At 40.1% G+C, this 288,358-nt stretch overlaps 10 protein-coding genes and 2 long non-coding RNA genes across 22 annotated transcripts in view; 8 read left to right on the top strand and 4 right to left on the bottom strand.

The window, feature by feature from the left end:
- The window catches only part of LOC131136820 (dynein axonemal heavy chain 11), a 56,551-nt gene extending 6,922 nt beyond the window's left edge, over positions 1-49,629 (top strand). For 2 of the 5 annotated variants that reach the window (XM_058084084.1, XM_058084082.1), the window contains 70 exons: positions 1-90; positions 166-561; positions 708-1,040; positions 1,113-1,367; positions 1,433-1,602; positions 1,671-1,893; positions 1,986-2,102; positions 2,182-2,268; positions 2,333-2,491; positions 2,646-2,729; positions 2,800-2,958; positions 3,068-3,190; positions 3,312-3,434; positions 4,861-5,085; positions 5,156-5,247; positions 5,724-5,850; positions 5,921-6,061; positions 6,607-6,840; positions 8,085-8,216; positions 8,309-8,469; positions 8,534-8,690; positions 8,761-8,906; positions 9,809-9,925; positions 10,004-10,142; positions 10,209-10,301; positions 11,111-11,305; positions 11,387-11,464; positions 12,179-12,311; positions 12,461-12,588; positions 13,875-14,023; positions 15,525-15,675; positions 15,748-15,879; positions 15,975-16,148; positions 16,687-16,891; positions 17,011-17,176; positions 17,243-17,345; positions 18,244-18,483; positions 18,569-18,730; positions 18,808-19,001; positions 19,090-19,252; positions 20,654-20,777; positions 20,904-21,046; positions 22,328-22,489; positions 24,566-24,799; positions 24,947-25,093; positions 25,170-25,283; positions 25,371-25,514; positions 26,683-26,865; positions 26,939-27,040; positions 28,452-28,586; positions 29,410-29,583; positions 29,657-29,892; positions 30,023-30,145; positions 35,562-35,766; positions 35,861-36,025; positions 36,210-36,350; positions 37,239-37,409; positions 38,801-38,923; positions 40,084-40,277; positions 40,357-40,505; positions 41,230-41,357; positions 41,639-41,866; positions 41,938-42,129; positions 43,694-43,822; positions 45,112-45,354; positions 45,424-45,606; positions 45,687-45,802; positions 46,944-47,056; positions 47,138-47,278; positions 47,380-49,629. The exon at positions 1-90 is cut by the window's left edge and continues 12 nt beyond it. In XM_058084084.1, the coding sequence (XP_057940067.1) occupies positions 1-90; positions 166-561; positions 708-1,040; positions 1,113-1,367; positions 1,433-1,602; positions 1,671-1,893; positions 1,986-2,102; positions 2,182-2,268; positions 2,333-2,491; positions 2,646-2,729; positions 2,800-2,958; positions 3,068-3,190; positions 3,312-3,434; positions 4,861-5,085; positions 5,156-5,247; positions 5,724-5,850; positions 5,921-6,061; positions 6,607-6,840; positions 8,085-8,216; positions 8,309-8,469; positions 8,534-8,690; positions 8,761-8,906; positions 9,809-9,925; positions 10,004-10,142; positions 10,209-10,301; positions 11,111-11,305; positions 11,387-11,464; positions 12,179-12,311; positions 12,461-12,588; positions 13,875-14,023; positions 15,525-15,675; positions 15,748-15,879; positions 15,975-16,148; positions 16,687-16,891; positions 17,011-17,176; positions 17,243-17,345; positions 18,244-18,483; positions 18,569-18,730; positions 18,808-19,001; positions 19,090-19,252; positions 20,654-20,777; positions 20,904-21,046; positions 22,328-22,489; positions 24,566-24,799; positions 24,947-25,093; positions 25,170-25,283; positions 25,371-25,514; positions 26,683-26,865; positions 26,939-27,040; positions 28,452-28,586; positions 29,410-29,583; positions 29,657-29,892; positions 30,023-30,145; positions 35,562-35,766; positions 35,861-36,025; positions 36,210-36,350; positions 37,239-37,409; positions 38,801-38,923; positions 40,084-40,277; positions 40,357-40,505; positions 41,230-41,357; positions 41,639-41,866; positions 41,938-42,129; positions 43,694-43,822; positions 45,112-45,354; positions 45,424-45,606; positions 45,687-45,802; positions 46,944-47,056; positions 47,138-47,278; positions 47,380-47,627 (11,346 nt within the window). In that variant the 3' untranslated portion in view covers positions 47,628-49,629. Of the gene's footprint in view, positions 91-165; positions 562-707; positions 1,041-1,112; positions 1,368-1,432; positions 1,603-1,670; positions 1,894-1,985; positions 2,103-2,181; positions 2,269-2,332; positions 2,492-2,645; positions 2,730-2,799; positions 2,959-3,067; positions 3,191-3,311; positions 3,435-4,860; positions 5,086-5,155; positions 5,248-5,723; positions 5,851-5,920; positions 6,062-6,606; positions 6,841-8,084; positions 8,217-8,308; positions 8,470-8,533; positions 8,691-8,760; positions 8,907-9,808; positions 9,926-10,003; positions 10,143-10,208; positions 10,302-11,110; positions 11,306-11,386; positions 11,465-12,178; positions 12,312-12,460; positions 12,589-13,874; positions 14,024-15,524; positions 15,676-15,747; positions 15,880-15,974; positions 16,149-16,686; positions 16,892-17,010; positions 17,177-17,242; positions 17,346-18,243; positions 18,484-18,568; positions 18,731-18,807; positions 19,002-19,089; positions 19,253-20,653; positions 20,778-20,903; positions 21,047-22,327; positions 22,490-24,565; positions 24,800-24,946; positions 25,094-25,169; positions 25,284-25,370; positions 25,515-26,682; positions 26,866-26,938; positions 27,041-28,451; positions 28,587-29,409; positions 29,584-29,656; positions 29,893-30,022; positions 30,146-35,561; positions 35,767-35,860; positions 36,026-36,209; positions 36,351-37,238; positions 37,410-38,800; positions 38,924-40,083; positions 40,278-40,356; positions 40,506-41,229; positions 41,358-41,638; positions 41,867-41,937; positions 42,130-43,516; positions 43,823-45,111; positions 45,355-45,397; positions 45,607-45,686; positions 45,803-46,943; positions 47,057-47,137; positions 47,279-47,379 lie in introns of those variants that run through there. The other 3 variants (XM_058084083.1, XM_058084085.1, XM_058084086.1) reach the window with 3 other exon arrangements.
- Positions 49,630-50,905: 1,276 nt separating this feature from the next.
- On the bottom strand, positions 50,906-76,552 carry LOC131137291 (rap guanine nucleotide exchange factor 5-like). 2 transcript variants are annotated; one of them, XM_058085034.1, is made up of 18 exons: positions 76,232-76,552; positions 68,944-69,077; positions 68,353-68,453; positions 61,659-61,737; positions 61,384-61,528; positions 61,205-61,302; positions 58,709-58,739; positions 58,488-58,566; positions 56,699-56,848; positions 56,267-56,364; positions 55,483-55,605; positions 55,225-55,403; positions 54,914-55,004; positions 52,839-52,889; positions 52,664-52,751; positions 52,511-52,575; positions 52,388-52,442; positions 50,906-52,312 (listed from the first exon to the last, which is right to left on the bottom strand). In XM_058085034.1, exons 1-18 carry the CDS (start codon positions 76,409-76,411, stop codon positions 52,194-52,196), a joined length of 1,866 nt encoding a protein of 621 aa, XP_057941017.1. In that variant the 5' UTR covers positions 76,412-76,552; the 3' UTR covers positions 50,906-52,193. The 2 variants fall into 2 exon arrangements, with proteins under 2 accessions (XP_057941017.1, XP_057941020.1); XM_058085037.1 differs by lacking the exon at positions 68,944-69,077 and having other exon boundaries at positions 76,232-76,373.
- LOC131137293 (uncharacterized) lies at positions 72,545-83,165 on the top strand. The gene is made up of 4 exons (XR_009131879.1): positions 72,545-72,619; positions 76,237-76,464; positions 82,845-82,875; positions 82,945-83,165. It is a non-coding gene; the product is annotated as an uncharacterized LOC131137293 (long non-coding RNA).
- Positions 82,076-90,660, bottom strand: si:ch211-254p10.2 (solute carrier family 40 member 1). Its single transcript, XM_058085038.1, has 9 exons — positions 90,516-90,660; positions 89,962-90,067; positions 89,818-89,885; positions 88,013-88,172; positions 87,595-87,710; positions 87,325-87,451; positions 86,990-87,244; positions 84,409-85,083; positions 82,076-83,200 (listed from the first exon to the last, which is right to left on the bottom strand). The coding sequence occupies exons 2-9, from the start codon at positions 90,062-90,064 to the stop codon at positions 82,941-82,943; spliced, it is 1,764 nt and encodes a 587-aa protein (XP_057941021.1). The 5' UTR covers positions 90,065-90,067; positions 90,516-90,660; the 3' UTR covers positions 82,076-82,940.
- Positions 84,292-90,737, top strand: LOC131137294 (uncharacterized). The gene is made up of 3 exons (XR_009131880.1): positions 84,292-85,009; positions 87,021-87,456; positions 89,952-90,737. It is a non-coding gene; the product is annotated as an uncharacterized LOC131137294 (long non-coding RNA).
- A 3,691-nt stretch (positions 90,738-94,428) lies between these two features.
- LOC131136487 (sodium-dependent neutral amino acid transporter B(0)AT1-like) lies at positions 94,429-103,333 on the bottom strand. Its single transcript, XM_058083361.1, is given in 12 exon segments — positions 94,429-94,602; positions 94,679-94,841; positions 95,916-96,075; positions 96,161-96,365; positions 97,355-97,589; positions 97,591-97,713; positions 97,788-97,900; positions 99,326-99,436; positions 99,510-99,691; positions 99,745-99,882; positions 99,952-100,092; positions 103,135-103,333. Coding segments are annotated over 12 exon segments (1,944 nt in total).
- Positions 103,334-105,245: 1,912 nt separating this feature from the next.
- Positions 105,246-231,042, top strand: fhod3b (formin homology 2 domain containing 3b). Of its 4 annotated transcripts, XM_058083358.1 has the most exons (28): positions 105,384-105,399; positions 105,473-105,568; positions 106,386-106,895; positions 114,653-114,759; positions 122,665-122,729; positions 177,812-177,879; positions 178,881-178,986; positions 198,154-198,248; positions 198,844-198,955; positions 199,601-199,695; positions 199,948-200,091; positions 200,169-200,404; positions 203,152-203,268; positions 204,508-204,615; positions 204,699-204,833; positions 206,338-206,388; positions 206,843-207,012; positions 208,005-208,571; positions 208,644-209,500; positions 210,312-210,470; positions 211,030-211,212; positions 212,446-212,565; positions 213,229-213,390; positions 213,487-213,677; positions 213,747-213,939; positions 227,430-227,616; positions 229,064-229,225; positions 229,303-231,042. In XM_058083358.1, the coding sequence occupies exons 3-28, from the start codon at positions 106,731-106,733 to the stop codon at positions 229,383-229,385; spliced, it is 4,638 nt and encodes a 1,545-aa protein (XP_057939341.1). In that variant the 5' UTR covers positions 105,384-105,399; positions 105,473-105,568; positions 106,386-106,730; the 3' UTR covers positions 229,386-231,042. The 4 variants fall into 4 exon arrangements, with proteins under 4 accessions (XP_057939340.1, XP_057939342.1, XP_057939341.1 ...); XM_058083357.1 differs by having other exon boundaries at positions 105,246-105,568; XM_058083359.1 differs by lacking the exon at positions 203,152-203,268 and having other exon boundaries at positions 105,246-105,568.
- On the bottom strand, positions 230,456-238,458 carry rxrbb (retinoid x receptor, beta b). Of its 2 annotated transcripts, XM_058083362.1 has the most exons (12): positions 238,290-238,458; positions 236,986-237,193; positions 236,657-236,810; positions 236,353-236,532; positions 236,039-236,092; positions 234,116-234,276; positions 233,668-233,797; positions 233,438-233,564; positions 233,303-233,344; positions 232,814-232,905; positions 231,977-232,082; positions 230,456-231,896 (listed from the first exon to the last, which is right to left on the bottom strand). In XM_058083362.1, the coding sequence occupies exons 2-12, from the start codon at positions 237,124-237,126 to the stop codon at positions 231,749-231,751; spliced, it is 1,335 nt and encodes a 444-aa protein (XP_057939345.1). In that variant the 5' UTR covers positions 237,127-237,193; positions 238,290-238,458; the 3' UTR covers positions 230,456-231,748. The 2 variants fall into 2 exon arrangements, with proteins under 2 accessions (XP_057939345.1, XP_057939346.1); XM_058083363.1 differs by lacking the exon at positions 236,039-236,092 and having other exon boundaries at positions 238,290-238,457.
- Positions 238,459-241,488: 3,030 nt separating this feature from the next.
- LOC131137135 (macrophage mannose receptor 1) lies at positions 241,489-247,765 on the top strand. Its single transcript, XM_058084724.1, has 6 exons — positions 241,489-241,616; positions 241,708-242,067; positions 243,375-243,713; positions 244,979-245,113; positions 245,214-245,297; positions 246,702-247,765. Exons 1-6 carry the CDS (start codon positions 241,538-241,540, stop codon positions 247,061-247,063), a joined length of 1,359 nt encoding a protein of 452 aa, XP_057940707.1. The 5' UTR covers positions 241,489-241,537; the 3' UTR covers positions 247,064-247,765.
- A 17,338-nt stretch (positions 247,766-265,103) lies between these two features.
- Positions 265,104-271,063, top strand: tnxba (tenascin XBa). Its single transcript, XM_058084007.1, has 14 exons — positions 265,104-265,224; positions 265,306-265,437; positions 265,517-267,982; positions 268,552-268,674; positions 268,752-268,895; positions 269,012-269,131; positions 269,199-269,354; positions 269,418-269,530; positions 269,614-269,746; positions 269,820-269,971; positions 270,040-270,136; positions 270,344-270,505; positions 270,592-270,755; positions 270,838-271,063. Exons 1-14 carry the CDS (start codon positions 265,104-265,106, stop codon positions 270,934-270,936), a joined length of 4,182 nt encoding a protein of 1,393 aa, XP_057939990.1. The 3' UTR covers positions 270,937-271,063.
- A 325-nt stretch (positions 271,064-271,388) lies between these two features.
- LOC131137134 (steroid 21-hydroxylase) lies at positions 271,389-281,541 on the top strand. Its single transcript, XM_058084723.1, has 12 exons — positions 271,389-271,584; positions 272,930-273,121; positions 273,189-273,278; positions 273,355-273,509; positions 276,612-276,707; positions 276,770-276,880; positions 276,971-277,057; positions 278,789-278,860; positions 278,925-279,038; positions 279,100-279,266; positions 280,729-280,832; positions 280,906-281,541. The coding sequence occupies exons 1-12, from the start codon at positions 271,452-271,454 to the stop codon at positions 281,157-281,159; spliced, it is 1,575 nt and encodes a 524-aa protein (XP_057940706.1). The 5' UTR covers positions 271,389-271,451; the 3' UTR covers positions 281,160-281,541.
- A 331-nt stretch (positions 281,542-281,872) lies between these two features.
- Positions 281,873-287,461, top strand: LOC131137141 (allograft inflammatory factor 1-like). 2 transcript variants are annotated; one of them, XM_058084733.1, is made up of 7 exons: positions 281,873-281,936; positions 284,967-285,043; positions 285,129-285,190; positions 285,276-285,342; positions 285,413-285,454; positions 286,154-286,319; positions 286,408-287,461. In XM_058084733.1, exons 2-7 carry the CDS (start codon positions 285,025-285,027, stop codon positions 286,493-286,495), a joined length of 444 nt encoding a protein of 147 aa, XP_057940716.1. In that variant the 5' UTR covers positions 281,873-281,936; positions 284,967-285,024; the 3' UTR covers positions 286,496-287,461. The 2 variants fall into 2 exon arrangements, with proteins under 2 accessions (XP_057940716.1, XP_057940715.1); XM_058084732.1 differs by lacking the exon at positions 281,873-281,936 and adding an exon at positions 282,042-282,259.
- The last annotated feature ends 897 nt before the right edge of the window (positions 287,462-288,358 follow it).

Here is a 288,358-nt window from a genome sequence, read left to right as displayed (position 1 = left end):
CTAAAAGATGTGAAGTACATCCAAACACTCAACGTTAACGTTCCTGTGGCAGCCATGGCTGTTTTTGAGAAACGTAACCTCTTCACAAAGGTGAGAGGCTCACTTGGACTCTTTGTCAATGTAGTTTACATGGTCGTCATCATTTGTCACGTATATATTTTTCAGTATGTGAGCAGTCTCCAACTTGTAGTACAGTGGTACAATCAACTCAAACAGACTGTTCTGGAAGTGGAACTCCCTCTGATCACAACTGAGCTGACAGCTATAGATCAACAACTGAAAAGAGCAGAAACCGATCTGACATGGCAGGACCAGGACTGCTGGAGTTTCATCGGTACCACCAAAGACCTGGTCCATGACCTCGTGGAGCGAGTTAGTCGCGCAAAGGACAACCGTGACGCCGTACAAACGATGATGAAGAGTTGGAGCAAACAGACGATGTATTGCAGAAAGGACAACAAGAAAAGCTCACCGCTTCAGCTTGAGGACCGGAGAGACCGTCTTAGCAAGATATACAGCTCCATAAAAGACGATGGAGAGTCCATCCACAAGTTGGTGCAGGTATCAGGATTTATTTGCAATATATCGCTTACAGGATATATTTTTAGCTTCTGCACTCCCTGAGGAGTGATGAGGTGCATCTGAGTAGTCATGATTCAGCAAAAAAACAGTTCACGATTTCTTTCCCTCCACTTTGTAACCACCAGGAGAACATGGTGCTGTTCCACGCAGACTCTACTTCAGACGCTTGGCTGTCCTATGTGGAGTACATGGACGAGATGATAGTTGAGGGGCTCTTCAGCTACATCAGCCACTCCCTCCAGTTTTTCATCGACAACATGGAATCGTACGCCAAGCAGGCCCCTCTCTTTGAGCCTCATTTGACACTAACAGACCTGGGCGTAACGTTTATTCCATCACTGGAGAAAGATGCGGGGGATGGCTTTTATGAGCTTCTAGAAGGACTTGTTGGAGATATATTTAAGACATGTGTGAATGTCAACAGGTTGGCTACTCATGTTAGCATGGACAGCTATCAGGTACTCCCTTGAACATACAGTAAAATACAATGCATAGATTGATACAACTGCTGTGTGGTCTGACATTGGCAGGATCTAATGGAAGACATGCTGGATTTGTCGGACCTGCGGAAAGAAGTGATGGAAAGAGCAGAGAATGTCCTCAACAAAGCCATAGCTTACCAGAAACAGTTTGATTCCTACAGCCATCTCTGGCAGGAGGACCGGGCAGAGTTCCTCAGCCAGTTCCTCTTATATGCGCGTGCATTGACGCCTGAAGAGGTGGAGGCTCACAGAGCGGATATCCTGCCAGAGAGCCCTCCTACAGTCGAGGACTTCAAAGATCAGGTTTTTTTTCAGTTGTAAACATCCCATCCCTTTTTCTAAAAATAACCGTGCTCTTAACTTAACAGATTGATTACTATGAGGGCCTGCACGCTGAAATTTGCAAGCTTGAAGACTCGGCTGTGTTTGATGGCTGGTTTCGAGTGGATATCAAGCTTTTCAAAGTCAACCTTCTGAACATCATAAAGAAATGGAGTTGGCTTTTTAAGGAGCACCTTTTGACATACGTCACTAACAGGTCAATATTGCCACCGCTAAAACACTGTCTCTACGTGCCTTTTTCACGTTTCATGTTTTCCATGACAGTCTTGATGAGCTCCAGGAGTTTATCTGTACTACCGCTGAAGGACTAGCTAAGTCTGTTCCTAAAGGAGACCATCATGGTTTGGTGGAAATCATGAGTCACCTGTTGGCCGTAAGAGACAGACAACCTGGCACGGACAAGATGTTTGAGCCTCTCAAGGGCACACTAATTCTTCTGGAACGACATGGAGTGACCATACCGGACAGGGTCTATTTTCAGCTGGAGGTACGGAAAGGAGGAGAGTTGTGTTTGCTTGCAAAGAATTAAATCATTTCAGTATAAAGTCAACTTTTTTTTTATTTATTTTTTATTTTTAGGAACTCCCTGAAAAATGGAGTGGGGCTAAAAAGCTGGCCTTAAAGGTGAGACATGAGGTCTCCCCTATGCAAAATGAAGAGGTGTTGGTTTTACGAAGACGCTGCGTGGAATTTGAGGTGACATGTCATTTTTCTATCCGCATTGTACATCATTGGATGTGATTTATCACCAAACTTCCTGTTTCTTATTATTTAGGTGAAGCAAAGCAAATTCAGAGACACCTTCAAAGCAACTGCACCGTTCAGTTACAAAACGAAACATCCCTACATTAGTCTGGAGAACGTAGGAATTAATAAAATTGCTTTATTTTTTTTTTACTTTGCATAACACTTCTTTATATTTGTAGTCTGAAACGGCAATACAAGACTTGGAGAAGGAGTTGTCCGAGTTACAGCAGTCGACAAACCTCTTTGACGTCACAATCCCCGAATTTAAAGACATCAAGCTCTGCAAACGAGACATTGTTGTTCTCAAAGAACTGTGGGACATCGTCGTATTTGTGCACGTAAGTAGCCTAATTTCAAGACGCCCGCCGCACTTCAAGATCAATAATTTGACCAGGTCTGTCGTCTCAATGGCCATTGATTCTATTGCCGCTAAATGCCCCAATTAAGCACCCTCTGCTCACTGACCCCATGCACATGTCTTTATCTATACAGACCAATGTGGAGAACTGGACAAAGAGCAAATGGAGGCAAATAAACGTGGAGCAGATGGATGCAGAATTGAGGGGGTTTGCTAAGGTTAGATGACCAAGAGTGCCATGCAATCATTGTTTTGATCGCTACAAACGTTCCTACATCCTTTGTCCAGGATCTGCGGAAGCTAGACAAGGAAGCTCGCTTGTGGGATGTATATTGTGGTTTAGACCTTTACGTCAAGAACCTGCTGACCTCACTGCGGGCTGTGAGTCAACTGCAGAACCTCGCAATACGAGAGCGCCACTGGGTACAACTAATAAGGACAACACAGGTGACCGAGAAGAATTGCTCTGCAATAAAGAAAGTAACATTTGACATGACCGTAATTGTTTTTTTTTTTTAATGTATTGTACTGTGTGTGTATATGCTGCATACTGTAGAGGAACTTCACTGTGACTGATGGCACCACCTTGGCAGACCTCTTGGCTCTGCAAATGCATCTTTATGAAGAAGACGTTCGGAGCACCGTGGATAAGGCAGTTAAAGAAATGGCCATTGAGAAGGTTCTGATTCGGTTGTTAGTGAATGATGTCATAATTCCTCATTTAGACCTGATAATTATTATTATCTATAATTTACTGTATACACTGTATAGTAAGGATTGTTGTTGGTTTTTTTTTTTAGGTTGTGACAGAAATAAGTCAAATATGGGCCTCAATGGAGCTTTCATATGAGGATCATTTCCAAACCTCTATACCACTTCTTAAATGCGACGAGCAGCTCATTGAAACGCTTGAAGATCATCAGGTAAGTTGCTGAGAGATTCCGTTGAGGGCGACCTTATCGTCTCAAAAAGTGCAAGTAGCTATAAAGCACAAAGACCAGGTCTCAAGCTGAGTTGTCTGTGAGAAGGACTGGTTGTTAAGTGATGAATGGAGACGAGAATGCAAAAAAAAAAAAAAAAAGGGGGCCGCCCTGTCTGACTGTCTAACAGCACAGCTGAGACTGGAGAGGTCCCTATTGAGTCCTCAGATTTATAGCTTCTATTGGACACGGGGGCATTGTTGCACCCCGGCGGTCTTTGTACATGTACACCAGATGCATTTGGGGGGGTTGTAGCCAGCAATTAGAAGTCTTACTACTTTAGTGTCTCTGTCTTTGTGCAAACAGGCTGTTTCCCTCCCCCACTTTTTTTGTGGCTTTTCATGCTGATGAGGTTGTTTGGAAAGCAAACTCATGCGAGTCATGATATGAGCTTATCGAAATGCGCAGCTTTGGTGGAGATTGGGGGGTTGTTTTTAATGTTTTTGGTTCTATCAAATCTGTGATAACTTCCTGGATGCTACAATTGGTAATGGTAATGGTTTTATTTCATTTGAACATGCATCAGATTACAATTGAATGCATCACATAATCAGTTCACAGTTCCACATGTCCAAAAGGAGTAGAAAGAAGCAAAGCTTATTAAATCCTACCCCTCCATCTAGTACTTTTACAATCAGTAACTGTTACATTTGTTCACTTCCTGCTTTCCATAATACAGTTTAAGTTTTATTTATTTATTATTATTTTTATTTGTATGGTCATATCACCTTGTACTTTGGTAAGAGGTGCATTATTTAAAAAAAAAAAACCCAATCAGTACAATCAGTAACTGTTACATTTGTTCACTTCCTGCTTTCCATAATACAGTTTAAGGTTTTTTTTTAATAATGTACCATGTGATATGACCATACAATGACATTATGTACATTAAGTGTCAGTATAGTGATATGTATAGCACATCATGACTGGTTCAAGACTCTTCATCCTTGTATTTAGCAAACATCAACTGCTTGTATTGTTTCTTGAATTGGCTCATCGTTGTGCATTGTTTGAGTTCCTTACTCAATCCATTCCATAGTTTGATTCCACATACTGAAATGCTATGGCTTTTTAACGTAGTCCTAGCATAGAAGTGTTTCAAATGTAGTTCTTCCCTGAGATCATATTTCTCCTCTCTTGTAGAGAAGTATTGGATGACGTTTTTAGGTAATTGGTTATTTTTTGCCTTGTGCATTATTTTAGCTGTTTGAAGATGAACTATAAGTATAAGTATTTGTGATTTTAGAAATAAGGAGTTCTCTGTAGGCGGCATTATGAATTATCCTTACTGACCTTTTTTTGCAGTACATTTAGCGAGTGAAGATTGCTTTTATAGTTATCGTGTATTTGTCCCCACCCTACCCTCAAGGTTCAGCTCCAGGGCATCTTCCAGAGCAAGCATGTAGATCACTTCCTTCTCCAAGTGGTGGAGCTTCAGAAACAACTCACCGTGGCCGACTCTGTGCTGATGGTGTGGATGGAAGTGCAGAGGACGTGGGCGTACTTGGAAAGCATATTTAAAGGCTGTGATGACATCTGCCAGCAGCTGCCTGCAGATGCGCACAGATTCCGAATGATCGATGTGGAATTTCAGGTTTGGAAATAAAACTCTAAACTAATGTTACTCAAAACGTTAAATGTATGACTGTGTTGTTTTTCTACAGGAATTGATGATGGACACTGCACACACCAAAAATGTCATTGAGGCCACCAATAAAGCCAAGCTATTTGAGAAGTTAGAAGATCTTCAGATGAGGTCATTGTTGATGTTATTTCTAAAGTGGAACCTCTGTTTTCAGCCTTTGTCTCAGACTAAAACCAAAATGTATGAAAGCCGGATAGTATTAATGTAAACCAATTAATCCGTTTCAGACACCCAAAATATTAACATAAGTATACTACAAATCATATACATGTATAGTCATATATACAGTAGTTCTTCATGTAAAGACGTCTAGTTTGTGAAATACATATACATTACAAATGAAATGGATAAATTAACATTTAACATCACTTTTGCCATTACTGTGTGGATGAGGACGAGACAATATTTTCTCTTAAAACGGTATACTTGCTCCCTTGAACTTTATTGAGAACCTCAGTAACAGGTACAATCATCATGACACACAGTGTACAAAAACATGTATTTTTGTCAAACTGTAGCATACTGAAACCACAGTAGCACTGCATTTATGAGTTTTGACATAATTACCTTATCCTCTCTTTGTACAGACTGGCTTTGTGTGAAAAAGCTCTTGCAGAATACCTGGAGACCAAAAGACTTGCATTTCCAAGATTCTACTTTATTTCATCAGCAGACTTGTTGGATATTCTCTCGAAAGGAAGTCGTCCTAAAGATGTACATTTTCTTCTTTCTGTACTATAAAAATGAAAATGTATTGTGTATTAATTCCATGTATTTGTTTTAGGTAACATGCCACCTCTCCAAACTATTTGACAGCATGTCCGATCTGGAATTCTCCGAAAATCATACAAAAATTGCAGTGGGCATGTACAGCAAAGAGAAGGAATACGTGTCATTTCAGAGGGAGTGTTACTGTAATGGAGCGGTAAGTATTTATTATTTATTATTTATTATTTATTATTTATTATTTATTATTTATTATTTATTATTTATTATTTATTATTTATTATTTATTATTTATTATTTATTATTTATTATTTATTATTTATTATTTATTATTTATTTATTATTTATTTAGAAAAAAAGAGTGACATTTCATTGTGGTGATTATAAGTAACAACATAAATTTTTTTTTACTGTAATGGAGCGGTAATAATTTATTTATTATATTAGAACAAAAATTGAGTCACTTTTCATTGTGGTTATTATAAGTAATAACATAAAAAAATTGTTACTGTAATGGAGCGGTAATAATTGTATTATTTATTATTTATTATTTATTATTTATTATTTATTATTTATTATTTATTATTTATTATTTATTATTTATTATTTATTATTTATTATTTATTATTTATTATTTATTATTTATTATTTATTATTTATATTGGAACGAAAATTGAGAATGACATTTCATTGTGGTTATTATAAGTAATAACATAAAAATACGTATTGTGTGTGTGTGTTAAGGTGGAGGCATGGCTGACCTCTCTGGAGGAGTCCATGAGGGAAAGCGTCAGGAGTGGTCTGTCTGACGCTGTGTCTGTGTACGAAGAGAGGCCTCGAGAGCAGTGGATTCTTGACTTTCCGGCTCAAGTCGCTCTGACTGCATCACAGATATGGTGGAGTAATGACGTGGAGCTTGTCTTTAAAAGACTGGAGGAAGGACTTGAGTCGGCACTTAAAGACTACAACAAGAAGCAGGTGCTTTGGTGGGATTGTTTCATACTTGCGTTCCAATGACAGTTATTATGATGTGAGAAGAGGGTGGACATGTATTCCCGTGCCATCATAATCGCATCAGAGTCAACGCCTTGTGCTTGTCAATTTTACCAGCGCTATGTCATGTTAACATGTCCTTGACTGCTGCTTTAATAATCTGTCACGCTTCAGCCGAGGGGACTGCGATGATAAGAGCTGTCATGCAAGACCAGCAATAAAAATGCAGTCATATTTTAGTCCGAAGAGCACAAGATATTTATTTAAGTCACATTTTTGCATTTGTGTTATTATAATTTGTGGCAAATCATTTATAATAATTGGGGAAAAAAGACATTTGGGTGTACCCAGCCATATCAAAATTCAATAATTGTGTTTTTTGATGCACCCCAGTGTACGTGTAAGTAAGTTGTTCTTATCAGACAAAAAAAATTATATAATATTAATTAAGATGTGGCTGCACGGTGGTTGAGTGGTTAGCGCGCAGGCTTCACAGCGAGGAGACCTGAGTTCAATTCCACCCTTTGCATATTCTCCCCGTGCATGCGTGTGTTTTCTCCGGGTACTCCGGTTTCCTCCCACATTCCAAAAACATGCTAGGTTAATTGGCGACTCCAAATTGTCCATAGGTATGAATGTGAGTGTGAATGGTTGTTTGTCTATATGTGCCCTGTGATTGGCTGGCCACCAGTCCAGGGTGTACCACGCCTCTCGGTCCGAAGACAGCTGGGATAGGCTCCAGCACCTCCCGCGACCCTTGTGAGGATAAGCGGTAGAAAATGAATGAATGAATGAAATAATTAAGATGTGGCTGCACGGCGGTTGAGTGGTTAGCACGCAGGCTTCATAGCTAGGAGACCTGAGTTTAATTCCACCCTCGGTCATCTCTGTGTGGCATTTGCATGTTCTCCCTGTGCATGTGTGGGTTTTCTCCGGGTACTCCGTTTTCCTCCCACATTCCAAAAACATGCTAGGTTAATTGGCGACTCCAAATTGTCCATAGGTATGAATGTGAGTGTGAATGGTTGTTTGTCTATATGTGCCCTGTGATTGGCTGGCGACCAGTCCAGGGTGTATCCCGCCTCTCGGCTGAAGACAGCTGGGATAGGCTCCAGCACCCCCGCAACCCCTGTGAGGATAAGCATAGAAAATGAATCAATGAATTAAGATGATTTTTTTCATTTTAAGGTGAGTGTAGTAATTTGTTCTTGAATTTGTTTCTCCTTCAGATTGCACAACTAAACATGTTGATCAACATGTTATTGAATGAACTGAGTCCAGGCAACCGGCAGAAGATTATGACTGTTTGCACTATTGATGTCCATGCAAGAGATGTTGTTGCCAATTTAATTGCTCAAAAGGTAAGAATTCTTATCTTATTGACTGATTTTGACTCCATAATTGCCGTATTTTTTACATGTATAAGTTATATTCCTATTCCTCGTGTCACTAGGTCACCACCTCGCAGGCCTTCCTGTGGCTTTCCCAGCTGCGCCACTGCTGGAATGAGCAGCAGCATCACTGTTTTGTCAACATCTGCGATGCCCGATTCCCTTACCTTTACGAGTATCTTGGAAATACACCACGTCTCGTCATCACGCCCCTCACGGACCGGTAAGACTGACGGCCATCAGCAGTCAGACAACGCATTAAAGCTTTATACCTTCCATCAATTCAGGTGCTACATCACATTGACTCAGTCATTGCACCTGACCATGAGTGGAGCCCCATCAGGCCCTGCCGGAACCGGCAAAACTGAGACCACAAAGGATCTTGGCCGAGCCATGGGTGTCATGGTCTACATATTTAATTGTTCCGAGCAGATGGACTACAAGGTTGGAAATTGGACACCCAAATCAGTCTTCTTATGTTTGTTTTGTCATTAAATGCTTTGTTTATGCTTAGTCGATAGGTAATATCTACAAAGGTCTGTCCCAGACTGGAGCATGGGGCTGCTTTGATGAGTTTAATCGCATCCCAGTTGAGGTGTTGTCTGTTGTTGCTGTGCAAGTGAAAACAATCCAGGATGCAATTCGATCTAAAAAGACAAGGTGAAAAGTTAAAGGTTATTATATACAGTGGTGTGAAAAAGTGCTTGACCCATTTCTTTATTTTTTTTTTGTATGATTGACACACTTAAATGATTCAGATTATCAAATTTAAATACTGGTCAATGACAACACAACAGAGCATAAAATGCAGTTTTTAAATGAAACCTTTTATTATTAAGGGACATAAAAAAATCCCCCAAAAGCATGGCCCTTTGTCCCCCATTAAAACATAACTGAGATTAATTGAGATGTATCAGCCTGGAAAGGGTTATGAAGCTTTGGGACTCCAGCAAACCACAGTGAGAGACATTATCCACAAATGGCAAAAACACAGAACAGTGGTGAACCTTACCAGGAGTGGCCGGCCAACCAAAATGACCCCAGGTCACAAAAGACCCTACAACAACATCCAATAATTGCAGACCTCAGTGTTCATTGCTGAACAAATAGAACATTAATGCTTATCTCAATTTTGCCAAACATCTTAATGATCCCCAAGACCTTTGGGAAGATACTCTGTGGTCTCATGCAACTTTTTTGGAAGGTGTGTGTCCCATTATATCCGGCATAAAAGTAACGGCACATTTCAGAAAAAGATTATCATACCAACAGTAAAATATGGTGGTGGTAGTGTGATGGTGGGGGTAGTTTGCTGCTTTCGAAACCTGGAAAACTTGCTGTGATAAATGGAAGTTGCTGTCTACAAAAGAATCTTGAAGGAGAATGTCATCTGGTGTTGTCATTGACTAATATTTACATTTTTCTTAATAATCTGAAAAATTCAAGTTTAACAAACAAAAAAATAAGATCAGGAAGGGGGAAAACACTTTTTCACACCACTGTTTATGTAGTGCTATTGAATTATTAAAAAAAAAAAAAAACCTCCTCTGATGCATCCTCAGGTTCCTGTTCCTGGATACGGAAATTCTCCTAAAACCCTCTGTGGGGATCTTTATCACCATGAATCCTGGCTATGCAGGAAGAACAGAGCTACCCGAGAACCTCAAGGCGTTGTTCAGGTCGATGTTCTAACATTGTCAATATTATGTCTGTAAGTAACTTGACACTAAGTATGTTCTATCTGCATGCTTATGTAGACCCTGTGCAATGGTGGTACCTGACATTGAACTCATCTGTGAGATCATGTTGGTAGCAGAGGGCTTCTGTGGCGCTAAGCCTCTAGCCAGAAGGTTTACTTCACTTTATTCTCTGTGCAAGGAGCTTCTCTCCAAGCAGGTAAAACAATACTTTTTTTTTTGTACTGATATTTAGTAAGACTCACCTTCACTGTTTGTCTTTTAGGACCACTATGATTGGGGTTTACGTGCTGTCAAGTCTGTGTTGGTTGTGGCCGGTGCTTTGAGAAGAAGGGATAAGACACGACCAGAGGATCAGGTGACCCAGTAGAGCACCGAGTAGAAAAGGATGCATGAATAATTAGAATTATTCGAATTTATGTGTGCAAACAGACACAGTTTTCTTTTTGTAGGTTTTAAAATAATGCATAAGGCTAAAAATAACCAATTAGCTAAAAATGATGTTTGATGTTTGCTAAATACAAGGATGAAGAGTCTTGAACCAGTCATGATGTGCTATACATATCACTATATTGACACTTACTATGGTACCCATTATGTCATTTGGTACGAGGTGCATTATTAAAAAAAACAAAAAAAAAACCCCAAAAACCTTAAACTGTATTATGGAAAGCAGGAAGTGAACAAATGTAACAGTTACTGATTGTAAAAGTACCAGATGGAGGGGTAGGATTTAATAAGCTTTGCTTCTTCCTAGGGCGGTACGCCGGTCTAGTGGTTAGTGCGCAGACCTCACAGCTAGGAGACCAGGGTTCAATTCCACCCTCAGGCATCTCTGTGTGGAGTTTGCATGTTATCCCCCGTGCATGCGTGGGCTCCGGTTTCCTCCCACATTCCAAAAACATGCTAGGTTAATTGACGACTCCAAATTGTCCATAGGTATGAATGTGAGTGTGAATGGTTGTTTGTCTATATGTGCCCCGCCTCTCGCCCGAAGACAGCTGGGATAGGCTCCAGAACCCCCCGCAACCCTTGTGAGGAAAAAGCGGTCTTCCTACTCCTTTTGGACATGTGGAACTGTGAACTGATTACGTGATGCATTCAATTGTCATCTGATGCATGTTCAAATGAAATAATACCATTACCATAAAATGTCTGTCCTTTTAGGTGCTGATGCGTGCTCTGAGGGACTTCAACCTGCCAAAAATTGTAACTGAGGATGTCACCATCTTCCTGGGATTGCTCCAAGATCTTTTTCCTGGCCTTGAAGTAGAAAGAGAAAGAGACTGGGAGTTTGAAAAGACAGTAAGAGACACCGCTGTTGCTCTCTGTTTGCAGCCGGAGGAGACATTCATCCTCAAGGTTTGACATCATAAAGGTCACAGATTAATATGGTTTAAAGAAATAATGATATTCAAGTAAGAAGTCACAATTTTTCTGTAGGTGATGCAATTGGTGGAACTCATGGCCGTGCGTCATTCTATCTTTGTTGTTGGAAATGCGGGAACTGGAAAGAGCTCGGTAAGATACAAAACAAAAAAATACAAATTTTCTTGTTAAGTACAGTAAACCTCGGATATATCGGATTCAATTGTTCCCACTGGTTTTGTCCGATATAAGCGAAATCCGTTATATGCGTATACCGGAAAATGTCCGTTTTACGCATATATCGGATTTATATCCGGTATATGTGTAAATCGGATTTTATCCGTTATAAAAAGGCACTTCCTTGACTATGTTTCCAATGTACCTGGACTGGGCAATGAAAAGAGACGTAAGATAATGAGAATTTAACTTGATTGGACTCTGAGCATAACAAATTGTTAATTAAGCTAGGCCCTGTTACGCCCGTCAGGCCTACGTTATTTCCAATAGTGAGGTTAAGATCTCATTCACTGCTGTGCTAGTATTATTGACGTCACTCACTTTTATATTTGTCCTAAATCTGGAGCCAGGAGAAAGACAATAGCCAGTGACATCAACAAGATTAGCATAACGATGCGGCCATCCGATATATGCGAGGGAAATTTAATGGAAATGCATTGGAACGGGACTGGAGATTTTGTCCGAAATAGGCGAAATCCGTTATAAAAAATCCGATATATGCAATGAATTTTTATTGGAAATGCATTACAGAAAAATCGGTTCTTTTTTATCTGTCCGTTGTGAGCGAATTTCCGATATATCCGAGGTTTACTGTAGTATTTAAACATACTTTTACATACTTTTCACTAGATACTGAGGGTTCTGTATAAAACTTACGTGAACCTGAAAAAGAAGCCTGTCTGGAGTGACCTCAATCCCAAGGCAGTTGACAGAGACGAATTATTCGGCTTCATCCATCCTGCAACCCGAGAGTGGAAAGACGGCAAGCATATATTATTTGGAATCGGAATACATTTTAAAGCCATAACATACACGGCTCTCTATTATTAAGCGTGGCTAAAAACATTCTCAAGTGAACATAAATCTAATACTTTGCCATTTCCCTTTCTTCTCTGCTTTTCTAAATGTAAGGTTTGCTTTCATCGCTGATGCGAGAGCAAGCAAACATGTCCCACGTAGGACCTAAGTGGATTGTGTTGGATGGAGACATTGATCCAATGTGGATTGAATCACTCAACACAGTGATGGATGACAACAAGGTACCTCCCTCCCTGTTCGCTCATACACTTTTTGTACAACACATAGCAACCGAGGTGCTACGGAGAGAATCAAATGTTTCTTCCATCCTCCTTCACCAATCACTTCTGTACTCGGAGGTCTTTACCTAGATTAAGATTTAAGATTCTCTTACTGGTTTTTAAATGTCTTAACAGCCTTGCACCTTCTTATTTATCTGATCTGTTTTTACCATATCAACCCTTTGCGGACCCTGCGGTCCTCCGGCACTGGCCTTTTAACAATACCAAAACCCAGAAGAAAAACCCACGGTGAGGCAGCATTAAGCCACGATGGCCCCCACCTGTGGAACCTCAGGACTGCGGAGACTGTTTATTTTTAAAAGAAGATTAAAGACACACCTTTTTAATCAGACTTTTAACTAATATTTTTAAACTTTTCTTACATTTTTATCTTTTTAGTCCAATTCAATCCACTTTATTTATATAGCACATTTTATAAACAGTTTCCAAAGTGCTGCACAGACTAGTAAAAATAATAATAAGTAATAATCCAAAACTAAAAGATCATTTAAGAAATAAAATAGTAAAATAGATATTAAAATATTAAAAACAAGAAACAAAGCAATAAAAGTATAAAAAAATAAAAACAATTACAATAAAAACGAAGAACTAAAAGACACAGGACCATACGACTCACGACTCATACGACTCAAAGTGGGTTTTAAGACGAGACTTAAAGCTTTTGATGTTGGGGGGCCTTTTTTACTTGGGAGGGGAGAGAGTTCCACAGCCTCGGGCCTGGGGCCTGGGGCCAACCACAGAAAAGGCTCTGTCCCCCCTGTGGGGGTCCTCCACACTGGGGGCTGTGTCGGGTCTGCTTAGGGGGTGCCATCCTTGGGTTCCTTCGACCCGGCCGGCTGGGGGTTCCTCCTTTTGATGTGGAGTTCCGCCCGGGTGCTGGTCCCCCGATGGCACGGCCTGCGGCTCCTCTCAGTGTGGACGGCCCCAAAGGTGGCGTTTCCTTGATCCTCAGTGCCATGCCATGTCTCCCTACTGTGTGTGTGTGTGTGTCTAGTATGGAGGGTGGGAGGGAGGGGCTTTCTTAGTAATTGTTTTTCCTTTTAATTGTGGTAATTGTTTTTAATTCTGTAAAGCACTTTGTGTTGCATGTCTTTGCAGGAAAAGTGCTCTACAAATAAAGTTGATTTGATTAGATTCATTCATTATATCACTGATAGATTGTTCATTTTTAAATATTATACACCGGTTACAACCTAATTCTCATTGTTAATCTTGCTGATTGTCAGGTTCTCACTCTAGCGAGTAATGAGCGTGTGCCACTCACTCCATCCATGAGGCTTGTCTTTGAAATTAGCCACCTGAGAGCAGCCACTCCTGCCACTGTGTCCAGAGCGGGAATCCTCTACATCAACGTGCAGGACCTTGGATGGAACCTGTGAGTCTGTTGTTTTAACTTCAGTGTGTGTACGCGATGTTTCCACACAGGACAGTGAACCATTTGTGGTTGCCGGTCATCGTCAAATTTATATGTGGCCGCAGCGGCCATGACGCATGTGTATGTAATGTTTTTAAAAGGCTAAAGATACAAAGACATCTTTGTGTTAGTAGTCGTCGTGTCTCGCAAGATGAAAACTGAAGATAACTGTCCTGTGGGCAGCGGGCCTCCGACTATAATAACTTAATGATATAATCACACAATAAATGAAAATTATTATGAAAAGGGGGTTCAGTCTGCAGCATGAATGGCATGTGCCTCTTTTGCCAGTCATGCAGTCTCTTTGTCTCGATGGGTGGAGGCGGGGCCGCTAGCATACACACAGTGCAGAAGATGGTAATGGAGTATAAATAAATTAGGATATTGATATAATTTTCGTGGTACTTTTCTAATGTTAAGTAATGTTAAAATCTCTTTTTGTCTAATTCTTGTGTATTGTCTTGAATGCGAAGTAGTATTCATGATTAGTGTAAATACTTCTATTTTTCTCATCACATTATGCTTTTTCATTTTTAGTTAATCCACACATTGTACTCCCCTGCTTTACATATTCCACAGGGAAGTACGTGGCAGTGTTACCAAACAATAGAGAAGTGTCTCCAAGGTCTGTCTTTTTTTTTTTTAGCACTATTGCTAGTTCTGACTCCTGCTAGTCAAAGGCTGGGCTGCACACTTGTGGAGGAGTTCTGCACACGTCTGCACCTCGCTTTTCACAGCGGTTTTAACGCACACGCCCGCTCTTGTGGAGGTACATGTCTGGATCTCCACTCCTGCAGCACATACGTTGCCTACCGAGACCCCATGTATTGGATTACCGAGTCAATGCATGACGCAAACAATGCACAACGATGAGCCAATTCAAGAAACAATACAAGCAGTTGATGTTTGCTAAATACAAGGATGAAGAGTCTTGAACCAGTCATGATGTGCTATACATATCACTATATTGACACTTACTATGGTACACATTATGTCATTGGATGGTCATATCACCTTGTACTTTGGTACGTGACAAAAAAATGAAAAAAAAAACTTAAACTATATTAGGAAAGCAGGAAGTGAACAAATGTAACAGTTACTGATTGTAAAAGTACCAGATGGAGGGGTAGGATTTAATAAGCTTTGCTTCTTCCTACTCCTTTCGGACATGTGGAACTATGAACTGATTATGTGATGCATTCAATTGTAATCTGATGCATGTTCAAATTAAATAAAACCATTACCATTACTAAGAAACACTTCCTGTGGTTTACCGGATTTGGCATAGACAAGTTGTGCCAAAAGCTATAGTCATGATTCAAATTTATTAGAGGCAAGCTAAATTAATGAATGCGTGGGGAAACACTGACAGAATATCCTCTTGTGTGTTTTTTTTACTCAGCAAGTCAACATCCTAATTATGTCAGCGCTACACTCAACTTGTATGTTTACTTTTGCTCAGATATGTTGCCAGTTGGATTGACCAAAGAGAACGGCAAACAGAAAGGGCCCACTTAACCATCCTGTTTGAAAAATACGTCCCACGTTGTCTGGAAAAGATGAGAAACACTTTCAAGACAATCACTCCGATTCCAGACAACTCTCTTGTTCAGGTACGTAACACAAACAAGAAAATCAATTATTTCTATTGTACTTACGTGTGTTTTTTTTGTATTCTCATTTAGACACTCTGCACTTTGCTTGACTGCCTTCTAACGACAGACAACATTCCATCTGACTCTCCACGAGACCTTTATGAAACGTACTTTATCTTTGCCTGCATTTGGACATTTGGTGGGGCCCTGTGTCAAGACCAGGTATTAAGTAGTATAAATAATGTACGTTATTATGCCAGTAATAATATATATGGGTCTGAATAATTACTTGAATTGCATCTTTGTTGATCATCTAGCTTTACGATTACCGTGTAGAGTTCAGTCAGTGGTGGACCAAAGAAATGAAGACCGTTAAGCTGCCAGCACAGGGGACAGTATTTGACTACTACATTGACCCTCAAACCAAGCGATTCCTTCCTTGGAGTGAAATTGTACCTCCTTTTGAAATGGAAATTGATACCCCGTTACAGGTAAGACGCATATCAGATGCTGTCCATGCAGCCTATAAAATCATTTCTTTTTCACAGGTTTGACAGAAGTTGGCAAAGTAAACAAGAATCGGTCATATTAAAAATGTATGCACGCCTCATTGAGCATAATATGGCAGGCTAAAGTCAGGGGTGCTGGAAAGGTTGATAGGCTTGCCACTGTGTCTGATTACCATCTACTTCCCCCCCCTTATATCAGACTGTGCAGACTGTGCCGAGATGAAGGCTCGAGCAACAAGGCTTGAGCTATCACCCACGCTCCTTTTGTCTTTCTTTATACTCTTGTGTACAGCTGTGAATGCTCCAAAAGGCTCTCGCTGAGCCGTAATTAGCGGGGTTTTGTTCTGAGCAAATGATTCTATTATGACAGAATAGTTGCGGCGTACAAGGGGAAATACAAGAAATTATAAATCACATACAATTCACTGAACACATGTCTGTCAATAAATCACTCCAAAGAAAGCCTTAATAACCATGTATGTTTCTGTTTCTTGTCCTCCCGCTGTTTGTATGATTGTAGGCTGTTCTGGTACACACAGCGGAGACCCTGCGTCTTCGCTACTTCGTGGACTTGTTGCTGGAGCGGAGACAGCCACTTATGCTGGTGGGGAACACTGGAGTGGGAAAAACTGCACTTGTCAGGAATAAGTTAGACGCTCTGCCAGAGAGTTACGTGACTACAAAAATACCCTTCAACTACTACATAACTTCCCAAGTGCTGCAGGGTGAGTGGGGTTTATTGATGTAGTATATTGTAGTAAGCTGAAGCGCCATCTGCTGGTGACTGAGGAGACCAAACTCCTCAGATAGCATCACCCATGTCTGCTATTTGTTCTTTGTTTAGAGATCCTAGAATGTCCATTAGAGAAAAGAGCAGGCAGAAGCTTCTCACCTGTTGGCAACAGAAGGCTGGTGTACTTTATCGACGACATGAACATGCCAGCCGTGGACACCTATGGAACAGTGCAGCCTCACACGCTTATAAGACAGCATCTGGATTACGGCCACTGGTATGGAAGACGCGTCACACTTTAATGGTTGTCATTGTTTTCATTCCTTTTCCAACATGACCGCAGGTACGACAGACAGAAGTGGTCTTTAAAAGAAATACACAACACTCAGTATGTTGCCTGCATGAACCCAACAGCAGGAAGCTTCAATATCAACCCAAGACTGCAGGTGTGTTACTTAGTATGTCAAGATAATGGAGAAGTAGCATTATTCATTTTTAGTGAAAATGTCTAATCTTTTTGTTTGCATGCGAAAGCCAAAAACTATGAACTACCTGATTTTTTTTATTTTATGCTGTGCATCGTAAATATATACAGTATGTAATATGCATTTATTATGTAATAATAATCTTATGTGGGCTGCACGGAGGTCGAGTGATTAGCACGCAGGCCACACAGCTAGAAGACCCAAGTTCGATTCCACCCTCGGCCATCTCTGTGTAGAGTTTGCATTTTTTCTCCGGGTACTCCGGTTTCCTCCCACATTCCAAAAACATGCTAGGTTAATTGGCGACTCCAAATTGTCCATATTTATGAATGTGAGTGTGAATGGTTGTTTGCCTATATGTGCCCTGTGATTGGCTGGAAACCAGTCCAGGGTGTACCCTGCCTCTCACCCGAAGGCAGCTGGGATAGGCTCCAGCACCCCCTGCGACCCTCGTGAGTATAAGCAGTAGAAAATGAATCAATGAATAATTTTATGTGGACTGCACAAAGGACAAGTGGTTAGCACGCAGGCCACACAGCAAAGAGACCAAAGTTCGATTCCACCCTTGTCCATCTCTGTGTAGAGTTTGCATTTTTTCTCCGGGTACTCCGGTTTCCTCCCACATTCCAAAAACATGCTAGGTTAATTGGCGACTCCAAATTGTCCATAGGTATGAATGTGAGTGTGAATGGTTGTTTGTCTATATGTGCCCTGTGATTGGCTGGCCACCAGTCCAAGGTGTACCCCGCCTACATTTTACTGTGTAAAATGAACAAATTTAAGATGACTAAATTAAGAGTCCACAAAGGATGATACAAGACCCACAACTAAAATAAGATCCTACGTTTGCTTTCGACAGAGACACTTCTCCGTACTTGCAGTGAACTTTCCATCATCCGAGTGTCTGATGTCCATCTTCGGGCAGATATTGAGCAGCCACCTGACACAGCAGCATTTCACTCTACCTGTTCAGAAGAGCATCGCTGCTGTAGTACAGGCTGCAGTAAAGCTCCATCACAAGATGGAGCTCCACTTTTTGCCAACAGCCATCAAATTTCACTATACATTCAACATGCGAGACATGTCTCACATTTTTCAGGTAAATGCTTCATGATGGTAAGAATGATTCCCCATAAGATCTATTATTTTTTCGAAATGTTAACATAACTGTATGTGTGGTTCAGGGACTGCTCTTTGCTGAGCCTGTGAGTGTAAAAGACATCACCGATCTGGCTCTGCTATGGCTACATGAATCCTGCAGAGTCTACTCCGACAGGCTGGTAGATGCAAACGACCTGCAGCTCTTCCGGAAGCTCCAGATGGAAACTGTGCATGAATGCTTTGAGGTGCAATACAGGAACAGTTTTTGTGTGCCACAACTGACCAGGAGTTGCAAATGAATTGACTTGTTTCTCCTGTCTAGGGAGTTGAAAATGAAAGAGTGACAAAACAGCCCCTCCTCTATTGCCACTTTGCCAAAATGGGTGAGGAATCCTCCTATGCTGCTGTGACAGAGTGGTCTGTGCTCAGGACCACCCTCACTGATGCTTTGGAAAGCTACAACGAGCTCAATGCAGCTATGAATTTGGTGCTGTTTGAGGATGCGATGCAACATGTGTAAGTATAAACATGTGAGTTGTAGCAGTTCTTTTAATAATCATATAAGGAGGCAAACTGAAGAGAAAAATGTCTACGTTGTTACCAGGTGTCGCATCAGTCGTATCCTGGAGTCTCCCTGCAGTCACGGCTTACTGATCGGGGTCGGGGGCAGTGGCAAGCAGAGCCTGACTCGTCTGGCTGCCTACATTTCCTCCGTGGAAGTCTTCCAAATCACTTTACACAAAGGTTATGGTATTCAGGACTTCAAGGTAAACAATGGCGCCGCATAAACATGAGATGCACTATATTATTCATTCATTCATTTTCTACCGCTTATCGCGGCGGGTGCTGGAGCCTATCCCAGCTATCTTAGGGCAAGAGGCGGGGTACACCCTGGACTGGTGGCCAAACAACCATTCACACTCACATTCATACCTATGGACAATTTGGAGTCGCCAATTAACCTAGCATGTTTTTGGAATGTGGGAGGAAACCGGAGTACCCGGAGAAAACCCACGCATGCACGGGGAGAACATGCAAACTCCACACAGAGATGGCAGAGGGTGGAATTGAACCCTGGTCTCCTAGCTGTGAGGTCTTGCGCGCCAACCACTCGACCGTCATTCTTTCATTTTCTACCGCTTATCCTCACGAGGGTCGCAGGGGGTGCTGGAGCCTATCAAAGCTGTCTTCGGGGAAGAGTCGGGGTACACCCTGGACTGGTGGCCAGCCAATCACAGGGCACATATAGACAAACAACCATTCACACTCACATTCATACCTATGGACAATTTGGAGTCGCCAATTAACCTAGCATTAACCTAGCATGGAGGATAAGTGCCATAGAAAATAAATGAGTAAGACTGAAACAGTAATATACTTTCATTCATTCATTTTCTACCGCTTATCCTCACGAGAGCTGCGGGGGTGCTGGAGCCTATCCCAGCTGTCTTTAATAATTAATAAATCATGCTGTTTCTTAGTTGAATGCAGCCTATTGTTAGTAAAACAACATGCATATTGTGCATGGTTTTTGCCTAAATTAAGCGTTCATTCATTTTCTACCGCTTTTCCTCACGAGGGTAGCGGGGGGTGCTGGAACCTATCCCAGCTGTCTTCAGGCAAGAGGCGGGGTACACCCTGGACCGGTCGCCAGCCAATCACAGGGCACATATAGACAAACAACCATTCACACTCACATTCATACCTATGGACAATTTGGAGTCGCTAATTAACCTAGCATGTTTTTGGAATGTGGGAGGAAACCGGAGTACCCGGAAAAACCCACGCATGCACGGGGAAAACATGCAAACTCCACACAGATATGCACTATATTATACATACATAAAACATTCACTTCTGGACTACTGTGGTTTTATCGGAAACATCTGTAGTTAATAAACCAAACATGAAAATCCTTGATCAATATTGCCAGCGGCTGCATGCAAGTTTATTGATGTGATTCTTATTTGTTGAGCTTCTCTCCTGATGCGGCAAATAATTGTCAGATACTATTAAAGACCAGTGGGAAATATTTCAATATGGTATTGATGAAGGTATTTTCCAATGTAGTCATTTACAAACATCTTAAAAGTTTATGGTGTCAGCATTTATTAGTTATTGTATTGATTACCTGAAGATGTTTTCTGTTTGTGGTTTTTGTGGTATAGATGGACCTCGCAGGGTTGTTCCTGAAGGCTGGCGTGAAGAATCAGCGGGTGGCGTTTCTCATGACTGATGCACAAATACCCGATGAGCGCTTTCTGGTCATTGTTAATGACTTTCTGTCATCAGGTCTGATTTACATTTTGAATTGTTTAGTGCCTTTTTTTCAGTATAGATTGACATGAGGGGAATCCTACTAATGTATGGATAAAGAATATTGATCCGGGCAGTGATAATAACTGTGTCTCCTTGCAGGAGAAATTCCCGAGGTCTTCAGCGAGGAGGAAACTGAAGGGATTGTGTCCTCTGTGAAAGCCGAAGTCCGAGCTCTTGGCCTACTTGAGACCAAGGAGAACTGCTGGAGATTCTTTATTGACAGAGTCCGACTTCAAATGACGGTGGAGATTCTCTGAACTAATGAAGCACAAATGTTCATCAGATGTAACAGAGACACAGTTTAGCTTTAAAGGGAGCTTTTGGATTATTTTCCCAATTGTTGACTCTCATGGGCGGCACGGCGGTCGAGTGGTTAGCGCGCAGACCTCACAGCTAGGAGACCAGGGTTCAATTCCACCCTCGGCCATCTCTGTGTGGAGTTTGCATGTTCTCCCCCTTGCATGCGTGGGTTTTCTCCGGTTTCCTCCCACATTCCAAAAACATGCTAGGTTAATTGGCGACTCCAAATTGTCCATAGGTATGAATGTGAGTGTGAATGGTTGTTTGTCTATATGTGCCCTGTGATTGGCTGACGACCAGTCCAGGGTGTACCCCGCCTCTCTCGCCCGAAGACAGCTGGGATAGGCTCCAGCACCCTCGCGACCCTCGTGAGCATAAGCGGTAGCAAATTAATGAATGAATGAATATCTACTATATCAGGTAATATAAGTGTAAAGGTGACTATAGGGGTGCTCTTTCATGTCGAGAGGGCTCTAATAATGTTACAAAACAGGAATTCACTCATCACGGACAGTTCACTAGCATGTTTTATGATCAGTCTGAAACAGTTTGACCCTGGAACTGACTAGAACTCATTCCAAAAACATGCTAGGTTAATTGGCGACTCCAAATTGTCCATAGGTATGAATGTGAGTGTGAATGGTTGTTTGTCTATATGTGCCCTGTGATTGGCTGGCGACCAGTCCAGGGTGTACCCCGCCTCTTTCGCCCGAAGACAGCTGGGATAGGCTCCGGTAGAAAATGAATGAATGAATGTTGGCTCTCATACTTGGAATAAACATGAACAGTAAAGCTAAAAATGGAAATAAAAATACTTGAATATTTTATTTTTGAACGAACTCAAACATGTACCATTACAGTACATCTGAGTTCCATACACATATTTTTGCATGTTAGATCCATTCATTGAATAGCACACCTGCTGTTTAAGGCCATTACGCCTGGCAAGATAAATTAACAGACCCAGTCAAAATGGGAGGTTAAAAGGAAGGAAATTCTTGTCTCGGTCCACACATTTGCAGTCCAGCTAATTGTTGTGCCAGGGTCTCTGGTAGCGTCACCGTCTGCTTCATCCAACTGGTAAAGTGTCTGCCTGAATGTATGCCAAGCTGAGGAAAGTGGGGGGTGGCCATTTTGAGATTGCCAGTATCATTTGCTATTTAGCTATTTCAGTGTTATAAAGTATAAGATTACATGCAAATAATCAATTCTTTTCATTGTAGGTGGTGTTGTGTTTTTCTCCAGTGGGAACCGAGCTCCGACTAAGGGCCTGTCGATTCCCGACGATCATCCAATGCACCACTATCGACTGGTTCCATCCTTGGAGCTCGGAGGCTTTGCAGTCAGTCAGCTACACGTTCATTCATGAGATTGAAGGCATTGAGGTACCAGGATTGCTCTTTTAACCGCCGGTGTTACATTTTCTCCATCCCACAGACATAAGTTAGACTATAATGAACCTGAACCTCCTTTTAATTACCGCAGTGCAGCTGCATTAACATTTTCATAGATCCCTCATCATTAGTTCGATGTTGAGGTTCTGACAAATTGCCGAACACATGCCCGGAGACGCACAGTGAGTGTACGTATTTGATTGTTTTTCATCATCGCGGTGGAGCGATCACAGCCCCGGGATCATTTATGTTAACGAGCGGCAAAGAGTGATTAAGCACATAACGACCTACTAAAGAGGCACAGCTGTCACAACTAGGAAGTGTCCTCACATGTGAGCATGTGCCAGATTGCTGCTTTTTCGCTAATGTTCGACCAACGTGTGGATGTTGATCACGGTCTAAAAATAAAAACAATTGGTAGCGACTAGAGTTTTTATTCTTAGTAATATAGATTTTCAATTTGGTGGCTATACCGAAATCATACTGTTTTTTTTCTTTGTGTGTACAGTAATTCCTCGCCATGTCACGCTTCACTCTATCAATTAATAAATGATGCTGTTTCTTGGTTGAATGCAGCCTATTGTTAGTAAAACAACATGCATATTGTGCATGGTTTTTGCCTAAATTAAGCGTTCATTCATTTTCTACCGCTTTTCCTCACAAGGGTCGCGGGAGTTGCTGGAGTACACCCTAGACTGGTGGCCAGCCAATCACAGGGCACATATAGACAAACAACCATTCACACTCACATTCATACCTATGGACAATTTGGAGTCGCTAATTAACCTAGCATGTTTTTGGAATGTGGGAGGAAACCAGAGTACCCGGAGAAAACTCACGCATGCACGGGGAGAACATGCAAAGCCCACACAGAGATGGCCGAGGATGGAATTGAACCCTTGTCTCCTAGCTGTGGGGTCTGCGCGCTAACCACTCGACCGCCGTGCAGGCCTAATTTAAGCGTTTTCAAACATAAAAATGGCAAATGAACTCAAATATAAGGCATTCAGAAGATGCAATCAAAAATGTTGTGCTGCACTGCAGTATTCTACTCTGATTCTTAACAGTACTAAGTAACAATACTAAGTAATGTTTAGTGACACACACACACTAGATGTGATCGTCAGGTTTTTAATGATCTCCTGAAAACGAGCTACTGTTGCGGCCATCGGCATCAAATATAAAACTTTTTTGATCCTCCGTCGCGTCCTCCTCCCATTTATCTCCTCTTGCAGCAATTTACAGCAACGCACATGTCCTAAATGCCTTATTTTTTAATAACAGGTACTCTATATTGGACAGTACAAGTGTAAATGTGACTATAGGGGTGTTATTTCATGGCTAGAGGGCTCTAATAATGTTGGAAAATGTATTTTGAATGTTGTTTATGCCTTTAAAAACTACAAAATGGTTGGGTCTAGCACCAATTAACCACAATAAATTAGGAATTATTTATGATCGGACAAAAAATACTAAAGATAGTCTGCAGTTTTTTTAAAATTTTGTTTTCAGGTTTTATGGTCATTTATGACCATGCATTTCTAGTTTATTTTAGAAATAAATGATCATCAAGCTTAGCTTACATGTCAAATCAAAACATTACAGAAGTTATTAACTAAATGAATATCGTAGGTTTTATGACTGTTAATAATTATTTTGTGTTTTGGTTTGTTTTTCTTTAATTGACAGTGTGATTAATGGAGACTGAGTGTCATTGCCTATCATGAATACCTTGTCACAGTGTAATGCAGAAGTCATTGTAGATTATGTTTACAATTCTGAATGGCTTTCGACACTGTTAAACAAGCAGCATGGATGTCTCTGAAATTATTTCCAGAGGTTTCAAACCTTAATCATTTCTGCCAGCTACTACCGTCTAAATTTCAGATTGAGTAAGTCAGGGCCAGTCTAGTAAGATGGAAAAACTTGTAGATGAATTCCAAATTTATATATATATATATTATATCTGATAATATTTCAGTGGCCATCAGCTTGCGGATGTTAAACCCCACTCAATCCTCCTCCCCCCGCCCCCACCAACCCGTGCTTGTCTGCTTATTTTTACAGCCTGCTGTCCAGGAATCCATCAGTCTTTTCATGGCCTACGTTCACACCAGTGTCAACCAAGCAAGTGAAAAATACCAACGCGATGAGAAGAGATACAATTACACCACCCCCAAGAGCTTTCTCCAGCAAATCACCCTGTACAGGAACCTTCTGCAAAAGTCCCGAGACCAGCTTCGGCTCAAGATGAACCGCCTTGACAGCGGCCTTCGAAAGCTCCAAAGCACTGCTGCTCAGGTAAAAAGTGTAACCATTTACTGTTCTCTTGCAAGGGGTGACATTAAGGTTTGGAAATTAAGTCTGGCATTAATTTATGATGCAAGCCACCACTAACCTCTGTATGACCCCTCTTTTGAAACATGTGTAATAAACTTCCTGTTTTAGGTAGAGGATCTGAAAGCCAAATTGGCGGAGCAGGAAACCGATCTGACTTTTAAAAATGAAAATATCGAGGCTCTTATCGCAAAGATTGGACTTCAAACTGAGAGAGTTAGCAGCAAGAAAGAGGCTGCAGATGTGGAGGCACAAAAGGTCTTTTATGTCAATTACAATATCGGTACATTATCGCGATATTCTTCATGGAGTCACCAGTATCGTCTTTGTTTAGGTGGCTCTCATCCAAGCAGAAGTGTCAGTCAAACAGAGAGATTGTGAGACAGACCTAGCCAAGGCAGAGCCTTTACTGACAGCCGCCACGGCAGCACTCAACACCCTCAACAAGGTACTTGCCGCCATTAAAAAAGTCACTCAAATCTGGAGTCATTCTTCAAACTGTAAAACATTCATAACTCTTTTTTTTTTTTTTTAGGTAAATCTTACTGAGCTGAAGGCCTTCCCCAACCCTCCCCCGGCAGTCATCAACGTAGCGGCGGCTGTGATGGTTCTGCTGGCTCCCCGCGGTCGGGTTCCAAAGGATCGGAGCTGGAAAGCGGCGCGGGCCTTCATGGGCAAGGTTAAGCTGTCATCGCGTCAGTCACATCTGCCTGATGAATGCCAATCTAATTTTTGAGCCGGCCTTGACCCTGGCCCTGCTCGCTATCTCTTCCATACTTACATTACAGCAGGATGGCTCCATGAATATGCTCACACACTAGGGTAGGAGGCACTCTCCCAACCTCCACCATAGACCGTTTTTTTTTTTTTTTTTTAGATTTTAGAGCTGTTTAAAGAATGCGTAATATTTTCAACCCATGGGTTTGTTTAACATTAAATTAAATTCATTTTTGCATTAAATGTTGACACCGTTCAATTGAAAACACATACAGTTCAAATTGTTTTTTTTTTGCTTAAAAGAAAAAAATGTTTGCATTAATTTGCAGATTTTTTTGTATTTTTTGTTGTTGAAGTTTTTCACGGAAAACACATCTCATTCACCCTCAATCAGTAATCATTCATGACTATGTGCTAATACAGATAAAATATACACTGTTTAAAAAAAAAAAAAATGTTTTTCTTCACTCGTAATGTTTTTTAATCAAGCATTGAGATTTCATACTTTATTTGGTTGTCCTTCAATGCACCATAGTTGCACTGTTGCTGCTCATGTGCTCATCAATCACCTTACATTGTCATTCATTAGCTGTGACATATTTTATAATTTCAAAATGCATTTGTTCCGTAGTGGAATCCAATCTAATAATAACAGCCACTCTTATTGCAAATGTTGATCTGAAGTTCTGAAGGAGGGTTTTGAAGTGGCACTATTTTTTTTATTTACTCATTTTTACTTGCGGATTTTTGCCATAGATGTAACCCTCGTGAAAAACAGGGATTTGCTCTGTTTTCTTTTTGTTGGGACAGGCCAATATTTTGCACTAAAAAATTATGTATTTGTTCAGTTTAAAGTCAAAAGGATATATAACAGCTCCTGATAATTAATAATTTTTTCATTTCCCTTCAATGCGACCTTTTCACGTCCTGGTTGCTGCGGAAGATGCAGGCTGAGCTCTTATAAGCACTTCTGCCTCCTTGTCGCGTTTTTGTCGGCTTAAAATCGCACCAAACATGCTCTCGTATGTAGTGGAGTCGCATCATCACTTCTTTGTGCCTCTTGTGTAAACACATAAAGATACATGAGTGAATGAGTGAATGTATCCATCTTGTTTGTGTTTCTGTACCAGGTGGATGACTTCCTGCAAGCCTTGGTGTCATATGACAAGGAGCACATCCACGAGTCGTGTTTGAATGTGGTGAAACATGAATACCTCAGAAAGCCCGAGTTCCACCCTGATCAAGTTCGGACCAAATCCACCGCTGCAGCAGGACTCTGTGCATGGACAATTAACATTGTTCGATACTACGAGGTTGACACCGAAATTCTTCAAAATGTCATATTATGTTAATAATCATTACTGATATTCTTTACTGATATTCCAGATTTACTGCGAGGTCATTCCAAAGAGACATGCTTTATCACAAGCTAATGCAGAGCTAGAAACAGCAACAGCTAAACTGTTGGCCGTCCAAAAGAAGTTGGTGGTAAGTCGGTAAACATGATTAACCCTTAGATGCACGAGTGACTGGACCCTATACTCTTCCATAAGTGGGTCAAAAATGACCCATACTAAAATCAATGCGTTTTTATGCCAATTTTGCCTTTTTGGTTCGGAATAATCACTGATAAGAATCAAAGGTTCCTATTGGATTCCATAGAAAATGCATGCGGGTCATTTTTGACCCACTTATGGAAGGTTGGGGTAGTAACACAAAAACCAAAATTTCTTAAAATTTCTAAAAGGTAAGTTAAAAATGTGAATGGTATGATAGCAAAAACATGTTTTTTGAGGAATACCTGGAATATGAAATTATGAAAATTTTTCATTATGAAGATATTTCAAGAAAACAACCTGACCGGGTCATTTTTGACCCACTTATGGAAGGTTGGGGTAGTAACACAAAAACTAAAATTTCTTAAAATTTATAAAATGTAAGTTAAAAATGTGAATGGCATGATATTAAAAACATGTTTTTTTTTTAATGGAATACCTGGAATATGAAATGATAAAAAAAAATTCATTACAAAGATATTTCAAGAAAACAACCTGACCGGGTCATTTTTGACCCACTTATGGAAGGTTGGGGTAGTAACACAAAAACTAAAATTTCTTAAAATTTATAAAAGGTAAGTTAAAAATGTGAATGGCATGATATTAAAAAAATGTTTTTTTAGGAATACCTGGAATATGAAATGATGGAAATTTTTCATTACGAAGATATTCCAAGAAAACAACCTGACCGGGTCATTTTTGACCCACTTATGGAAGGTTGGGGTAGTAACACAAAAACTAAAATTTCTTAAAATTTATAAAAGGTAAGTTAAAAATGTGAATGGCATAATATTAAAAACACGTTTTTTTTAGTCATACCTGGAATATGAAATGATGAAAATTTTTCATTATGAAGATATTTCAAGAAAACAACCTGACTGGGTCATTTTTGACCCACTTATGGAAGGTTGGGGTAGTAACACAAAAACTAAAATTTCTTAAAATGTATAAAAGGTAAGTTAAAAATGTGAATGGCATGATATTAAAAACATGTTTTTTTTAATGGAATACCTGGAATATGAAATGATGAAAAATTTTAATTACAAAGATATTTCAAGAAAACCTGACCGGGTCATTTTTGACCCACTTAAGGAAGGTTGGGGTAGTAACACAAAAACTAAAATTTCTTAAAATGTATAAAAGGTAAGTTAAAAATGTGAATGGTATAATAGCAAAAACGTGTTTTTTGAGGAATACCTGGAATATGAAATGCCGAAAATTACGAAGATATTTCAAGAAAACAACATGACCGGGTCATTTTTTGACCCACTTATGCATCTAAGAGTTAATAAAGTCACTTAGTTTGCAGGCAATATTGGTTCTCTTTTCCCTTCACCCTCTAGGAATTGGATGCCAACCTCCGGAACCTCACAGTTCAGTTTGAGAAGGCCACGGGTGAGAAAATCAGTTGTCAGCATGATGTGACCCGCACCAACCAGACCATCGAGCTGGCCAACCGACTTGTCAGAGGCTTAGAGGTAATGGAGGAGATAATCTGGAGGAGTAAGAGGTCCTGAGTGGGGTCACTGCATCTTAAGTGTCGTGAATCACACTTATTTGATTTGCATGGAGAGTAACATCAGCATTGTGGAGTTATGTCTGTTTCTAGTGTTTTTATTCAGCAGTATGGAATATATTATTGCACTTTTTTAAACCTGCATGTGCTTTTTTCCACACTACAGTATATATTACACTTATAAATAAAGCATAACCACTCAAGTGGTCATTTTGCAAGTTCGACTTTCTTATCCAAGAAAATAAATGTATTTTACATGGAACTGCTTGGCTTTTAAGCAGATCAAGATAAATGTTTTGTCTTTATAGCATTGACCTGGAAGCAATAATGTTCGGACTAATAAATCAGGCCGTCTATATTTAATCATTAACTCACCTCAAAGCCTCAACATCTGTTGGAAATTAACAATGTCTCACCACAGACGGAGTAATATTACAGGCAATCCATAATACATTAGAGTAAAATTATAGTGATTTTTAACTGTCCAGGGATTTATTATGTGACATATTCCAGATACATGGCCCCTTGTAAAGAAAATGCCATGCGTGATTTATTGCTTTAGAGCTGTCACAGTCATCGTATTGAATGCTTGGATAAATGCTGGAATGATGCAGATTGAAACCGCGGCTAAACTTTAAGAAAATAACATTTGCATAGTTTTTGTGCTCTGCGGGAAATGAAGTGAATGTTTCTTATGGATGATTTGTTTTATTTTCTTATGTTTGCCTGTATTCTCTTTTCATGTGTTATTATTAAATAACCATGTTGTTGTTTTCCGTTGTCAGTCGGAGAAGGAACGCTGGTCTCAGGCGCTTGTTCAATATGAAAGTCAACAGAAAACACTTTGCGGTGACGTTGCCCTCACCTCGGCATTCGTGTCATACATGGGTTACTTCACCAAGCAGTACCGCGCTGAACTACTCCATGACAAATGGATCTCTTTTCTCAAATGTCAAAAGGTAAAATTTCTTACCTTTTAAGTAAATCTCAAAGTTACATTAAGTGACATCATCATGCGGGCATCTGTTCCAGGTCTCCATACCCCTGACGCACGGCCTGGATCCCATTCTCATGCTAACCGATGATGCCGGCGTAGCCGCTTGGCATAATCAGGGCCTGCCAAACGATAGGATGTCCACAGAGAACGCTGCCATCCTGACCACTAGTGAGCGCTGGCCGCTTATCGTCGACCCACAGGGGCAGGGCGTCAAATGGATACGAAGCCAGCAGGGGTCCAAACTAAGGGTGGTGCAGCTTGGACAGAAAGGGTGAGGCGGTGCTGTGTTGATGCTATATTAATATGTCTCCTGTATCGGACTCTTATTTATGTATAAACATGCACATGTAAGCTGTAATAGGTAATAATTGATTACTTAAATGATGCTATTTATTCCCCAGGTATCTTGATGTAATTGAAGAAGCACTAGTTAGTGGAGAGACAGTCTTGATAGAGAATCTGCCGGAAAAAGTAGACCCGGTCTTGGAGCCTCTCTTGGGCAGGAACACCATCAAAAGGGGAAGGTAAGTTGTATTTTTTTTTTACATTAAACTATTTTTTAAAGTTTATTTTTCATGTGATCACAGACGTCTCGTAATAGTGTATTGGAAGTATGATTTAGTTTAAAGTGCATTTAATTAAATCTAACTAGGAACACACATTAATGTATGTGTCTAGCTGTAATGCTGATAATGAGCTGCGTTTGTCCATGCCTGGCTCTGACAGTGTGAAGCTCCATTCACTTTTTACATAGCACTGTAACTCTGCACTTGTTCAATGTAATAAATGGCATATATCACATGCAATATCTTTACATTACAACACTGGCATAGCAATGTGAGCTATGGTGCTAACAATATTTTAACAGCTACATCATGCTCCGTTTACCTATCGGACAACCAGAACTTCAAACCTTTAGGACCACTTTTATCAAATTTGGAGCAAACAGGTGGGGGGGGGGTTGTGGTTCTTGGTCACAAACAAGCTATAGGGACATACATTATAACTCATTCGCTACCAAAGACGTGTATATATATATATATATATATATATATATGTCTTTTTTTTATAACCCGAACGCCTGATCCATCCATGCATTTTCTATACCGCTTATCCGCACTAGGGTTGCGGGGGTATGCTGGAGTCTATCCCAGCTGTCTTCGGGCCTGAAGTGGTGGCCAGCCAATCACAGGGCACATATAGACAAACAACCATTCACACTCACATTCATACCTATGGACAATTTGGAGCCGCTAATTAACCTAGCATGTTTTTGGAATGTGGGAGGAAACCGGGTCAAACACAGAGATGGCCGAGGGTGGAATTGGACCCTGGTCTCCTAGCTTTTTTTTCTCATAAGAAGCAAAAAGAGGTGATGATGCAAGTGCACAATAGAATAGATCATGTTTAGTGCAGTCTTAAGCTGTAAAAAATGTGCATTTGATACGATCTCGGCGTGCACCATTCCCATGTATTCCACAGGAAGTGGAAAAGCAGGAAGTAGAAAAAAACATACATAAGTCGCACTGGAGTATAAGTCGCATTTTTTGCGGGTAATTTCTTTTACAAACTACTTAACCAAAACAGACATTACATCCTCTTGGAAGGCAAGTTCTAACATTAATAAAAGAATAGAGAACAGGCTGAATAGGTGTAAGATATGCTAACACAATGCTTATTCAGCTACACAAAAAATAAACATGAACAGAAAAGGTGTCCAGTGTTTATGTAACTTATACTCGCTCTGGAGTATAAGTCGCAGGAACAGCCAACCTATGAAAAAAAGGGCGACTTATAGTCCGGAAAATACAGTAGTTTATGTTGTAAAAACAAACATTTTTTGTTTGTTTAAGACTTAATTTAGCATTATAGGGGACCTTTAAACTGCAACATCAACGTCAATCATTGTTAAACCCCAACACATTTTTGAATGATTATTTTCCTATTTACTTAAACACAAATGAATGCATCACAAAAGCCCATGGGAGCAGATTGCCAGGTGTTTGAATCTCACAGAGCACAGGAGCAGCAGCAAGACATGGCTGAACACATTATCATTGCCCGTTCTTCACATTATTAATGAATTGAAAGCACGTGTTCCGAATCCCTGAATGCAACCTATTGATCCGCCCCTCAAAACAGGTGATAGATGTATATTTGTGTGTTCATATTCTATGGGGGGGGATGATTATTGAACAGCTGAGCCTCAGTTTAAAAACAGAATGGGCAGCGTTCATGGTTATGTATAAGGATGTACAAGAGAGGTAGCATGGAGCACTCAATTCAGTGGCCTTCCATCACTATGTCAGCTTCAAAAATGTCATAATTGGTGATTGGCCGGTTGTGAAATATTTCTTAATTTACATCAAGAAATTGCGTAAGTGAACATTTTTTTACTTATTAGAGGTTAGGATTAGTTCTTCATTGTTCTGTTTGTTTTACCACTGAGGTTGTAAACATGATTGGTTCCTCCATGTGTGCTGCTGCTGTTCCGTGTTATCCACCTGTTACTGTATAATTCCGTTACTTACTGGATTATGTGCAAAATCCTTTCCGCCGGGATATTAGTTGAGCAAACAAATGAATATCGAACACAACTGATTCCTCCCAAGTGTATTTATATGGATTTTTTTATATGGACAAGTGGTTAGCGCGCAGACCACACAGCTAGGAGACCAGGGTTCAATTCCACCTTCGACCATCTCTGTTTGGAGTTTGCATGTTCTTTTCTCCGGGTACTCCGGTTTCCTCCCACATTCCAAAAACATGCTAGGTTAATTGGCCACTCCAAATTGTCCATAGGTATGAATGTGAGTGTGAATGGTTGTTTGTCTATATGTGCCCTGTGATTGTGATTGGCTGGCGACCAGTCCAGGGTGTACCCCTTCTCTCGCCCGAAGACAGCTGGGATAGGCTCCAGCACCCCCCGCGACCCTCGTGAGGAAAAGTGATAGAAAATGAATGAATGAATGAATGTTGTCGTTCACATTACCATGCTAGAAAAGCACTCTGCCAAGCATTCTACATGATAATGTAGCATGCTATTATAATGTTAGCATGCTAACACATAGCATGATAGTGCTCGGTGTTTATATAATAGTCTACCTGTGAAAACGGCTAAAAATGCAACTATGCTAATGTTGGCATGCTAGCAATGCTAACGTTAGCTTGCTACCACCTGGCATAATGGTGCTATGGTAAGTGTTTATATAGCTGTCTAGGTATGTAAATGGGTAAACATGTTACTATGCTAATTTTAGCATGCATGCACATAGCATAACCGTGCTGTTAATATGCCTAGTCATGAAAATGGCTAAAAATGCTAACATTGGCACGCTAACACTTACTTTGACAGTAGTAAGTGTTGCATGTGGACAAGTGGTTAGCACGCAGGCCACACAGCTAGGAGACCAGAGTTCAATTCCACCCTCGGTCATCTCTGTGTGGAGTTTGCATGTTCTCCCCGTGCATGCGTGGGTTTTCCACGGGTACTCCGGTTTCCTCCCACATTCCAAATACATGCTAGGTTAATTAGCGACTCCAAATTGTCCATAGGTATGAATGTGAGTGTGAATGGTTGTTTGTCTATATGTGCCCTGTGATTGGCTGGCCACCAGTCCAGGGTGTACCCCGCCTCTCGCCCGAAGACAGCTGGGATAGGCTCCAGCACCCCTTGCAACCCTCATGAGGAAAAGTGGTAGAAAATGAATCTCTTCACATGTTCGTCGCGCTTCCTCTGACGTGTCCCGTCTTTCCTGAGAACACAATTCATCATATTAAATCGGATTATCAGTTTATCCCTTGCAGATGACCCGCACACTTGTTTCTGTCGATGATTAATACAACCAGCCGGCCGGTCATGATGGATCTGGTGGGGCTTCACAGCTGAAGTTCATTAATAATTGGAACGTTGTAGAGTGTGAAGTAATGAATACTAATTATTCCTTTCATGGCTGACGGAAGACTACAAGACAATCCATCAGCAAGGACTTTAATTTGGTGGAGTAATGGTTCTATCAATAGTACATTAATTCTGGCTTGTGAAGCTATAGAGTTGAACCCGATTAGGACGTGAGGAACCTGTGCTGTAGAACCAGGGCCTTTGCCTTCCATCTGAGGGGTAATTAGAGAAAAATGAAAAGTCACTGGGATCATCAAGCCTGCACTAATTTAATTGAAATGCAGGAACAGATAAATATTGGCTGCTGAGGAAACGATCTTTCATATTTATTTGTCTGGAGTATAGATGACTTTTTAACTTGGTGGGAAGTTTGAGCTGAAAAGTCATCAGAGTTGTCCTAAATATATTTATAGTAAGTCTAAATATATCTTTTAACTTAATTATACATCATTTTACAGTAGTTAATGAGGAGTGATCCTACCAAACCCCAACTCATTAGTTCATCATTAGTTCCTCTGTAACTACTCATTAGTTCCTCGGTAACTACTTATTAGTTCATCATAAGTTCTTCGTAACTACTCATTAGTTCATCATTAGTTCCTCGGTAACTACTCATTAGTTCATCATAAGTTCTTCGTAACTACTCATTAGTTCATCATTAGTTCCTCGGTAACTACTCATTAGTTCATTAGTTCCTGAGTAACTACTCATAAGTTCATCATTAGTTCCTCGGTAACTACTCATTAGTTCATTAGTTCTTTGTAACTACTCATTAGTTCATCATTAGTTCCTCGGTAGCTACTCATTAGTTCATCATTAGTTCCTCGGTAACTACTCATTAGTTCATTAGTTCCTGAGTAACTACTCATAAGTTCATCATTAGTTCCTCAGTAACTACTCATTAGTTCATCATTAGTTCCTCAGTAACTACTCATTAGTTCATCATTAGTTCCTCGGTAACTACTCATTAGTTCATCATTAGTTCCTCGGTAACTACTCATTAGTTCCTCATTAGCTCATCGGCAACTACTCATTAGTTCCTCAGTAACTACTCATAGTTCTTCATTAGTTCCTCGGTAACTACTCATTAGTTATTCATTAGTTCTCGGTAACTACTCATTAGTTCCTCAGTAACTACTCATTAGTTATTCATTAGTTCTTGGTAACTACTCATTAGTTCCTCATTAGCTCATCGGCAACTACTCATTAGTTCCTCAGTAACTACTCATAGTTCATCATTAGTTCCTCGGTAACTACTCATTAGTTCTTCATTAGTTCCTCGGTAACTACTCATTAGTTCCTCTGTAACTACTCATTAGTGCCTCTGTAACTACTCATTAGCTAATCATTAGTTCCTCTGTAACTACTCATTAGTTCAGCATTAATTCCTCTGTAACTACTCATTAGTTAATGATTAGTTCCTCTGTAACTACTCATTAGTTCAGCATTAGTTCCTCTGTAACCACTCATTAGTTCAGCATTAGTTCCTCTGTAACCACTCATTAGTTCAGCATTAGTTTCTCGGTAATTACTCATTAGTTCAGCATTAGTGCCTCTGTAACTACTCATTAGCTAATCATTAGTTCCTCTGTAACTACTCATTAGTTCAGCATTAATTCCTCTGTAACTACTCATTAGTTAATCATTAGTTCCTCTGTAACTACTCATTAGTTCAGCATTAGTTCCTCTGTAACCACTCATTAGTTCAGCATTAGTTCCTCTGTAACCACTCATTAGTTCAGCATTAGTTTCTCGGTAATTACTGATTAGTTCAGCATTAGTTCCTCTGTAACTACTCATTAGTTCATTAAGTTTTTAGATATTCACAAAAATCATAGTACTCTGAAATATTGTTCACAAATCTGTCTAAATATGTTATTGAACACATCTTCATGAAGATAATTCATCCAGCTCATGGGTGTGGTATACTGTATCAAGATGCTGAGTAGAAAGCATGGCTGGCAACAATAAAAGGCAGTCAAAATGTGTTGTTGTATTGTTTTTGTTTGCAAAACAAGTATTATTTTGTTTGCATCCAGGTTCATTCGTATTGGTGGCAAGGAGTGTGAATACAACAGTAACTTCCAGCTTATTCTGCACACCAAGCTGGCCAATCCCCATTTCCCTCCCGAACTCCAGGCTCAAACAACTCTTATAAACTTCACGGTGACCCCCGGTGGCTTGGAGGAGCAGCTGCTGGGACAGGTAGTATCCCGGGAAAGGCCTGACCTTGAATCCCAAAAGGTAAACCCACCAAGTAGCGTGTCAGATTTCCTTGGACCACTCCGGTCTAGAGAACATGAATACATATGAATTGTTTTGTACACGCTGTCCCAAGATGGAACTGACCACACAGCAGAACCACTTTAAGATCGAGCTGAAGAGGTTGGAGGATGACCTGCTAGGTCGCCTCTCTGCAGCCTGCGGTAATTTCCTGGGTGATATTTCTCTGGTGGAGCAACTGGAGATCACCAAGACCACAGCTGCCCACATCCAGGATAAAGTAAGACACTCCAGCGTCGCGCTTGTCTTTCATTGTCCGGCCCATTTTTTTTGACACGGCGACCAACGCCTGATGTTTATCGAACTGGCTGTAAATGATATGCAGTTTGCGGTATGTCTAATGAGCAGCTTTTGGAGCATGACTGAGAGCCTCATAGCTCATTCTGTGCATTTGGAACACACAGGTGGTGGAGGCCCGCGAGAATGAGACAAAGATCAACGAGGCTCGGGAAATATACCGCCCTGCTGCTGAGAGAGCATCACTCCTCTTCTTCATCATCAATGACCTCAACAAGATTAACCCCATGTACCAGTTTTCTCTCAAGGTATAGCCTCCACCCCTCGGAGGTCATTTTGTGTAACTCATCTGTCTGATCTTTGTTGTTTCATGCGATTAACCCCATCAGTGAGGATCGCAATGGTAATGGTTTTATTTCATTTGAACATGCATCACATTACAATTGAATGCATCACATAATCAGTTCACAGTTCCACATGTCCAAAAGGAGTAGGAAGAAGCAAAGCTTATTAAATCCTACCCCTCCATCTTGTACTTTTACAATTGGTAACTGTTGCATTTGTTCACTTCCTGCTTTCCTTATATAGTTTAAGTGTTTTTTAATTTATTTTAAATAAAATAAAATAAAAATACTTTTTTTAATAATTTTAATTAAAAAAATATTTTATTAATTTTATTACAAAAATAATTTTAAAAAAATATATTTTTATTTATTTATTTTATTTTATTTTTGTCAATGGGTACCATAGTAAGTGTCAATATAGTGATATGTATAGCACATCATGACTGGTTCAAGACTCTTCATCCTTGTATTTAGCAAACATCAACTGCTTGTATTGTTTCTTGAATTGGCTCATCGTTGTGCATTGTTTGAGGGTCTTACTCAATCCATTCCATAGTTTGATTCCACATACTGAAATGCTATGGCTTTTTAACGTAGTCCTAGCATAGAAGTGTTTCAAATGTAGTTCTTCCCTGAGATCATATTTCTCCTCTCTTGTAGAGAAGTATTGGATGACATTTTTAGCTAATTGGTTATTTTTAGCCTTATGCATTATTTTAGCTGTTTGAAGATGAACTATATCAGCAAGTTGAAGTATTTGTAATTTTAGAAATAAGGAGTTAGTATGTTCTCTGTAGCATACTTAACTTTCAATAAAATGGCCATTCACACTTTGTTTGTGTTATCTTCCAGAGCTTCATCTCAGTGTTTAGCAAAGCAATGGAGGATGCGAGATGTGTGGAGGATGTGAGCAGCAGAGTCGACGCTCTCACAGAGGCCATCAACTATTGTGTATTCCAGTACACCAGCCAGGGCCTGTTTGAGAGAGACAAGTTAACCTTCCTGTCACACACCGCCTTCCAGGTGAGGGACTTTAGGCCGCCTTGGAGGTGGCGCCCCCCCCCCCCCCCCTTTCTGTCATCCCTATCAATCAAAATATATTTCTGCCCTCACATTAACTTCAATTAAAAACAGTCAGGAGGACCATACGCTGCTATTGATTACCTCTCACACCTCGCTCACCAGCTGCTGTTCAGACAGTCGATTCTGACAAGGGGGTTGGTTCTGGTGGAATAATGGAATTATTTGTCGGTGCGGTTCCTTTTTGTTTTTTTTTACCTTCTAGGAAAGTGTGTAACTCTGAAGCCTGTCCTTCACATCACAATTTCACAATGTGAAGTAGAGTCTCTTTGTTAAAGAGTTGTTTAACTTTGAAAAACAATGACAAATGATTGATACTTTGTTTTTATATTCAATATAGTTATCCAAGACTCCATTCACTGTGCAATATCTGATCAAGCAATATTAAGCTCTAAGTGCAGTATTTTTATAATGCCTCATATTTAACCCAATAGCAAGATCTCATAGTGTATGAACTGCTCATATATTTCATATTATCTTGCAAAGTCTATTTGTTTATAACTCTGGGAAAATTCTTAATTTGTTAATACTTGGGCTGTTTATATTGTTTATTTTTTATATTGTGTATTTTGTACTGCCCAGGGTTCAATTCCACGCTCAGCCATCTCTGTGTGGAGTTTGCATATTCTCCCCGTGCATGCGTGGGTTTTCTCCGGGTACTCCGGTTTCCTCCCACGTTCCAAAAACATGCTAGGTTAATTCCAAATTGTCCATATTGGTATGAATGTGAGTGTGAATGGTTGTTTGTCTATATGTGCCCTGTGATTGGCTGGCCACCAGTCCAGAGTGTACCCTGCCTCTCGCCCGAAGACAGCTGGGATAGACTCCAGCACCTTCGCGACCCTCGTGAGGAAAAGTGGTAGCAAATGAATGAATGAATGTCTACTATATTGGGTAATATAAGTGTAAAGGTGACTATAGGGGTGCTATTTCATGTCGAGAGGGCTCTAATAATGTTAAAAAAAAAAACGGAATTCACTCATCACGGACAGTTCACTAGCAGCTAGCTGTGATGAACTGTGCATGTTTTATGATCAGTTTGAAACAGTTTGACCCTGGAACTGACTAGAACTGATTGGCTGGTGACCAGTCCAGGGTGTACCCCGCCTTTCGCCCGAAGACAGCTGGGATAGGCTCCAGCACCCCCTCGACCCTTGTGAGGAAAAGTGGTAGAAAATGAATGAATGAATTTTGTACTGCTTAACTGATTCTGTTCTCTTGCTGCTGTGTAATGCAAATTTCCCCACTGAGGGACGAATAAAGGCATAGCTTATCTTATCTTATCTTATCTTATTAGACAGCAATACATGATTACTAAACATTCTTCCCAACAGATCCAGCTTAAGAAGAACCTGATTGATACACAGGAGTTTGACTTTCTCCTGCGTTTCCCGGTGGAAGCTAGGAAAGTTAGCCCTGTGTCCTTCCTCTCGCCACAAGCTTGGGGAGCCATTAAGGTACTGTAATGTACATCTGGTGTATATACAGTATGTATACTGTATGTATAAGGTCTCAGAAAAGTAAGTTCATGCTCTCATTTCAGTAAACATGTTGTTATATTTTCACAAGGGACTTACTTATGTTTGCCACACACAGTCAGGAGATCTGAAAGATGTGGGTTTGAATCTCAGTGTGGATTTTGCATGTTCTGGTTTCCTCCCACATGCCAAAAACTTGCATGTTAGGTTAATAGGCGACTCTAAGTTGTCCGTAGGTGTGAGTGTGAGTGATTGTTTGTCTATATGTGCCCTGTGATCGACTATACTGGCGACCAGTCCAAAGTGTACTCCGTCTCTTGCCTGAAGTCAGCTGTAATAGGCTCCAGCATATCCCCTGTTACCCTAGTGAGGATAAGCAGCATTGATGGACTTAGTATACACATGAAATATGGATATATTTTAGAGTACTTCACTGATAACGCAACACATAGCCATTATTGTGTAAATAGTACGGTAATTGCGTCTTCCCTGTCGTGGTAACATCATGATCTGGGGCTACCCGAGTACTGCTGGGACTGGGAAGCTGCGGTTCATTGAGGGAAACATGAATTCCATGTGAGCTGCACGGCGGTCGAGTGGTTAGCGCGTAGATCTCACAGCTCGGAGACCAGGGTTCAATTCCACGCTCGGCCATCTTTGTGTTTGACCCCGGTACTCCGGTTTCTTCCCACATTCCAAAAACATGCTAGGTTAATTAGCAACTCCAAATTGTCCATAGGTATGAATGTGAGTGTGAATGGTTGTTTGTCTATATGTGCCCTGTGATTGGCTGGCCACCAGTCCAGCTGTCTCGCTCGAAGACAGCTGGGATAGGCTCCAGCACCCGCCACGACCCTCGTGAGGAAAAGCGGTAGAAAATTAATGAAAGAATTCCATGTGACATTGTAAAGCAGAGCTTAGGAACTGAGTAACAATTCCATGCCCAAGAGGATTAAGGCCATGCTAAATTCATACAACTTTCATTTGTATAGCATTGATGCTTGAGAAGACATGTTTACTGAAATGGGTGTACTCACTTTTGTGAGATACTGTACTTGATTCCGTTCAAGTCATTTGTAGGTCAGATGTTTCAGTGTGTATCCTGTATCAAGAGACATGACAGTGTCTTCTGAATATAGACCATTTCTACAATGGAGGCTTTCAGTGGACTGGACAGAGACATAGAAAGTTCACATAAGCGCTGGAGGAAGATTGTCGAATCCAGTTGTCCTGAGAAGGAAAGACTTCCGCAGGACTGGAAGAATAAAAGCTTCCTGCAGAAGCTTATTATCCTGAGAGCTCTGCGCCCTGATAGGGTGACCTACACATTAAGGTCAACACATGACTAACAAACACATTTCATGTTGTAAGCTCCATGTTGGCATTAACTTTATTTTTTTTTTTCCTGGTAGGAACTTTGTGGAGGACAGCATGGGCGACAAATATGTTGAGGCTTCCAGGCTCGACTTTGACAAGTTATATGAGAGTAGCAGCCCATCGACGCCTGTGTTTTTTATCCTCTCACCAGGCGTTGATCCAATCAAGCATGTAGAAAAACTAGGTATTTTTAATACATACTACAGTAAACCTCGGATATATCGGACTCGGATATATCGGAAATTCGCTCACAACGGACAGATAAAAAAGAACCGATTTTTCTGTAATGCATTTCCAATAAAAATTCATTGCATATATCGGATTTTTTATAACGGATTTCGCCTATTTCGGACAAAATCTCCAGTCCCGTTCCAATGCATTTCCATGAAATTTCCCTCGCATATATCGGATGGCCGCATCGTTATGCTAATCTTGTTGATGTCACTGGCTATTGTCTTTCTCCTGGCTCCAGATTTAGGACAAATATAAAAGTGAGTGACGTCAATAATACTAGCACAGCAGTGAATGAGATCTTAACCTCACTGTTGGAAATAACGTTGGCCTGACGGGCGTAACAGGGCCTAGCTTAATTAACAATTTGTTATTCTCAGAGTCCAATAAAGTTAAATTCTCATTACCTTACGTCTCTTTTCATTGCCCAGTCCAGGTACATTGGAAACATAGTCAAGGAAGTGCCTTTTTATAACGGATAAAATCCGATTTACGCATATACCGGATATAAATCCGATATATGCGTAAAACGGACATTTTCCGGTATACGCATATAACGGATTTCGCTTATATCGGACAAAACCAGTGGGAACAATTGAATCCGATATATCCGAGGTTTACTGTATTTCCCATTTGTGTTACTGTAAATGTTCTAATTATGTTTATTTTCTTTTTAGGATCAACGCTGGGATTTTCAATTGATTTGGGCAATTTTCATAATGTTTCATTGGGACAGGGACAAGAAAATGTTGCTGAACGGGTGCTTAAGAATTCCTCTAAACTTGGACACTGGGTCATTCTGCAGGTAGGAACATGGCCATTGTACCGGCACAAGGCTGTACCTCCAGCCAATGCACCTAATGATATTATTTTCCCCTCACCCGAGTGGGGAATAGGCTCAATTTGGTTCAATAAAAACTATAATTGGCTAGATCAGCCCTGTAAATGCTTTCCTTTGAACGGAGAAGCTAGCAGCCAAGCATGTCCCTGAGGGTTGTCTTCCTAATTAGGAACAAAGGAAGACATTTTTAGAATGTGTTTTCATAATCCTGTTGTAATATTGACTTTATATTTTTTTCATTTTAGAATGTTCACCTAGTAGCGCGATGGCTCCCGAGTTTAGAAGCTCTCCTGGAGACAGTGGCAGTGGACGGTCACCCCAGCTACAGGGTGTTCATCACCGGGGAACCAGCACCGAGCCCAGAGCAGCACGTCATCCCCAGGGGCATCCTCGAGAACGCCATCAAAATCACCAACGAACCCCCCACTGGCATGAACGCCAGTTTGCATGCGGCATTCAACAACTTCAGTCAGGTGCGTTCAACTTTTTCCACAATCAGAAATACCTTGTCTAAACAATAATTGTCATATTTATGTTTTTATAGGACACTCTGGACATGTGCTCACGAGAACAGGAATTCAACTCCATGTTGTTTTCCCTCTGCTTTTTTCACGCATGTGTCACGGAGCGTCGCAAGTTTGGCCCCCAAGGGTGGAACCTTAAGTACCCCTTCAGCACCGGAGACCTCACCATCTCAGCTAATGTTCTGTTCAACTACTTGGAATCCAACACCAAGGTAATATTCTTAATCCTTCATTCAACATTGTTTAATGTAATGGTAATAATGGGAATGGTTTTATTTCATTTGAACATGCATCAGATTACAATTGAATGCATCACATAATCAGTTCACAGTTCCACATGTCCAAAAGGAGTAGGAAGAAGCAAAGCTTATTAAATCCCACCCCTCCATCGGGTACTTTTACAATCAGTAACTGTTACATTTGTTCACTTCCTGCTTTCTGTAATACAGTTTAAGTTTTTATTTTTTAAGGTTTTTTTTCACTTGTGTTGGTAATGGTTTTATTTCATTTGAAAATGTATCAGATTACAATTGAATGCATCACATAATCAGTTCACAGTTCCATATGTCCAAAAGGAAGAAGCAAAGCTTATTAAATCCTACCCCTCCATCTGGTACTTTTACTATAAGTAACTGTTACATTTGTTCACTTCCTGCTTTCCTAATATATATTTTTTTATATTTTAAATTAAAAAATAAAAATAAAAAAATAAATATTTTATTCAATAAAATATTAATAAATATATTTTTTCTAGTTTTTTTATAATTTTTATTTTTATTTTTGTTACCGAAGTAAGAGGTGATATGACCATCCAATGACATAATGTGTACCATAGTAAGTGTCAATATAGTGATATGTATAGCACATCATGACTGGTTCAAGACTCTTCATCCTTGTATTTAGCAAACATCAACTGCTTGTATTGTTTCTTGAATTGGCTCATCGTTGTGCATTGTTTGAGGGTCTTACTCAATCAATCCCATAGTTTGATTCCACATCCTGAAATGCTATGGCTTTTTAATGTAGTCCTAGCATAGAAGTGTTTCAAATCTAGTTCTTCAAATCTAGTTCTTGTACTTGAGTAATAGTAATTCAGACAAATACCAACTTTCTGTTCACTAATTAAAATTAATTTGTGATTTTTTTTAATGGATACTCACATGTATGCTTACCATAAACAGCAAACTATAATTTAGCTTTATTTCAAAATGACAAACAATCCATTCATGGGGATCTGCTCCCCTCACATCTCCTAATGTGTTTCTCTTTGCTCTCCTATTACTCTGGTCAGAACCAATCATGTTTCCAAGGTGTTCTACCCTCCAAAAAAACAAATGAATGTCCTTCATTATGTTAACCAAACAGTAACCCGCATGTGCGTATACAGAGAATTCATTAGGAGAGCAATGAAGCATCGTCCTAAATGTAATTACATGCAGCCAATGTGACAGTTCACAACGCTGCATAAGTGATCACTGCAATTAGAGCTGACGAAGGAAGCAATTTGCAAAACAATACAGGTACAAATGATTGTGAACCTCCAGCTTTTGTAATTTGTTATGAATCGCGGGTTCTCTTTTGCCTCTTTAACCCTCACAGATGATCATCTCCTGCTGAGAAGAAAACTTTGGCGTCACACATCAGATCAGTGTGTTTAAGACACATAATGTCCATACAGTTATTATAAAGAGGCTAATTAGGGGGCCAATGATGATGTTATTGCTTCATGAATCAGATAAGGCTTTTTTTTTGTATATATCAATTATGTGACTAAAGTCCATGCAGGTGCCATGGGAGGATTTGTGCTATCTCTTTGGGGAGATCATGTATGGAGGACACATCACTAATGACTGGGACAGAAGACTGTGTAAGGCCTACCTGCAAGAGTTAATGCATCCTAAAATGGTGAGTCTCTTTTACATCCACTGTATGCAGTCTTTGTACTAGAAATTGACTTGAACTACAACTAGATTTAAGTGATCATCAGAGAAGCTCATGTAGAGGGACCATATTTGGTAATGGTTTTATGGTTTTATTTCATTTGAACATGCATCCGATTACAATTGAATGCATCACATAATCAGTTCACAGTTCCACATGTCCAAAAGGAGTAGGAAGAAGCAAAGCTTATTAAATCCTACCCTTCCATCTGGTGCTTTTACAATCAGTAACTGTTACATTTGTTCACTTCCTGCTTTCATAATATAGTTTTTTTTAATAAAAAAAAATATTTTAATTAAAAAAATAATAATATTTTTATTTAAAATAAAAATTAATTAATTAAATAAATATATATTTTTGTATTTTTATAATTTTTTAATACAGTAAGTTTTTTTATTTAATTTAATTTTTTTAAATTTTTGTCACGTACCGAAGTACAAGTTGATATGACCATACAATGACTTAATGTGTACCATAGTAAGTGTCAATATAGTGATATGTATAGCACATCATGACTGGTTCAAGACTCTTCATCCTTTTATTTTATTTTATTTTATTTTATTTTATTTTATTTTATTTTATTTTATTTTATTTTATTTTATTTTATTTTATTTTATTTTATTTTATTTTATTTTATTTTATTTTATTTTATTTTATTTTATTTTATTTTATTTTATTTTATTTTATTTTATTTTATTTTATTTTATTTTATTTTATTTTATTTTATTTTATTTTATTTTATTTTATTTTATTTTATTTTATTTTATTTTATTTTATTTTATTTTATTTTATTTTATTTTATTTTATTTTATTTTATTTTATTTTATTTTATTTTATTTTATTTTATTTTATTTTATTTTATTTTATTTTATTTTATTTTATTTTATTTTATTTTATTTTATTTTATTTTATTTTATTTTATTTTATTTTATTTTATTTTATTTTATTTTATTTTATTTTATTTTATTTTATTTTAATCACGTACCAAAGTACAAGGTGATATGACCATCCAATGACATAATGGGTACCATAGTAACTGTCAATATAGTGATATGTATAGCACATCATGACTGGTTGAATGTTTGAATTCCTTGTCAAGGGAAAGAGTGCCCTCTTGGGATGTAAAGCTTAACTGCAGTTGTTTGTTTGCAGTGGCCCGAGCTGAAAATATTCCTTGACCAGTATTTGATTGTTTTGTTGTCAGTTTTACCAATGAACTTTCATACTACGTAAAATTTATCTCTCATCCACAGTTTGAAGGAGAGCTTTACCTTTGTCCTGGCTTCCTGTCGCCTCCATTCATGGACCACGGCGGGTATCACACTTATATCGATGAACACCTTCCATCCGAGAGCCCCACCTTGTACGGCCTTCATCCCAATGCTGAGCTGGAGTGCCTCACTCTCACCTCAAATAACCTCCTAAAGACTCTGCTGGACCTGCAGCCTCGGGGCTCCTGCAGGGCGGAGGGGGCAGTCTTAAGCACGGAAGAGAAGGTGTGGACTTTTTATAACTACATAGCTCACTTACATGCATTAGTAAACCCTGTTGATGTTTTTCGTTAGGTCAAGTCCACTATTGAAGATCTTCTCGAGAAACTTCCTGAGCAGTATAACATAGCAGAGATGGCAGTGAAGGCAACAGAGCGAAGCCCGTACATTTCAGTGTGTTTGCAGGAGTGTGAACGCATGAACGTCCTGTTAGCAGAAATGAGAAAATCCCTTAACGAACTGGATCTTGGCCTGAAGGTTTGTTTGCGTTGTGTATTTTTGGTCAGCAATCTTCTCTGTCGCATTATTGGTTAGGATTTTAATGTTGTCGTTCACAGGGAGAACTCACCATGTCTTCCAGTATGGAGACTCTGCAGTTGGCACTGTTTAGTGACTCTGTTCCAGATTTCTGGAGCAGGCTGGCTTACCCCTCTACGAAAACGCTTACACACTGGTAAACACAGTTTACTCCTCCAATGCACCCAGTGTTATGTAACAAAAGTGATTACAGCAACCATTTTTACTAAAGTATACCTTCTCATTCACGCAGTGCTAGATAACAGTGGTCCTCACACTAAATATTCACACGCAAATTTACAGTTTGGACATGTTGACTGTGAGGTGTACTCACTTGTGTTGGTAATGGTTTTATTTCATTTGAACATGCATCAGATTACAATTGAATGCATCACATAATCAGTTCACAGTTCCACATGTCCAAAAGGAGTAGGAAGAAGCAAAGCTTATTAAATCCTACCCCTCCATCTGGTACTTTTACCATCAGTAACTGTTATTTGTTCACTTCCTGCTTTCATAATATTTTTTTTATAAAAAAAACTATTTTTTTCATTAAAAAAATAAATAAATAATACATTATTTTTATGAAAAAAATAAATTAATTAAATAAAAAAATATATTTTTTTATTTTTATAATTTTTTAATATAGTTTAAGTTTTTTTTAATTTTTTTTTTTTTTTTGGCATGTACCGAAGTACAAGGTGATATGACCATCCAATGACATAATGTGTACCATAGTAAGTGTCAATATAGTGATATACTATATAGCACATCATGACTGGTTCAAGACTCTTCATCCTTGTATTTAGCAAACATCAACTGCTTGTATTGTTTCTTGAATTGGCTCATCGTTGTGCATTGTTTGAGGGTCTTACTCAATCCATTCCATAGTTTGATTCCACATACTGAAATGCTATGGCTTTTTAACGTAGTCCTAGCATAGAAGTGTTTCAAATGTAGTTCTTCCCTGAGATCATATTTCTCCTCTCTTGTAGAGAAGTATTGGATGACATTTTTAGCTAATTGGTTATTTTTAGCCTTATGCATTATTTTAGCTGTTTGAAGATAAACTATATCAGCAAGTTGAAGTATTTGTGATTTTAGAAATAAGGATGTGTAGGCGTCATTATTTATTATTCTTACTGAGTGTTGGCAGCTATATAGACAATAATGGCTTTGTTGTGAGTTATTGCTGTACAAGCTACACTGACTACTCTAAGTTATATAGAAGTTTTCAGCATCGGCATCAGTGTTCCTTAAATAATATGCTAAATCTTGTTACATAATGTGTATTTTAGGTTCAATGATATCAAATGTAGCTGCCGTGAGCTGGACAGCTGGATGCAGGACTTTGTTCTACCTGCTGTCGTTTGGCTCTCGGGCCTCTTCAACCCACAGTCTTTCCTCACCGGTGAGGTCTCAAAATCTATGCACGGCCATGCATGTACGGTATGTTTACTGGCATTAACTACACATTCTGATTTTCCGACAGCTATTCTGCAGAGCATTGCTCGTAAAAATCAGTGGCCCCTGGATAAGATGACGCTGACTGCCGATGTGACAAAAAAGACAAAAGATGACTTTGGGCATCCACCACGGGAGGGGGCCTACATCCACGGCCTCTTCATGGAAGGTCAGAATCAATAAAACATCCGAGCTGAATTACAACTCATAGAACTGATCATCTTTCCAGTCAGAGTTCACACACAACTTGTCCCATGTCCACCTGTCCAGGAGCACGTTGGGACGCTCAGTCGGGAGCCATAGCTGAAGCAGTTCTGAGGGATCTAACCCCTCCCATGCCGGTGGTGTATGTCCGAGCGGTGCCAGCAGAGGAGCAGGAGCTCAAAAACACTTATGAGTGTCCCGTGTACCGCACCAAACAACGTGGTTCCACGTATGTTTGGACCTTTTACCTCAGAACCAAACAGCCTCCTGCTAAGTGGATTTTAGCTAGCGTGGCTCTGCTGCTTTCAGCGTGATGCATTATGGGAAGTATTAACGTGGCAAAAGTATTATGCGAGAATTTGTGCAAAACATTTTTTAAGCCAAACACTTTCTTCCAGCAGTATTCAGTTACTATGTATAGTATTTTCTTTAGTATACTATATATACAGTATACTTAAAATATCACATTTGCACTCAATTTGCAACTCAGCGTGTTCGAAAAGGAGTTGGAGGAAGCAGATCTTCATTCATTCATTCATTTTCTACCGCTTATCCTCACGAGGGTCGCTGGTGTGCTGGAGCCTATCCCAGCTGTCTTCGGGCGAGAGGCGGGGTACACCCTGGACTGGTGGCCAGCCAATCACAGGGCACATATAGACAAACAACCATTCACACTCACATTCATACCTATGGACAATTTGGAGTCGCCAATTAACCTAGCATGTTTTTGGAATGTGGGAGGAAACCCACACATGCACAGGGAGAATATGCAAACTCCACACAGAGATGGCCGAGAGTGGAATTGAACCCTGGTCTCCTAGCTGTGAGGTCTGAGTGCTAACCACTCAACCACTGTGCCGCCCGGAAGCAGATTTTATTTAATCCAATTCCTATTACTGCCCATCCATGTTAAAGTGCTTCTAAATAAAGAATGTATATAGAATATATTTCCAATGAAGCATTGTTAGGGAACAAAAATAAGTAAGACCAGACACTGTTGAGCATCTCCCCTGAGATGCTTCCACCCGGCCATGATTTGTTGGGAGCTTATGTCTCCATTTTAGACCATGTAATTCTGGATAGGGAGCATATTTTATTGGAAGGTCAAGATTAAAAAAAAAAAAGCTCGCCGGCTGCCCTCTACTAAGTGAATGATACACAATGCTGTCTGGAGAGTTCCCGGCCTGAATTCCCAGGAGATGATGTGCATGGTTGCTATTGACTTTTAAATGAGGCACATTTGACATTGACCTTTTGTACGGCTTTGGCGGAATACTAACAGACGAGTGTAATTCTTTCGGCCGGGCCTGCTGAAGAAAACCTATTCAAAGCTTTCAGTGAGACAGCAAAACATCTTTTATCTGTTGCGCTCTGTCCTCATGAAGCAAATAACCCTAATTTTAATAAGTAATCATGCACATGCATGGTAATGGCAATGGTTTTATTTCATTTGAACATGCATCAGATTACAATTGAATGCATCCCATAATCAGTTCACAGTTCCACATGTCCAAAAGGAGTAGGAAGAAGCAAAGCTTATTAAATCCTACCCCTCCATCTGGTACTTTTACAATCAGTAACTGTTACATTTGTTCACTTCCTGCTTTCCTAATATAGTTAAAGTTTTTTTAATGAAAAAATCATTTTGTTTTATTATTTTTTAATTATTTTTTAAATAAAATAATAATAAAAAAAAATAATTAACTCCACTACAATAAATAGCTGAGACATATTAGCAATCATTTTCATCCTGTTTTTTTTACCAGAAAAGTGCATTCGAAGCAAGTTGAAAAAAACTGAAAAAAACGACATACTAACCCCCTACGTTTTTTGTCAAAAATTGACGCCCTAAAATTTTGGCATTTTATGCCATTTTTGGTGCTCCTGGGGCCCCTGTTGAGTGTGTGTGAGGTTTCCCCTGTTTTTTTTTTTTACCCAAAAAGTGCATTAGAAGCAAATTGAAAAAAACTGCTTTCCGTAATACAGTTCAAGTTTTTATTTTTTTGTTTTTTATTTTAAATTTTTGACATTTTAAAATTTTTTACATTTTAAATTTTTTTTATTTTAATTTTTTTATTTTTTTTTTATTTTTATTTTTTTACATTTTTTTAATTTCATTTGCATGCACTGCTGAAACATTTTTAAAAAGTAAAACAATGAATACATGCATTTCGATATGTATATTTGCAGCATTGCACATGATTGTAAACGCTTGTATTTTTCCTCCCAACACTAATAACAACTGTGTCTCTGTGCTAATCCCCCTTGTATCCCTTCTAGCTGTACACAGGAGGATAAAGGATTGACTGTGCTTTGTATCGCTCACAGGAAATGAAGAACCACTGTGTCTCTTCATTTGCTCTCTCTTCCTCTCATTAGTGCCCCGCAGCAGCTAGCCAGTCATTTAGTGACAGGGAAATGATAACGTGCCCGGCGTATTTGGGAGGAAATGGCAGGATGCGTTCGGCCCGGCACAGCAGGGACTGGGGGGGTCATGCTGCAGTTAGTCATATTAAAAGGCCAAGAAGGACACCTGGTTACAGTCAGTAAGATGGCTGATTATGGTTGGATGTAACGCTGGACTAGTACAGGGGTTCTCAAATGGAGCTAGTTCAAAGCTTAGTTCATCCATCCATTTTCTACCGCTTATCCTCGAGAGGCGGGGTACACCCTGGACTGGTGGCCAGCCAATCACAGGGCACATATAGACAAACAACCATTCACACTCACATTCATACCTATGGACAATTTGGAGGCGCCAATTAACCTAGCATGGAGGATAAGTGGCATAGAAAATGAATGAATAAGATTGAAACAGTAATATACTCTCATTCATTCATTCATTCATTTTCTACCGCTTATCCTCACAAGGGTCACGCGGGGGTGCTGGAGCCTATCCCAGCTGTCTTCGGGCGAGAGGCGGGGTACACCCTGGACTGGTGGCCAGCCAATCACAGGGCCCAATATAGTACACAGAATATGAGTGAATAAGCCATAAGCACTCCACTCTCTGTGTTCTTTGCTCTTCTTTTCTATCCCCTCCTGCTCCGGGCCGGCTTCTCCAATATAATGCATAATGCAAAGCTGACAAGTAGACTCATTCATTCATGTTTTACCGCTTATCCTCACGAGGGTCACGGGGGTGCTGGAGCCTATCCCAGCTGTCTTCAGACGAGAGGCGGGGTACACCCTGGACTGGTCGTCAGCCAATCACAGGGCACATATAGACAAACAACCATTCACACTCACATTCATACCTATGGACAATTTGGAGTAGCCAATTAACCTAGCATGTTTTTGGAATGTGGGAGGAAACCGGAGTACCCGGAGAAAACCCACGCATGCACGGGGAGAACATGCAAACTCCACACAGAGATGCCCAAGGGTGGAATCGAACGCCGGTCTTCTTGCTGTGTGGCCTTCGCGCAAACCACTCGACCACCAAATTCAAGAAAAAAAAGTTGCCTGTGTTTGCCTCATGGTAAGTCCTTCCCTGTTTTTATACATCACATGACATAATAAGACCACACAATAATAATTCTAGAACACAAAAAAAGTCACATTTGACAGTAAGAAGCTCATTTTGATGCAAAATATTTTATTACGTGGACACTGTGTCAATTCACCGTTTGCCATGTCACTCCGACAGCACTCACAAAAACATGGAGAGAATGAGGATAATGATTCTGAAATTTTATCGAGAATATGCACACATTTTTTTTTTATCAATACAGCATAAATAGAAAGAAAACATTGTTAACACTTTGTTGGCAGAATCATACTCCCATTGTCATGATTAAAACTATACAAATAAATATAATACACATTCTATGACGCTTTTACCTAAAATAATCTAGATTTACGGCAGCAGCAACAACTTGAAGTTTTTCTATTATTTTCTATAATTATCCATACACCATACTAGAATATACCTGTACATCTGCTGATGCTTCTTAATAGGAATGCCATTATGAAACAAAATTAGTAAATAGACTGATATGGTCGAGTGTGTCTTGCTGCTACATTATTTTGATTGTCCGCAGCGTTTATTTAAATGGGAATTGTTGGTTTTTGGTACTAACATACATGACCTTTGACCTGCAACGATTCCTGTCGTTTGTACTTTTTCCCCCTTATGATAATTTCCTGCACTAAATTGTGTTAATCATTTTCTGACAGTGCTTCCTAACCACTGTAGTGCTTCACATCGGTATGAAAGATCACACAATCGGTCCAAAAATGATCATCTTCATTGATTGACGTCGATACGTAAAATACGTGCTTGGGTTTGTACAGTAATTGTTCCACAATATAAACACTATGGATACAGATTATGCTCAATTTAAGATTAAGATTTCTTTACTAAAATACTCTTTGGTTAAATTTGCATTGCCATTCTGCCATCTTAATGAATTCATGTGTCTACAGGGGGGGTCATGTTCCGTTCTGTGCCTGCCGGTGAATGGCGAACATCAGTGATACGCCAAACAAAATGTTTATTTTTGATGTATTTTTTAAATATATATATTAACTTGTAGCTGTCAGTCAAGTGTAGTCTAAACTTCCGCAGAAGAGACTCATTCGAATGTGTGCTAAATGCTGCCACCTGGTGGACGTAAGAGTAACTACCACCAGCAGAGTACACATTGTCAATGAGAAATGCAGCAAAATAATACAAACATGGTGACTCTTTACAAAAATATATGTTGTAAAAAAAAAAAAAAACAATGCTGTCATTTTTTCTCTCTATGTCACTGATAATAATTTCCTGATTGACCAGCAGCTTCCTCTAGTGGTCGTCCAGGTGCAAGACCATGGATTGCTGACACGGCCCTGAGTTGTTGGAAGAGTCAGTAGGCTACAGTAAGATGTCCTTCATCTCAAGGTCGCGGCTCCAGCCTGTGTGACAGTTCAAACAGGGTCTGCTGATTGTCGATGATGTGAAGGTAATCCATATAAGCACGTACATCTGTACCGCTCTTCTGGGTGATGCCGTTACCTGGGAGAACATGGAACAATGAATCACTGTGCAGAAGCTGACTTTATCTTCTAAGGCACAGTATGAATTACTTACCCAAATGATCTTTCTGACAGTGCCTGATGATGCGGACTGTGTCTGCTATCATGTGCTGAAGAACAAAATCATTTCATTTATATTTTATTTTAAACACAGCATATTGACTCTTTGGTAACTTACCAGTTTTTCAAAATTAACCAGATTGTCATGAAAAGTCTTGTTGCCTTCATGAATGAATGTGATATCTGGGGGGAAAAAAGAGATATTTAGGTTGCAGGCATTGTTAGTTTTCTACTTGTGTCTGTAAATATAATAATAAATAGTATACTGTACCTTTAAGTAGCAGAGGAAGAAAGGGGATCTTTGGCGCCTTCATCTTCTTGAAGGTGTCCCTGTAGGCCTTATGGTTTAGCGAGGGATCCTGTGAAAACAGGTTTTGTTTGTTTCTTTCGGCTTTTTTCTATGCAGAAAAAAAATGGTTTAGTCACTGAGAGTAGCTTAAGAGTACCGTGATGGTCTCCAGCTCTGAAAACAGCTTCTTGAATTTTCCAGGAATTTTCTACAGGAACAGGAAATGCGTATATACATGAATGAATACAAATAATATATCAATTATAAGGTAACCCTTTACTATAGGGTACACTCAATTACAGTAGTTAATGAGGAGCCAACCATTCCTCATTAGTTCTTTATTTGTTCCCCAGTAACTACTCTAAATGTATGTGCCTTCAGTGACTGTTCTGTGCCTTAGTTCCTCAGTAACTACTCATTAGTTCCTTATTAGTTTTTTATTAGATCTCCAGTAACTAAATGTATGTGCCTTAGTCATTAGTTCCTCAGTGACTGTTCTGTGCCTTAGTTCCTCAGTAACTACTCACCAGTTCCTTATTAGTTTTTATTAGATCTCCAGTAACTACTCTGAATGTATGTGCCTTTGTCATTAGTTCTTCAGTGATTGTTCTGTGCCTTAGTTCCTCAGTAACTACTCATTAGTTCCTCATTAGTTTTTATTAGATCTCCAGTAACTACTCTAAATGTATGTGCCTTCGTCATTAGTTCCTCAGTGACTGTTCTGTGCCTTAGTTCCTCAGTAACTACTCATTAGTTCCTTATTAGTTTTTATTAGATCTCCAGTAACTACTCTAAATGTATGTGCCTTGGTTATTAGTTCCTCAGTGACTGTTTTGTGCCTTAGTTCCTCAGTAACAACTCATTAGTTCCTTATTAGTTTTTATTAGATCTCCAGTAACTACTCTAAATGTATGTGCCTTGGTCCTCGGTTAGTTCCTCGGTGACTACTCGTTAGTTTCTTGGTAATTACTCATTAGTTCCTTATTAGGTCTTCATTAGATCCCCAGTAACTACTTTAAATGTATGTGCCTTAGTCATTAGTTCTTTGTTAATGCCTCAGTAACTATTCTAACTTTATGTTCCTTAATTCCTCAGTAACTACTCATTAGTTCCTTAATAGTTCTTCATTAGTTCGTCAGTAACTACTCAGTTCATTCTTAGTTCTGCATTAGTTCCCCAGTAACTACTCTAAATTGATGTGCCTTAGTCATTAGATCTTCATTAATGCCTCAGTAACTAGTCTAACGTTGTGCCTTAATTCCTCAGTAACTACTCATTAGTTCCTTATTAGTTCTTCATTAGTTCGGCAGTAACTACTCAGTTCATTATTAGTTCTGCATTACTTCCCCAGTAACCACTCTAAATTGATGTGCCTTAGTCAGTAGTTCTTTATTAATGCCTCTGTAACTATTCTAACTTTGTGCCTTAGTTCCTCAGTAACTACTCTACTCATGAGATCTTCATTAGCTTTCCAGTAACTACTCTAAATTGATGTGCCTTAGTCATTAGTTCATTAATGCCTCAGTAACTATTCAAATGTTATGTGCCTTCGTTCCTCAGTAACTACTCTACTCATTAGTTCCCCAGTAACTACTCTAAATTGATGTGCCTTAGTCATTAATTCTTCATTAATTCCTCAGTAACTAGTCTAACATTATGTGCCTTAGTTCCTCAGTAACTACTCTACTTATTAGTTCTTCATTAGTTCCCCAGTAACTACTCTAAATGGATGTGTCTTAGTCATTAGTTCTTCATTAATGCCTCAGTAACTATTCTAACTTTCTGTCGCTTAGTTCCTAAGTAACTACTCTACTCATTAGTTTATTAGTTCCTCAGTAACTACTCTAAATTGATGTGCTTTGGTCATTAGTTCTTCATTAATGCCTCAGTAACTATTCTAACTTTCTGTCGCTTAGTTCCTCAGTAACTACTCTATTCATTAGTTCCCCAGTAACTACTCTAAATTGATGCGCTTTAGTCATTAGTTCTTCTTCTTTAATGCCTTAGTAACTGCTGTATGATTTTCTGCAGGAACAAATGTATAAATAAATGAATACAAACAATATATAAATTATACAATTACAGTAGTTAATGAGGAACCACTATTCATTAGTTCCTCATTAGTTCCCCAGTAACTGCTGTATTTCTGTGTGTGCCTCACTTTAAAGTGAGGCCTTCCATAAAATATGACTAAATATATTACACAATATTATGATAAGACGTTATAATTACCTCCCATGTCTGACTGAGGCGGCTGACAGCTGCCGTGTTGAGGCCCATTATGATGGCAAAGAAACAGTGGAGGTTCCTCTGTGCTTTGCAGCTGCCGAACGACATGCAGAGTTGTCACTTGTCAGCTCAACAGCATTATACACCGCTGCAGTTCACTGCTACGCCGCTAGAGGGGGGAACATCCCCAATATACTACAGCCAGCGGTAATGTGTTTTGGAATTAATTGGATTCACATGATTTCTCCAAATGAATGACGCTAAACAAGGTTCCATTGTTTTGCTTATACAGATAAATGCTGTAAGCTGCTTACTGGTCCGCTATTTTGATGAACTTCTTGATGAGTTGTACTCTTTGACAGAGCCCTGTGCACAGCAGCACCTCGGTCATCACCCACAGCTGGAGCTCATTGCAGCGCTGCAGCAACCGCTCTAGCGCCGCCGTGTGGCTGCCGCTATTATGACGTCTGAATGTGAAGTAGATGAGCTCTTGCTGCATTAAAAAAAACTCACTGTCATTTAGAAATACAGGCACATTATTGACACAGTAATGGAGGAAATGTGGTACACACCTCATGTATGGAGTCAAAGATGGACCAGTCAATATTGCTGAGAGCCACGGCCACGTCCCAAGTGTTTAAACTAAGCATGCGAGCAGTTCTTTGTTGCAGTTTGGAGTTTTCCGTTAGCGGATTCTGAGGATCAATAGAAAGAAAAAAAATAATGTCTTAATACTTTTTTTTTTTTTCAGTAAAGTGCCTGGAATGTTCAATTCCACCCTCGGCCATCTCTGTGTGGAGTTTGCATATTCTCCCCGTGCATGCGTGGGTTTTTTTCCCCGGGTACTCCGGTTTCCTCCCACATTCCAAAAACATGCTAGGTTAATTGGCGACTTGAACTTTTACTCCATACATTATGCATTATATTGGAGCAGCCGGACCGGAGCAGGAGGGGATAGAAAAGAAGAGCAAAGAACACAAAGAAGGGAGTGCTTATGGCTTATTTACTCATATTCTGTGTACTATATTGGGCGAGGAGACCCGGGTTCAATTCCACCCATCTCTGTGTGTGCTCTCCCTGTGCATGTGTGGGTTTCCTCCGGGTACTCCGGTTTCCTCCCACATTTCAAAAACATGCTAGGTTAATTAGCGACTCCAAATTGTCCATAGGTATGAATGTGAGTGTGAATGGTTTTGTCTATATGTGCCCTGTGATTGGCTGCGTGGCGACCAGTCCAGGGTGTACCCCGCCTCTCGCCCGAAGACAGCTGGGATAGGCTCCAGCACCCACCGCGACCCTCGTGAGGATAAGCGGTAGAAAATGAATGAATGCCTGGAATGCCGGTGGTCTTCCTACCATGACTTCACCAAGATCCTTCCTGCATACATGCAGTCTTCCCACCGGCAGCAGCAAATGAGAGAAAACTCTGTCGTGAGGCTGCAGGAGGAGTCTGCCTGCAGGAGAAGAAAGTCCAGACATCAGGGGAAATCTGTCCAGCAGCATGGACGAGATGGGACTCCACAGGGCACTGTTTTTTTTTTTGGCATTGATGGACTATCAAAGGCTTCTTTTGTCAGGTCATCATGAAAAACACCTATTGGTTAGAATACAAGTACTATATATGTCAGACAGTGTATATACTGCACATTAAGTATTTATTATAGGTTACAGTGGTGTAGTACTGCATTGCCTTATACCGAGAGCTGAGTATTGATCCTTGAGAAGACATAAAATGTTGCCGAGGATGGATTTACACTTGTAAATGTGACCTTATACAGAAGTGTTTACCTCCGGGATAAGTGACAGCAACCAGCACCAGTTCCCCCTGGGAGATGTCCATCCTCTCAGCCACCACCCGCAGCAGCTCCTGAGCCACAACCCCAGGTTGGGCCCTCATGCTTAGGTAAGAGTCCATCGTAATGTAGACATGACACGGTACTACAACAGACACAACAATAGGCACTGTCATTTCCTGTGTATAATCGCCCATTTTTTTTCTTAAGACTTTGAACCCTGTGGCTTATACATCATTACGGCTATTTTATGGCTATGTTCAAATCTCATGAAATCGCCTTTACCTCAGAAATACTACTAATTGTTCAATGGCTGTGCTGTTCGTTAGCGCTTTCTTTAGCAGGAGCCAATCACAAATGAACCCCAGTGGAAATTGCTGGCAGTCATTACTCAATATTACACTCACGATGGCATCTTACAAAGAACGCTAAAGTCATCACACAGTAACTTAACACTCAAAGGGTAACTAAAAAATATACAATTCAAGTACTAATACGAGTTTCTAATAAAAAATGTTAAAATGTTTTGCAGGGGCGGACAAGTGGTTAGCGCTTAGACCTCACAGCTAGGAGACCCGAGTTCAATTCCATCCTCGTCCATCTCTACGTGGAGTTTGCATGTTCTCCCCGTGCATACGTGGGTTTTCTCCGGATACTCCGGTTTCCTCCCACATTCCAAAAACATGAATGTTTTGCGGGGACAAAATGCATGATGGGAAGGTTTTTTTTCACACTTCTAACTAACTTATATGACCCATTCCTTCCTATCCCAAATCCGGAGATTTAATCTAAACTAATATATAGGTCTAATGTCTTGTTCACTCACTTGTGTTGGTTTTCTACTCCTACTTCCTCCCACATCTGCAAAATATGCAGTATAGGTTAAGTGTCAGTCATACGGTCTATTTGTCTTGGTGGGTGGAGGCGGGGCCGGTAGCATATGCACACTGAGCAGTGCAAGGTAACGTAGTATAAATGAAATTACTAGATTGCAATATATTTTCTTTAAAATAATGTTAATGTGGGTGGCACGGCGGGCTAGTGGTTAGCGCGCAGACCTCACAGCTAGGAGAGCCGAGTTCAATTCCATCCTCGGCCATTTCTGTGTGGAGTTTGCATGTTCTCCCTGTGCATGCGTGGGTTTTCTCCGGGTACTCCGGTTTCCTCCCACATTCCAAAAACATGCTAGGTTAATTGGCGACTCCAAATTGTCCATAGGTATGAATGTGAGTGTGAATGGTTGTTTGTCTATATGTGCCCTGTGATTGGCTGGCAAACAGTCCAGTACCTCCAGCACCCCCGCGGCCCTCGTGAGGAAAAGCGGTAGAAAATGAATGAATAATGTTCATGCGTGTCGTGTCTTGTGACACCGCTAATATCAATACAAGGTTAACTTAATAATGCTTTACGGCTGGTGTGTGTTAAAAGCAAAACGATGCGTTTAAGGCACATGTTCCTTGTCACAATTTGTGCACATTTAAGAGCTTTGTCCAAGCAACATCCCAATCGGTTGACATAAAATCTAAAATTGTCCGCTGGATTTCCTCACTTGCTTTCCAGGAACTACATGCGGTGTTGTGTTTTCAACCCAGCACGTCATCAACTAATTTAGCACTTCCCTCAAGAGCCTTCCCAGCATGCCGCTGGTTTTTTTTTTTGTATTGTTTTCCCGAGGCCCTGTCATAACTCAGGAACGTGTATGTTAGATTGCCAGCCGTCTGAAGAATTCCTATTGTGATACTGCAGAGAATACTACTCATGGTGCATGCGTTGTTACTACTCACCTTCCTTTGTTTCTCTTTGTGTGGCCCTGGACAGGAGGCCGTTGTCTTTCAGGCTCAATTGGTGGAAAAGTGCTTTGCTCTGAAGGAAGTGAAAAGGCGTAGATTTGGAAAACAGAACTAGGCAGGAAATGTACAGACATAATCTTCCAACACCCAAAATGGTAAGTACACAGTATTCATATTGGCCTATTTTATTTTAAAAAAAAGAAAAAAATACTCACCTTTCTTTGCGGGGAATATTCCTCCACCGTGCTGTTTGAAAAAAATAAAATAAAATAAATTAACTAATAAAGCACCAACACAGCCGCAAAATGTTATATTATTTAGCCCTTGAAGTGGATCTTGTGATCTTTTTTTGATTTGCATAAATACACATCCCACGCAGTTTATAATCAAAGTAAAGGGTATGTGCTGGCTTTACGTTATTATTTAAACTCAATGTCAAAAAGGTGAGAGTAGATTGCTTTGTAGATTTTTTTTTTTTTTTCCGAGCTGTCAGTGTGATGTGTTTGTTTATTCAGTTTATATTCTCCTGGGTTCAGGCTGACGGACGGCTATGACGGATAGCCCTGTGTCTATTAGGGTGCTTTGCATCACAATGGGTGTGTTGGCACAAAAACTTGAGAGAAAAACCCACCGGCTGGGCAGCAGCAGCCACCCTGGGCTCATAAAAAAAATATTACAGTGTCTTTCAGTTTCTACCAGAGAAGCAATGCAATTCAGTCGCTATAAGCTCTTTGAAACCAACGACAGGCTTTCTTTTTTTGCTTAAAAGCTAGATTGAGTCAGCTTGCACTCCCGCTGTTGCACAAAGCAGCCCAATCTTGTTCTCCCAATGGGCCTCGTTGTAAAAAAAAAAAAAAAAGGCCATAAATAGTGTAGAATGTCACTTAGTAACACCCACACAAAGTGCATGGCTTTATATGAGCGGCTATTGTGGTGTGTCCGCTTCTGGAAGTGAGTGGGAATGAGGCAACCATCAGGTCGGATCATTTGCACTGGTTCCTAATTGGCAGCACGTCAGAGCCTCCCCAGGGGGACCTTGATTGGAGGATGCGGTCCACAGAGAGTGGAAAAGAGGGGGGGGGGGGGGGGGGGGGAGTCACACATGGTGATGTGTCCGGCTCCTGGAGGACCGTAGCTGTTTGTTTGTTAGTGAACCGGATTACTTAAAAATGGCTAATTTACGCTACTACTCTCAGGATTTAGAATGTTTTTCAGCTACACTTTCACAATATGGCCAGAAATATTTCAGTATTGAACAAAGCAAAATTTGTTCTCAATCAGAAATCACTCCACACTCTTTATTGCTCTCTGGTTCTACCATATCTTACTTATTGTGTGGAAATATGGGCTAATAACTATAAAAACAATCTTCACTCGCTAAATGTACTGCAAAAAAGGCCAGTAAGGATAATTCATAATGCCGCCTACGGAGAACATACTAACTCCTTATTTCTAAAATCACAAATACGCAAATATATCACTATATTGACACTTATATGGTACCCATTATGTCATTGGATGGTCATATCACCTCATACTTCGGTACATGACAAAAAAATAATAATAAATACAATTAAATACATTTTTTTAAACTATATTAAAAAATTATCAAAATAATATATATATATATATATATATTTTTATTTTATTTTTGTAAATAAAAATATTTATTTATTTTTTGTTTTTTAATTAAAAAATATTTTTTAATTAAAAAAACTATATTAGGAAAGCAGGAAGTGAACAAATGTAACAGTTACTTCTTCCTACTCCTTTTGGACATGTGGAACTGTGAACTGATTATGTGATGCATTCAATTGTAATCTGATGCATGTTCAAATGAAATAAAACCATTACAATATGTGCATGTGATACTGTACATATTAACAATTAATTCATCTGGAATTTGATATAGCCTGCATTTATAGCGATTTTTACAAGAAAACACCCAGGAAATAGGGACACAATATAACACGCCTGCCTTTGTGAATGTATGTTTCTGCACATGTATTCGCATTAATAGGCTCCTGTTTATTTGTCCAGCAAAGTCAAATACTTTGCATATTTTCATGCAGAAGCATGAGACGACGCAATGAGCCGCGGATTCCACTGAAAATGAGCTTGGTTATTATCTTGCAAGGACAGAATGTGGCTCTAAAAAATTGCAGTCTTGCTTCAGTAACCTGGTTGTGTCGCGCAATCTAATGTGGCGACATCAAAAAGCTTTATCTCCCCAAGAAAAAAAAACGTCTAAAAAATTTGATACTACTATATTTTTACTGCATTTATCGTCTGAGCGCAGGAGTCCATTTCGAAGCTCCGACTAGACTGCAGAGTTCAGCGTGGGTGTTAATTTATGTGCAGCTTCTTCCTTTTTTTTTGTCAAGATACACAAACTCCAGCCAATTCTCTGACGTCCTGTCCTTCCTTTGGAAAGTTTCTGTATTCCCAATAGTTGGAAGATTCAACATAAAAAGCTCCCCGACTTTTAGACTATATTTTTTTTCATCCGTCTCTGAAAGGATGCATTGATGAGACGCTTTAAAAAGCTCCAAGCAGAGAAGAAGCTCTTCCTTTGTGCAATGAAAAGACACTCGACTTCAATCAGATCTGCTGTGGTTCATACTTAGCCAAAAAACTGTGACTCCCGTTTGCAAATAATTCATATATATGTAGTAATTTATCATTTATGACCTTTTTTAATTAATACTTACGTTCTGCGATGCAACTGGTAGAGCTTCTGCAGCTCTCTCACATCACCTTCCAAAGCCGGGTGCTCGTAAAGGTCATCCACCATGTAGCGGTACAAAGTCTGGAAGGAAACGTCTATTTTCATTACGTTACGCCCTGTACGCCCTGTTTTTTTTTTTTTTTTTGTACATTCGTCCTCTACCTTCATGAACAATTTGACATGTTCGTCCTCTCTCAGGAAGTCCCTGCAGAGCAGTATCCACTGCGACACCAGGTGTACTACTTTCTGTTTCCTCTCCAGAGCCTCCATGGCTTGCTCTTTCAGTCTGCATCGTTTGCAGCAATAAGTGGAGATAGGGGTTAAGGCGTCAACACAGCCTGACTTCAAATAGACGGCGTGTAATTCTGACTGTAGGCTTGTTAGCAAGCAAGGATGCTGGTGAGAACGATGAGTTGTTTGTTGTTGCTGAAGGATATTGTCCCAGAAGAGCTTGGCATAAATCGCTGGTTGACATGAACACCGGGTAGGTCAACAGAAAGTCGTCCAGAAGCGCGTCTGTAAACAGAGATACATCATTGCAGTGGAAACGGCGAATTTGAACAACACCAATTCAGAATGGAATCAAACTTTGTTTTATTTTTCCTATAGTGTCTTTGTAATGTCTCCATAAAAGGGTACCAGTGACGGATAGCTTAAAAAGTGTAATGATAACCATAGCTACTCAGTGCAAGATTAGAGGTACCCAAAGTGCAGCCGGGGGCCATTTGCCGCCTGCAGGTCAATTTTACTTGCCTAAACATGGTTGTACAACCTTCTAAAAAAAACTCTTTTTAACACTCTTTAGACACCAAATAACACCCCCTGCACCTTTACACTTGTACATAGTGCCCAATATAGTACACAGAATATGAGTAAATAAGCCATAAGCACTCCCCTTTCTGTGTTCTTTTCTCTTCTTTTCTATCCCCTCCTGCTCCGGTCCGGCTGCTCCAATATAATGCATAATGAATGGAGTAAAAGTTCAAATATTAATACTAATCATGCAAAGCTGACAAGTAGACTCATTCAGTCATGTTTTGCCGCTTATCCTCACAAGGGTCGCGCGGGGCTGCTGGAGCCTATCCCAGCTGTCTTCAAGCGAGAGGCGGGGTACACCCTGGACTGGTGGCCAGCCAATCACAGGGCACATATAGACAAACAACCATTCACACTCACATTCATACCTATGGACAATTTGGAGTCGCCGATTAACCTAGCATGTTTTTGGAATGTGGGAGGAAACCGGAGTACCCGGAGAAAACCCACGCATGCACGGGGAGAACATGCAAACTCCACACAGAGATGGTCGAGGGTGGAATTGAACCCAGGTCTCCTAGCTGTGAGGTCTGCGCGCTAATTATTGTGTTTCTTGTTGACGTACACATTACTATAAATAGAACTAGCAAGACTGCAATTGAACCCGGGTCTCCTAGCCCAATATAGTACACAGAATATGAGTAAATACGCCATAAGCGCACTCCCTTCTCTGTGTTCTTCGCTCTTCTTTTCTATCCCCTCCTGCTCCGGTCTGGCTGCTCCAATATAATGCATAATGCATGGAGTAAAAGTTGAAATATTAATACTAATCATGCAAAGCTGACAAGTAGCATGTTTTTGGAATGTGGGAGGAAACCGGAGTACCCGGAGAAAACCCACGCATGCACGGGGAGAACATGCAAACTCCACACAGAGATGGCCGAGGGTGGAATTGAACCCGGGTCCCCTAGCTGTGAAGTCTGTGCGCTAATTATTGTGTTTCTTGTTGACGTATATACATTACCATAAATTAAGAACTAGCTACCCACATGCATACGGAGTAATAAGTCAGCAGATAAACACTCAACACTGACAGGAAGGGCAACAGCACTTCTGTTCTATTGAAATTTAACCTCCATTATGTCTGCCGAGGCAGTGAGGCGGACTCTTTCGGAGGCAGCGCGTAAAACAAATTGAAAGTGAAAATCAGACATTGTAAGACGCTCAGTGGAGAAATCAACTTTGGCTGTATGCCCAGTCCAAGCTGCTGAAACGTGACGACCATCATTAAGGATAAAGATGGTATCTTTGAAGCTTGCACTGAGCGTGGGGGGGGGGGGGCTTTTAGAATTGCAGCACGTTATTCCTGGAATGAACTTCCAATCGATTTTAAAGAAGTGGTATCACTTGACACCTTTTAACTGAATTTGTTAACTTTAACTTGTTTAAATAAGCTTGTTTTTATTGTTTTTATTGATGAACGACTGACCAATTAATAATGGTATTATGATGGCAACGGGGCGGCACAACGGTCTAGTGGTTAGCGCACAGACCTCACAGCTAGGAGACCAGGGTTCAATTCCACCCTCGGGCATCTCTGTGTGGAGTTTGCATGTTCTCCCCGTGCATGCGTGGGTTTTCTCCGGGTACTCCGGGTTTCCTCCCACATTCCAAAAACATGGTAGGTTCAAATCTCATGAAATCGCCTTTACCTCAGAAATACTACTAATCGTTCAAAAGCCAATCACAAATGAACCCCAGTGGAAATTGCGGGAAGTCATTACTCAATATTACACTCTGACTCACGGTGGCATCTTACAAAGAACGCTAAAGTCATCACACGATAACTTAACACACAAAGGGTAGCTAAGAAATATACAATTCAAGTACTAATACGAGTTTCTAATAAAAAAAATGTTAAAATGTTTTTCAGGGGCTGCATGGCGGACGAGTGGTTAGCGTTTAGTCCTCACAGCTAGGAGACCCGAGTTCAATTCCATCCTCAGCCATTTTTGTGTGGAGTTTGCATGTTCTCCCGCGTGGGTCTGTGGGTATTCTCCAGGTACTCCGGTTTCCTCCCACATTCCAAAAACATGCTAGGTTAATTGGCGACCAGTCCAGGGTGTACCCCGCCTCTCGCCCGAAGACAGCTGGGATAGGCTCAAGCATCCCCACGACCCTCGTGAGGATAAGCGATAGAAAATTAATGAATGAATGAAAACAGTGCTGCACGGTGTTCGAGTGGTTAGCACTCAGGCCACACAGCTCTAAGACCCGAGTTCAATTCCACCCTCGGCCATCTCTGTGTGGAGTTTGCATGTTTTCCCACGTTCCAAAAACATGCTAGGTTAATTAGCGACTCCAAATCGTCCATAGGTATGAATGTGAGTGTGAATGGTTGTTTGTCTATATGTGCCCTGTGATTGGCTGGCGACCAGTCCAGGGTGTACCCCGCCTCTCGCCCGAAGACAGCTGGGATAGGCTCCAGCACCCCCGCGACCCTCGTGAGGTAAAAGGGGTAGAAAATGAATGAATGAATGAATGATGGCAACGGTTTGAGCCTCCACTTTACATTATTTCCGATGGGAAAATGTGAAATTAGACTTGGAATATTGTGGGTTCCACTGTGTAACAGTACTTTCCGATACTGGACCCCTGAAGCAGACTACATGCATTAAGTTGAGACATTTCAAAAAAAAAAAAAAAAGAGCCCCATAAGCGAGAAAAAGTCTTTCATGTCTGTGATGATGACTTCCACTTGGTCCACTGAGGATTCCGTGGTTCTTTTTAGCCCTGCAAGTCCAAACAAGTCTGCACTGGCTTTATCTTCTATGGCACACGTTGGCTATATCTAAGGCTGTAAACGTGTTGATAAGACAATGGTGGTAATGTGTAAGTTGAGTCGTTGTGATGAAGTCATACTGTGATGAAGTCTCTGAACAGCAGAGACAATCTGAGCATGCTCAGCGATCATCCTAATGTGTTTTCTTGTGGGTTTGTTTTGACCCTATGAAGGTTACACATGCTCGAGTGTTCCTGTAAATGGATTATATTAAATATGGTCAAGGAAATTGATAGCAGGCAAAGACTCAAACAGCAAAGTCAGGAGGTTCTGTTATTTCTTCCTGTTTGAATAACAATGCAGTACAATTTCACGCCTCTTGATGAATGAACATATTTCGTGGTGATCTATATCACTATATCTCATAATCATAATAGAGTATTCTACCAAACGCGATGCAATGTAAATCGTAGAATTTCATTAAAACAAAACAAAACTGATTTTAAATGTAATTTGATATATAATGATATATAAAATTTGATATATGGAGTGTGGCGCACCCCAGGTGGTGGTAATTTGGTCCAGCGCACCACTGTGCTCAGCCAATTTGATAGACTGGATTGTGGCGAGAGGGGCGTGCCGGCGCACCAGGGGGGGGTGTCCACATTTTCATTTTGGCGCAGTGACAATTTTATGACAGAACACCTGCCAGCTCCTAACTGGTCTATTCTCGGCGCAGGCGAAGCGCACCCTGTACAGTACATTTTTTTTTATTAATTGTCCCAACACATGTCATGTCAGATCAAAGATGTCACGAATAATGGGAACTCAACCTAACGGCAGCTGAAAGTATGATGCCAACCGGGGACGGCTCTACACCGGGGCGGGGGCAACGCCCCCCTAAATAAATAGCTTGACACATCCACTCATCGCTCATCTCCTTGGCTGTGCTGGATGCTTTTTCATAGCCTAGATCGCCTCTCCTTCATTTCCCCTCAGTAACCATCCAGTGTTAGTATGCAAATGAGCCAACACACAGCGCAGACTTTGTGGAAATAGAAGACAAAAAAAAAGTATCACAGCTTTTGAATCTCTCTAAAATACACAGAGGATTATATGCGCCCTTTCATCAGAATGTATTGAGTAGTACCGTGATAGTACTTTGCCAATGGGTAATCTGCATTTCTATTCTGCTGTCTTACGCACCCAGACATTCAGCACTGGGCCAAATCCTAACAAATGTGGTTGTCCTTTCAGAGGAAATTCATGATGGATTCATTGATCCACTCTGTCAATCCACCATAAAATGAATCAGGCTGACTAATCCTTTTTTTCCATTTCAATAGTCCACATAAAATTGATTATCACAGCCTTCCAAATAAGCATGTTAATGTGTTCCTTATTGGCTGCAAGTCTAAAAATCCATTGAGCTGGAACATCTTTAGACTCTTCAACAGTAGTGCTGTATCACATGCATTACATGCTATAAACTGGATTTAGAGATTATGGGCTGAGTTGGATCTAAAATGTAATTGGGAGTGTCATGTAGTGTTTCACGTAGCTGCTGATCCGGGATTGGCCTTAGAATGACTGGCAATCAGTCCAGCAGGGGGTTGCAGTCTGCATTTTGACCTAAGCCAGTCGGGATAGGCGTCAACAATATAGAAATTGATGGATGGTAATTATAGGTTATCACATGGTTTGTCTGGTATCAGGCCAGGTATCAAGTGTCAGTATCAGCTCATACTGGCTCATACTGGCAGGAACCCAAGACATCTTTCTTGGGTTCCTTCCCAGCATATACAATATATTTAGTATTATGCCGCATGATGTCGAAATACTGATATACGCTAGTACAGGTGGGCAAATGTTTTGACTTGTGGTCCGCATTGTTTTAACAAAATTTATGGGGGGGCCAGACCATAGATATAGACTTCCTTTATTGTCATTGCACAATAATACAGCAGTGAAATTGCCAACAAAATGTCGTTGCTTGGCTCCCGTATAATAATAAATAATAATAATGTGGAGAATAAATAGATAAATAGACATCAAATATGAACAACAATGTACAGCGTATACAGTAAATTATATTATATTATATTATATTATATTATATTATATTATATTATATTATATTATATTATATTATATTATATTATATTATATTATATTATATTATATTATATTATATTATATTATATTATATTATAATATAATAAAATTAATAAAATTGATAAAACAGCAAAAGGTTGGCTCAAGCCATGATGCCAGGTTGTATGTTAAGTAAAAAAAAAAATAGGTATAGGTCCATAGGTATGAATGTGAGTGTGAATGGTTGTTTGTCTATATGTGCCCTGTGATTGGCTGGCCACCAGTCCGGGGTGTATGTGTATAAAAATAAAAATAAAAATAAAAATAAAAATAAAAATAAAAATAAAAATAAAAATAAAAATAAAAATAAAAATAAAAATAAAAATAAAAATAAAAATAAAAATAAAAATTGGATTAGGAAAGCAGGAAGTGAACAAAAGTGACAGTTAGTATGTGATAATAAACATTATCATTATCTGGTATCGTGCCCGTGAAACAACCAATCAGAGAACAGCACACGAGTGCTTAGTGCCTAGTGCTTCTCCAGTCACCAAAAAACCCAAACTTGATTAATGGAACATTGATAAGATAAGACTGTTGATAAAATATTATTGTTGAAATATTTTTGTTATAATTATTGTGTTTACACTGTTTAGATATAATACATGTAATAAACTGAGAATTTTCTGGAAACAAAATGGTCTTTTGATTAAATAGTACGTGATAATAAGCTCATGATTAAATAGTATGTGATAATAAGATCATCACATGGTTTGTCTGGTATCAGGCCAGGTATCATGCATGATACCTGGCATGTATCAGCATGCTGTATCACGAGCACATTGCACAGGACTCAGTGGAGATCAATTTCAGGCTCAGTTCTTCTTCTCTTTCTAGACGTGCGGGCTCTGTGACCTTGGGACCTCACCGCTCCCTGCGGAGACCTTGATTTCACCGCTTGCATCATCAACTCTGAATGATTCCTCCACAATAAAAAACCAGGGAACTTAGAGGTTAGTGATTTTTTCGATGTATACATGTAATGTGCTGCACATGACTCGGGTTGTTGTTGTTGAACGCATCCCCATGAGACAACATTCACATCAATTTCATCCACTTCCTCAACAAAATGAGGAATCAACTGCGATCACGTCGGCTCCCCACTGAAGCACAGTCGAGAAGGACTCACCAGAACTCACCCCCCCTTCTTGTTGTAGTCTCTCCCATCTCCAATCACCATTTCTCATACAAGCTTTAGCAACAGTGTCTCCTCTGCCTTGGCAACAGTGTCGCATAATTAGCGTTATTAGCGTACTTGATGCCAGCCTGGACAGTGTATCTGTTTTCTTTTCAAAGCTACCTTTTTTTGGGGGGGTGGTGGTGATGGCATGGGATCGTAACAGGGCGTCTTTTTGCAACCACGGAGTGATGACATCACAGAAAAACAGCGTGTAAAGTTGCATTGTCGTTATTCCAAGAAATATTAGTATACCACCGACCTGGTTCTTTGCCCTGTGATGCCACCGGGTCCTCATCCAGCGTCAGGTCATTCAGCAGGTGATCCAGGATCTTCTCAGGTGTCCCTGACACCACCGTGTACCTGTCAGACAGCACAGAGTCAGTGGACGAGTCCTCATCCATGGAGGACAGCGAGCGGTTGCTGCTCCACTCCTCCTCGCCCTCCGTGCCCTCGTCGTCTATGTAGCGGAAGTAGGGCACGTCGAACGTGGGCAGAGTCGGCGGCTCCGTCCGCCCGCTGCTGTCACCGCTGCCGGTTCTCTCAGACCCTTCCTCGTCTTCGTCCTCCTCATCCTCTTCCTGCTCCACTAAGGCTGCGTGCAGCAGCAGCCTCTCATCCCGCAGCATCACGCCGGTAACGCTACCGTGGTTACTGTTGCATGCCCTCTTCACCCATACATTCAGAGTCCTGTGCCGCCCCCCCCCACCCACCACCACCACCACCACCCGTCCCTAGTCTACTAAAGCTCCCGAGTGAAGTGATGGAAGCATGTCTGACTGAGAGAATGGTATCGGTGGAGGAGACAGCAATAGTGGAAGCGAGCAAGGCAGGGATTTGTGAGTGGCTTTACCTCCTCTTCCTCGCCTCCTCCTCCTCCGCCTCCCTCCCTCCTCCCCTCGCTGGTGGCTGTGACGACATCCTCTGAAGGACCAACACACAGCGGCCCCACTCCAGCACACGGACCGCCTCGTCACTCTGGACAGGCTGGACAGGAAAGATAGATGGAGGGAGGGAGAGAAGGAGGGATTGTATTATCACCAAGGAGACACCCCCCTCCTTCTATGTTCTCCCACTAACACAAATCACCACTGATTTCCATCACAATACTCCGTCAAAGCCTCCACTGTAAATGAAGTGGAGTTTCCACAGATCATTATTCCTCCTCTTATCAGCAGGAGCCCATTCAGGGATTAACATAAGTAACTCATACATATTTTAATTATTGGTTCCTACGTTGGGTCTATTAAATTATGGCTGGTGCCTTCAGGTTCTCGGGGTGTGGAGTTAACATTCTCTGCTGTCTCCTATAGGACCTTTTACACATGTCATTCTTTATTCATATTCACATTTACTATGCCCGGGTCACACAGTCACTGATCTGAGATTGTCACTAAAAAGACTGGAAAAGGTCACCTCTGTTCCATCTTTAAATCTTCACCAGAGTGACAGCTCCCCTCTTTTTTTTACACACCTATTCACTAAGCAGTGTGGGCGGAAAGCATGCAGCAGTCACTCAAAGCAGTGATGAATATACAGTAGAAAGCAGTTCATCAATGATGCCTCAAAACATAACCGCTAACATATCCAAAAACAGGAGTTTGACTACTTAGAGTTTGTGTTCTTGCCCTCCATTGTCAAACAATCGAGGTTGACTCTGAGTTTGTTTACTTGAATCGAAGTACACATAAAATATACATAGACCAGACTTATGGATAATGCAATAATAATAAATCTTCTTTCTTGGGTTCCTTTCCCAGCATATACAATATATTTAGTATTATGCTGCATGATGTCGAAATACTGATATACGCTAGTACAGGTGGGCAAATGTTTTGACTTGGGGTCCACATTGCTTTAACAAAATTTATGGGGGGGGGGCAGACTATAGATAGATAGATAGATAGACTTCCTTTATTGTCATTGCACAATAACACAGCAGTGAAATTGCCAACAAAATGTTGTTGCCTGGCTCCAGTATAATAGTAAATAATAATAATAATAATGTGGAGAATAAATAGATGACATCAAGTATGAACAACAATGTACAGCGTAAACAGTAAATTGCACATATTATTATATTATATTATATTATATTATATTATATTATATTATATTATATTATATTATATTATATTATATTATATTATATTATATTATATTATATTATATTATATTATAATAAAATTAATAAAATTGATAAAACAGCTACTTAAACCATCAAAAGGTTGGCTCAAGCCATGATGCCAGGTTGTATGTTAAGTTTAAAAAAAAAAAATTAAACTATATTAGGAAAGCAGGAAGTGAACAAATGTAACAGTTACTGATTGTAAAAGTACCAGATGGAGGGGTAGGATTTAATAAGCTTTGCTTCTTCCTACTCCTTTTGGACATGTGGAACTGTGAACTGATTATGTGATGCATTCAATTGGAATCTGATTCATATTCAAATGAAATAAAACCATTACTAAGTTTAAATTAAATACTTTGGAAAGAACGGGTGGGCCGCATTCAAAAACTTGGCGGGCCGGATGTGCCCCCCGGGCCGTAGTTTGCCCACCCCTGCGTTTTGTGCAATTCACCACAGTTTTAAACTGCACAATAATGCTCTTTAAAGACGTTATATTCTCAAACTAATGAATAAACAATCGTTTACCCCAACCGCCACAATGTCCATTCACGAGTGCAGTCGTATGCACAAAAGGTTGCCGTTACTGCTCCTAGAAAGCCTAAAGACTGGTGGTAGCCGCTTTGACAATGCAGTGTTTGGATCACAGATATTGGCCCTAATGAGGACCTGTCAGTACGGTGCACGCATCCTGCATCGCCTCAACCTTTCAAACCTCCTCTCTTGAGCCATCAGTCAGGGCAACACTCATCTTTGTGCATGCAATTAGCTGTGCAGACAGCCTCCAAGTGGTTGTGCGTTTTCTTTCTTTTTTTTTTTTTTTTTTCTTGCCCTAATTGCCTTTTGCACAGAAGCGTTCAAGCGTCCAGGCACATTATCAGCTGTACTGTATAGTATCCAAACAAATATGTAATACTGTGCAAGTCTTGTTTTGAAAGAAATCATAGCAAAAACAGTATAGTTGGATAGATACACTTGTTGGAGGCAGGTCTTTGCAATGTGTGTATTATGTTGTTAAATACTTCTTTGTCTCGAGTGCATTTTTTACTTTCATATTGGAAATGGTTTTATTTCATTTGAACATGCATCAGATTACAATTGAATGCATCACATAATCAGTTCACAGTTCCACATGTCATAAAGGAGTAGGAGGAAGCAAAGCTTATTAAATCCTACCCCTCCATCTGGTACTTTTACAATCAGTAACTGTTACATTTGTTCACTTCCTGCTTTCATAATTTTATTTTTATTTTTATTTTTTGTACAAGGTTATATGACCATCCAATGGGTACCATAGTAACTGTCAATATAGTGATATATATAGCACATCATTTTCATCACTTGCTGAAACAAGAACCTGGACATGGTCCTGGGAAAACAGGATGTTGGACTGGTGGCCAGCCAATCACAGGGCACATATAGACAAACAACCATTCACACTCACATTCATAACTTTGGACAATTTCGAGTCGCCAATTAACCTAGCATGTTTTTGGAACGTGGGAAAACATGCAAACTCCACTCAGAGATGGCCGGGGGTGGAATTGAACTCGGGTCTTAAGAGCTGTGTGGCCTGAGTGCTAACCACTTGTCCACCGTGCAGCACTGTTTTCATTCATTCATTCATTTTCTATCGCTTATCCTCACGAGGGATGTGGGGATGCTTGAGCCTATCCCAGCTGTCTTCGGGCGGGAGGCGGGGTACACCCTGGACTGGTGGCCAGCCAATCACAGGGCACATATAGACAAACAACCATTCACACTCACATTCATACCTATGGACAATTTGGAGTCGCTATTTAACCTAGCATGTTTTTGGAATGTGGGGGGAGAACATGACAACAGAGATGGCCGAGGAGGGAATTGAACTCGGGTTTCCTAGCTGTGAGGCCTGTGTGCTAACCACTCGATCACTGTGCAGCCCCTGAATGAAAACATGAAAAATGATTTTACATGAAAAAAACGTTAGCCGATGGACTTCCCAATTAAAATATGCGTCTTATGAATAGTAGGGCCGGATTTGTGTTTTTCCAAGAAAGTTTTCCGACTAGCTTCGGTCAATATGTAAACTCACCTTTCCCCACAATGAATTATTGATCCAGCTCCAGTACACACCCTGAGCCGTGTGATTATTAGATGCGACAACAATCAGGTCTCCGGAACAAAATGCTTGGAATTGTACGGAGCTCCCAGGCCCTTAGGTGACCTGGACTCACAGATTTAAGTACTCCTAAAATGGTCTCTGGTCTGGAGAAGAGTAAACATTACTGAAGAGACATGTGACATCAGATGCTTTATTGTCCCTCTCTGGGTTCCAGATGCATTCCACTGGATGGAGGGACCCTCCTCTGTCTGTCTGCTTGGCTTTGTGATGCTACACCAGCGCCGGCATGCATGCATGGTATGGAACACTCACATCGCACACAATTCGACTGAAATTCCTCGTGGGGTTATGTGGAAAAAAAAAGATAGCAAAAAATTCAAACACCAGCTCGGTTTTCAAAGAACTATTTGATGTTGACTTTGCTTTCCCCCCCCACCACCAAAAGTACCTCTGTTCTCATTGGCTAAGCTGTCATCATATCACCAGAATGTGCATGTTATGTAAAACTGGAACATTTGGCCTAACATTTGCACAGGAAGTGCATGTTATAATAAGAAGTAGCCACGTCCAACTAGATGAAATGTCAAATATAAATCATGCAATGGAAAAAAAAAAAACATACAAACTAAATAAGATTGAAAGCGATTGCATAACAGTCAGAGTGCATTGAAGTGAAATAGTCATGCAGTCACCATCTGGGAACTCTAAGCTCTTTGATGCCCAGATTTAGATATGTATATGAGTAATGTATGCATGTGGCATCATTGGATTACTGTAAACTATTGTATTATCTGGAGACTCAGCTGCATAATCTCTATATTTCTATCTATGTCAAGTACTTAATGAGGTCTCCGTATCTGCAGTACACGAACTTGTCATTGGTATACTTCATTTTCCGCTATGTTCTAATATATGAGAATAGCTTGCTGTATCATATATATGTCAGGGGTCTCAAACATGCGGCCCGCGGGCCAAATGTGGCCCATAGGAGACGAGTTTGAGGCCCCCGCCTTGATATGAAAGTTTAATGTTAGTGCGGCCCGCGCAAGTTTGATATGGATGCTGTATGGTATCATGTACCCAGAAAAAATTAATAATAATAATGTTCATGTTAAAGGTCAAATAACTGTTAATAGTTATCCTCCCTATCCGTGTGGAAGTGGTAAGTTTTTGGCTATTTAAGTTCAAAGGAAATAACTTGAAGGCTACCGTTTAGGTCGCTAGCTCTCTAGTTTGCGAGTTAGCATGTGTCTCAAGACCCTGCAGTTGCGCAATGTGTTGTAAATCGGCGGTCTCAAACATGTGGCCCGCGGGCCAAATGTGGCCCGCAGGACACTAGTTTGAGGCCCCCACCTTGATATGAAAGTTTAATGTTAGTGCGGCCCGCGCAAGTTTGATATGGATGCTGTATGGTATCATGTACGCAGAAAAAACTTACATTTGATTAATGTTCATGTTAAAAGTTATCCTCCCTATCCGTGTGGAAGTGGTAAGTTTTTGGCTATTTAAGTTCAAGGGAAAGAACTTGAAGGCTACCGTTTAGGTCGCTAGCTCTCTAGTTTGCGAGTTAGCATGTGTCTCAAGACCCTGCAGTTGCGCAATATGTTGTAAATAAAAAGAGTATAAATGTGACTATAGTCGTGTTTTGTCATGTCTACAGGGCTCTAATAATGCTTTGTTCATTTTAATCTGAAAAAAATAATTTGTCTACCCACCAACTATATGTGGTTTCTTAAGTTTTTATTAGTTGCCGTTTTATTATTATTATTATATTTATTTATTACTGATTGATTGATTTTCTTTATTCTTGATTTGTTTATTTATTTTTCATCTTATTTTGTGTAGAAAAATAAAAAGTAAGATATTTGAGAACAGTGGAATGTTTTATCAGAGCTTTTCTTGTAGAAAATTGGAACCAAAGCAAAGTTTTTTAATTTTTTTTGTTTTTAATAAATGCGTTTTTTTTTTGGTTTTTTTTTTTTGGAAAACCTGATGCGGCCCAGTCTCCAGTGGCCCCCAAGTAAATTGAGTTTGAGACCCCTGATATATGTTATCATACGCAGATAAGGCAAAATGCCACTATATTAAATAACACAGATAAAGAGATTTAGTCTTTGGAGAAAAGGTCGGGGACCTGACGCACTGGACTCCACCCTGACAGGCTACATGATGTCTGGACACGGTGGTCTGGGCCACTTGCGTCAGTGCTTCCTGTCATTGTTGCACAGTTTGGCACAAAGATCCAGGCAGCAGGAAGCTGAGCCCAGTATGAGCTAAGCCTGTCAGAGGCTTAGGTGATGAGGGCTAGTCGTGATGTGATGTGATGTGGTTATACATCACAGACTTACTGTTTGTTCAAGTCCATTTCAATGACATTTATAATGGGTGAAACTGAATGCAATACCAGAATATATAGTATGAGTATACTAGGGTCACACATTTCAGCATAATTGTGTTTGTTTATATTTTTATACTCCCTCAGTGGATTGGAAATAAAACTGAATGTGAAAAAAAAATCAGTTTTCATCAATAATGTGTTTCAAAACATCCGACGAAAACCACAACATCGAATACATTTTTTCCTGTAAGAAATGTTAATGCAGGCTGCACGGCGGGCGAGTGGTTAACATGCAGGCCTCACAGCTAGGAGACCCGAGTTCGATCCCACCCACGGGCATCTCTGTGTGGAGTTTGCATGTTCTCCGTGTGCATGCATGGGTTTCTTCCCACATTCCCAAAACATGCTAGGTTAATTAGCGACTCCAAATTGTCCATAGGTATGAATGTGAGTGTGAATGGTTGTTTGTCTATATGTGCCCTGTGATTGGCTGGCCACCAGTCCAGGGTGTACCACGCCTCTCGCCCGAAAACGGCTGGGATAGGCTCCAGCACCCCCGCAACCCTTGTGAGGATAAGCGGTAGAAAATGAATGAATGAAAAATTGCAGGCTGCACAGCGTCCGAGTGGTTAACACGCAGGCCTCACAGCTAGGAGACCCGAGTTCAATCCTACCCTCGGCCATCTCTGTGTGGAGTTTGCATGTTCTCCCCGTGCATGCGTGGGTTTTCTTCGGGTACTCCGGTTTCCTCCCACATTCCAAAAAAATGGTTAATTAAAGGTTAATTAGCAACTCCAAATTGTCCATAGGTATGAATGTGAGTGTGAATGGTTGTTTGTCTATATGTGCCCTGTGATTGGCTGGCCACCAGTCAAAGATAGCTGGGATAGGCTCCAGCACTCATGAGGAAAAGCGGTAGAAAATGAATGAATGAATACTATGTCACAGTAATGTTATCTCACATATACACTTACAATACAATACCCTTACAATATCTATTTATATACTTACATACTGTATATATATACACACATACACACACACATATATATATATACATACATGCAGCATCCATACACATATTCATACATATATACATACATATATATATACACACATTCATACATACACAACACCTCATTACTACACATGTCTGAAAAGGAGCAGGAAGAAGCAAAGCTTATTAATCCCTACCCCTTCTCCACGCCAGAGCAGTTACCAATTCAATAAGTGTTTTTTTCCCCACACATATAATCACAGAATCTTACATAAGACAAAACAACAGACCCAAAAACAAGACCCATCCCCAACCAAGAGATGGCCTTCCAGCCTTTTCAGGACGAGGACTTTGGAGGTGCATCACCATTTCCATCCATAGTGTTTATTAGTACTGTAATCTGGTACCACCTTTAGAGTAATGAGCAAATATCCAGGCTTTTACTCCCATTGTAAACATCTTACTGCAACATTAGAAATGTCATCCAAGCCCAGATTGAAACACGTAGCCTACATGTTCCTCAAGGTTATGAAGCTTGCCTAGTCAGCTAAACGATACCGTATTTGTTGCTCACCTCAGATGTCCTCTCCGGGCCCTTGCTGTGATTCTGCAAGAAGCGGCAGCCATCCTTGGCCAGTCTCTGGACCATCTCCAGTTTGGACAAGTCCTCCTTATCATGCAGGATGCACATGCCGCTCGGCTGCAGCGTAGGGGACACGGAGAACACGTACCTCAGACCACAGTCCCACGACATCACCGCCTTTTCCAACCGGGACAACTCCTGTCTGGGAGCTGATTTGCAAAGAGGTGAGGTGCTTTTAAAATGAGCTTCAGATGCTCAGAGGCTTTTGACTTCCTGTCAGTGCAGCCCACGGAGGCCAGGTATGAGTGGATGCATACGGAGTGAATGACAAAACTCCCTCTCGCCCTTCCCCTGCCTTTCACTACATCGGGAGGGGCGGGAGTTGGGAAACAGGGCAGGTTCAGGAAACATCTGGCCGGCCAAACAGACCCAAAAAGGAAGTTTGAAAATCTCTTGAATGCGGGAGAGCGTCTGGACGTTGGAGTGGGCGGCAGGGTGCATTGCACTGGAAGGTCACACTTTGTTATGAACGTTGTTCAATTATGGACACAATACAGTAAGCAAATGTCATACGTGATTTCATACATGTGCTTGTCACAGATTAGCGAGGAGTAGATATTTCGTGAGCAGACCTCACAGCTAGGAGACCCGAGTTCACTTGGAACATCAGTTTTCATCAATAATGTGTTTCAAAACATCAGACGAAAACCACAACATTTAAAAATGGAATACATTTTTTCCTTTAAGAAATGTTGGCTGCACGGTGGATGAGTGGTTAACACATAGGCCTCACAGCTAGGAGACCCGAGTTCAATTCCACCCTCGGCCATCTCTGTGTGGAGTTTGCATGTTCTCCCCGTGCATGCGTGGGTTTTCTCCGAATACTCCGGTTTCCTCCCACATTCCAAAAACATGCTAGGTTAATTAGCGACTCCAAATTGTCCATAGGTATGAATGTGAGTGTGAATGGTTGTTTGTCTATATGCAAATGCAAATATTACATTTGCAATGACTGTAATTAGTAATAATGTAATAACTGTTTGTGTTTAATGGCGCTCCACATAAATAGTAGCATTAAAGGGGACCTGGCCCTTTTGTATTGAGTTGTGGACTCCTATAGAGCAGCTACACACAATAACCCGCACAGAAAACTTTCTAGATCTTCTGGAACCTGCCCCTAATTCCAGCTGTATTTACTTGGAGTTGTGCTTCCTGTCAAAACGGTCTGTTTAATTTACTCCAAGTGCATCCTTACTATGAACCATATAAGGAAGTCCACCTTTCTGTGACATCACAAAGGGCCAGTTTTAACACGGCTTATAAAACCGAGCGTTTTGAGCCATCACAAACTTTTTTCAGGGCTCGCTTCCAAATGCGCAAACCTCATTATCTGAAACTTTGGCATCGTTTGACATGAGAATACTACTTGTCTATATGTGCCCTGTGATTGGCTGGCGACCAGTTCAGTCCAGTCCGCCTCTCGCCTGAAAACAGTTGGGATAGGCTCCAGCACCCCCACGACCCTCGTGAGGATAAGCGGTAGAAAATGAATGAATTAATGAATGAATAGTAAGTGCTACAAGCCACCCGATTACATGATTTTGCCAAACAACAAGCTTCGGATGAATACAAAACAAAGAGTTTTTTTTATTGTAAGTTTTTCATTTAAAATCAAATTCTATTATCTACACTGCACGGTGGTCGAGTGGTTAGCACGCAGGCCTCACAGCTAGGAGACCCAACTTTGCATGTTCTCCCCGTGCATGCGTGGGTTTTGTTCTGGGTACTCCGGTTTCCTCCCACATTCCAAAAACATGCTAGGTTAATTAGCGACTCCAAATTGTCCATAGGTATGAATGTGAGTGTGAATGGTTGTTTGTCTATATGTGCCCTGTGATTGGCTGGCCACTAGTCCAGGGTGTACCCCGCCTCTCGCCCGAAAACAGCTGGGATAGGCTCCAGCACCCCTGCGACCCTCGTGAGGATAAGTGGTAGAAAATGAATGAAAGTTAATAAGTTGTTAAAAAAAGATTCTTATATGCCTATTAGTATTAATAATGCTATATAAATATTAATTAAAATATTCATTAATTTATTAATGTTAATATACTGAAACTGATTGTAATAAGCACCAATTATATATTAATGATAATATGATAACAAAAAAAATTGTTAAAAAAGATTCAGGAAAGAATAAGTAAAGTGATAGACGCATATGTACTGGCTGCTCAGTACAATATGGCAAATGCAGCAAGTCAACACTCGAAGCACAGTGAATAAATGTGTCATGATGATCCTGGAACAGATTAATTAGTTTCTATGACTTCCAGTGGGAAAATGTTAGCGAGTCCAACCACCTCCGATGCTCCACCGTATCGCTGGAATCTGATAAAACTACCACTGCGGTATTATTTCTTCTTTTCAAAATAAATTTGGCCACAGCGAGGTGTCAGATAAAAAAAGCTAAATATGATGGAAGCAGGAATTGAGGAGCTTTTTCTCATTTCTCAGTTTGCTGAGTCAGTACTTTGGCACACCAGCACAAACTGAATGGCCTTGCAAGGACCCAGTCAAGCATCACACTGCTGACAGTGGTAAAAATCAATAGAACCATCAGAGATAAAATGGTCATAGGGGGAAAAATGACTGCCCTTGGTCAGTCTATAGTATGTAAGATACCACTGATGCCTCTTAACCGCCTTATAAACATGAAAGGTTTCATTTAACAAGCAGGTTCAAATGATCTTCAAATGATCTTCAGCCAATCACTGGGCACATATAGACAAACAACCATTCACACTCACATTCATACCTATGGACAATTTGGAGTTGCTAATTAACCTAGCATGTTTTTGGAATGTGGGAGGAAACCGGAGTACCCGGAGAAAACCCACGCATGCACGGGGAGAACATGCAAACTCCACACAGAAGATGTCCAAGCGGGGAATCAAACCACTCGTCCACTGTGCGGCCTATATCATAACTTGTAAAAACAACACAGAAATGGCCGAGAGTGGAATTGAACTCGGGTCTCCTAGCTGTGAGGTCTGCGTGTTAACCACTCGACCACCGTGCAGCCTGCAATTTTTCATACATTCATTTTCTACTGCTTATCCTCACGAGGGTCGCGGGGATGCTGGAGCCTATCCCAGCTGTCTTCGGGCGAGAGGCGGGGTACACCCTGGACTGGTGGCCAGCCAATCACAGGGCACATATAGACAAACAACCATTCACACTCACATTCATACCTATGGACAATTTGGAGTCGCTAATTAACCTAGCATGTTTTTGGAATGTGGGAGGAAACCGGAGTACTCGGAGAAAACCCACGCATGCACGGGGAATACATGCAAACTCCACACAGAGATGGCCGAGGGTGGAATTGAACCCTGGTCTCGATGGTATTTTTATTAACAGCAAAAAAGCTCTGGAAATTTAGACAAGCAAACCAACAGGTGGCGCCAAAGGACTTCTCCCCAAGTGAGTCAGAGCTTTTCTTCCTGTCACTCGCACTCCGAGCTGTGAGGTCTGCGTGCTAACCACTAGCTAACCACAGCTCCTTATTAACTTTAATTACTACTTATTAAGTCTTAAGTACCTTAATATAAAGCGTTACCAAATGTGATATCGTTTGATATCGATATCTGATTATTTTGTCACGATCATGAAAACCGATGTTGTGTTCATTCCACCACACTTTATCGGCTGATATTAGTGTGGGAAATTGAGAATTGGACAATATCGGTATATTGGCAAAAAGGCTAATATCCAACATCCCAAACAAAAAGTCAAAGAAAAAGCAGTCTCACAAGATTTGCTGAGGTTTTTCCTTTCAAAAACGATACCACCTCATGAACATCCCCCACCAGGGACCTCCACCGTAAATTGCTTCACACATCTTTCAACAATATCATCCTAGTCCACAACGCATCCGCTTGGCCTTGAATATGTACAAACAACCTTGTTATTCATCCTTCTTCTCCTTCTTCTCGCTTTGTAGTGGGGCGACTCCAGTTGTAACGTGCTACAACTGACCCAGTTTTGGGAGTAAATGAATTGCAAAGTGAGAATGCCTAAAGTCAGACTTGTTAGCGTGTGCACTTTAATCAGGGAGTAGCATGAAAAGCATCAGGGATACTGTAGGCCTGCAGCATAGGAAGCAGAAGGAAGTGATGAAAGCTTGTTGCAGTATTTCAGTGATACCCAAATATTTCAGCCTCTCTGTGTTATCCCGGAATTTAAATTATGATGATAAACTATGGATGTGGGTTAGAGTCTCCGCTGGGCATTTCTGTGTTGTTTTTACAAGTTATGATATAGGCCGCACAGTGGACGAGTGGTTCGATTCCCCGCTTGGACATCTCTGTGTGGAGTTTGCATGTTCTCCGCGTGCATGCGTGGGTTTTCTCTGAGTACTCCGGTTTCCTCCCACATTCCAAAAACATGCTAGGTTAATTGGCGACTCCAAATTGTCCATAGTGTGAATGGTTGTTTGCCTATATGTGGAGTAAACTGGTATGTAAATTAACATTTATATGGCATTATTAATACTAATAGGCATATAAGAATCTTTTTTTAACAATCTTATTCAGTCATTCATTCATTTTCTACCGCTTTTCCTTACGAGGGTCACGGGTATGTTGGAGCCTATCCCAGCTGTCTTCGGGTGAGAGGCGGGGTACACCCTGGACTGGTGGCCAGCCAATCACAGGGCACATATATAGACAAACAACCATTCACACTCACATGGAGTTGTTGAATCCTATAGAGCAGCTACACGCAATGACCCGCATGGAGAGCTTTCTAGATCTTCCAGAATCTGCACCTATTCCTTGGATTTCCACTCATGACTCTACTCCTGGCATACCCGCTGCACTGTCATTGGTCTCACTCAGCTTGTACCAGGCATGCCCATATAAGGAAGTCTGGTTAGGGCTCACATTAATTAATTTTCTATTGCTTATCCTCACCAGGGTCGTGGGGGGTGTTGGAGCCTATTCCAGCTGTCTTCGGGTGAGAGGCGGGGTACACCCTGGACTGGTGGCCAGCCAATCATAGGGCACATATAGACAAACAACCATTCACACTCACATGGAGTTGTTGAATCCTATAGAGCAGCTACACGCAATAACCCGCATAGAGAGCTTTCTAGATCTTCCAGAATCTGCACCTATTCCTCGGATTTCCACTCATGACTCTACTCCTGGCATGCCCGCTGCGCTGTCATTGGTCCCACTCAGCTTGTACCAGGGCATGCCCATATAAGGAAGTCTGGTTAGGGCTCACATTAATTCATTTTCTACTGCTTATCCTCACGAGGGTTGTGGGGGGTGCTGGAGCCTATCCCAGCTGTCTTTGGGCGAGAGGCGGGGTACACCCTGGACTGGTGGCCAGCCAATCACAGGGCACATATAGACAAACAACCATTCACACTCACATTCATACCTATGGACAATTTGGAGTTGCCAATTAACCTAGCATGTTTCCTCTTCGTGGCGCTAGTCTTGTGTCCATGTTGTGTAAATAATGTGTTTACTTGTGCAAATGTATGCCCAGGATTTTTTTTCAATTATTTAAGATGTTTAGTTTGACTACCAATGAAAAACAGGTACTGCCACATACGCTTTCAGGCGTAAAGCAGATGCATATAACCAAACAGGAAACCAAAAATCAAAATAAGAGCATGAAACAGGAAACAACCATAAACCAAAACTGCAGTCCAACCTGCCAATGCTTAATTCCACAGTTTGAGGCAAGATCTTAATATTGATAATAAATCCAATATGGAGCGTGAGTAGATTTTAATGAATCTTTATTATATATTATGATGTATCAGTCTAAAACAAAACACTTGACAACACACAATGTGTAGAGGTGACAGGCAAATGTTACAAATAAATTGCAGAGAGGTGATGCCGGTTGTGGGAAGCTTCATCCACTGTACATGACGGAGCTATGAAGACATACCATGTAGCAAAAAAGTCATCTCCGACAGTGTTGTCGCCCTTTGTTGAGGTAAGGCAATGGTGAAGATGATAAGAAGTACAAAATAGGAGTGCTAGTGTTGATTTCAAACATGCCAAAAAAATGTGATTGATGGATTATTCTTCAAATATGTGAGGATTTTAGGACAGTACATCTGGCGAGTGTTTGCTTGATTCATCCACAGGGAAACAAACCAGGGGAAGGAAATTTTATCCTTTTTACGACTGTCCATTAAAAAGGGAAGCTGCCATTCTCATTTTTCACTTGTAGTTCCCTTTATGTTCCTTTTTTTTTTTTTTTTTTTTTTTAGGACATCCTGGAATATTTCCAAGTGGACGTATCAGTAACACCTGTGCCACTTTCTTTTTTTCCAATGTTTTCCTCACAACGGTGTGAAAAATGTCTCCATCCATTCACTCTTTCATGGAGTGCCTTGCAGTAATCCTGCAGGCTTTTCCAAAAGGCATGTCGAGAAGAAGAAGTCCTGCTGTAAATTAGACTAGGACATCCCCTGGAGGTTTTCATTGCCGCCTTTATAGCGGCCATTTATATTCATGATACAGCGTTGCTCCCATTCTATTGCACCTGAGTTCTGGTTTGCTATGTGTCACACATGCAGGGCCCCTGCAGGAAGGAAGGAAGCAGCCGAGGTGAGACAGACGCTTTCTGTGGTGTGCTGAAATGAATGGCTAAGTCACATGACATGACTGCTCCTTTAGGTGTCCCGGCGACGTTTTCTCTTGGCCTTGTGCGCATACAGGAAGTACATAGTGTGTCCGGTGGTGATGAAGAGCACAGAAATAAGAACTAGGATGCCAAAATGCTGCGGCTGTGGAGCAGAGATGACCATTATGAAGTGGAGCAGGTCCATCAGGTAATTCATAGAGCTCTGCACCCCATTTACAACACCTCGCTCGGACTCACAGATGGTCTCCTGTAACAGCTGGGTAACTGTCAGGTCGAAGGACCATAGACCTGAAATAGAGGTGACATTGGGCTTTAATCAACAATTGCGCTAAAAACACATTCATAGTCATAGCAGTCATTTACTGTATTTTTCGGACTATAAGTCACACTTTTTTTTCAATAGGTTGGCTGTTCCTGCGACTTATACTCCAGAGCGACTTATAAATGATAGAACTGTTTATGTTACATAAACACTGTTCATATTTATTTTTATGTGTAGCTAATAACCATTGTGTTAGCATATCTTACATCTATTCAGCCTGTTCTCTATTCTTTTATTAATGTTAGAACTTGCCTTCCAAGACGACCTAATGTCTGTTTTAGTCCAGTACCGTATTTTCCGGACTATAAGTCGCCCCTTTTTTTCATAGGTTGGCTGTTCCTGCGACTTATACTCCAGAGCGACTTATAAATGAAAAAAACTGTTTATGTTACATAAACATAATAGGTTTTTTTCTACCTAGTTATGCATTTTTGGCCTTGTGCGACTTATACTCCGGAGTGACTTATAGTCCAGAAAATACGGTAAATTACTTTTTACAAAATGTAAGTACTGTTTTTCCGGACTATAAGTCGCACTTTTTTTCATAGGTTGGCTGTACCTGCGACTTATACTCCAGAGCGACTTATAAATGAAAACAACTGTTTATGTTACATAAACAAAAACATAAACATAATGTGTTTTTTTTCTACCTAATTATGAATTTTTGGCCTTGTGCGATACTCCGGAGCGACTTATAGTCCAGAAAATACGGTAAATTAAAGGCACTGTTTGCAACGAATAAGCGGCAGCCTAAAGGGGCGCTAACTTTTGAACGTGTGGCTCTTCCTGCTCAGAGCAAGGAAGCTGCGCCCCAGGTGCGCCCCAGGTGCGCCCCAGGTGCGCCCCACGCACATTTACGTGACTGGCGCCCTTTTTTGGGGTGGAGCAGCTGTCTTATAGTCCAGAAAATACGGTAATCCTGCTGGGGGGCAAAATCCAGTCCGTGAATGACATTATTGTGCATCATAAATACAAATAATACGATTTTTGTTGATTTGTGCTGCTGTTTTTTGTTATGATTTTTTTTATTGCTATGTTAGGAACTTGGTGAAGCAAAAGTTTTAAGATGAGGTTGAACTAAGCTTTCCAAAAATGTGACCCAGAAAACAATTTAGTTGAGCAACCCTGCAGTCAAGCATACCGCCGGACCATTTCACCGTGCGTGTCCACTCACCGATGCGTGCTGTGATCACACCCATGAACAACAGGATAATGGAGATGTAAGACTCGGGCGTGCTACCAGAGGGCACGTTGTCGAACAGCACAGTATTGTTGGTCCAGTGGATGGAGGAGCGGTCCGGTAGAAGCGGCTGATTGCTGCCTCCCCTCAGAGGATAAGTGTGTTTTTGTCTTTGGCTCGCCATCCCTCCGAGCTCAGAGGAGGAGTTCGAGGTAAAGTAGGGCATCAGCAAGCTAAGATCCATGGGGCTGCCCGGGGCAAAGACGGAGCACACGCAGAGTAGCAAGCAGCCCAGGTGGAGGCAGCTGGAGATGATGCCGGTGTTGACGAGACCGTATGTCTTCCTCAGTCTCGTAAACATGACAGTCCCCATCAAGCCGGTGATGGCCGAGACGCCCATCAGTAAACTGAGGAGGGAGCCGCTTATGCCCTGAGTGTAGGCGTAGCCGGTGGTGATGCAGTCAAAGCCCAGCACTGTGGTGTAGAGGAACGCCAGGCCCATTCCCGCCAGGAAGACAGGCTGGTGGTAGTAGGCCGTCCATCCTTCTTTGCACGTGCTCACCAGCCAGCGGAACCTCCGGAAGCACAGGGGGAGGTAGGTGATTTCTTTTAAGTGTAGGCTGCCGTCACTGTTGCCTTCTGCCAGAGGCTGAACAACTTGGCCTTCCCCTGAAGATAAACAAACGTCAGTGAGTACAATAATATACCGTTTTGCTACTGATATTGTCATAAACTTACAAAAACGACTGAAAAGTGTACTTATGTACATAGAATAACATATAAACCTACATGTTCATGGAATTAAAAATTATATTAACTATTTAAAGAGCACTGCCGCAAAGCATGATGGGAGATCCCACTAGACTTATTTAGCATATCCAACTGCTACACTGCAAATTAGTAAAAGTTGTATATTGCGGCTGTTGGAGTGCTTCCACACCCAGCGATGGTTGGTTCAATTCCCAATTTGAGCTCAAAGTGCCAATTTATTCTTCCTTTCATGCTACGTTTTAGCATATTTCCACAGCATTTCAGTCCAGCTTTTGCTTCCGAACAGCTCCTGTGTTCATTCGAAATTGTGATTTCACAATTGCAGCGATATGTTTTAACAAGGATAGAAAAACGTTACAGTACAGTGTGTGACTTCATATCATTCAGATTATTAAAATAAAAATTATTATTATTAAAAATTAAAAAAATCTATGCATGTGAGTGACTTCATAATCTTGTGGCCAACATGGTAGGTTGATCATTAAAATAAAAAATAAAATAAAATTAATTAAAATTTAAAAATTCTATGCGCGTGAGTGACTTCATAATCTTTTGGCCAACATGGTAGGTTGATCATTAAAATAGTAAATAAAGTAAAATTAATTAAAATAAAAAAAATTCTAACAAAGGTTTGAACATTTTGTGTGTTTAAACAAGAGAGAAATGTGATATAATGATGAGAAAAGTATATGAAGTCTATGGTGAGGGTTTTTGCAGCCTTAAAATATATATAATAAGAAAAAAATGTCGGCTACTTTAAATTTTTTTCCACTTATTGCATGCTATTTTGTCAGACTTCTGGACATGCTGAAAGAATGTAGATGTTATGCGGCCGTACGAGGAGTATTGCAGCAATATGTTTTAACAAGGATACAAAAACGCTACAGTACAACGGAACAGCATCTGGACGAAAAGTTTCGGTCAGAGGAGTGAAATGCGCGTGAGTGACTTCATAATGTCTTGTGGCCAACATGGTAGGTTGATCATTAAAATAAAAATAATAATAAAATTAATTAAAATAAAAAAAATTATATGCGCGTGAGTGACTTTATAATCTTGTGGCCAACATGGTAGTTTGATCATTAAAATAAAAAAATAAAATTAATTAAAATAAAAAAATTCTAACAAAGGTTTGAACATTTTGAGTGTTTAAACAAGAGAGAAATGTGACAAAATGATGAGAAAAGTAGATAAAATCTATGGTGACAAGGATACAAAAACGCTACAGTACAACAGAACAGCGCCAGGACGAAAAGGCTTGGTCAGAGGAGTGAAATGCGCGTGAGTGACTTATTAAAATAAAAAATTTAATTAAATTAAAAAATTCTATGCGCGTGAGTGACTTCATAATCTTGTGGGCAACATGGTAGGTTGATCATTAAAATAAAAAATACTAAAATTAATTAAAATAAAAAAAATTCTAACAAAGGTTTGAATATTTTTGAGCGTTTTAACAAGAAAAAAATGTGAGAAAATGATGAGAAAAGTAGATAAAGGGGGTTTTGCATCCTTAAAATACATATAATAATTGAAAAAAAAATATTGTGGGCTACTAGCAGTATTCATGCTATTTTGGGATATATTTCCTGTCCTCTGCGATAAATAAGGAAACATTGTACAAAACAATGTCAATATTTTGGCATGTACGTACACAGAAAAGCAGTCTCAGAGATGCTCAACAATTTACAGTCACGCCGTTGTTATGATTGCCAATATGGAACCCTGCCTTTTTGTCATCCTCCATAGATCAGGATGTAGTCTTCTAACTAACAAATATCAACATAATCCATTTTGGGAACAATACCTTGTGATCCTCTCCTCTCCATCCCTTGCAGATCGGTGTGATCCAGCTCCACCGCTGGCGGTTTGACTGAAAGAGCAGGAACGATGCGGTACACCCGGGACAAGAAGAAGAACTCCACTATGAGAGACACAAGGTTCCATCCCAGGATGAAGCCACATCCAACTACATTGGAGGCCAGGGTCATGACCTGTCCCACCGCTAGCGGGGCCAGGATGTTAGTCACCTGATCTATCCGCCTCATGGTGGCATTCATTCCTTTTGTCAGGATTAGAGAAGCAGGTGCGTTAAAGCTTTTTGCACAACGCCGCCATTAACGCACGAGCGAGTCCTCTTACCAGCTAGGTGGCCCCGGTTGTAGCCGGTGATGACTACGATCCAGTCCCGCTGGATGGCAATGGTCAGCGCGGTGCTTGCAAGGTTTGCCACATCTGCCAGGACGATCACCACCGTATAACAAACCACCTTGTGTAAGTTTTTACGATGCAACATGTTATTATGGAAGCACAAAAGAGTAGCCACATAGCTCACGTCGCCACACAGCCGTTATCCTATCCTATTGTCGCGTAGGATTTGAATACAGGAAAGGTACGATGTCGTCTACTCACGGTAAGCCAGCCGTCCCAGATCTGCTCGATCCTTTGCTTATATGAGAACACCAACATGAGCACGATGCTACATATTGTCACTGAGATGTTCTGGATGAAAAGAGACGCATGTGCAACTGAAATGAGACGGGGAAAGAAAGGACTCAATGTATAGATTATATTTTTTTGTTGCAAAACCGAACCCAGACTGCAGAACCTTAACGCCTCGCTGCTTCTCTAGAAATCAAATCAGGAACTGATTTACACTTGAGACGGCGGGCTGGAGAGGAAATGCAATTTACCACACGGCGGGGATCGCAAACCAGCACGCATCCCCCCCGACCTCAAGATTGAGATCCGCTGATTTATATCCCGCTTGTCTGATGCACCGGTAATGCATGCTAAAAAAAAATTTCCAGGTGGCTGTGAAATTGCGTACCTTTATTCCGAGGATTGCGGTCGACCCAGTCTCCGATCAGAGCTCCGAGTAAGAGCACGGAGCCGGCCACCACCAGGCCGAACACTGCAGTCAACAGCAAGTTACGTCCGTACAGCTCGATCAAGAACACGGAGATGGCAAAGTGCCACATTCGGTCACCCTGAATGAAACAACATAGAACGCCATCATCGTCATCATCTGTTTGCATCGCTCTGTGTTTTGCATTGACCCGAATATAAGACGTTTGAGAAACAGGTGGCGCCAAATAACTTCTCCCCAAACGAGTCTGCCATTCACACACATCAGATGCTCTTGACGGAAGTGTCTTATATGTTGGGCACGTTAGGGATTATGATGCTAATTGACGCTAGCTAAAATAGTTTTACAATACTACTACCAGTTGTCATTTCACTGATATCAGAAACATGGCACCCGTCACGCAAATGTGCATGGGGCGCACCTGGGGCGCAGAGACACATGTTCAAAAGTTAGCTCCCTTTAGGAAGATGCTTCATCGTTGCAAACAGTGCCTTTAAATTAAAAACATAAATACATGTATTTTCATAAATACCGTATTTTCTGAACTATAAGTAGTTCCGGAGTATAAGTCGCACAAGGCCAAAAATGCATAACTAGGTAGGAAAAAACATAAATAAGTCGCACTGGAGTATAAGTAGTATAATTTATTTTACAAACTACTTAACCAAAACAGACATTACGTCCTCTTGGAAGGCAAGTTCTAACAATAAAAAAATAGAGAACAGGCGGAATAGACACAAAATACACAAAAAATAAAATGAACAGAAAAGGTGTCCAGTGTTTATGTAACATTTATGTAACAACAGTTTTTTCATTTATAAGTCGCTCCGGAGTATAAGTCGCACAAGGCCAAAAATGCATAATTAGGTAGGAAAAAACATACATAAGTCGCACTGGAGTATAAGTCGCACAAGACCAAAAATGCATAATTAGGTTGAAAAAAACATACATAAGTCGCACTGGAGTATAAGTCGCACAAGACCAAAAATGCATAATTTAGGTAGAAAAAAACATACATAAGTCGCACAAGGCCAAAAATGCATAATTTGGTAGAAAAAAACATACATAAGTCGCACTGCAGTATAAGTCGCACAAGGCCAAAAATGCATAATTAGGTAGAAAAAAAACATACATAAGTCGCACTGGAGTATAAGTCGCACAAGGCCAAAAATGCATAATTTAGGTAGAAAAAAACATACATAAGTCGCACAAGGCCAAAAATGCATAATTTGGTAGAAAAAAACATACATAAGTCGCACTGCAGTATAAGTCGCAAAAGGCCAAAAATACATATTTAGGTAGAAAAAAACATACATAAGTCGCTGCGGAATATAAGTCGCACAAGGCCAAAAATTCATAATTAGGTAGGAAAAAAAAACATACATAAGTCGCACTGGAGTATAAGTCGCATTTTTTGCGGGTAATTTATTTTACAAACTACTTAACCAAAACAGACATTACGTCCTCTTGGAAGGCAAGTTCTAACAATAAAATATGAATAGATGTAAGATATGCTAACACAATGGTTATTCAGCTACACAAAAAATAAACATGAACAGAAAAGATGTCCAGTGTTTATGTAACATAAACACTTTTTTCATTTATAAGTCGCTCTGGAGTATAAGTCGCAGGAACAGCCAACCTATGAAAAAAAAGTGCGGCTTATAGTCCGGAAAATACGGTTTCTGAAGGGCAAGGGTGGTAGAATGACCTGCCATCGAACATACACCTTTTTGCCTTAATACCTTAATTGAAGTGATGCTTACCCACATTGACAACGCTCCACTGACATAGATGAGGAACTTAGGACCCTTGAGGTAGATAAGCGCCGACCCTACAAATGGAACGACGGTGACACAGCAATCAGCTATGATGCAACATATTGTGTTTGTGTCGTTAGGTCAGCTCACCTGGTATACTCCTGGCTTTTTTGGCTCTGGCATTCCTGATGTCGTCAGACTCGAACTCGACCACAACGCCGCCGCATTGGGAGGACTCTGCTCGCTGGGACATTGCCTTAAAGAGATGGTATGCTAGTTTTTTTTGAGTGTAAAAAAACATTTTTTTTTTATGGAAAATATACAATATTCTGATCTTTCGGACAGAATTTCCACCAGTAGGCCCGACTTTGTGTTTGTCACTGATTGACAGTTGAGCGGTGCTAGCCATTGAGCGAAAAGCTGTGGACTAGATGTTCAGACGTCAGGGATTTAGGTTTTTTTGCACAGCTACAGTAATGTTGCCCGATTGTTGCTGAGTGAACCGGAATCTGGGAGAGTACCGGAAAGTAAAAATACGGGAAAAACGACCAAAACGCAGGAGTTTCCCAAAGAAAACATGAGCTTCGTACAACAACCTTTAAAAGCAGACTACAAAGAAAAATATCCACAAGAGACCATCGCGTCCTTTGAACCGATAGAGCCGTCATCTGATGATATTCGATGCCAAAGCGTGCTTCTCTCACCTTTTCTTCTCACTCAATCCTTGCTGCTGTTTCTTGATGATGTATGTTGTGCCATGTATCCTACATCGGGAAAACCCGTCTTTCCCGAGAGCTGGAATTCAAGCTGTAGTATTCTGAAAGGCTTAATAACATCACAGTGCTCAAGTGCACCATTGTATGAAAGTGCCAGAAAAGCAGAACAGGCGGCGCGGACAACAAAGGCAGCCAGCATATTCCACAGCACGTGACACCGCCAGAGGACAATGTCACCGTCCAGCCGTGCCACAAAAAAAAAAAAAAAAAAAAAAGGATAACTGTATGTGACTGCACACATGCGCATGTTGAGGTATGCTGGGTATTTTACTGTCACACCTTACAGGTGACATAATATCATCTATTGCACTTAATACAGTAGAATTGTTTCACATTTTTACAAGTTATGATATAGGCCGCACGGTGGACTGAGTGGTTATGATTCCACAGGGACTCCTCCCACATTCTAAAAACATGCTAGGTTAATTGGCGACTCCAAATTGTCCATATGTCCATTTTTGTTTATATGTGCCCTCCATGCACTGTGCCTCTTGCCCCAAGTCAGCTGGGATAGGCTCCAGCATACCTCCTGCGACCCTAGTGAGGATAAGCGGTATAGAAAACGGATAGATGGAAGTTATGATATAATATTATGAGGAAAAATAGCATAAAATGGTCAAATGAAAACAAAAAAACAAATAAAAGTGTAATTTTTGGAAGATTAGGTCGTGTAAAAAGTCAAAATATGATGGGAATAAAGTCATAATTCAAATTTCAAAACAGAAACAGCATAAATAAAAATATATATTTTTAGACGTATAAAGTAAAAACAGGAAAATAAAAAAATGTCATATTCTAACAAATGACCTAAAAAAAATAATGCCATTTTAGTGAAATAGAGATTAAATATTTGGAAAATTAAAAAAAATGATACAATATAAGGAAAAATAGAATAAAGTGGTCAAATAAAAACAAAAAAAACTAATAAAAGTGTAATTTTTGGAAGATTAGGTCGTGTAAAAAGTCAAAATATGATGGGAATAAAGTCATCATTCAAATTTCAAAAGAAAAATAGAAAAAAAAATACGTCATTTTAGACGTATAAAGTCAAAATACGAAAATAAAAAGTCATATTCTAACAAATGTGAAATAGAGATTAAATATTGAGAAAATAAAAAAAGAACATCCTAATAATATACTTTTCCGCCTACAGTATATTACCAAACTGAAATGTGTTTTTTCTGGAAATATACAATATATTTTATATATTTAGCATATCTCCTTGTGTTGTTTTATATAATGAGAATGGCCTTTAATTGTATCATGGAAGTTATGGATGAAAGTTATGATATAATATTATAAGGAAAAATGGCATAAAGTGTTCAAATGAAAACAAAAAACAAATAAAAGTGTAATTTTTGGAAGATTAGGTGATGTAAAAAGTCAAAAAATATGATGGGAATAAAGTCATGATTAAAATGTCAAAAGAAAAACAGAATAAATAAAAAAAATATACGTCATTTTAGACACAAAGTCAAAACACGAAAATAAAAAAGTCATATTCTAACAAATGAACTCAAAATATAATGTCATTTTAGTGAAATAAAGATTAAATATTTTGAAAATGTTTTAAAATCAACAGCAACAATGGGATAAAAGAGCATCCTGATAATATATTTTATATATTATTATATAATTTTGATATTTTTAGCATATCTCCATGTGTTCCTTTACATAATGAAAATGACCTTTAATTGCATCATTCCATTTGTCAATGTTTTTACATTTTCATCAAGTTAGGACATTTTATTCTCTTAGAATTATCTTGTGTGTGGACACAACACAATAGCAATAATATATCTAAAATATCTATTATTTAGTATTATTTTTCCGTATGGTGCATTGATTTCACCACCCTTTTTAACATTTAGAGTGTGTATATCTTCAAAAATGTATTTTATGTATTTTTATATGCGTTACCATGCAGTGAAAACCTCTACAATGTCACACTGGCACCCACGCTTTGGTTTTTCATGTGCTGAAGTTCACCGGTGGGTTATTTTCACATCATATTCATGTCTTGATTAATTAATAGGGAGCCTCTATCTTTCACTTCATTTATTATTCAGATGAATCATTCATTTGTACTATATAAACACAAAAAAAAAAAGTATCAGTATCATTTCGGTTAAGTGGCTCCAGACTGTGCACGGCTCAGATATGAAAATGACCCAGATGATGTTTTATTAAAACAGTACAACCGAGCTTGTATTAATGACAAAGAATTATCAATCAAAACTGCTTCCGTGTGAAGAATAGTACATGTAGCCTCGGCTTCTTCCGTTAGCATATTGCCATAATACAATATTAGGACAATAATAAATAAAAAGCCATGGAATGCAACATCAATACTAAGCATGACTTATTCATGTTACTCATAAAATGCCATATTGCAGTTATAATTTCATCCTTGACATAATAGATAATAGAAATGATTATGACGGTTGGATCCACACAATGAAATAAGTCACATGATAGAAAAATAACAATATGTAAGGCTTATTGAGCCTATTACTCTCAACCTAAACAGTATAGAACAGGGGTCTCAAACACGCGGCCCGCGGGCCAAATGTGGCCCGCAGGACACCAGTTTGAGGCCCCCGCCTTGATATGAAAGTTTAATGTTAGTGTGGCCTGCGCAGGTTTGATATGGATGCTGTATGGTATCATGTACCCAGAAAAAAAATATTACGTTTGATTAATGTTCATGTTAAAGGTTAAATAACTGTTAATAGTTATCCTCCCTATCCGTGTGGAAGTGGTAAGTTTTTGGCTATTTAAGTTTAAAGGAAATAACTTCAAGGCTACCGTTTAGGTCGCTAGCTCTCTCGTTTGCGAGTTAGCATGTGTCTCAAGACCCTGCAGTTGCGCAATATGTTGTAAATCAGGGGTCTCAAACACATGGCCCGTGGGCCAAATGTGGCCCGCAGGACACCAGTTTGAGACCCCCCACCTTGATATGAAAGTTTAATGTTAGTGCGGCCCGCGCAAGTTTGATATGGATGCTGTATGGTATCATGTACCCAGAAAAAAATATTACATTTGATTAATGTTCATGTTAAAGGTTAAATAACTGTTAATAGTTATCCTCCCTATCTGTGTGGAAGTGGTAAGTTTTTGCCTATTTAAATTTAAAGGAAATAACTTGGAGGCTACCGTTTAGGTCGCTAGCTCTCTAGTTTGCGAGTTAGCATGTGTCTCAAGACCCTGCAGTTGCGCAATATGTTGTAAATAAAAAGAGTATAAATGTGACTATAGTCGTGTTTTGTCATGTCTACAGGGCTCTAATAATGCTTTGTTCATTTTAATCTGAAAAAAATAATTTGTCTACCCACCAACTATATGTGGTTTCTTAATTTTTTATTATTTGCCATTTTATTATTATTATTTTTATTTATTACTGATTGATTTATTTTCTTTATTCTTGATTTGTTTATTTATTTTTCATCTTATTTTGTGTAGAAAAATAAAAAGTAAGATATTTGAGAACAGTGGAATGTTTTATCCGAGATTTTATTGTAGAAAATTGGAACCAAAGCGAAGTTTTTACATTTTTTTGTTTTTTTTGTTTTTTTTTTTTGAAAACCTGATGCGGCCCAGTCTCACCCAGACCCGAGCTCCAGTGGCCCCCAAGTAAATTGAGTTTGAGACCCCTGGTATAGAACGTGCACACGAGTCCATGTCACTATAACGACCCCTGCTGGACACTTAACTGTACAACATGAACAGCCTGCGTTTACAGTACAAGCCCATTTAACATGAAGACATATAAAAGAGACATAAGGTCCTGTATTCCTACAAATGTGTGGGCTGAAATGAAAAAGAAGAATTAGAATCAGGCTCATTTGGGTTCATTCATTTGAAGATGGAGCTGTAACTTCTCTGTCGTCTTTGCCTTCAAACACTTAAACACAGCAATGACCGGAATGGCGATGCTGGGGATCCCTGCCAGGATGAAGATGATCACATAGATCCAAGGTGGATAGGTCTTCTCCTCCAGGGTTGGGAACTTCTCCTGAAAGGTAGCAACACCAGGTTTGTTATGAGCAAATCACTTCCTGGTGTAAAAGATGTGATATTGGTGATGGTACCGATTCAGGATCCCAGGCTTTGTAGACCAGATTTTCGGAGATTTTGGTGATGAAGTAGAAGATTAGGATGAAGATCATGATGAGTGGACTGATGACTCTCCATGTGGCCTGCCAGAACATGTTGGGTTTGTGTCCGATCATGAACTCTATGTCATCGTTGAACCTGAGCACACACACATTTATGGTAAGTGGGATGCTTTATATGCTAATATATGCTAATATATGCTAATTGTATGTACTGTATAGTATATTTGTTAGTTGTATGTATAGTCATCTGTAGCTTGTACAGAAAAGTCTTCCAAACATACGACACACAAAATACTGCACCATGTGGGCACACTCTGCGCATGCCAAAAAAACACCCATATTTTCCTGCCGCAAGGCATGCTGGGTAGCATATATCGATTACGTCGTCAGAGAAGTAAACAAGAAGGAGTTAACATACTTTTGATAAGCAATGTTTTAATGTTCATAGTTTATATTGTGGCTGCACGGCAGTCGAGTGGTTAGCACCCAAGTTCGATTCCACCCTCGGCCATCTCTTTGTGGAGTTTGCATGTAAACACCAATATCCCACAGATCGGGCTATTTGGAATTCAAGCGTTTCACCTAAAACAAAATTAGGGCTGTGAAATTTTAATCATATTAATCACAGTTTTTAAATTAATTGATCGTGATTAATCATCATTTGCAACTACAGTTATGTCGGAAATATGACAATTTTTAAATTCAATACTGTGATAAATAATAATAAATGATGATGAATTAGGGCTGCACGATGGTCGAGTGATAGATAGAAGATAGATAGATAATATAATTATAAAATATATATTTTATATATGTTTATATATATATATAAATAAAATATAATAGAAATAAATAATATAATAATAATAAATATAATATGAATAAAATAATATAATATAATATAAATACGTATAATAATAAATTATAATAATGTGGTGAATAAATAGATGATAAATATGTACAGCGTAAACAATAAATTGCACAAATAATTTAAATAATTTTGAATAAATAATAATAATTTAAATGTAACTATAATTTAAAGATAATTTAAATTAAAAATACTAAAGATGAAAGTTGCATCACTGTGTGTAGTTTGAAATGCCGCAAGGGTGCAAGAGGAGAACTTAATATCAGCTGACATAAAAAAAATGACGTTTTACACAATCAACCCAAAGTACCCTGGCGATGGACGAGAGTACATGAATATTACCTGTCTATTCCGTATATGTAAACCACAGAGACCATCTCACAGAATCCAACCACCAGCAGTGGTATGGATCCCCCATAGGTGTCAAAGAGTGAAAGCCAATAGTTCCCAGAACCTTGGACGAAGATCAGGCCCACCAGACAGCACAGCAAACATGTCACACCTTGAAGGAAGCACACGATATTCAAAACATATTTATAATACATTCTATATAGTGCAAAAATGTATTATTTTTTTTTATTTATTACCGGTGACAGCCTCTTTGGGCCACTTCTTGGGAAAAACCTTGAGGTCCTGCAGCGGAACCATAACGCCCTCAATGTTCCCAAACATAGAAGACAGTCCAAGGCTAAAGAGCATGATGAAGAACAGCACGGCCCACAGGGGGGAGAAGGGCATCTTAGTGATGGACTCAGTGAATACAATGAATGCCAAACCGGTTCCTTCAACTCCCTAAAACAAACAAAAAAATGTTGTGTTATGTTAGAATACAGTAGAACCTTTGGGTAGTTTCACAAAAAAGGCAAAGAAAAAGCAAAACCTTTTTACTGTGGTATCAGTATCACTTTTATTTAGAGCTGGAACGCGGGCCGCATTTTGGCTACACTGTCAGGAGATCGGGAAGACTAAATTGTCCATAAGTTTGAATGTGAGTGTCAATGATGATGGACAGTAGTCCAGGGTGTACCCCGCTTAAGTCAGCTGGGATAGGCTCAAGCATCAACCATTCACACTCACATTCATAGCTATGGACAATTTGGAGTCGCTAATTAACCTAGCATGTTTTTGGAATGTAGGAGGAAACCGGAGTACCCGGAGAAAACCCACTCATGCACGGGGAGAACATGCAAACTCCACACAGAGATGGCCAAGGGTGGAATCGAACTTGGGTGAGGCCTGCTAGCCACAATATAAACTCATTCATTCATTCATTTTCTACCGCTTATCTACACAGAGATGCCCGAGGGTGGAATTGAACTCGGGTTTCCTAGCTGTGAGGTCTGCCCACTAACCACTCAAACACTGTGCAGCCCAATGGTATTTTTATTAACAGCAAAAAAAGCTCTGGAAATTTAGACAAGCAAACCAACAGGTTCAATCACACTGTGGGTAAGGAGTGGGTGAGGGAGGGTGGAATTGAACCCTCGTCTCCTAGCTGTGAGGTCTATGCGCTAACCACTCGACCGCCGTGCAGCCCTAATTTATTATTATTTATCACAGTATTTAATTTAAAAAATTGTCATATTTTTGACATACCTGTAGTTGCGAATGGTGATTAATCATGATTAATTCATTTAAAACTGTGATTAATCTGATTAAAATTGGACAGTCCTAATTTTGTTTTAGGTGAAACTTTAGCTTGAATTCCAATAGCCTGACCTGAGGGATATTGGTGTTTACATGTTCTACAGTAGTCTTATAGAGAGCCAATGAGTAGTTACCTCACTGAGAAAGGTATTTAAATCACAGCCACTCAGATCCAGCCCTTGAACAACATCTGGATATGTCGCATTGAGATGTCGTAAAGCTTCTGTATAGTTGCCGTCAGTGACGTAGCCCTCGGGAAGATCAAATGTGTTCAGTAGTGTCAGGATGTTCCTGGAATGTCAAACACATATGAATAAAATAAGCTGGTATAGAAAAGCGTTAAAAGTGTGAGAATGCCATGTACCCAGCAATGCACGTGTCAAATCGTTGCGTTGCCCGGAAGCCGATGACTGTGTAGATGACGGTCGCGGCGAACACCGACGTGATGCCGTTAATGATGGATATGATCACCGCGTCCTGTTCGCAGTTGTTACTGGAAGCGTATAACAGCAGGCGTTACATTAGAACCGTGTTGTTAGCATGGATCCAATCGGCATCCATACTTACTGCACCGAGTTGTAGCTGGAGAAGGAGATGAGGCCGCCAAACGCCAAAGAGAAGGAGTAGAACACCTGGGCGCCTGCGTTCATCCACGTTGCGGGCTTCGCCAGCTCTGAAAGCTGCACATTGGAAGTAAGTTAACATCGATGTCGTTATGTTTGCATTCGTTATTATGATTATATATATATATATAGCTTAAACACTGCAATCATTGATTTCATTGCACAAGCAATAATATACAGTATACAGGAAGTAAACAATAGCCGCGGTACCTTTTCATTTAATACAATGAGGAAGTACAAAAACATGTTTAGTATTATTAAATTGGGCTGCATGGTGGTCGAGTGGTTAGCACGCAGACCTCACAGCAAGGAGACCATGGTTCAATTCCTCAATTCTTCAATTCCTTATCCTCACAAGGGTCGCAGGGGTGCTGGAGCCTATCCCAGCTGTCTTGGGGTGAAAGGCGGGGTACACCCTGGACTGGTGGCCAGCCAATCACAGGGCACATATAGACAAACAACCATTCACACTCACATTCATACCTATGGACAATTTGGAGTTGCCAATTAACCTAACCTGGGAGGAAACCGGAGTACCCGGAGAAAACCCACACATGCACGGGGAGAACATGCAAACTCCACACAAAGATGGCCGAGGGTGGAATTGAACCGTCGTCTCCTAGCTGTGAGGTCTATGCGCTAACCACTCATCCGCCATGCAGCCCTAATTTATCATTATTTATCACAGTATTTAATTTAAAAATTGTCATATTTCCGACATACCTGTAGTTGCGAGTGGTGATTAATCATGATTAATTTATTTAAAACTGTGATTAATCTGATTAAAATTGCCAATTAAACGAGCATGTTTTTGGAATGTGAGAGGAAACCCACGCATGCAGGGAGAACATGCAAACTCCACAAAATATGGCAGAGGGTGGGATTGAACCCGGGTCTCCTAGCTGTGAGGTCTGTGCGCTATCCACTTTTATTAACAGCAAAAAAAGCTCTGGAAATTTAGACAAAGCAAACCAACAGGTGGCGCCAAAGGACTTCTCCCCAAGTGAGTCAGAGCTTTTCTTCCTGTCACTTGCACTTGCTCGAAAAATAATGTGATATAATATGATAATGGTGATCAATGACGCAGAATAATATTGAAAATATGTTGGGGTTTTTTTTTTAAGTTATTTTGGTTATATGCGTGGTTAGTGCGCAGGCCACACAGCGAGGAGACCCAGGTTCAATTCCACTCTCGGGCATCTCTGTGTGGAGTTTGCATGTTCTCCCCGTGCATGCGTGGTTTTTCTCCTGGTACTCCGGTTTCCTCCCACATTCCAAAAACATGCTAGGTTAATTAGCGACTCCAAATTGTCCATAGGTATGAATGTGAGTGTGAATGGTTGTTTGTCTATATGTGCCCTGTGATTGGCTGGCCACCAGTCCAGGGTGTACCTGTACGCCTCTCGCTTGAAGACAGCTGGGATAGGCTCCAGCACCCTTGTGAGGATAAACGGTAGAAAATGAATGAATGAATGAACTTACATTCGGTGTGAAAAGAAACTTGAGCCCACTCAAAGATCCCTTCAGGGTCAATCCCCTGATCAGAAAGATGGTCAACACCACATAAGGAAGTGTTGACGTCACATACACGGCCTTCAAGATAAATATATCATCTTTAGTATCAATATAGATAATCATTTGATGTCATTATAAATATACGCCTTACCTTCCCTGTAGTCTCGATACCACGTACAATACAGATGTATAGCACGGACCAGGCACATATGTGACATAGCAACGTCCACCATTGTATGCCGCCATCATTGATAATGTTCGCGGTTGTGTTTAAAGTCTCTCTGTACCAGAAATAGTCCACGGGGGAGCTCCTTTCACACTCCGAGACCAGGCCTGTAAGAATGGCATGTCTTGGATTTCATCTTGTGGTGGAACTTCTACGTTACCTGTTAGGTTGTCATTCATCGGGCAGTAGCTCCAAGGTAGAGGTTCTTGGAAAGAGTTGAAGAAGTACCAAAGGATCCAAGCAATGATGGTGTTGTAGTACAGGCTGATGGTTAGAGAAACACACATGGAGGCGATACCTGCAAGAAGATAATAAGACCTTAACGGGGGGGAATTTAACTTTGGTGCGAGGCCAAAGCGTCACTCACCAATCCCACTTAGGTAGGGATGAATGGAGGACCAAACTCCTAAACTGCCTCGCCTCAAACGCTGACCGATGGCGAACTCAAGATGCAAAAGTGGGATGCCTTCAAGGACCAGCAGGATTAAAAAGGGAATCATGAAAGCCCCTGCAAGAAAGATTTATTTCATTCATTCATTCATTCATTTTCTACCGCTTTTCCTCACGAGGGTTGCGGGGGTGCTGGAGCCTATCCCAGCTGTCTTCGGGCCAGAGGCGGGGTACCCCCTGGACACCCTTGACATGTGAAAAACATGCAAATTCCACACAGAGATGTCCGAGGGTGGGATTGAACTCGGGTTTCCTAGCTGTGAGGCATGTGTGCTAACCACTCGTCTGTTTTCTGCATTCATTCATTCATTCATTTTCTACCGCTTTTCCTCACGAGGGTCGCGGGGGTGCTGGAGCCTATCCCAGCTGTCTTCAGGCGAGAGGTGGGGTACACCCTGGACTGGTGGCCAGCCAATCACAGGGCACATATAGACAAACAACCATTCACACTCACATTCATACCTATGGACAATTTGGAGTGGCCAATTAACCTAGCATGTTTTTGGAATGTGGGAGGAAATCGGAGTACCCGGAAAAAAACCCACGCATGCACGGGGAGAACATGCAAACTCTACACAGAGATGGCCGAGGGTGGAATCGAACTTGGGTGAGGCCTGTGCGCTAACCACTCGATCGTCGTGCAGCCACAATATAAACTATGAACATTAAAACATTGGATATCAAAAGTATGTTAACTCCTCCTTGTTTACTTCTCTGACAACCTAATTGATATATACTACCCAGCATGCCTTGCGGCAGGAATATATAATATATAACATTCATACCTATAGACAATTTGGAGTCGCCAATTAACCTAGCATGTTTTTAGAATGTGGGAGGAAACCGGAGTACCCGGAGAAAACCCACGCATGCACGGGGAGAACATGCAAACTCCACACAGCGATGGCCGAGCGTGGAATCGAACTTGGGTGAGGCCTCTCTAGCCACAATATAAACTCATTAATTAATTCATTTTCTACCGCTTATCCACACAGAGATATCCGAGGGTGGAATTGAACTCGGGTTTCCTAGCTGTGAGGTCTGCGCGCTGACCACTCGACCACCGTGTCACGCAAATTTTGGGACTTTAGCAGCTCGAATAGTCGCTTTTTGTGTGGGGTCACGGTCCAATATTGTTCTATACTTCCTATCATATAACATGACACATGCGTACATAAAAACAGACAGCTGATGCGGCCTGTTTTGTGATGCAACCCACCAATGCCGGCCACGTGTACTTTACAAGAATGTCAGCCTTGTAGAGAATATAAACGCTCTTATCTTACAGTGAGGGTACAGTTCTTGCAGGATCAGCAGCTTAGTACTTGGAAAAAGACTACAATACCACATACATGGATCTCCATATACTACATGATGTATATCTATATTATCTCCAAGAGGGAAGTTTAAATGATTAGATTGGACGGACTTTATGGTTCAGTTTGTTCGCACATGGACGGTATATCATAGCATAAGAATAAGTGATAAATCATATTTTTATATTTAATAGCTGCATAATACTGTTGTTTACAGAATAGGAGTATATCAATATGACTTATTTGGACTTGGCACTATTAGCCAACTATAGATGTAAGATTATGGATATAAGATTGGGATCATTGTCATGCCAAGGGACAATAACTCATCATCTGACGAGTTTGAGGACAAAAAAAATTAAAAATTATGTGCAATATTGCAGATATGTATCCTCCAATGGTGGGCCAAGAGCCAATAACGTTCCAGCAATTTCTGTAGGTAGCTATCTAATGTTAATACAATATACTTTCTAGTGCACTTTAAAGTATTATTAATGTTGAAAAATTAAGTAATAAAAAAAGAAAAATGTATAATTATAATAGTCAAAATATTTTAACTAATACAATTAATAATTAAAAAAACAGTTAAATTAAATGACATAGTTTGATGTGCCAGTGCACTTTAAAGCATTATTAATGTTGAAAAATTAAGTAATCAAAGAAGAAAAAATAATAATTAGAATATTAATATTTTAATTAATAAAATTAATAATAAAAACTGTAAAATGACATAGTTTGATGTGCTAGTGCACTTTAAAGCATTATCAATGTTGAAAAATTAAGTAATCAAAAAAGAAAAAATAATAGAATATTAATAATATTTTAATTAATAAAATTAATAATAAAAAATGTAAAATTAAATGACATAGTTTGATGTGCCAGTGCACTTATTAATGTTGAAAAATTAAGTAAATAAAAAAAGAAAAATTAAGTAATATATCCACTATAGCAGTGGTGCGCAAACTACGGCCCGGGGGCCAAATGCGGCCCACTAAGTGTTTGAATCGGGCCCACCAGTTGCTTTCTAAGTATTTCAACTTTTAAAATACAAACTGGCAACATGACTTGCAAGTCGGATGTCTTATTTAGTAAAAAAAAATAATAATAAAAATCATAATTAAAAAACTGTAAAATTAAATGTAATAAAATAAATGTAATTAAGTAATATATAAAAAATATATAATTATATAAATAGACAAATAAATTTAAAATATATAGTATAATATATATAAAAAATAGTATATGAAAAAATATATATATAAAAAATAGTTTGATGTGCCAGTGCACTTTAAAGCATTATTAATGTTTAAAAATTAAGTAATAAAAAAAAGGAAAAATTAAGAAATATATCCACGATAGCAGTGGTGCGCAAACTATGGCCCAGGGGCCACATGCGGCCCACCAAGCGTTATTAATGGTCTGATGTTTAAAGTGCTCCTGAAAAAAAGGAACATACAGCTTTTACAGATAAAATTATACAAATAATCAAAGAAAATTATAAGCATAAAATAGTGTATGTGTTAAATATATATTCTGGCCCCCCCCTGGACAATTTAGTTAACTTAATGCGGCCCACCCCTGCACTATAGGGATGTCTGATATTGGCTTTTTTGCTAATATTGTCCAACTCTTAGACATAATCTCCCATATGTGTTGGAATAAACACATATGGGAATTTTTATGCTGATATCATCCCTAATATACACACACATAATTATTATATACTTTTGTTGAAATGACCACCATATAAACTGTAATCATGAAGTGTACTAGTGGTCACCCACCTCCTCCGTGACTCTGACACAAATAGGGGAAGCGCCAGACATTTCCGAGTCCCACGCAGAAGCCCACGCAGGTCAGCATGTACTGAGCCTTGTTGTCCCATTTGGGTCTGTCCCCGGCCTCGTCATGCTCCAGCTGGTCCAGCTGCTTATGGGACAGTATCCTATCATCCAGGCCCTGGTTGGGGACTCGGAGCTTCATGATCTTGGTCTTGGGAGTCTTGGGAGTCTTGGGATGTAAATGATGTCTCCAAGTTATATAGTGGAGCTCTGTTATCGATTGACAAAGGAGCATCGGGATGGAGGTGACACACCTTTAAAAGCACAGCAGCACAACATAGGATGAGTTATTGCTCTTTGCTCTTTGCTCTAAACTTTATAGGAATGCATTCAGTTTTAATGGTATTTAGTGTACAGGGTGACACTTCTGAGGTTTGGTAATCACCGTCTCAGCAAAAACCGTACAACTAGTACAACTATCTGGTGTGATAGTGCTAGTATTGTTTTTAACACATTGACACAATAGGACAGAATAATATTCCATGACTTTTGTTGACATATTTGGTTGCCATTAATGGCAAAAAGTCATGATAATGAGATGCTTAACTCACAAGATGAGACCATACATGAGATTTTAACATGAATTCTACAAAAATAACAAAAATCTGACAGGACAACCAACGTTTCATTAATTTAACGGAATCAAAAAACAATGTTTCATGTCCTGCAAATTGACGTTGAACAGTTTTTGACACCATTCATTCATTTTCTACCGCTTATCTTCACTAGGGTTGCAGTGGGTGCTGGAGCCTAGACGGGGGAGAGGCGGGGCACACACTGGGCTACTCGCCAGTCAATCAGTTCTAGTCAGTTCCAGGGTCAAACTGTTTCAGACTGATCATAAAACATGTACAGTTCATCACAGCTAGCTGGTCCGTGATGAGTGAAACCTGTTTTGTAACATTATTAGAGCCCTCTAGACATGAAATAGCAACCCTATAGTCACATTTACACTTAGATTACCCAATATATTAGATATTCATTCATTCATTCGCGCTGGTCCGTGATGAGTGAATTCCTGTTTTGTAACATTATTAGAGCCCTCTAGACATGAAATAGCAACCCTATAGTCACATTTACACTTAGATTACCCAATATATTAGATATTCATTCACTACCGCTTATGCTCACAAGGGTTGTAGGGGTGCTGGAACCTATCCCAGCTGTCTTCGGGTGAGAGGCGGGGTACACCCTGGACTGGTCGTGAGTCAATCAGTTCTAGTCAGTTCCAGGGTCAAACTGTTTCAGACTGATCATAAAACATGTACAGTTCATCACAGCTAGCTGGTCCGTGATGAGTGAATTCCTGTTTTGTAACATTATTAGAGCCCTCTAGACATGAAATAGCAACCCTATAGTCACGTTTACACTTAGATTACCCAATATAGTAGATATTCATTCATTCTTTCGCTACCGCTTATGCTCACAAGGGTTGTGGGGGTGCTGGAGCCTATCCCAGCTGTCTTTGGGCAAGAGGCGGGGTACACCCTGGACTGGTGGCCAGCCAATCACAGGGCACATATAGACAAACAACCATTCACACTCACATTTATACCTATGGACAATTTGGAGTCGCCAATTAACCTAGCATAGAACATGCAAACTTCACACAGAGATGGTCGAGGGTGGAATCGAACTGGGGTCTCCTAGCTGTGAGGCCAGCGTGCTAACCACTCGTCAGCCATGCAGCCCTTTTTGAGACCAAATAAACCTTAATATAAAGTAGGATAGCCTGAAAGTGGTTAGCGTGCAGGCCTCACACAGCTAAGAGATACGAGTTCAATTCCACCCTCGGCCATCTCTGTGTGGAGTTTGCATGTTCTCCCCGTGCATGCGTGGGTTTTCTCCGGGTACTCGGGTTTCCTCCCACATTCCAAAAACATGCTAGGTTAATTAGCGACTCCAAATTGTCCATTGGTATGAATGTGAGTCGGTGTCATAATAAATATTTTGTGTTGGTTCTCCTTATTTCCTGTTTTATTTTGCAAACACTTCCTGTTTTGTACTATTTTCAGTCACCTTTGCTTCATTTCTATGGAAGCTGGTCAGTCACAGCTGCTGGTGATTAGTAATTAGCTCCTTCAGGAGAATGTGTGGCTTGTCTCATTTGCTGCTTCATTGAGAATGGAATACTTTTAGGTTTGATGCTATCTGCTACATTATCTATTTTTACCTTTTTTGCCACTTTGGAACGACGCCACTCTTATTGTGAGTTAAAGACTTTTTTTTTACCTGGACTCCACTCCTGTGTCTGCATCACAACCATGCCTAAACGTGACAGGCGGAAGCGTTCCTCAAGATTGACATCCTCGTTGTACGATCATTCGGATAATCCGGATCAAGACCGCAGCCGCAACGGATTCAGTGTGAGCCCGAGGTAAGTCGTATGCTTCACTCACTGACGGACGTACCACGAAGCCACATTACGTAGAAAACTCATGAGCCGTACGAGTCCGCCAACCTTGTTCGATAGCGACTTTCGATGTTTTTACTGATGGTTTCTGAAATTCTGGACACAATGTATTAAAATGGCGGCTGTAGACTACTTATATATATGCTTATACATTGCTGCCAAATTGTGCTACACAAGATGGCGGCGTGTTTAGTGCTCTGTGTTTTGTGTCTGAGTGTGAGCTTTCTGTCTTTCTATTTCTGTGGGATGTAGTACATGTGTACAGCTTTTCTCCACACAGGAAATCTCGTCACGTTTTAATCTCGCGAGATCTCATGGCCCCTTAATATCGATGGGACACAGGAAACGTTCTGAATGCACAGTATCAGACGAGCAGTATAAATTAGGTGCATAAATTGATTAATTAATCCTTTCACTAGATGGCAGCAAGTACCTAATTAACCATAATTAACCCGCGAATAGGTGATTAAATGTAAAATATGTGCTTTGGCGCAATAAAGTTGGGAAGCTGCTCTACGCACTTAATAATCTAGCAATGCCGATAAAAGACCACTAGAGGCCACTATTGCTTTGCAAACATATTCCTACTCCTTTTCCCTTTTTCCTGCATTTAAATTCAAATAATAAAAGTTAAGCTAATAATATTGTTGTTGTTACAGAATGTAACTATTGTAATAACAATACAAATATCAACACAATGTAATGTTTTACACCCGCTCAGGTGTATGTACAATATAGTAATGGCAAGTATTTAAGATGTACTTTTCATTTTGTCCACTAGAGGGAGCCGCCACGCCCGTAACATGAGCCGTCCCGTCCCGGCCAAGGCTGCCTGTTCTCCCGGTGACAGTTCACGCTTGTGCATCGCTCTCTAGACCAAGACCTCCAAGTGCGGCATTGCTTCAGCACCACAACCGCTCACAATGTCCCCGTTCGCCGAATAAGAGACACACAGAGAGGAAGCCTGGATCCTCGGACCCCGCCGTGTCCACAGTCCTCATCCGTGGAGGTGGTGTGGCTGCACCGCATGGAAGAAGATCCAAGAGGGATAGCAAGGAGGGACGCTCTGTTTTGGAATCATCCGCTGTTTTGATCCCCTCAGACGGCCTTGCATGGAGACGACATCATGGCTACGTTTGTGTGCCGGGTCCAGTTCTTAGATGATACTGATCCATTCAACAGCACCAACTTCCCGGAGCCCAGCAGAGCTCCTGTGTACACCTTCAGGGAAGATCTTCCTCTCATAAATCAGATAGCTGGTGTCCACAGGCTCCTCAAAGCCCCCCACAAGGTATGCTTAGAACTTTCACATATGTTCCTTAATGCTTAACTTACGCCTTCAGAGCCACATTAATAATTAGCCGCGGGTGTTGCTAACAACAGATGACACATGAACGCACCACTGAGCAAGTGCAGTTTACTGATGAGGGATGCTGAAACTTGTGTTTATTCTATAGCTGTCTGGTTTTAGTGGGCATCATTTGGCTGAGGCGAGAAGGCATCTGCTCTTGTTTACTTTAACCGCATTAATCCTTCACTTTGACCCGATTAATCACATTCATGTATCATCCAGTCTGGAGCACACATTGTCGATTTATTTTAATTCAAGGGATTGTTTTAAGTACTGTCTTGGTTTATAAACACACACAGACCTTTGTGTTTTCCCAAGCTACCCCCATAAGGTGCTATATTTAATATTGTTTATGTATATACTGTATGTGCTTTAACTCCATATCTGGCCATGCAGTGAATTAATCAACATAACCTCCATCACCATTGTCCAATAGTTGATCTTTGTATTGTAGTTCTGTTGCAGTCTCGTGCCATCAGTGGGCATCCCACTTCATCCACCAGTGATAATCTTAGTGAGCATACGTGATTACCGTATTTTCTCGACTATAAGTCGGTCTGGTGTATAATTCGTATAAGGCCAAAAATGCATAATTAAGTAGAAAAAACATACATAAGTCGCATTTCCTTCATTCATTTTCTACCGCTTATCCGTGAGGGGTGCTGGAGCCTATCCCAGCTGTCTTCGGGCGAGAGGTACACCCTGGACTGGTCGGCAGTTCCAGGGTCAAACTGTTTCAGACTGATTTCATCACAGCTAGCTGGTCCGTGATGAGTGAATTCCTGTTTTGTAACATTATTAGAGCCCTCTAGACATGAAATAGCACCCCTATAGTCACGTTTACACTTAGATTAACCAATATAGTAAATATTCATTCATTCATTTGCTACCGCTTATGCTCACAAGGGTCGTGGGGGTGCTGGAGCCTATCCAGCTGTCTTCGGGCAAGAGGCGGGGTAAACATCAGTTCTAGTCAGTTCCAGGGTCAAACTGTTTCAAACTGATCATAAAACATGTACAGTTCATCACAGCTAGCTGGTCCGTGATGAGTGAATTCCTGTTTTGTAACATTATTAGAGCCCTCTAGACATGAAATAGCACCCCTATAGTCACCTTTATACTTATATTACCCAATATAGTAGATATTAATTCGCTACCGCTTATGCTCACAAGGGTTGTGGGGGTGCTGGAGCCTATCCCAGCTGTCTTCGGGCGAGAGGCGGGGTACACCCTGGACTGGTGGCCAGCCAATCACAGGGCACATATAGACAAACAACCATTCACACTCACATTCATACCTATGGACAATTTTGGAGTACTATTAGCCTCTGTACTGGCTGCTAAGTACAATATTTATGATATTGCTAAACGGTAGCCGAGTGGTTAGCATGTCGGCCACACAGTGTGGAGTCATTTCAGGCCCCAGGATAGCCTTGGATGGTAAATACCTCCTGAGAATCAACCTGTTGTCTTTTGAATTCTGCCGGGTATAAATAGCAAGTTGCTAACACATGGTCACATGGTGCCCAGGGAGTCGAACCGTCTAATATGTGCTGACCCTGAGCTGTTCCTGTCAAAGGGCTGATGCGTGTATCCTTGAGCATTTGTATGCCTTTCAAGGCTGCAATGTTGTTTATCAATTATGCATCAGTACTGTGGGTTTGATACCCAATGCTTCTTGCTGTGTGGCTACCAACATTATTATTATTATTATTATTATTGACTCCATGTTCCGGAACCGGGGGGATATACACCACCCCCTATTTGCATAACAATGTGTGTTTATACAATTATAACAGCAGGCACACACAATGCTAATGTTAGCTCGTGTGGAAACACCCATATGTTGGTCCATGGGTGGGCTTTTGGCATCAATGCAGGGTACTCTCGCATCATGGAGAAGTGGGAAACCTTTTAGTGTTGGGAAGCTGTTTGTATGGAGTTAAGTGCTTCCAAATTGCACACATGTGTAAAATACTACAATTTTGTAGTATCATTCAGATTTATAAGAATAGGCTTAGGTAATGGGCTCATCATGTTTTATAGGCCATGACACGAAACTAGTTAATTTTCGGCATTTTTTTTTTTATACATTCACTTCATTAAAACACATGTTAATGGACGTCAAGTCATTATTCATTCACTTCAGTCACACACTGGTGGTGGTGAGGTATATCTGTAATCACAGCCGCCCCGGTGTAGGTACCTTTTTCTTTTTTGCATACATTAAATTATTTAAATTATATTGTGCAATTGTTCATATTTGATGTCATCTATTTATTCTCCACATTATTCTTTATTATTATTATTTATTATTAAACGGGAGCCAGGCAACAACATTTCTTTGGCAATTTCACTGTTGTTATTGTGCAATGACAAAGGAAGTCGCTCGCTCGCTCGCTAGTTCTCTCTGTAGCTCGCTAGCTCTCTCGCTCGCTAGCCCGCTCGCTAGCTCTCTCGCTCGCTAGCCCGCTCGCTAGCTCTCTCGCTCGCTAGCCCTCTCTGTAGCTCTCTCGCTCGCTAGCCCTCTCTGTAGCTCTCTCGCTCGCTAGCCCTCTCTGTAGCTCGCTAGCCCTCTCTGTAGCTCGCTAGCCCTCTCTGTAGCTCGCTAGCCCTCTCTGTAGCTCGCTAGCCCTCTCTGTAGCTCTCTAGCTCGCTAGCCCTCTGTAGCTCTCTAGCTCGCTAGCTCTCGCTCGCTAGCTCGCTAGCTCTCGCTCGCTAGCTCTCGCTCGCTAGCTCTCGCTCGCTAGCTCTGTAGCTCTCGCTCGCTAGCTCTGTAGCTCTCGCTCGCTAGCTCTGTAGCTCTCGCTCGCTAGCTCTGTAGCTCTCGCTCGCTAGCTCTCGCTCGCTAGCTCTGGAGCTCTCGCTCGCTAGCTCTCGCTCGCTAGCTCTGGAGCTCTCGCTCGCTAGCTCTGTAGCTCTCGCGCTCGCTAGATCTCGAGCTCTCGCTAGCTCTCTTTGTCTAGTTTCACGTGGCTGCGAATTCCCATTCATACCCCAGTGTGGGCAGCACTGGAGGCAAAGTGGGTGAAATGTCTTCCCCAGGGACACAACATCAGCAGCACCGAGACTGCTAATGTCTTTGGAGGACAACATTTAGCTTGATTTAGGACCTCTAGCCCAAAAAAACAAGAATTTCTGAGGACCTTTTAAGTCTTTTTTCCTCCCAATTCTCACCCAAATTGTTTTTTGGAGGCAAGGCAACATCTTGCTCAGTCTTCAAGGATGGACTCTCCCTTTTTTTTACCAATTCCAATTCTTGGCATTTTTCTTCCAGGACAAATTATAGAGCCCTATAATGAGAAGTTATGTGAAATGCTGTAAAATACAGGTTCCTCCTCGGTGCCTGTCAAAGTGCCTTCAAATACTTTTGACACATTATGCAGAGTGTCAGCAGAGCAGTCCAATAACGGTGATGCAAATTAAAAATGACTCTTGCAATTTGTCACAAATGCATCGCGGATGTCTCAATTCCTTGCATAGTGTAAAAGTAACGTATAGCGTCATATAGAAGCATGGGAAGGACAACTTATTAATATTAGGACTCTTTCTATTATTTCCCAATGATTACAATTCAGACAAATAGTCCTTTTGTATTGTAAATTGCAAAGTGTTTTATTTTTAGTTCTTTGCTTTGACTGCCTGCCTGGTCAGTGGACCACAGCATGGTGGTTGAAGGGAGAGGCTAAGGCTCAGTGTGTGAGCACACACAGCTTGTGGTTCCCTCTCTGGACTGGGTCATAACACAGGGCCACCAGGGGTTCAAATCCTGGGTGGGGGACAGCTAAGTAAACCCTCATTTACTGTCGATGTGATAGCACGGCTCACATGTGCCTACTGTACACATTGAGAGACCCGGACTGTACCACAAAAAGGTGGATGAATTTAAAACAATATGCACAAAATATGCATTTTTAAATAAATGCTCCAGATGTTGGTGGTTATGTGGATGATACACTTGTGAAAAGGAAAATAGTGCCGCTTCTCCTTTTGAATCAGGGTTTTTAAAGATGGCTGATCGGTGGTCGAACACACAAATTTGTCATTAATCCACCCCCGATTACTATCAATGGAGTATTCTTCAATAACAGCTACAGAATTGACACAAGGCTTTGTAAGCAACAACTATATTAACCTAGTGGTTACAGTCGTGCAGTACCGAACTGTACCACAGGGGATGCTATTTAGTATTTGTTACAGCCATTCTTTGTTATGGCTATTTTAAGAGAAAACCATTTACTGTTGTCTACGCTACACGATGTTAATCAACCATGTTTGTATATGGACTTGAACAACACCGCATGTCATGTACAGAATGGGGTAAGTTGGAAAATGTGTATAAATATAAAATTCATATATTATTATACCATGCATATATTAGTCAATGACAACACAACTGAACACAGTTTTTAAATGAAAACATTTATTATTAATGGAGAAAGAAAATATAAACCTACATGGCCCTGTATGAAAAAGGAATTACCCCCCCCCCCCCCCCCCCCCCCCCCCCCCCCAAAAAAAAAAAAACTTAACTGAGATTAATGAAAAAGGTTAAAAACCAATTTCTAATGCTTTGGGACTCCAGCAAACCACAGTGAGAGCCATTATCCACAAACGGCAAAAACATGGTACAGTGGTGAACCTTACCAGGAGTGGCTGGCCGACCAAAATTATACCAAGACCGCAACGATGAGGTGGATGAGGTCACAAAAGGCCCCACAGCAACGTCCAAAGAACAATACAGGCTTCACTTGCCTCAGTTAAGGTCAGGGTTCATGATTCCACCATAAGGAAGACACTTGGCAAAAATTCCGAGATGAAAAATACTGTTGAACAAAAAACATTAAGGCTAGTCAATTTTCTTGCTAATCCCCAAGACTTTTAGGAAATTATGTGTCCCATTACATTTGGTTATAAAAGCAACGCTGTATTTCATCGAACAGTATAGCAAGAGTAAAATATGGTGGTGGTAGTGTTATGGTTTGGGTCTGTTTTGCTGCTTCATGACCAGGAAGACTTACAGTGATAAACGGAACCATGAAGTCTGCTGTCTACCAAACAAATCCTGTTTGGTGACCTCAAACTGAAACCAACTTGGGTTCTGCAGCAGGACAATGATCCAAAAACGCACCAGGAAGTCCATCTCTGAATGGCTGAAGAAAAACAAAATGAAGACTTTGGAGTGACCTAGTCCAAGTCCTATTGAGATGCTGTAGTATGACCTTTAAAAATGTGGCTGAATGACAACAATTCTGCAAAGATGAGCGGGACAAAATTCCTCCATGTTGATGTATGACACTCATTGCAAGTTATCACAAATGCTTGATTGCAGTTGTTGCTGCTTCGGGATTGCCCAATCAGGTATCACATTTTCACACAGGGCCATGTAGGTTTCAATTTTTTTCCTCCTTTTTAATAATAAAAAAATAATTTTTTGTCCTTCCTAAAACTCGTAGCGCTATCACAGAGTAATAAAAACACTTAAAACGCCAAAAATACTTCTTCCGTCTTCCTTGTGACACGTTTCATGTGACTGTCACTCACTAGTACGTTCGTTTCTTGGCGTAAATAAATGTCCAGCCTAACTTTGGTGTGTACGTCTGGATTTACTAGTCTGTAATTTGCCGTCTGGCGAAGCGCTCGCATCCCTCGTCTGTATCCAAGTTCTCTTCTCTCCGCCTGAACTCCTTCTATTGCCCACTTTGGGGTAAGGACAGTAATCTTAATACGATTGTCACCCTCAGGGAAGTAATAGGATTAAAGTACTGTGCATATGTTTACTCGGTCCTTCTTATGGTCCTTCTAAATGTCCCAATTATATATAATGAATAATAAGAACATGTGGAAAAATGATGTGTATGTTATGATCATAACTTCCTGCTCTTGTCGGAGGAGACACCTGACAATCAAATGTTCTTGTTCTGTTGAAATACGGGATTACTTTGCATATTTTCAGCAATATGGACTTACTGTATAAATATTACCTAAACTCAAATAAGCACTTTTGACCTTTATGTCATATACAGTGGAACCTTGGTTAGTGTCATTCATTTGTTTCAGAAATGGATGCTAACTGGATCTTTTTTTTTTGATAATTATGTAAATCATATTTAAAGCCAAAAATGTAAAGACAAAACACACTTAGTTTTGCGATTATAGTTTGACATGCAGAAAACAGGCTGCACGGTGGTCGAGTGTTTGGCACACAGGCCTCACAGCTAGGAGACCCAAGTTTGATTCCACCCAAAGACAGCTGGGATAGGCTCCATCACCCCCGCAACCCTCATGAGGAAAAGCTGTAGAAAATGAATGAATGAATGCAGAAAACAGGTTGCACGGTGGTCGCGTGGTTAGCACACTGGCCTCACAGCTTGGAGCCCAAGTTTGATTCCACCCGAAGAAAGCTGGGATAGGCTCCAGCACCCCCGCGACCCTCGTGAGGAAAACTGTAGAAAATGAATAATGAAAAAACGAGGCTGCACGGTGGACGAGTTGGTTAGCACACAGGCCTCACAGCTAGGAGACCCGAGTTCGCTTACACCTGAAGACAGCTGGGGTAGGCTCCAGCACCCCTGCGATCCTCATGAGGAAAAGCTGTAGAAAATGAATTAATGAATGCAGAAAACAGGCTGCACGGTGTTTGAGTGGTTAGCACACAGGCCTCACAGCTAGGAGACCTGAGTTTGATTCCACCTGAAGACAGCTGGGATAGGCTCCAGCACCCCCACGACCCTTGTGAGGAAAAGCTGTAGAAAATGAATTAATGAATGCAGAAAACTGGCTGCATGGTGGAGCAGTGGTTACCCCACAGGCCTCACAGCCAAGAGGCCGAGTTCGATTCCACCTGAAGACAGCTGGGATAGGCTCCAGCACGCCCGCGACCCTTGTGAGGAAAAGCTATAGAATATGAATGAATTAATGCAGAAAACAGGGTGCACGGTGGAGGAGTGGTAAGCACACAGGCCTCACAGCTAGGAACCCTAAGTTCGATTCCACCTGAAGACAGCTGGGGTAGGCTCCAGCACCCCCGTGGCCCTCATGAGGAAAAGCTGTAGAAAATGAATTAATGAATACAGAAAACAGGCTGCATGGTGGACGAGTGGTTAGCACTCAGGCCTCACAGCTAGTTCGATTCCACCCTCGTCCATATCTATGTGGAGTTTGCACGTTCTCTGCATGGGTTTTCTCCGGGTACTCCGGTTTCCTCCCACATTCCAAAAACATGCTAGGTTAATTAGCGACTCCAAATTGTCCATAGGTATGAATGTGAGTGTGAATGGTTGTTTGTCTATATGTGTCCTGTGATTGGCTGGCCACCAGTCCAGGGTGTACCCCGCCTCTTGCTGGAAAAGACAGCTGTGATAGGCTCCAGCACCCCCTGCAACCCTTGTGAGGATAAGCGGTAGATGACAATAAATATAAATGGAGTCAATGAACATTTGTACCTTCTTTGACGGGACTGTTCCCAAAGACACGATACAGCATCAAGATCAACCACCATCATCTTCCTGTTTTGACACATCCACTTTGGAGGTCAGCTGGACTCATGTGTCTTTAGCAAAGCAACCGATGTTAAGTCATTACATGAAGTTATTCATGTAATGATTCAGGGGGAACTAATCCCAATTACCCGGTTGAACTGCAGTTTGGCATGGCACATGTTCCAATGCTTGCTTGTTTTCCTCTCGCCACTGCAGCCTGATGACTGTGCACTGCAATTGTCCCACAATGGAAGCTATCTGGACTTGGAGTCGACGCTGGCGGAGCAGAAAGACGAACTGGAAGGATTTCAAGAAGACGGAGGGTAAGATCATTTCCCTGTTCCATCTTCCCTGTCTGTCTGTGTTTTCCCTCTCATTCTTTTTTCCCGTTCTTTTGCTTTCATGTGGTTTGGAGGGGTTAGTATTTTATTCTTGGACTCTTACTTTCATAATGTATTTTTAGCATATGAAAAATCTTGTCGAAATATGCAGTATATGTATACCTGTATTAGTATATAATACATTTTCCCCATAGGATATCATGTTAAGTGATGTCATCGGCATTGTGTGGCGTTTTCTGTGGGTAGTCCGGTGAGTGTGAATGGTTGTTTGTCTATATGTGCCCTGTGATTGGCCGACGACCAGTAAAGGGTGTACCCCGCCTTTTCGCCCAAAGACAGCTGGGATAGGCTCCAGCACCCCCTTGTGAGGATAAGCAGTAGAAAAAGAATGAAAGTATATTACTGTTTCAGTCTTATACATTCATTTTCTATGCCACTTATCCTCCATGCTAGGTTAATGCTAGGTTAATTGGTGACTCCAAATTGTCCATAGGTATGAATGTGAGTGTGAATGGTTGTTTGTCTATATGTGCCCTGTGATTGGCTGACAACCAGTCAGCTGGGATAGGCTCCGGCATATCTGCGATCCTAGTGAGGATAAGCGGCATAGAAGATGGATCGATGGACCACATTGTGCAAGCTATGGGATCACTGCAGGGACGTAAGAAACGGTCACGGCTAGCATAGCAAGCTAGCAAACAAACTAGTTAGCCTCTCCAGTTTATTTATTCTAAATTGAAGTGTATGAAACGTAATGGGAAAGAAGAACAAAGAAGCCAAAAACGTACCACTTCCACACTAAATGGGAGGAGAACCTTGTTTTCACTGTGCCGTCGTGAATTTTTGAGAAACTGTGATAGATGGTCGTACCACTCTAGAGGTTTTTGTGCGACTTTTGTATGAAATTGTATTTGAACTTGCTGTTCTAGTGTTTATGTAAACATAAAAAATATATATATGCATATATATTTGGTGTGAAACAGAGTGTGATTGGTTGTTTGTCTATATGTGCCCTGTGATTGGCTGGCCAAAGGGTGTGTCATATAGTGAGGATAAGCGGCATAGAAGATGGATCGATGGACTACATTGTGCAAGCTATGGGATCACTGCAAGGACATAACGCCGCTAGCATAGCAAGCTACCAAACTAACTAGTTAGCCTCTCCAGTTTATTTATTCTAAACTGAAGAGTATGAAACGTAGTTGGAAAGAAGGAAAAAGAAGCCAAAAACGTACCACTTTCACACTAAATGGGAGGAGAACCTTGTTTTCACTGTGCCCTCATGAATTTTTGAGAATCTGTGATAGATGTGTGTACAATGCAGCGACTTTCTTATGAAATTGTGTTTGAACTCGCGGTTCTACTGTTTATGTAAATATAAAAAAAACATATATGCGTTTATATTTGATGTGAAACAGAGTGTGTTGTGAACCAATTCCTGACCAAGGTTAAGAAACACGATAGTTAAGAGTTTTTCCCGGACCCTCACGTGTCCCCCGTCTAATAAAAAGCTTGGCCACAGGTCAACACTGAAGTCATCCTACCCACTTAGGAGGTGTCGACATGTTTCATAAGTAATTGCCCTCATCACAATTGACATTACCTCATTACATCTTCTCATTAGAATTGACTCCACTGCACAATTCTCGGCATGTATTATGTTTTATCTCGACATCATTTGTAGACCTGGATGAAGAAGAGAAAGATTGGAAATTGTGTTTGTGTTTTTTTTTTTTTTCCATTGAATTTTTGGCCAGTTTTTTTATTGACTCCATATGTTTTATGTACTGTGGAGTGTGTTGATACATCCACTCATGTGCCGCCCACTCTATAGGATCACAATCCAAAGGTTGGCATGAATGTTTCTGGTCGGTCGGACCCCCAAAACATGTATGGGATTTATTTATTTAACGTGGAATTCACATGTGGCTTGGCGTGTCTATCGGGCGACTGACTACCCCCCCCCCCCCCCCCATGCCCCCAATTCCAGGTCAAGTGAGATTGTTGGTATTCTGTATAGCTTATGGGAAGGTAGTAGGAACCGTGAGGTTAAAGTGGTGTACGTCTTCCCTCCCTCCAAATCCAGGCTGCCTGGGGTTGGGGTTGGGGGGGGGGCATTTTGCCAACTGGCACAAACTGGTATGGATGTGTGTCATTAAAACCACACTGTGTTGTCTGAGGAGGCTGGTAAGGGAGGGAAGGAGGGGGGTTGAAGGTGGTCGGCCAATTATTTTGTAAAAATAGGGCAGTAGACCTCCTGGCTTTTTATGGCTGTGATATGTGCATGAGTACACCCCCCCCTCCAAAAGCCCCCCTTCCACTCTCCACTCGAAGCTCTGTTGTTGGTTTGGCGGCTATTATGATGAGGCATTTTGCATTTTACAAGTCTCGTATTTATAAATTTTCTATATATGCCAAGTCATACATGTTGACCTTGCCATTGCACCTTGGTGCTAACATAATTTAACTAGCCGAGGTTTTATTTTTATTATTTTTTGGCCATTAAATGCGTCTGTAATTGATATTAATGACAGGTTACATTCCAGAGGTGCCTGTGTCATACCTTGGGTCTTCACAATCAGATTAAAGTATGGTCCTCCTGACGGAGCCAGGAGATATCCATATCACAAGAGCTTAAGGGCCATAATCACTTCCACACCACGGCATGAAGCCCCGGCTGGAGACCATTGGGTCTCGTAAATCCCCCCGTCCCGTTGCTGATGCAGTGCCTGGAAGTTCTAAATGGGCCGTGTAGGCCAGGCCACGTGCACAGTTGAAGATAGTCGGTGTGGCATTTAGGGATCTAGCCATGATGGTTTAATTGAATCCCTTACATACACACGATATCGTTTTGTTTGTAGCGGTGAGCGAGGCGGCGCCTGTCATTTTTCTCTTTAATGGAAGACTGAAGGAATTTAAAGCCTCCCGATGATGCAAAGGTGACGTTTTAATAATGTTCCTGCTAGGGATGGGAATGTCGGGATATCGCATATGATATGATAGGATACAAACACTATGAATTACAGGCATGGACAAACACAGGTCATTAGCATTAAAGCTACAGGCACATAGATTAGTGTGTTCCCATTAGGACTTACTTGGGCTTATCATTAAAACATCACGCATACTTAGGAGATGCCATTAATGACTAGAGGTGTCCAGTCTCCCCAAGAACCGTATGAAGCCTTCACGGGAGTGCGCCCCTTCAAAGGTACTTTGAGCGGGTCCGTGCCTCAGGTACATCCAACCTAAATCTGAAAGCAGGCGCTTTTGTTTTGTTTGCATCTCGTCATTCTTGGAACGTTGGAGTGTTTTTTGATATTTTGGACCAGCAGTTACGAGTCAAGCGCATTAAAATCAAATTGCTCACGTTGTGAAGGCCGCAACTATTCAGAGTTTCTCACCACGTCCTCTCTGCTCTCCTAGGACAGCTCCGCTTTCACTGTTTTTCATTTTCTTCTGACCCACTTGGACATTGAAGATAGGCTCAAGAGCGAGTTGAGGAAAGGAAATGAATGCAGCGTCGTGAAACTTCAACATCAAGGAGGAAATCAAACACCAGTTGGCTGCTTTTGTGTGCGCGGGGCTGTTTTAAGGGTATGATTAACAGCAGTGCAGCGTTCACAAATATGCATGCCTGGTCAATGGTTAAAGAGGCATCTTCACCATGGAGACTAAACCGAGTCTCTGTTCAGTCATTTGTACACATGATACCTGAGGCTGGTTGTTGGCTTGCATGGAGTTACATTCATTTATTCATTCATTTTCTACCACTTATCCTCACGAGGGTCGCTGGGGTGCTGGAGCCTATCCCAGCTGTCTTTGGGTGTTGCTGGAGCCTAGCCCAGCTGTCTTCGGGGTTTGCTGGAGCCTATCCCAGCTGTCTTCGGGCGTGAGGCAAGGTACACCCTGGACTGGTGGCCAGCCAATCACAGGGCACATATAGACAAACAACCATTCACACTCACATTCATACCTATGGACTATTTGGAGTCGCTAAGTAACCTAGCATGTTTTTGGAATCAAAACCCATGCATGCACGGGGAAAACATGCAAACGCCACAGAGACTTGGCCGAGGGTGGAATTGCACTCGGTTCTCCTAGCTGTGAGACCTGTGCGCTAACCACTAGTCTACCGTGCAGCCCGCTATGCCACAACATAACACAAAAAAATAGTTTTACATTCATTAATTCATTCATTTTCTACCGCTTATCCTCACGAGGGTCGCGGGGGTTGCTGGAGCCTATCCCAGCTGTCTTCTGGGTTTGTTGAAGCCTATCCCAGCTGTCTTCGGGCGAGAGGCGGGGTCCACCCTGGACTGGTGGCCAGCCAATCACAGGGCACATATAGACAAACAACCATTCACACTCACATTCATACCTATGGACAATTTGGAGTCGCTAATTAACCTAGCATGTTTTTGGAATGTGGGAGGAAACCGGAGTACCCGGAAGAAAACCCACGCATGCACGGGGAGAACATGCAAACTCCACATAGAGATGGCCGAGAGTGGAATTGAACTCAGGTTTCCTAACTATGAGGCCTGCGTGCTAACCAATGTGAGAATTTTTTTTCATCCGATGTTGGTCTGATATTAGCATAAAAATATGAGTATGGGATCATATTGGTCTTATATTGACAACGAGTCCATTACAGACACCATCCATCCATCCAGATGGTCAAGGGTGGACTTGGACCCTGGTCTCCTTGCTGTGAGGTCTGCGCACTAACCACTTTCCTGTTCTGACGAGAGATTGACCGATATGTGTTTTTTCCCACTGATGCCGATACCGATTTTTTTCCCATCACCCTTAGCCGATGGCCGATTTTGCTTAGGCTGATACTGCTTTTGCTCCCTCAATTTATATGAAAAAAATTTCAATGATAACAAATATTCCCGGTCTCAAGTGTATCGGCCGATACCGATTCAAGTAAAGAACGCAAATATCGGCCGACTGATATATCGGTCGATCCTTAGTTCTGACATTATGCCGCTTAAAAAAAAAACCCATCCCATATATTAGATGGTTGAGCTCCAAGCAACAACTACCAGCTTTAATTGTCCTGGCGTGATCAACCATCACCTGGGCATGCACAGAAAAATGTTGGATCACCGTAAAGTTTATTAGGTACCACATGAAGTTCATGGTAGGGATTACTTCTGCAGCATTGGACTTCACCTCTGCCGGCATGCCGTGTTCTTTGTTAGTGTGCCCAGCTTTCATTTAATTGGGGGGGGGGGGAGTGGGTGGGCCTCTCTTATAGTCGGTGCATGTTTGTTTAATTTGATAATGAGCTCGCTGCTCTGCGTAGCCTCAGGTGCAGTAAGGGGATACCGTTGCAGTGAAGCCGACAGAAAGCAGACATTCGTGACTTAAAAAAAAAAGGTTCTGGTTCCACGTTTTGGATGAAATTGCTTTTTTTTGCAGTTTCATGATGACAGATGTTGCTCCCGTCTCACATCTGCCCAAAGCTTCCTGTTGTATTTGCGAAAAAAAATAGCGGCGGTGCGACGAGGTCCCCCCCTGTTGTGTAATCTGACTGGCCGGAAAGATGTCAGGGTATCTGACAGGCTTGGATGCAGCAGTGAGCAGCCATGATGCTTGAGTCTGTCAGGCGTACCGCTGTTTGAGTGTCACTTAGTCTACTGCTTGGTGCGGCGCCAGACGGAAGACTCTCACAGTCTATTGTGTAGGAAGCATAATAAAAGTCTGTTTGTCGGAGCTGTATTGCTAATGGTGGCTACTTTTTTAGCCTTGTTTGCATTATTCCTTTTTAGACTGTTTGAAATGATAAAGCTTCACTTTAGGGTAAGTTTATCCACAGTGTAGTGGTGGCAAGGTCATCAGGTCGTTAGCTGATGACTACCTACTTGCATGTAGGTCTAAGAGAGCCATGTCAAGTTTTTTTTTACCGTTGAGTACCGTATTTTCCGGACTATAAGTCACACTTTTTTTCATAGGTTGGTTCCTGCCACTTATACTCCAGAGCGACGTATAATTGAAAAAAACTGTTTATGTTAAATTGTGTTAGCATATCTTACATCTATCTTACATCTATTCATATTTTATTGTTAGAACTTGCCTTTCAAGAGGACGTAATGTCTTTTTTGGTTAAGTAGTTTGTAAAATAAATTACCCACAAAAAATGCGACTTATACTCCAGTGCGACTTATGTATGTTTTTTTTTTTTTACCTAATTATGCATTTTTGGTATTGTGCGACTTATACTCCGAAGCGACTTATAGTCCAGAAAATACAGTATGCATTTTTGGCATTGTGCGACATATAGTCCAGAAAATACGGTATGCATTTTTGGTATTGTGCGACTTATACTCCGAAGCGACTTATAGTCCAGAAAATACGGTATGCATTTTTGGCATTGTGCGACTTATAGTCCAGAGCGACTTATAGTCCAGAAAATATGGTATGCATTTTTGGAATTGTGCGACTTATACTCGGGAGCGACTTATAGTCCAGAGAATACAGTATGCATTTTTGGCATTGAACGACTTATAGTCCAAAACATACGGTATGCATTTTTGGCCTTGTGTGACTTATACTCGGGAGCGACTTATAGTCCAGAAAATACGGTATGCATTTTTGGCATTGTGCGACATATAGTCCAGAAAATACGGTATGCATTTTTGGCATTGTGCGACATATAGTCCAGAAAATACGGTATGCATTCTTGGCATTGTGCGACTTCTACTCCGGATCAACTTATAGTCCAGAAAATACGGTATGCATTTTTGGCATTGTGCGACTTATACTCCGGATCAACTTATAGTCCAGAAAATATGGTGTGCATTTTTGGCATTGTGCGACTTATACTCCGGATCAACTTATAGTCCAGAAAATACGGTATGCATTTTTGGCATTGTGCGACTTATACTCCGGATCAACTTATAGTCCAGAAAATACGGTATGCATTTTTGGCATTGTGCGACTTATACTCCGGATCAACTTATAGTCCAGAAAATATGGTGTGCATTTTTGGCCTTGTGCGACTTATACTCTTGAGCGACTTATGGACCAGAAAATACGGTAATTATGTGTGTATCCATATGTACATAGCTCACTAATGCCTATTGACACTTTTTAAACTTTATCAAGTATTATTTATTTATTTATGCATATTTTTAGCGAATCGTTCCTGGTTTCACTGGTCACTGGTTTATCGTGTGGTTTTATTTGTGCTGGCAGGCTTTCTTCTCTTTGCTATTGTTGATTGCAAATTGATGGTTGATTGTTTATTTGTTGACTGCATGTGTTGTATTATGTCATATTGTTGGGTACATTAAAGTTCTTTAGTAAGTAAATGTTCCTCAGTAAAGGACCAAATTCTGGTTGACCATTATTTCAATGCATATCGTGGAGGGGGGTGTAAATGTCCTCATTACTAGTCTCTGTATGATGTCATCTTTTTGAACAGGCGCACCATAAATCTCGGCCTTATTCCTTTTGAATTCCCGACTTTACATTCAACTTGTACATAAATCAAGGAGCAAGCTTCTTACTGAAGCGGTGAATAGCACAGGGATGCATTGTCGCCATCTTTGTCTCCGATTGTCACTCAGACATTGTAAGTTGTTGACAGGATGGCGATTGGGGTCTTTGCATGTCTCCATTAACACGGAGGGCGGAGTTGACCCGTGGGGGCCGCTCCCATCCTTCATTTTCACCCATGGAGACCTTTTCCTTGTTGTGCTGTCTGCTCCCGTTCACTTTTTGTTTTCCAGAAGCTGAGAATTTTTTTTTTTTTTTTTTGTATAAGCACTTTTTGTTTTGATTCAAGCTCTCTTCTATTTTCTATTAGCGGCGTAATAAAGCTTCTGTTTACGTCTTAATAAACACAAATTCACTTTTTTCTTGTTTTCTTTACAGAAGAGGCAAAAAACACAGCTTTATACTTCGAACGCAGCTGTCAATCAGAGTCCACGCCTGCATCGGTGAGTACCGTGTAAACACACGCCGCATTTATCACCTCCCGAATAGCGAAATGTGTGCCGCATCACCGCTGAGGTATGAGCTTTAATGGCTTCTATTAGCAGCAGCTTGTTTTTATTGGGGTTGCACACAATGCACAGTGGCAGACATCATGTTGGGGGGGGGGGGGGGGGGGTGATTCTTAATTTCAGTGCAAATTAGCACTCTGACACTCTGCTAAGCTGCATGTTGGCACAGGACACAGATTGAGAACTTTTTAATGTTTTTTTTTAATTTTTTTTTAGAGTTACTGTGTTCTGTCACTTTGCTTTATTGGGCCTCCTGGTGTCTGAGTAATGTGAGGGAACTGGAACAAAGAGCTGAGTGGAAACACATGCAGACTTGCCTGCTCGTGACACACACACACACACACACACACACACACGATGAACATATCAGCAGCTGCTTAAGATTTTACTAATATGAAGTCCGTCAGTTTTTGGCCCACGCTCCTTTTTGAGAGCGATACATGCGTTTCATTTATTATTGTTTTAATAGTTGTTAATTATTTTACTGTTTATGCTTCTATTGTGATTTATTCCACTTACCGAGGCATGACTCCTAATAGGATATCCCTGGAAGAAATACGAGAAATGAGAAATTCCACTTTTTCCGGAACTTCAGTAACGTTATTTGGGTCTTTGTTGCAGTACAATTTACTGCTGTTTGTGGCTTTTAATTAGAAATTATTTAGTTCTATCATGCTTCTTTTCATTGGTACACACAGTATGAGAGAGTATACACACATACGTATGTACATACCCAGGTTGCATTTTTGGCATTGTGCGACTTATACTCGGGAGCAACTTATAGTCCAGAAAATACGGTATGAATGTTTGGCAACAGAGAACTGAGAATTATTTTATTAATGTTAGAACTTGACGTAATGTCTGTTTTGGTTAAGTAGTAGTCAAATAAATTACCCACAAAAAATGTGACTTATACTCCAGTGCAACTTATGTATGTTTTTTTCCTACTTAATTATGCATTTTTGGACTTGTGTGACTTATACTCGGGAGCGACTTATAGTCCAGAAAACACGGTAAATTACTTTCCCTTTTTAGGAGCTTTTCGTAAAATGTAAGTACCGTATTTTCTGGATTATACACTTCTATTTCATAGGTTGGCTGTTCCTGCTACTTATACCCCAGTGCGACTTATGTATGTTTTTTTTCCTACTTAATTATGCATTTTTGGGCTTGTGTGACTTATACTCCGAGGCGACTTATAGTCCAGAAAATACGTTATGCATTTTTGGCCTTGTACGACTTATACTCGGGAGCAACTTATAGTCCGGAAAATACGGTAAACTACTTTTCCTTATCAGGAGCTTTTCGTAAAAAGTACTGTATTTTCCGGACTATAAGTCGCACTTTTATTTCATAGGTTGGCTGTTTCTGTGACTTATACTCCAGTGCGACTTATGTATGTTTTTTTCCCTACTTAATTATGCATTTTTGGCCTTGTGCGACTTATACTCGGGAGCGACTTATAGTCCGGAAAACACGGTAAATTACTTTCCCTTTTTAGGAGCTTTTCGGAAAATGTAAGTACTGTATTTTCCGGAGTATAAGTCGCACTTTTATTTCATAGGTTGGCTGTTCCTGCGACTTATACTCCAGTGTGACTTATGTATGTTTTTTTTCTACTTAATTATGCATTTTTGGACTTGTGCGACTTATACTCGGGAGTGACTTATAGTCCGGAAAATACAATAAATTCCCTTTTAGGAGCTTTTTGTTAAATGTAAGTACTGTATTTTGCGGAGTATAAGTTGCACTTTTATTTCATAGGTTGGCTGTTCCTGCGACTTATACTCCAGTGCGACTTATGTATATTTTTTTTCTACTTAATTATGCATTTTTGGACTTGTGCGACTTATACTCAGGAGCGACTTATAGTCGGGAAAATACGGTAAATTACTTTCCCTTTTTAGGAGCTTTTCGTTAAAAGTACTGTATTTTCCAGACTATGTCACACTTTTTTTTTTTCATAGGTTGGCTGTTCCTGTGACTTATACTCCAGTGCGACTTATGTATGTTTTTTTTTCCTACTTAATTATGCATTTTTGGACTTGTGCGACTTATACTCGGGAGTGACTTATAGTCCGGAAAATACGATAAATTCCCTTTTAGGAGCTTTTTGTTAAATGTAAGTACTTTATTTTGCAGAGTATAAGTTGCACTTTTATTTCATAGGTCGGGTGTTTGTGCGACTTATGTATGTTTTTTTTCTACCTAATTACGCATTTTTGGACTTGTGCGACTTATACTCGGGAGCGACTTATAGTCCGGAAAATACGGTAAATACAACCTACGTATATAATCTGCAGATTTTGATTTGCAATATTTGAGTTCCATCCCAAAATAAGTCCTCCCTAACCGTGTGCAATCTTTGCAACGCAAATCTCCCCCCCAAGTTTCATTCATGTTTCATACAATGTGGTTCCAAGACATTGCCTTTTGATACATTATCTTGTGGCGGTCTTCTACCGTGAAGTGGCTTTTCCAGATCCTCATTCTGTCCCCCTGCTGTTGCTTGGCTGAGCTTAGTGCAAGCCTGCGGAGAAGCAGACAGACTTGTTGCTCTTCCCTTAAGTGGATGATGACCCTCTTTCTTTTTAAGTTGACAGCCACCTGTTGCCCGGGTCCGACTCAGTGGACTACCCGCGAGGCCGGGCTGATTTATTTCTTGCAGGCAAGGTGGTCACTGTTACTGTAACTTGTCCAGACATTTGAGACTAATTTTATCTGACTGGAGGGTTTAGCCTGGAGACCCATGAGTGCAGACTTAGAGGTGATTTTTTTTTTTTTTTGCCTCTTTAGTCCTCCAAAGACAAAAGGCGATGGTTTGCTTGAGGCTGTGCACCGCTCTTGTTGTTTATTAAGTAACCTGGCACATCATATATCGTCAAGGATTGTGTCGAAGGCTGTACTTTTGTCTTTTTATAATTGAATAAGGAATTGATGTGCGACTTTTACTTAATGAAGTGGCTTAGACAAGACTTCCTCCCTTCAGGGATGTTATTCCGTTATGTCTGGAACTCATAGAAGAGTATTAAGTTTACCATTACTGGTGGAATGTGCAGTATAATAAACTAAACATGCACTTCAAGTATTTAATATACTATTGCAATTCAGTATTTATGGTAGGACAAAAAAAAATTCATCATAGAAACACGCCAGAATTTAAATCCAGGAAATTACATCTGAATTTTAATAAATATTTGGTCAGGAACAAATGTTTGATTCAATACTGCTAATTTAATCTTTGTTTTAAAGTTTGGTTTTGTATAATATCAGACAATTGGCTTTTAAGCCGATTTTGCAGGCGCGTAAAAAAACAGTTCTTGCTGGGAAGAAGGCATTTTTTTTCAATTAGAGCCAAGATTGCTAATTGGGAATTGCATTTTTCCCATCATTCTTAATTGAAACATGAACACATTCACTTTTCTGTACGTTTTAACAAGAGAAACCAACTTGGTATAAGCTAGCTAACAATGCACATCATTGGGACGTACATATTTTGATTACGAAGTCCTCTAAAAAAACATTCCCAAAACTTCTTCCATTAACAACAGCGCCAATTTTCCTGTAGATCTTCACCAGGTTTTTTCACGGACTGTCGCTGGAATTTTGGCTCATTTTTCCGTGCAGATCTGTATTGTTTTCGGACAACAGAAATTGTAAACGTAAATTTTCTATAGTTGGCTTCTGGAGACTGGCTAGTCTACTCCAGACAAAGGATGTTATTCCTTTTATGTCTGGAACTCATTGAAGAGTATTAACTTTACCATTACTGGTGGAATGTGCAGTATAATTTATAATAAACTAAACATGCATTTCAAGTATTTAATATAGTATTGCAATTCAGTATTTACGGTGGGACAAAAAATAGTATTTGGCAGTCATTTTCATCATAGGTACACGCCAGAATTTAAAATTACATTGTCTGATTTTTAATAAATATTTTTAACAAATGTTTGATTCAATACTGCTAATTTAATCTTTGTTTTAAAGTTTGTTTTTGTATAATATCAGACAATTGGATTTTAAGCCAAACACCATGTCTGTGTTTTCCTTGCGGGCGCGTAAAAAGACTGCTGGGAAGAAGGCAGTTTTTTTCAATTAGAGCCAAATTGGAAATTGCATTTTTCCCATAATTCTTATGTGAAACATGAACACATTCACTTTTCTGTGCGTTTTAACAAGAGAAAATAACTTGGTATAAGCTAGCTAACAATGCACATCATTGGGATGTATATATTTTGATTACGAAGTCCTCTAAAAAAAACATTCCTGAAACTTCTTTCCTAGTTGCATTGATTTCACATACTAGACCAGGAGCTTCTTCCATCAACAGCACCAATTTTCCCATAGATCTTCAATTTTTTTGAAGAATTTTTTGAGGAATTTTGGCCCATTCTTCCGTGAAGATCTGTATTGTTTTCGGACAACAGAAATTGTAAACGTAAATTTTCTATAGTTGGGGTCTGGAGACTGGTTAGGCCACTCCAGGACCTCCACATGCCTCATACAGAGTCAGTACTGTTGTTGTTTAGGATGACTGTCATGCTGGAAGACGCAGCCACATTTCATCTTAAATGCTATCACTGATAGAGTGAGGTTATTGCCCGAAATCTCACCATTTATGGTCGCATTCATGCTTTCCTTAACACAGTATAGATCAGTCTTACTGTCCTCTTTGCAGAAATCGGCCCTAAAGAATAATATTTCCTCTGGATCATCCAGATGGTCCGTACCAAACTTACAATGTACTGTGTTACAAATAGTAACCTTTGCTACTGTGGTCCGTTGACCAGTTCTGGGCTGGTTCCTCACCGTTCTCTAGATCGTTTCTACCCCATGAAGTGAGGTCTCCTTGGTCCCATCTATAATTTTGTCCCTGGTGTCGTTCAACAGTTGTCTTAGCGATGGCGGAGGTTGGTTTCTGACTGTTTGAAGGTGTGTTCAGGGCTCTTTTATACAGATATACACATCGTTGGCGTGTTCATGGGTCTTTGTGTCATAAACCACAGCAAGATCTAATCAAGGCGTCCGTAATTGCATCCGTCAATGCCCACATATTTAGAGTAGGCATTCTGCAGAGCTCAGTACAGGAAGTGAAGTGGTTACCCGAAGAGCTAATCATGTATTATACTTCCTATCATAAAATCCACCATGGATGCGGTCATTTGTTGTAATTTAGCAAATGAGGCTGTTTTTTTTTTTTAAGGTTGTTTGTCAGACACAACACAAAAGGTATGCAAGTTCATTAGCTGGAGTTTGTTTCAAGGCCGCAAATATTTAGTGCAAACAGGCACTCGATTAATCTCATTAACATTTTGGAGTCTTGGCTTGGAGTCTAAAAAGGTTTCCATGGCATCGACTACTGCATAAGGTCTGATGTTAAAGAATATACGTAGATCAGGAGTGTGTCACAGCATGACTCCTCTCAGAGAATATAAGACGGCTGCGGCCTCCCCTAAAAAAAAAAAAAAAATGTATCTTAAGCCGTGTTTTTTCGTAATTTTTCTTTCTTTCTTTTTTTTTTATTTTTTTTATTTTTTTTACTCAAATTTTTCTCAAGGTGCCACTCACAGTTTGGAAACACTTAAAGATAATAAACATTGAGCCGCTGACTGATTGTTTAAAATGCGGACATTAGAAGTGCCATTGTAGTAGTTTACAGTGTGATACAGCGTTCAGTCTGCTTTTTTTTCGTAAAAAACATATCTCATTTAACCTGAAATGGTAATAATTTATAGATACATGATAATAGAGGTAAAATGTACAGCATACATGTACCACTATTAATAAAAAACACCACAGACTTTATGCATGATCATGTTTTTTCACCAAGCGTTGACATTTTGCACTGTTCAGTGGTCTTTGAATGCACCATTGTTGCTGTGATATGCAAAAGTAAAACGTACATGGAACTTCTACACAGATTGGATCAGCTTACATTATTATTTTATGGTAATGGTAATGGTTTTATTTCATTTGAACATGCATCAGATTACAATTGAATGCATCCCATAATCAGTTCACAGTTCCACATGTCCAAAAGGAGTAGGAAGAAGCAAAGCTTATTAAATCCTACCCCTCCATCTGGTACTTTTACAATCAGTAACTGTTACATTTGTTCACTTCCTGCTTTCCTAATATAGTTTAAGTTTTTTTTATATTATTTTTCATTTTTATCACGTACCAAAGTACGAGATGATATGACCATACAATGACATAATGGGTACCATAGTAACTGTAATATTTTACAAATATTGTACATTTTACAAGAATAAAGTTGAAATATTAAAAGAAGAGTCGTAATATTGTGAGTCAAATCTTTATGACAAAGCAGAGATAGTTTTTCTTGAAATATAGTATATATATACTGTACCATCCTAGCATGTCTACATGTGTGGGTATAATATCCAAGGAACCCTTGCATCCTTAATATGAGCTAGCTAACAATGTTATCATGGGAAGTACCTATTTTGATGCTGTTGCTCTCACAAAAAACAGTTTTCCATTTTTATAACGGACTTCCATATTAACCAAGCTACAGCAATATTGTTATTTTTAACATTATTATTATAATAATGATATTATTATTATAATATTATATTATAATATATTTATAATTATTAACAATTTTAACTGGCGGATTAACACCACACCTTGCTAGCCGCTAGTCTTAGCATCATTCACAGACGGAAATGTGGATACCGAGATCTCAATTTCTCAACAAGATGCTCAATGGCTGTGTGCATTTTTTTTTTTTAACTGAGGACTGGAGCAGACGTCGTGTGCTGGAAGATACAGCCATCCCAATGAGAGAGGACATTGTCAGTGTTGTTGTTTCTGTGTTACGGTTGTTGGCAGACATAATGGGCCAAAATACCAGCTACAGTCTGGGCATACATGATGAAGAATCATAGGAAAGGTTTGACCTCTGTCATTGCTGACGGAAGTATCTGGTCTAGTATGTGAAATCGATGTGGCTTGAAAAGAAGTTTTGGGAATGTTTCAAGAACACAGCATGTATAGCAAATGTTGCTAGAGACTTTTTTTGAGGGCTTCGTAGTCGAAATAGGTACGTCGCAATGATGTGCATTGTTAGCTAGCTCATATTAAGTTGTTTTCTGTTGTTAAAATGCACAGAAAAGGGAATATGTTCATGTTTCTCATCAGGATGATGGGCAAAATCCACCGAAAAAAAAAAAAAACTGGAGACATTTAAAGGCTTCTTCACAGCTGGAACTGTCTCTTTACGTGCCCGCAAGATCGACAAGCTGAGCACAGCCTCTGGCAGCATTTGTGGAAAACGCAGGCATGGTCTTCGGCTCAATTGCCTGACATTATCCAAAACCCAACTTTAAAACAAACGCTAACCTTACAAACAAATCTTTCGCCCTCGGCGCCCTTTTGAAGCCGCGCTTTCGACGTCATACGAAATGACTCAAAATCTCCTCACCCAAGTGGTTCCGAACTTAAACTGGCTACATATAATCATGCATATAAACAAACCATTAAAAAAAAGCCACACTTCACAGTGTGCAAATTTGCCGTCAGCACTGTGATAAGCACTTTGCTTTGCAGGGGAATAATACAATCAAATGCACTGCTCGTTTAATTCTATTTTTAGCTTCATCGTCAAGCAGCTTCCAGTTGTGAACATGCACATCAAAACTATCAATTTGAATAAATTATACCCTGAAAAGAAGAGAAGCACGAGTCCCAATGAATCATGACATGAGTTGGGTGGTTGTAAAAGACAACGCTGATAATCCGTTAAGAATGTGTAGCTTCCGATTACGGCCGTCACTGGAACGGGATCAGCGAGTTGACGGATAAAGCCGCACTTAAAAGGGAGAATGCCAACACATTTTACCTTTTGAAAAGGATTTTTTTTTTATACATGTGAGGAAAAAAAAAAGATCACTAGGAATAATAAACACATCAGCCAGTATATTACTGTCATCCGATTGTATCCCAAATTCAGTGCGACTAAAAGCCTGCCCCCGCCCCTCCTGGATGCTCGAGTTAATCTTATATGGCGTCAGAGAACAACACAAGTCATGTAAGGACAAGTCTACAGCTTCTTACTTTTCATAAACAAACTAATTAACCTCAATTTAGCTTTTTTCTGTCCCCATTTACAATTCTTAACAAAATCACTACTGCTCATTGGATCGTCCACGGAGGGTTATCATAAATAACTGGCGAGGTTCCGCAATCCAGTCATTCATTGTGACTTGGTTACCTGCAGGCGTACACGTCATGATGTGCTATATATATCACTATATTGACACTTACTATGGTACACATTATGTCATTGTATGGTCATATCACCTCCTACTCATACTATATTAGGAAAGCAGGAAGTGAACAAATGTAACAGTTACTGATTGTAAAAGTACCAGATGGAGGGGTAGGATTTAATAAGCTTTGCTTCTTCCTACTCCTTTTGGACATGTGGAACTGTGAACTGATTATGGGATGCATTCAATTGTAATCTGATGCATGTTCCAATGAAATAAAACCATTACCATTTGTCAGTAATTGAAATACCCGTAAAAATTTCATTTTTTTTGACACACGGCTTGCTCTGCCTCCCCCCTTCGACAACCACCCCCACACCCAGCCTTCTCCTCCCTTTTTGGATCAACATTTACAATAAAAGTGACTGTTGTATAGGTAATATGCCTCCCACACTTATTAAACACCTTTTAAATTACATGACAAAAAATAAATAAATAATAAAATAAATAATACATAATAAATAAAATATTTAAAATTAAAAAACTTAAATTATAATAGAAAGGCAGGAAGTGAACAAGTGAACAAACAGTTACTGATTGTAAAAGTACCAGATGGAGGGGTAGGATTTAATAAGCTTTGCTTCTTCCTACTCCTTTTGGACATGTGGAACTGTGAACTGATTATGGGATGCATTCAATTGTAATCTGATGCATGTTCAAATGAAATAAAACCATTATCATATTTTTCCATCTTTCCTTTTTTTTTAAGTTCTTAAATTATTATATTTAAAAAAAAAAAGTAACAGGATGCAAATGGCCCCCAGACTGCGCTTTGGACACCCTAGGTTTAAGTCAAGAGTAACTCTTTGTTTTACATCTCTGCACTGCTGTTTGTGTATCGTTGATGATTTAAAGGTAAGACTGATGTTGCATAACTTCTCCTCTTTGCAGTCATCATTAGGGAATGTCATCAAATGTCTTAGCTTGTTTCTGTGACCAGAGTGCCCAAGCGAGCTAGCATATCGTGTAGTTGAAAACACGCGTATCACATGTCACCTGTGGGACTCGGTGGAAGATGAAATAGTCTAGACTCGCATCTTTTCGACTTTCCTCTAAGAGACCCACGAAATGGGATTACAGTCACCATGGAAGGCCAACCCAAACAGCTTAGTGGCAAAGAGGAGAAATGTGAGGCAGCCCCGGCGTCTCGGAGCGGCGGGAGAGCGAACCGTGTCTTGATCCTCCAAATCAGTGGAGGGATCGCTCGTATCACTCACCTCGCACTTTTTCCTCCCAAATGTTTTTCTATTCTTCGTGTTTGGCCGTTAGCCCGACAGGCTCGTGCTGTGAGATAACAAGTCGGCCTTGGTGTGTGTGAGCTTCGAAATGTTCTCCCTTCTGTGCCACTGTCCTTGAAACCAAAACATTTTATCATTATGGAAAAATCGAGAGAATTTCTGGCCTTTTTTTGTTTTTTTTTTAACAGTACTTTACAAGGCCGAGATAACAACAGTGATTTGTTTGAGGACAATCACATGATCATATTCTCACACACTCGTATCAAGGCATGCTTATATTAAGAAGCCATCTGGTTCCAGTTCCTCCTCCTCACTCGTTCCAATACAACAACGTTTGTAGTTCTACTTCCTGTTTACTGACGCCAACAAGCAGACATTCATTCATTTTCTACCGCTTATCCTCACAAGGGTCACGGGGGGAATGCTGGAGCCTATCCCAGCTGTCTTCAGGGCAAGAGGCGGGGTACACCCTGGACTCGTGGCCAGCCAGCCAATCACAGGGCACATATAGACAAACAACCATTCACACTCACATTCATACCTATGGACAATTTGGAGTCGCTAATTAACCTAGCATGTTTTTGGAATGTGGGAGGAAACCGGAGTACCCGGAGAAAACCCACGCATGCACTGGGGTGAACATGCAAACTCCACACAGAGATGGCCGAGGGTGGAATCGAACTCGGGTGTCTTAGCTGTGTGGCCTGTGTGCTAACCACCTGGTCACCATGTGCAGCCCATATAGATATATATTAGGGCTGTCAATCAATTAAAATATTTGATCATGATTAATCATTTTAATCTATAGATAACTCAGAATTAATCACATTTAATCACATATTTAATCGCATATACAAAGTGACACAACCATAATAAATTCTTGTCTTACAACCCACAGAAAATCCATGCCGTAAAATGTCACCCCATCATCTCGAACTGAACTGAACTAGCCTTTGCTCTGTACGTTCGATTCCCTGATATACAGTACACTACCAGTAATGTTTTCTCATCCACTGTGTCCCAACCAGCACACAATTCCAGTAGTCCCTAATCACTCCTAAAAGAGCCATTTCAAATACCACTATCAACGTCGGACCATACCAGTACCTGAAACCCCCAACTGCTCTCCAACAGTTTTTCCATCATTACAATATGTTTTAAATAGCCTACTCTTAACCAAGCCTGTCAATCATGTAGCGTAGCTAACCAAAAAATGAGGTTAAACCTCAATCATGACGCAGCGACCTATCGACGATGAAAAGCCGAGCCTGCTGGCATCTAACTGCCATAAGCCTGACGAGACGATGTTAAAGTGGACAGGTGTGTAACCTCGGCAACCACAGGCTTTAAACAGCTCACTGGAAAAAACATCAGGGTGGTTTGTTTTGCTACAACCAACGTGGATTTGAATTCTGCAGAATATAGTTTATTGTATTTTAATGTTAGGGTTTGTGGTGTTTTGGTGTGAAGGCTTGAGTGCTTCTGCAAGGGGCCGGGTGTCCGCCCACGCCCTATTATATCCTTCATGGAGCGCGGATGAAAAAGTAGTTCTTAGGGGTGTCCTGACGCAGATTTTTAAGTATCAGCCGATATTGATTGATTGATAGATCAGGGCTTGTTTAGTAGTGTGTCATTTTAAAGTAAAGACTTTGGCTTCTTAAAACAATATGCGTTCAAAAGAGTATTATATTAGCATCACATAAATGTCTCATTGAGAAAATCACTTGGTGTTACTTTCTCACTGTGTGTTGTCGCCCGTCCATTGTTGTGTATAACGCGAGCGAGGTAGGAAGCATTTTTGTGACGCAAATGTATTACTCTTTTGAACGCATATTGTTGAAAGAAGGCAAAATCCACAACAACTACCTTAAGCTACATTCCTCGTCACCGAAATCCGACCAGAGTAAATGCCCGTTGATGCACTACACTGCCAAAAAGGATGTTTTACAACGTCATGTCAAAAAATCGTCAAAAATGTCAAAAACTATCCCTTTAATCTGACATAAAATTGATTTGAAAAGCAGGAAAAGTGGCCTAATTATGTATGCACATTTTGTAAAAATGGAAATTTGTTTGCTTTGGGCCCCCAAATGGCACAGCATGATTACTGCATGTATCCAAGTCATACAACAATGCACTCCCCCCTCACAAATTCTTAATAATAAAGAATTCACAATAGTTTGGCTTCTTAAAACAATATGCGTTCAAAAGAGTATTATATTCATCACATAAATGCCTCATTGAAAAAAAAAATCACTTGGCGTTACTTTCTTTACCGTCATGTCAGTGCGTGTTGTCGCCTGTCCATTGTTGCGTATAATGCCGAACGAGGTTATGGTCAGTTTTTGTGATGCAAATGTATTACTCTTTTGAACGCATATTGTTGAAATAAAGCAAAATCCACAACAACTACTTGGTGCTACGTTCCTCGTTACCGAAATCCGACCAGAGTAAATGACCGTTGATGCACTACACTGCCAAAAGGGATGTTTTACAAAGTCATATCAAAAAATCGTCAAAAATGTCAAAAGCTATCCCTTTAATCTGACATAAAATTGATTTCAAAAGCAGGAAAAGTGGCCTAATTACATACTAAAATTTTGTAAAAATGGAAATTAAAATGTATGTAGCCAAGTCATAGAACGATAAGCTCACTCCTCACAAATTCTTAATGATAACAAACAAAAAAATTCAGCAACAGCAATAAATAGGAATACTAAAAATCATCAAAAACTAAGTCAAACTTGGACGACGCACAAATTCTCAGTGTGAGTTTAGGTTAGCGGAGGCTAGTAGAGGAACGGGAATTCGCACCCAAGTGTGAGCCAGTACAAACGGCCTCCTGTCAATATTTCATTCTTGTACAATATTGCATTTTGAAAGTATATCATATATGCACCTACTCTATTTCTGAGCTGTTCCCATACATCATAGTATATTTATGGTACATTTACTCCATTATGATATGCCAGAGTAAAAATGTGTAAAAGATTTACTAGCTGCCATGCATGAGAGAGATTCTCATCAGGAGTTCTAGCTGGCTTTACCATACAACAGAAAGTATTTGACTACCAGTATATACCAGTAAAATCCTTCACGGCTTGTCCAGTACCCAACTGGCCTTCATCCAAATCCCAGTGTGTCATTGAATTCCATTCCACATCCTTTCATTGCTGCTTTGATGATGGTTCATATTATAGGGAAACGTCACTTTTCCTTCTCTGCATCAATCAAAACAATAACCCTAAAAAAGAACAAAAACATATTTTGTGTTTGTCGTTACACGACTGTCACTCACGCGGTCTTACATGAATCAGGATTGTTATTCCTTCTCGCACTTTGGATGGAGTGATGTTGCCACAGCTGGCGCGCTTTGAATCATTTGCATTTCTGTCGGGCTTTCAAGGAGATTTATTGGATTTTTTTGTCACATTTACACGCTGAGATCGACTCCGTCTTCAGCCTGACATCAGCTACAAGGACTGCCACGCACTCTTAGGGTTTAGTGTAAGAGGATGTGGCAATCGTATTTGCACACGTCCAAATTGGATGTCTTAAAAACCAAGAATGCCCCCAAAGACCCACTTATTACTTTTTTCATGTACCGCCATGGGAAAAAAAAAAATTCTGCTGCCTCCTATGCTTATAGGAAGTCATGCTAAAGGTGTCTACCACGTTTTGTAAAGCATATGAATTTCATTCATCAGGGTCACGCCGGGTGCTGGAGTCTATCCCAGCTGTCTTCAGGCGAGAGGCGCAGTACACCCTGGACTGGTGGCCAGCCAATCACAGGGCACATATAGACAAACAACCATTCACACTCACATTCATACCTATGGACAATTTGGCGTCGCTAATTAACCTAGCATGTTTTTGGAATGTGGGAGGAAACCGGAGTACCCGGTGAAAACCCACGCATGCACGGGGAGAACGTGCAAACCCCACACAGAGATGGCTGAGGGCGGAATCGAACTCGGGTTTCCTAGTTGTGAGGTCTGCGCGCTAACCACTCCACTCGACCCACCGTGCAGCCCCCATAATACAACATTCATTCATTCATTTTCTACCGGTTATCCTCACGAATTTTGCTGGGGAATGCTGGAGCCTATCCCAGCTGTCTTCAGGCGAGAGGCGGCGTATACCCTGGACTGGTGGCCAGCCAATCACAGGGCACATATAGACAAACAACCATTCACACTCACATTCATACCTATGGACAATTTGGAGTCGCTAATTAACCTAGCATGTTTTTGGAATGTGGGAGGAAACCGGAGTACCCGGAGAAAACCCACACATGCACGGGGAGAACATGCAAACTCCACACAGAAATGACCGAGGGTGGAATCGAACTTGGATCTCCTAGCTGTGAGGCCTGTGTGCTAACCACTCGTCCACCGTGCAGCCTGTTTTTTGCATGTCAAACTATAATTGTGTGTTAACATTAGGAACATAACATAACATTTTTGGCTTTCTGGAACAGATATAAAGTGGAGAACAGGGTGGAATTGAACTCGGGCGTCCTAGCTGCGAGGCCTGCGTGCTAACCAATGTGAGAATTTTTTTTTTTTTGTCATTTCGACATTTGGTCTCAGGATGTCCATCCAATGTTGGTCTGATATTAGCATAAAAATATGAGTATCGGATCATATTTGTCTCATATTCAGTCCATTACAGACACCATCCATCATCTACTGCTTATCCGAGATCGGGTTGCGGCCACTTCGTCCAGCTCCTCCCAGTGAATCCCGAGACATTCCCAATGTTGTTGAGAAACATAGTTTCTCCAACATATCCTGGGTTTTTCCGAAGGCCTCCTACCGGTCGGATGTGCCTTGAACACCTCTCCAGGGAGGCGTTCGGGGGTAGGGGGCATCCTGACCAGATACCCAAGCCACCTGAACAGCGCTATACAAATGTAAGACCATTTAACTTTCACAAAGTTCAATTGTATCCTCCAGAAGTTCTTAGTCTAGTGTATTCAATAAACCAGCATTCCGAAATTTCCGGAAATGACTATAAATATTAGCTTTGTGCATTGGGTATCAGCTCCAAGAAAGGACTATGGGCGTTATTTTTAGAGCTGATGTAAGCATCAAGTCCGAGCCAGGAGTAGGATAAATAATGTTTATATTGCAGAGCCTATAATGAAACCTAATATCCTTTTCTGTGGTATTCTCACAGCTCCTTACCAGTTCTGTCATTCATTTCCCATCATAAAGAACGCAGTGGCCAAGGTTTCTGGAGAATAAAAGGTGGTATTGGTACTGTATGCGTTGTCCCCCGTTGGGGACAATTTTGATTTCATTTATAGCATAATAAAGTGTGTCACATGAAAACAGATCTCAAAGTTTAAGTTAAGAGCATTACTTCCGTGGTAGAGGTAGCAAGTTAACAACAGAGTTCATGGTCATATGAGACCATGGTCATGGTCATCGTGTCATGAATAACTTAAGAGGAACCCTCACGGAACACACTATGGGTAACCGCTGGGACTCGGAATAAACTAAACCCGATGCAGTTGGAGGTAAAGTTCTAGTTGTAAAAATGTCTCACAAGCAACACTGAAACGCTATTCACACTCCATACTGCATACTGTTTACACTACAGCGTACTACATGGTAACCCACAATGCATTGCGCTCCTACCCGAGCCAAAATCGACGAGCTGAAGCTGATTTCATTTTAGCTCTAAACTCTTTAAATACATCATTTTGAGATTTTTTTTTAAATCAGGCGAGAAAGTAGTCGTTTAGATCCTGAGTGTGCCACTATTATTATTATTATTTATTATTATTATTGATTATTACACGGGAGCCAGGCAACGACATTTCATTGGCAATTTCACTGCTGTGTTATTGTGCAATGACAATAAAGGAAGTCTTTGTCTATCCATCCATCCATCTATCATCCTTCCATTCATCCATCTATCATCATCCTTCCATTCATCTATCATCATCCTTCCATCCATCCATCTATCATCATCCATCCATCCATCTATCATCATCCTTCCATCCATCTATCATCATTCATCCTTCCTTCCATCCATCCATCCATTCATCCTTCCATCCATCCATCTATCATCATCCTTCATCCATCCATCTATATCATCCTGCCATCCATCCATCCATCCATCCATCATCATCCTTCCATCCATCCATCCATCCATCTATCATCATCCTTCCATCCATCTATCATTCATCCTTCCATCCATCCATCATCATCCTTCCATCCATCCATCCATCCATCATCATCCTTCCATCCATCCATCCATCCATCCATCCATCCATCATCATCCTTCCATCCATCCATCCATCCATCCATCCATCCATCATCATCCTTCCATCCATCCATCCATCCATCCATCCATCCATCCATCATCATCCTTCCATCCATCCATCCATCCATCATCATCCTTCCATCCATCCATCCATCCATCATCATCCTTCCATTCATCCTTCCATCCATCCATCCATCATCATCCTTCCATTCATCCTTCCATCCATCCATCCATCCATCGTCATCCTTCCATCCATCCATCTATCATCATCCATCCATCCATCTATCATCATCCATCCATCCATCTATCATCATCCATCCATCCATCCATCTATCATCATCCATCCATCCATCCATTCATCTATCATCATCCATCCATCCATCCATCATCATCCATCCATCCATCCATCTATCATCATCCATCCATCCATCCATTCATCTATCATCATCCTTCCATCCATCCATCATCATCCATCCATCCATCTATCATCATCCTTCCATCCATCCATCTATCATCATCCATCCATCTATCATCATCCTTCCATCCATTCTTCGTCCAAATACCAACCGTTTACAATTTTGTTTGGATGAATTTGTCAAATTTAAGCTAGTCAAAGTCAACAACGTACAAAATAAAACACCCTTACTTTTCTCATACAAAAAAACATAGAAAAATCACTGCTTTTACTTTGAAAACCAGACGCGAACCAACTCGCAATATATCCTGCTTGACACCGCCGTTTGGTCCATCTTGCTTCTAAGTGTTCAGCCAACGTTTTTTTTTTTTTGCGTTTTTTTTTTTCGCTGTGACGTAACATCGCGTTGCATCCTGGTTAATTTGGGTGTGAGTACTAAGCTGATGACAATTTGGAACTTGGAACTCGCATACTACCAGTGTAAGACACACTACATACTCAAAGACTTAGTATGAGTAGTAGGTAAGTATGCGGTTTCGAACACGGCCGTAGTCTCTCTGCTCACATGAAACACTAAGATGTTTAGATGAGGCCTTTTGTATACAAGCCTGAATGTTAAGCCTTTTCATGTCTTTGTTTGGAAAAGTGAAAAATGTTTGAATGTCTCCTAGTGTCTGCATGTCAACATTCAATAGCCACTCTGCTCTTTCTGCTCTGCGGTGAATGTCTTTTGTGTGAGCCAGGTTCTGCACAAAGCTGAGAGAACCCGTATGAGGTTTCACTTCCATTTGGCTGTTTGCACACAGCGATACAAATATCTCCTCAATTTGAGGGGCACTTTCAGGATTAATTCATTCAACTTTCTGCAACTATCCACATTTTTTTTAGCAGGGAATGTTCAGACCATTATTTTTTTTTGTGCTTTATTGTAATTATGGGAACACTCAACACCATGCAATTTCACACATATGCAGTGTAATACCATGGCTTTATATATAGGGCAGGTCCGGGAATGGGGAATTTAGTCCACCCATACTCATGAGCAAGCATTTGGCAACCTTCAACCTTCAAACTAATTCAATCTTAACTCTTGCAAATCATATTTCTTATGTCTTTTGATGGATTGTCTTACTTTTCATTTAAATTCATTCATTTTCTACCGCTTATCCTCACAAGGGTCGCGGAGGTGCTGGAGCGATCCCAGCTGTCTTTTGGGCGAGAGGTGGGGTACACCCTGGACTGGTGGCCAGCCAATCACAGGGCACATATAGACAAACAACCATTCACACTCGCAATATTTTTTTAATTAATCATGGTAAATGTATTTGTTGTAATATGACTTTATTGTCATATATAACTATTTTTGCAAACTTAATTTTACTAATACTTAATTAGTAAAAAAAGTTTTTTTTTTTACTAAAAGTTTATTATGTAAAATTATGATTTTTTTTTGGTCTTCATGTATCTATTTATACAACAACACATCTTTCTTCATGTACATTTTTTTCTTTTAATGTTATGACTTTATTCCTATATAACTTTTTTGCCAACCTAATTTTCCAAAAATTATTTTTAATTATTTAGTTTTGTTTGTTAGTCATACTGTAATGTTCCTAGTAACTTCTTTTCTTTAATAATTGATCTTTCTACTACTAAAATGACATTATTTTTACTCATAATCATAAGTTTATTATTATATTTTATATGGACAATTTGGAGTCGCCAATTAACCTAGCATGTTTTTGGAATGTGGGAGGAAACCGGAGCACCCGGAGAAAACGCACGCATGCACGGGGAGAACATGAAAACTGGAGGGTGGAATTGAACTCGGGTCTCCTAGCTCACCACTAGTCCACCGTGCAGCCCCATTTAAATTCATTTGGGCTGAAATACACTCCTGATTAAAATTTTTAAAGAAATGGTTTCATTTTTTTTTTCATTTTTTCTTAACTTCCTTTGCAATCCGTCCCTAAATTGGATTCAGATCTGAGGAACACACAGGATGGTCCAAACATGGTCCTGTTGAAAAAAGCCAGATGAGGGCCTTCAGTCATGAGGCATTCCCCATGCAATGTCCTTACATCACTGGTTGCCATTTGACACCCCTGCACAACCTGAAACTCCATTAAAAAAGCAGTGACGGCACCCCCTTCACTGTGCCACATGGAAAACATCTCCGGTGGCATCTCCTTGTCGTGTCAGTAACGTTTGAAGCCATCAGGACCAAGTCAAGGTTATATTTTTTTCTCTCATCGGGCAATAAAACATTTTTACATGTTTCAATGTCTCATATTTGGTGCTCTCGTGTAAATTCCAAACAACCAATTTTGTGGTGTTGAGATTGAAGAGAAGGCCTTTGAAGATGTTTTTTGTTGTTAAAACACTTCTCTTACATTTGCCGTCTGATGGTTGCACGAGAGCATCAAACATAGGACAATTTTTATTTGGGCCCGAGGATCGTCCCATCCGCCAATTGCATCGTCCGACATTTTTTGGTCTCCCACTTGATTTTTTTTTTTTTGTTCAATAACCCTCAGGACCTTGTAATAAATTTCAAATGTCTGTCTTACTGTGTCCAACCTCAGCAACACTCTAGACATGTCCGACCATCTCAGTCTGGCCTCTCTGACTTTATCTCCAAGGCCTCTAACATGTAATGTCCCTCTGATGTACTCGTTCCTGATCCTATCCATCCTGGTCACTCCCAGTGAGAACCTTGGCATTCTCATCTCTGTACTCAAACATGTACTGTGACTCTGGACATGTCCCAACCATCTCAGTCTGGCCTCTCTGACTTTATCTCCAAGGCCTCTAACATGTAATGTCCCTATGATGTACTTGTTCCTGATCCTATCCATCCTGGTCACTCCCAGTGAGAACCTCAGCATCCTCATCTCTGTACTCCAACATGTACTGCGACTCTGGACATGTCCCAAACATCTCAGTTTGGCCTCTCTGACTTTATCTCCAAGGCCTTTAACATGTAATGTCCCTATGATGTACTTGTTCCTGATCCTATCCATCCTGGTCACTCCCAGTGAGAACCTCAGCATCCTCATCTCTGTACTCAAACATGTACTGTGACTCTGGACATGTCCCAACCATCTCAGTCTGGCCCCTCTGACTTTATCTCCAAGGCCTTTAACATGTAATGTCCCTATGATGTACTTGTTCCTGATCCTATCCATCCTGGTCACTCCCAGTGAGAACCTCAGCATCCTCATCTCTGTACTCAAACATGTACTGTGACTCTGGACATGTCCCAACCATCTCAGTCTGGCCCCTCTGACTTTATCTCCAAGGCCTTTAACATGTAATGTCCCTATGATGTACTTGTTCCTGATCCTATCCATCCTGGTCACTCCCAGTGAGAACCTCAGCATCCTCATCTCTGTACTCAAACATGTACTGTGACTCTGGACATGTCCCAACCATCTCAGTCTGGCCTCTCTGACTTTATCTCCAAGGCCTCTAACATGTAATGTCCCTATGATGTACTCGTTCCTGATCCTATCCATCCTGGTCACTCCCAATGAGAACCTCAGCATCTCCTACCTCCAGTTCTGCTTCCTGTCTTCCTTTCCTCAGCGGCACTGTCTCTTGACCAAACATGGCTGGTCTCACCACAGTTTTGTATACCTTTACTTTCATTTAAGCTGAAAATCTTCTATCACACATCACGCCTGACACACCTGCACAGGATGGAACGGGTGGAGAAACGATGGAACGGGAGCTTCTCAAGAATTGATTTTGGGTTGTATTGTATGCTGGATGCTTGTACCAGCAAGTCATACGGTCATTTGTACAGATAAATATTATCAGGTTAGTATAGTATCAGCAATAAGGAGGGGGGTGGCTGATAAAAATGGACTAAACCAACCAAAATTTGGGAGAGGAAGAGTCACTGGGAATAGCCAGAACAGCCAACAGCCAGAAAATTTGTGAGGCATCCTTTTGATCTGATAACTGCTGCCCAGTTGCAGTGTTTGCCACCTTGGTGCACTGACCTGGATCAACAGTATGGAGGTTTGTGTGTGTGTGTGTGTGTGTGTGTGTGTGTGTGTGTAGTTATTAATGCATGTCCTGATTCCAATCCTTTTCAATGCGTTTGGATGCAACAAGTGCACATTTGGTGCTCTCTTTTGGTGCATCATCATGAAACATGTATATATCAGCAAGACACTCATGCCAACTTTCCACTTGTGCGGCTCAACTCGGTCGACTGAGGGAGGCAACTGCAGCAGCTGTGCTGGAATAGTGTCCTGCATGGAAAAAGTATCTCGTGTTGTCTGGTCTTAATTATACCTTTTAGCTTATGGCTAGCCTCATGATGGAATGCCTTTTATTGACTCCAGTCAGCAATGGTCAAGTGCTTTGATATGAATCCCTTCTGAGATATATATTTTTTTTTGGGATATGCAATCATAAGGTATATGTATATATCAGTGGCAGGCGGTGCATTTGGCACCTGGGCCTTTAGTGATCTTGACAGACACTGTGAGTGTCAGTATTGCAGTATTTAAAGAGGAACTATTATGCTTATTCCACTTTTTTTTTTTTACCTATAAATGTTGTATTATGTTACACAATGTTTCAGATCATGCGGTTTACGCATTTGGATGTGAGCCCTGGGGGCTGCACGGCAGACGAGTGGTTAGCGCGCAGACGTCACAGCTAGGAGACTCGAGTTCAATTCCACTCTCTGCGTGGAGTTTGCATGTTCTCCCCGTGCATGCGTGGGTTTTCTCCGGGTACTCCGATTTCCTCCCACATTCCAAAAACATGCTAGGTTAATTAGCGACTCCAAATTGTCCATAGGTATGAATGTGAGTATGAATGGTTGTTTGTCTATATGTGCCCTGTGATTGGCTGGCCACCAGTCCAGGGTGTACCCCGCCTCTCGCCCAAAGACAGCTGGGATAGGCTCCAGCACCCCCGCGACCCACATGAGGATAAGCGGTAGAAAATGAATGAATTAATTATAGATGAAAATGTCTGTCTGCGATTAATTGAGTTAACTATGGGGGAAATTAATCACAATTATTTTTAATCGATTGACTAATTTCTATGTACATTTTTTAATAATTATTATTTTTATTTATTTTTTTTTTACATACAGCTGCACGGCGTCAGAGTGGTTGGTGCACAGGCCTCACACCTAGGAAACCCGAGTTCAATTCCACCCTCGACCATCTCTGGTGTGGAGTTTGCATGTTCTCCCCATGCATGTGTGGGTTTTCTCCGGGTACTCCGGTTTCCTCCCACATTCCAAAAACATGCTAGGTTAATTGGCGACTCCAAATTGTCCATAGGTATGAATGTGAGTGTGAATGGTTGTTTGTCTATATGTGCCCTGTGATTGGCTGGCCACCAGTCCAGGGTGTATTCGGCCTCTCGCACAAAGACAGCTGGGATAGGCGGTAGAAAATGAATGAATGTGAGCCCTGACCAGACTTCCTTATATGGGCATGCCCTGGTACAAGCTGAGTGGGACCAGGAGTAGAGTCATTAGTGAAAATCCAAGGAATAGGTGCAGATTCTGGAAGATCTAGAAAAGCTCTCTATACGGGTTATTGCGTGTAGCTGCTCTATAGGATTCCACAATCCATACAAATGTTCGAAAATGGGCATAATAATGTAAGTCCCCTTCAAAAAAAGTTATGAGAATATATAAATGTGACCTCAAACAGGTTCTATGTTCACGTCTTTTGGAGTCTGACAGCATTGAGACAAGGTCAACAGGGGTTAACCCTGACAAAACCTGTGAGCCACCTGGAGACCCCCACTGCATATCTCGCCAGGATTATCCCACACACCCCTACATGTCGGGTGCATACAAAGGGGTCACAGAGCCTGGGGTTTTTTTTCTACCGCTTTCTTCTCACCCCCGTTTTGCCTTCCCGCTGACTTTGACGGCAGCGTATCCTCTAAATGGATGAATGGAGCTGCTTGGCACAGACCGCTACTTGATCTGTGCAGGGGGGAAGGGGGGCTGGTTTTAAAGGGAAGATGTCACCCTGAGGTCAGACAGCAGGAGTGGACCGAGTGACTCGAGGACCACCTCCTGTCACCACGGAGTGATTTATGGACAAGTGACACAATCCTCACTCCTGTAAGCGGCAATGAAAGCTGGAGCCATCACACTTTCATTTAGTTGAAATTGAATTTAGTTTTAGTTCACTAGACGGCGGTCTAGTGGTTAGCGCGCAGACCTCACAGCTAGGAGACCAGGGTTCAATTCCAGCCTCGGCCATCTCTGTGTGGAGTTTCCTCCCACATTCCAAAAACATGCTAGGTTAATTAGCGACTAAATTGTCCATAGGTATGAATGTGAGTGTGAATGGTTGTTTGTCTATATGTGCCCTGTGATTGGCTGGCCACCAGTCCAGGGTGTACCCCGCCTCTCGCCCGAAGACAGCTGGGATAGGCTCCAGCACCCCCACATGAGGATAAGCGGTAGAAAATGAATGAATGAATTATAGATAAAAATGTCTGTCTGCGATTAATTGAGTTGACTATGGGGGGAATTAATCACAATTAATTATTTTTAATTGATCGACTAATTTCTGTTAATTTTTTATTTTTTTTTTTTTTGGGGGGGGGGGGGGGATAGGCTCCAGCACCCAAATTTAGCTTAATTTAGTTGATGTTGAATTTAGGAGGAAATATTTTAAATATTTTAGTTTTATTTAGTAACCCTGGTGTGGGTTGTACATTTCAAGAGGTGAGCTTCTTATTTTTATGTGGAATAATTTTGGGAGATTTTCTATTCATTGTGTGTCTGGAACCTGTCATATATTTCATCTTTTATGGCCCAATTTTATATTAATTATTGCATCAAACCACATGTTTTGTTTTTTTTTGGTGCTTTTGCTGTGTGCATCCTGTTTCTAAATTGGGAAAGACGGACTTTCGAGGCAGAGTGAAACACGCAGAGGAATGTTTCCCCCTCTAAGATGTCATGTGGTGCGTGACTGTGCACACCGCCAGGCCACGCTGGCCCGCTCCTGTTGCAGACACAAGCCGGAATTCTCATTTGACTTAATAGGGAATATCATAGACATAACTGTGCATGCAGCAGGTATTACGTGAGGAGTAATTCTATGATTGCACATCAATCTATCTACTTATCGGTAGTTAGCACTGTACTGTCAATAATAGTACAGTGCTAACAATTTTGGAGATCTGTAGGAGCTGTTTTTGGTCTGTTCCCCATCAGGAAGGCTGCCTCAGCAGGGCCTCAGCCTGCCTGCGAGTGGAAATCTTTGGCTGGTGTTATCTTTGGAAAGTGTCGAGTCCACAAAAAACCCAGGAGCAGGGAGTCCAGTGTCAGCTAAGACATCTCCAGGGTTCGCTATTGCATCGAACGGCTGCTGAACGAGTGTGCTGCAGAGGAAAGCCGTAGTTGTTATTCCCTGTGAAAAGACTGGATAAAGGGACATATGAGGAGGGCTTTGAATGAGTCCAAGATCAGGTCTCGCCGGTGGTAGACTCATGCTTGGCGTTTTTTGTGGAATGTGAAGTGGTCCATATGTGAAGTGGGCTGTATTGCTACTCGGGTCCTGTAGCGAGGAGGGCCTCATCCACTTAATGCAAGAATCCATTTCATTCTTTTCATTGACATCGGGCTTCCTTATTACATCCCAAAGAGCCAGCATGAGATTGGATGCTCTGGTATACATGTTGCATGTCGTCAAAGACCATGACAAATTAGCACCCTGCAGAAGTATTGACTCTCTGCGGATGTTTCTCAGTAAAAGAACACGCTCACTTCCTGACTTGGCAAATAGAAGCTTATACAATTTACAATTAACATAAACATAAAGCTTTTAGGCTTTTTTTTCTAGTTTCCAATTAGATGAAATGTTTTTCTGTAATGCAAGATCATATTTCGTTATTTTGAGACTTGCTTGAAGATATATTTTCATCCATTTCCTGCATATTTTGTCATTTTTATCATATTTTGAATCAGCATAGGTATAGTGATAGCATGAATCTTGGATTAATATTTGCTCTTTTCTTGGTTGATTCAATCCTGATTATCATGCTTATGTTGATACCTGATGTTGAGTGTAAAATTCAGTTCAATGCAGTGGAAGCCATTAAAAGTCATTAAAAAATATGCACACAATTTCTGGTACATTAGCCACGTTTACATGGACCCAAATATTCCAATTTCATTTGGTTTATTTGCTCAAACGGAAAGAATCTAACCTTTGTATACACCTCATTCTGAAAGAAAAGTGCCAATCCGAATTCCCAGGGGTGGAATATTCCTTTCCCCAATCCAATTGAGGTATCTTGTACCCGCTCAAACGGAAAGTTGTCAAACTGCGTTCTTCTTCGTGGTGTTTTTCTTCTTCTGTTGTTTATTGGTTGGCAAGCAGCTTTCGTGTGCATTAGCGCCATCTGTGGAACAGAATCTAAACCCTTCTATACGCCATTCACAAGTCCAGTTTTATTAAAAAAAGAAAATACATATCTATATAAAACATGTGCCGAGATTAATTATAAAATATTAGCAAGATTGAACTTTATCTTTTCCTGTTCCCGGGTGCGTTCTAACACGCAGCTCCAGATGTTATTTAAAAAAAAATATATATGGAGGCGAGCAATCGGCACTGGACTGCTGGGGAAAGTTTGTTTTTGATCCAAACTAAATTTCAAGACTGGACGAAGGAAAAACTGGGAATACGGAGTTATTCCAGCAAGTGAAAGAAAAACTGGAGGAAGTCGGTATCACGTGATGTTGGTGTTTACGTTTTACTGCGCATGCGCCATTGACTATTCTGGTTGATTATAGCGTCGCATGTAGACACGCCATTGGAATATTCCTTTCCATGTATACTATTGCTTTCGGAAAAGTCATTCGGAAAGAGAAAAACTCATGTAAACGTGGCTACTGATAATATTGACCAAGTACAGGAACTTTGGAAATCCAATAAGAATAATTTTTACATTTTGTGTCCTCCGCCATCACGCGTGTTATGTGCGTGTTCTGTTTTGCTTCTAACTGACACCTTGGCTATAATTATGGGGGGGAAATGACTGAATAAAACGTTTAATTACATTAAATCCGTATTGATGTCTAAAAATCATGCGGTGTCCAGTCATCACTATTGTTATCCCGATCATATATTTTGGTACATTTGCATATATTTGTCAGTATGATTGTCGTGTGCACTGATCACAGAACTAAACACCGAACTTTGTGACTTGATCTTCCCCTGAGACTAAACCGATCACATTTATTATTAAGTACTGAACAGCTGTCCTCGATATTAATGTGTTGTCATGTTTTCTATTTGGAGAAGCTTTAAATTGACTTTGCCGCGTTTCTAACATTTCAAATGTTGTATTTTTATCTCTTGTTTTTTTGACACATGCGTGAATGTATATTTAGCCTGACCCATATTTCTAAACCGGTCGACTCGGTGGCCGGTAGCCGGTGTTCATTTATTTTTGATGTAACACACATGTATTCTGGGGATGGACAGGTTTCACTTTACGTCCAAAATGCATGCAGAAAGGACCAGATGTCAGTTTAGAAACATCCACAGGGTTTAATGCGGATAACAGATGTGTGCGATCCCAACTGGAGTGCACTTCATTCGAAATGAAGATAGGATGTTGGTAGACCGCAACAGACTTAGCTGGAGGATTTACGTTCTCATGGTGTGAGAATAAAATATTATAAATATATACAGTGATATATATCTTACAGTGCAGTATATCAACAGTATGATCAGATACTGTATCAATACCATAACTATACAAAATCCAAGTATGTTCAGTTAAAGAAGACTTTTGATTGCCAAAGACGCATCTACTCCGCCATGGATGTCCTTTGTCACAGATACTATTGATTTCAAACCAGATGCCTGCATTAATGGGACTGTCAGGAACAGATGTTGAGGCGGCGTATGTTGTGCGTGATGCGCATTGTGGCATCTGATGCGCACTGCACTCCATTCCTGTTCATTTAAAGGAAATAAGATGCGTTCATTTGATTACACGTTAAGATTACACTAGCCGGTTTAAAAAAAAAAACTTGCACCTCCCTCTCTCCTCCATCTTTGCCAATTGCGCCGGTGAGAGGGATGGAGGCGTGGGTGCGCGGCCCTGTGCCAGACTGTGTTGCTTACGAAATATGCAAAGTGCGGTGTGGTTAAGATAACACTAGCCTGTTTAAAAAAAAAAACTTGCACTTCCTTCTCTCCTCCATCTTTGCCACTTGCGCCGGTGAGAGGGATGGAGGCGTGGGTGCGCGGCCCTGCGCCAGACTGTGTTGCTCACAAAATATGCAAAGTGCGGTGTGGTTAAGATAACACTAGCCTGTTTAAAAAAAAAAAAACTTGCACTTCCTTCTCTCCTCCATCTTTGCCACTTGCGCCGGTGAAGAAAGATGGAGGCGTGGGTGCGCCCCCCTGCGCCAGACTGTGTTGCTTACAAAATATGCAAAGTGCGGTGACCACACTCTGTTGTCACGATAGAATAGAACCATAGAATGGTTTTATACAGGTTTTTACTGAATGAGGAACCCAGAATTTACATGAAGAAAGGGGGTGGCATTACCTATAAAAACTCGTTTACAGTGCAGTATATCAACACTATGATCAGATACTGTATTAATACCGTAACTATCCAAAGTCCAAGTATGTTCAGTTAAAGATTACTTTTAAACGGGATATGAATCTTACTATTGGACTTACGTACAGTACCGCCAACAACGCATCTACTCCGCCACGGATGTCCTTTGTCGCAGATACTATTGATTTCAAACCAGATGTTGAGGCGGCGTATGTGGTGCATGATGCGCATCGTGGCATCTGATGCGCACCCCATTCCTGTTCATTTAAAGGCAATAAGATGCGTTCATTTGATTGGTTAAGACAACACTAGGCTGTTTTAAACACTCGCACTTCCTTCTTTCATCCATCTTTGCCACTTGCACCGGTGGTAGGAATGGAGGCGTGGGTGCGCACCTGACTGCGCTGCTTACGAAATATGCAAAGTGCAGTGAAAACACCCTGTTGCCACGATAGAATCGAACCGTAGAATGATTTTATACAGGTTTTTACTGTTTAAGAAACCCAGAATTTACAATGTATGTACTTTTTATGTACAAAATTGTACATAAAAAGTATTTGAACATCCCTTCATGTTTACAGTCCAGATGACATCCTCGACATGTTTGCAATCAAGCAAAAAAAACAATTAAATTAAAAATGTATTAAAAAAGACAGCCAATTAAATGTAAAATATTATTTTTCTAGTGGTATGAAGGATGATGCCTTGACGGGATTTCCAAGGAATTTTAGTCATGCTCCGTAAAGCTCAGAAGTGATGGATAAACCAGTTGGGAAAAGCTGAATGTAAGTAAACCTAAATCTTCTAAAGTACACATGGCTACTGGGTACACACTTTGGGCTTTGCTTACCTCTTCTGTCAGAAACTCTCAGCAATTTGATTTAGTCTGGAAGGCTTTGCTTTGCTGTCATGGCTGCAAAGGAGCCAGGGAATAATGCATGAAATAATAAATACCAAGTTGTGCATGAATCAATGCCTGCAGCTTTGGTTTCTGACACAAAGTAATGAGGCGTGCATATGTTGAGATTTTGACCGTGAAAGTGTTGGAATTTACTCGAGTGATCGTGAAGCCACCCTTGAATTTGCTTAGCTGTGAATCTGGGGATTTTGCCATTTGTGAATGTGGCGAGGGAGCCATGCATCAAAAGTCGCACCTGGCCCTGTGAAAACACTTCATACAGTTTGGCAGTTTTTACACTACAATGCAGGGCTGATGCCAGAGACGGCATCATTTCACATCCACAGGGCTGATGGCGTGAAAACAACATATCACAACATATTTATATATATATTTATATATATTTAATCACAGGATAGTGCTGAATCTCATTGTAGACGTATTTGTTCTTGTATCTTGTTTTGGTGTCCCTCAGGGTCGGTTTTTACTTTGGACAATAGTAGGCCTTTATGTAGTGTGTGTGTATGTGTGTGTGTGTGTGTGTGTGTATATATATACACGTATATTTTTATTTATTTATTTATTTATTTATTTTTTTCTACCGCTTGTCCTCACGAGGGTCACGAGAGGCAGGGTACACCCTGGACTGGTGGCCAGCCAATCACAGGGCACATATAGACAAACAACCATTCACACTCACATTCATACCTATGGACAATTTGGAGTCGCCAATTAACCTAGCATGTTTTTGGAATGTGGGAGGAAACCGGAGTACCCGGAGAAAACCCACGCATGCACATGGAGAACATGCAAACTCCACACAGAAATGGCCGAGGCTTGGAATCGAACTCGGGTGTCTTAGCTGTGTGGCCTGCGTGCTAACCACCAGGTCACCGTGCAGCCCATATAGATATATATATATTAGGACTGTCAATCAATGAAAATATTTGATCGTGATTAATCATTTTAATCTATAGATAACTCAGAATTAATCACATTTAATCGCATATAGAAATACGTTGGTTTTTTTTACATTTTTATTTATAAGTAGGGGGAATTTTTTTTATTGTGCGTCAAAAAAAATTACCGCCGTTAAAGGCAACTTTCATTAACACAAAATGTATTCATTGAATTATATTTTGCTAAGGACAACTAGTAGTTTTAAAATCACGTATCAAAACAAAAATGGTGTCAGGTTTTGATTAAAAAAACTGTGAAAAATTGCTGTTGTGGTTATTGCTTCTAAGAAAGCCTTTTTTAAAAAAAAACGCAAACTCTACTTTTTTCTGTTATTTTATCCAACATTTTGCCTCCCACATTCCAAAAACATGCTAGGCTAATTGGCGACTCCAATTTGTCCATAGGTATGAATGTGAGTGTGAATGGTTGTTTGTCTATATGTGCCCTGTGATTGGTTGGCCACCAGTCCAGGGTGTACCCCGCCTCTCGCCCAAAGACAGCTGGGATAGGCTCCAGCATGCCCGCCACCCTTGTGAGGATAAGCAGTACAGAAAATGCATGTATGGAAAATCCAATTGTGTAGTGTTTTTGGACATGATCATATAATCCCGTACATTTTCATAGTCTGAAGTTCGCTAAGGAAAATCAGAGGGTTCATCTTATCATAAAAGATATTTCTGCCGCTTCTATGCCACGGGACGTGCATTATGCAAGGATTAGCGGTATCCACGCAAGATGAGATGCGACACCAAGTCTGATTTCACGCCTCCTAATTACAACATGTCAAGTCCTCCAAAGGAATCCACGTCTGTCTTTGCGTCACCCAGCCAGAGTTGATTGCCCTTGATAGCGGTTAGAACGTGTCAGTCAGCTGGAATTGGATATGATGCCAGGATATTTTCTACTCGCTTCACTGTTTGTTCTGCCTTTTGCGGTCTCAAATTGCTGGGATGCACATATTTTGGTTTCTGTCCACAACAAGAGGATTCACCAGGCTTTCATTTTCTTCTGCACCCCAGTTTAAAGTCTTATGAGACTTCTAAGCTGGATAATCGAAAATAAATCAAAGAAATCAGCAAATATGTTGCTATACTTGGGTCATTATCATCTTCTTAAAATAGCAAATTTTTTTATAGCCACAGTCATCGTTCAGATTTATTAGATTAGACAGAGAAATTATGTAGTCTTTACATTTTTTTTACATTTATTTCAGTCTGTTGGAATCATCTCTATGTGGAGGTCGCATGTTCTCACCAAGCATGGCTGGTTTTCTGGCTTCCACCCGCATGGCTTGAACAGAACTTTGCAAAGGTTGGCTAAACTGCTGTGACCCTGAGGCTAGCAATGCACCGATTCGCTGCAGATTGCCTGAACTCCTGAAATGCAGACGTAGGTATCCGGAAGTCCTCGGGAGTGCTTGGGAGGGTGACCAATCCAGGCGTGCGTTTCCATGCAGGAAATCCATGGAAAACACCACAGAAATAGGTACAAAATCTGGAAGATATAGAAAGCTTTTGTGCAGGTTATTGTGTGTAGCTGCTCTATAGGAGTCCACAACACAGTACAAAGGGCTGTTGAAGTTGGAATAAACTCAACAGACCATTTGAGTCGGAAGCAGGAAATCCATGGAAACACCACAGAAATAGGTACAAAATCTGGAAGATATAGAAAGCTTTTGTGCGGGTTATTGTGTTTAGCTACTCTATAGGAGTCCACAACACAATACAAAGGGGTGTTGTGGGTGAAATAAACTCAACAGACCATTTGAGTCCGAAGCAGGAAATCCATGGAAACACCACAGAAATAGGTACAGAATCTGGAAGATATAGAAAGCTTTTGTGCTGGTTATTGTGTGTAGCTGCTCTATAGGAGTCCACAACACAATACAAAGGGCTGAAAATGAGCATCTGCTACGTCAGAATCAGAGAAGTCAAACAATAAATCACATCACATTTCTCGGGCCTTCTCAACTCGCGCAACACATTTCCGGCCTTCAAAATAAGGGTGCTTTGAGCTATATCCTGTTTACTGGTGGTAACAAAATAAGGGTGTCATAAAAACTAGCTTACAGTGAGATAACAGCATGGAACATGTTTGTTTTTAAGCTTTTATTTTACATTTATTTCTTCAAGGACGAGACACGTCTGCCTCGCAGTCAGTCTGTTGGAATCATCTCTATGTGAAGGTCGCATGTTCTCACCAAGCATGGGTGGTTTTCTGGCAGCAAACCCAGGTATCCGGAAGTCCTCGGGAGTGCTTGGGAGGCATGCCTGGAGGAATGGTTGTGGGTGGAATAAACTAAACAGACCATTTGAGTCGGAAGCAGGAAATCCATGGAAACACCACAGAAACAGGTACAGAATCTGGAAGATATAGAAAGCTTTTGTGCTGGTTATTGTGTGTAGCTGCTCTATAGGAGTCCACAGCACAATACAAAGGGCTGAAAATGAGCATGTGCGACGTTAGAATCAGAGAAGTCAAACAATAAATCAACTTCTCAACTCGTGCAACATACTCTTCCGGCCTTCAAAATAAGGGTGCTTTGGGCTATATCCTGTTTACTTGTGGTAACAAAATAAGAGCGTCATAAAAACTAGCTTACAGTGAAGTAACAGCATTGTTTTTAAGCTAGTCTTAAAGTTTTTAGCGTAAGGTGGAAGTGAGTTCCAAAGGGAGGGGGCAGCGACAGAGAAGGTTCTATCCACCCAGGTTTGGTACCTGGTCCTAAGGGTGGTCAGGAGGTCTTCGGGAGGGTACAGGAAGGTGTGTAGGACTGGGGCAGGGTGGGACCTGGTTATGGGTGAGTAAGAGGATTTTGAATTGGATGCGGTAAGGGATGGATGTGGAGCCAGTGGAAGGTGATGTGGTCTCGGGGACCGGTACGGGTGTGGAGGGGGCACAGTTTTTAATGTATTGGAGTTAAGGGGACCAGGCACTTATCTGTGGCTACACTCTGCTTGGCAGTTTCGATAAAGAGAGAAGAACCGAATGATCTTATTGTCCGAACACAATGCTATGGATCATCTCCAGCATTGGAGAACTGTCCCAGCCTCCTTCTGTACTACCACCCAAATCCAAAACCCCAGTTCAGTCATTTCATGTGAGGTCCAATCGCATTATTGCACATGTTTTCCACTTTGTTTATGTCATTTAGTACAAAAGACAAACAAAAGTCTAAACATAGACCGGGTGACTTAAAAGTCCCCACCATGCTGACGGTTTGTTGGCTGTTGCGACGGAACGGGTCACAGCGGCCCTGCGAACCGGTCCTGCAACTGTCACACACTCCAATTCTCTCCTCTTCATTTCTCACTGATGTGACCCAGTCAGACAAAGACAAATGGCAGACATTAGTAGAAGCTAAAAACAACATGCTAAGTACAGACTTGCTCTCCCACAACGCTTGCACCGAGTGTTCAATCTCCTGCAATTATACACATTTTGACATAAACGGCAGGGGAGACAGATTTCTTTATATTCGTGTAAAATGCCTGTTTTCGGGGAAGCTCTTTTATGACGGGATGTTTTGTGGTTGTGTTAACATTAGCGGAGAGGGTAAAAAAACATGCGATGGAGGTCGGTGGTTAACCGAGAAGGAGGTGGGTTGTGTTAGGAATTTCGGTACAATAACCTCATCTACCGTGCTGAGGATGATTGCTTTGACACTTCATGGAGAAGGCGCAACTACAAATCCCGAAATATCTATTTTAAATTCAAATCCAGGAATGTGTATGGATATGGAATGTTGAACCCTTGACAAATTCAAACTCAAACTCAATTTACTTGGGGGGCCACTGGAGCTCGGGTCTGGGTGAGACTGGGCCGCATCAGGTTCCCCCCCCCCCCAAAAAAGCATTTATTAAAAACCAAAAAATTTTAAAAACTTCGCTTTGGTTCCAATTTTCTACAAGAAAAGCTCTGATAAAACATTCCACTGTTCTCAAATATCTTACTTTTTATTTTTCTACACAAAATAAGATGAAAAATAAATAAACAAATCAAGAATAATAAGTAATAAATAAATAAACATAATAATAATAATAAAACTGCAAATAATAAAAACTTAAGAAACCACATATATGTAGTTGGTGGGTAGACAAATTATTTTTTTTCAGATTAAAATGAACAAAGCATTATTAGAGCCCTGTAGACATGACAAAACACGACTATAGTCACATTTATACTTTTTATACATTTATACATTTATACTTTACAACATATTGCGCAACTGCAGGGTCTTGAGACACATGCTAACTCGCCAACTAGAGAGCTAGCGACCTAAACTGGTAGCCTTCAAGTTATTGCCTTTAAACTTAAATAGCCAAAACCTTACCACTTCCACACGGATAGGGAGGATAACTATTAACAGTTATTTAACCTTTAACATGAACATTAATCAAACGTAATCATTTTTTCTGGGTACATGATACCATACAGCATCCATATCAAACTTGCGCGGGCCGCACTAACATTAAAGTTTCATATCAAGGCGGGGGCCTCAAACTAGTATCCTGCGGCCCAAAGTTGGCCCGCGGACCGCGTGTTTGAGACCCCTGATTTACAACATATTGCGCAACTGCAGGGTCTTGAGACACATGCTAACTCGCAAACTAGAGAGCTAGCAACCTAAACCGGTAGCATTCAAGTTATTTCCTTTAAACTTGAATAGCCAAAAACTTACCACTTCCACACATGTTTTTGCTATCATGCCGTTCACATTTTTAACTTATCTTTTATAGGGAGGATAACTATTAACAGTTATTTAACCTTTAACATAAACATTAATCAAGCCTAATATTTTTTTCTGGGTACATGATACCATACAGCATCCAAATCGCACTAACATTAAACTTTCATATCAAGGCGGCCACATTTGGCCCGCGGGCCGCTTGTTTGAGACCCCTGCATTTGATTATACATCTGAGTGTTTTTAAATACTGCCAAAATAATTCAAAGATACCACAGTGCATTATTGCATCTATATATTATCTAAAATAGTAAGGATAATCCACAAATTGGGGATTGGGGAAAGGAATATTCCACCCTTGTGAATCCGATTATATATTCATTTGGATTGGCACTTTTGTTTCGGAATGAGGTGTATACAAAGGTTAGATTCTTTCAGTTTGAGCAAATAATCCGAATGGAATTGGAATATTTGGGTCCATGTAAACGTGGCTAGTGAACCAGTTACCACAAACCACACCATCATCCTATTATTTTGTTCAAATCAAAATGTTTTAAAATCAAAATTCTGTCATCTGCAACGTCTTGGCTGGGCGATGGTGGAAAATGCAGAGAAGCAATGATAGATTTGCCAATTAAAATCCTCCGATCCTGTGATCAAACGTAACAAAAACGTTTGAATGAGACCACATAAAATAACCAGGCCATTACCCCGACATGTAAACAAACATGTCCATATCCCCCTCTGGATCCCATTAACAAAACTTCAATGTTTGTGTAAGTCATTGAGCAAAATGTACTCCTTCATCCTGCTCATGCTTCAATATTATGCAAATCTCACTGTTCGTTTGAAAGCCGCCATTGTTCTCCGGCCAAACACAGTACGTCTGTAATGGTTTTGCTGCTTATCTAACTTCTCCTTGTTCTAATCATGTCATATTTAGAATGTGTAGCGATTGTTACAGGGTTGTCTAAATCCTGTGGCGGTTTTGAGGACTTTATGAGATCCAGCTGCTTTGGGTCAAGCGTTTACACAGTTGCACGTTTATCTGGATCAGGTCATAATCAAGCGTCTCATGCTTTGCAACATGAAGACATTTCTACTTTAACCCTTAGATGCACGAGTGACTGGACCCTACACTCTTCCATAAGTGGGTCAAAAATTACCCATATTAGAATCAATGCGTTTTTATGCCAATGTTGCCATTTTGGTTAGGAATAATCACTTGTATGATATTTAGTATTATATTTAGGACCACACGAGAATGATTTCATGTTAGAAACATCTTAATTTTTTCACTTTTTTCCATCTTTGAAAAAGAAAATGAGCCCGTGCAACAATAGAAAATGTGAGGATCCATTGTGTGTTGCATAAAGGTAAGTTAAAAATGTGAATGGCATGATATCAAAAATATGTTTTTTGAGGAATACCTGCAATATGCAATAATAACAATTTTTAATTACAAAGATATTTCAAGAAAACAACCTGACCGGGTCATTTTTGACCCACTTATGGAAGGTTGGGGTAGTAACACAAAAACAAAAATGTCTTAAAATGTATAAAAGGTAAGTTAAAAATGTGAATGGCATGATATCAAAAACATGTTTTTTGAGAATACCTGGAATATGAAATGATGAAAATTTTTCATTACGAAGATATTTCAAGCAAACAACCTGACCGAGTCATTGGGTAGTAACACAAAAACAAAAATGTCTTAAAATGTATCAGAGATAAGTTAAAAATGTGAACGGCATGATATCAAAAACATGTTTTTTGAGGAATACCTGGAATATGAAATGATAACAATTTTTCATTACAAAGATATTTCAAGAAAACAACCTGACCGGGTCATTTTTGACCCACTTATGGAAGGTTAGGGTAGTAACACAAAAACAAAAATTTCTTAAAATGTATAAAAGATAAGTTAAGAATGTGAACGGCATGACATCAAAAACATGTTTTTTGAGGAATACCTGGAATATGAAATGATAAAAAATGTTGATTATGAAGATATTTCAAGAAAACAACCTGACCGGGTCATTTTTGACCCACTTTTGCATCTAAGGGTTAAATCCTGGTGCCACTGACGGCGGATGTAGGTCATCTCAAAGTCAAACCTCTTGTTTAATTTTGTAGAACTTAATCATAAACAATATATTACTTACTAATTGACCTATTGACCTGACCTTTGACTTTGTCTTTACCGGCATCCGCTTGCAAGTCAAACGCGAGGATGTTGAAAGACGAAAGCATATGCTAGATATTTCCTGAGGGTCCTGATGGAGGTCTGGTGAGGACATGGAAGTGGGAGAGCAAGCTGATACAATCAGTGCAGAAGCGCTACAGTAATCCCCCCCCCCCCCTACTGCTGATGGCCAGGAATAATGCTGTGTGGTTTGAATACAGCAATTTTCTATTCCATTGACTGAATCCGGACCAAAGCAGATTTCCTTTCAGAAGGTTGATATGTCGGGAGCTCCATGTGCCGTGAGGAAATATGTATTCCATTAGCAACAACTTCTTTCTATGGAGACATGTTTATTACTGTTACAGGATTCAAAACTCGAGTGTATTTACTATGAAGTCACTTTTTGAATTGACTTTATCAATATAATAAGAGCACCTTTTCATCAAGGTTTTTTGCAGCAACGCTATTGAGCATAACCACTATCAGGTGTGTTTGAAACAATTTTGGTCGATCTGGCAAAGGATCACGACAATGAAAGTAGGAGGGTTGGGAAAGAAGTACATGAATGTGAAAACAGTCAGCCGGAATCTGGTGCCAGTGTGTTGGGTTAAGATGTCCTAACTTGTTACGGTGCAATAGTGCAGAAGTGGTGCATGCGTGCCCACATGCGTTATTTGTATTCACATTTAGTTTCAATGAATAATGCATGAATATGAAGGTGCGACATCGGTTTTCACTCTTTTTGTGGTTTGGTTTGTTAGAAGTGAACACAAGCAGTTTTTCATTCATTCATTTTGTACTGCTTATCCTCATGAGGGGGTGCTGGAGCCTATCCCAGCTGTCTCCGGGCGAGAGGCGGGGTACACCCTGGACTGGTGGCCAGCCAATCACAGGGCACATATAGACAAACAACCATTCACACTCACATTCATACCTATGGACAATTTGGAGTCGCTAATTAACCTAGCATGTTTTTGGAATGTGGGAGGAAACCGGAGTACCCGGAGAAAACCCACGCATGCACCGGGAGAACATGCAAATTCCACAAAGACATGGCCGAGGGTGGAATCGAACTCCATTCTCCAAGCTGTGAGGCCTACGCGCTAACCACTTGACCGTCGTGCAGCCCGGAATAATAATATATAATATAATGATCAACTTCCTTGATTCATTCATTTTCTACCGCTTATCCTCACAAGGGTCGCGGGGGTGCTGGAGCCTATCCCATCTGTCTTCGGGCGAGAGGCAAGGTACACCCTGGACTGGTGGCCAGCCAATCACAGGGCACATATAGACAAACAACCATTCACACTCACATTCATACCTATGGACAATTTGGAGCCGGCAATTAACCTAGCATGTTTTTGGAATGTGGGAGGAAACCGGAGTACGCGGAGAAAACCTTACGCATGCACGGGGGGAACATGCAAACTCCACACAGAGATGGCCGAGGGTGGCATCGAACTCGGGTGTTCTAGCTGTGTGGCCGGCAAGCTTGTTGTTATCATTCATCAGCATGTGGGAGCATTTTCACAGGAACCATGAAATCCAAAGAAATACAGCTGAATAGGTGCAGATTCTGGAGGAAATATAAAGCTGTATGTGCTGTAGCAGCTTTTACCCCCTGCTGAGTCTCTATGTCTTCTTCCTTCAGATTTATCATTGTGTCCGCGCTTTTCATGAAATGATTAAGCCAGTTAACTGGACTGTAACTCTTGTAAGAGGGGGTTTACTGTATAATAGGAACAAAGATGTTTAATAAATGATGTGATCTTTAGGGTATACAGTACAAGGTGGGAAGTCCCACATGTTTTGTAAAAAAAAAAAAAAAAAAAAAGAAGAAAAAGCCTGCCAAAAATGTCTTATCTCTGCTCGCATGGCAGAAACACAAAGTGAAATTAAAAAGCAAATGAAATAGGAGTCTGTGTTATTGAGTCATAAACACCATTTATCATTCTCATACCATTACATTGAATTACATTCCACTACATTGCAGGGTGTGTTTTTGTTGACATTGTTTTTCACAATTTTGGGCCCTAATCTTAACCTTATCGCTTGCAAAGCGCAAACTGTGATACCGTGACCAACTTTGAATAAATAAAAAAAAAAAAAAAAAAAACCACAAACACCCAGTCTTGGCAGAAGACGGCAGGTTCTCTGCAATGCTGCGAGCCAGAACGCCTTTTTACGCTAGCAGAAGTTGCAGGTGTCGGAGATATGCTGATCAATTCCTCGCTATTTGTACTTCCTTCTGGAATATATGAATATGTTTTTTAAATAAGTTGGAACAGAATAGTTTATAGTTGTTTTTAGGTACACAAAATTACAGTAGTTAATGAGGAATGAACCTACTTAACCCTAAACACCACTCATTGGTTCCTCAGTAACTACTCTAAATGTATATGCCTTAGTCATAAGTTCATCATTAGTTCTCCATTGGTTCCTCAGTTTCTACTCTAAATGTATATGCCTTAGTCATAAGTTCATCATTAGTTCCTTGGTAACTACTCTAAATGTACGCACTTTAGTCACTACTTTATCATTAGTTCCTTGGTAACTACTCTAAATGTACAGCATGTGTTTTAGTCATTAGTTCCTTGGTAACTACTCTAAATGTACAGCATATGATTTAGTCATTGGTTCCTTGGTAACCACTCTAAATGTACGTGCCTTAGTCACTACTTTATCATTAGTTCCTTGGTAACTACTCTAAATGTACAGTATGTGCTTTAGTCACTACTTTATCATTAGTTCCTTGGTAACTACTCTAAATGTACAGTATGTGCTTTAGTCACTACTTTATCATTAGTTCCTTGGTAACTACTCTAAATGTGCAGCATGGGCTTTAGTCATTGGTTTCCTTGGTAACTACTCTAAATGTACATGCCTTAGTCACTACTTTAACATTAGTTCCTTGGTAACTACTCTAAATGTATGTGCCTTAGTCACTACTTGATCATTAGTTCCTTGGTAACTACTCTAGATGTACAGCATGTGCTGTAGTCATTAGTTCCTTGGTAACTACTCTGAATGTACAGCATGTGATTTAGTCATTGGTTCCTTGGTAACTACTCTAAATGTACAGCATGTGATTTAGTCATTGGTTCCTTGGTAACTACTCTAAATGTGCAGTATGGGCTTTAGTCATTAGTTCATTGGTAACTACTCTAAATGTACAGCAGTGCTTTAGTCATTAGTTCCTTGGTAACTACTCTAAATTATTATTTAAATAAATTATTAAATAAATTATTCACGTAAGACTTTTTTCATGGAAAGTAAATATTGTAATAAATAAGTAATATTGAAATGAATGATATTTCCTACTATGTGTCGTCTCTTTGGGTGTCTTTAAGAGCTGCTAAGCTAACCCTTTCCCAGTCTCCGCCATCTGTCAGCAGTCTCATCACACTTCACACCAGCTTAGCATAGCGAAGTCGGTGCCAAGGTGAAGGAATGCGACATGACAGGGCACCATGCAAGGCCGAGATTGGAATGATAGCTCAAGATGGCATATTATGCACACGGAATAGCGGGAATGCCTCCTCATTCTATGTCTGCGGTTAGCCGTCAGAGCATTTTAATAAAGCTCATTTATCACCCAACGTCTTGCTCGGATTATTTGCAAATCCTTTCACCGTAAAGACTTGCAGAGCCACATCGGAACGTCGGAGGATCAACCACTCTATGAAAACAAAGTCATGAGCTGGCTTGTTGGGGGACCGTGTTGTCAGTGGTCTCTGGATCAAAGTTAATGGCTTTTACTTCACGCCGCCAAGAAGGGGATATTACTTTGCACCTGAGAACATATTTACTATATTTCTGAGGCAGCGTGGGTGTTCTTCTCGGAGGAAATTTCAGCTCTGTGTCCTTCGTTTAAACGGCTATATGCAACATTCACGAGTAAAATGACCCAGTTTTGCTATGGCATTTTCCACACAACAACATGGACTGTTTTTGTGGCATCTGCCGATGAGTTGTGGTCACAATCATAATCGTTGATTTAAGGACAATAAATTGCTAATTCCCATCCTCGGCCTTGCAAAACCGTAGCTTATGTTTTTATGATTGTTATGTTATTAGTATTGAGCGTGTTGTCATGTAAACCTGCATGATTTGGCGATCAAGTCTGGCACATACTGAGACTTACAGTAGTTACAATGTACAGTATGTGCTTTAGTCGTGAGTTCCTTGGTAACTACTCTAAATGTACAGTATTGCTTTAGTCATATATTTAGTCATTCATTTACAATAAAAGTGACTGAATTAGATTGAAGTCCAGACGCCCCCCCACGCCCTTGTCGTTAGTTAGTTAGTTAGTTCCTTGGTAACTACTCTGAATGTACAGTATGTGCTTTAGTCATGAGTTCCTTGGTAACTACTCTAAATGTACAGTTTGAGCTTTAGTCATTAGTTCATTGGTAACTACTCTAAATTATTATTTAAATAAATTATTAAATAAATTATTCTTTTAAGACTTTTTTCAAATAAATGTTTATGCTTGTCGTTAGTTCCTTGGTAACTACTCTAAATTATTATTTAAATAAATTATTCTTGTAAGACTTTTCATGGAAAATAAATGCTTATGCTTGTCGTTAGTTAGTTAGTTAGTTCCTTGGTAACTACTCTAAATGTACAGTATTGCTTTAGTCATACATTTAGTCATTCATTTACAATAAAAGTGACTGAATTAGATTGAAGTCCAGACGCCCCCCCCCCCCCCCCCCCTGGTCGTTAGTTAGTTCCTTGGTAACTACTCTAAATGTCCAGTATGTGCTTTAGTCATTAGTTCAGTGGTAACTACTCTAAATGTACAGTGTGTGCTTTAGTCATTAGTTCCTTAGTAACTACTCTAAATGTACAGTGTGTGCTTTAGTCATTAGTTCCTTGGTAACTACTCTAAATGTACAGTATGTGCTTTACTCATTAGTTCCTTGGTAACTACTCTAAAAGTACAGTATGTGCTTTAGTCATTAGTTCCTTGGTAACTACTCTAAATGTACAGTGTGTGCTTTAGTCATTAGCTCCTTGGTAACTACTCTAAATGTACAGTGTGTGCTTTAGTCATTAGTTCCTTGGTAACTACTCTAAATGTACAGTATGTGCTTTAGTCATTAGTTCCTTGGTAACTACTCTAAATGTACAGTGTGTGCTTTAGTCATTAGTTCCTTGGTAACTACTCTAAATGGACAGTATTGCTTTAGTCATATATTTAGTCATTCATTTACAATAAAAGTGACTGAATTAGATTGAAGTCCAGACGCCCCCCCCCCCTGTGTCGTTAGTTAGTTAGTTCCTTGGTAACTACTCTAAATGTACAGTATATGCTTTGATCATTAGTTCCTTGGTAACTACTCTAAATGTACAGTATGTGCTTTAGTCATTAGTTCCTTGGTAACTACTCTAAATGTACAGTCGCTCTCAAACACAAAAGAGGCACGATTGATAATGTAAGATGATCAATGAACAGATGCAATATGAGTCAAGGTGTAGAAGTTATGATAGCATCTCATAGCGACTTTGGTGCGTTCAAGGATATGCGAGTATGCGGGGATCCACTGAAGCTTATTTACAACAATGATAAAAATGAATTTTTTGACCAATTTTTGTCCTCATTCCTTAGTTTTTGTACAAAACCACAGTAAACAACAAACAAGCTCCAACAAAAAAACCAAATGGTCCTCTTGCTCGGTGATAGAGGACAACATACAGTATTTTATCTCATAGAAATTGGACACCAGTGTGAGATGTTTACAGATTCTTCCATGAATGGTATATATTATAACCTTTTCAGTTTTTATGATGTGAGGTGGATTTTATAGGAACAGTGGGAACACAATATAATAACATAGAAGTGAGATGCACAGCCCAAATTACGCAAAAAGATATGATGTCAGCATAACAGTATTTACTGGACGCTGTGCAGTGGTGTTTTCCCGCACGTGTCAGGTGCTTGACATTTGTGGGAAGCCAAGAAAGTAGAAAGCAGTCAAGTGGAGCGAGTCAAGTAGGTGAGGTCAGACTTTTCTCCACAATTAAAAAAAATTGTGATGATAAAATGAAACTTCAGTAATCACTTGGCTTGGTCAGCGTCTCTTTTATGAGAATAACATTCTTTTATACATTTAATGGTGCTCATTTCTGTACAATAAGAAACAGTTGGCAGCCATGGCCGCCATGTAACGTTTGATAGAACGACCTCCTTTGACTTGCACAGTTACAGAAATACCATATTTTCCACGGTTATCATATGTCAGTGGTTTCCATATTTTTTTTTTATAAAAACAATTAAATAATGATTTAATTTCGCTGTGGTACAGCTGGACGTGCCAGACGGCTTCAAATGCTGATCCGCTAGTTAGTATGTGTGTCAGGCTTTTGTCTGGTTGGCTGAATAGATGCGTGCCTTTTACGCCGTATCTGTGTCAGTGGGGGTGAGAGCGGGGGGAAACCCTGCCGAGGAGGTGAAAGGGGGGCAGTAGGCTATGAGAAAAAAATAAAATAAAATGCAGAGAAAGAAAAAAAGGGGGGAGGTGTGGAACGAGTCAACCGGTGGCAGAGTCACTCGACAGGCTGGTCCTAATGAAGGTTTCATCTGTCGTCACCTTGGTCCTGCTGTCATGCATCTCTGTGCAGAAGCAAAACCCGACTTTTCCCGGAGAGTCTCTGTGACCGCATCAGATAGCATCTTGACGTGTGCTTCTAGCACCGTGCCCTTTAAGCACTAACTGCTTCGTAATAACAACGATACCTGCTTATCCCGACGCTCCTAGGACTGGCTGACTGATGTCAACATAAATCAAATCAAATCAACTTTATTTGTAGAGCACTTTTCCTGCAAAGAAATGCAACACAAAGTGCTTTACAGAATTAAAACAATTTCCACAATTAAAAGGACAAAAACAAGGAACAAGGAAACGCCACCTTTGGGGCCGTCCACACTGGGAGGAGCTGCAGGCCGTGCCATCGAAGGACCAGCACACGGGCCCCCCGACTCCGATAGACGGGCGGACCCCCACATTAAAGGGAGAAACCCCCAGCCGGCCGTGTCGAAGGGACCCAAGGATGGCACCCGCTCAGCAGACCCGAACAGCCCCCAGTGTGGAGGACCCCCCCTGAGGAAACACTGGAGTTAGAAGCTGAAGACTAAGAGCATAAAATAGGACTAAAAAGATAAAAACATAACACTGGAGTTAAAAGCTGAAGACCAAGAGCAAAAAATATGACTAAAAAGATAAAAACAAAACACTGGAGTTAAAAGCTGAAGACTAAGAGCAAAAAATATGACTAAAAAGATAAAAACAAAACACTGGAGTTAAAAGCTGAAGACTAAGAGCAAAAAATATGACTAAAAAGATAAAAACAAAACACTGGAGTTAAAAGCTGAAGACTAAGAGCAAAAAATATGACTAAAAAGATAAAAACAAAACACTTGAGTTAAAAGCTGAAGACCAAGAGCAAAAAATATGACTAAAAAGATAAAAACAAAACACTTGAGTTAAAAGCTGAAGACCAAGAGCAAAAAATATGACTAAAAAGATAAAAACAAAACACTGGAGTTAAAAGCTGAAGACTAAGAGCAAAAAATATGACTAAAAAGATAAAAACAAAACACTTGAGTTAAAAGCTGAAGACCAAGAGCAAAAAATATGACTAAAAAGATAAAAACAAAACACTGGAGTTAAAAGCTGAAGACTAAGAGCATAAAATCGGACTAAAAAGATAAAAATATAAGAAAAGCGTCAACATAAGTAGTTGTCGACCTAACCAGAATGGAAAAACCGAAATTAGCCATTACTTGCGCATTTGGAACAATAAAATTAGCTTGAATAACAACTTGGAAGAATTTCCAAGTTAGGTTGATTTAACTCAATTTGTAAGATTTAGGGAAGACTCATCAGTCTCAGTTGCACGGCGGTCAAGTGGTTAGCGTGAAGTTCCCGGATGCATACTGCAGTCAGAAATGTTGCGTAGGTATCATCGGCTTATTACTCACACCCAAATTACCCATGATCACTACCGTGACGCGTTCAGGTACCCGACCAGCGTAGTAATTCCGAGCCACACCTGCACACGTCAGCCTGAAATAAACCCGAACAGAACAGGGTATAACAAGGACTCTTTTGTACAATAATAATCATAATAATAATACTCGATAATTTGATGCACATAGCCAGGTTGCTGACGTAATGATGATTTCGATATATCCATTCATCCATTCATCCATCCATTTTCCTCCGCTTAGTTAGTCTTAGTAGGGAAGCCCAGACTTCCCGGTCCCCGGCCACCTCCTCCAGCTCCACCGGGAGGACACCAAGGCGTTCCCAGGCCAACTGTGAGACATAATCCCTCCAGCGTGTCCTAGGTCTGCCCCGGGGCCTTTTCCCGGCTGGGCATGCCCAGAACACCTCACCAAGGAGGCGTCCGGGAGGCATCTGGACTAGATGCCCGACTCCTTCCGATGTGGAGGAGAAGCGGCTCTACTCTGAGCCCCTTTCGATCTAGTCAACGACAATTACCACCACTTCCTTCAAGTTGAATTCTCATGCGTATGTTGAATGTAAACACATCAATAAACACCACAATCCAATTTTCCACTCATCGTGGGTGCTGTTCATCCCCGTTATGTTTATAGAAACTTGTCTTCACGTCAAGTGGGCCTGGTGGGATCGTGTGTCTATGCCTTTCTCCCATGAGATTTCAGACACAATGCCTTGCTCGTGCGATGCGTGCGGGAATCTATCTTTGAGGGAAATATATTTCGAAGGAATACTGATGGCTTATTTGTGTTTGTAAGTTACAGCTGTCCGCTGATCAGATTATGACCAAGTTTATTCCTTGTTTGGGGTTTTCATCTCACCCCCATGTCTCGGTCTTTTGTATGCTTTGACTTTCACACGCCGTGGGTCCTTCCTGTGGCTCCCAGCGACAGAGTCTTCTTGAGTCTGTGTGGCCGGGGCTCACTTTTCTCTCATGTAAACCGCCATCGCCACATGGCTTCCATCATAACCACCGTAGCTTTTCCATTCTACAGGAACAAATTAATGAATGTCTTTATTTCTTGGTGCTGTCTGTGTGTGTGTGTGTGTGTGTGTGTGTGTGTGTGTGTGTGTGTGTGTGTGTGTGTGTGTGTGTGTGTGTGTGTGTGTGTGTGTGTGTGTGAATGACAGAGTACAGACGTACACACACAGACCTCCCCAATGTAATTTTTCCACCTAATTGCCCTGATCTACTTATTACTTGTCATCAAAAGCCAAATCCATAACGTGAGCTCACTCTTATCTGTATTAGTGCCAAATAAGTTCCACCTGAGTGCTGTAATCTGCTTTTATTGACCCTTCAGTCACCTTCACTCAAGCAGAAAGGGGGTCACTCCTAGCTAGTAGCTATATGACACGTCAACAAATGATATTGTTATACTTTTGCGATTGTAATATTTACTTGCAAATACATCAGTTAGATCAGGAGGGTCCGGGGGGCTTTATGGCACAAAAGCTTGTTTCATATTGGCACATTGTAAAAAAAACCACCAAACTAAAAAAAAAAACAGCAAAAATTAAAAGTAATAAAACGATTGACGTGTTGATACATATTTTTTAGCCTTTTTACAAAATTTGAAAATACATTAAAATACCAGAGTTGCCCCCCAGCTCAGCCCGGGTAGGTGGAAGCCAATGGGTGTGTGTGTGTGTGGGGGGGGTGCGTGGCAGTGGTTGAATTCCTTCCTGCAACTGTCAGACCCTATAATATAAACTGCTCCAAAAATCCTGTGCAATAACTGTGCAATAAACCGTGCAATAAACCGTGCAATAAATGAGTAACAAAATAGACCTGTGGCTTGATCATGCACACACCTTGATTTTTCACTTTTTATACTTTTTTTTTTAATTTTTACTTTTTTTTTTTTTTAGCGCGTTTGCTGCTGTCAACTTGGAATTTCCCCTATGTAGGACTAATAATTTGAAAATACATTAAAATACCAGAGTTGCCCCCCAATTCAGCCCGGGTAAGTGGAAGCCAATGGTTGAATTCCTTCCTGCAACTGTCAGACTCTATAATATAAACTGCTCCAAAAATACCGTACAATAACCGTGCAATAAACTGTGCAATAATTTTGCAATAAATGAGTAACAAAATAGACCTGTGGCTTGATCAACATGTACACAGCTGTAAGTACTGTATATAACTTCTTTATTTGTGTTACCTTGATTTTGCAATTTCTATACTTTTTTTTTTTTTACTCATTTTTTTTTACCGCGTTTGCTGCTGTAAACTTGGAATTTCCCCTTTGTAGCACAAATAAAGGCATATCTTATGAGCCTCTCTGGTGGGGAAGAGGTTGAATTCCTTCCTGCAACTGTCAGACTCTATAATATAAACTGCTCCAAAAATACCGTACAATAACCGTGCAATAAACTGTGCAATAATTTTGCAATAAATTAGTAACAAAATAGACCTGTGGCTTGATCAACATGTACACAGCTGTAAGTAGTGTATATAACTTCTTCATTTGTATTACCTTGATTTTGCACTTTTTATACTTTTTTTTTACTTGTTTTTTTACCGTGTTTGCTGCTGTAAACTTGGAATTTCCCCTTTGTAGCACAAATAAAGGCATATCTTATGAGCCTTTCTGGTGGGGAAGAGGTTGAATTCCTTCCTGCAACTGTCAGACTCTATAATGTAAACTGCGCCAAAAATACCGTACAATAACCGTGCAATAAACTGTGCAATAATTTTGCAATAAATTAGTAACAAAATAGACCTGTGGCTTGATCAACATGTACACAGCTGTAAGTAGTGTATATAACTTTTTCATTTGTGTTACCTTGATTTTGCAATTTCTATACTTTTTTTTTTACTCGTTTTTTTTACCGCGTTTGCTGCTGTAAACTTGGAATTTCCCCTTTGTAGGACTAATAAAGGCATATCTTATGAGCCTTTCTGGTGGGGAAGTGGTTGAATTCCTTCCTGCAACTGTCAGACTCTATAATATAAACTGCTCCAAAAATACCCTACAATAACCGTGCAATAAACTGTGCAATAATTTTGCAATAAATTAGTAACAAAATAGACCTGTGGCTTGATCAACATGTACACAGCTGTAAGTAGTGTATATAACTTCTTCATTTGTATTACCTTGATTTTGCACTTTTTATACTTTTTTTTTACTTGTTTTTTTACCGTGTTTGCTGCTGTAAACTTGGAATTTCCCCTTTGTAGCACAAATAAAGACATATCTTATGAGCCTTTCTGGTGGGGAAGAGGTTGAATTCCTTCCTGCAACTGTCAGACTCTATAATATAAACTGCTCCAAAAATACCGTACAATAACCGTGCAATAAACTGTGCAATAATTTTGCAATAAATTAGTAACAAAATAGACCTGTGGCTTGATCAACATGTACACAGCTGTAAGTAGTGTATATAACTTTTTCATTTGTGTTACCTTGATTTTGCAATTTCTATACTTTTTTTTTTACTCGTTTTTTTTACCGCGTTTGCTGCTGTAAACTTGGAATTTCCCCTTTGTAGGACTAATAAAGGCATATCTTATGAGCCTTTCTGGTGGGGAAGTGGTTGAATTCCTTCCTGCAACTGTCAGACTCTATAATATAAACTGCTCCAAAAATACCCGTGCAATAAACTGTGCAATAATTTTGCAATAAATGAGTAACAAAATAGACCTGTGGCTTGATCAACATGTACACAGCTGTAAGTAGTGTATATAACTTTTTCATTTGTGTTACCTTGATTTTGCAATTTCTATACTTTTTTTTTTACTCGTTTTTTTTTTTACTCGTTTGCTGCTGTAAACTTGGAATTTCCCCTTTGTAGGACTAATAAAGGCATATCTTATGAGCCTTTCTGGTGGGGAAGAGGTTGAATTCCTTCCTGCAACTGTCAGACTCTATAATATAAACTGCTCAAAAAATCCTGTGCAATAAACTGTGCAATAATCATGCAATAAATGAGTAACAAAATAGACCTGTGGCTTGATCAACATGTACACAGCTGTAAGTAGTGCAACTTAACTTACCTTGATTTTGCAATTTCTATACTTTTTTTGTTTTTTTTACTTGTTTTTTTTTACCGCATTTGCTGCTGTAAACCTGGAATTTCCCCTTTGTAGGACTAATAAAGGCATATCTTATCCTATCTTATCTGTGTGGACCTATCATCGAAACACCACTGAATGAGGGTGCCCACCTTTATGACCCCAAGGAACTTTGAAACCCACCCCACACCCACAGCATCGCAAATATAACTACTACTACTACCTAGTATATCAAAATTCTGCATTGTCATTTTTCCCCTCACTCCATCATCTCCAATGATCAAGCCTGAATGTCATTTCAGTGAGGTCAGGGCAAAGTTTATTGCCTGAAATGTCTTAGATATAATTACTTAGATATAGATCACGCAGATGTAGAACTTGATTTCCCTTGGCGACTCCAAAACAACTAAACTCTCCATGCTTGTGTGTTATTTTAATCACTTTGCAGTGGACTGAGGGTCTAAATGGGGGATGCTATTCTTTAATGTTGCCTTTTTTGAACCATCCAAGTTCATTTTATGACAGACACGTGCAAAGGTATGATTCACTGAGCACCTCTCAGGTTGAGGTCGGCACGCCAGCCATGCTTCAAAACTGCCTCGGCGGAATGTTTTGGCCCCAACATGAAGAATCAAGTTGAATTTGAAGCGTCACTGCACACAGCTATTTCAGCAAAGATGTCTTTGCATCAACGTACCTGTCTAAACATACTATAGACCTGACTTAGTATCTGATTTGCTCTGGTACAATTAAAAAAAAAAGCAATAAGCTATTATACTGCATACTGTATATCAGCTGGTTTCAGGTGAACATAACTGTTTGAGCTGGGGCCCTCAAATATTTTTTTTTTTTCTGTCAGTGAATAAGCTCCTTGGTTTCGTCCCCGAGTAGGAAAATGTCTGCTTTTTGGTGTGTATCCGTGCCAAACGGTATGGAACTAATCTCCACTGAGCTATTTCTCATTAGAGTGTAGGGCCTCTGAGCGGTGCATCAGAGTGTGGACCACAGACAGGAACAGGAGAAGATGTGTCTGTTCCTGCAGATGTGCCTTATTTAGTGTCGGGAAGGAATAACTTTCTGACAGTTTTATTGCAGTCCGGAATAAAAGGCTAAAAAGTGGACTATAAGTCTTGAGTGAATGGCTGGAAGAAAGAAGAAGTCTTTACCATGCTCCTATTGCAGGCTAGTCCATAGCAGGCAGGGTACTGATGCATCACTGTCATGCAGTGTTGTGGTCATAGCAGAGCTTGCGCTAGCTAAAGTGATAAGATTTTATATGGCGCTAACAGACCAAGCACGCCTTTCAGGGGTCGCCACAGCAAATCAAATCGACCTCTCTGACTTTATCTCCGAGGTCTCTAACATGTAATGTCCCTCTGATGTACTCGTTCCTGATCCTATCTATCCTGGTCACTCCCAATGAGAACCTCAGCATCCTCATATCTGGTACCTCCAGTTCTGATTCCTGTCTTTTCCTCAGTGGCAAATGTTGTTTGGTCTCTAGACCAGGTCTCACCAGGTAACAGAGACTCTGTAGTCTCCAGACAACATTGAGGATGCTGAGGTTCTCATCTGGACATGTCCAAACCATCTCAGTCTGGCCTCTCTGACTTTATCGGCAATGCCTCTAACATGTAATGTCCCTTTGATGTACTCGTTTCTGATCCTGGTCACTCCCAATGAGAACCCTCAGCATCATGCTGAGGTTCTCATCTGGACATGTCCAAACCATCTCACTCTGGCCTCTCTTACTTTATCTCCAAGGTCTCTAACATGTAATGTCCCTCTGATGTACTCGTTCCTGATCCTATCCATCCTGGTCACTCCCAATGAGAACCCTCAGCATCATGCTGAGGTTCTCATCTGGACATGTCCAAACCATCTCAGTCTGGCCTCTCTGACATTATCTCCAAGGCCTCTAACATGTAATGTCCCTTTCATGTACTCATTTCTGATCCTATCTATCTTGGTCACTCCCAATGAGAACCCTCAGCATCATGCTGAGGTTCTCATCTGGACATGTCCAAACCATCTCAGTCTGCCCTCTCTTACTTTATCTCCAAGGTCTCTAACTTATAATGTCCCTCTGATGTACTTGTTCCTGATCCTATCTATCCTGGTCACTCCCAATGAGAACCTCAGCATCCTCATCTCTGCTACCTCCAGTTCTGCTTCCTGTCTTTTCCTCAGTGGCAAATGTTGTTTGGTCTCTAGACCTGGTCTCACCAGGTAACAGAGACTCTGTTGTCTCCAAACAACATTGAGAATGCTGAGGTTCTCATCTGGACATGTCCAAACCATCTCAGTCTGGCCTCTCTGACTTTATCGGCAATGCCTCTAACATGTAATGTCCCTCTTATGTACTCGTTCCTGACCCTATCCATCCTGGACACTCCCAATGAGAACCTCAGCATCCTCATCTCTGTACTCCAACATGTACTGTGACTCGGGACATGTCCCAACCATCTCAGTCTGGCCTCTCTGACTTTATCTCCAAGGCCTCTAACATGTAATGTACCTCTGATGTACTCGTTCCTGATCCTATCTATCCTGGTCACTCCCAATGAGAACCCTCAGCATCATGCTGAGGTTCTCATCTGGACATGTCCAAACCATCTCAGTCCGGCCTCTCTGACTTTATCTCCAAGGCCTTTAACATGTAATGTCCCTCTGGTGTACTCGTTCCTGATCCTATCCATCCTGGTCACTCCCAATGAGAACCTCAGCATCCTCATCTCTGCTACCTCCAGTTCTTCCTGGTCTCACCACAGTTGTGTGGACCTTTCCTTTCATTTTAGCTGAAATTCTTCTATCTCACATCACGCCTGACACCTTTCTCCACCCGTTCCATCCTGCCTGGAAACGCTTCTTCACCGCCTTTTCACAATCTCCATAGTTCTGGACTGTTGACCCCCAAGTATTTAAAATTCTCCACCTTCTGTATCTCTTCTCCCTGTAACCTCACTCTTCCACTTGGGTCCTTCTCATCTGCACACATATACTCTGTTTTGCTGTGGCTGATCTTTATTCCTCTGCTTTCCAAGGCAAACCATATGCTGGAAAAAACATTGAAAACAAGTCAATTTAGCTAAAATTACATAACTTTGAACACAAAGTTTTTAAAGTTAATTAGTTGATATAGCAATTTTGTCTATCATTAAGGGCCATTTTAAGTTTACAAAGCACACTAACACTATGCAGGCTAAACCAAAAAAGGCCCAGTCATGGTCTGTTATTTATAAACACATTCAACACCAACACTTCTCAGCGTCCCAACTTCCCGTTCACTCAGATTTATTCCTTCTGGATGTTGTTGCCTGTGTGACATTTTCCATAAAAGACCAGCACCACTCATTAGGCATTTGAACCATGTATGGTTACTGGTACTGAAAGGGCAAAACAGTTTGGGATCCGATCCTCTTTCACCAAATAACACATCGTAAATCAGCACAAAAACATGACTGGAATGGGAGTTGGTGAGGATTTCGGAACGCAGCCTTTCATCACACGTGGTCTACTGGTCTGCTGGTCTCATACTGAGATCACAGTAAATATATTGCATAGGAGTATTTCCTTTAGTGACATGTAAGAGTGATGGCATTTTAATATCCATACAGAGGTAGATAAAAAAACGGAGGGGTTTCCTACAGCCACAGCTGTTTCTTGACAGAGAAGTTCAATGGTTTTGTAGACCATGCACCTCACAACTATTCATTCATTTTCTACCGCTTATCCTCACGAGGGTTGCGGGGGTGCTGGAGCCTATCCCAGCTGTCTTTGGGCGAGAGACGCGGGGTACACCCTGGACTGGTGGCCAGCCAATCACAGGGCACATATAGACAAACAACCATTCACACTCACATTCATACTTATGGACAATTTGGAGTCGCCAATTAACCTAGCATGTTTTGGGTTAGGGTTCGACTTGCAGTTTGTATGTTAAAAGTTGGGCCGGATTGAAACGCTTAGTGGGCACCATGCGGCCCCCGGGCCATAGTTTGTGCACCCCTGCTATAGTGGATATATTACTTAATTTTTTTTAATTATTACTTAATTTTTTTTAATTATTACTTAATTTTTTCAACATTGATAATGCTTTAAAGTGCACTGGCACATCAAACTATGTCATTTAATTTTACAGTTTATTTATTATTATTATTTTTTACAAAATAAGACATCCAACTTGCAAATCATGTTGCCAGTTTGTATGTAAAAAGTTGAAATACTTGGAAAGCAACTGGCGGGCCAGATTAAAACACTTAGTGGGCCGCAGTTTGCGCACCCCTGCTATAGTGGATATATTACTTATTTTTTTTTATTATTACTTAATTTTTTCAACATTAATAATGCTTTAAAGTGCACTGGCATATCAAACTATGTCATTTAATTTTACAGTTTTTTATTATAATTTTTTTTTTTTTGCTAAATAAGACATCCGACTTGCAAGTCATGTTGCCAGTTTAAAAAGTTGAAATATTTAGAAAGCAACTGACGGGCCGGATTCAAACGCTTGGTGGGCCGCATGTGGCCCCTGGGCCGTAGTTTGCTCACGCCTGGTTTAGAGTCTTTAATTAACCAAAGATGCGTGTTTTTGGGACTGTGTGTACCTGTCGTAAACTCTACACAGGTCCGAACCAAGAACCACTAAATTGTGTGGGTGTTTCTGCAAAACAAAAAACAAAAACATCCTCCTTGGTGGACACGGAGAATCGGAATGGATCTGGGTTTGACTGATCTTCCTGTTGACATAGTGACATCTTTTTACTAAAAGAGGGGTATGATTTCCACATGATATTTACCATAGCGGCCCTACACATGTGGTGGGAAAATGTTTGTGTGTCACGAGAAAGGCACCCGAACACATCAGACACAGAGTGCTTATTCTGTCTGGTCCGGTGTCTGGAAGTAGGCTGTGTGTGCCCACAAAACTGGCAGCCGGCATACATCCTCTCTCTGTGTCTCTCTCTCCCTCTCATTTCATTCGCTAAAGGGATTTGACTCTCCAGCCAGCGACAATAATGAATAGAAGCTTTGGGGTTTGAATCCCAAGGGTATGCACCAATCGGTGTGTGTTTCTCACACTTAAGAATGGGATTAGCGGCAGCTGTTTGTAAAGAAGAGGCGCTCGTGTGCACAAGTGTGGGGGTGTCCGGTGGTATGCATTGTGGTTGTCTACCACCGTGCATTTAGCTTCTATGTAGCTCGGGGTAAAGTTACTACATTAACTACAACTATACATCATAATAATCATGAACGTATACATATATGTCAATTCATCATTGTAAAATGGTTATTGGGTTGCATTTTATTGTGTAAGTTTAGCTAGTATTGTGGTGTTTATATTGTACTACGGTTTACTATACATCATTTTTGTTGTTGTTGTTTAATCTGCCTTATATATTTGATACTACGCTAATGAACACATTTTATGGAACTGCTTGTGAACGGGCTGCACGGTGGACAAGTGGTTAGCGAGCAGGCCTCACAGCTAGGAGACCCGAGTTCGATTCCACCCTCGGGCATCTCTGTGTACATATGTGGGTTTTCTCCGGTTTCCTCCCACATTCCAAAAACATGCTAGGTTAATTAGCGACTCCAAATTGTCCATAGGTATGAATGTGAGTGTGAATGGTTGTTTGCCCTGTGATTGGCTGGCTGGCCACCAGTCCAGGGTGTACCCCACCTCTCACCCGAAGACAGCTGGGATAGGCTCCAGCACCCCTCGCGACCCTCGTGAAGATAAGCAATAGAAAATGAGTGGTTAGCGAGCAGGCTAGGAGACCCAAGTTCGATTCCACCCTCGGGCATCTATGTGTGGGTTTTCTCCGGTTTCCTCCCACATTCCAAAAACATGCTAGGTTAATTAGCGACTCCAAATTGTCCGTAGGTATGAATGTGAGTGTGAATGGTTGTTTGTCTATATGTGCCCTGTGATTGGCTGGCCACCAGTCCAGGGTGTACCCCGCCTCTTGTCCGAAGACAGCACCCCCGCGACCCTCGTGAAGATAAGCAGTAGAAAATGAGTGGTTAGCGAGCACGCCTCACAGCTAGGAGACCCGAGTTCGATTCCACCCTCGGGCATCTATGTGTGGGTTTTCTCCGGTTTCCTCCCACATTCCAAAAACATGCTAGGTTAATTAGCGACTCCAAATGGTCCATAGGTATGAATGTGAGTGTGAATGGTTGTTTGTCTATATGTGCCCTGTGATTGGCTGGCTGGCCACCAGTCCAGGGTGTACCCCGCCTCTTGTCCGAAGACAGCTGGGATAGGCTCCAGCACCCCTGCGACCCTCATGAAGATAAGCAGTAGAAAATGAATGAATTAAAAATTGTAGGCTGGTTAACACGCAGGCCTCGCAGCTAGGAGGCCCGAGTTCAATTCCACTCTCGGCCATCTCTGTATGGAGTTTGCATGTTCCCCCGTGCATGCATGGGTTTTCTGCGGGTACTCCGGTTTCCTCCCACATTCCAAAAACATGCTAGGTTAATTAGCGACTCCAAATTGTCCATAGGTATGAATGTGAGTGTGAATGGTTGTTTGTCTATATGTGCCCTGTGATTGGCTGGCCACCAGTCCAGGGTCATTTGGCGGAATGCAGTCTACACCCTAGTATAGTACTGTATGATAATAAGCATATTGGTAAACAATACACAAGAGATTGCTCTGTCAGTGTGTTTGTATCTGCATTGCAGCATAACTCTAAGACTTAGTTGCACTGTCAAGTCCTTCCTGACTAAGTCATCATGTGTTTTTTTTTTCAAATATATACATTTAAATGTGCATACACTGACTAAACAGAAGCATCAATGCAGCAGTAGAGTACACAGCTCAGCTGCATGAAAAGGCGGTGCAGTCACTTGCTGTATCTGCAGCACTCCACCTTTTTTCTGCTGAGTCAGAAAGCGTTCAAGAGCATTGATGACATTGTATCACACTGTGCTCAACACTGCCACCCTCTGTCACAAGTGCAGACTGCAGATAACCAATGCAGGAAACGTTCACGTCCATCACAAGGCTCAGTTTTCAGTATGTTTCCATAACAAAATTAACGAGTGGATTGTTCCTTCGCCATTGTGGTGTTTCCGCTCTGAATTTGCATAATAGTCAGCTGCAGATTCTGCTTCGTCAGCGCAATGAAGCTGCTCTCCCTAATTCTGTGCAGATGTGGCGTCGGCTGTCCAATTGGCCTGATTTATTTTTTTTTTTCTCACAGCATATTTTTCACATTTAGCTACTCTGCCATCGATAGTCCTAAGACACAAGGAAGTTATGTTTGAGAGGAAGTGAGTGTTTTTTTCATGAATACGCCACCGTCGGTAGGCAGTTCATTTAGGGTCTTTGCTTCAATGGCATTTTCTGTGACTTCATATCCACATATGTAACTGCTGTCTTTATTTTCCCTTTTCATACAGAAAAACTGTACAACTCCACTGGAAGGGAGCTGAGAAGAGCCCTGTTTTCCCTCAAGCAGATATTTCAGGTAATTATTTCACCTTTTTCAGCAGCAAATCATCTTGTTTTTATTGTGGTATAGTAACAACGTCACCATATTTTGTCAGCATATTTCAGTATTGAACAAAGCAAAATTTTTTCTCAATCAGAAATCACTCCACACTCTTTATTGCTCTCTGGTTCTACCATATCTTACTTATTGTGTGGAAATATGGACTAATAACTATAAAAGCAATCTTCACTCGCTAAATGTACTGCAAAAAAGGCCAGTAAGGATAATTCATAATGCCGCCTACAGAGAACATACTAACTCCTTACACACCTAAACAATGGGAGGGCAGCACCATCTCACCAACATAGTGGATGCTAATTTGCATAATGTGGACATGGGGTTAAACCCCGGTTTTCTACAGTACTTCCATTCCAACACTGGCCCGGCGCCAGTTGGTGCCAGTTCACGCCAAATATTATGTGATTGATGCATAGTGGCTTGCTGTGGCACCGAATTATGTTCGCTTGGCATGTTGCCACAGTGAGCCACTACACGCCACTCACATTATTTGGCGCGAACTGGCACCAACTGGCGCCGGCCGAGTGGACTCCTAGCATCACAAGGGTTGCGGGGGTGCTGGAGCCTATCCCCGCTGTCGTCGGGCAAGAGGCGGGGTACACCCTGGACTTGTGGCCAGCCAATCACAGGGCACATATAGACACTTAGCATGTTTTTGGAATGTGGGAGGAAACCGGGGTACCTGGAGAAAACCCCCACATGCACACAGAGATGGCTGACAGTGGAATTGAACTTGGGTCTCCTAGCTGTGTGGCCTGTGCGCTAACCACTTGACACCGTGCAGCCTATACTGAAAGTACATTTTTATAAAACGTCAGGAGGTTGCCTACAGCCACAATTTTTTTTAGAGACCCTGGTGATTACTTGATCAGACAAATATAGTCAATTTGACTTTTTACCAAATACTGTAACAGTACTGTAACAGTTCGCTGACTGCACTGTCTTCCGCCCCTCCCCAGGATGACAAGGACCTGGTGCACGAGTTTGTGGTGGCCGAGGGACTGACCTGTCTGGTAAAAGTGGGAGCTGAAGCCGACCAGAACTACCAGAATTACATCCTCAGAGGTACTTGACCCCGAGTACTGAACAGTGTTGCACCAGTCCACTTTATACACACTTCGTCTTATCACTAGCCCTGAAAGATATGGAAGCCCGAAAGTAAGTCGAAATAATGAGATAAAAGGTTGAAATAATGAGAAAGTCGAAATAATAAGATAAAAAAGTCGGAATTATGAGATTGAAAGTCGGAATTATGAGATAGAAAGTTGAAATAACAAGATAAAAAGTCGATATTTTGAGATAAGAAAGTCGAAATAATGAGATGAAAAAGTCAAAATAATGAGATAAAAAAGTCGAAATGAGGTAGAATGTCGAAACTACGAGATAGAAAGTCGACTTTTTCAGATAAGAAAGTCAAAATTATAAGCTAGAAAGTCCTAATGAGATAAAAAGTCGAAATAATGAGATAAAAAAGTCGAAATAATGAGATAAAAGTCAAAATAATGAGATAAAAAGTCGAAATAATGAGATAAAAAAGTTTAAATAATGAGATAAAAAGTTGAAATAATGAGAAAGTTGAAATAACAAGATAAAAAGTCGACATTTTGAGATAAGAAAGTCGAAATAATGAGATAAAAAAGTGGAAATGAGGTAGAATGTCGAAACTACGAGATAGAAAGTCGACTTTTTCAGATAAGAAAGTCAAAATTATGAGCTAGAAAGTCCTAATGAGATAAAAAGTCGAAATAATGAGATAAAAACGTCGAAATAATGAGATAAAACAGTCGAAATAATGAGATAAAAAGTCAAAATAACGAGAAAGTCAAAATAATGAGAAAGAAAGTCCAAATAATGATATGGAAAGTTGACATTACGAGATAAAAAGTCGACATTTTGAGATAAGAAAGTCCTAATAATGAGATAAAAAGTCGAAATAATGAGATAGAAAGTCGAAAATATGAGATAGAAAGTCCTACTAATGACATAAAAAAGTGTAAATAATGAGATTTTGTAGAAGAGTCACAGCAGCAGCTCTTCTCTCCTGTTCAGACATGGATTGTGAGTACATGGAGGAGTACTTTAAGTGTGGCTTTACAAGTGATGAAATACTTCATTTGCTGGTGAATTCACATGGAATTGTACTAAGCAAACGCACATTAGAAAGAACTTTGAGGCATCGAAATTGGTATAATTTTTTTTCTTTTTTTTTCCAAAAAGGACATTATTATTGTCATTATTGTCTTGCTGAACCCGTCCATAGCCACGTGCTACGTTACCATGTGAACCGATGAATCTGCTGTTTAACCTCACACCAAAAGGAATACAAACCAGCGTCTAGGTCTCATATTTAGTCGTTTGTTAATGTAGCGGCCCCATGGTAGGGAAGGTGAAAGATCACATGCTTGTAATAGCAGCGAGGGGCATCGTGATGGTGGAGCGGTCACTCTTTTCAAGGTCATTGACATTTAACTGCCCGCTGTGAGGGTCACAAATCTTTAAGTAGCTCATAAAATCCTGCTAGGACGTCGCAGATCATAAAAGCCACTTTGCTCTTTTCTTTTTAAAATGTAAAGTAAGTATTTAACTGAATGCCTAGTAATTTCTTGATAACCTAGTCTTTGTTTTTTTTTCAAAGTGGACACAGAGACCAGACACTTTAGCGCCATAAGAGTCATTAAAAAGTCAGGTGTTTTTGTTTTGTGTTTATTCGCTTAAATACGTCTCAGCCCCCCCAATGTGTATTTCTAAACATTGACCTTTTTATGGATGTGAAAGGTCGGCCCCCTAATACAGGTCAAACATAAGCCCTGCTTGGACTACCTCTTTGGTTTTTAGGAAAGATAGAGGAGGTTTTGGAGGAGACGTTATCCACGTATACATGGACCCAAATGTTCCAATTGCATTTGATTTATTTGGACAAACGGAAAGAATGTAACCTTTGTATACACCTCATTCCGAAAGAAAAGTGCCAATCCGAATGAATATATAATAGGATTCCCAGGGGTGGAATATTCCTTTCCCCAATCCGATTGAGGTATCTTGTACCCGCTCAAACGGAAAGTTGTCAGACTGCGTTGTTTTTCTTCTTCTGTTGTTTATTGGCGGTTGGCAAGCAGCTTTCGTGTGCATTAGCGCCATCTGTGGAACAGAATCTAAACCAGGGGTGGGCAAACTTTTTGACTCGCGGGCCGCATTGATTTAACAAAATTGATGAAGGGGGGGTGCATACTATATATTTTACACGTAACAGTCCATCTGGAATTATTGTATCTGTAAAAATGTAGTGCAATCAGCTATATGTACTTGTACCATGGTGTACCAAGGTTGTACCATAATGCCAGGTTGTATGTTAAGTTTCAATGAAATACTTTGGGCCGTATTCAAACACTTGGCGGGCCGCATGTGGCCCCCGGGCCGTAGTTTGCCCACCCCTGATCTAAACCCTTCTATACGCCATTCACAAGTCCAGTTTTATTAAAAAAAGAAAATACATATCTATATAAAACATGTGCCGAGATTAATTATAAAATATTAGCAAGATTGAACTTTATCTTTTCCTGTTCCCGGGTGCGTTCTTTCAGCGAATGCTGAGATATGACGTAACACGCAGCTTCGATTTAAAAAAAAAAATGGAGGCGAGCAATTGGCACTGGACTGCTGCGGAAAGTTTGTTTTTGATTCAAACTAAATTTCAAGACTGGATGAAGGAAAAACTGGGAATACGGAGTTATTCCAACAAGTGAAAGAAAAACTCAAGGAAGTCGGTATCACGTGATGTTGGTGTTTACGCTTTACTGGGCATGCCCCATTGACTATTCTGGTTGATTATAGCGATTGGAATATTCCTTTCCATGTATACCATTGCTTTCGGAAAGGTCATTCGCAAAGATTCCATTCGGAAAGAGAAAAACTCCTCATGTAAACATGGCTAATGTTGTCATTGTGCAATGAATGATGAAACCACATCTCATATCTTTTCACTCCCCTTTCTGATCAAAACAACCTCATCTCACACACTCCTTTGTCCTCCTCGTGTTTCAACATCAGTACTGCCCTCACGTAGGAGCCTTTAACCTGCTTTGACTCCTCACCTCATTTCTCCTGACTGGTCACAGAGTTTTTAGAGTGCCGTTGATCCCCTTTCACTCTTTTGCTCTCTGTGTGCTACATTTCGGAGAACCCGAGTCGAACATGAGCTGGGGGCAACACATGCTAAGGTCATAGGTGTGTATAGATGTGGCTGCTTTTATGTCGATGACTTAAATGTGGAACTATGTCATGAGGATGGAGGGAATGAGAGGTTGATACTAATAATATATACTATAGTATATAATAGTATAGTATAATATAATATATAAGTATAGTATAGTATAGTATAATATATGCTATAATATATACTAATAATATCTGTTCCAGTTGCTAGAAAAAAAAACTATTATCTTGACTCATAATGACCAGTGGGCCGCCATTGTTGTTGTGGTTGTTTGTGAGGTATACCTGAATGGGACCGCCACAAATACATTAATGTATGGGAAACATTCATTCATTAATTTTCTACCGCTTATCCTCACAAGGGTCACGGGTGTGCTGGAGCCTATCCCAGCTGTCTTCAGGCGAGAGGTGGAGTACAATTCTGGACTGGTGGCCAGCCAATCACAGGGCACATATAGACAAACAACCATTCACACTCACATTCATACCGATGGACAATTTGGAGTCGCTAATTAACCTAGCATGTTTTTGGAATGTGGGAGGAAACCGGAGTACCCGGAAGAAAACCCACGCATGCACGGGGAGAACATGCAAACTCCACACAGAGATGGCCGAGGGTGGAATTGAACCCTTGTCTCCTAGCTGTGAGGTCTGCGCGCTAACCACTCGACCACCGTGAAGCCTGTATGGGAAACACAGAAATGATAACGGTGTCATTTTTAAGGCCTTCCACATTCCACATTGTTTTCAATACTGCTTTTCCTCAATAGGGTTGCAGGTATGCTGGAGTCTATCCCAGCTTGGGCGGGAAGTGGGGTACACCCTGATCATGCTGCCAGCCAATTGGCGGGTGCATAGAGACAAACAACTATTCATACCTAAGGACAATTTAGAATAGCCATTGAACACACTGCTAGCTAATTTACATAATGGTACCCATTAAAAAAAACTTCGACTATATTAGGAAAGCAGGAAGTGAACAAATGTAACAGTTACTGATTGTAAAAGTACCAGATGGAGGGGTAGGATTTAATAAGCTTTGCTTCTTCCTACTCCTTTTGGACTGATTATGTGATGCATTCAATTGTAATCTGATGCATGTTCAAATGAAATAAAACCATTACCATTACCAAATACAAGTCCAGTAATCCCTCGTTTATCACTGTTAATTGGTTCCAGACCCAACCATGATAAGTGAATTTCCGCAAAGTAGGATTCCTTACTTATGATTCAAATATTTTCATAGTTAGAGCATAGAAAACTGGTTGAGGACCTTGTAAATATGATTTTCCACATTATGAGAGCCCTGTAGACATGAACTAACACCCCTATAGTCACCAGATCTACAATAATGTTGTTACTGTATTTGCACAGGATCACTATTGTATCGTAAAGATGTTAGTGGATATTCCCAAAAGCAAAAGGGAAACATTCCAGGTTGTCCATACATACTGTACTATATATGTGTCAACCATACCTGCTCCTTCTTCCCACACATTTCCTTTATCCTACTCTTAGACTGCATCTCCATCCTCTTTCATCTACACCCGTTCATCATTCTTGCATGCAGCAAGAGTGCAGATCACCGCTCCCCCCTAATAACCAGTGCACACACATGTGTTTATGCAGCCAACGGGGCCACAGTAAAGGTCTGGGCCCCTTTGGAGCAGCCAAGCCGTAACACGGCCAGACGACACAATACACAGTGTTTCCAACGACAGCTTCCAGCAGCACGTTAAAGACTGCCGCACCTGGGCTTTCACTTAATCCGCACCAAATGGTCAAACCAGCAAGGACGGGATTATGTTACACTCCGTCAAGTGGATGAAAACTTTGTAGAAAAACAATGATTCGGATGTACAACCAAGTGTGCTACTGAATATTGAAATATATACTCATGATCAATATTATAAGATAAGTTGAAAAATGGCCGTAATGTACATTTTGCATTGTTGGATCTTAAGGAGGTTCTAAGTAGAGCTTTTTGGAAAAAATGTGGATTCAATGTCATTTTTTGTCAGGTATTTACGCTGTCATGATCTCTTGATGGCAAAGGCAAAAATGCTTTCTCTCTTTGAACGCGGTTGGTTTGCCGAAAAGACAAGAAGTAGAACCGGAGGTAGCAGAGATGCAGATGCTGAGGTTCACATTGGGAGTGACCAGGATGGATAGGATCAGGAACAAGTACATCAGAGGGACATTACATGTTAGAGGCCTTGGAGATAAAGTCAGAGAGGCCAGACTGAGATGGTTTGGACATGTCCAAGTGAGAACCTCAGCATCCTCATCTCAGCTTTTCCTCAGCGGCAAATGTTGTTTGGAGGCTAATTGGTCACACTGGGAGTGACCAGGATGGATAGGATCAGGAACAAGTCCATTACAGGGACATTACATGTTAGAGGTCTTGGAGATAAAGTCAGAGAGGCCAGACTGAGATGGTTTGGACATGTCCAGGTGAGAACCTCAGCATTCTCATCTCAGCTACCTCCAGTTCTGCTTCCTGTCTTTTCCTCAGTGGCAAATGTTGTTTGGAGACTAATTGGTCACATTGGGAGTGACCAGGATGGATAGGATCAGGAACAAGTACATCAAAGGGACATTAAATTGTCCATAGGTATGAATGTGAGTGTGAATGGTTGTTTGTCTATATGTGCCCTGTGATTGGCTGGCCACCAGTCAGGCCGGGATAGGCTCCAGCATACCTGTGACCCTTGTGAGGATAAGTATAATTATAATAAGTGACATTATGGACTACTTGGTCTGTTTTAAAAACACAAACAGCATAAAATATCATAGGTCTGCACAGGGAAGCCTTGTAAACAGTACACTTACTATAAAAAAGTATTTCTTAGTAGTATTTCTTGTGTACTTGTAGATGTTGCCAAGGTCCCACACAATTTAAGAGGCCATGAAGCACCTGGTAAAAGCATCTTCCTCTCCGTCTTTAAAGCTCTTTAACGTCTAGCATTGTAAAAACCTGCATGTCATTGAAGATAGCAAACCTAAAGTAAAATAAACGTACAAAAAGAAATACGTACGCTCACGCCTCCTCGCTCTTTATCCCCTTTGCATGTACATCATAATACAGCCTGAAATGTTTTATGTTCTTTGAAATTTCCCTGCAAAAAATGCTGTTTAAAAGATGTTACCAAATGTTTTTTCCCACATTCCCATAGATTAAAGATGTCAAATGACTCAATAGGAGTGTCTCAACTTGGTTGTGAAATGTAAAAACATGTGCAAACAGAAAAAGCAGACAAGGTGTCAGTAAAAACGTAGATCATGCTGAAGACCGTCAACATGGGCCAGTCCAAAGAAAAACATAATTGCTTCAAGTTGGCTCTAATTGGTCGGTCTGTCTCGAGCTGCTCACATTTTTTTTATGCAGTGACCAACTTAGGAAATTCTAAAAAAAAAAAGGAAAATACGTTACCATATGTTACTAAATAATTCGCTATTTCTACTAGTTTGGATCATGATTGATACTGATAGCAAAATACTGAGTTGCTGATTTATTCTCTAAGTGTGCTTTGGGAGCGGTTAAAATGAATCAAACAAACAATAAAATCCAAGAAAAACTTCTCTACATCATCTTTGTATCAACAACGTAAGCCAAAATGTCAACAAAAACTGTCAACAATTATCACCCAGCTAATTCGTGTAGATTGGACGGTGTAGATTAAACAATTTCTACATCCTCATAGCACATTATTGCTTTAAAAATCAGTCTCTTCTGTTATATCGATACAGAACAGACAAAACCGAAGAACATAATATTGTATACATTATCAACGAGGGTCAATTTACTTTCACTTAATGACAAACTGCAATCTACTGCAGACCACCACTGTGCTGAGTGTGCCATGAAATCATCACATCAAAAATAGTTATTTATGTAGTAGAAATATTTACATAAGACCACCCAAAACGATGTGTTAATAGTGGTAACTTATTTATTTAATTGGGACCTATTATGCTTTTTCCACTTTTCTGACCTATAAATCTAGTTAGAATGTAGTTAAAGCAGGGGTCTCAAACACGTGGCCCGCGGGCCAAATGTGGCCCGCAGGACACTAGTTTGAGGCCTCCGCCTTGATATGAAAGTTTAATGTTAAGTTTGATATGGATGCTGTATGGTATCATGTACCCAGAAAAATGTATTACGTTTGATTAATGTTCATGTTAAAGGTTAAATAACTGTTAATAGTTATCCTCCCTATCCGTGTGGAAGTGGTAAGTTTTTGGCTATTTGGCTAGTTTAAAGGAAATAACTTGAAGGCTACAGTTTAGGTCGCTAGCGCTCTGGTTTGCGAGTTAGCATGTGTCTCAAGACCCTGCAGTTGCGCAATATGTTGTAAAGTATAAATGTATAAATGTATAAAAAGTATAAATGTGACTATAGTCGTGTTTTGCCATGTCTACAGGGCTCTAATAATGCTTTGTTCATTTTAATCTGAAAAAAATAATTTGTCTACCCACCAACTATATGTGGTTTCTTAAGTTTATTATTATTATTATATTTATTTATTACTGATTGATTGATTTTCTTTATTCTTGATTTGTTTATTTATTTTTCATCTTATTTTGTGCAGAAAAATAAAAATTAATCGGATTGGGGAAAGGAATATTCCACCCCTGGGAATCCAATTATATATTCATTCGGATTGGCACTTTTCTTTCGGAATGAGGTGTATACAAAAGGTTAGATTCTTTCCGTTTGAGCAAATAACCCGAATGGAATTGGAATATTTGGATCCATGTATACGTGGCTAGTAAGTACCAATTTATCAGTGTCCTAACTGTTTTATTTAAGTCAGGGAGCGGGGTTGCTTATAGCCGTTTCCCACCACAATTAGGGGCTCTACCTGAGTTTTTTTAAACACTGGTAGTCCCGCAAAATCAGATGAGTGCCACTTTAAAAAAAAAAAAATAGAAAATATAGATTTACTTTTCTTTTTTTGCATGAGCTTCTTCTCTAGAGTTCAATATCTTGTCGGTTCCTTTCAAATAGAAGAATTAGGGATGACGCCTGTTGTGTGGCATCACGCGGGGACCAAATAATGCGGTTGGAAACAGTACTCGACAAGGTGTAACTAAGTCATTTCATGGTAATGTGCACCATTTGCGGTCACGAATCATGTGCCAAGTTGTTGACATTTTGTTTTTACATTTTAAAGGTATAGTGGGGGTCAATGAGCGTTCTTCAATTGTTTACACTGATTTTCAGTTAGATGCCTTATCATTTATAGAATAATATAGTCTTCTGAGGCTTTAATTACCTATAGTTGTGTATAACATAGCTGAACAAAGTAGATGACAAAAAGGCACCTCAAAAAAAAAAGAGTGACCTCACTCCCATTCACGCTTGATGGGGTGATGAAGGCATACGGGGGTCCCCCCTGGGCCACAACTGCAGGCCTCCGGCAAGTTAAATCCCAGTCTGGAAGCCCTTTGAGCCAGGTGTAAGGGGGGTCGTGGGGGGGGGGGGGGCTCCCACATCATTGCACTAACTGGTCACAGACACTTCCAGAGCTTATGAGAGCAACAAGAACCGAGAAGAAAAAGACAAAAAAAAAATGTAGGTGTAGATTGTAAAGTAAGATGGCATCATTCCAAGGAGTGGAAGTCTGGGAACGTGCTCTTGTAAAATGTATGCTCACTGGGAGCAAGTGTGAATACTTTTTCCATCTTTCATGATGGTTTTATTGATTCATGGAGGAGCTTTTCAAAGGCTGTCCAGACAGAAAAGTTCAAGGCTGCCTTCCTTCTTTTTTAGAATTGGCTCAGTGTTTTTTACCCTTGTAGGTCATTTACATGACACCATTTTTGAAATAAAAATGTTTAAAAATAATGTCGTTATACACACACATACAGTATATACTGTATACTGGGATAGGCTCCAGCATGCCCGCGACCCTCGTGATGATAAGCGGTTTAAATGAATGAATGAAAGTTGTAAAAAGTATAGGTACTCACAACTAATGAATGGTAATGAAATGACGCCACAAGCCAATCAGCAGGAAGTACATATTTGTGATTTAGCATCCATGAATTAGTGGTAATTCTCAAAAATTATTCCCACACTAAAACTGACATTATACATTTTGATAACATTGACATTATATATCATCCAATTTTGCGCTTTTTACAATTTTTCCAAAAATATATTCATTAATTAAACGCATGTGTGGTTAAATACAGCCTAGCACTATTTGTCAAAAACTATATATATTCAAACAAATGTCATGTATTTATGCCAAATTAAATACTTTCAAGCATAAAAATGACTAAATGAACTAAAATGCAAATATAAGGCATTCAGAAATGCATTCAAAGACTTGATGCTATATCGTATTAGGTGTCGCTAATGTTTACTAAAATGTTTGTATACCCGGAAGAACAAGCAGGAGTGAGTTATCTCACAACAGTTACAATAATAATAACAACACAAGCTACTCCGCTCTGAATCCTAATGGTTAATACGAGCGTAAAGGTGACCATAGGGTTGTTAGTTCATGTTTACAGGGCTCTGATAATGTGGGAAATCATTTTTAGACGGTCTTCAACCGGTTTTCTATGCTCTAAGTATGAAAATATTTGAGTAAGGAATCCTACTTTGCGGAAATTCGCTTATCATGGTTGGGTCTGGAACCAATTAATGAGGGATAAATGAGGGATTACTGGACTTGTATTTGGTAATGGTAATGGTTTTATTTCATTTGAACATGCATCAGATTACAATTGAATGCATCACATAATCAGTTCACAGTTCCACATGTCCAAAAGGAGTAGGAAGAAGCAAAGCTTATTAAATCATACCCCTCCATCTGGTACTTTTACAATCAGTAACTGTTGCATTTGTTCACTTCCTGCTTTCATAATATAGTTTTTTTTTTTTTTTTTTTCAAATTTTTTGTGATTGAGGTGATATGACCATGACATAATGGGTACTATTATGTAAATTAGCTAGCAGTGTGTTCAATGGTGATTCTAAATTGTCCTTAAGTATGAATAGTTGTTTGTCTCTATGAACCCGCCAATTGGCTGGCAGCATGATCAGGGTGTACCCAACCTCCCGCCCAATTTGTTCACTTCCTGCTTTCCTAATATAGTTTTTTTTATGAAAAATATATTTTCTTTTAATTAAAAAAATATTTTCTATTTTAAAAAAATATTTTCTATTTAAAAAAATATATTTTTTAATATTTTTATATTTTTTTTTTTTTTTTTTTTTTTTTTTTGTCATGTACCGAAATACGAGGTGATAGTTCTTCCCTGAGATCATATTTCTCCTCTCTTGTAGTATTGGATGACATTTTTAGGTAATTGGTTATTTTTAGACTTATGTATTATTTTAGCTGTTTGAAGATGAACTATATCATGAACTATATTTGTGCATTTACATGCTGCGTATGTTTTGCAAAGTTGATTACATATTGTATGGTTGGCTCCTCTGATTGGATTGCATCTCCGCAAACGACTCCACGTGTGAGAGGAAATGTAGCAAACGAGTGCCGCACGTGTTTTCAACCCTGCAACTTCTCAACTCCGATACTGGTTTCTCTCCAAAATTGCTCCATACGCCGTGCTCTGACAACACAATTAAGACGTTACATTTCTCAAAAGCTTTTGACTCAGCAACCTTTACAAGAAAGCAAAACATGACCCGGTGACATGTTTTTGGTTAAGATGTGAGCCTTGATCGTACCAATGACCCCCACCGCCAACTCTCTCTCTCTCATGTGAAACCCAACAGACCCCTTCTACATCCCCCACTCACAGGGGCAGACCATTCATCTCCACCTGCATGACCTATATTCTGCGGCTGCATGTTTTTCATTCCCGCCGTGTTGCTGCATTTACGTTTATATCAGTATTTCATCGACAAGGTTTTATAATCAACCACAAATGATTTTGGGTGTTGGTACGATTTACAGTATGTCTGCTGAATAATAAATTGAAAACACGCTAAACATAGTATTGTTGTATGTAGCCTGCCTCTACTGTACTTTATTGCCAGATGCTTGTCTTTTTCTTAACCTTACAGCTGGAAGGATGTCATTTTATGGCTTCCCTCCAAAGGCCTTCCTTGTAGGATTTTATGTGGACAAGCTCATCAGTTGAGCTTTCAACAGGTTTTCATTTATAAGCTCTGAGGTATCTCTTTAAATATAGAGCAAATTTGGATGTATAGAGAGATCAGCTAAGGAATTGTTTAGATTTTTTTTTATTTTATTTTTTTTTACAGAGTCTCGAGTGTCTGCAGAGCTGGCTCAGTGTGCCCTAGTGGATTTGCTTGCATGCCTTTAGGGACTGAATTGTCAAACACTGACTGACATGTGGGCTGCACGGTGGACGAGTGGTTAGCGTGCAGACCTCACAGCTAGGAGACCTGAGTTCAATCCCACCCTCGGCCATCTCTGTGTGGAGTTTGCATGTTCTCCCGTGCATGTGTGACATATTTTAAAACTTTTTCCATATATAAGGCGCACCACATAAGGCGCACCTTCAATGAATGACATATTTTAAAACTTTTTCTATATATAAGGCACACCGCAGTATAAGTCGCACGTTCAATGAATGACATATTTTTAAAAAATTTCCATATACAAGGCACACCGCATTATGAGGCGCACCTTCAATGAATGACATATTTTAAAACTTTTTCCATATATAAGGCGCACCTTCAATGAATTACATATTTTTAAATTTTTCCATATAAAAGGTGCACCGCATTATAAGGTGCAACTTCAATGAATCACCTATTTTAAAACTTTTTCCAAATATAAGGCGCACCACATTAGGAGGTGCACCTTCAATGAATGACATATTTTTAAACTTTTTCTCTATATAAGGCACACCGCATTTTAAGGCGCACCTTCAATGAATTACATATTTAAAAACTTTTTCTATATATAAGGCGCACCGCATTATAAGGCGCACCTTCAATGAATGACATATTTTCAAACTTTTTCTATATATAAGGCGCACCTTCAATGAATGACATATTTTAAAACTTTTTCCATATATAAAGCGCGCACCGCATTAAGGCGCACCTTCAATGAATGACATACGTATTTTCAAACTTTTTCTACATATAAGGCGCACCTTCAATGAATGACATATCTTAAAACTTTTTCCATATATAAAGCGTGCACCGCATTATAAGGCGCACCTTCAATGAATGACATATTTTAAAACTTTTTCCATATATAATATTCCATATTTTCGAAGTACGAGTTCATATGACCATACAATGACATAATGGGTACCATAGTAACTGTCAATGTAGTGGTATGTATAGCACATCATGACTTGACGAACTTGATGAGTGATGGATGTTATGGAAAAAGTTAAATATTGTTTGTCGACTGTGTTTTTCCGCAGAAGAATTTGTCACATCCCCAATTTGTTCAACCTACAAATCAATTACTACGGCATAAAATCCAGTTTTTGGCAGGCCTCGATTAAGCCACTGATAAGTTACTTTTGTACTTTGTGGCTTCCAGCTGTTGTTTCCTGTGAACTTCCTTTTCCTTTTCTTTTTCCTCTATTGTTTTGGCTTAAGATGGATGTTAATGTTACTGCATGTGATGTTGAAATGTTGACATTGGCTGCACTTTCAGAGGCATAACAGAAGAAGAATTCACATTCAAGAGTTCCTGTACCAAAAAAGACCTTTTGAGTAAAGATTGTCCGGCTCACGTGCATACATGGAAGCTTGCACACATCTGACCTGTGAGTACAGCTGCTTGCTAATGCACAGCACGGCAAGATAAGAGCCTGGACGGGATGGAGATTTGGCCTCTTTCCCAAAAGTACCGATAAAATAAATGGTGATGACGGACAGTCTGACTTGACCCAGTTTTGTATACATTTTCAAAATTAACAACCAAAAGGGGGCGAAGTGATGAATGAGTTTGGGAAAGGAGCAATGGAGGAGTGTTCATTGCACGCATCTTCCTTAGATAAGGGTGCTCCATTCGATACTGCTGAGTCATATTGGCGCTGCCAACCAAACCTCACAGATTTTCTCACCTTGGCAGCGGGCAGGGATCAACCCTTCCTGAGCATTCCTGTGGATTTGCAGCAGAATTGCTGCGGTTAACGACAGAGAGGTCTTTAAGAAACACTTTCAGAACCACCGCCGTAGCTTTTATATACAGACGGTCTTTGCTTGTTGTCCTTTAGGCCATGTGTTTTCTTCCCGGCCTAGCCTTTCCCATCGTGGATACATTTAAATTCCAATCATTGAGCTTTGAAGGCAGCACACCGTCTGCCAGCATCTCATTACGTGACATCCATGCACAAGGGGGCAGAGACATTGTTATTGTTGTACTTTGTGTGAGGTATTATAGAGCTGCTCATGATTAAACTAAATGCAGGCCAACATTTTTGGCCTCAGATCAGTGCTTGGAGTGGACGGTGTCCTGCACAGTCTCAGCAGTCACATGCTCTTCTTGTTAAATCTGCTAAAACTACGCTGATGTTGTCCGTTGTACAGTATAATCCAGGTCTTCGCTATTATCCATGTTTGTACAATAAGGGCTGTGGTATTAATTTTAGATAGGGAAATGCAAATGTGCCTCATTATACTGTATTTTCCGCACTATAAGGCGCACCTAAGGCACCTTAAATTTGTTCAAAAGCTGATATATGGAAACATTTTTAAAATATGTAATTCATTGAAGGTTCGCCTCATAATGCGGTGCGCCTTATATATGGAAAAAGTTTTAAAATATGTCATTCAGTGAAGGTGCGCCTTATAATGCGGTGCGCCTTGTATATGAAAAACATTTTAAAATGTGTCATTCATTGAAGGTGCGCTTTGTAGATGGAAAGAGTTTTAAAATGGCATTCATTGAAGGTGCGCCTCATTTATGGAAAAAGTTTTAAAATGTCATTCATTGAAGGTGCGCCTTATAATGCGGTGCGTCTTATATATGGAAAAAGTTTTTAAAATATGTCATTCATTGAAGGTGCGCCTTGTATATGGAAAAAGTTTTAAAATATGTCATTCATTGAAGGTGCGCCTTATAATGTGGAGCGCCTTATATATGGAAAAAGTTTCAAAATGTCATTTATTGAAGGTGCGCCTTTTGTGGTGCGCTTTGTATATGGAAAGACTTTTAAAATGTGTCATTCATTGAAGGTGCGCCTTATATCTAGAAAAAGTTTTAAAATATGTCATTAATTGAAGGTGTGCCTTATATATAGAAAGAGCTTTAAAATATGTCATTCATTGAAGGTGCGCCTTATATATAGAAAAAGTTTTAAAATATGTCATTCACTGAAGGTGCGCCTTATATATGGAAAAGGTTTTAAAATATGTCATTCATTGAAGGTGCACCTAATAGTGCGGAAAATACGGTACTCATTGGGCAGTTTTGGCATTACCACGTTAACCTGAATATGGGGTTCAGGTCTTATATTTGGCATCTAGATATGTAGGTTTTTCTTCCTGTCACTCACACAATCATCACACAACTGTTATACATGTATCTACGTGATATATGACTGTTTTGTTCACTGTATTGCAATGGGAAAAGAAATTGTTCAACACTAGACCGTAAGAAAACCTACCTAAGTGGTCCGTGCTCCGCCATTTTTCATCCCATAAAAACACCAAAGGAAGCGGGAAGTCTGCTTCATTTTTTAGACACCCAGGTAACCTATTTTCCAAGAGCAGTTTCATGAGTCATTTCATCATAAATAGGTGGAAATAAGTTTGTTGCTCAGCTATGAAAGTAATTAGATGTTTCCCGGGGTTGCATTTTCCATAATGGATGGTAATTTAACTTTTTTAAAACGGGGCAAAAACGATACTGTGACTTAACAGGATAAGTGCAGTCGGTGCGGTTTCCGTGTATTTACATTTAAATGTTCTTAAACGGCAGCTGGCATTGGCTAATTCCATGACGCAGCATTTTTAATGACTCCGAGGGAAAGGTTGTGATTGTGCGGTTTTTGGTAGGGTTTGTAAACGTTTACATATTTGATTTTCTCTGTCTTAGGTGCCCACTGCGTGTTTGTTTCTGTTTTATGACAATCTAAGCATAGGCTAGTTTGGAGGTTGACTTTTGGGAGTGGTAATGTGTCATCTGTCAGCAGATGAGCGACCACGTTGTATGTTGACACGTTTAAAAGCGTCGTTAAGGCCGTGCATCATCTTCAGTGGACGGTCTTGGAAACCTTGGAGTTTGCATGTTCTCCCCTTGAATGCTTGGATTTTCACTGGTTTTCCGGTTTCCTCCCACATTCCAAAAACATGCTAGGTTAATTGGCGACTCCAAATTGTCCATAGGTATGAATGTGAGTGTGAATGGTTGTTTGTCTATATGTGCCCTGTGATTGGCTGGCCACCAGTCCAGGGTGTACCCCGCCTCTTGCCTTAAGACAGCTGGGATAGGCTCCAGCACACCAGCGACCCTCGTGAGGATAAGCGGTAGAAAATGAATGAATGAATGAAAATAGTGCTGCACGCAGGCCACACAGCTTGGAGACCCGAGTTCAATTCCACTCTTGGCCATCTCTGTGTGGAGTTTTCACATTCTCCCTGTGAATGCATGGATTTTCACTGGTTTTCCGGTTTCCTCCCACATTCCAAAAACATGCTAGGTTAATTAGCGACTCCAAATTGTCCATAGGTATGAATGTGAGTGTGAATGGTTGTTTGTCTATATGTGCCCTGTGATTGGCTGGCCACCAGTCCAGGGTGTACCCCGCCTCTCGCCTGAAGTCAGCTGGGATAGGCTCCAGCACCCCTCGCGACCCTTGTGAGGATAAGCGGTAGAAAATGAATGAATGAAAATAGTGCTGCACGGCGGTCGAGTGGTTAGCACGCAGGCCACACAGCTTGGAGACCCGAGTTCAATTCCACTCTTGGCCATCTCTGTGTGGAGTTTTCACATTCTCCCCGTGAATGCATGGATTTTCACTGGTTTTCCGGTTTCCTCCCACATTCCAAAAACATGCTAGGTTAATTAGCGACTCCAAATTGTCCATAGGTATGAATGTGAGTGTGAATGGTTGTTTGTCTATATGTGCCCTGTGATTGGCTGGCGAGCAGTCCAGGGCGTACCCCGCCGGGGATAGGCTCCAGCACCCCCTGTGACCCTCATGATGATAAGCGGTAGAAAATGAATGAATGAATGCTAGGTTAATTGGCGTCTCTAATTTGTCCATAGGTGAGAATGTTAGTGTGAAAGGTTGTTTATATGTGCCCTGTGATTGGCTGGCGACCAGTCCAGGGCGTACCCCGCCGGGGATGGGCTCCAGCATACCCCTATGACCCATAGGCTCCTTCCTTTATGTTGTACATCAGCTACCAATTTGACAAGAAGAGTGTAGCTCACCCTGGAAAAGTCTGGAAAGTCATTTGCGTTTTAGTTTGAGCTCCTTACAATCTGGACGTTCAGTCGACCAGCTGTTCATCATGTCATTACTGCTGTCACTCATCCATCAGCGGTGCTCCCACCCAGAAAAGGGGGCGTAAAGGGGAGAGGGTGACACTTGAGTCCACGCTGACTGAAGGGGTTAATCATGTTTTTATAAACACACACTCTGATGTGGACTCTCAACATTTTGTCCGTGCCTCTGCTCAGGGGATGGCAGCACGAGAGGACTGTCAGGAATGCTCGGGTCTGACATGTTGTGAGTAATTAACTCTGATTGATAAAAGATGAACTGCAGCGTTGGCGCACACATCCGTAGTCAGGAGCTGCAGCTGCACCTGGGAATTCTGGCTTATCTACAGCACATTCATAATTCCAGGGCAAATATGCGACTGAATGTGCAGCCTCTTATCCCACCGTGCCGTAAGAAGTACTTTAACACAGGATGAGGTGATTAGGTGCTACTACTGAGGAGATCTCCGTAAGCCAGTCTAAATCTTGGACCGAGCTGTTGGTCAGATGAAAACTGCTTCTTTGGGCCATCATCTCTAATGAGATTTGGAACTGCTCAAAGCGCTTTTTACCTTTTGTTACATTAAATATCTTGTTAGCAATGTATAGAGTGGTATTCTGCAAACTTTAAATGATCATTTTTCTCTGTCAAAACAAAGAAATTATGGGTGGTTTTGCCCATTTATTTACACTAAGGAGGTCTAAGTGGCTAATTGTTTAGCTAATAACAGTCACCAGTGCCTTACTACTAGTGGTTCATTAGTTGTAGGAATAATGGCGTTTAAAATAACGCAGTTACTTTTTTTCAGTCACGGGTAATCTAACTAATTACTTTTACTGTCAGCATAACGTCGTTACCATTTTCGACACCCCGTTACTGAAGCCGCCTAATAATACATCACCGACCTCATAACTAATCTGAAGCGCAGAGTGACAAGGATGGGGGTGAGATAACCACATAAACAATGAGGATTGGTTAAGGTTTTAGTAAAATTGCGTCTTCGGCCAATCAGAGAACTTAGGTGGGCGGGTGTTTAGAAGCACATAAGCAATGAGGTTTGGTTAAGGTTTAGTAAAATTGCGTCTTCGGCCAATCAGAGAACTTGAGTAGGCGGGTGTTTAGCGCAGATAAGCAATGACGATTGGCTAAGATTTAGTAAGATTGCGTCTTCAGCCAATCAGAGAACTTTGGTGGGCGGGTGTTAAAGAGCACGTCCAACGTGCAATAGCATTAGCGGAGATGGCGAGTCAGGAGGACTCTAGTGAGAAGACAGCGTTTGCCAAATGGAAGTACAGATACTACTTTAACCTCGTTGATGTGAAAGGTAAAATGTACATTATGTCCCCGAAAAAAAAACTTTGTCCAGGTCTTGTGCGAGCAACTCAAACCCACAGAAACACCTGTCGACTGCAATAAATGCAAACCTCTGTAATGGTACCGTCTTTGCTATGTGTGTGGGGGTTGACAATAGTTACTTTTACTGGTAACTAGTTACTTTTGTAGTGGAGTAACTCAGTTACTTTTTTTAGAGGTCACTATACCTAATTACTTTTTTAAAGTAACGTGCCCAACACTGGTTGTAGCCTATGATTAGTAATAACTTGTAATTTTTTGCGTAAATTAAGCATTTTCAAACATAAACACAGCTAAATAAACCAAAATACAAATATAAGGCATTCAGAAGATGCATTCCCAAAGACAGGATGATATGTAGAATTCCACACTGGTCCTTTATAAATAAGTATATTGCACAATACAGCAGCCAGCGTTATAATGCTGATAATAATAACGTACACAAATGAGTTTCACACCACTCAATAGTGCAACTTTAAAGCGCATGTAGAGGTAGATACCCTTGCTGGAAGCTAATCACTCACATACTTTAAATGCAGCTACTGCCATCTTGTGGAGTAAATTAGTGACCCCAGGGGTTATTTGCACACCCAGACACTCTAGGTTAATTGAATGGAGGCATTAACTGGAGCAGGTATAATTGTACGCAATGTCCAAGTATCCGCTCTACTGCAAGAAGTTACTGTCATGTCTTAACATAGCCGGGTTCTCTACTTTTGTTGTCTATTTCTATAGAATCACAACCACCATCTTCCCATCAGCTGATTAATGGCTGCAGTGGGGTCAAGCTAGGCTCATCCTGTTAGTGTGAACGCATTACCTCCATGTGTGTGGGGGGGCTGTGACCGCTGAGATGCTACTAAGCACCTACTGTTTAAAAAAAACAACCCTTCCCCCAATCCCCTCTTTTAACAGAAGCCCCACACTTGTCTGACCTGAGCGCTTCCCCACCGAGATCCCTTGGCTCTTATTTTCCTCTTATTTTTGTCTCCGCTTACACATGGAAGTCATGTCAGCGTCCATCGAGGCGGTCTGGTCAAATATTTTCCTTACAGTCACGTCCGCCGAACTTGAAGGATGAGTGGGGCAAGTTGTTTTTTTAAAAGTTTCTTCTTGTGGACAAAGTGTGCAGCAAAGTTATATTCTGTAATGAACCATTTTAACAAGAATGTGTGTATTTCATGTACCGGTAAACCGATAAATTCATGCACTTTTTGAATACTACAATAACTAAATCCTTTCTTTCTTTTTTTCTTCCAGCTCTTGGACAGATAATGCTGTTTGTGGATGGCATGAATGGTCTCATCACCCATAATGAAACAGTCCAGTGGCTTTACACTCTTGTTGGATCCAAGGTATAAATACTAAATCAATTAAAAAAAAAAACAACAACACTGTAGCACAATCACTGATGGAAACATGACTGCTCATAAATAGTTGTGCAGTGTGCTGGTGTGCAGACTCACTGCTATCAACCTTCATGGTAGTGCGGGCAACTCTGCCCCCTGGTGGCCAGATTGTTCCACACACCTTATACCGTTCCACTGGAAGTACTTTCATACTTACTTATCTAAACTAGTCCATAGACTGGAGTTAAAGGTATTACAAGTATTTTGGAACTTAGCATCTCAGTCAAACAAACACATGATCAATCCCTACCTTCTCAGCAGGTAAAAGTGGGCCTCGTTGCTCAAAGTTCAGGGTGTCTGTGAATGCACCGTGTGGTAGTGCGGTGGAGAATGAGGAGTGAAATCCTCTGAGGATGAACGGAGAGATGTGTTTACATGTTGGAGATATAATATACAGTATGTGGTGTTGGAACTGAGTACTGTTATGAATACACAGATAATAAAGCCACTTGTGTTCCCTACCAGTTTGACAGTAATGTCAAATGTGAAGACTTTTCAGCTGCTGTATCGACTTCAGTTGTGCTTCTCTCTTATCCTGCAGTTCCGTCTGGTGGTGAAGACGGCCTTGAAGCTCCTGCTGGTGTTTGTGGAGTACACGGAGTCGAACGCCGCCTTGCTCATAAAGGCTGTGAATGCTAAGGATGCTAAAAGTGGTAAATCACGAACTATTAACAGAGTTGATGTACAAATTACTGATTTTTTTTCATGGTTTGCCTGGTCCTGGTACTTTTTTTTTTTTTTTTTTACGAATGCACAATGTAACCATCAACAACTGAGAAAGACGGAACACAAATACCCCCAAAAAGAAAATCATATTCTCCAGATTACAAGCTGCAAGTAAAGTAGATATTTGGATAACTAGTAATAGCATACCACCTATTAACGTTACCTTAACAGATGCCTATTTAGCTTATCTCTTGCCATTTGATTGTTACTACTAGGGCTGGGCGATCGATATTTTTTCAAATATCGACATTTCTTTTAAGCACAGTGTAAAAAAAAACAAGCATATAGTTCATATCGATATAGACTGGATTTGATGCAAGGTCTCATGTTTCAAGATGGCGCTGCCATGTCTTGTCTTCTGCAGCGTTTTTAGTGTTCAATAGTGCTTCATTTATTACTTCTTTATTGTTTTTCTGCCATACCGACTCCTTAAGCAAGTGTGCAGCTATGAATGTCCATCTTATTACGTTTGTAGCTTGCGTCATTGTTTACACTCGGGAGCAGCTGTTAGCATTGAGCATCCCTTCGACCCCTGTGACTTAGCATCTATTGTTTGCACATGGCTGTTTCAGGTGCAAAACTATGGGGGAACATCATGGAGATCTTGGATGAGAAGGATGGAGTTGATACGGAACTGCTGGTATATGCAATGACACTTATCAACAAGGTAAGTCTGTAATATAAGACATAATAATGACTTTGTGGGAACAGTTTGACCAAAGCAAAGCAAGCGTCTATGAGTTTGGTGTGGAAGAGCAATCAAGTAATTGGGTCTAAAATCGAAGAACTAAAATGAGAACTAAAATGAGTATATACTGTATGGTCTTGATTTTTTACTTCCTGTTAGGGAAATTGCCATGTGTCCCAATACTTTTGTGAATGTAATCTCATTTATGCTGTCCAAAAATGTGTCTCCAAGACTCTGGCAGGTCTCCCTGACCAGGACTCCTATTACGACATGGTGGACTGTCTGGAGGAGCAAGGCATTGAGACCGTGACACAGAGGCACCTGAGCAGGAAGGGCACCGACCTTGACCTTGTAGAGCAGTTGAACATCTACGAGGTCAGGACGTCTCTCATTATCATTACCCTCGACGCTAAACGGAATTATGACGCTTGCGCTTCCTCAATTGTCCCCAGACGTCTCTCCGGCATGAAGACGGTGACGACGAGACGCACCTGCCTCCCAGAAGGGATCGGCGTCAGGCGAGCGTCGGTGGCGCCAACGAGCGTTGCGGCCTGGAGAGACGGCGGAGCCGCAGACATTCACTCCAAAACAGCAGAGGTCACTCCTCGGCCCCTGCGTCGCCCTGCAGCCCTCATATGAGCAGCTTCCTCGCTTTTGGTGGCCAATGTGTTGAAGACGTTACTGAAAGGTGAGGAGCATCTGACATGGATATTGTACTCTTGCGTAAGGACACTTATGAACAACAGAATTGCATCCATTTTCCTGGTCAAATCACAGGTTTTCATGGCCACTTTGTTGCTAGGCAGAATTTATGAGGGCTAGTAAAACGTGTTTTAAAAGCTGATGATGGTGTAATCCATCAGCAATAGGGATTCAGACGGGACACACTAAGGTATGAGATACATATACATTTATGCAGTACTGTGCAAAACTCTTGGGCCAACACAAGTTTTAGTGACGCGGTAAAATAGTAACTTTTAAAAGAAACACTACAAATTACAAGGATTACACAAACCTCAGGGGTTATACTGTACACTGTATACTGTATACTGTACTGTACATGTAGCGATGGTAAAAATAGTAATATGTACTTCAAATCATTCATGCATTCATTTTCTACCGCTTTTCCTCACAATCGCGGGGGGGGGGGGGGGGGGGGTGCTGGAGAAGTTTAGAATAAATACATTAGAGGCTAACTAGTTAGCTCGGTAGCATGCTATGTTTAAAGCGGCGGCCGTCTCTTGTGTCCTTGCAGTGATCATTGTAGCCTGCACATTACAGTTGAGCAATGCCTTGTAAACAAAGAATAATTTGAGCACAAAGGTGACTATAGGGGTGTTATTTCATGTCTGCAGGGCTCTAATAATGGTAAAAAATTGTCCAATTGTCTAAACCTCACGAGGGTTGCGGGCGTGCTGGAGCCTATCCCAGCTATCTTCGGGGCGAGAGGCGGGGTACACCCGGGATTGGTCGCCAGCCAATCACAGGGCACATATAGTCAAACAACCATTCACACTCACATTCATACCTATGGACAATTTGGAGTTGCTAATTAACCTAGCATGTTTTTGGAATATGGGAGGAAATCGGAGTACCCAGAAAAAAAACATGCATGCACGGGGAGAACATGCAAACTTCACACAGAGATAGCTGAGGGTGGAATTGAACCCCGGGTCTCCTAGCTGTGAGGTCTGCACGCTAACCACTCGACCCGACGTGCAGCCCTAATTATTCCCTATAAAATGTATTTTTGTTTTACTTGTAATATTAATTGTATTGAGCATATTCCCTATGGGAAAATGGGGACCTACTTTTAAGGTAGCATCCCCATTGAACCTTCTGGTCGTTCCCAAGTCCAGTCACGGGATACCAGCCCACTACAGGAAATTTAGTGGCCTTTGAAGATCACCCTTTTCCATTTTGTTAATGAAACCCAGAAGGCCCGTGCAAGCAACGGATTTGAATAGCAAAAAAGGGCAACAGACTGGTGTGTGACGATGTAGTACAGAAAATAAGACTAAAGATACTGTATCTCCTGCACGCTGTCTTCACGCTTCCATCAATGAAACCAATCAACTTTTCCTTGCTCGCAATCACTAACAGATTGTTGCACTATTTGGCATACCTGTTTCTCTCCATGTTTACCTCTGCCAAGAATGAGAATTTTTGGGTTCAGTATGTTGCTGTATTACCAACTGCACTTAAAATGATACAACCTTTGTTTTAAATCACCTTTATTTTTAATAATAATAGTGACTATTTGTAATATTGTATAGTTGAAGCTATGAAAAAATTTAAATAGTAGCGTAATAGAACAGTTTTGTCATGCTTTATTTTTTTGGATAAGTTTGGTATTTTGTACAATCTGTTGTCCTATATATTTTTTTTTCTAAGTGCTCTGACCGATGCCGAAAAAGGGTCCCAAAGCACACAAGATACAAGACGATGATCGCTCTCAATTTTATATTTTATGTATAAATTTGTAGACTATATCTACAGTAATTCTTTCTTTATTGCGGTTAATTGGTTCTGGACCCAACTGTGATATGTGAATTTCTGGAATAGTTTTGTTTATGACCTTCTATATACCTTTTTTATATTATTCAAGCTTTCTATACATGAAACCATATAGTCACTTTTACCCAATATAGTGGACATAATAAGAGAAAATAAGCAATTTAAGACTTAAATAAATGTGTTCAGTGGTTCAAACAGGAAGTGGCGTTGAGTTTTGTTAGGGATTATTGTGCCTGTTGTAAGATCATTGAAACCTGCTATAAAAGCCTGTTTTTTTTCATTGATCAGATCTGGTGCTTGTGTGTCTCACTATTACAGTAGAATTTACAGGGAATACGACATATCATCACAACCTTTTTGAATGCGTCTTTAGTTCACTTTTTATACTTGAAAAAGCTTTAATTATGTAAGAATATGTCAAATGTGGTTTAAAATGCATGTTTTTATCAGTAATAATTGGCCTTATTCAACCACGAAACAGCATAATAATGTAACTGTAAGAAAAATAAGTCATTTTGTGATGTCCAGGTAACTCAGTAACCTTCTTGTACCTGTTTCTCTATCATCTTGCATGCTTGCATGTGTGTGGTGTTCAGTGTCTCCCATGAAATTACAACAACAATACGGCATAAATCAAAGCACAATAAAATGACTTGTACATTTGTGCAAGCTAAACATCTGTTAAAGTGCATTTTTGTGTGTAAATATACACTCATTTTAGATTTAATGGCTTCCAGAAGTGGTCAAATTTCAAATTGCACTTTGACAAGAGCGTTGTATGGGAAACACTGGGGCTCCGTCGCCATGTTTGTGTTGTCTTCTTATTCATGTGTCTGTGTGTTTTCACTTCCATGCCTCCATTCCTGCATCCTTCCTTTCCTCCTTTCCTTTCACCCCTCGAACCGTCCCTTGCCACAGAGACGAGGAAGAGGAGGAAGGAGAGGAGGCGGAGAATGAGGAGGATGAGGACGACGAGGAGGGGGCAGATGATGAAAGTCATGCAGGCTCTGAGTCCTCTAGGCAGGGCACTCACAGGTACTGTAGGCTTATCGTACTATTTAGGATACAACCCATTATCCCCTTTATATTCTAAAGTAGAGTATACTTACAAGTACTATATAGGGCCTCAGAGCACTTGGGGCATTTTTTTTGTATTATTATTTATTTTATATTTATTTTTTATTTTTTTATATTTATTTTTTATATTTATTTTATATTTATTTTTAATTTTACAAGGAAAAAATGAAAATATAGAAAGAAAATTAACAAGAAAATTCGTTTACTAGTATATAGGGCCTCAGCGCATTTGGGGCATTTTTTTTATTATTATTTATTTTATATTTATTTGATATTTTTTTATATTTATATTTATTTTTTATATTAATTTTTTTATTTTATATTATTATTTTTTTTAATTTTACAAGGAAAAAGTGAAAATATAGAAAGAAAATTAACAAAAAAATTCATTTACTAGTATATAGGGCCTCAGAGCATTTGGGGCATTTTTTTAATTATTATTTTATATTTATTTAATTTTTATTTTTTATATTTATATTTGATTTATTTTATGTTATTTATTTTTAATTTTACAAGGAAAAAGTGAAAATATAGAAAGAAAATTAACAAGAAAATTCATAATTATGAGTGTGCACAGGGTCTTTGCCGTAACCCCCATGAATAGCGGGAATATACTATGTAGTATACTATTACTCCTGCCGTGTTTTAGAGCAGTTTTTTTTGCTCCATGGACAAGTGACGTTGCAACATTTGAGGATACACACTAGAAATGACAAAACACATATTGGCTTATTTTGTTGCTGCAAAAGATGCTGCAGTATTACTCCACATTCTCCACTTTGCTGCAGTGGTCCATTTTTAACCCTCCCTCAGTCTCCTCTCGGATAAAATGAGTCGTCTTAGACCTATATCGACACAGGAGACCCTCATTCTCCTTTATTGTTGTTGTTTGTTGGTGTCTCTGATTCTCGCTGATGCATTCGATGCAGCATGGTTATTGCAGTTTCGCACAATAACACACAACTGTCATGTCCATCTCTCATACCTCTCAGGATAATAGATCTCATTTTCTACTTTCCTTTGAGATTCAAATCATGGTGAACTCCTTTTTTTCCTGTAATACAATGTTGTTTTCATTAAAACACTAAAAATACCCATGTTGACAATTTGTCATAGATATAATAAATATGAAATTATAATGAATGAATGTCTGCCTTAAACGTATCAAAGTATAGAAATTGTATCGCCTTTCTGCAGAGTCGCCTCCAATGGAAGTCCGTATCCAGGCAGGCACCAGACTCCATCCACACCCAACGCTCGCTTCACGACTACAGCGACCTGCACACCAGATTCCAGAGCCGACCGGTTAGCACGGACGGACGGATGGATGATTAGGGTACAATCTTTGACAACCCCTGCAAGATGAATGCTGTGTTGTGTGCATGCAGACCTGCTATAGGAGGCCTGCTGAGCTCCTCATACAGACAGCATCAGGAGTCTCTGGCTGCGGAGAGGGAGAAGAGACGTGTGGAGCGAGAAGAACGTCTGCAGAGGATCGAATGGGAGGAGCGGAATCGCTTCAAGTTAGTGTAACAATACAAAACAAAACAGTGATGTGCCAAGGTTCATTCCTTTAGAGTTAACATAGGTTGCTCATTAAAAGAAAAGCATAGAATAATTAACTTATGTTTACTTATAATATACTTATTGTTAGTATATGAAGCACATGCACCAGGAAAATCTCTTATGCTTTGTTGTAAAAGTCTGCTCACCTTCTGATGAGCTTGAATATATAACATATTCACAGTCACATTCATTCATTCAGCAAAGCATACATATTATATTTTTGATCCATTTGGGGGGATTAAAAAAATGGAAGAACTGCAGCGACAAGCACCTTCCCTTTCTCACACACCTTCACCACACTTCATTAGTGTAGTGTAGTGTGATGGAGAATGAGGAAGTGTAGTTCTGACGATGAAAGGAGAGACTTAGAGTACAAAATGATCTGACACATTTGTAGGTTAAATAAAAGGCAAATAAGTAAGTAAGTAAAAATTAAATCAGTTATGGCGGTGCGAGGTCGGCCGGTTGATTTTCGTTTCAATGCAGATCCAGTAGCTCTGAAGTCGGTAACCCATAACAAGATGGTGTTTGGAGCTGGTACAAGATCATGTCTACCAAGATTGAAGTGCAAACGGAACGCTTGTGTTGCCGTTACAGATTTGTTTGTTTTGATAAAGGTTTTCACAATAAAAGCGCGATTCTCACCAGTCCAATTCATGGCAGCAACTGAAAAAGAAACGAAAAAAATTGCATTATCTGGGAAAAAAATTGCGTTATTACACTTTTTGGGTGGCACGGCGGTCTAGTGGTTAGCGCGCAGACCTCACAGCTAGGAGACCAGGGTTCAATTCCACCCTCGGCCATCTCTGTGTGGAGTTTGCATATTCTCCCCGTGCATGCGTGGGTTTTTTCCGGGTACTCCGGTTTCCTCCCACATTCCAAAAACATGCTAGGTTAATTAGCGACTCCAAATTGTCCATAGGTATGAATGTGAGTGTGAATGGTTGTTTGTCTATATGTGCCCTGTGATTGGCTGGCCACCAGTCCAGGGTGTACCCTGACAGCTGGGATAGGCTCCAGCACCCCTCTTGACCCTTGTGAGGAAAAAGCGGTAGAAAATGAATGAATGAATGAATTACACTTTTTTGTGTTTTTACTTTATTTGCCTTTTATTTAACCTACAATAGATAGAATTAAGAACTGCTGCCAGTGTGTAGTTTGGGTTTTTGTTGTTGTTCGTAGTTGTATGACATCCCCATCAGCAGTGTAGTCCATTACCAGTGTCTAACCCTAATAACGGAACTACAATTTGTCCTCACCGAAATCCGACCAGAACTGAACTCGCGTGTGGAGTAAGTCACCTTTGATGGATAACACTGCTGATGGGGATGTCATACAACTTCATATCAAAGAATATGAACTATCCTTTTAAGTTTGAAATAAAGTTAAATAAGTCTTACCACCTTGATGCATTCCTCTGTGAACACACATGCTAATTCTCTTTTTTTTTTTTTGTATCAGTCGAGATTATGTCGACAAAAGAGAAGAAGCAAGACAAGCCAGAGAGGAAAGGTGGGTTTTATTTAAAGCACCTGGCTGCACATTCATTCCCCATTACAATTGTAAAGATTCATTTGAAAAAAAAAAATGGAGAGCAGATGGAACGTGAGTTTCAACAGAGCCCCACAGGCTGAATAATACCAATTATACCTCTAGGCCTGTTTACCATTACAATATCCCAAAGTTAACAAGACAAGTGTGGAATTGCGTTTTGGCATGGATGTGGTCCAGGTGCCTTAAAAGCGTTTTTAAGGTTTTATAGCTCATCGTTACGCCCTCGCGCATTTCACCCCTCTTAAGTGAAACATGCATGTTCTGTGTTGAGACTTAGCAGCCTTTTGAAGCGTGTCTTTTCAGTTTGATTGCCCCACAATCAATCCTAAATAAAACATCTTGTGATATGTATCATAACAGTTGTTTCATTTCTGTTTGATTTACAATTATACATACATCTTTGCTGCGGCAGGTACAAGGCTGTGGAGAGGCTCGCAGCCGAGGAGTTTGAGCAAGAACGACCCAGGGTTCCAGTCAGGGGCCGCACAGAGATCACGCTGTGTTTGAGTTCCAACCCTGTCGTCCGCTCAGCATCCCGCTGTGTCACGACATCATCCATCGTTTCACAGCAAGCCCCGTCGGGTAAATATCTGAAAATGTATGACACGAGGAGATACATGGAGATATAAGGAGTGGTTAGGAAGGAGGTTCACAGTGCTTCAATGTGATTCTGATAAAACTGCAACGAAAATGTTAGTTTCCTATGTTGAGTTTGGACATTTTCCTGCATCTATTACTATATTGATCCAAAAAAAGACACTAAATAATAATGTTTTATATATAATAACCACGGCGGTCGAGTGGTTAGCGCGCAGACCTCACAGCTAGGAAACCAGGGTTCAATTCCACCCTGGGCCATCTCTGTGTGGAGTTTGCATGTTCTCCCCGTGCATGCGTGGGTTTTCTCCAGGTACTCCGGTTTCCTCCCACATTCCAAAAACATGCTAGGTTAATTGGCGACTCCAAATTGTCCATAGGTATGAATGTGAGTGTGAATGGTTGTTTGTCTATATGTGCCCTGTGATTGGCTGGCCACCAGTCCAGGGTGACAGCTGGGATAGGCTCCAGCACCCCCACGACCCTTGTGAGGAAAAAATGAATGAATCTATTATTTACAACATCATATTTCCAATATGCTTCATGGATCATTATTATCTTTTAATTAGCATCATAATTAGGATCATGTTTGCTAAATTCCACAGACACACAGGCACATTTTACCAGTGGATCTCGAGTTGTGTTACGTCGACATCTCATTAATGGTGTGTGTGAGTGACAGGAAGAAAAGCTCTTACTTACTTGGTTGCATGTATAAATATTTGGAATATAAGTTTCGCTAATATGGAATGTTTTCCGGAAGTCTATCAGTGGATTTGTGATTATATTTCACCAAAATTTGCATATTTTTGTCTTTAAATGGGATATTACTTACAGTGGCGACCAAACAAGGGTTCACAAAGTGTGAGAATGATCATATATATTATCATATTATAGTCATCAATTCTAGTTATGACATTTACAAATAAAGTTGCTGAATAGTATTAGCCTGACTTTTTTTTTTTTATGTCTTCCAGAGACGCCATCCATCCCCGAGTCAAAACTTGACCCAAAGGCCAGAAGCAAAAGTCCTGCATCAGAATTTTGTCCTTCACCTCCCTCACAACCAAATATGGCTGAAACAGAGCAGCCAGCGGACACGGAGGATGTTGCTGAGATTCAGCCAGATCAGAATGTACTTGTCGAGCCAGAGGAGTGTGAAGAGGGAGGAGTGGAAAGAGGAGACAGGCAAGAAGAGGAGAAGATAGAGGAGCAGGAAGAGCGTGAGACGGAGAGAGACGTAGAGGAGCGAGTGGAAGGTGAGCTACAGGTAAATGGAGATGGAGAGGAAGCAGCTAGCGTAGCGGAGGGCTGTAGTACAGCAGAGGTCGTGGATGTCGTGGATGTTGAATTAGAGGAGGATTGCGAGAAGGATCAGATCATAGAGAGGGATGTGGAGGAAAGTGGAATGCTGAGTGAGAAGGAGAGACAAAACGAGGAAGTAAACGAAAAGGACAACTGCTCTGCATCCAGCATCTCCTCCACCAGCAGCACCCTGGAGAGGGAGGAGCGGGAGGAGAAAGTCAAAAATGACATTGACGCAGGTCAGGTTTGTTCCTCTACTTGTACTAACTAACCTCGTGAAGCTTTCTATCACACCTTTCCCACCACAACAGGCCAGTGGAGCCAGTGCATCAAAGACTCAGAGGAGAACCACATCCTCAGCAACAAGCACTTCATGCTGGACATGCTCTACAACTCCATCAAGGAGGACGCAGAAGGAGAAACGGAGAAAGAAACTCAATGCAAATGTGAAAAGGACACAGAGGACGCCGACTCCTCTGTGGCCAGCTTGGCCAGCAGGATCTCCACATTGGAGGCTCACAGACAGGCCAGAGAAGAAAATGTGAAGAAGATGGAGGTGGGGCACCTAGACAAGCAGGGCACTGTGCGGGCAGTGGCGGAGAAATTTGGAGATCTAGTCAAAGGTCTTACATCTCCTACGGAAGTGGAGGCCGCAGTGGACAAATCCTCCAGTAGCATCTCGTCCGCCCAGAAGAAGGAATCAGACCAAATCTGGGATCAACTGATGGCCACGCCTAAGGAGCTACGCATCAAGGAGATGGATTTTACCGACCTCCGAGAAGAAGATGACATGGATATTTTAGATTTGAACAGCATGATGGGGGCGCGTGATCTTCTCCCACCGCCACCTCCCCCGCCTTGCAACGTCGCTCTACCACTACCCCCGCCCCCTCCCCTCCTTGGCAAAATGATGCACCCACCTCCGCCGTTTTTGGCGCCTGTGCCACCACCTTCCCCGCAGTTGACTCGGGGGGAGGTCCCTCTCTTCCTCAAGAAGAAGAAGACCATCCGGCTCTTCTGGAACGAGGTGCGCCCTATGGAATGGCAGTGCAGGAGCCACAAGTTCTGTAAGGAGTCCTTGTGGTCCAAACTGGAGCCACTTAAACTGGACACGTCCAAGCTGGAACAGCTGTTTGAGTCCAAATCTAAGGAACTTCCTGTTACCAAGGTACATCAGCACTGCTCTGAAACTGTATTTGGAACAAGGAAACCACATCAATGATGTCCAATTAAAATAAAATAAATTAAAATAACATAAAATAAAATAACATAACATAAAATAACTTAAAATAACATAAAATAACATAAAATAACGAACAAATAAAACAAATAACAAATAACAAATAAAATAAAATGAATTGAATTAAAAATACATCAGCACTGCTCTTAAACTGTATTTGGAACAAGGAAACCACATCAATAATGTCCCATTAAAAATTAAATTAAGTTAAATTAAATTAAGTTAAAATAAATTAAAATAAATTACATTAAATTAAATTACATTAAATTAAATTACATTAAATTAAAAATTTAATTACATTTAAAAAATTAAATACAAAAATTAAATAAAAAAATTAAAATTAAATAAAAAAATTAAAATAAAATAATAAAATTAAATAAAAAATACTAAAATTAAATTAAATTAAAACAATTAAATTTAAAATAAATTACTTAATAATAATATTAATAATAAATAAAATCATATAATAAAATAAAAATATGTATAGACGGAAACTGGGAATGCAAAATCCCGCACACCTCCCGTGTGTATGTGGCAGTACAACCATGTAGTTTCCCCAACCTACCAGCAAAGGAAAAACAGTGTCATATATATGTTTTTTTTTTATTCCACTCCCATTTCTCCTTTTTCCATTTACTTTACTTACCATTGAAAAAATTCAGTGCAAAATATAAATTCTTGCAATTAGGCCTTGATAAAGAAGTATGATGTTTGTGTTCGATTTCCTGATGTCAACTAGAAAGCGGCAGTTGACGGCAAAAGGCAAGAAATCATCGTCCTGGATTCCAAACGCAGCAACGCCATAAACATCGGCCTTACGGTCTTGCCACCTCCTCGTACCATCAAGACGGCCATCCTCAACTTTGACGAGTATGCGCTGAACAAAGAAGGTATTGAGGTAAGGATGATGCAATCAAGTAAAACATATTGAGGCTCCAAAATAAATGCATTTTTTTTTTCTCGACTGATGTTGTTGCTAATGTACCAAAAATACACAGATGGACGTCTGATTAATGTAATTAATCTGGCTTAGCCGTGGTAATGTTGACATATCGTATGTCTGTGTGGCGATATGTAATTAATCACAATGTTGATTAAAATGTGAGCTTGCACTTTGTAGAAACTATGCGATAGACATCAGCAGCTAAGGATGAATGTGGCGTCCCTTCAGTATTATGTAAAGCATAGACGGATCACTCGGCAGTCATTTCCTGTTCACTTTTTTCTCAGTTTGATTTAAAAAAGGTTGAAAGTTCACATGTCACGCACGTTTCCTGGAAATCTGGGAACTTCTAAGATCAACAGAGGTGGAAAATGTCCGAATCAATTTGTGTCATCTCCCGCTCTTGTGATTTACCTCCAGACGTGTTATGTGAATATAAGATCATGATGACTTGATAAACAATCCCACTGGAACTCTCCATCCCCCCCCTTTCTGTCATCTCATCTCCTTGCAGAAAATCCTAACCATGATCCCCACGGAGGAGGAGAAGCAGAGGATCCAGGAGGCTCAACTGCTCAATCCGGATATTCCCCTGGGGAGCGCCGAGCAGTTCCTCCTCATCCTCTCCTCCATCACAGAGCTGTCGGCCCGCCTGCAGCTGTGGGCCTTCAAGATGGACTATGAGCTTATTGAGAAGGTTAGTGTCTCTGCTGGCTTTAATCACATGCACGTGCATCAGCTTAAGTAGGAGCTTGTTGCCAATCTGCTCGTCGGTGTGCATTCAAAGAAATACATTTGAAGAAAAATACACAGCGCTGCAAACTTCATATACAATCATCTACAGCTTAAATGAAGTTTTCTTTTTTTTTGACGCACAATTAAAAAATTTCCCCTACTGATAAATAAAAACGTATTTCTATATGTGATTAAATGTGATTAATTCTGAGTTATCTATAGATTAAAATGATTAATATTTTAATTTGTTCCAATTTATATCTATATGGGCTGCACGGTGACCTGGTGGTTAGCACGCAGGCCACACAGCTAAGAGACCTGAGTTCGATTCCACCCTCGGCCATCTCTGTGTGGAGTTTGCATTCTCCTCGTGCATGCGTGGGTTTTCTCCGGGTACTCCGTTTTCCTCCCACATTCCAAAAACATGCTAGGTTAATTAGCGACTCCAAATTGTCCATAGGTATGAATGTGAGTGTGAATGGTTGTTTGTCTATATGTGCCCTGTGATTGGCTGGCCACCAGTCCAGAGTGTACCCCGCCTGTCACCCTAAGACAGCTGGGATAGGCTCCAGCACGCCCACAACCCTCGTGAGGTTTGGACAATTGGACAATTTTTACCATTATTAGAGCCCTGTAGAGATGAAATAGCACCCCTATAGTCACCTTTGTTTGCAAGACATTGCTCAACTGTAATGTGCAGGCTACAGGGACAAGGACACAAGAGACGGCTGCCGCCTTAAACATAGTATGCTACCGAGCTAACTGGTTAGCCTCCAATGTATTTATTCTAAACTTAAGAAAGGATTTCAAACAGAGTGGGGAAGAAAGGTTAAACAAGAAGACAAAAATTTACCACTTCCACACAGAATGGGAGGAGAACTTTTTTTCCCCCACTTGTCGGCCATGCAGTGCAATTTCATCTAATGTCGGTGTAACATTACCGGTGCCTAGTGACCAGAATACTACATAGAACTTCTATCCATCCATTCTCTATACCGCTTATCCTCATTCTGGAGCCTATCCCAGCTGTCTTTGGCGAGAGGTGGGGTACACCCTGGACTGGTCGCCAGCCAATCACAGGGCACATATGGACACATGGTTAAATGGAGTCGCCACTTAACATGCATGTTTTTTTTAGATTGGAATATATTTTTGACGAGTAATAGTCCATAGTCAACCACAAATGTCATTCTAGGAAGTGGCTGAGCCTCTCCAGGATCTCAAAGAAGGGATGGACCAACTGGAGAAAAACAAGACCCTCCGCTACATCTTGACCACGTTGTTAGCCATCGGCAACTTCCTTAACGGCACAAATGTGAGTAACTTAATAATGCCCTCAAACACTGGCATTATCAGCCATTTTTGGATGCTTTTGAGCGTGTGTGAGGTTTCCCCTGTTTTTTTTTTTTTTTTAACCAGAAAAGTGCATTAGAAGCAAGTTGAAAAAAAACAGAAAAAACGACATACTAAATTACGTTTTTTGTCAAAAAATCACCGATCACAAATTAGGTTGACAATTGCTCTGGACTGTGAGAAACATTACCTCCATCTATCTGAGAAGGAATGTGTGTGTGTGTGTGTGTGTGTGTGTGTGTGTGTGTGTGTGTGTATGAGGGACAAACACACAAAGGGGAAAGTATAAGTCATCTCCCGTGAAAACATAAATAACGTGTGGATGTGTACTTTTCATCTTGGCGTTTAAAGCTGGCGTAAGAACAAAGGAGATGATGTTTGCGTCTTTCATGCTATGTTCCGGTTTCTTTAGCTCGGCAATCTGGGAGGTTAGGAAGTAGTTTTGTGTTTCTGCTAATCACAAGCTAATAAAGCTAACATATCTTGATGGCACGCTTTGAGGCCAGAAGGGAATTGCACTGCAATTTGGAGCTCTTATGGAGTCTTTGGATTGTTTCTGTCAGAATGTGCGGCTTCCACTACCTCCTTTTTGAGTCGGCTTCCGTATTTTTGTTATTTTTCCCAGGCCAAAGGCTTCGAGTTGGGATACCTGGAGAAAGTCCCCGAGGTGAAAGACACAGTTCATAAGCAGTCCTTACTGCACCACGCTTGCTCCATCGTGGTTGAGAAGTTTCCGGACAGCTCCGATCTTTACTCCGAGATTGGCGCCATCACCCGCTTGACCAAGGTTGGAATTCTTTGAAATGATAAGAATAGACAATTGGAATGAAACTGAAGCATTGGAAAAGCGGCATTATTCCTCTCCCTATCTTGTTTTTTCCAGGTGGACTTTGACCAGCTTCAAGACAGTCTCTCTCAAATGGAGCGAAGGTGCAAAGCATCATGGGATCACCTCAAAGTCATCTCCAAACACGAGATGAAACCGGCGTTGAAACAAAAAATGTCCGACTTTCTCAAAGACTGTGCGGAGAGGATTATTATTCTAAAGATCGTACACAGGAGGATCATCAACAGGTATGCTCGCCGCTTACAGCGACACGGCCGTATGCTTCACAATGAAGAACTTTTGGGTTCTTCTCGCAGGTTTCACGCCTTCCTCCTGTTTCTGGGCCACCCCGTATACGCCGTCCGCGAGGTCAGCATTCACCGTTTTAGCAAGATCCTGAGTGAATTTGCCCTGGAGTACCGCACCACGAGGGAGAGGGTGCTGCAGCAGAAACAGAAGAGGGCCAACCATCGAGAGAGAAACAAGACCAGGGGGAAAATGATAACTGATGTAAGTATAACTGATGATGTATGCTCCATTTTGTTCTTTGTTGTAAGTTTACAGAGAAAAAACTCCAAAGGTAGGTTGATTGTGAAAGAGAGAGAAAGGTAACACTTTACAATGAGGAACAAAGCCACCTAGCTCGAACCCTAACCACCACTCATTAGTTCCTGGTTTAGTGTGTGTGAGGTTTCCCCTGTTTTTTTGACCAGAAAAGTGCGAAAAAATGTTGAAAAAATTGAAAAAAACGACATACTAACCCCTTAGGTTTTTTTCAAAAATCACCGCCCCCGAACATTGGCATTTTATGCCCTTTTTGGGTGCTTCTGGGGCCCCTCTTGAGTGTGTGTGAGGTTTCTTTTGTTTTTTTTGACCAGAAAAGTGCGTTAAAGCAAGTTGAAAAAAATGAAAAAAATGCCATACTAACCCCTTACGTTTTTTTCAAAAATCACCGCCCCCGAACATTGGTATTTTATGCCCTTTTTGGGTGCCTCTGGGGCCCCGTTTTAGTGTGTGTGAGGTTTCCCCTGTTTTTTGACCAGAAAAGTGCGTTAAAGCAAGTTGAAAAAATCTGAAAAAAATGACATACTAACCCCTTACGTTTTTTTCAAAAATCACCGCCCCCGAACATCGGCATTTTATGCCCTTTTTGGGTGCTTCTGGGGCCCCTCTTGAGTGTGTGTGAGGTTTCTTTTGGTTTTTTGACCAGAAAAGTGCGATAGAAACAAGTTGAAAAAAACGACATACTAACCCCTTACGTTTTTTTCAAAAATCACCGCCCCCGAACTTTGAAATTTTATGCCCTTTTTGGGTGCTTCTGGGGCCCCTCTTGAGCGTGTGTGAGGTTTCCCCTGTTTTTTTTGACCAGAAAAGTGCGTTAGAAACAAGTTGAAAAAAACTGAAAAAAACGACATACTAACCCCTTACGTTTTTTTCAAAAATCACCGCCCCCGAACATTGGCATTTTATGCCCTTTTTGGGTGCTTCTGGGGCCCCTCTTGAGCGTGTGTGAGGTTTCTTTTGTTTTTTTTTACCAGAAAAGTGCGTTAAAGCAAGTTGAAAAAAATGAAAAAAACGCCATACTAACCCCTTACGTTTTTTTCAAAAATCACCGCCCCCGAACATTGGCATTTTATGCCCTTTTTGGGTGCTTCTGGGGCCCCTCTTGAGCGTGTGTGAGGTTTCTTTTGTTTTTTTTTACCAGAAAAGTGCGTTAAAGCAAGTTGAAAAAAATGAAAAAAACGCCATACTAACCCCTTACGTTTTTTTCAAAAATCACCGCCCCCGAACATTGGCATTTTATGTCCTTTTTGGGTGCTTCTGGGGCCCCTCTTGAGCGTGTGTGAGGTTTCTTTTGTTTTTTTTTTACCAGAAAAGTGCGTTAAAGCAAGTTGAAAAAAATGAAAAAAACGCCATACTAACCCCTTACGTTTTTTTCAAAAATCACCGCCCCCGAACATTGGCATTTTATGTCCTTTTTGGGTGCTTCTGGGGCCCCTCTTGAGCGTGTGTGAGGTTTCTTTTGTTTTTTTTTTACCAGAAAAGTGCGTTAAAGCAAGTTGAAAAAAATGAAAAAAACGCCATACTAACCCCTTACGTTTTTTTCAAAAATCACCGCCCCCGAACTTTGCAATATTATGCCCTTTTTGGGTGCTTCTGGGGCCCCTTTTTAGTGTGTGTGAGGTTTCCCCTGTTTTTTTTGACCAGAAAAGTGCGTTAAAGCAAGTTGAAAAAAATGAAAAAAACGACATACGTTTTTTTCAAAAATCACCGCCCCCGAACATTGGCATTTTATGCCCTTTTTGGGTGCTTCTGGGGCCCCTCTTGAGCGTGTGTGAGGTTTCCCCTCTTTTTTTGACCAGAAAAGTACATTAGAAGCAAGTTGAAAAAAATGAAAAAAACGACATACTAACCCCTTACGTTTTTTTCAAAAATCACCGCCCCCGAACATTGGCATTTTATGCCCTTTTTGGGTGCTTCTGGGGCCCCTCTTGAGCGTGTGTGAGGTTTCTTTTGTTTTTTTTGACCAGAAAAGTGCGTTAAAGCAAGTTGAAAAAAATGAAAAAAACGACATACTAACCCCTTACGTTTTTTTCAAAAATCACCGCCCCCAAACATTGGCATTTTATGCCCTTTTTGGGTGCTTCTGGGGCCCCTCTTGAGCGTGTGTGAGGTTTCTTTTGTTTTTTTTTACCAGAAAAGTGCGTTAAAGCAAGTTGAAAAAAATGAAAAAAACGACATACTAACCCCTTACGTTTTTTTCAAAAATCACCGCCCCCGAACTTTGCAATATTATGCCCTTTTTGGGTGCTTCTGGGGCCCCTTTTTAGTGTGTGTGAGGTTTCCCCTGTTTTTTTTGACCAGAAAAGTGCGTTAAAGCAAGTTGAAAAAAATGAAAAAAACGACATACTAACCCCTTACGTTTTTTTTCAAAAATCACCGCCCCCGAACATTGGCATTTTATGCCCTTTTTGGGTGCTTCTGGGGCCCCTCTTGAGCGTGTGTGAGGTTTCCCCTGTTTTTTTGACCAGAAAAGTACATTAGAAGCAAGTTGAAAAAAATGAAAAAAACGACATACTAACCCCTTACGTTTTTTTCAAAAATCACCGCCCCCGAACATTGGCATTTTATGCCCTTTTTGGGTGCTTCTGGGGCCCCTTTTTAGTGTGTGTGAGGTTTCCCCTCTTTTTTTTGACCAGAAAAGTGCGTTAAAGCAAGTTGAAAAAAATGAAAAAAACGACATACTAACCCCTTACGTTTTTTTCAAAAATCACCGCCCCCGAACATTGGCATTTTATGCCCTTTTTGGGTGCTTCTGGGGCCCCTCTTGAGCGTGTGTGAGGTTTCTTTTGTTTTTTTTGACCAGAAAAGTGCGTTAAAGCAAGTTGAAAAAAATGAAAAAAACGACATACTAACCCCTTACGTTTTTTTCAAAAATCACCGCCCCCGAACATTGGCATTTTATGCCCTTTTTGGGTGCTTCTGGGGCCCCTTTTTAGTGTGTGTGAGGTTTCCCCTCTTTTTTTTGACCAGAAAAGTGCGTTAAAGCAAGTTGAAAAAAATGAAAAAAACGACATACTAACCCCTTACGTTTTTTTCAAAAATCACCGCCCCCGAACATTGGCATTTTATGCCCTTTTTGGGTGCCTCTGGGGCCCCGTTTTAGTGTGTGTGAGGTTTCTTTTGTTTTTTTTGACCAGAAAAGTGCGTTAAAGCAAGTTGAAAAAAATGAAAAAAACGCATACTAACCCCTTACGTTTTTTTCAAAAATCACCGCCCCCGAACTTTGCAATATTATGCCCTTTTTGGGTGCTTCTGGGGCCCCTTTTTAGTGTGTGTGAGGTTTCCCCTGTTTTTTTTTACCAGAAAAGTGCGTTAAAGCAAGTTGAAAAAAATGAAAAAACGACATACTAACCCCTTACGTTTTTTTCAAAAATCACCGCCCCCGAACATTGGCATTTTATGCCCTTTTTGGGTGCTTCTGGGGCCCCTCTTGAGTGTGTGTGAGGTTTCCCCTGTTTTTTTGACCAGAAAAGTACATTAGAAGCAAGTTGAAAAAAATGAAAAAAACGACATACTAACCCCTTACGTTTTTTTCAAAAATCACCGCCCCCGAACATTGGCATTTTATGCCCTTTTTGGGTGCTTCTGGGGCCCCTTTTTAGTGTGTGTGAGGTTTCCCCTGTTTTTTTTTGACCAGAAAAGTGCGTTAAAGCAAGTTGAAAAAAATGAAAAAAACGCCATACTAACCCCTTACGTTTTTTTCAAAAATCACCGCCCCCGAACTTTGCAATATTATGCCCTTTTTGGGTGCTTCTGGGGCCCCTTTTTAGTGTGTGTGAGGTTTCCCCTGTTTTTTTTGACCAGAAAAGTGCGTTAAAGCAAGTTGAAAAAAATGAAAAAAACGACATACGTTTTTTTCAAAAATCACCGCCCCCGAACATTGGCATTTTATGCCCTTTTTGGGTGCTTCTGGGGCCCCTCTTGAGCGTGTGTGAGGTTTCCCCTGTTTTTTTGACCAGAAAAGTACATTAGAAGCAAGTTGAAAAAAATGAAAAAAACGACATACTAACCCCTTACGTTTTTTTCAAAAATCACCGCCCCCGAACATTGGCATTTTATGCCCTTTTTGGGTGCTTCTGGGGCCCCTCTTGAGCGTGTGTGAGGTTTCTTTTGTTTTTTTTTTACCAGAAAAGTGCGTTAAAGCAAGTTGAAAGAAATGAAAAAAACGACATACTAACCCCTTACGTTTTTTTCAAAAATCACCGCCCCCGAACATTGGCATTTTATGCCCTTTATGGGTGCTTCTGGGGCCCCTCTTGAGCGTGTGTGAGGTTTCTTTTGTTTTTTTTTACCAGAAAAGTGCGTTAAAGCAAGTTGAAAAAAATGAAAAAAACGCCATACTAACCCCTTACGTTTTTTTCAAAAATCACCGCCCCCGAACTTTGCAATATTATGCCCTTTTTGGGTGCTTCTGGGGCCCCTTTTTAGTGTGTGTGAGGTTTCCCCTGTTTTTTTTGACCAGAAAAGTGCGTTAGAAGCAAGTTGAAAAAAATGAAAAAAACGACATACTAACCCCTTACGTTTTTTTCAAAAATCACCGCCCCCGAACATTGGCATTTTATGCCCTTTTTGGGTGCTTCTGGGGCCCCTTTTTAGTGTGTGTGAGGTTTCCCCTGTTTTTTTTGACCAGAAAAGTGCGTTAAAGCAAGTTGAAAAAAATGAAAAAAACGACATACTAACCCCTTACGTTTTTTTCAAAAATCACCGCCCCCGAACATTGGCATTTTATGCCCTTTTTGGGTGCTTCTGGGGCCCCTCTTGAGCGTGTGTGAGGTTTCTTTTGTTTTTTTTGACCAGAAAAGTGCGTTAAAGCAAGTTGAAAAAAATGAAAAAACGACATACTAACCCCTTACGTTTTTTTCAAAAATCACCGCCCCCGAACATTGGCATTTTATGCCCTTTTTGGGTGCTTCTGGGGCCCCTCTTGAGTGTGTGTGAGGTTTCCCCTGTTTTTTTGACCAGAAAAGTACATTAGAAGCAAGTTGAAAAAAATGAAAAAAACGACATACTAACCCCTTACGTTTTTTTCAAAAATCACCGCCCCCGAACATTGGCATTTTATGCCCTTTTTGGGTGCTTCTGGGGCCCCTCTTGAGCGTGTGTGAGGTTTCTTTTGTTTTTTTTTACCAGAAAAGTGCGTTAAAGCAAGTTGAAAAAAATGAAAAAAACGCCATACTAACCCCTTACGTTTTTTTCAAAAATCACCGCCCCCGAACATTGGCATTTTATGCCCTTTTTGGGTGCTTCTGGGGCCCCTCTTGAGCGTGTGTGAGGTTTCTTTTGTTTTTTTTTACCAGAAAAGTGCGTTAAAGCAAGTTGAAAAAAATGAAAAAAACGCCATACTAACCTCTTACGTTTTTTTCAAAAATCACCGCCCCCGAACTTTGCAATATTATGCCCTTTTTGGGTGCTTCTGGGGCCCCTTTTTAGTGTGTGTGAGGTTTCCCCTGTTTTTTTTGACCAGAAAAGTGCGTTAAAGCAAGTTGAAAAAAATGAAAAAAACGACATACGTTTTTTTCAAAAATCACCGCCCCCGAACATTGGCATTTTATGCCCTTTTTGGGTGCTTCTGGGGCCCCTCTTGAGCGTGTGTGAGGTTTCCCCTCTTTTTTTTGACCAGAAAAGTACATTAGAAGCAAGTTGAAAAAAATGAAAAAAACGACATACTAACCCCTTACGTTTTTTTCAAAAATCACCGCCCCCGAACATTGGCATTTTATGCCCTTTTTGGGTGCTTCTGGGGCCCCTCTTGAGCGTGTGTGAGGTTTCTTTTGTTTTTTTTTACCAGAAAAGTGCGTTAAAGCAAGTTGAAAAAAATGAAAAAACGACATACTAACCCCTTACGTTTTTTTCAAAAATCACCGCCCCCAAACATTGGCATTTTATGCCCTTTTTGGGTGCTTCTGGGGCCCCTCTTGAGCGTGTGTGAGGTTTCTTTTGTTTTTTTTTACCAGAAAAGTGCGTTAAAGCAAGTTGAAAAAAATGAAAAAAACGACATACTAACCCCTTACGTTTTTTTCAAAAATCACCGCCCCCGAACTTTGCAATATTATGCCCTTTTTGGGTGCTTCTGGGGCCCCTTTTTAGTGTGTGTGAGGTTTCCCCTGTTTTTTTTGACCAGAAAAGTGCGTTAAAGCAAGTTGAAAAAAATGAAAAAAACGACATACTAACCCCTTACGTTTTTTTCAAAAATCACCGCCCCCGAACATTGGCATTTTATGCCCTTTTTGGGTGCTTCTGGGGCCCCTCTTGAGCGTGTGTGAGGTTTCCCCTGTTTTTTTGACCAGAAAAGTACATTAGAAGCAAGTTGAAAAAAATGAAAAAAACGACATACTAACCCCTTACGTTTTTTTCAAAAATCACCGCCCCCGAACATTGGCATTTTATGCCCTTTTTGGGTGCTTCTGGGGCCCCTTTTTAGTGTGTGTGAGGTTTCCCCTCTTTTTTTTGACCAGAAAAGTGCGTTAAAGCAAGTTGAAAAAAATGAAAAAAACGACATACTAACCCCTTACGTTTTTTTCAAAAATCACCGCCCCCGAACTTTGCAATATTATGCCCTTTTTGGGTGCTTCTGGGGCCCCTTTTTAGTGTGTGTGAGGTTTCCCCTGTTTTTTTTTACCAGAAAAGTGCGTTAAAGCAAGTTGAAAAAAATGAAAAAAACGACATACTAACCCCTTACGTTTTTTTCAAAAATCACCGCCCCCGAACATTGGCATTTTATGCCCTTTTTGGGTGCTTCTGGGGCCCCTCTTGAGCGTGTGTGAGGTTTCTTTTGTTTTTTTTGACCAGAAAAGTGCGTTAAAGCAAGTTGAAAAAAATGAAAAAACGACATACTAACCCCTTACGTTTTTTTCAAAAATCACCGCCCCCGAACATTGGCATTTTATGCCCTTTTTGGGTGCTTCTGGGGCCCCTTTTTAGTGTGTGTGAGGTTTCCCCTGTTTTTTTTGACCAGAAAAGTGCGTTAAAGCAAGTTGAAAAAAATGAAAAAAACGACATACGTTTTTTTCAAAAATCACCGCCCCCGAACATTGGCATTTTATGCCCTTTTTGGGTGCTTCTGGGGCCCCTCTTGAGCGTGTGTGAGGTTTCCCCTCTTTTTTTTGACCAGAAAAGTACATTAGAAGCAAGTTGAAAAAAATGAAAAAAACGACATACTAACCCCTTACGTTTTTTTCAAAAATCACCGCCCCCGAACATTGGCATTTTATGCCCTTTTTGGGTGCTTCTGGGGCCCCTCTTGAGTGTGTGTGAGGTTTCTTTTGTTTTTTTTGACCAGAAAAGTGCGTTAAAGCAAGTTGAAAAAAATGAAAAAAACGACATACGTTTTTTTCAAAAATCACCGCCCCCGAACATTGGCATTTTATGCCCTTTTTGGGTGCTTCTGGGGCCCCTCTTGAGCGTGTGTGAGGTTTCCCCTGTTTTTTTGACCAGAAAAGTACATTAGAAGCAAGTTGAAAAAAATGAAAAAAACGACATACTAACCCCTTACGTTTTTTTCAAAAATCACCGCCCCCGAACATTGGCATTTTATGCCCTTTTTGGGTGCTTCTGGGGCCCCTTTTTAGTGTGTGTGAGGTTTCCCCTGTTTTTTTTGACCAGAAAAGTGCGTTAAAGCAAGTTGAAAAAAATGAAAAAAACGACATACTAACCCCTTACGTTTTTTTCAAAAATCACCGCCCCCAAACATTGGCATTTTATGCCCTTTTTGGGTGCTTCTGGGGCCCCTCTTGAGCGTGTGTGAGGTTTCTTTTGTTTTTTTTTACCAGAAAAGTGCGTTAAAGCAAGTTGAAAAAAATGAAAAAAACGACATACTAACCCCTTACGTTTTTTTCAAAAATCACCGCCCCCGAACTTTGCAATATTATGCCCTTTTTGGGTGCTTCTGGGGCCCCTTTTTAGTGTGTGTGAGGTTTCCCCTGTTTTTTTTGACCAGAAAAGTGCGTTAAAGCAAGTTGAAAAAAATGAAAAAAACGACATACTAACCCCTTACGTTTTTTTCAAAAATCACCGCCCCCGAACATTGGCATTTTATGCCCTTTTTGGGTGCTTCTGGGGCCCCTCTTGAGCGTGTGTGAGGTTTCCCCTGTTTTTTTGACCAGAAAAGTACATTAGAAGCAAGTTGAAAAAAATGAAAAAAACGACATACTAACCCCTTACGTTTTTTTCAAAAATCACCGCCCCCGAACATTGGCATTTTATGCCCTTTTTGGGTGCTTCTGGGGCCCCTTTTTAGTGTGTGTGAGGTTTCCCCTGTTTTTTTTGACCAGAAAAGTGCGTTAAAGCAAGTTGAAAAAAATGAAAAAAACGACATACTAACACCTTACGTTTTTTTCAAAAATCACCGCCCCCGAACATTGGCATTTTATGCCCTTTTTGGGTGCTTCTGGGGCCCCTCTTGAGCGTGTGTGAGGTTTCCCCTGTTTTTTTGACCAGAAAAGTACATTAGAAGCAAGTTGAAAAAAATGAAAAAAACGACATACTAACCCCTTACGTTTTTTTCAAAAATCACCGCCCCCGAACATTGGCATTTTATGCCCTTTTTGGGTGCTTCTGGGGCCCCTTTTTAGTGTGTGTGAGGTTTCCCCTGTTTTTTTTGACCAGAAAAGTGCGTTAAAGCAAGTTGAAAAAAATGAAAAAACGACATACTAACCCCTTACGTTTTTTTCAAAAATCACCGCCCCCGAACATTGGCATTTTATGCCCTTTTTGGGTGCTTCTGGGGCCCCTCTTGAGTGTGTGTGAGGTTTCCCCTGTTTTTTTGACCAGAAAAGTGCGTTAAAGCAAGTTGAAAAAAATGAAAAAAACGACATACTAACCCCTTACGTTTTTTTCAAAAATCACCGCCCCCGAACATTGGCATTTTATGCCCTTTTTGGGTGCTTCTGGGGCCCCTCTTGAGCGTGTGTGAGGTTTCTTTTGTTTTTTTTGACCAGAAAAGTGCGTTAAAGCAAGTTGAAAAAAATGAAAAAACGACATACTAACCCCTTACGTTTTTTTCAAAAATCACCGCCCCCGAACATTGGCATTTTATGCCCTTTTTGGGTGCTTCTGGGGCCCCTTTCTAGTGTGTGTGAGGTTTCCCCTCTTTTTTTTGACCAGAAAAGTGCGTTAAAGCAAGTTGAAAAAAATGAAAAAAACGACATACTAACCCCTTACGTTTTTTTCAAAAATCACCACCCCCGAACATTGGCATTTTATGCCCTTTTTGGGTGCTTCTGGGGCCCCTCTTGAGTGTGTGTGAGGTTTCCCCTGTTTTTTTGACCAGAAAAGTACATTAGAAGCAAGTTGAAAAAAATGAAAAAAACGACATACTAACCCCTTACGTTTTTTTCAAAAATCACCGCCCCCGAACATTGGCATTTTATGCCCTTTTTGGGTGCTTCTGGGGCCCCTTTTGAGCGTGTGTGAGGTTTCCCCTGTTTTTTTTGACCAGAAAAGTGCGTTAGAAACAAGTTGAAAAAAACTGAAAAAAACGACATACTAACCCCTTACGTTTTTTTCAAAAATCACCGCCCCCGAACATTGGCATTTTATGCCCTTTTTGGGTGCTTCTGGGGCCCCTCTTGAGCGTGTGTGAGGTTTCTTTTGTTTTTTTTTACCAGAAAAGTGCGTTAAAGCAAGTTGAAAAAAATGAAAAAAACGCCATACTAACCCCTTACGTTTTTTTCAAAAATCACCGCCCCCGAACTTTGCAATATTATGCCCTTTTTGGGTGCTTCTGGGGCCCCTTTTTAGTGTGTGTGAGGTTTCCCCTGTTTTTTTTTGACCAGAAAAGTGCGTTAAAGCAAGTTGAAAAAAATGAAAAAAACGACATACGTTTTTTTCAAAAATCACCGCCCCCGAACATTGGCATTTTATGCCCTTTTTGGGTGCTTCTGGGGCCCCTCTTGAGCGTGTGTGAGGTTTCCCCTGTTTTTTTGACCAGAAAAGTACATTAGAAGCAAGTTGAAAAAAATGAAAAAAACGACATACTAACCCCTTACGTTTTTTTCAAAAATCACCGCCCCCGAACATTGGCATTTTATGCCCTTTTTGGGTGCTTCTGGGGCCCCTCTTGAGCGTGTGTGAGGTTTCTTTTGTTTTTTTTGACCAGAAAAGTGCGTTAAAGCAAGTTGAAAAAAATGAAAAAACGACATACTAACCCCTTACGTTTTTTTCAAAAATCACCGCCCCCGAACATTGGCATTTTATGCCCTTTTTGGGTGCTTCTGGGGCCCCTCTTGAGTGTGTGTGAGGTTTCCCCTGTTTTTTTGACCAGAAAAGTGCGTTAAAGCAAGTTGAAAAAAATGAAAAAAACGACATACTAACCCCTTACGTTTTTTTCAAAAATCACCGCCCCCGAACATTGGCATTTTATGCCCTTTTTGGGTGCTTCTGGGGCCCCTCTTGAGCGTGTGTGAGGTTTCTTTTGTTTTTTTTGACCAGAAAAGTGCGTTAAAGCAAGTTGAAAAAAATGAAAAAACGACATACTAACCCCTTACGTTTTTTTCAAAAATCACCGCCCCCGAACATTGGCATTTTATGCCCTTTTTGGGTGCTTCTGGGGCCCCTCTTGAGTGTGTGTGAGGTTTCCCCTGTTTTTTTGACCAGAAAAGTGCGTTAAAGCAAGTTGAAAAAAATGAAAAAAACGACATACTAACCCCTTACGTTTTTTTCAAAAATCACCGCCCCCGAACATTGGCATTTTATGCCCTTTTTGGGTGCTTCTGGGGCCCCTTTTTAGTGTGTGTGAGGTTTCCCCTGTTTTTTTTGACCAGAAAAGTGCGTTAAAGCAAGTTGAAAAAAATGAAAAAAACGACATACTAACCCCTTACGTTTTTTTCAAAAATCACCGCCCCCGAACATTGGCATTTTATGCCCTTTTTGGGTGCTTCTGGGGCCCCTCTTGAGCGTGTGTGAGGTTTCTTTTGTTTTTTTTGACCAGAAAAGTGCGTTAAAGCAAGTTGAAAAAAATGAAAAAAACGCCATACTAACCCCTTACGTTTTTTTCAAAAATCACCGCCCCCAAACATTGGCATTTTATGCCCTTTTTGGGTGCTTCTGGGGCCCCTCTTAAGTGTGTGTGAGGTTTCTTTTGGTTTTTTGACCAGAAAAGTGCGTTAGAAACAAGTTGAAAAAAACTGAAAAAAACGACATACTAACCCCTTACGTTTTTTTCAAAAATCACCGCCCCCGAACTTTGCAATATTATGCACTTTTTGGGTGCTTCTGGGGCCCCATTTTAGTGTGTGTGAGGTTTCCCCTGTTTTTTTGACCAGAAAAGTGCATTAAAAGCAAGTTGAAAAAAAATGAAAAAAAACGACATACTAACCCCTTACGTTTTTTTCAAAAATCACCGCCCCCGAACATTGGCATTTTATGCCCTTTTTGGGTGCCTCTGGGGCCCCTTTTTAGTGTGTGTGAGGTTTCCCCTGTTTTTTTGACCAGAAAAGTGCGTTAAAGCAAGTTGAAAAAAACTGAAAAAAACGACATACTAACCCCTTACGTTTTTTTCAAAAATCACCGCCCCCGAACATTGGCATTTTATGCCCTTTTTGGGTGCTTCTGGGGCCCCTCTTGAGCGTGTGTGAGGTTTCTTTTGTTTTTTTTGACCAGAAAAGTGCGTTAGAAACAAGTTGAAAAAAACTGAAAAAAACGACATACTAACCCCTTACGTTTTTTTCAAAAATCACTGCCCCCGAACATTGGCATTTTATGCCCTTTTTGGGTGCTTCTGGGGCCCCTTTTTAGTGTGTGTGAGGTTTCCCCTGTTTTTTTTGACCAGAAAAGTGCGTTAAAGCAAGTTGAAAAAAATGAAAAAAACGACATACTAACCCCTTACGTTTTTTTCAAAAATCACCGCCCCCGAACATTGGCATTTTATGCCCTTTTTGGGTGCTTCTGGGGCCCCTCTTGAGTGTGTGTGAGGTTTCTTTTGGTTTTTTGACCAGAAAAGTGCGTTAAAGCAAGTTGAAAAAAATGAAAAAAAACGCCATACTAACCCCTTACGTTTTTTTCAAAAATCACCGCCCCCGAACTTTGCAATATTATGCCCTTTTTGGGTGCTTCTGGGGCCCCATTTTAGTGTGTGTGAGGTTTCCCCTGTTTTTTTTGACCAGAAAAGTGCGTTAAAGCAAGTTGAAAAAAACGCCATACTTACCCCTTACGTTTTTTTCAAAAATCACCGCCCCCGAACATTGGCATTTTATGCCCTTTTTGGGTGCTTCTGGGGCCCCTCTTGAGCGTGTGTGAGGTTTCTTTTGTTTTTTTTTACCAGAAAAGTGCGTTAAAGCAAGTTGAAAAAAATGAAAAAAACGCCATACTAACCCCTTACGTTTTTTTTCAAAAATCACCGCCCCCGAACATTGGCATTTTATGCCCTTTTTGGGTGCTTCTGGGGCCCCTCTTGAGCGTGTGTGAGGTTTCCCCTGTTTTTTTGACCAGAAAAGTACATTAGAAGCAAGTTGAAAAAATTGAAAAAAAAACGACATACTAACCCCTTACGTTTTTTTCAAAAATCACCGCCCCCGAACATTGGCATTTTATGCCCTTTTTGGGTGCCTCTGGGGCCCCTTTTTAGTGTGTGTGAGGTTTCCCCCGTTTTTTTGACCAGAAAAGTGCGTTAGAAGCAAGTTGAAAAAAACTGAAAAAAACGACATACTAACCCCTTACGTTTTTTTCAAAAATCACCGCCCCCAAACATTGGCATTTTATGCCCTTTTTGGGTGCTTCTGGGGCCCCTCTTGAGTGTGTGTGAGGTTTCTTTTGTTTTTTTGACCAGAAAAGTGCGTTAGAAGCAAGTTGAAAAAATTGAAAAAAACACCATACTAACCCCTTACGTTTTTTTCAAAAATCACCGAAGTGAAAACATTTCCGTGTGACCTGAAGGTGTTTGTTTCACCTCCTTAAACTGCAGAGTGACGACGACAATGATGACAGCAGCGAGGTAGGATGAGATTGACAGCAGTCAATCGCATGGAGAACGTTCTGCTGTGACTAACATAGCGTGGAACAATACCAGACGACTGATTAGCGTCATTGGATTTGGCAGACTTATCGCTTGTTTTATTTTGTGTGTGTGTGTGTGTGTGTGTGACAACTACTTCCTGGTGGGAACCTGAGGATGAAAACAGTTGAAGCATCATTACGTATACTTGGCTGCATGGCGGCAGTAGACCCGAGTTCGATTCCACCCTTGGACTGGTTTTCTCCGGGTACTCCAGCTTCCAAAAACATGTTAATAACTTCATTTTTGGACTTTCAAGAAGGATTTGGAGTGCATGAGAAAGCCTAACAGAAAAGATGACTCTTGTTTTCACAATACCCACAGTAAAGGAAGCATAGACTCGTTAATTAGAGCAATTATGCTATCGTGAGTAACCAAGTCTCCAAAGTGCTGTGTCAGAGCCAATGTGTGTATTCTCCTACAAACAGTCTCCTCTCCCAATCCACAGAGCGGCAAATTCGGGGGTCCGCAGCCCGACGCACACGAGAGCCAGCCTCAAGGCATCCAGTACGCCGAGGACGCCGCCGAGCACCAGAACATGAAGGCCGTGCTGAAGAGCAGCCTGCAGAGCGGAGACAGCGAGACATCCACAATGCCAGGCCTCCGTACCCGCACAAGAGCCGGCGGCACAAAAGGTGACGCTCGATAACGATAAGTTGATTTAGTACCTGTGTAGATAAGAGGTTACATACATTATACCCATTTCAGGAAAAAAAATACAACTTTATTCGTAGTTTGTCATCATATTCAACCTAAAAAAAAAAACTTAAAAAATCAAGGTTGTTATGAATAGAATAGAACTTTGTCATTGTAACAAGGACAACGAAATTGAAAAAGTGCCCAACAGTCAGTGCATCATTCATATATCAACTACATTAAGAATAAATAAAAATAATAATTTTAAAAAATTTAATAAAACTAAAATAAATAAAAACACTCAGTCAAGCATAATTTCAATGCAATTAAAATGCTATTGCACAATGTTAAGGATGGATTGTGGACCCATGCAAGGCTTTAATTAGCTCATATCAAATATTGTACTTTGAAGGTAATTTTGTACTAGTATTGCATATCGTAGTAGTGCATATTTTGTGATTTTTCAATTTCACAAATTGGGTTTTGTTTGGACAAAATTATACAAACTTAATATCAGTGGACAGAACCAATGGAGAGATTTAAGCATTGAAAGTAAAAAAAAATTGATGAAGTTGATTTAGTACCTGTGTAGATAAGAGGTTACATAGATTATACCCATTTCGGGAAAAAATACAACTTTATTCGTGGTTTGTCATCAAATTCAACCTAAAAAAAAAACCTTTAAAAAAAATTGTGTTTGAGTTTTGCTCCAAAAGTAGTACTTCATCAAAATCAAGGTTGCTATGAATAGAAGAGAACTTTTTCATCGTAACAAGCACAACAAAATTGAAAAAGTGCTCAACAGTCAGTGCACCATTCATCTATCAACTACATTAAGAATAAAAAAATGACAAAAAATTAAATAAAACTAAAATAAAAACAGTCAAGCATAATTTCAATCCTATTAAAATGCTATTGCACGATGTTAAGGATGGATTGTGGGCCCATGTAAGGCTTTAATTAGCTCATATCAAATATTGTACTTTGAAGGTAATTTAGTACTACTATAGTAGTATATAGTAGTATAGCAGTAGCGCATATTTTGTGATTTTTTAATTTCACAAATTGGGTTTTGTTTGGACAAAATTATACAAACTTAATATCAGTAGACAGAACTAATGGAGAGATTTAAGCATTGAAAGTAAAAAAAATACAATAAAAATTAATACATTACTTATTTGTCTTGACTTGGTGTGATTGAAAAGAAATGTATTATGTGTAAAACTACTATTTTTACATATAATATTACTCTATTCTCATAAAATTGTGACTTTTTCCTCATTCGCTTACAACTTTATCACTTACAATGGCCGCCAGGCCGCAGTTTGGACACCCCTGACTTAGCAGCAGTAGTACATACTAAGTATCTGTGTATCAGTGTTAGTGTGGTAGCTTTGTACAGTGTTCTTACCGTACATAATACGTGGATGACGACTGACTGTCCAGGTCGAGTCCCTCCGTGGTGCGTGGCCAACGACGACGCCATCAACTGCACAGACGACACAGCTGACGAGATCATGGAGCGGATCGTGCGCTCAGCCACTCAGGGCCCCAGCCAGAGGACGCAACCTCGCGAGAGGCGGCGTTCGAGAGTCAATCGCAAATCACGTAAGTCACTTGAAGCGGACAAAGGCGGGGATCGTTAAAGATGCTGATTACCGCTTCTGCTCTGCTGTTGGTTGTAGTGAGGAGGACGCTGAAGGGCGCGTTGACATCAGAGGAAGCCAACTTCCTGGGCGTGTCCGGTGGTTCCGACATGCAGGTTTGAATGAGGAACTGGAGCTTGTTTGTACGACCGTGAGAGCAGAAGCTAGGCTGAGTTTTTTTTTTTTTTTTTGCTAATGCACTGCTTGATCTGTCGTTGAACTGCACACTAAGAGCACCTAAACGCATCATTGTGTGGCGGGGTGTTTTTTTGTTTTTTTTTGAGGGGGGGTTGAAGTGAGAGCAACAAGTCCCAAAGATGGTTACTGTGTACAACACTACTGTGGTACTTTAGTCTCTCTGCACAAGGTGCACTGGATGCTAATTAGCTGGCTAGCAATAGAATGTGAAAACATGGATAACATGCAAATATTCCATCCATTTATTCCAAATAGATTATGTGTTGAGCTGCACATTTCAGTGCCTTTTGTCACACTTATTTATTTAAAAAAAAGGCTGTGTGGGGTTAATTACATAACGTATAAATCCACCCCCCCCACCCAAACGTTGCCTTACATTTACATGGAAAGGCTCCATAATGACTTTTCACTTTAAACGCTGAATGTGAACATTATTCAATATGCATTTATAATGATGTTATAAATGGACAAAAGTAGGCCAGTTTCTTTTGTTATCTAATCTGTTTTTTTTTTATTTTTAAATCAAATTTGTCCCAATTTCCATGCGATATATTGGAAGTGTAGCCATGAAAAGAAAAAGAAAGCACCAGCAGGAGTCCAAGTGTAGCGTTTAACTCCAATTCTAATGTTTTTACAAGCAGATGTGTAAAGTTACTTAGGTTATGTGTTTTTTTTTTGTGTAGAATAGTGTAATATAGATAAAAAGCAGTATTATTCTAAATATAATTTAAAGCGAAGCAACCAGTCTGTGCTGTTTTTTTTTTTTTTAAGAGTCACTTTTGGAAGGTACAGTTTGCTATTAGTAACTCCGACGGAAGACTTTTGTGATGTCATTGCACTACCCGCTACCCCACTACCCTCAGCTTCATCTGCAGCTAATACAGCTCTTGGAATTAAAAATCTCATGAAAACTATTTTCAATGTTGTGTCTTATTTTTTTTTCTTAAGGGGAGAAGAAGAAGAAAAAAAAAGTTGCACACCCAAAGTCCCAAAATTGAAAGTCTTATGTTTTATTTTGAGTCCACCACACAACCCCATGCTTCAAGTCCCTGTGTGTGTTGAAGAGCACCTTCAAGGTCTAGTTTATCGATGGTGTTTAGTCGCAAACCGTTACAACGCTATGACGTATTTTGTCATGTTTTTGAGGTGCTCTGGACCTAAATGTGATCATGATGAATAAACTGCAGCGACAATACAATGAACAGGACAGCTACCGAGCTAAAAAGGAAAAGAAGTATGGAAGGAAATACAATGGAGCAGAAACAAAAAAAAAATAAAAATACCAGCTGAAAATCCAGTGCAACCCAACACATGTTCTGCTATCTGAAAGCTAAAAAAAAAAAAGGGCACAGGTTAAGAATTATATAATTTGTATCTCCTGATCATAATTGAAAATCAATATACACGTTCCCTGAACAATTACTTTTGCACAGTACCTCAAAATTGTATAAATTACAAAATGGAATATTCCCTTTCCACCAGACGTGATTTACTTAGTAAAACCCCTGAATGAGTGAAAGGCAGAAAGCTCTGACGCACGTTAATATTTTTTGTATTGCTACATCTTTTTCTTTTTTTTTTTTTTACCAAAAAATAAACAAAACGGTCATATTTGCATATCCTCTTAGGTGTCAGGTTTTCTAACCAAATGTGGCGTCTTCTCTTGAAATAGCACCAAACGCCGCCTACACGTTTAGGTGGCGGGCATTGATCTTTTACAAATAATAACGGTCAAGTGATTGGACTTAGGAAAAAATAAAAATAAAAATGGGCGTAAAAGACGTAAACAAGTCTAAATGTAGGAGAGTCGCTTGCAAACGCTTCAACCTCTTAAGATTTCATCTCGTGGGAGAGGCGGAGCTTTGCAACCGTTGGACAGCCATCGTGAATAGAAATGATTTAAAAAAAAAAAAAGAAGACTAGGTCTTCAACTCATGCTCGCCATCTGGTTCCGTTTTAAAAGGGATGACTTAAGCGATGTCTAAAAAGCTATTATAAAATGGTATTATAGCTAATGAGGGAAGGTTTAAAAATACTTCTTTCGATCCACCATGTCGTTTTAACACATAGCACCAGCTTGAAGGTCATGCTGAGCATCGGGTTTGGTCTAAAAAGAGCAAATCTGTGCAGCACTAAACACAAAAAAAAGAACAAAAGGAAAAAAAAAAAAAGAGGATGTGGAACCCAGATAGCAGTGAGACAAAGCGGACAAATCTTTCCAAAAGTTAAAGTGCCACACACCAGTCCCACGCTTCTTTATAGCTCACCACAGTCTGCACGCTGCTTTCTAGGACAGCTGATGGGGGGCTTCAAGCATCTCCATGAGGAAAGTGTCAATGGGCGTGTCGCCGATCAGCTTGAAGAAGAACAGGTGCTCCAAACACTTCAGGCCGATGGAGCGCAGGGCGGGCAGTCGCAGGAGGAGCTTGGCGAACCTGCCAAAAAGTCAGACACGTGTGCTCAGTGTTCGGATGTGACAAAGCGGGGATGGAGAAGAGGGAGGGAGCGCACGTACCTGCCCTGCTGCTCGGGGTACTTCTGTTTGCAGTAGGCCTCCAGGGATGCATAGACCTTCTCTCTCAGCAGCTCCACCTCCCCCATGTTGGACAGACCCTTTGCATCTGCAGGACAACACAATTACGAGTCCACCAGCTGCATTACAGACAGCCACCAGAGGGCGCTGCTTTTCAAGGCATTTTCTACTATGTGGGCTCATGGGTCTTCGTGTGAGCTGGCGGGGTACGCCCTGGACTGGTGGCCAGCCAATCCCAGGGCACATATAGACAAACAACCATTCACACTCACATTCATACCTATGGACAATTTGGAGTCGCCAATTAACCTAGCATGTTTTTGGAATGTGGGAGGAAACCGGAGTACCCGGAGAAAACCCACGCATGCACGGGGAGAATATGCAAACTCGGGTCTCCAAGCTGTGAGGTCTGTGCGCTAACCACTCGTCCGCCGTGCAGCCCCACTAACAACCAATGTATTGCAATCCCACATAGTAACAGTAGTAGTAGTCAGGAAGATAAGTGGTTGCTGCTCCACTTATTTTGTTTCCATATAAAACGACCACCAGAGATTTTGTGCTTGTTCATGGAAAACTTGGAGAATTTAAAGGACAACTGCCTTTTTTTTATTTATTTAGCCCATTAGCCACAATCCTCATGTGAGACATGAAAACATGTCTCTTTTCTGTGCTTTCTAAAGATATAAAAAAAGGGCCAAGAACGCCCCCTTTATATATATATGACGTGTTCATGTCTCATAACAATGGAGGATGATGGCCAAAATTACAAAACAAGGTCAGTTTTCCTTTCAGGCATTAAGACGTCGGCAGCACGCTCACCTGGGTTGAAGAGGACAATGGCGCGGAGGCAGCCCAGCTCTGTCTTGTCCATTTGCATATCTCTCATCTTGTTGACAAGCTCAGTGAGAACCCTGCATGAGAATGTTCGGAGGTCAAGAATAGATCATGGTGTTTATTTTTATTATTATTATTATTTTTAAATGTGACAAACAAATTATCGTACATTCTAGACTATAGGCTGCTACTTTTCCCCCCCGCATGCATCTTAAACAATGATGACGCTAAGACATGGCTAAAAGAACTACAGTTCCCACGATGCTTGACTGTAGAGTCATGAAGTAGAGTCAAGTGGACGTTCATGTTTTGAAGTCTTTGATCTAACAAATCTTAAGATACTTTGATCAAGTGTACAATTCCTAAAGCTTCTGCTTGGAACATGACAGCTGTTAAACTCCGATGAAAGAAAAAAATGTGACGCTGGGATTGCAAGGTTTATAGTGTCGTTCTGTGCAAGTAGTGCGGTCTTACCTGTCAAATATGGCACCAACCTCTGCACTCTGCACACTCTCTCTACGTAAACACAACAAAGAACTTTAGATTAGGAAGGAATACTATATAACTTTGTAGTAAACATCAAACTGGCCAATGACTGAATAAACAAACCTGTCAAAAATAGCTCCAACTCCTGCACTGTGAGCACCCTCACGCTGCAGCTCCGAGGTGAGAAGAACACCATCCTTCAGGGCGATGGAGCGGTGGGAGAAGGAGGCGATGAGGAGCTCATTCCAACCTGATGAAAGTGTCACAGTGTTCAGACTCGCGAACTGAGGACGACTTGGACGGGCAGTAGCAATGGGAAAAGTGTGTGTGTGTGTGTGTGTGTGTTGATGCACCTGCACGCAGGAGGATGACCTGATCGTCGAGGGGCAGCTCACAGAAATGAGGGATTCTCTTGGCCCACTCTACCAGGGCAAAGAGCTGTTTGTCTGCAGTCTGGCAGATGTTGGTGACCGCATCATGGGGCTGGACAGGAATAGGAGAAGATCACTATGGGCGCACACACACACACTGACCAGAGGACTTGGGCACGAGCGCCCCTCTCTCCTGTGTGCCCTGATGGCCCACACTCCAAGTGCTCTAGAGTATTCGTGTTTTGACCTATTAGCATGTTCCATTACTTTATTAAACAATGAAACATCATTATGTTACACAACATGTGTAACAACAATTCTCACCAATTACCATTTTGTTATCTACATGGAAAAAAAATAATTACGCAATAGATTTAAAGGTTCAAGACCAGCAAACAATATAGCACGTGGTGTGGTTGCTTGCACTCACAGAGTTTCCTGCAGAGCCTCCATCAGAGTGTAGCTCAGTCTTCTGCTCCACCGCAGTCTCCGCCTCCAGGATCTTCTCCACTGGCATCTCCTCGTTAATGCTCATGCTGAACTCCAGCTCTCCCTCCCGCTCGCGGTTCCTCTGACGCTCCTCCTGGACCGCTGAATCAGACGATACAAGGAAGAGTGATTTACGTGAGGAAGACTACTGATTAGCTAGATGACTGCAATGGCTGAAGACATTGCGCGTGAATGCCTGAACTTGATGGGGGTGGGAGGTGGAGGAACAAAAAAAGAGAAAAAAAGGAATAAAAGACAAACAGGGATGAAAGCAATACAACTTGTATGTAATGAGGAAGAGTATTCCAGACTATGACATCATGAAAGACAACATATATATGATGTATATTAAAGGAAACAAGTGTTGACGCAGAAGAGGCTTTTGAAACACGCAAACCTGACAACAGTTTAAACAGATGTATGTATGATAGCGGTAAGCTAATTCTGGAATAATGGAAATGTCAGGAAAAATGGTAAATGTTGTTATATGGATCATAACACAAATATCCTGAATGAATGGTTTGACATTGGAGGGGGGTTGACATGTGTTGAGAAATGTAGAAATAGTTGCGGAATGCATTCAGCAGAAATTACCGGAAATGCATCCGGAAAAACGAGCATGTCAGGAAAAGTGGGAGTTTTTTTTAGCAAATTTCCCCACTGAGGGACGAATAAAGGCATATCTTATCTTTGTGCTGTGGATAATAACATGAATGTCCTGACTTAAGTTGAATACATAGTAGTACTAGTAGTAGCATTTCCTAAAACTTAAGTTTTCACGATGTTGGAATTGATACCATTGGTTGACAAATGAAGTGGGGGGCCGCACGGTGACTGAGTGGTTGGCATGTTTGCCACACAATCGGGGGATCGGGAAGACCTGGGTTCGATTCCCTGCATGTTCACCCAATGCATGGGTTTCCGGGTACTCCGGTTTGCTCCCACATTCCAAAAACATGCATGGTAGGTTACTCTAAATTGTCCATAGTGAGTGTGAATGGTTGTTTGTCTATATGTGCCCTGCGGTGTACTGCGCCTTGAGCCTGAAGACAGCTGGGATAGGCTCCATCATACCCCCCGCGACCCCAATGAGAATAAGCGGTATAGAAAATGGATGGATGTTGAAGTAGGTAGAGATATTAAGATAAGATCAAAGGAAAAGAGGGAATGGCGGGAAAAGCCATCACACACAAAAAAAAACTAAAGTATTAAAACATGTGAAGAACTCTTAACAAGCAGCAGTGCACCCTGTTGACTTCATTTCAAATCTAGGAATGACTTAGACTAACATTAAATATACTGCTTCATTAAGTATACAGTAACTGCAGAATATAAGACAATAGGTACTGTTTACGATGTATAATTAGGGAAATATTGAAATACTTTCCCTAAAACGTAAACCATGCAGAGATGAGCCAAAGAAGGAACAGCTACATACAATTTGTTGCTACTGTTTTGTTTGCAGATTTCTTTTTTATGGTGGCTATGTACAGTATGTATAGTGGGATGCTAGGACACTGACTACATAATAAAATTCATTGCGCAATGAATTTTAAAAGCGCGGAGGCGCTTTAATGCACTCGTTTGCTGTGAACCCATCCTTAAAATAAGATAATGTGATGGTTACAGGAAACACACTGTTGTGTTTTGAAACATGTCCCCTCCCTCATACTGCACACAATAACCATAACGCGCCGTAGTACAAGCACCCGTGTCCTTCCCGCTACTTGTTCCTCTGAGGAGACATTTACATGATGTTGTAGTGCAACTCGAGGAACAATCTCTTGTCTGTTTACTCTAAACATGTTAATTAGCAACAAACTACAACACATTATTAAAAAACTTTAAAATGTTAATGCCATACTCATCCACCCCTCATCTTTTCCATCTTCTTCATTCCACCTTACATGTTTGACCGCTATTGAAAAAAATGGAGAAAGGGTAGAATTGGGACAATGAAGAAAGAAAGGGGTTAAATTATAAACCAGGCCCCCGGTGTCTGTTTCTACCTCCCTAATTGAAAGTCCCATTAAGAGAGTCACACTGTTCTACTGTAACCACAAAGACACTTTTTTATCCTCACGCGTTCTACCGTCTCTTGCTACTTGGCTCCAATTTGGTTTCTTTTATTTTTCTTTACTTTGGGAGGCATTTTATAGCAATGAGCAACCTGCATACCTTCCCTCTTCATGCCCATGGCCAGGCACTTCTGGTAGCGGCAGTACTGGCAGCGATTCCGCTGGCGCTTGTCCACCAGGCACTCTTTGTTGTCCCTGCAAGTGTAGCTGAGATCTTTGCGAACCGTCCTCTTGAAGAAGCCTTTGCAACCCTCGCAGCTGTACACGCCGTAGTGCTTACCTAGTGCACAAAAAAAGTACAGTCACGGTAGAAACCAGGAGATAAGCTCAAACAAATATTTACATTAAAAGCAACACACGCGTCTTTCAAATGGAATGAAACAGATGCCAGTTCATTCACTCACCGGACGAGCGGTCTCCACAGATGACACACAGGCGCTTCTGAGACAACATGATTCCCGGACTGTGAGCCGGCATGGGCCTCAGGCCAAACGGAGGTTTGATGTCCTCTGAGCTGCTAATCGAATGCATCCCTGACATGGCGCCTGAAGGTGTGATCTGCACCAACAATGAACCACAGACAATTATCATTATGTGTAGTATTTCAGCAGTGATTAATACTAACAGATGTGAGACGAATTACTGAAGGATCCTAGAATAATAGCTTAATAATAGAATAGCGGGAAACACTTTCAAACTGGTCACTTTTGAACAATTGAATGGTGCCCCATACCTGGCTGTGACTAATGGGTCCAAATCCGAGAGAGGGAGACACCATTGAAGAGTTGATAGAGGGACTGATGACTGAAAACGGGGAACCAATGACATTGGTGGGGCTGCTGGGGGCTGAGCTGTTGGGCTGCTGGGAAGACATGGCACTAATAGGCTACCCCAACACAGATGATGAAGAAGGACGTCCCACCAGATGGATCGCAGTCAGTCTGAGAGGGTGACAAATTGTTGTAGTAATTGTTGTGGTACCGTATACAAGAGTACTAAAACACTGTCAACACGTATGGCTTTGTGCACAAAATGAACAGGTCACATGTGATCACTCCGCAGTACACAACACAGACAGCAGAGGACAATCATATATGCACAAGACATAAATTATACTCTGGAGTTTAAATAAGACCGCTAAGTATTAAGCGTAATTTGTTTGTTTAATAAAAAGACAAGCTATATTGTAAACCTGTTAAACAGGTCCCTGTTATGAGGGCACTAATAGCTGAGGTACACAAAGCAGGGTCTGTGTAAAAATGAAATAAATCATCTTCCAGCAGAATGTAGAATTGTTTACCTGTTTCCACGTAACTTAAAATATTACAGATATAAAAGTGACAACTCAATTGCAGTAAATGTTGACAATTTTTTTTTTTAATCCCACCCCTGATTACTGGAATAGAAGGGTTAATATACACATTTTGAACATATAATTCCCCCACTCTTGAGATTTTTTTAGGTACCAAAGAAAACAAAAACTAAATATAATACGGCATGGCTAACCGACCTATGTTTGTTAGCTGGCAAAACGACAACTTCAACTAAACACGTCTTGCTAGCTGAATCGTGCTTACTGTATGCGGCGACTATGTCATTAACGTTGGCCAAAGAAAAACAGGAATCATATCACGAATACTGATTGCTAGTGTGTGGTATATTATTAAGCACAAATGTATCTAAATGGAAAGGGAATCGTGCAATTTTGTTAATAGCAGCTACAGATACATTGGATGCTCGAGCCTCGGCTAGTTGCCATTAGCCGGCTAACATTAGCCACATACGTGTGTTTCTTTACTTGATTAAAATGACACGGAAGCTGTTAGTTTAACTCATATATTACCGCATTACAGCGTGTTTTTCCCCATAAGAACCACTTAACCCACGCGTAGGCGTCGCAATTTAATCTACTTAGCGACGCTTCGCTACGCGCACGGCTAACCTAGCTTACCGAGCTATCATTAGCTTGACGCTAACTACAACCGAACGAGCGGAAATACTCGTGTTGAGTTCATTTACGGGGTCGGAAACACTCACCAAACAAACAAACGACGCATTGTTGACCAGCACGTCTGAGTGTGTTTGCTGCGCTCTCTCGAAAAAGCAGCAGCAGACAGCAAGGCCGCCGCTCAAAGCCAGTCGACTTCAACTTGACGCTGTTGTTGTTTACGGGCCGCCATCATGGCTCAGTGCCAGCTCCCCGAGAGCCAACAAGTCTCGTGGGACCACCCAGCGGAGCGGTCACGTGACATACAAAGCCTGGAGGGGGGGCGATTTGGTTTTTGCACATGAAACCGTAAGAGATAATTATTATCATTATTATAATTTCAGACTGAAATAAACACATTCAATTGTCTTAGTAAGGGTAATCTTTAAAGTAACATTTTACATTCCATACTCCCATGTATAAAAACATATTTTAACCACTGTATAATAAAAGTATAATAAGTACTGTACAGTAAAATATCAATTAACAGCACAATAACCATAAAATGGCAATCTGCAATAAAATATTGTGACGTCAAGTAGCTGCTTTAAGCCATGCGGCCACTAGGGGGCTCCCAGACACTGACGTGTCAGTTGTTAATTAGCCATAGGCCCCCCCACACCAAAATCCTGCTTAGGGGCCCCAGATATCTTTCAACAGGACAATATTGACTAACATTTTTTTTTACTGGGAGCACACGTGCAGTGGCCCCTAACTTAATTTTTTTATTGAAAAAATATTTAGTAATATGCATATACCAGATAAATGTAGCACTGTATATACAAGTGTGTGATCGACACACATTCGCCATTCAGCATTCATGGCCCAGCAAATTTGCAGACTTGGGGGAGGAAAAAATGTGTTTAGAATCCAACAATATGAAATATAAAAATATAAAACACACAGCATAAATGAACTTCATTCATTCATTCATTTTCTACCGCTTTTTCCTCACGAGGGTCGCGGGGAGTGCTGGAGTCTATCCCAGCTGTCTTCGGGCGAGAGGCGGGGTACACCCCGGACTGGTGGCCAGCCAATCACAGGGCACATATAGACAAACAACCATTCACACTCACATTCATACCTATGGACAATTTGGAGTCGCCAATTAACCTAGCATGTTTTTGGAATGTGGGAGGAAACCGGAGTACCCGGAGAAAAACCACGCATGCACGGGGAGAACATGCAAACTACACACAGAGATAACCGAGGGTGGAATTGAACCCGGGTCTCCTAGCTGTGAGGTCTGCGCGCTAACCACACGATCGCCGTGCAGCCCGAATCCAACAATATGAAATATAAAAATCTAAAACACACAGCATAAATGTACTTCTTTTATTCTTTTATATTGATACATTTTTTTCATCAAATATTGAAATTTCACGCTTTGTTCAGTGGTCCTTGAATGCAACACAGTTGTCTGTCCCTGTACTTTTTATATTTTAAATGTGTTTAACACGTGTCAACCATTCATTCATTCATTCATTCATTTTCTACCGCTTTTTCCTCACGAGGGTCGCGGGGGTGCTGGAGCCTATCCCAGCTGTCTTCGGACAAGAGGCGGGGTACACCCTGGACTGGTGGCCAGCCAATCACAGGGCACATATAGACAAACAACCATTCACACTCACATTCATACCTATGGACAATTTGGAGTCGCCAATTAACCTAGCATGTTTTTGGAATGTGGGAGGAAACCGGAGTACCCGGAGAAAACACACACTTGCACGGGGAGAACATGCAAACTCCACACAGAGATAATCGAGGATGGAATTGAACCCGGGTCTTCTAGCTGTGAGGTCTGCGCGCTAACCACACGATCGCCGTGCAGCCTGAATCCAACAATATGAAATATAAAAATCTAAAACACACAGCATAAATGTACTTCTTTTATTCTTTTATATTGATATGTTTTTTTTAATCAAATATTGAAATTTCACGCTTTGTTCAGTGGTCCTTGAATGCAACACAGTTGTCTGTCCCTGTACTTTTTATATTTTAAATGTGTTTAACACGTGTCAACCATTCATTCATTCATTTTCTACCGCTTTTTCCTCATGAGGGTCGCGGGGGGTGCTGGAGCCTATCCCAGCTGTCTTCGGACGGGGTACACCCTGGACTGGTCGCCAGCCAATCACAGGGCACATATAGACAAACAACCATTCACACTCACATTCATACCTATGGACAATTTGGAGTCGCCAATTAACCTAGCATGTTTTTGGAATGTGGGAGGAAACCGGAGTACCCGGAAGAAAACCCACGCATGCACGGGGAGAACATGCAAACTCCACACAGAGATAGCCGAGGGTGGAATTGAACCCGGGTCTCCTAGCTGTGAGGTCTGGGCGCTAACCACTCGGTCGCCGTGCCGCCTTAAAGAGACATTAATTACATGAATTAATTAATTCATCTCTCAATGTTATTACATTTTTGAGATTGTTAAAAAAAGTCACAGTTGAAGAAAAATGTTTTATTGGCTCCCTTGTTTATTGAAAAAATATTTAGTAATATGCATATACCAGATAAATATAGCACACATATATATATATATATATATATATATAGTGTCTCCAGAGGAGCCACACACATTCGCCATTCAGCATTCATGGCCCAGCAGATTAGCGGATTTTGGGGAGGAAAAAATGTGTTTAGAATCCAACAATATGAAATATAAAACACACAGCATAAATGTACTTCTTTTAATCTTTTATATTGATATGTTTTTTTCATCAAATATTGAAATTTCACGCTTTGTTCAGTGGTCCTTGAACGCAACACAGTTGTGTGCTGTGACTGGCTGCGCCATGTCTCTGATTCCTTCTGTTCATGGATCAATTTACATTCATTAGTGGTGATTTTCTGTACTTTTTATATTTTAAATGTGTTTAACATGTGTCAACCAATCTAATTATAATAACCAATGTCACTTTAATTGCGAATGTTGATTCGAAATCAACATCAATATATGGGGGAGTGACGGGGAGTGATATATGTGTGTCAAAAATAGACATTGTATTGGGCTTAAAAAGCAGAGATCTAGTATATTTACAAACGTTACATGACCCCTATGTGAAGTATCCCCACATGGTAGCAAGAGAGGATAAGGTGTGACAGGAATTGACATACATATTTGTCATCAGATTCCTTGTGATTGCTGCATCAGGAAGCATATACGTATTATGCTGCACTGTGGCTACTGAGAGAGTCAAACAAGAAAAACTGCTTTGGAAGGAGATGCGTATGAAGAGGAGACATGTGACATTCTTCACTTCACACTCAAATAGTAGCTGCTTGTATGAGAGCATTACTTAATATAGAATGTAGATTCTTCACAATGGAAATAACTAATATCCTTTTTCTACTATTAGTATCAGGTCTGTATATCATATTCATTTTGCGACATGGTTGTCTGAATAATATATTGACATACATTTTTTTTGGTGCTATATTGCTTTTTCCCCACAGAATTTTTCTCCTTTAAACTGGTATTCTCCAACTTCCACTACATTCCACTGTCAAAAACCTATGAAGAAGCAAAGAACCACTGCAGAGCGATGTACACGGACCTGGCTACCATTAATAATCTGACAGATATGGCCAATTTCATTGCTTCTGTTCCAAATACTACAAACCGAGCGTGGATAGGACTGGAGATGGGAGATGTCCCAAAGTGGAATTGGGCTTGGCCTCATCAAAAACTGGGTTATTTTAACTGGAGGACGGGAGAACCACAAGGTCTGGACCAAAGTTCATGTGCGGGCATGGATGTACTGGGACAATGGTTTGAGAGTGATTGTGACACCAAACGGAGCTTTGTTTGTCAGGGTGAGTACAACGCAGTGGTGCCTTCAAAGTCCGAATCCAAATCCCAAAAATTGGTAGAATTTGAATTTGAATAATAGTTCAATTTTCAAGTCTTTGTAATGGATGCCAGCTGGTGTGTACGTTGGTTAAACGCTGAAAAAAAACTGTATATTCAGTGACATATTGCAGTCAAGGGCTTTGTAGGAATTTGGGAGGTTTGCCACCAGCTGCTTATAATTATCTCCCTTGGAGTTTCCAAGTAACTGCATTGCAAAACTCAATTTTCATGAAATGTGTCTACATGCATGCATCTCGTCCACTTCCAAAAGAAATTTAAAACTACAGTTTTTGCCTTATTTTGCATACATTCCATATTTTGACCCAATAATGTATCTTCAAAATTATATCCAATATGCACTTCTGACTTAATTTTTCTCTATTAGTGACTTAAACCAAGAAAAATGTCACTACTTTTGTTCCGGAAGCATTTGGCTTGTGGACCAGTAACTGAAAAATATGAAACAATATTAGCTACAAGGCGATGGACATTAGCTATATTAGTCATATTAATAATCATAAACAAAATATACCTATAACTTTAGTTTGGAAAACTATAAAGAATTTTTTTAACAGTACAGCCAAGACATGAAAACAGGGCATTTATATACGTACCAAAATATGGCAAATAGGAAAACCACAGAACTATGAGTTGGACGCCAGAAAGCAATTATTGACATACATTATATAATCAATGTATTAGCATCATATTTAACACATAAATCATATTTAACACCAAATGGCAGTTTATTTTGCCTGAAAACTTACATTTCTGGGCTGCACAGCGGTCGAGTGGTTAGCGAGCAGACCTCACAGCTTGGAGTTTAATTCCACCCTCGGCCATCTCTGTATGGAGTTTGCATGTTCTCCATTTGGGGATAAATTTAATATTTTAATAATTATTTAATATTTTATAATAAAACTCGGGGCATGTTTTATATAGGTATATATTTTCTTTTTAAAGCAAAACTGTGATGCACGACGGACGAGTGGTTAGCATGCAGCCTTACAGCTAGGAGACCCGAGTTCAATTCCACCCTTGTGTGGAGTTTGCATGTTCTCCCCGTAAATGCGTGGGTTTTCTCCGGGTACTCCGGTTTCCTCCCACATTCCAAAAACATGCTAGGTTAATTAGCGACTCCAAATTGTCCATAGGTATGAATGTGAGTGTGAATGGTTGTTTGTCTATATGTGCCCTGTGATTGGCTGGCCACCAGTCCGGGGTGTACCCCGCCTGTATGAAATCTGAAATCATGCTTAAAACCTTGCAGGCAACATGGATGATACCAGCAACTACATTTTTGTTGCTGACACCAAAACATGGAGGGATGCCCAAAAGCACTGCAGAAATATGTCACTGGATCTGGTTGGTGTTGGCTCAGCAGAAGACAACAACAAAGTCCAAAACGCGTCGACGTCTCAAAACGTGTGGATCGGCCTCTTCCGAGACGCTTGGAAGTGGTCCGACGGGAGCGCGTCGTCATTCCGCTACTGGAAACCACAGCAACCAAATTCTGCTAACCAGGATTGTGTTGCTGCTGTGTTGAAAGATGACGGACAGTGGAATGATCTGAGGTGTAGCACCAAACGCACCTTTGTCTGTCATGGCCGTAAGTTGACTCTTTTCGGTGTCGAGTTATATATATATATATATATATATATATATATATATATATATATATATATATATATATATATATATATATACACATATACACACACATATATATATATATATATATATATATATATATATATATATACGTATGTATATATATATATATATATATATATATATATATATATATACGTATATATATACATATATATATACATATATATATATATATATATATATATATATATATATATATATATATATATATATATATATATATATATATATATATATATATATATAATATACGTATATATAATATACGTATATATGAATGTGTATCTTCTGCCTGGAAATGACAGAGAGAAGTGGTCAAATATTATCTTTATCTTACATAAATACATTCCAATAATTATTGCTGTTAATGTGATAAATCGTTCAAATATTTAATATTTGAATTTTTTTTCTCTTTTCAAGGTGGAAGTTCGCATCCTTCATAATGTTTAATGTTCAATTTTATGAATAGAATATTTCATAGGGGGCCAATAAAAATTGAGCTACGGGCCACTAATGCCCCCCCCCCCGCACTTTGGACACCCTTGCTTTATAACGAATAATGAAAATAATGATCATAATGAAAAGGGTTATGAATAATTTTGAACATATAGATATAGATATATACATTATTATATTAATCTGTGTGTGTTATCGGTGTGGGACTGTTCAAAAAACCTTGGCATACATTTGCACAAGTAAACACATTTTTACACAACATGAGGCGTTCGATGGGGAGGGATGTGAGTGTGAATTAATATTAATATTAATATTAATAAATTTACATTTATATTAAATTTATTAATTTTATTATTTTTTTTAATTTTATTAATTTTATTATTTTTTATTATTTTTATTATTTTATAATTAAATAATTTTATTAATTTTATGAATAATATTTTATTTGTATTAATTTTAATATCAATATCAATATCAACATCAACATCAACGTCAGCATCAGCATTAACATTAACATTAACAACAACAATAATTATTATTATTAATGGAAAATATGACACATTTTGTCACATTATAAAAATGCCATGAATTTTCTAATTGGTATCAAGAGTGACTTTAACTAAAGTTTTAACCAAGCACATGCACATTGTTTGCTTTTGTATCATAAAAAAACAGATTTATGTTGAATCACATTATCATCAATGAATATAAGACGTCTGCATTTTGTGTTGTGACTTGGTTCAGCCAGCAAAGTTGCACCGACCAGTCAGACCAGCACACAGGAGACAACCAGTGTCACAACTCCGTCTAGCAGCTCATCTTCAGAGGTGATATCCATTAATTCCACAGCAGCTACTTCAACACGACCATTAAATACAGGTATGTGACAACAAAGAATACCACACGTCATACTTGTACTTGTACGCTACTCAACAATGCCATTCCGCAAATGTCAAATGTGACAATTCCTGTGTAACAGGAGGTACCTCTGCTTTCACGACACCGCCTGGGACTCGGAGTACGACACCCGCATCCACCGACAGCGATTCTCAGTTGATTGCAGGTACATTTAGAAGCGTGTGAGCCTCAAGTTTCCACTCTTCTGTTTTGCTATAGGAACAAAAGATTAATTCATTTTGCAGTGGGTTTGAAACTTATGTTTTTCTTTATCTTTGTTAAGCTGCCTCAGACTTAAAAAAAAAACCCTTATTACATCTAGATTACACATTTATGCTATATATAAATGTTAAGAAATTCAAGATAAACATACAATATGTTTTGTCATAGCCCATGTTTATACATTAAAAAAATATATTTATTATTATTTTTTTTTTTTATTTTTTATATGATCTTACATACTATTTTCCTGTCATTAAAACTGCAAGATATACGCTGTATAAAGCCCGACCCATGGGTCATTTAAAATCTGCTCGTTAAAAATACGCATCCAAAAAACATTTCACAACCCTCCTGCTAGCTTGACATTGATCAACATTTGCAATAAAATTCTTATAGTAATTATTAGAATAGACTCAGCTCCTGAATCCTCTCTTTGTCTCATTAATTGCCATTGTTCACTCGTGACACACTCCAGGTTTAAGCCCGAAATATGCCTCATTAACCTATTAAATGCATTTAACATGTAAAATGTACTTTAGTGGTGCAGGGTTTTTGGTCCACTGCACCACTGTGCGCAACCAATTTGGTAATTTGGTCGACTGCACTGCGCCAAGATGGCCGTGGCGGCGCACCAGGGGAGGTGTCCACATTTTCAGCTTCACACAGTGACAATTTTGTGTGAAAGGTGCGCCAAAGGTGCGCTGAAAGCTCGCCAGCTTTCAGGTTTTTCAGAGTGTCAGGCACATTTCAATGCAACCAGCAATTGAAATGATACTTTCATGATAATGATATTCATAATTTTTTGCATGTACAACTATAATTGTAAAACATTTTTTTTTGGTTATCTGGAACAGATTAATTGCATTTAGATTATTTATTATGGGAAAATTTGATTCGGTTAATGTCCGTTTTGGTTAGAGTTGGTCTGAAATGAATTAATGACGCTAACTAAGGTTACACTGTGTAGTACTCACCATGAATGAATTAACAAATGAACAGTTTTCACTTTTAAATTTCACAGCAACTATGGTGCGTTCAAGGACCTTCCGAATCAAAATTTGTTGACACCCCTTGCTTTAGAGCAATTGATCCAAAAGTCAAGCACCTTTTTAAGCATCTGTGTATACTAATTTATTTTGGTTAAATTAAATTGAAATTTGTTTTTTCTGGTATGACGACATCTGGTGGACGTGGGAAGTATTGCACATCTGGTAAAAAAAATAAAAATAAATAAAAATCTACTAGAAATACTGTACATGGTGGCTAAATGTGAAAGTTATTTTTGCATCCAAAAATTATCATTTACTGTCATTTACTGTTTTTCTTGTTCTATACTCTGGTCCTACAGGTAATCTGATCTTAATTCGTAAAAACGTGACCTGGATGGAGGCCCTGAGTTACTGCAGAGAACACCACAGGGACTTAGTCTACATCACTAACCAAAGCACTCAGGATCAAGTGGCGGAAATGACAAAAAACGCCACATCGACTCACGTTTGGCTTGGCTTACGCTACACTTGTAACTTCCACTTTTGGTTCTGGAGCGGTTCCTCCATTCACTGTTACCAGAACTGGGCTCCGGGGCAAGGATCGGAGGGTGCAAAGTGGTGTGGAGCTACCGGAGCCGTGGAGACCACAGGGGAGCAGCAATGGGTCGGCTTGAATGAGACTCAGAAACTGAATTTCATCTGCCAGAACTGTGCTGGTTGAGGAAGTTTTGGGAAACGCTGGTTATTCCAGCATTCTATTCACATGTCTCTCCATCTTTGTCAATGCAGGCCAGTGAGAAGACTTGAGTGCTGCCTCCTCCATTGTTGAGCGTGAATTTCATTAAATATGCCAACATTGTGGTGTGCCGGCCGACACATTCATGGGCAGAGAGAGTGACGTGAGAACATTGATCTGCTGCTTTCACTCGGGGGGTTAATATTTGCATGTTGACCCCCTTCGGCTATTGGGCTCAAGATGGTCTTTTTAAGGACCACCATGGTCCCCGTGCAGACTGCCTGCTGCCCCTACTGACCTGACCTTCACTTGTCCGCAGTGCTGAGGTCTACATGGATCACCACTAACCGTGGGAATACTATACACAACATTCTAAACCAGGAGTCTAAAACACGCGGCCCGCGGGTCATATGTGGCCCGCAGGACACTAGTTTGAGGCCCCCGCCTTGATATGAAAGTTTAATGTTAGTGCGGCCCGCGCAAGTTTGATATGGATGCTGTATGGTATCATGTACCCAGAAAAAATTATTACGTTTGATTAATGTTCATGTTAAAAGTTAAATAACTGTTAATAGCTATCCTCCCTATCCGTGTGGAAGTGGTAAGTTTTTGGCTTTTTATGTTTAAAGGATTTGAAATTGAGTTTGAGACCCCTGTTTTAAACTGTAAACTATACACATTATGAAGTGTTACACCAAAATAAAAAAATAAAAACAATATACCAAATATGTGACCATTGTGTCAATATAATGGGAAGCATTGATTGGACATTGTAATGCTTTATAGAAGTAGGATTTAATATCCATAAATGGAATATTTATGCAGTTAGAGCATCAAAAACCTGTTTATGACCTTCTAAATAACGTTTTGACCATTATTAGAGCCCTGCAGGCATGAAATAACACCCCTATAGTCAGCTCTATTATGCTTTGTTTACATTTACATGAAAGCTACAAGATCTCTGAATGGACATACAGTAAGAGAGTGCTGCCACTTTAAGCATAGCAAGCTAGGTGTGCTTGGTGTGAGCATGCTAACATGAGCATACTAGCATTTTTAATGACTAGAAAACCTAGCATGCAGCATGATAGCAGTAAGTGTTAAGATTATATTCATGAAAATATAATATATTTAATATCAAAATATAGACTTAATAATACTATAATAATAATACACAAATAATATTTATTATTTAATAATTTAAGTCCAATAATATAAATATAAATACATAATTATACTCAATTTTTTGGCATTTTCAGAGGTAGGCACTTGTACAAATACTGGTGTTAGCATGCTAACATTAGTATGTTACAATTGTATGAATGGTAGTAAGAAAGGTATGTTTTCATGGTATAATAAATGTAGGTCTAATATTTATTTAATGACTATAAACCTAGCATGCAGCATGATAGCAGTAAGTGTTAAGATTATATTCATGAAAATATAATATATTTAATATCAAAATATAGACTTAATAATACTATAAATAATAATACACAAATAATATTTATTATTTAATAATTTAAGTCCAATAATATAAATATAAATACATAATTATACTCATTTTTTTGCATTTTCAGAGGTAGGCACTTGTACAAATACTGGTGTTAGCATGCTAACATTAGCATGTTAGAATTGTATGGTAAGAATGGTATGTTTTCATGGTATAATAAATGTAGGACTAATATTTATTTAATGACTATAAACCTAGCATGCAGCATGATAGCAGTAAGTGTTAAGATTATATTCATGAAAATGTAGTATATTTAATATCAAAATATAGACTTATAATACTATAAATAATAATACCCAAATAATATTTATTATTTAATAATTTAAGTCCAATAATATAAATATAAATACATAATTATACTCAATTTTTTGGTGTTAGCATGCTAACACTAGCATGTTAGAATTACTAATATGAACGGTATGGTAAGAATGGTATGTTTTTTATGGTCTAATACATGTAGGACTAATATTTATGTTGTAAATCACAATATGGGGGGAACTGTGACTCTTGTTTCTCCGGATATAAGGTACCAAAGTATAAAAAAAACTAATAAACATCAGTATTGAAAAAAATACATACCTTTTTTGCAGTTAAGATGTTGTATTTCAATGAGAATCCTATAAAGGAAACATGTTGGGTTAATGATATGAAAATAAATTCAGTGTTAATTCTGTAGCATAATAGAAATAGAATAATAGTAATAATAATTATTATTCCCTTAAAATGTAAGAAAACTAAAAGGAGGTGGATCATTTACATCACAATAGTGCTCACTAATATAGATTTTAACATGTTTGTCAAACCAAGTTTGAAAGATATGAAGCCTTTTGTTTGCACAACAGGGAATTTTACATCTTTATTCCAAATAATACAAATGGGAGCCGAGTATAATTTCACCTAATCCCAGCAATCTCGTATTTGTACGCCGCGTTTTGAAAGCCACGGTTTTGCATCCCCAATGTCCTCCTGTCATTTGTCAATTACCATGGCCCATTACGCATGAGTGTGTCATCGCTTAGCTCCTCTCTCCCCTCACAAAAGGCGGCGGTCAGCGAGCCTCTCATCAGTTCAATGTTAACGTCCGCTCGCTCCGTTTGTTGACTACCACCCCCCTCGCCATCTTTTCTCACCCTCCTCTCCTCTTGTGTGCTGTCCAGCTGCCTCTGACCTCTGACCTCTTCACCCTCACTCCTGACCTGTGGGGGACATTCCCACGCCACACCCTTTTGTGTACATCTCCCCATGGTAACTCAGCGGGCACTCCCTCTGCATTCTTACAGAGGATGGCGAAGGACATCATTCATTTCGGCTTGCAATGGCGTAACGCTGCCTATTTGCTGCCGATGTGAAGGCGGTCACAACATTAGGTACACTTGCTCAATCAATATACTCATTTTAGCCTATAACAGGATGAGCAAAATATTCCTGCAAGCGAAGTATTATTATCATAGAATTAAAAAAATCTATACATATATTGGTCAATGCATGTTTTGGTATCAATCCAATACCAAGGAAATACAGGACAAATCTTGCCAATACTGATCATGATTATCCATCCAGTCCCACTAGCGTTGCAGGTATGCTGGAGCCTATCCCAGCTGGAGGACCCGGAGAAAACCACGGGGAGAACATGCAAACTCCACACAGAAAATCGAACCCAGATCTCCTGACTGTGTGTCCTACATGCTAATCACTCGTCCACTGTGCGGTACTTTTTATATTATATTATATTAGATAATATTACATTATATTATATTGGGCAATTGAACAATGCAGTAGGCTTATATAAATGTGTGTCCTGTGTGTCCTACATGCTAATCACTTGTCCACTGTGCGGCCTTGATCATGATTATATTATATTATATTAGATTATATATTATAATATATTAAATTATTATTATATTATAATATTATATTTTATATATTTATATTTTATATATTTATATTTTATATAATATTTTTTATATTTTATTATATCATTATATTATACATTATATATATAAGATTATATTAAATTAAATTATATTATATATATAAAATTAAATTATATTATATATATTAAATTAAATCATATCATATCATATTATATTACATTATATTACATTACATTATATTGGGCAACTGAACAATGCAGTAGGCTTATATAAATACAACACTACAAGACAAATAATACAGTTGTACAAATTGTGCAATTGTTCAGTGCAAAATAAGTCAACAATGTTGGCTCACATTCATATACTTTGGCTCTGCTATCTTCAATTTCACACACTTATATAGAGTTCTGAAAATAAAGTGAAAAAAATATATATATGTAAAAAATAAATAAATTGTGGTACTACCGTTGGAATTGATACTATTGATATCACGCATACAAGGTTACATGGCAGTACATGTCCACAGTTCACAGGAAGCGGCAGAGCGCATTTAACCCTACCCCTCTCCGTATCACTGCAGCCTTATCATAAAAGATAAATTAGTTTTATTAGTTTTACTCTGAAAGCATATTGTATCATCTCATATTTGTATCTAAGTTGGAAAACATTTGAGACGAGCACTTTTTAACTTTACATCTTTGTACCTGCCATGCGCACTGCTGTCATTCCTTCTCCTCTATTATTCTCTGCAGGCTTCCAGAGATCCCTCCCTTTTTTTTTTCCTTCTGTCACTTTCACAGCTAATTGTAGAAAAAGAGATTTTCTCCATTGAGGCCTTGTCTCTTAGGTAACCCCGCTCCTGCATGAAATGAGATGGATAGATGGGAAGAGGCAGAGAGGGGCACACGAGGAGGCAAAAGGAAACAGGCAGAGCTTGAGGTCGGATGCACAGGAGCGTGGACTTACTAGAAGTACTTTAGGTATGGATGGATACTTATTAAGAACTGGAAGGTGCATATTGTAAGTAATGGTATTTTTTCACTTTTTTTTATTTTTATTTTAATTTTTTTTAAAGAAAATAGACACTCTTGGCTGGGTATTTACCAAATTTTTAATAAGAGTACACAGTATTTAAGCTGTTTTTACAGCTTGGGAAAAATATAATAATAATTTTCTATATTTTTCTAAATAAATAGTGTTTTGTTTTTTTTTTATTTTAATTTTTTTGTTTACTTTTTGTCCACTTTAGCTTCCACTACAGGGACAAAGATGCGCTTTTGCCGTGACAGAAAGTCAGGAGTTGATTGTCCAAACGCAATTCTTGTAGCCCTCATCCAGGAGTTGTGGATGGACATCAGGCCCCTGACTCTCAAATATACTACGCAATATTTCCACTATGGAGGAACTACTATCTCATATTATTTATTATTTTTAATAATTATATATTTATTATTTTTCTCCAAAGTCAAGAGTTCATTTGAGATGAAGACACCAATTAGATAGATAGATAGATAGATAGATAGATAGATAGATAGATAGATAGATAGATAGATAGATAGATAGATAGATAGATAGATAGATAGATAGATAGATAGATAGATAGATAGATAGATAGATAGATAGATAGATAGATAGATAGATAGATAGATAGATAGATAGATAGATAGATAGATAGATAGATAGATAGATAGATAGATAGATAGATAGATAGATAGATAGATAGATAGATAGATAGATAGATAGATAGATAGATAGATAGATAGATAGATAGATAGATAGATAGATAGATAGATAGATATTGAATCTATAGAAGATAAAATGTAACTACTGAAAGCATCACAATGTGTATACCTGTATGCAGTAAACCTATGATATTTTACACGAAAACAATCAATAACTGTCTACATTCAGGTAAATATTGGTTCTGCCTTCTTCCTTGACCACTAACAATAAAAGTCCATATTTAAGCATCTGCATTTGTTTTTCTTGGCGGTTAAATAATGTGTAAACGACGACGGTCAGGACATGATGGAGATTTTTATTAATTTTCTGTTTTCCACCCATACATCAATTTTCTCCAAGGATTGTCCACATTAGAGAGCATACAACACCTAAGACTGCAGTGATATCAGCATCCCACTAGGTTCCTCTGGCTCTCTCCGGTGGACAGAGGCAGCATTGCAGCACCCTGGCAGCAATAACCAATGAAATGCATTACTGGGACGAAATGCATTTTAAAGCCATATTGGCACTTGACTTGTTTATTTCTTACCTAGCCTTTGAGTGGTAAGTCGCTGTGTGATGATTTCAGCGTCCTTTGTCAGATGACACCTTGACTTCGTTGGACGGTACATATTCAGTACTCTAAGTATATACTGAGTAATGACCCCCTAAAGACGAGCTGATAGTGAGTTTACTTGGTTCAAGGTTAAAGCCAAAAGTGTAGCAGCTTATACAACGGAAATTACGGTACTTACAATTAGATTTCAATGACAAAATGAATAATAACTGTGTCTTTGGTGTAAATAACATTTTGTGTATGTGGCAGAGACACATTCATTTGTCATTTGTGGGACCATTTGTGTCATTTTCTATAAATGATCAAATTTGCACCGGAAATTTGAGAAAAAAAAGACAAACAACCATTCACACTCACATTCATACCTATGGACAATTTGGAGTCGCCAATTAACCTAGCATGTTTTTGGAATGTGGGAGGAAACCGGAGTACCCGGAGAAAACCCACGCATGCACGGGGAGAACATGCAAACTCCACACAGAGATGGCCGAGGGTGGAATTGAACCCTGGTTTCCTAGCTATGAGGTCTGCACGCTAACCACTTGTCCGCCCGTGCCGCATCAATCAACTAGTATTAATAATATTTGGACTGATCAACTCACCCTTACTGCTTGATACTTGAACTCGACTGTACTTCTATCCTTCCCTCTGATTGGCCACTACTACAAGCAGCACAGTGACATCATCACTGGCTCGGTCGGTAGAGGTCAGGGATGAAGGGAGAGAAAGGTCAAGGTGAGTACACAGAGCAGATAAGGCATTATGTGGATAAACAACTTATACTTCTATGGACTGTGTGTGTGTGTATAAATAGATTATTTGGTGTAAACATTTGTTGGCATTGAGTCTCAAGTCAAACCCAATCGACCACTTACAGGGTTTAAGTCAGGGGTCTCAAACTCAATTTACTTGGGGGCCACTGGAGCTAGGGTCTGGGCGACGCTGGGCCGCATCAGGTTTTCTAAAAAAAAAAAAAAACGCATTTATTAAAAAAGAAGAAAAATGAATAAACTTTGTTTTGGTTCCGATTTTCTCCAAGAAAAGCTCTGATAAAACATTCCACTGTTCTCAAATATCTTAATTTTTATTTTTCTACACAAAAATAAGATGAAAAATAAGATGAAAAATAAGATGAAAAATAAGATGAAAAATAAGATGAAAAATAAGATGAATAATAAATAATAAATAATAAATAATAAATAATAAATAATAAATAATAAATAATAAATAATAAATAATAAATAATAAATAATAAATAATAAATAATAAATAATAAATAATAAATAATAAATAATACATTTTTCCCAGATTAAAATGAACAAAGCCTTATTAGAGCCCTGTAGACATGACAAAACACGACTATAGTCACATTTATACTCTTTTTATTTACAACATATTGCGCAACTGCAGGGTCTTGAGACACATGCTAACTCGCAAACTAGAGAGCTAGCGACCTAAACGGTAGCCTTCAAGTTATTTCCTTTAAACTTAAATAGCCAAAAACTTACCACTTCCACACGGATAGGGAGGATAACTATGAACAGTTATTTAACCTTTAAGATGAACATTAATCAAAGGTAATATTTTTTTTCTGGGTACATGATACCATACAGCATCCATATCAAACTTAACTTAAACTTAAACTTTCATATCAAGGCGGGGGCCTCCAACTAGTGTCCTGCGGGCCACATTTGGCCCGTGGGCGCGTGTTTGAGACCACTGGTTTAAGTGTCGCATTACGTGATATGTTTAGAACTTAGCTGTTGCTCATCATAGAGGTTGATAATGGCACCTAAACCGTTGGCAATATCTTTTTTTTAATATTACAATTATTTCATATACAACGTTGCTGTGTTCGGAGCAAGAGTCCTGGCAAGGATCTGACATGCAATGGGGACATCACTGACATCCTGAGCAGGTTTGTGGCTCCCCTTGAGGACCTGGAGAGTGTATAAGTCGTTCTCCACTCATGGAGTGGATGGGGGGGTTAACGGGACTGCTTCAAGCACCACAAGTAAAAAGCTCCATTCATGCCCAATGTAAACAATGCAAGGATATTTCTATCCAGCGTCCCCAGAGCGTCCACTATTGCAGAAGGCTACCGAAAAGCCATATATGATGCCCCTATATGCTCACAGTAAGAGTTATGTCATGTAAATGGGACTACCGGTTATTAGTGTAGCATCCTGGCTAGGAGTGTAAGAAAATATTTTTTCGGTAATATATCGCGATACTTTGTTCCACGATACTGTATCGATATTAAAAAGTATCATATACTGATCAGGATTATCCATCCAGTCCCACTAGGGTTGCGGGTATGCTGGAGCCGACCCCAGCTGCAGGACCCGGAGAAAACCACGGGGAGAACTCCACACAGAAAATGGAACCCAGATCTTTTAACTGTGTGTCCTACATGCTAATCACTCGTCCACTGTGCGGCCCTGATTATATTATAATACATTACATTATATTGGGCAACTGAACAATGCAGTAGGCTTATATAAATGTGTGTCCTACATGCTAATCACTCGTCCACTGTGCGGCCTTGATCATGATTATATTATATTATATTATATTATAATATATTAAATTATTATTGTTATTATAATATTATATTTTATATATTTATATTATATTTTTACATTTTATATTTTATTATATTTTTATATTATACATTATATATATATAAGATTATATTAAATTCTATTATATAAATTAAATTAAATTAAATTAAATTAAATTAAATTAAATTAAATTAAATTAAATTAAATTAAATTACATTATATTACATTACATTACATTGGGCAATTGAACAATGCAGTAGGCTTATATAAATACAACACTACAAGACAAATAATACAGTTGTACAAAATGTTAAAGCTTTATTTAGCTTTATTTATCCAAATGCCACACTTTAAGTTTGTGATACAGTATAACATACTGTTCTAATGGAATAAAAATGTATTTAGTAAGTGCGTATTGCTGGTGTAATTCAGTTCTTTCCAGGAAATAATCTTTAACTACAAGAAAAACTAAAAAAATATCGCCTTGTTAACAGTATCGTGATATATCGTATCGTGATATATCGTATCGTATTGCCAGATTGTTGCCAATACACACCCCTAATCCAGGCTGGGTCACATAGAGTCTGACCACCTTTTTTCTGACCTTAACACATCTCCTGTGGATATGATCCCCTAGCCCACCCATGAATAATTTCACTTTCATGTATTTATTCAAGGCTGTAGAACATAATGCAAATACAAAAACTATATCTTAACACTATGCAATAACACTACATAAAACAAATGCAAAACAGCAAATGTGTTATCTATAAACTCAAGCATTGATTTTTTTTTTTTTTTTAAGTCCATTCATTCACTCCATCACGTCCTTCCAAATAAGGTGATTGAGTTTGGTTTACTGGATTGAATTAGCTTTGCAGCTGAATATATTTATTTTACCCCCCCGCCTCCCTTTCACTGGTCTTGCCGTAAAGAAGCTGAGAGGGGTCTCTGTGCTCCACACAGTCGCCCTCAAAGTTCCAGACGGCCTAACATCTGCTACCTGATGGAGGAGGAGCGTTTTTTTTTTTTTTAACGTTGGCACAGAATGTTCACATCAAATGTCTCATGGCGGCGTACGGACCGAGGCAGCTAAACGCTGAACAGACTTTCTTTAATCTCAAGACATGGCTTGTCCAATATGAATTACAGAGATTAGCGTAAAAATAGCCTGTTTAACGGTTAAATTCATGTGTTTCCACATGCATGTAGAGGACGTTAGCAAGAGAAAGAGAGAGAGCAAAGCAGCAGGAGGAGCGAGGAACAAGCAAGGTCTTATGTGTTGATATTATTCTAATCTGACTGGCCAGGTCCAATGTAAGCAACATCGGAGTACTGGAGCATCACTTCAATCGCAGCTCCATCAATGGCGGCTCTGTACTCACACGCCGACCATTAGATGTTTCATTATATTTCAATGTGGAGAGGATAAATAGCAGGAGCACTCAAAAGGACCGGAGCGGACCGGACCTCTGCCAAGGTTTTAACATTTGTCACCTGCAAAATCATTGAGTGCATGGCTGCCATCTTTTCTAATAGCGCCCGTTCTATCAATGTCTGGGCAAAAGGCAGTACAGTATTTTATATCAACACAAAAACGTCACAATCTGTATAATCGGCATGTGTAACGGCATGTGTTGCAGATTATGCATTTCCCAGCATGCTTTGCTGCAGTTAAAATGATGACTTTTGACTGTCTGATGCCGCTTTAAGGTCTTGTTTTGTACAGATAGGGTGTAATAGTTATAATGCTATTTTACAAACACTTCCAAATTCAATTGCAGCACAAGCCTGAGTTTAACACGTATGGCGTCATTAGTTCCTCAGTAACTACTCTAAATGTATGTGAATTAGTCATTAATTCATCATTAGTTTCTCAGTAACTACTCAAATCTATGTGCCTCAGTCATTTGTTCCTCAGTAACTACTCTAAATGTATGTGCCTTAGTAATTAGTTCCTCAGTAACTACTCTAAATGTATGTGCCTCAGTCATTAGTTCATCATTGGTTCCTCAGTAACTACTCTAAATGTATGTGCCTTAGTCATTAGTTCCTCATTATTTCCTCAGTAACCACTCTAAATATATGTGCCTTAGTCATTAGTTCCTCATTAGTTCCCCAGTAACTACTCAAATGTATGTGCCTTAGTCATTAGTTCATCATTAGTTAATCAGTAACTACTCTAAATGTATGTGCCTTAGTCATGAGTTCCTTATTAGTTCCTCAGTAACTACTCAAATGTATGTGCCTTAGTCATTAGTTCCTCAGTAACTACTCTAAATGTATGTGAATTAGTCATTAATTCATCATTACTTTTTCAGTAACTACTCAAATCTATGTGCCTCAGTCATTCGTTCCTCAGTAACTACTCTAAATGTATGTGCCTTAGTAATTAGTTCCTCAGTAACTACTCTAAATGTATGTGCCTCAGTCATTAGTTCATCATTGGTTCCTCAGTAACTACTCTAAATGTATGTGCCTTAGTCATTAGTTCCTCATTATTTCCTCAGTAACCACTCTAAATATATGTGCCTTAGTCATTAGTTCCTCATTAGTTCCCCAGTAACTACTCAAATGTATGTGCCTTAGTCATTAGTTCATCATTAGTTAATCAGTAACTACTCTAAATGTATGTGCCTTAGTCATGAGTTCCTTATTAGTTCCTCAGTAACTACTCAAATGTATGTGCCTTAGTCATTAGTTCCTCAGTAACTACTCTAAATGTATGTGAATTAGTCATTAATTCATCATTACTTTTTCAGTAACTACTCAAATCTATGTGCCTCAGTCATTCGTTCCTCAGTAACTACTCTAAATGTATGTGCCTTAGTAATTAGTTCCTCAGTAACTACTCTAAATGTATGTGCCTCAGTCATTAGTTCATCATTAGTTCCTCAGTAACTACTCTAAATGTATGTGCCTTAGTCATTAGTTCCTCATTATTTCCTCAGTAACCACTCTAAATATATGTGCCTTAGTCATTAGTTCCTCATTAGTTCCCCAGTAACTACTCAAATGTATGTGCCTTAGTCATTAGTTCATCATTAGTTAATCAGTAACTACTCTAAATGTATGTGCCTTAGTCATGAGTTCCTTATTAGTTCCTCAGTAACTACTCAAATGTATGTGCCTTAGTCATTAGTTCCTCAGTAACTACTCTAAATGTATGTGAATTAGTCATTAATTCATCATTACTTTTTCAGTAACTACTCAAATCTATGTGCCTCAGTCATTCGTTCCTCAGTAACTACTCTAAATGTATGTGCCTTAGTAATTAGTTCCTCAGTAACTACTCTAAATGTATGTGCCTCAGTCATTAGTTCATCATTAGTTCCTCAGTAACTACTCTAAATGTATGTGCCTTAGTCATTAGTTCCTCATTATTTCCTCAGTAACCACTCTAAATATATGTGCCTTAGTCATTAGTTCCTCATTAGTTCCCCAGTAACTACTCAAATGTGTGTGCCTTAGTCATTAGTTCATCATTAGTTAATCAGTAACTACTCTAAATGTATGTGCCTTAGTCATGAGTTCCTTATTAGTTCCTCAGTAACTACTCAAATGTATGTGCCTTAGTCATTAGTTCCTCAGTAACTACTCTAAATGTATGTGCCTTAGTTATTAGTTCCTCATTAGTTCCTCAGTAACTACTCAAAATGTATGTGCCTTAGTTATTATTTCCTCATTAGTTCCTCCGTAACCACTCTAAATGTATGTGTCTTAGTCATTAGCTCCTTATTAGTTCCTCAGTAACTACTCAAATGTATGTGCCTTTGTCATTAGTTCATCATTAGTTAATCAGTAACTACTCTAAATGTACTGTATGTGCCTTAGTAATTAGTTCCTCAGTCACTACTCTAAATGCATGTGTCTTGACATTAGTTCCTCAATAACTACTCTAAATGTACTGTATGTGCCTTAGTAATTAGTTCCTCAGTAACTACTGTATTTTACTGTATGTACATTATTGTAAAGTGAGACCACCAGCTTTTCCAAAGTGACAAGCATACTTCAACAAGATAGTCTGCACTCAAACACTGATTTACATTGTGCCTGATCTTTGGTTTGCCACAGGCATTTTAGTGTCAATAACACACATTAAATATGCCTAAAAAGCAAGTGTGAGACGAAGATGCTCGTGTTTTGTCAGGTGGGCAGTAACTTGAGTTCGTTAAGGTGGTTTTTTACAGTCGGCCTCTCAAAAAGGCCACAGCAGGGTCAGCTGTTTGACAGGGTGGACGGGGGGAGTGGGGCAATTGGTGATGCTCAATATGACCACTTGGTGGAGACACCAATGATGAGGGAGCCATTGAATTGTTAACAGTGTTAACAGTGTGTGATCAGTGTGTACATCATGGCCACTTTTTATTATCTTTTTGATTTACTTGCTTACTTTACTTTACTTAAAAAATGGGGAATTATCCTTTTAAACAGTTCATTCATTCATTTAATTTTCTACTGCTTATCCTCATGAGGATTGCAGGGGGGTGCTGGAGCCTATCCTAGCTGTCTTTGGGCAAGAGGCGGGGTACACCCTGGACTGGTGGCCAGCCAATTACAGGGCACATATAGACAAACAACCATTCACACTCACATTCATACCTATGGACAATTTGGAGTGGCCAATTAACCTAGCATGTTTTTGGAATGTGGGAGGAAATCGGAGTACCCGGAGAAAACCCACGCATGCACGGGGAGAACATGCAAACTCCACACAGAGATGGCCGAGGGTGGAATTGAACTCGGGTCTCCTAGCTGTGAGAAAACTCATACGCCATGCAGCCGTATGTAAAAAAAAAAAAAAAAAACTAAAAAAAAATATATATATATAGAAATTAGTCAATAGATAAACAATTATTAAAATAATTAATTGTAATTAAATTAATAATTAAAATAATTAATTGTGATTAATTTCACCCACGCATGCACGGGGAGAACATGCAAACTTTTTGTTTGGAATTGAACTCGGGTCTCCTAGCTGTGAGACCACTCATACGCCGTGCAGCCGTATGTAAAAAAAAAAACAAAAAAAAAACAAAAAAAAAACTAAATGTAGAAATTAGTCAATAGATTAAAATAATTAATTGTGATTAATTTCACCCACGCATGCACGGGAAGAACATGCAAACTTTTTGTTTGGAATTGAACTCGGGTCTCCTAGCTGTGAGACCACTCATACGCCGTGCAGCCGTATGAAATTAGAAATGAGTCAATAGATTAAAAAAATTAATTGTGATTAATTTCCCCCATAGTTAACTCAATTAATCGCAGACAGACAAACTCCACACAGAGATGGCCGAGGGTGGAGTTGAACTCGGGTCTCCTAGTTGTGAGGTCTGCGCGCTAACCACTCGACTACCGTGGAGCCCTCATTTAAATAGTTATGTTATTTTATGTTGTATTACAGTATACTTTAAATCAAAAACATTAATTTATCGATTTCACAGTACAGGATAAGATTCATATGGAAAAAATAAATATATAAAATTCTGCCTTTCAGTCTTAAAGCAAGCATTTCAACATATTTTGAATCAATATGTTGCCTCCTGTTACATTAATAAATACAACATTCTGCAGTGGTTGAATCTGTTGCTCCTCTGCAAAATGTCACTCATACCCGTTTGCTGCAAACCTCGCTTGACCTGTCTTCATGTGGTTTACAAAAGTAAGGAACGGTGGGTGGCCATTTTGGTCCGTCTTGCAGGGCCCGCCACAGAACATTCCTTAAAATCGTCTGGATGTTTAGTCTCTTACATAACCTGCGGCGTAGTTACATCTCATTAATGCCAACAAACGACCGATTCATATAGCGAGAGCTTCCCCGTCTCCTTGAGCGGGTGCTCAATACCTGCAGTGTTATGTTATGTATTCCAGCTGAATCATGATTCTCGGACCCAACTGTTATTCAATCAATGTTTGTGTTTGTCAGCTTATATGTAAGAAATAATTAGCTTTGTTGTACAGGAAATTGAATGTAAAAACAAAATACTGAAAATTTGTATGAAACGGTAATCTAAAGTGATTGGCGGACGCGTATAAAGTCAATTAAATTGTATACATTTTTTTTTTTTGTCTCATTGAAATGTTTTCAGGGCGGCACGGCGGTCGAGTGGTTAGCGCGCAGACCCCACAGCTAGGAGACCAGGGTTCAAATCCACCCTCAGCCATCTCTGTGTGGAGTTTGCATGTTCTCCCCAGTGCATGTGTGGGTTTTCTCCAGGTACTCCGGTTTCCTCCCACATTCCAAAAACATGCTAGGTTAATTGGCGACTCCAAATTGTCCATAGGTATGAATGTGAGTGTGAATGGTTGTTTGTCTATATGTGCCCTGTGATTGGCTGGCGACCTGTCCAGGGTGTACCCCGCCTCTCGCTTGAAGACAGCTGGGATAGGCTCCAGCACCCCCCGCGACCCTCGTGAGGAAAAGCGGTAGCAAATGAATGAATGAAATGTTTTCAGTGGTGGTTGAGAGTGGGACCACTGGGGGTGGAGTTGGGGAGCGGGGTGGTGGTCCCTTAAGTAGAGGCAAACTTTATCCCTCGCCTCCTTTCTCCTTTCTCCTCTCACCTCCCCTATGGAAGATTTTCCAATCAGATGGAGAAAACCAAACTGAGATAAAACATCAAAATCATTTAGTGGGTAAGTGAACCATTTTTTTGAATGAAATTATTAAGTTATGTTAATTTATACTGATGTCTTTTGGCTATTCTTTTATTTATTATGGCTGTTTTAACTGTAAAGGTGTACCAGTAATTGTATTGGGTTGGGTCCTATTGTACCATACATATGATTTAGTACAGTAATAGTGGAATATCAATTTGATTAAAAAATGGCCTCCCCAGCAATGCAGCCAATTAGTAGGAATAAACGAAGTCCAAACTGCTGGGTTCAGAAATGTAGGTCAGTATTCATCTCAATGTGGTTTACCTGTTCTTTCATTTTCTACAGATTCCATTCAACGATTTGACGTTTTTTTCTGTGAGTCTTATTATAGTTAGAGAAGCTTGGGCTTATGTAAGCATCTGCGGAGTAAAAGACATACAATGTCCCACAGTTCTATACAGTCCCCCACTGTTAGCGCTCCACTCAGTTTCACCGTCAGACCTCACCTTGTCCCTTCCTGTTCAAAACCATCTCAGTAGAATCGGGAAAGCGGATGAATCAACTATTATGGGTCATGGTTTGGAACACTGGCACATTTTGTCAACTGAAATGTGGTTTAGGTTAACTTTAAATGGTATAATCTGATCGGTTATGGTTTAAATAACTAATAACTATTGGAAAAAAAATGTATCCCTCCTCTTGTGTTAGGATCGGCACCGACCCGTTTTACATTTTAATGCATAAAAAGAATCACATAACATTTGTTTATTGCATCAAGGCTTTTTGACTTCATCAGGAAACTCTATTCCAACAAAATAAATCCAAAAAAATATTTTTTTACTACATTTTAAAATGGTCTGCTTGAAATTATGACCACTGTATTGTTAGGGTCGGTTATAATAATATGACTATAAAGCAATATTTTTGAGCTAAAACTGAAATCATAAGTGTACAATTAGCCAACACAATGACAACTAGCTCCTCTTCTCATCATGTAAGCTTCAAGGGATTCTCATTTTGACCGCTTTTCCAGTATACCAGCAGAAAAACAATGTCCAGACATGTGAGGGGAATTCACTCATTTGATTGGCTGATTTCACATTTACAATTTGTATCATGGAAAGAATGGCAACAAGTACAGTGAACCAAGATCTGGACCTGTTCTGCTTTTTTAATTTCAGTTTATACTAAAGTTCTGTAACTGAAAACAATAACTTTTTCTACCTTTTCTTGACATTAATATATATAAGTCAAAATTCACACGAACACCATAGATGTTTTTTTAGTGATTAATACTAAAATGAGAAAATAAATAAAACTAATTGATTTAAGAGATATGTTCTATAGCACTGAGTAATAGCCACGTAACAAAAAACCTTCAATTTATTGATATGATTCTTTTGAGGTTAATTTTACCATTTTTGGAAATTAAAATTGAGGGGTATAGTGACAAAAAAAAGGCCTACATGCCCACACCAAAAGTATTAAAACCAATATTTTCATGGATGAGGAAGCCTAAGAAGGTAACCAAGAGATGAGAAGCAAATTTGATGGTAACTTATTGTTTTTAGTGTATTTTATAGCTGATTTAATACATGGGTCAAAACCGACCCGTTAACATAAGAGATGATACCAGAAAGCTAACACAAGAGGAAGGGTATACATACATAGAATAAACATATGTGTTACTTTCAGTGACAATGAATTGTTCATTTCTTCTTATTTGTAGGTTAAAGCTGGCTCACCACTACTCACATTGAAGACGGAGTTGATAATCTAAGGAGTAACATACATCTAATCGTTGGCGAAAATGCTGTTTACACTTGGACTTCTACTCCTTCTCACCCCAATTCCCTCGCTTCAAACCCCCGGCAATCAGAAGAGAAACTCCACAGGAAATGACTTGACAAAAACCAACGGCGCTTTCACCGGTCTGAAACCGAAAACCGGCTCTGGTCCAGCCAAAGCCACCGGGAACCCCACCCTTAAGACAAACAACATCAATCAGTTAGTTTTACCCACTCCTCTCCCCAACCTAAAACCCCCTGTGATAAACGCCACAGCGAGTGGAAGAAGCAAGGCTGTGAACGTCACCACTATGTCCACGCCAGTGAAGGCATCCACAGCTAGTGGATCGGTGAGCAAGAAAGGCTTAGCTAAATCCACACCAGCCAGCGATGTGAAGCTTACAAAGAACAACCCTGGATCCACTGGAACCGCGAATGATCAGTTAGCATCCGCTAGGTCTACATCAGTCAACGGTGCTAAAACCACCAAAGATAAAATCCAACTTTCTGTCAATCAGACTACTTCTGAGAAATCTCCTTCAACCAGCAATGGGAAGATTGCCAAAGTCAAGCCAGCCCCCAACATAGTTCAAAATACTCAGTCAACATCCACAAAATTGGCCAGCGGCACCAAAAACAAGCCGACAGCCTCGGTCAATGAAACTGTTGTTACAAAATCTCCCTCCGCCGGTGAAATGAAGAACTCCAAAGACAAGACTGTCCCCACTGTCCAGCCCGTCGCCACACCCAACGGTTCTGCAGTTATCAAAGATACGACCAAACCATCTGCCAGTAAGATTCTTGCAGGGAAGTCTCCTTCCTTAGATGTAAAAAACTCCAAAGACAATCCTCCCCCCACAATCCAGACTGCCCTGAGCAGCCTAGCCAAGGTCGCGACATCTATAATTTCTGCAGTTGTTAAAGATAAACTCACACCCTCTGTCAATCAGACTGCTGCAGTGAAATCTCCCACTGCCGGTGACACGAACAACTCCAAAGTCAAACCTGCACCTACAGCCCAGGTTGCTCTCTCGACCCCAACAAAGACTACCACATCCAGTTTTTCCGCAACTGTCAACAATAAGGCCACGACTTTTGCTAACCACACTGAAGTCAAATCTCCGGCTGTCGGTGACATGAACAACTCCAAAGTCAAACCAACCTCCACTGTCCAAACCGATGAATCCATTCCTGCAAAGGTGACTACTGCTGTCAAGTACGCGTCCGCAGACTCTGCAGATCAGGCCCCTGTCACCAAGGCACCCAGCAGTAACAAAGTAAAAACTGCCCCTGCACAGCCTATTAAGGTGGTCATCGCTAATGACTGTGAATCCAGCCACATCAAGGAGCATGAGGTGAGCCTAAAACCTGGTGCTCCCTTAGTCATGACTCATAAGTTCAGCTTAGTGCCCGGTGGCTGCGCTGGTGGATGCGAGGCAGACATGGCAGAGTTGAAGGTTCGCTTGGCTCGTCTGGAGAGAGAGATGTCCTCTCTGAAGGAAAAATGTACGTTTAATTGGTTTTGTCCTACATGTTTGATAGTCTGTCCTCCATAGTTATTGTGTAACTTTTATGTTTGTCGACCAGGTCCGTGTTCTGCAAATTGTCCAAATGATTGTAGTGGCAATGGGGAATGTCAGAAAGGAAAATGCGTCTGCCAAGAAGGATTCCTGGGTCCGGATTGCAGTATTTGTGCCCAAGGAGCTGAGTGTAGTAAAAGTAAGTGATGCTTTGAGTGACAATGTGTATATCAGGATTTTTAGTCTTTACTAACAACCATTCCTCTTTGTATTCTCAGAAGAAGCCAAGGGAACAATTAAGGTAAAAGTGGACACAGTAGCCCTGAAGGTAAACAAAGAAAGTAGCACAGTCAAAGAACAGGAAAGAAGCAGCACTGCAGAACAAGTCGAGAAAAAGGAGCAAAAGAAGGGGACCGATTCCAAGGGGACGGATGTTAAATCAAAGCTAGCTGTTACAGCTAAACTAGCTCTTGCAAAAGCACAAGTCAACGTTGATGCTTCTGGAAAGAAAATGACAATAAAGGGCACCACAAAGACAACCATTCCGACTGTTGGCCAAGCTTTGTTAAAGCACGGAGGAAGAAAACAAGAAGAGGCCCGCAAAGGCAAAACCGCAGGACTGGCTCCTAAAAAAACAGATCTGAAACTTGTCAAGGAAGTAAGCAAGGTTAAATCCTATTCCAAGTCTGACCAACTGAAAGATGAACCTCAAGCTAACATAACCCAGACTGATGCAACAACAACAACAAAGTCAAATGACACAGCTAAAATTGGAAAAATTCTTACCAGGATTATGGGAACCAACAAAACCAGAGCTGGAAAAGACACCATGGAGCAATCCACACTATTAGAAAAGAATGCTACTCAACATTCTGGGTCGAAACACATCAAGAAGGTCAAAGTAGATGCAGTATCTGAGCACTCGACGGATGGCAAGACTGGACACGGCAGAAATACTACAACTGATGCTATCAAGACGGAAAAAGGGAAGGATAGCATAACAGTGCACACTATTGATGCTAAGACCGGTAAAGGGAGAGTTACAACTATGCAAACTGCTAATGCTAAGACTGAGAGACAAACAACAACTTTGCACTCTGTTGATAGCAGAAACACAGATGCTAGCCGGAGTGGAAAAGGCAAAGATGTCATCACCGTGCAATCTGTTGATGGTAAAACTGGAAAAGGGAGACACACCACAACTATTCACTCTGTTGATGAAGAAGAGACTGGTAAAGGGAGAGATATAACAACAGTGCATTCTGCTGATAGCAAGACCGGAAGTGTGCAATCTGTAGATGGGAAGATCCATAAAGGGAAAGATACCGTAACTGTGCACTTGGGTGATGGTAAGACTGGAAAAGGGCGAAACACCGTCACTGTGAACACTGCTGATGGAAAAACTGAACAAAATAGAGACACTACAACTTTGCATTCTGTGAATGACAGAAATACAGATGCTAGCAAGACTGGACAGGGTAGAGACGTGACGATGCACTCTGTTGACGGCAGGACTGAGCAAGGCATACAAACTACAATGACTGTCAAAGCAGGAAAAGGGTCTGATACCGTAAAATTGCATATTGTTGATGGTAAGACCGGTGAAGGTATGCGTACTACAACTGTGAACTCTGCTGACAACCGAAAAACAGATACTACCAAGATTGGACAGGGTAGAGACGTGACGATGCACTCTGTTGATGCAAAAATCGGAAATGGAAGGGATACTATGACTTCGCAATCTGTTGATGGCAGGACTGAGCAAGGCAAACAAACTACAACGACTGTCAAGGCAGGAAAAGGGTCTGATACCGTAACATTGCACACTGTTGATAGTAAGACCGGTGAAGGTATGCGTACTACAACTGTGAACTCTGTTGACAACCGAAAAACGAATACTACCAAGACTGGACAGGGTAGAGACGTGACGATGCACTCTGTTGATGCAAAAATTGGAAAAGGAAGGGATACTATAACGACGCACTCTGTTGATGGTAAGACCGGTGAAGGTATGCGTACTACAACTGTGAACTCTGCTGACAACCGAAAAACAGATACTAGCAAGACTGGAAAAGGGAGCGAAACCATTACTGTGTCTGCTGATGGCAAGACTGTACAAGGAATGGATACAGAAAGTGTACGCTCTGTGGATGACGCAACCGGACAAAGCAGAGACGCCGTTAGCGTGCACTCCGTTGACGGCACACACACAAATGCCATCAAGACCGGCAAAGGGAGAATCAGTCTGAGAAATGCAACTGTTGTAGATGAAGCTAAGGCTTCCCAGAGCCAGACAACTACCAATGGCGGCTCTGTGACCAGTACCAGAAAGACAGGAGGATTAGGTTCAGTGAAGGTTATGAACATCTCCACCCATAGCTTCATTATCACGTGGTCGGCACCACAAGGAATGTTCAAGAACTTCACTGTGATCAGAAGAGAGCCGAGAACTGAAGGCGATGAGGACTTTGAGGAGTTTGAAGAGGAGGCTTTTGAAGGAGATGTTGTCCAATCAGCTAAGAATACAATGGAGGTCCAGATGCACAAGGAGATCACAACTTCTTCGGGTAAAGTTGTTACATCGAGAAGTAAAGCAGAAACCAAAAGGATCATGATGGTGGTCCCTGGAAATGTGCGATCGGTTGAATTCAGTAACCTTCGCGCTAGCACACGCTATGTCCTGCACATATACGGCACTTCTGCTGACAGACGATCCAAGATTCACAGAGTTATTACAACGACAGGTAAACAAAAACAAAATACAAAATACAGTAAACCTCGGATATATCGGACTCGGATATATCGGAAATTCGCTCACAACGGACAGATAAAAAAGAACCGATTTTTCTGTAATGCATTTCCAATAAAAATTCATTGCATATATCGGATTTTTTATAACGGATTTCGCCTATTTCGGACAAAATCTCCAGTCCTGTTCCAATGCATTTCCATGAAATTTCCCTCGCATATATCGGATGGCCGCATCGTGGCGCTCCGATTCACCGAATCGTGACAGGCCGCTATACGACGTCATTTGCAGCGTTTGCAGCGTTGCCTGCGCGTCCAGGTACATTGGAAACATAGTCAAGGAAGTGCCTTTTTATAACGGATAAAATCCGATTTACGCATATACCGGATATAAATCCGATTTTTGCGTAAAACGGACATTTTCCAGTATACGCATATAACGGATTTCGCTTATATCGGACAAAACCAGTGGGAACAATTGAATCCGATATATCCGAGGTTTACTGTATAAATAATTTTCTCAAGAATCAATGAATGTTCCAATCTTCTCATCTTCCTGCTGTAGGTCCTGAGGCGGCCACAGATATGGTTTTCAGTAAAATAACAGAAACATCAATAACGGTGTCTTGGTCCAAACCAAAGAGCATAATCACAGGCTACACGGTCACATACACCCACATTGTCACAGGTCAGTTACATTAGTACTAGACCCGACTACTTAAGTTATTTAAAGTAAACATTGCATTTCTATTGTCGTCCATAAAGGAGAAACGCATTCGGTGAGCTTGGACTCCAAGCAGAATCATGCAGTTCTTTCCAAGTTGTCCGCTGGATCATCCTACATAGTGACTGTAACATCTACACAAGGAAAAACCCAGAGTGACGCCCTTGTGTCTATTATCACTACAGGTACACCATAATAAAGTCCATTCATCTCTAGAATGGCAAGACTTTTTGTAGTATACTATAACCCACTGAACCCACAGTAGCTAACAAAAATGAGGGATGTACTGACTCTTCTGCAGTGCCAGCACCTCCAACCCATCTCCGGGCCATCAATGTGACAGATACCAGAGCAGTACTGCAATGGACACCCAGCTTGGGGAAGGTGGACCGCTTCATCATAAGCTACGAGTCCTCCAAGAGTGAGCGTTTGAACTTCAAACATGTTCTAACGATTATCAATGAACGTAACTGATACCTTCGCCGTAGCTCCTAATGTAACCGTGACGGTGATGGTGTCTGGAAGCTCTGTGGAGCACCAACTGAGAGGCCTGCAGAGAGGAACCGTGTACACTGTCAAAGTACTCAGCCAGAAGGACAGTCTTCAGAGTGCAGCCATTACAACTTCATTTACCACTGCCAACGGTGAGGAAGTCGGTTTCTTCGGAATCAAAACTTAATATTGATGCATTTTTGTATTCCTTGAAGTGGTCAAAGCAAGTGAAGTGGGTGCTCGCTCCGCACTGATCACTTGGAGAAGTTCCACTGTCGTTTACCACAGTTACAGACTGATCTACCAAGTGGTAGGAGAAGTAGCAAAGGTAAACCATAATAATGATTAGTACTTCAAACCCAAACATACACAACTTCTTACTGTAATCGTGTGTTTTTATGCTTATATTAGGAGCTTCACCTGGAGTCCACCATCACAGAGTATAAACTGACAGGGTTGATACCGATGTCACGCTACAATGTTCTAGTACAAGGCGAGAAAGATGGACAATACACATCTATTGTCACCACTGAATTCATCACAGGTAAAGCAAAAAATCGAAATTTAGCGATTGCGTTTTCTGATGGTACTGATTAGGTTTTTTGTTTATCACACAGGAAAGCTGCGTTTTCCGTACCCTACTGAATGCTCTCAGGAGCTGCTGAACGGAGCTCTTCAGTCAGGGGAGGTGGATATCTACCCCCAGGGCAAGGATGGACAGGTCGTGAGAGTCTACTGCGACATGGAGACTGATGGGGGCGGTTGGACGGTGAGATCCAATCTATGAAACAACATATTTCAAAGACTTTAACTGGTTGTTTTGGGGTTTTTTTGTAGGTGTTCCAAAGAAGAATGAGTGGGAAGACCGATTTCTACAGAACCTGGAGTGACTACAGAGGTGGCTTTGGAAACCTCAGCGAAGAGTTCTGGCTCGGTACATTTCTTGAATACGTTTGTATGCTTCGTAGCTCTCCGTTTTGTTGCATTTTTCAGTTTCGATTTCAGTCCAAATTTGGTTCCTCCATGGGAACTAAACCTAAAAACTTTGGAGACAGGGAGGTCTCGGCATCCCTACTTAGAATTGGATAAGAGGTAGACTTTGAGAGAATGACTGTTTTCGGTCTCCTACCACCCCAACCAGGAAATGAGTTGCTACACAACCTGAGCAGCATCGGCCCTGTGAGTTTGAGAGTGGACCTGACATCGGGAAATGACACGGCGTATGCCCACTATACCAACTTCTCCATTGACTCAGAGGAGAACCATTACGCCCTCAGTGTTTCCGGATACACAGGAACAGCAGGTGAGGTTTTTTTTTTAGCTTCGACGTCTACTTCGACTATCAACTGAATGTCTTTGCAGATATTTCATTGTGATTGTCGACTACAGGTGACTCCATGAGGTACCATAACGGTCGTCCGTTCTCAACCTTGGATAAGGACCCTGATTCTTTGGGGATCCACTGTTCTCGCGCCTACATGGGAGGCTGGTGGTATAAAAACTGCTACAAAACAAATCTCAACGGACTCTATGGCATCAACACTAACAATCAGGTACACTGAAAGACTACCGGAATGTTTCATGTCTTTGTATGTTTCTTCTCACTGACATGTCATGCATGTTCTTGCACGGTAGGGAGTGGTATGGATAGACTGGAAAGGTAAAGACTCCTCCATTCCCTTCACTGAGATGAAGTTCAGACCATCCAGGTTCTCTCCTGCGACACACGGCTAAGATGTTAGCCTTGACCTGAACAACTTCCAGCTAAGAATGAGCTTCCCAGAACTCCTAATGAAATGTTGTTGCTGGCCACTTTTCACCAGTTTGTTTTAAGGAATCTCCGCAAGTGTGTTCCGACTCAACGGGGTCATGTCGAGAACTACGGAGATACATTCTGTTCTACTTCTCACCCACTGTTGTTTTGACTCGTATCACTACTACTGTAAATATGCACTGTCTCGCTCTGTTGATATCAATTGGCTGTGGTTGGTTTTGCATTAAATTCATCCTGTTAAGGACAAAGAATGTGTCGAAGTGAGGAAAAAAAAAAATCATCACTATCTGTCATGTCAGCTGGGATGTGTTATCACGGCCTTCGTCGAGACACCGCGTGTTTATCAGACCCGCCCGTGCATTCCTATTGCACAATGTCCTTGAAAGGAAAAACACACTCCGACGGATGAGATCACTATAAAGGGGATGCTCGTTGCAATGAGGAGCTTCCTGAAGAGAAGCGTCAAGGACACAAGATGCCGATACAGGCGGCGGCGTTCGGTTTGGGAGCTGCACTTCTCGTTCTGATGCTAACGCTATTACTCGTTTTCTACAAATCGGCAGCCAAAGACAACAACACCCAATGCCCCAATGGAAAAACACAGCCAGGTAACTTATTATAATCAACTCTTTCCAATGAAATGCATGTATTTTTAAATGGTGGGATTTCCTTTTCCTTTATTGCACCCCCCCCCCCAAAAAAAACAACTTTGGATTAAAACAAAGGTTAAGAAAAACATGTATTTTTTCTCAAATTTGATTTTTTTAAGTTATTTTGAGCAAAAACATATTTTTTTATATGCAAAATACAAAGAAATATGAGTTGTATCACAAAATCTAATCAAACATGCATTTTATTTTAAGGTTTTTTTTCTTTTTATCCCCCCAAAAACCTACAAAAAAGCACCGCAGAAACTATTGGGCATGAAACAAATTAAATCTAAAAAGAAAAAGTATCCATCTCCATATTTAAAGGTTTTTTTTTTTTTTTTTACATTTTTACCCAATCCACAAAGATAGGTTTGCGACAGAAATAACATAAATAAACGTTTAAAAAGCCCAAAAAAACTATATATTTTAATTTTATGCAATATACTGTACAGAAAATTAATATTTAAAAAATAATATAAGTAATACATCATAAAATATATTATATATATATATATTTTTTTTTTTAACAATTTTTTTAACTAATTAAAAAAATATATAATTTTGTTATCGCTTTTCTGGGTACTATTGGGCATGAAACAAATTAAATCTAACAAATAAACATTTAAAAAGCCAGAAAAAACTATATATTTTAATTTTATGCAATATACTGTACAGAAAATTAATATTAAAAAAATGATCTAAGTAATACATAATAAAAATGTGTTGTAAATATGTTATATATATAATATATTTTAAACTCATTTTTAACAAATTAAAAAAATATATAATTTTGTTATCGCTTTTCTGGGTACAAAGAAATACAGTTAAAATTAGAAATACATTGGACAGAATTAATAAATTAATAATAAATAGATATAATAGATATAAATAGATAAATAGATAAATAAATTATTCAGATTTATTATTATTCATATACACTGGATATTATTAGAATGCATTAATGCTTCCTTTTATAACTAAATATCATACTTTCATGACAAGGTTATGTTTCGGGATGTCCGATATTGGCTTTTTGGCCCAAAAAATGATATGCCAATATTGTCCAATCAGACGATACCAATATGTATACTAAGGCATATCTCCTGTGGTGGAATGAATGTTGTATACAGCATTTTTTTTAGTATCGTTTTTCACGATCAGGAAATATCCGGTACCGATATCAACCGATATCGCATTTTTATGCTAACATCTGTCCGATAATGGATAATGGAGTGTTGAGGCAAGACGTTTTGTCCCTATATAATCTATGGTCATTCTGCAAAACACTTCTTCCGTCACACAGCTCCTACCGGCATATGGCAGACCCTCTGTCAGCTTCTTCCTATACCTTCGTCATCTTCTTCCATCCCAAGTCCTCCATGCCGCTTTCTTATCGGCAACATGATGGAGTTAACCCACGACCATCTGCCCATCCACCTCACCAACCTGGCACAACGCTACGGAGACATCTACCAGCTTAAATGCGGAAACACTCGTAAGGCACAACACTTTTTGGTACAGCAGATAGCAAGTATAGCGAGGTTTTGTTTTGTTTTTCCCAGGCATGGTTGTTCTTAATAGCAGTAAGGTCATAAAGGAAGCACTGGTCAAGAAATGGTCCGACTTTGCCGGAAGGCCTATTTCATTCACAGGTGAAGCAGTTAAACATATTTTCAATCATAAAAAGATATATTTACGGTGAGGTTATGGCGCTTCTGCGTCCATTAGGGGATACGGTGTCTGGCGGGGGGCGCTCCATCTCTCTGGGGGACTACAATGACGAGTGGAGGGCCCATCGCCGTCTGGTACACAGTGCTTTGCTGCGATGCTGCCAGTACTCTTTACACGATGTGATTGAAAAGCAGGCGGCGCATCTCTGCAAGGTAACTGCAACAGTACAGCCATTCTGCAAGCAATTGATACTGATGATGAGTTCACTGTAAACAACATCCAGTCTACCACAGCAACAGAAAAAAGCTGCTGGGTGTTGGCCACTCGTTATACCTTGAATGCCATCTTGTGGAGTCAATAAAAAAAAGCCTACATCAGGAGGTTGCCTACAGCCACAGCTGTGACAGTACAGACCCAAGGGCCTATTTGCTTCTGTATGGGAGAATCGATCATGTAAGCATTGATAGTTATTGAGCAACTAAGTAGGTTCCTTTCAAATTTTGCGGCTTTATATTTAAAAACATTTTTAGTCGGTAAATACAGCCAATTATTATTTTTTAAACAGAAAATGTAAATAAAAAATGGCTAAGTGAGCTAAAATAAGGCATTGAAATGATGCATTCAAAGACATGGAATGTCATTAATGTTACTCTAATGTTCGATGAGACACACACATTAACACCAAACTCATTTTTATACCTAAATTAAGCATTTTCAAGAATAAAAATGGCTAAGTGAGCTAAAATAAGACATTGAAATGATGCATTCAAAGACATGGAATGTCATTAATGTTACTCTAATGTTCGGTGAGACACACACATTAACACCAAACTCATTTTTATACCTAAATTAAGCATTTTCAAGAATAAAAATTGTTAAGTGAGCTAAAATAAGGCATTTAAATGATGCATTCAAAGACATGGAATGTCATTAATGTTACTCTAATGTTCGGTGAGACACACACATGAACACCAAACTCATTTTTATACCTAAATTAAGCATTTTCAAGCATAACAATGGCTAAGTCAGCTAAAATACAAATATAAGGCATTGAAATGATGCATTCAAAGACATGGAATGTCATTAATGTTACTCTAATGTTCAGTGAGACACACACATAAACACCAAACTCATTTTTATACCTAAATTAAGCATTTTCAAGAATAAAAATTGTTAAGTGAGCTAAAATAAGGCATTTAAATGATGCATTCAAAGACATGGAATGTCATTAATGTTACTCTAATGTTCGGTGAGACACACACATGAACACCAAACTCATTTTTATACCTAAATTAAGCATTTTCAAGCATAAAAATGGCTAGATGAGCTAAAATACAAATATAAGGCATTGAAATGATGCATTCAAAGACATGGAATGTCATTAATGTCACTCTAATGTTCAGTGAGACACACACATGAACACCAAACTCATTTTTATACCTAAATTAAGCATTTTCAAGCATAACAATGGCTAAGTCAGCTAAAATACAAATATAAGGCATTGAAATGATGCATTCAAAGACATGGAATGTCATTAATGTTACTCTAATGTTCAGTGAGACACACACATAAACACCAAACTCATTTTTATACCTAAATTAAGCATTTTCAAGAATAAAAATTGTTAAGTGAGCTAAAATAAGGCATTTAAATGATGCATTCAAAGACATGGAATGTCATTAATGTTACTCTAATGTTCGGTGAGACACACACATGAACACCAAACTCATTTTTATACCTAAATTAAGCATTTTCAAGCATAAAAATGGCTAGATGAGCTAAAATACAAATATAAGGCATTGAAATGATGCATTCAAAGACATGGAATGTCATTAATGTCACTCTAATGTTCAGTGAGACACACACATGAACACCAAACTCATTTTTATACCTAAATTAAGCATTTTCAAGCATAACAATGGCTAAGTCAGCTAAAATACAAATATAAGGCATTGAAATGATGCATTCAAAGACATGGAATGTCATTAATGTTACTCTAATGTTCAGTGAGACACACACATAAACACCAAACTCATTTTTATACCTAAATTAAGCATTTTCAAGAATAAAAATTGTTAAGTGAGCTAAAATAAGGCATTTAAATGATGCATTCAAAGACATGGAATGTCATTAATGTTACTCTAATGTTCGGTGAGACACACACATGAACACCAAACTCATTTTTATACCTAAATTAAGCATTTTCAAGCATAAAAATGGCTAGATGAGCTAAAATACAAATATAAGGCATTGAAATGATGCATTCAAAGACATGGAATGTCATTAATGTCACTCTAATGTTCAGTGAGACACACACATGAACACCAAACTCATTTTTATACCTAAATTAAGCATTTTCAAGCATAACAATGGCTAAGTCAGCTAAAATACAAATATAAGGCATTGAAATGATGCATTCAAAGACATGGAATGTCATTAATGTTACTCTAATGTTCAGTGAGACACACACATAAACACCAAACTCATTTTTATACCTAAATTAAGCATTTTCAAGAATAAAATTGGCTAAGTGAGCTAAAATACAAATATAAGGCATTGAAATGATGCATTCAAAGACATGGTATGTCATTAATGTTACTCTAATGTTCGGTGAGACACACACATAAACACCAAACTATTGCAGGTTTACATGATCTTAAAACAGGCACAATAATCACTCACAAAAACACAGACTACTGTTACGGCCGGAACCCACGCCAAGCAGAAACTCAACTCTGAACCCCCAATGTCACTTCCTGTCTGTCACTCACTTTTCACCCCAAGGGAACACATTTATAGCAACACACACAAGTCAAATTTATGTATTCAATGGATTATTTGCTCTTATTATGACTACTATATTGGGTAGTGTGAATGTGAAGCTGACTATAGGGGTGTTAGATTGTGTCTAGAGGGCTCTAATGATGTTTTAAAATAATTTATCACTTATCATGGTCGGGTCTGGACCCAATTAATGGAATAAATGAGGAATTACTGTATATCACTCACATTGTAACGGTCGCGGGGGGAAGCGGGGTACACTCTGGACTGGTGGCCAGCCAATCACAGGGCACATATAAACAAACAACCATTCACACTCACATTCATACCTATGGACAATTAACCTAGCATGTTTTTGGAATGTGGGAGGAAACCGGAGTACCCGGAGAAAACCCACGCATGCACGGGGAGAACATGCAAACTCCACACAGAGATGGCCGAGGGTGGAATTGAACTCGGGTCTCCTAGCTGTGAGGTCTGTGTGCTAACCACTTGTCTACCGTGCAGCCCCTTATGCAATCATTTATGAGCAGGTTCTGATGGGCTACCAAGGCATTGCTGTTGATCTGTCTGAGGACTTCACAGTCGCAGCCAGTAATGTGATCACCACATTGACTTTTGGAAAAGAAGTGAGTATAATTTGGGAGCTGATTGACATGCAGTATTTATATAGATTGTATTATTCTTTCAGTACGACAAAAGTTCTCCAGAGCTGCAAGAGTTACACAACTGTCTGAATGAGATCGTTGCTCTGTGGGGCTCTGCTTGGATTTCAGCCCTGGATTCGTTCCCTTTGCTTCGAGTCAGTACAAAGTAGCCTCACTGATTAACCGCAACTTAAGTTAGTTACTAACAAGCAATTGAACATAATATGTTGTGTGTGTTTTCCAAGAAATTACCCAACCCTGTTTTTTCCCGTCTCATGAGAGAGGTGACCAAGCGAGATGATATCATTGGCAAACATCTCAAACACTACAAGGTCAGTATTCACGACCGATACCAATTTAAAAGAATTTAAAACATATCATAAATGAACAAATCTTATTTAGAGCTGACACAACTAAACAAAAACATGTTAGTGTGAGAGGTCTCACTCGCTCATATTTTGATTTTTGCATTGAACTGCTAGCTTAATTAGAGTTCCGGCTGCCATTGACGGGCTGTCAATCTGAAGTCCAGTGTTTGCTAGCATTAGCGGTTTAGCATCGAACTACATAATGATGCACATTAGTACTGAAAGTCATCAAATCTTACCTTTATGTATTCCCAGCATTAGTATCAGCATTCGGGAGCAAGTATGAGAGAACGGTGCGTCGGTGCGTTCAATGACTGTCGAAAAAAATAGGAGAAACATTCAAAAACTGTGGAAATAATTAGGTTTTTGTAATAAAATATTTACTGTAATACAATTATTAATTTAGACAATTCTTTAATAATAATCCTTTCTAAATGAAATCTTATCTTATTTGGAGCTGACACAAATATACAAACACATGTTAGTGTGAGAGGTCTCACTTGCTCACATTTTGATTTTTGCATTGAACTGCTAGCTTAATTGGAGTTCCGGCTGCTGATTGATGGGTTGTCAATGTGATGACCGTGGCTGAAGTCCAGTGTTTGCTAGCATTAGCGGTTTAGCATCAAACTACACAATGATGCACATTAGTACTGAAAGTCATCAAATCTTACCTTTATGTATTCCCACATAGTATCAGAATTCGGGAGCAAGTATGAGAGAACGGTGCGTCGGTGCGTTCAATGACTGTCAAAAAAAATAGGAGAAACATTCAAAAACTGTGGAAATAATTAGGGTATTGTAATAAAATAATATTTACTGTAATACAATGATTAATTTAGACAATTCTTTAATAATAATCCTTTCTGAATATTCCTAAATAGGCCTTTTTACTAACATACATTTAGAATTTAAAACCAGTATCGTAAATAAACAAATCTTATTTTGAGCTGACACAAATATACAAACACATGTTAGTATGAGAGGTCTCACTCGCTAACATTTTGTATTTGCTGAACGTTTGTGGGCGAGTTTAAGTGCTAATATGCTAATAATAAAGAAAAATAGTAATACAAAAATATGCTTGTTGACTGCATTTTTTAAAATAATACCCAAAGTTCCCAAATTGATAATCTTTTACATGAAATTTGATGTAATTATCGTTGTAGTTGCACGTCAAATTGTGCACCACAAAGTGATTTCCCCTACTTATTATATATAAAGGCTGCACGGTGGTCGAGTGGTTAGCGCACAGACCTCACAGCTAGGAGACCAGGGTTCAATTCTACCCTCGGCCATCTCTGTGTGGAGTTTGCATGTTCTCCCTGTGCATGCGTTGGTTTTCTCCCACATTCCAAAAAACATGCTAGGTTAATTAGCGACTCCAAATTGTCCATCGGTATGAATGTGAGTGTGAATGGTTGTTTGTCTATATGTGCCCTGTGATTGGCTGGCGACCAGTCCAGGGTGTACCCCGCCTCTTGCCCGAAGACAGCTGGGATAGGCTGAGTTTGAATGAATGAATTATAGATAAAAAATTATTTCTATCTGCAATGAATTGTGAGTTAACTTTGGACAATTGCGATTAATGCCAATCAAATATTTAATCGATTTCCAGCCCTAATATAAACGTATAATAATAGCTAAAGAAGGAATTGGTTTGTCTTATCAGGTGTTGTGTTGTGTCTTGTGCAGTCCCAAGACCAGAGACCAGAGGACACCATCACCAACTACTTCCTGCAGGGCCTCAACACAGAAAATGGAGTGGTAATCCATACATCGTTTATTCTTAAAAAGGGAGCCATTTATAAATGATAATTTTGCTTATCAGCTTCTGACAGACACTCATGTCCACATGGCCACTGTGGACCTTCTCATTGGAGGAACAGAGACTACAGCAGCCTGGCTTAACTGGACCATAGCTTTCCTCCTGCACCGGACAGAGGTGAGCAGACTATAAAAATATTATAGTATGGTACGGTATGGTCTCCTGCTTGAACCTTCAGATCCAGACTCGGGTCTATGAGGAGCTGTGTACTGTACCAGAAGGTCGCTACCCCAAATACAGCGAGAGGCACAATCTTCCCGTTCTGTGTGCCCTCATCAACGAGGTGCTCCGTCTAAGGCCTGTTGCTCCTCTGGCGGTACCACACAGGGCCATCCATGATAGCAGGTCAGCAACACAAGAGTTATACCATTACTATTAAGTACACAGCACAATCTTATGCAATAATACTATTTTATAAAACATGTTTTTCTTACTTCATGTGGTATTTTTATATTTAAATGTCATAATTCAGGGCTGCACGGCGGTCAAGTGGTTAGCACGCAGACCTCACAGCTAGGAGACCGGGGTTCAATTCCACCCTCGGCCATCTCTGTGTGGAGTTTGCATGTTCTCCCCATGCATGCGTGGGTTTTCTCCGGGTACTCCGGTTTCCTCCCACATTCCAAAAACATGCTAGGTTAATTGGCGACTCCAAATTGTCCATAGGTATGAATGTGAGTGTGAATGGTTGTTTGTCTATATGTGCCCTGTGATTGGCTGATAAGTGAATTTCAGTAGTATTCCTTATTAATAAATGCACTACTTTTGTCATTAAGAGCAACCTTCTAAGTATTTTTTAACCACTTTAGAGACATCTAGACATGAAATAACACCCCTATAGTCACCTTTACATTTGTATTACCCAACATAAACATGACTCGTGTTTGTTTGTGTTGCTTTAAAGGGGGAGTTGAGAGGCAGGTGGACAGGAAGTGATGACCTGCGGGTTCAGAGTTGAGTTTTAGCCTGGCATGGGTTAGCATAGAAATTTTCATTCATTCATTTATTTATTTATTTTCTACCGTTTATCCTCACAAGGGTCGCGGGGGTGCTGGAGCCTATCCCAGCTGTCTTCGGGCGAGAGGCGGGGTACACCCTGGACTGGTGGCCAGCCAATCACAGGGCACATATAGTAGACAAACAACCATTCACACTCACATTCATACCTATGGACAATTTGGAGTCGCTAATTAACCTAGCATGTTTTTGGAATGTGGGAGGAAACCGGAGTACCCGGAGAAAACCCACGCATGCACGGGTGTAACATGTAAACTCCACACAGAGATGGCCGAGGGTGGAATTGAACCCTGGTCGCCTAGCTGTGATTTCTGTGCACTAACCACTCGACCGCCATGCAGCTGTGTAGAAATTTTATTCGGGATTATTTTGCCTGTTGTGAGATCATGCAACCTGCAATAAAAGAGTACTATATCATTCATAGCGTCTTTGAACGCATCTCCTGAATGCCTTATTTTATGAATTTTAGCCATTATCATGCTTGAAAATGCTTAGTTTATGCAAAAAAAATGAAAAATTGCTTCAATATGTACATTTTTTGACTGATATTCAACCAAGGAACAAAGGCGGATTTATGTTTTTTCAACCTGACCTCCCACTCCTACAGATTTATTGATACATCTTTTACGTTTGCTTGCACGAGAGTCACAACGAGGTGATGATGCAACTCCACCAAAGAAGGGAGCATGTTTGGTGCAGTTTTGAAATCAGGACAAAGCATGTTATGAGAAGACCTCTGATTTTGAAATTCTTCATACTATGATGTAATATTATTCTTTCACATGCTTAGCATTGCAGGTTATGACATTCCCAAGAACACGGTGATTATTCCTAATCTTTTTGGTGCTCACCACGATCCTGCAGTTTGGACTGAGCCGTACAGCTTCAAACCGGGTAGAGTACTTTATATACCGTGTACTCTTCCATACTGCATCTACAGCAACACTTCAATTATTCTGTCTTTCAGAACGCTTTCTAGAGGGAGGAGGAGCTTCCCCGCGAGACCTGATCCCCTTTGGAGGGGGCGCTCGTCTTTGCTTGGGAGAGGCGGTTGCCAAAATGGAGTTGTTTCTATTCACGGCCTATTTGCTCCGAGATTTCCAGTTCGTCCTTCCTGATAGCGAGGCCTGTGAACCAGACTTGAGGGGCGTGGCTAGTGTTGTGCTGAAGGTCAAATCCTACAAAGTTATTGCACGGCCACGGCTCGTCAGTAGTCATTAATGGTTGCTCATGTTATCATTAGGAAACTTGCAAGGATATATTCTGTGCTTCTTTGTCCTCACAATGTCAGATCAAATACAGATCAGTTTAGCAGCGCCACCCAGTGGACTTATACTGAACTTACTATACATTTGTTTGTTTTTAAACTGAATTTAATATTCAACTTTGTACAATTACCATTAAATATTTTCCTCTTTTTTTTGGTCACATACATCTCCAACCACCATGGCCGTACTGTATCTTCTTATAAAGTCTACATTTGTATCAATTGGAGAATGTCATCAGTTAGACAATGATCCAACATCATAAATAAATACATAACTGGGAAAATGACTCCTATGTGATTAAGCAGCATAGAAAATGAATAAATGACTCAATGTAAAAGTTTCAGACTGCTGAGCAGACATGTTTTTTCTGATATTTGTATTAGGAGAAATAGTGACACTGTGTGGAAAGACGACAACATTACACCATGATAGCGAATAATAATAATAAGTAATTGAGTGTAAAATGATTATATGAAGGAATATCAGAGCCATATTAAGAAGGAAAAATGTGAAATGACTGAGGGGAAGTTGTACAATTCTTTGAATGGTTCTGAGTTAGAGCAACTTATTGATGAGGTTGTACAGGACGAGAAGATTGTGCCTATTGCAAATTTTTGATGAGCGAGTAACATATTTTGGCCCTCGGCCCCTACCGTAGTTTTGTGTAGATTACTTACTACCGTAGATTTATCATGGATTAAATGTCCTCTCACATACTGGAGCAGTGCAGGTATTGTTTTTATTGTCATATACAGTGCTACATTGGCACAAGAGTGGCCCAACTAACAGTATTTTTTATATTTTTACGTCTTTCTGCTGATTTTTGCATTGAACTGCTAGCTTAATTGGACTTCCAGCTGCTCCAGTGTTTGCTAGCCTTAGCGATTTAGCATCGAACTACCATAATTCTGCACATTAGTTCTGAAAGTCATCAAATCTTACCTTTATGTATCCCCACATAATATCAACATTCGGGTGCAAGTGTGAGGTCAAGGAAAAAGAGGGGAAATACATCCAAATACATCCATTCAGCCCTCTTTGCATTGGAGAACGGTGCGTCGGTGCGTTCAATGACTGTCAAAAAAGTAGGACAAATCGCATTAAACATTCAAAAACTGTGGAAATAATTAGGTTATTGTTATAAAATAATATTTACTGTAATATAATGATTAATTTATATGTATTTTAATGTGTTTTAAAAGAAAAATGAATGAAATGACATGCCCTGTGTTTTAGGTATTTTCATTTGTATATTTCATGAAGGAAAGGTGCATTAAGGGAATTATTTAACAATAACACTGGGGAACAATATTTTTTCAACTTTCTGTTGCATTGGATTTTTTAACTGATTCTGAATGATTTTTAGGTGCTGATTTCAAATCTGAAATTAGTTTTTCTCCATAAGCTCTAGTTTTCATGCAATTTGAGATAGATGAAATAGTCTAAATATATGAACTTACGTAACCCAAATCTATGCGTTTTGATATTATATACATAGATTCCATTCCTGTTCCAGTTTTCAAAGGTTTGCCTTCATTAAACGATAAAGACATTGGACATGATACGAACGAGGAAGACAGTTGTGACAATGAATTGCCAGAAACTGAGTGGGAACAATCCGAGGAATGTTCTTCAGAGACTGAATCTCCCCCAGTCCCCAAGCCTCTTCACCAAACTGAACTGAATGACTTAGTTCGGGATTTAGGTCTTTCAAAGAAAGCAGCTGAGCTTTTGGCATCAAGATTACAAGGCAAAAATCTTGTTGATCACACTGTTAAAGTGTCATATTACAGAAAGCGCGACCAGCTTTTTGTGACCTTCTTTTCTGAAGACAGACAGTTTGTTTACTGCCATGATATCCCAGGTCTTCTCAAAGAACTGGGTGTTCCTCACTATGATCCAACTGAATGGCGGCTCTTTATAGACAGTTCTAAACGCAGTCTCAAGTGTGTTCTTTTGCATAATGGCAATGTTTACGGGGCAGTGCCTGTAGGTCATTCAGTTCATCTGCGGGAAGACTATGATGACATCAGAATGGTCATGGAATTCTTAAAATATCGTGAGCACAACTGGATCATTTGTGTAGACTTGAAAATGGTAAACTTCCTTCTTGGTCAACAGAAAGGTTTCACCAAGTTTCCATGTTTCCTCTGCATGTGGGACAGTCGAGCACGAGACAGACACTGGGTCCAGAAGGACTGGCCTGTTCGTGAAACCCTTGAAGCAGGCATGCCAAATATCACACATGACCCAATTGTTGACAGAGATAGGATCATCTTTCCTCCTCTGCACATCAAACTAGGTTTGATGAAACAATTTGTCAAGGCACTGGATACCGAAGGTGAATGTTGTCGTTCGACAAGATCAAAGCAGGTGTGTTTGATGGCCCACAGATTCGAACCCTCATTCGTGATGATCAGTTTGTTGCCAAGATGACCGCCTTGGAGAGGGCAGCATGGTTATCCTTTGTGGCAGTCGCTTAGAACTTCCTTGGAAACAACAAGGCAGAGAACTACAATGAACTTGTGAACAGAATGCTCCTCGCTTTTCGTGCTCTCAGGTGCAACATGAGCATCAAGCTTCATTTCTTGAACAGCCACCTTGACCAGTTCCCTGAAAACCTGGGGGCTGTGAGTGACGAACAAGGAGAGCGGTTCCACCAAGACCTAAAGATCATGGAAGAACGCTACCAAGGTCGCTATGTATGATGGCCGACTACTGCTGGAGTATTAAACGAGATTGCCCAGATGAAGTGTACAAACGCAAAAGTTACAAACGCAAATTCCTGCCTGACTAAAATACTGTACTGACAGAAAGTGATAAGCGTTATTAGCTGTGATTGACTCTTATCTGAAGAACGTTGTAAATTATGCTTATTTCACGTTGCGATAAAGACTGTTTTCTGAGAAACGCTTCCAGAAAAACATATGGCACTTCTAACAATGGTGTACTTTAATCTAAAATCACATTTTAATGTTCTGTTTCTTTTGCCTTGTTAAATATACTGATTTGTGGCTGACATTGCAATATCCTATAATAATGCTCGATTTTTTTCTATTTTTAATAAAAATTAAAGATTGCATAAAATCTGTAGCTTGCAGAAAAAAACTAACTTCAGATTTGAACTCAGCACACTTAAATTGACTAAAAACAAGTCTTACTTTAAATGCAACATTTTGAGTGTTCCCCAGTGTAATCCTTTCTGAATGTAAAAAATGTGAATTAAATAGGCCTTTTTACTAACAAACATTGAGAATTTAAAACCAATATCGTAAATAAACAAATCTTATTTTGTGCTGACACAAATAAACAAAAACATGTTAGTGTGAGAGGTCTCACTCGCTCACATTTTGTATTTGCTGAACATTTGTGGGCGAGTTTAAGCTCTAATATGCTAATAATAAGAAAAATAGTAATACAAAAATATGCTTGTTGACTGTATTTTTTTTTAAATAATGTTTCCAAAGTTCCCAAATTGATATCCTTTTGCATAAAATTTGATGTAGTTATTGTTTTAGTTGCACATCGAAGACGTTGATGGGTGTTTCTATTGGATAAAACATTCCCTGTATATTAAAATATCTACAAAATGTACATTTCAGATTTGAGCAACATCCGAGTTTAGACGTGAATGACGCATCCGCAACATTTTAGTACATCTTTTGCAAAACAGGTCTTGTGAAAAACAGTGAATGTCTGATTGCGGCTTTAAATAGCCGCACACCGATCTAAGCAAAGTGTCACTGACTTCCTCTTTCAGCTCACTTTAGGGAAGAAGCGAGGCTGGATTGTGCGGCTTTCCGTTTTACAGAATACAAATGGACAACAGAATTCAAGGTCGGTAACGACTTATTCATGAATTAATTATTGAAAAACTATAATTGTGTAAAATGTACCTTGTTTGTTGTTGTTTTGGTGGCAGGTGGTAAAGCATACGGCATCCTGAAGTCTCACCAAGAGGACAAACTGAACACAATCAATGAGGTCATTGATGTTCTACACTGCATGAGGGGACATTTTCAAGTCATTATTAATAGACTGATAAAAAAAATATTTTTCTTACCTTTAGGCTTTTTTGTCTGATGACCAGTATGCAGAAGTGGAAGACCTCGCCTTCAAGCTTGACACGTTTAAAAGTAACAATGCAAACGTTATGCTGTGAGTCAAATGTATTGAGATTCTGACTGAACTGTTTTGTTGCTACAGAGAAATACATGGAGTTTGATCTGAATGACAAAGGCGACATAGGTAAGTATGTTTGGATTTAAGCTTCAACCTGGTAATGGTAATGGTTTTATTTCATTTGAACATGCATCAGATTACAATTGAATGCATCCCATAATCAGTTCACAGTTCCACATGTCCAAAAGGAGTAGGAAGAAGCAAAGCTTATTAAATCCTACCCCTCCATCTGGTACTTTTACAATCAGTAACTGTTACATTTGTTCACTTCCTGCTTTCCTAATATAATTTAATTTTTTAAAATTAATTTTATAAATGTGTATTATTTTTTATTTCATTTATATATAATATTTATATTTATGTTATTTATTTTTTATATATTTTTTTATTTTTTGTCACGTACCAAAGTACAAGGCGATATGAACATGCAATGACATATGCATGACATTCCCTGAGAAGAACTACATTTGTTCTTCTTGTAGAGTAGTATTGGATGACATTTTTAGCTAATTATTATTTTTTTTTTAGCCTTATGCATTATTTTAGCTGTTTGAAGATTAACTATGTCAGCATTTGTGATTTTAGAAATAAGGAGTTGGTATGTTCTCTGTAGGCGGCATTATGAATTATCCTTACTGGCCTTTTTTGCAGTACATTTAGCGAGTGAAGATTGCTTTTATAGTTATTAGCCCATATTTCCACACAATAAATAAGATATGGTTGAACCAGAACCTGATTAACCTGAGACTAACGGTTTCATCTCAGACATGATGGGGTTAAAACGAATGCTGGAGAAACTCGGGGTGGCCAAGACTCACTTGGAGCTGAAAAAGATGATGTCAGAAGTGGCGGGAGGACCATCCAAAGAAACCATCAGCTACAGCGATTTCTTAACAATGATGCTGGGGCAAAGGAACGCTATTCTAAAACTGTGAGCGTGACGGCGGGTCGATTTTGCCTGGAGTTCAAATGTTCTACCAAATGTGGATTTACTGCATGGGTGATGTTCTCCGTCATAGGATCCTGATGTTTGAAGGCATGAGCAAGGAAGAGGAGAGAAGAGATGTCGGACCACCTGCTCGGAAAACCTTCTCAGAACTACCCTGAAGACATTCAGAGCATAAATATCACTCTGTACATGTTTTGTAGTGATTGTAGTTTTCAATTCTTCATTAGTTCCTCAGTAACCACTCTAAATGTATGTGTCTTAGCCATTAGTTCCTCTGTAACTACTCTAAATATATGTGCTTTTGTCATTTGTTCCTCAGTAACTACTCTCAATTTATGTGCCTTAGTCATTAGTTCCTCAGTAACTACTCTATTCATTAGTTATTCAGTAACTACTCAAAATATATGTGCCTTCGTCATTAGTTCCTCAGTAACTACTCTAAATGTATGTGCCTTAGCCATTTGTTCCTTGGTAACTACTCTAAATATATGTGCCTTTGTCATTTGTTCCTCGGTAACTACTCTAAATATATGTGCCTTTGTCATTTGTTCCACAGTAACTACTCTCAATTTATGTGCCTTAGCCATTAGTTCCTTGGTAACTACTCTAAATATATGTGCCTTTGTCATTTGTTCCTCTGTAACTACTTTAAATATATGTGCCTTTGTCATTTGTTCCACAGTAACTACTCTCAATTTATGTGCCTTAGCCATTAGTTCCTTGGTAACTACTCTAAATATATGTGCCTTTGTCATTTGTTCCTCTGTAACTACTCTCAATTGAGGCGCCTTTGTCATTAGTTCCTCAGTAACTACTCTCAATTTATGCGCCTTTGTCATTAGTTCCTCAGTAACTACTCTATTCATTAGTTATTCAGTAACTACTCAAAATATATGTGCCTTAGTCATTTGTTCCTCAGTAACCACTCTAAATGTATGTTTCTTAGCCATTAGTTCCTCGGTAACTACTCTAAATGTATGTGCCTTTGTCATTTAATCCTCGGTAACTACTCTCAATTGATGTGCCTTTGTTCCTCAGTAACTACTCTCAATGTATGTGCCTTAGTCATTAGTTCCTCAGTAACTACTCCAAATGTATATGCTTTAGTTCCTCTGTAGCTACTTTACTATTAGTTCTTCATTAGTTCCTCAGTAACTACTCTAAATGTATGTGCCTCAGTCATTAGTTCCTCAGTAAATGCGCTCAATGCATGTGCCTTAGTCATTAGTCCCTCAGTAACTACTCTAAATGTATGTGCCTTCGTTCCAAAGAAAGTACTTTGTGTTCCTTAGTCATTAGTCCCCCACCAATACAGTGAATAAGTCCGGGTGTTGACTTAAGAACGAGGGTTACAAAGTAGTGTAAACAAAATGTATTACTTTGTTTAGCAGTACCCCAACCAAGTCATATGATATTAAACCATTGTATGGTATCCTGGACCTCTAAAAAAAAGCACATGTGAAACTTGCAGAAAGTGACCTGATATTATTTCGGAAAAGGGAAGTACTTGAATAAAACTACTGTTTAAACCAAGGGTGGGGAACCTGCTTGGAAAGCCACATATTTTTATAGTATCTGAAGTACAAAAACACATACAACCCATAAAGCCCCATTTTAGGGTGAATTCCCACTCAGTGACAGGTTTTCACTGCTGTGAATAGATGAAACACCAACATATGTAGATGAAATCTTCAAGATGAAACACACGTTATTCACAAGTTAATCATTCAAACTTACTTATTGGTTGATATGATGGACACTGAGCAATGAAGAACCTGATGCTCTGTCTCCGTCCTGCTCCCGTTCATTGTTGTGGTTGGTGAATAGCACCCTCTTCTGGTGAGCATATGCAATAGCAACTCAGCATTTACACCACAAATTGGAAACTAATCCACTTAATTTCACTAATAAAGAGTAACAATAAACCAACAATAAAATATGAATACACCTTTCTTACCCAGGTTAACAGACGATTAAGAAATATGTGTTTTTGAGCTTCACCCCCAGGAAGCTGACTGGTT

The sequence above is a fragment of the Doryrhamphus excisus genome, chromosome 10 (genome assembly GCF_030265055.1).
Source record: "Doryrhamphus excisus isolate RoL2022-K1 chromosome 10, RoL_Dexc_1.0, whole genome shotgun sequence".
Lineage (NCBI taxonomy): Eukaryota > Metazoa > Chordata > Actinopteri > Syngnathiformes > Syngnathidae > Doryrhamphus > Doryrhamphus excisus.
The sequence above is the reverse complement of the archived record's forward strand: the minus strand, read 5'-3'. Positions and strand labels throughout refer to the sequence as shown.

Coding starts and splice junctions, on each gene's coding strand:
- LOC131137291 (XM_058085034.1), bottom strand. CDS start 76,411: ATGTCGTGGGACTGTGGTCTGAGGTACGTGTTCTCCGTGTCCCCTACG. Junction 56,849..58,487: donor ACAAAGAGAAACAAAGGAAG/GTGAGTAGTAAC, acceptor TGTCTGTTGTAG/TACCGTGTCATGTCTACATT. Junction 56,365..56,698: donor TGCTGTCACTTATCCCGGAG/GTAAACACTTCT, acceptor CTTCTCCTGCAG/GCAGACTCCTCCTGCAGCCT.
- si:ch211-254p10.2 (XM_058085038.1), bottom strand. CDS start 90,064: ATGTCCCAGCGAGCAGAGTCCTCCCAATGCGGCGGCGTTGTGGTCGAG. Junction 87,711..88,012: donor CCGCAATCCTCGGAATAAAG/GTACGCAATTTC, acceptor GTCTCATTTCAG/TTGCACATGCGTCTCTTTTC. Junction 87,452..87,594: donor TCTGGGACGGCTGGCTTACC/GTGAGTAGACGA, acceptor AACTTACACAAG/GTGGTTTGTTATACGGTGGT.
- fhod3b (XM_058083357.1), top strand. CDS start 106,731: ATGGCTACGTTTGTGTGCCGGGTCCAGTTCTTAGATGATACTGATCCA. Junction 203,269..204,507: donor TCTAGGCAGGGCACTCACAG/GTACTGTAGGCT, acceptor GCCTTTCTGCAG/AGTCGCCTCCAATGGAAGTC. Junction 211,213..212,445: donor ACTATGAGCTTATTGAGAAG/GTTAGTGTCTCT, acceptor ATGTCATTCTAG/GAAGTGGCTGAGCCTCTCCA.
- rxrbb (XM_058083362.1), bottom strand. CDS start 237,126: ATGTCTTCCCAGCAGCCCAACAGCTCAGCCCCCAGCAGCCCCACCAAT. Junction 236,811..236,985: donor GACCCATTAGTCACAGCCAG/GTATGGGGCACC, acceptor TTGTTGGTGCAG/ATCACACCTTCAGGCGCCAT. Junction 232,083..232,813: donor CATTGTCCTCTTCAACCCAG/GTGAGCGTGCTG, acceptor GTTGTCCTGCAG/ATGCAAAGGGTCTGTCCAAC.
- LOC131137135 (XM_058084724.1), top strand. CDS start 241,538: ATGAGAGCATTACTTAATATAGAATGTAGATTCTTCACAATGGAAATA. Junction 242,068..243,374: donor ACGGAGCTTTGTTTGTCAGG/GTGAGTACAACG, acceptor AAAACCTTGCAG/GCAACATGGATGATACCAGC. Junction 245,298..246,701: donor CGATTCTCAGTTGATTGCAG/GTACATTTAGAA, acceptor CTGGTCCTACAG/GTAATCTGATCTTAATTCGT.
- tnxba (XM_058084007.1), top strand. CDS start 265,104: ATGACTCATAAGTTCAGCTTAGTGCCCGGTGGCTGCGCTGGTGGATGC. Junction 265,225..265,305: donor GTCCTCTCTGAAGGAAAAAT/GTACGTTTAATT, acceptor TTTGTCGACCAG/GTCCGTGTTCTGCAAATTGT. Junction 265,438..265,516: donor AGGAGCTGAGTGTAGTAAAA/GTAAGTGATGCT, acceptor TTGTATTCTCAG/AAGAAGCCAAGGGAACAATT.
- LOC131137134 (XM_058084723.1), top strand. CDS start 271,452: ATGCCGATACAGGCGGCGGCGTTCGGTTTGGGAGCTGCACTTCTCGTT. Junction 277,058..278,788: donor AACATCTCAAACACTACAAG/GTCAGTATTCAC, acceptor TGTCTTGTGCAG/TCCCAAGACCAGAGACCAGA. Junction 279,267..280,728: donor AGGGCCATCCATGATAGCAG/GTCAGCAACACA, acceptor TCACATGCTTAG/CATTGCAGGTTATGACATTC.
- LOC131137141 (XM_058084733.1), top strand. Junction 285,191..285,275: donor AACTGAACACAATCAATGAG/GTCATTGATGTT, acceptor TCTTACCTTTAG/GCTTTTTTGTCTGATGACCA. Junction 286,320..286,407: donor AGGAACGCTATTCTAAAACT/GTGAGCGTGACG, acceptor TCTCCGTCATAG/GATCCTGATGTTTGAAGGCA.